At 47.0% G+C, this 225,730-nt stretch overlaps 4 protein-coding genes across 20 annotated transcripts; 2 read left to right on the forward strand and 2 right to left on the reverse strand.

The window, feature by feature from the left end:
• Nucleotides 1-1,982: 1,982 nt before the first annotated feature.
• On the reverse strand, nt 1,983-27,305 carry AANAT (aralkylamine N-acetyltransferase). 3 transcript variants are annotated; one of them, XM_044983741.1, is made up of 6 exons: nt 27,177-27,305; nt 15,174-15,254; nt 14,394-14,477; nt 7,979-8,253; nt 5,047-5,201; nt 1,983-3,680 (listed from the first exon to the last, which is right to left on the reverse strand). In XM_044983741.1, exons 4-6 carry the CDS (start codon nt 8,133-8,135, stop codon nt 3,375-3,377), a joined length of 618 nt encoding a protein of 205 aa, XP_044839676.1. In that variant the 5' UTR covers nt 8,136-8,253; nt 14,394-14,477; nt 15,174-15,254; nt 27,177-27,305; the 3' UTR covers nt 1,983-3,374. The 3 variants fall into 3 exon arrangements, with proteins under 3 accessions (XP_044839676.1, XP_044839677.1, XP_044839675.1); XM_044983742.1 differs by having other exon boundaries at nt 15,164-15,254; XM_044983740.1 differs by lacking the exon at nt 27,177-27,305 and adding an exon at nt 26,715-26,915.
• On the forward strand, nt 26,788-105,593 carry UBE2O (ubiquitin conjugating enzyme E2 O). 6 transcript variants are annotated; one of them, XM_044983735.1, is made up of 19 exons: nt 54,275-54,318; nt 66,018-66,109; nt 71,325-71,384; nt 76,226-76,336; nt 77,489-77,586; nt 78,784-78,847; nt 80,878-81,021; nt 81,343-81,452; nt 82,449-82,599; nt 83,701-84,206; nt 87,809-87,963; nt 90,352-90,464; nt 92,395-92,523; nt 94,046-94,135; nt 96,755-97,415; nt 98,406-98,542; nt 99,190-99,393; nt 100,358-100,415; nt 101,989-105,593. In XM_044983735.1, the coding sequence occupies exons 3-19, from the start codon at nt 71,373-71,375 to the stop codon at nt 102,762-102,764; spliced, it is 3,519 nt and encodes a 1,172-aa protein (XP_044839670.1). In that variant the 5' UTR covers nt 54,275-54,318; nt 66,018-66,109; nt 71,325-71,372; the 3' UTR covers nt 102,765-105,593. The 6 variants fall into 6 exon arrangements, with proteins under 6 accessions (XP_044839672.1, XP_044839667.1, XP_044839668.1 ...); XM_044983737.1 differs by lacking the exons at nt 54,275-54,318; nt 66,018-66,109 and adding an exon at nt 26,788-26,960; XM_044983732.1 differs by lacking the exons at nt 54,275-54,318; nt 66,018-66,109 and adding an exon at nt 51,707-51,742.
• A 4,167-nt stretch (nt 105,594-109,760) lies between these two features.
• On the reverse strand, nt 109,761-170,937 carry SPHK1 (sphingosine kinase 1). 3 transcript variants are annotated; one of them, XM_044983888.1, is made up of 7 exons: nt 170,780-170,937; nt 143,842-143,869; nt 137,492-137,969; nt 117,757-117,906; nt 116,878-116,972; nt 115,975-116,090; nt 109,761-111,585 (listed from the first exon to the last, which is right to left on the reverse strand). In XM_044983888.1, the coding sequence occupies exons 1-7, from the start codon at nt 170,785-170,787 to the stop codon at nt 110,778-110,780; spliced, it is 1,683 nt and encodes a 560-aa protein (XP_044839823.1). In that variant the 5' UTR covers nt 170,788-170,937; the 3' UTR covers nt 109,761-110,777. The 3 variants fall into 3 exon arrangements, with proteins under 3 accessions (XP_044839823.1, XP_044839826.1, XP_044839825.1); XM_044983891.1 differs by having other exon boundaries at nt 109,762-111,585; nt 143,749-143,869; XM_044983890.1 differs by having other exon boundaries at nt 109,762-111,585; nt 143,737-143,869.
• Nucleotides 170,938-171,004: 67 nt separating this feature from the next.
• PRPSAP1 (phosphoribosyl pyrophosphate synthetase associated protein 1) lies at nt 171,005-219,465 on the forward strand. 8 transcript variants are annotated; one of them, XM_044982340.1, is made up of 12 exons: nt 171,005-171,119; nt 172,317-172,389; nt 174,295-174,406; nt 186,707-186,759; nt 189,067-189,133; nt 197,405-197,577; nt 198,046-198,161; nt 199,567-199,622; nt 200,457-200,602; nt 213,419-213,489; nt 214,308-214,454; nt 215,671-219,465. In XM_044982340.1, exons 1-12 carry the CDS (start codon nt 171,048-171,050, stop codon nt 215,827-215,829), a joined length of 1,245 nt encoding a protein of 414 aa, XP_044838275.1. In that variant the 5' UTR covers nt 171,005-171,047; the 3' UTR covers nt 215,830-219,465. The 8 variants fall into 8 exon arrangements, 7 of the variants coding, with proteins under 7 accessions (XP_044838275.1, XP_044838277.1, XP_044838276.1 ...); XM_044982342.1 differs by lacking the exons at nt 171,005-171,119; nt 172,317-172,389 and adding an exon at nt 172,943-173,054; XM_044982341.1 differs by lacking the exons at nt 171,005-171,119; nt 172,317-172,389 and adding an exon at nt 173,138-173,218.
• The last annotated feature ends 6,265 nt before the right edge of the window (nt 219,466-225,730 follow it).

The following is a 225,730-nucleotide window of genomic DNA, read 5'->3' on the forward strand; positions in this document are numbered from 1 at the left end:
GCTCTAACCACTGGACCCTCCTTCCTCTCTAGTGTGCTAGACCAGCCTTCCATGCACTTTATATATGGCTAATGCTGTATCCCAACCCAAAGCTTGCTGGAGTCTCTTCATTGGTGCTACATCAGACCCTATTTAATGGCACTTGGCGCTCAAAGGTGACTATATAATTTATCTCTCTAGTTGTGGGTTTCCTCACTGACTTGGTCATCTGCAACGGTCTCTTATTGCAGATTCAACAAGGTTTTGCTGTCCGTGAAACTTACTAAGCTACTGAATCCTGGCGCTTGGAGACAATCAAGCAAGGGCATTCCAGTGACAAGCCCCATGAGACTTTCATGTGGTTGGTGTCGTTCCTGGACTCCATTCAGTGGCGTTTGCAGTCCCGGAACTCAAGTCTGCCTCGTGTGGTGACAAATGGAGCTGCACTGCCCATCGCTCTGGCTAGTGCCAACTGCCTTTTCCTGCTGCTGCCATCTCCCCTTTCTCACATGAAGGCTTTAAATGCTGCCTGCTTTGACTGCCATTAGAATAGCAGTCCTTGGTGCTTCTGCAGCACCCTTCACTGGAGCAGTCTTCTCCTCCTGCAGTGGACGCTGTCCCCTGTACTATTGGGATCAAGCAGTTGGCCAGTTTTTGTACTGCACAGAGAGTCAGGCCTATGTCCTGTCTGAATTTCACACTGGTGCAAGTTCGCATGCAGGCTCTGGGCTTGCTTCTTGGCCAAAGGTCCTGTTATGGGATTTTAAATGAGTGCCTTCGTGCGGTAACAGGCTGAGCGGCAGGAACAGAGCTGCCCCTTAACACAGGCCTAGTCGGCTCTAGGAAAGGTTTGCCAGTGTAGCTATACCAACAAACTCTCCTAGTGTTGACACTGCTTATGCTGGCAACACATGCTTTTGCCAGTATAGCTGATACCAGGTCCCCAAACAAAATATCCTGGTGAAAGGACTCTTGCTGGTGTAACTCTGTCCATTCTAGGGCTTTGGCTGGTCTAGAAACACACCACGCTAGGGCTTTGGCTGGTCTCTACCCGACATTACGATAACAGCAACATTTTCTAGCATAGACCTGGGTGAAGTTCCCCTGCTAAAGACAGAGGGTGGGTTAACTCCAGACAGTGAGCAGGGTCCGGTGGGAGGGGCTGCAGCCGTGGAGCAGGAGTGGGGTGGATGGAAATCATGTCCTTCCTGCTTTAAATTCAAACTGCCCCGATGCCGAGAATACAACGGGCAGGCCTGGCCCTGGTGTGGGAGAGCCAGGGATGCTGAGAGCCACTGGCAGCCTGCACGCGAAGTGTTGCTGTATTTGTGGTGTGCTGACAGCAGCCCAGTCATATGAGAGCGCTCTGTCCTTCCGTACAAGAGACGTTCCAGAAAGGTAGGGCTGCATTTCCTTCATCCTGCACAAACCAGCTCTCCCCTCCCTTCTGCTGTAAATTCCTAGGATGCGTGCTGGGAAAGGATTGATTTCATTCAGAGCAGATTTTTAAACCAAAGTCCAGGCTGGCGAAACTGACCTCGCTTTTCTTGCAGAGGGAGCCTAGGAAGGTGAGACAGGCTGGCTATCTTTGGAAAGCAGACAGGGCTATGGAAAGGAAAGACAGCACAATTCTCTCGTCAACGACCACCTCCTAGGCTGCTTCAGAGGGCCAAACAAGCAGACTTGAGAGTGGAGGGCTGTCATCTTGCAGTATTTCTGCAGCTGTGGGGGAGGGGGAGAGTGAGAGGGAGGGTTACCTCTGTCCCTTTCACACTCTATCTTAGCATCAAATGTTCCTTTGTGCCTCAGGCTGGATACTTCTAACCTTCCCTTAGCTTTTAGACTTAGCTAAAAGCGCCGGGGGAAGATGCTTTGTGGCCCACTGGCTTTTTGATGTGACTTCTCAAGTGTGTAGACCAAACTCTGCACCCTTCCCTTTGTCTACCGCTGTTACAGGCTGTTGACTTGTGTTCCAAGAAAAAAACATGCACACAAGAACCCAATTAGAAAACACAACAAATAAACCCTTTATTTGCTGATGAACAAAAGAACTGACAAACAGCACAGGGTGTTCCCAGGGGTTTTCATATTTCCAGTGAACTAGGATGGCATGAGCTAGGAGCTCTGGTCTGTACACAGCACTGGTCCGTGGGATGAGGGAAGGAGCATGGGCTGATATACCCTCTTGTTCTTAAGGAATAAACCAAGTGGTGTTGCCACGTTCAGATTTTGCAAAACCATGTGTGATTGTCCGATCAATCTGATGAGAACGACTTTTCACCTGTGATTCTCTGGAGCCATTATAGCAGTGCTTTGGATTGCACTAGATAAGGACCACAAATCTATCTTAAATGGTCTGTTGAAAAAGCTACCCCCTTAATAACCATTTGGGGTGGGAGTTGGTGGAAATGTCTATCCAGTGGTGTAGCCTCCTAGCTGGGCTCCTTAGAGCGCATTCAGTCCTGTGTTCTATTTTGCTCTCCCTTAGGCCTTGAGCGTGCTGTGGTTTGGGAACAGTATCTCCTATATTGGGTTGGAAGTTGGTGCCCTAGTCTTTTGGAGCAGGGGTAGCGATCGCTGAGCCTACATTTATTATGGGATTTCACACGGTCGTTGGTTGTCAACCTATAACAGCTGGAGGGCGAGGGAGGAAGGGGGAGACTTGCTGGAGCCTAGCGTAGCTGAATGTATCTCGCATATGTACAGAACACGTGAGCACAGATTCCATTTAATACATCCCAGCAGAACATGGCAGCGAGCAACTAGCGTGAGAAGGCGCGGACGGCTTTACGCAGTAGAGACCCCCGAGAGGTGTCTGCCACATGCCTGCCTCATGTTATTGGCCTTGGAGCACTTGACAAAGAGAACGAAAACAGGGAATTGAAGGACCGATCCATGCAGTGCTGCTTCTCAAGCAATGTTGGGTTTTTTTTCCCCCTCTATAATTGCATAACATGCTCTCAGAGCTTTATTACTCCCACTACTGCTTTTAAAGCCAGGAGCTAAAGGGGAGGCCTCGGGCTAGCCAGAATCGACGTACCCCTGTCCTGGGGAGGTCAAACTCAACAGCTGTAGCCTTAGGGAGCCTGCCTGTTGAGCTGTGGACCGGAGAAGAGGCAAGGGTGCTTACTGTGGTTCTGCTGCCCTTCACTCCGTATCTGTAAGCTCGATGGCTGGGTCAGCGCTAGGACCAGTTAAGAGGCAAGTGGGCTGGGCCTGGAGCTACTAGTTAAAAGGCAGCCAGCTGGAATACCAGGCAGGCACAAAAGTCAGCAGTGAGCATGAATGCTGCTTGTAGGGAGAGCAGCTGCTGCTGTGCAGCTCTGTCTCCCTGTATGTGGCTGCCCGCCCCTAACATTGCCTGAGAAGCGTCGAAGCTGGGGGAAGGCGCAATCTCAGCAGCCGCTGTTTCTGCGCATGAAGGCGTGGCCGCGCACGGGGTACTGCATCTCGACGAACGCCAGCGAGCCCACGGTGACCTCGCAGGGGCCCCGCACCTTGAAGCCGCACTTCCGGTAGAAGGGGATGAGGAAGTCCTCGCACATCAGCACGGCCCGCCGCACGTAGGGCAGGCAGCGGAGGTACTGCAGGTAGCGCCACATCAGGATGGAGCCCTTACCCTGCTGGCGGAAGGTGCGGTGCACGGCCAGCGCGTGGATGTGCACGGTGGTGCCACCGGGCTTGTGCAGAGTCAGTGCATCCTGCCGGGGGTGGGGGAGAGACAGGAAAGCGTGTCAGCTGGCGGTTCGCTCACTGCCACAGTGCCCTCTAATTCTGTGTCGAGAGCACTCGTTTGACTGGGCTGCAGATGTAATGGGCCAGATCCTCAGCTGGTGTGAATGAGCAGCTTCCATTGGAGTAGGCAGATACATACCAGCTGTGGCTCTCACCTGATCTACTGGAGGTGCTGTCCAAGTACAAAGTGCTTTGCAGACAGTAACCTAAGGCTCATGATACCCCTGCACCCTGAATAGATAAAGTTGTCCCCATTTCACAGAGGGGGAAACTGAGGCACGAAGCAGTTCGGGCCTGATTGTTCAGTGTTGAGCTCCCAGTACCCACCTCCCCAATCTCCATCTCCAAATGACTACTGTATAATTGGAGCTGGAGCTGTTCAGCCCTTCCTGAAAATCAGGTCCTACGTGACTTGCCCAGGGTGCCAGAGAGGCAGTGACAGAGCTAGGCATATGCCCCAGGAGTCCAGCCGCCTAGTTTACTGCTCGAAGTGATTAGAGGGTGCTCCTTCCCCTGCAAAGGCTTACAGAGCTCTGTTCAGTTTTAATTACTTGTAATTGTAAAGAGGGTTTTTTAATATTAAACACATTTTAATACCAAAGCAATAACTCAGTTTTTACTTCTTTTTATCCTGTAGCAATTAACACTGCAAGAGAGCTCTCTCCAGGAGTGAACTCACTCCAGGTTGCTTGTAGAAATCGATTAGTTTGTAAAGTGCTTTGCAGAAGAGAGCAGCTGAATCAGCAGGAAGTGTATTTGTCCCTAGGAGAATGGCCCTGTTTGTACTGCAGTTAATCATTTGTGATTAGCCACATTGTGAATGGAAGGTGCCGAGGGGGGATTTTTCCCCTCTCAGTTTCTAGTCCGTAAGGTGGCTGCCCCTTAGAACAGAGAAGAGGGGGATTTGCATATGCAGGGAGCAATACAGACCCTGCGTTACTCTGGCACTTAGCCAAAGCCCTGTTGCCCCAAGTGCTATGGATGTCTCTGAAACGGAAAAGCCCTTTTGGCAGATAGGGCTGAACCATGGCTGCAAAGCTGGAGGGGACTGGAGAATGGAGCCTCCCCCACCCCTTTGAAATAAATACAAAATGGGTGTCTTACAAACTGAACTAATTAGGTACCTGGAGCAGCCCCTGCTCTCCTTCCCTGCACTTGGGTGCTCAGCTCAGCACCCGGGTCACATGCTCCCTTGGAGTAACCCCCAATAACCAGTCATGTCTACGCACGTTGGACTCCACCCTCTTGTCTCAAAGCTTTGTCCTCCTCCGCTCCATCCCTAGCATGGAAAGGAAACGGAGACAAGATGCAGTAACAGGAGCTGGTTCTTACCTGGCTGAGTTTTTCCTGGTCCCAAAGGGAGCCTATAATGAAAGCCACCAGCCGGCCTTCTTCAAACCAGCCAAGCGACAGCTCAGGGCACAGGTTCAGAAAGTGGCGGATCTCATCCAGGTGAAGGGGGCAGTCGCCCGAAACGGAAATAAATGCTAGAGAAGAATAAAATCAAGGCAATGTCAAAAGGGAACTGCCTCTCGGAGCTACACTGCAGCCTCCCCAAGGCTGGGAGAACCTCAGACTAATTGATGATGGGCTGGGAATTGGAGCTTAATAAACATGACATGAAGGGTGTGAACCAAAGCCCTGGATCTAGGTACTCACGGACTCCGGGCAAGTTTGTATCCAGATCTGAACTTTGTCTCTCAAGTCAATCTCTCCTTCCAGGAGAAGCCAGAAAGGACTGGGATTCCCCTTCTCACCCATACATCTTTTGTAAGTTACTTCCTTTTAGCAGCTGGGCACTTCACACTTGAGGAAGCAAAGCCCTCGGCTCTCCCGAGCAGGAGAACTGTTCTAGGAACCTGTGCCTGCTCTGTTCTCTGATCAGTACATCTCTGATCCGGGACATTGCTTTAAGGCTCGCTAGTTCTCTGCGCTCTCCCTGCGGGTTTTCGGAGTCACTCCTACAGCATTTAGCACTCCATTTAAAACCAGCCACAGATTTTTATATAGTTTCAAAGTTCCTGCTAATTGATTTGGCAAACACTGGTCTTGAAATGTTATGATGATCTCTACAGCTTGGGAAATGATCAATAAAAGGGAAAGCTGGTTAGAGGTAAAAGTAGTTTGGGTGGGATCTACAAAGGGACTTAGACGTTGCAACACTGAACCTCTGGCGCCTCGAAAATCACAGGCACACCTGGCAATCCACAAAGCCGAGTTAGGTACCGAGATTCCCTATATAATGGACAGGGAGAGACAGGCACCCTAGCCTGGGATCCAGCATGCTCAGAGCGGAGCTGCCGAACATAGCCACTGGGTGATTCCGATGAGAGGAGTGTGCGCTAAGCCGCACTCCTCTCGGACATAGGCGTTCTGCAGCCATGAGGTAGGTGCCTCTCTCTACTGGTGATCCCCGAACAGCAAAGGGGCTCCTGCATCACCCCATACCAAACAGCTGGAGGTCCCTACCTCTCGGGAGCACTCTAACCACTGGGCTACAGAATCATTGTCTCTCTCTGGCCCAAGGCTGAGAGAATGATTCTGCAGTCCAGTTATACAGTGGGCAATATCACCATCACCTCTTCCAGCCGGATTTTGAATGGGGCTGGATCTGGGAGGCAGCCTCTGAGCACCCCTACCGGGTTGGGCGCCCAATGCCTGTCTTCCCCTGGTTTATGAATTGCTCTGGGGCTTAGGCGGGACATGCCTGGAGGAAGGCAGCAGTGCACATGCTTAGAGGCAGAAACACAGGTGCCTAGGGAACTTCTGCTCTGAAAACATAGGCCCTGAGTGAATTTAGGGAGTTTTGTGCATCACAGTGGAGCCAAAACTGGAATTTAGGTGCCTAAGTCTTGAATTTAGGTACCTCAGTATCTGTGGATCTGAGTCTTTTTGTGTTTAGGGTTTGAGAACGCAGGACGTGTATATTGCCTTCTGGTAAGAGCTGTGGTAGTGATCTCCCTCTGCTCTGGGCTCCACCCAGTTTTGATTTCCAGGTCAGGTTCTCCATTGTCCTGTATCTCATGCAGTCATTACACCTGTGCAAAAGAGATCAGAATGGAAGTATTTACATCCACTTTGCTCTCCCTTTGCGCAGGTGTAAATGACACAATGGAGAATCTGGTCTTGTGGTCACTAGTAGAAACCCCTCCCTTCTACACAGCAGGTGGCAAGTTCTCATTAGTGGAACATTACAGGCTTATGCTAGGATGGCTCTTGTGGTTGGCCATTGCTGACTGTCACACACAAATTACTCCCCCTCCTCTAGCAGGCTTGCTGGCATTCCTTTGAAACTTATCGCAAGAGGGAACAAAGGGCCAAACTCAGCCCAGAGCCGAGCGGTGATGCGGCCCATGGTTGGTAGGTCTTGCAGACCCAGAGGAATCTCATGAGAAGAACTAAGCTGGTTACAAAGGCTCTCGGCTCCAATGAGCACTTGATCTGAAACTCTCTCTGGTTCGAACACTGAAAAATTGATTCTGACTAATCTGTTTGAATCCCAGCTGGCTTCAGTGTTCAGTGTCGGAAGCGCGCAGCTAGGAGGAAAAGGGTTATTTGTTCCCAGTGGAATCTGGTCCTACTGACCCTGCTATGGTGAAAAGCCCTTCCTAGGGCAGGATAAGAGGGCCAAGTGCTTTCTAATGTACCCCAAGGTGCATGCTGCTTTCCTTGTTGCAGGGAGCCTCTCTGGACAGTGGTGCTGGTATGTGAATAAACGTGACTTCGGTGTGGCTCTGTGGAGTTTAGGAATTTTGCTATTGACTCCAATGGGACCAGGAATAGGCTCTTAAGTGGGTTCCACCCTATAAGACCTGGCTTCCTGCACACCTAAATCTGCCTCCACCTCTGATTCTCTCTCTCCTTGTGGGAAGAGGGGGGGCTGGCTTTATCGGGGGAAGGTGAGTTTTCAAATACCCTCGCAAAACAGATTGACTGACTGGGGCTTGTAACAGAGCTGACACTAAAGACGCTGGGGGAGCAGTAAACGGGTCACTCATTCTCTTTCCATTTGTCTCTCCATTGCTACTTGGTTAGCTCTGTAAAGCACTTTGGGCCCCAGCTTCTAAGACAGATGCCATAATGGCTCTCAGGTCAGCCATAATGGCTCTGGGGTGCTCAGCCCTGGTCCCCTGCAGAAAGCGGGACATTTCCACTTGCACGCCAGCACCAGGTGCATTTCTGAATGAAGGCCTGGGGCAGTACTGTGGTTTCTTTGGCTGAGCAGGACTGAGGCAGATAGCTAGTGGGGAAGGAGGGCTCTTACCTTCTCTCTCAATCTCAAATACGCTGATTGCATCCTCAGGAGTGAGGCACCGGAACTCGCTGGCGGGAAGCGTGTGGCGCCGCTGGCGTCCAGGCGAGCTCCGCGGAGGCCTCTGGTGAATGGGCTTCAGGAAAGGCAAGGCGCTGATCACGGACATCCTCCGTTATTTCTGGTGTCCTCCGTAAACTTCTCCTCCGTTTGGCCACCAGTGTCGTCAGCGAGTCGCTATTTCAGTAAATCTTCTCCAGCGGGATCAGCCAACCGGCCAAAAATACCTGCCAAGCACATACTGGATTAGGCAGCCTACCTCCCTCACTATATATACACAACGTGCCCTGCATGAGCCTGCATGGCCACCCAGCCTGACAGCGCAAACGCGCCTGGGCTCTCAGACGTAATCACCGCCACAATGCAAATGAGGGGCCTCCGCTCATGGCAATGGGGCTCTGGCATGGGACAGGTCACAAAAACAACCCCACCTGCCAGGCAGCTGAAGCGCAGGAACAAAAGCCAGCCACCTGGCTGCTGAGGCGCTGAGCGCTAATGACAGAGCGGAGGGACGAGAAATGGCTTTTAGAGCCTGGGGCCCAGCCAGCAGGGTTAAGTGGTGAGACGGGCGGGGTTATGCGCTGACGTGAGTGGGGGGGGGGGGAAGTGGCTCTAAGGTCACTAAAAAGCTGGATCTGGTGACTCAACAAAGCGCTCTTAGGGCCTGATCCTGCCTGGCGCTGAGTCTCTCCTGCTGAGTGTTGAGCACCCACAACTCTCTCTGGCTTGCGTTGGAGTTCAACACCTGGCAGGAGACCCTGAGCAGCTTGCAGGATCAGGCCCTTAATGCTGTCAAGCCAATCTTCTGCTTTCTGGGAAGCTCTTATGGTAATCGTGTAATTAACGAGCTGAGTGGAGGGGCTCAGAGCCCAATGCTTTTTCCCCTTTGAGAAGAGGAGGAAGTGGGGTCAAGGCAGGGGGTCGGGGGGGGTGGGGGTGACCCGCAATGTGAATGAACTCTGGAGGCACTTGGTCTGGGAGAGAACTTGAGGGTTTAGAGAGGGTGTTGCTGAAAGAAGGAACCTCCTTCAGCCCATCAGAAAAAACCTTTTAGCAGGACAGAGCTCCTGCAAATAGCTTTCTTAGCCTCAGCAGCTACTGGCAGAAAAATTGCCTAGCTGGAGTGTCCATGCCTGGATGAGAAGAGCCACCCCCAAGCAACTGCCTCTTCCTGGAAGTGTAGGGCTGGCATTGCCTTCTCTCTTCAGGCCCACACCGTCTGCCCTCTCCTGCACAGTGCTACTGAGTGCCCTTTTGTGGGACAGGTTTGCCCACCTGCTTCCAGACTGCCCCCAGCCGCCCGTGTGCGCCAGTCTGGGTTCGTTAAGATGGAGGAAATGCATTTCCTGTGGTACAAATGAGCTGCAGATGGAGTGCATATAAAGGCATGGGCAAATGTCATGTGTATGGGCAGAGAATACACTGGGAAGGAAACAGGCTAGAGGTGACTGTAACTTGTCCAGCATCTGGCCTGTACAGTGTCTGTGTTAGCAGGTTCCCTGGGTAGATTGTGAGGGGCAAACGGAGTCCACAAGTGACTCCATTAGTGAGGGCAGGTTGAGATGCTGGTGTTAGGTCTGTGGCTCTCAGTTGCCAGAGATAAATGGCTGATGGGAAGCTTCAGCTGTTGCTCAGACTTTGGGAGAAACGCTGGAATTTATCTGCAGATGCTGTTTAGCCCTGACTAATTATACAGCAGTGGCTAGGGGGCCTGCCACTGGAATGCACTGTGGGTTAGCAACAGACGAAAAATCTCCAGCCAATGGTTCCTGTGGCTTCCTGGATTCTCTCCAAGCTCCTCAGAGTTTGCTCAGCTTTACAGATCCATTTATCTATCTACACAGATTTCTCTTGAGAGAGATTGCTGAGGTTCTCTAGCATGTACACAGTAGACAATCTGGGCCAAATTCAGGGATGAGCCTAAGCTGTTGTGATGTACATCTATTTCTAGCCCCTTCAGCAGATAACTTACACCAGCATCGACTCTGCTGTACTTTCTCTGGCTGTGTCTATACTAGGAAGAACCTGGGGTTTACAACCAGAGAGTTAACACATATTAGCTAAGATGGTGCAACATCCTAATGTAGGGAGGACAAGTTGTAGTATTTTGATGTAGCTGGTTGAGGTGAACCTTAGACACGTCTTTACTCCTCACCTTTGTTTCCCTGTCTGAGAGTCTAATTTGGATGCCAAGGGGTGGGAAGAGAGGAGTGCCGCAGGAAATGCATCTAACCAGAGGGTATAAGTGGAGGTAGATATCCTAGATATCATGTAGATATCATAGATATCGGGCCTGGACTGGTCAATTCCTAGGATGGTTTTACAAGGCAGCTTCGGTGAGAGAGCAAATGCTACGTGTGTGACTGAGCTATGCAAGGAATAGGAGAGCAGTGAGTGCCCAGCTGGTGGGAGATTAGAAAGCACAGCACCTCTAGCCATAGGACCCCAGGTGACGGTGTGGCAGGACCTCCCAGCAGTGTGCTGCTCCACTCAGAGAGGGGAGATTTTGAGAATATATTTAAAAATGATTTCTGTTTCCTTCCAGAGATGAGGTCCTAAACTCAGTCCATCCAAACTCTGAGGAAGTTGGGAGCCGGCTGCAGAGACAGATCTGAACTTTGCTGCTGGCCCCCAACCCTTTTTATGGGTTTGTAGTGTCCTTCCTAGAGAGGAGACAGGCCTTGGCAGTGGTGAATACAAAGGGAATTCTTTGTTGAGGCTGCTGAATTCAGATCTTGTGGTTATCTCTAGCTCCCAAGTGACTAAACACAGACAGTCCTGCCTGACTTATCAGGCAGGGTCTACTCTATATAGCCCAACCAAATCCCTAGTTTGGAATAGGGGTGTGTGTGTGTGTGTTTTCAAACCAAATCAGTAAAACTATTTGTCAGATCATTGTACACTAGATACAAGTGTGCAGAAAGTTTGAGCAAATGTCTGATAAATCACTTCTCCCTCAGGCAGAGATCATAGGTAATATTTCCTGAGAGCTGACCCTGTGTAATGCACTTCTGTGCATTCTGAATTATTTGCCAGCTGAATATTATAACAGATTGCTACAACTGTTTTGATAAACATGAGACCAGGTCACTGATGATTGTTCGACAGGTGCTGGCCTCCCCTTCCGATTATAGGCTGTCAACAAGCTAATAGGATTTGCAGAAATAACAAAACAAACAAAAGCGCTGCTGGCAGCCACAGTGCATCAAAAAGAGGAGTGCATGGTGCTATTAGCCAAGTGCTGGCTATTTTCTCTAGTTACGATGATTTGCTATATTTACTATGCGAGGCCTGGGGTGTCTGTGGTGGTTGTTTAATGCAGTCTCTCCACAAATGTGCCAGCATTTGAGCTCTGGAAGCAAACTCTGACGACATGACATTCGTGTGTGTGTGTGCAGTGAGTGCGCTTTGCAGAGCGAAAGGAGAACTGGAGGAGAGATCCGATGAGAGAGCGATTAGGACATTAAGTCTTAGATCCTGGAGGTCTTTTTAGACATGACAGGAGATTGCTGTGCGGAAGCCTGCAGTGATACTCCTACCACTCTGACTGCTGTGGAGAAAGGGTGAAATCCAGGCTCTCTGGAAATCAATGGCAAAACTCCCATGGACTTGAATGAGGCCAGAATTTCACCCTCTGAATTCATAGTAAGAGAACTGCAAAAATGTTCATGTACCACTGTCCTTTGTCTAATAGCCACAACCATTTAGCACTTGACCCAGGCTATGAACAGACAGACAATGTCTTCTCTAAGCACCCCAGATCTTTTAATTGTGCTTGTTTAAGCCAGGTGCCATCAGATTTTATTTTAAAAATTCTTTAAAAACTAATTTTATTGCAATGTTCACATGATTAGCATGATTATTCTCCTGATCAGCTTGTGAGTTCAATCCTTGAAGGGGCCATTTAGGGACCGAGGCGGGGGGCTTTTTTTTTTTTTTGTCAGGGACAGTACTTGGTCCTGCTAGTGAAGGCAGAGGACTGGAGTCGATGACCTTTCAAGGTCCCTTCCAGTTCTAAGATAGGTATATCTCTATCAGTGAGAGTTATTTTCTGCGTATAAATGCAACTAATTTTTTAATGCCTCTGTTGTACATGTCTTTAGGAGTTACTTCTATTCATCAAGATGTGAGTGTGTAATAAGGACTGAGCCTCTTTGTGCTAATTTAATTCACTCCAAAGATAATTTTAGAAATGGATATTTCATGTTCCTTTGATGGATCATAGACTAAGGGTAAAATATAGCAATGGCCAAACTACTAGGAGAGTAGTTACGAACTACTATGGTTTTAATAGTATTTGTAAGATTTACTATTGAATTTTATGGAGTCAATTGTACTGCTGATTGGATTAACCATTTATGGTGATTAAGGGTCCAATCAGCTATATCCCAGAGGATGCCATAAGAGTTTCTTTACATTGAAATATACACACCAATGGCTTCATCCTGTGAGGTGCTGAGCTCCTGTAGCAGGTTCTCAGCGCACCCCCAGATCAAGCCCTAGAAAAATATGTAAGTAAATGTATAAGGCTAGATTCCCATCCCCTTACTCACAGTAAGTAACACCTTGTTCCATGAGTGGTCCCATTAACATCAGGATTTTTTGTAGAACAAGGACCTATTTAACGTGGGTAAGGGTTTCAAAATATGGCTCAACAAATCATTAATATTGTATTGGGCCAATTTTGCAGCAGTCTTAGGGACTATGGATGTGGGAATTCACTCCCTGTTAAAATCTCTCATATTTGTGTCATGATAAATTAATTTGTCAATTATTGGTCAGCTCATCCAAGGAACCACTCCATCAGAAATCTTTCCAGCTGTTCTCTGCCCAGTACAGTAGAACCTCAGTTATGTACACTTAGGGAACGGAGGTTGTTGGTAACTCTGAAATGTTCATAACTCCAAAAAACAAACCGTTCTGGTTGTTCTCTCAAAAGTTTACAACTGAACATTGACTTAATACAGATTTGAAACTTTACTATCCAGGAGAAAAATGCTGATTTTAATCATCTTAATTTAAAAGAAACAAGAACAGAAGCAATTTTCTTACTTTGTCAAATCTTTTTTAAACTTTCCCTTTATTTTTTTAGTAGTTTAACTCAGTATTGTGCTGTATCTGTGGTTGGTTGGTTTGTTTGTTTGAGGTGGGGGGGTTAGTCTCTGCTGCTGCCTGATTGTGTACTTCCGGTTCCAAACGTGGTGTGTGGTTGGCCGGTCAGTTCGTAACTCTGGTGTTCGTAATTCTGAGGTTCTACTGTACCATATAAAGACACGTGCAGTATCACTACGTTAGGATGTCTGAGGTGGAAACCTTTATACACAGGGGGTGGGATTTTTCAAAACCACCTAAGGGATGTGGACACTCAATTTTCATAGAAATTAATGGGAATTCAGCATCTAAATCTGCCAGGCAGCTTTGGAAAGCCCGCCCAAGATCACTACCTGGGACCGTCTAGGGCAAAAGTCAGTGATACTGAGAAAAGGCTACCCCTTTTTTGTTTTCCTTTTCATTCTCTGGTTTGAAATGACATTTTTTGTTTTGAAATGTAAGTTAATTAGCGTAAATGGCTTTTGATAATTTCAAAATGTTCTGACCATTTTTAATTTAAAAAGTGAAACACTTCAATTTTTTTTTTAAAGGACTTCCAGTTTGCTAAAATTGTCAAGATTTTGACTTTTTTTTGTTAAAATTCAGGCTGGGAAAATTTGTCAATCTCAAATGTTCATGGGATGGGGAAAGCATTTCCCACCCAGCTCTGTCATTATCCCATTTCAAACTTGGGAAAACCGAGGCATACAGCAGTGAAGTGACTAGCCCAAGGTCAAACACATAAATGTTATCTCCCTCACTTACATCCATGTGCTGAAGGAATCTAAACGTTCATATAGTACATGGAGATGCATGTGCCCATGCGTAAATAGACCAGCATGCTCATAGACAGGCAACTCAAGCCAATGTTTTCTTTATTCTATTGTGTACATCTATTTGGATTGGGGTTTGAATGCTAAGTCCTTTTAGGAACCTTGAGGGTTTGTTTGCATCACAAACCACAATTTTAGGTCTGAAAATTCTTTGTCCAGTAAAGCCTTGTCTATTCCCAGATCTAAAATGTGGAGTTTTCACTGCAAAGGCACATCACACTCAGATTTTAAAAATGAGATGGGGGGTGAGAGGGGGAAGAATATGGTGGGATCCATATTCTAATGAATGTCTATGGAAGCAAATTTTAATTTAACCAAGCTCCATGCTCTACAAGACAATGCACCATGTGCAATTATATGGAGTAGAATGGCCTCTTTAAAGGCTGCTTTCCACTCTAGAAAATCAGTACCACACATATTACAGTAGAAATGCAGACAATTACCTGTATGCGTGTGTGGAATACGGTTTCTTGTAAGAACTGCGAAAGTTGTTCTTCTGGATGGCGCGGTCTGGTCTTTCAGTCTTACTGCCAGTGGAGAGAGGCGAACACAGACAGCAGTGAATTTTGACCTGCCTACTGCTTGTATTCTGCTGTGACTTACGAAGCTCTTGCTTATATATTTGTTGTTTATAGTGCACGTGATGAAATTGTAAGACTTTATAAACCCTAATGAGTCACAGAGAAAGGTGAGAGGCTTTAAGGTGAGATGCCAGCAAAAGCATCCTGTGAGGCTTTTCTTTCCTGGAGTGATTGTCTGCAGGGGGATAAAGCATTTTAGCTGATTGCTAGATACTCAGTGCTGCTTGCATATCTCAGGTAGATAGAGCCAATGAGTAGATGCATAGCTAGAAAACATGAAATAATACATCAATAAGTAATACAATTAGGGTCTGATCTAGATTCATTTGAAGTCACTTTACATTTATTTAAACAGGCTTTGCACCCTTAAATGAGCTAAATTCAGCCATGGTGAAAGCAGATGTAACTTCATTGCTTTTGGGGCAGCTGCACCTACTTGCATCACAAACTGGGGCTGCATTTGACCCAGTGGGTTTAAGAAAAGTAGCGTTCTTTGCAGAGCTTTTAGCCATCAGTCAATCACTGTGTTTTGGCTGTAGGCAAATACAGGTAGAATACTTTATCAAACCCCAGCAAAGCAAGAAATGGACTAGTGTGACTTACAAAATGAAATACAGGGAGTCCGAGTTTACCTTGACTTACGTGAAAAGATAACACTATTGAAGCCATGGCAGTCATGCTGCTGTAAAACCAGCACGAGAGAGATCAGAATTTGGTCCAGTCCTAGGAAAGCAGAACCATGAACATGTTACCAGGCTTGGATTATGAAAAGAGAAGCATCAAGAAATTAGTAGCACTTATGGGCAGGAGGGTTGTTTTCAGACTAAAACGACTTATACAGCAGCATCAGTCTGCAAGATGCTTTACAAAACACACAGACAAATGGCCAGACGTGGCTCTCAACACTGGTGTTAAGCTGCAGTAACTCAAACGATGTCAATAGAGTTACAATGATGTAAAATTTGTGAAATCAGAATCAGACTTACGGTTTCTGCCCTGAGGAGCTTACAATTTAAGGAGCAAGGCTGCAGTGAGATTTATTGCATGAGTAACGCCATCAGGATTTTGCCCTCCTAGAGGCAATACAAGGTGGTAGAAAATATTCCAGACGCAAGGTAGCATAAAAGAAGGTACCAGCAAGGAGCTCAGCAACAACTCATGGGCCAGATCCTGTTTGGAATTAGTTGATGTCAAAGTGAAGTTACTCCATTAAAGTCAATAGTGTAACATTAATGTAAAACAGGAGTAACGGAGAGCAGAACCTGGCTCCATATATACCTAAAGAAAAGCTGGAGGAGGTCTGGATGTGTTTAACTTCCAAGTCTCAATCAAAGTGACCCCTAGCATAAACCCTTTTTCTCTTGTTGTATTTTTGATAGAATCCAAACAGAAATACAACCCAGCCAACACCCAACCAGTAGAAAACAAAATGGTCAGCAACTAGCACTAAAAATAACCAACCTACCCTCATTACAAGTAAACAGAACAGGGCATGTTGGAATGTGGTTAAAGCCATCCTGCTTTCCATGGTACGGAGACAGTTTGTATTTTACCAAGGTGTTTTGAACCTCTCCCTGTTGCTGTCTAGCAGCTGTGGAAGGGCCAAAAACTCTATTAGAATCGGAGCACTGGAAATTTAGAGATTTACATATTTAGCAGCTCCCACAGCATCTTCAAAGGGCCCAGAGATGTTATTTTTGCATCAGTTTGCAACCATCCTTTATTGTCCATTGGTCCAGCCACTTAGCCAGCTGGCAGTTTTGGTTATAATTTGGGGTTGCGGGTGAGAAGGAAAGAATTACGTCACTTTTATTGTCATCACTTTGGAATTAACTGACCTATAAATTCAGTCTCCAAGGGGTCTCATCTGCCATAATGATCTATGCACCTTTCTCCCATTCTCTGCTGTAATGCATTATGATTATGACACCCATGAGGATTTAAGCAGCTTTTAAGATTTGCAGTGTAACAGTATCTTGCCGTAACAGGGCAGATCTGCCAGTGAGAGGGGTTCCGATGATGTAATATTTCTACTTTGTGTTTCATGGGCCAGCGTGTTTTTACTTTATAACCTCTGCAGATACAGAGAGTATAGCTGGAATGAACCAACTATCCAGCTTTCCTGCTTGTGGAATTGAATTTAGCACCTAATAAAGCTGTGGGCTAAATTCTCTGCTGGTGTAAACTGATGCAGTAGCATTGATGTCAATGATGTGCCAGTTTATGCCAGTGCAGAATTTGCTCTGATTGTTTTTCTTACTCTCCTCCAGACTTTTAATGACCATTTCTCCAAAACACAGCATGGGGCTGTCAGTATCACTTGATTGCTTGTTACTGCAGTAAATTCACAGCAGCACACCATGCTTGGAGTGTATTCAATGCATTTAAAGATTCCCTAGGATTGCTGCTTAGTAGTTGATGAGGCTGCCCTATGCCTGTATGCTTTTTTTTCTGGGCAGCACAACTGAAGCAGTCAAACAACGTATTTGATGCAGGAAAGTCAGAATTTCATTTGCTTAGCTGGATTCCACTTTCCTGCAGGCAAAAAGGGGGAGGTATGCACCCCACAAATCATTGTGCAGGACACAGCTGAAGATCAGCCTAGAGAAGAGTCCTAATAGGGTTGTCTGTCCCTGTCTCCATTATTCTGGCTCAGCCTATGGGATGTAGGGGCTGGGGCTCAGTTCTGGGTCTTGAAAGTTTGGTTGTAAGATTTTTTTTTTATTTTTTTTTTAAGAATTTATTCTGGCTTGGAAATCCCTCCCTACCTCTTCCCTCTCTTTTTCAGTGGCCTGATTCACCATCTAATGCTCTGGGGCAAATTCCTAAGGAAGCCAACCCTAGTGGGGCAAGGGCAACTCAGTGGCTGGGCTTAGCACCATTCTGCAGGAGACCCCTAGGTGGTAGTCCCTTGCTCTCTGCATAGGCAGAGACTGAGCTCTGTCCTGACCTATGGCCAGTTAAAGGGTGGTATTGATTAACTAGAGACAAGCCCATCCTGTCATCATTAACTGAGCCAATGATTCACGGTTCAGGGACAAGGGCCCAAAAATCAGGGGGACAGTTTTGTCCATTTCTGCCTAAACTAAGCAAGGGAAGCAGCTTCAACGCAACCCAATATCCAGTCCAAATATCCTCCTTTACAGGGCCCCAGTGAACTGGAGTGAAAGCCTCTTCTGCCCAGGGCCCGGGCACCAACCGATTGGCCTCATTTGTTTTTCTCTCCCAGGCCAGAGTAGTTGAACTAGGTCATAGTGAACTCAAGGTGCAACCCTGGTAGTTGAGGAGGAGAGGGGCTGCTGCAGGCTGTAGAGGAGCCCCTGGAGGGAAAGTAGAGAAGGGTTTCCAGGACAGCTGGGCCATAAACCAACACTCTGAATCTGAGCCCCCAAAACTTCAGGACAGTTTGGTTTTAAGTTGGAACTTTGGGACATGGGCTTGGCTCTAATTATTACTGGGCCATCCTGCATCTTATACAAGCACAGCAGGTCACCTGCAAATAGTGCCTGGACCCAGTGTCACTGCATTTATTCCTTTGAGTGAGCTGGATGCTAGGAGGAGGCAGATGAACTGGTACAGAGCACCACCTACTGGGAAAGCTAAATTCACCAGCAGGATTAAAACCAGTGAATATCCCCAGTGACCCCATTTTCAGGAGTTTGTTTTATAAACTCATCAGGTGTGCACATGTGCACGCACACACAAGTGTGTGTTTAAATCTATCCCTGGCCACGCAGGAGGTAATACCCAACGGGGGAGAGTTGGCTTTTATAATAAATGTAGTCAGTGACTCAGGCTGGTAGAAGGTATCAGGCTGCAGGGATGTCAATCTGAGTCTTTGAAACAAGCAAAGCATGAGCAGTGAAGTAAAGGCAGCCTACTAACCCTGCATCCCTCAACCAAGGCTCTCAGGGCCTTCAACCCTGACCCACAAGAGAAGAAATCTGTTCCATTGTTCACTCTGTCTTGGAGCATTCTGCTGAGCCTGCCAACCTGGTGCTAATGGTTTTCACACATAACAGTGTGTAGTTCTGCTCACCTCATAGTAGTTCTGTCCTCGGCTACAGATCTGAACCAGAGTCATAAGCACCTGCTAAGCCAGTGCTTGTAAGTTGTGATGACTGTGAGCCCATCAGTGCAGGAGTGGGGATGTTTATAATTTGCTTATATAGGCCGAAATCCTCCCCTCTCTTCCACTTTCAAATCAGCTATGCAGCAAGAGTTAGACAGAAAACACCAGCACGCAGTGCAGCACGTGCATGCCACAGAGCACAGGTCCTTGCAGGTTCCTGGTGCAGTGGTCCTTGGGGATGGAGCCAGGGCTCTACATAGCAGTAGAGCCTCCAATTCATCCCCCTCCTATGGAGACTTCTCCAGCCATTACGATGGAGTAGGGCTGTAAAGCAACTCTGCATCCTGGCATAGGACCCTTGTCATGTCCAGAATGTCACCATGGTCAGCCCAGCTACTCAGGCTGGCACTGGGAAGACAATTTGGGCCATGGCCATGCATAGTGCTTTACAGGCATGGACCACAACAAAGTCCTTGCACCAAGGAGCTTCACATTTGTGTGTGGGCCTGTCTCTACTTCTATGAAGTCAATGAAAGTTGAATCACTTACTTCAATAGGAGCAAAATCAGACCCTAAACTACACCTGCGACCATCCACCCTTTAAAATGTGTCCTGGCTGGAATGCTCTCTCATAGGTGGCAATTTGAAGTTAAATACCTGTCATCCTTACTGTAAGTGGGGATCCCTGTCCTCTGTCATTCTCTTAAAATGCAGGCAATGGAACAGCCAGGCAGGCAGATAATGTGACCTATTATCTCTGATCGCTATTTATCCTACCGCATTTTCCTATATGGCTAGAGGTGGCCATTGTAGATAGTTACAATGAGCTGCCAGTTTACATAGAATGGCCACAAGATGGCACAAGAGTGTTTTTTTATGGTACAGAAGATGCTCTTCATAATAAGGGCTGCCCATTGATATCAGACTCCCACTGTCATCAGGGTCCATCGTAAATTTCTTCTGTGAACTGCATACCTTGCTGTAACACACACACAAGACTGATTCCCATGAGCAGCCTTATAGCGGGAGCCCTGGCCTTTGTACACAGCCATTAATTTAACCTGGAGAACCAACACACAAATACTGTATTAAGTCTGGGTCAGAGCCTCTACTGGTGCAAACTGAAGCAGCTCCACTGAAGTCAGTTTACACCAACGGGGAATCTGACCCACTCTTCCTAATGGTAAATAAACTTGGCATTTACTTAACTCTACATAACTGTCTGCATTTCTAACGCACTCATCAGTGTAATATCCAGGCTCCAGAAATATGAAGCCTGGCTTGATTTTACATGTCACCTTTGTGCAGAGGCCAAGGATGGTGATAGCTTATATGCAAGGATCCAACAGCACTTTACAAACATTAGTCAACCACACCTTGACACCACCCCCATTGCATTAGGTAAGTATTTTAATAGGCCTGGGCATTTTGAGCCACAATGAAGTTCTGGCCACCATTTCTAAAATGGCTATTGATTTCAAAGTGTCTCCATGTTTCAATGCCCAGCTTTACGTGCTTCATTTTCAGAAATGCTGAGTGATCGCAACTCCAGCTGAGGTATGTGGGCGCTTCAGGTCCTCAGCTGTTCTGAAAATTGGTCCTGAAATGTTTTAATGTGGGCACCTACAAAAGTGACACGCCCAAAAACAGTGGCCATTTTTTTACCACATTGGTCTGACTTACCCAAGATTCTCCAGTAAGTCATTGGCAGAGTTAGGAATTGAGCCCAGGAGTCCTAATGCCCATTCCCCTGATCTACTAGTGGAACATCCTTCTTGCACTGTTCTAGGACCAAGGATGCTATTCAGCTGCATGCCACTTTTGAAGCAGCTCAAACCCTGGACTGTAGAGTCACAAACCAAAGGGGAGCTGCTCTTTACTGACATGAGACGTTCAATTCCAAATAAGAGCACCTCAGAGGCACACTTAAAAGTACAGTGCAGAAATATGCATAGCACTCAACCGCTATGTACATAAGTAAATTGTCCTGATTTGGTCCCTTTAGAATGCACGTCTCGCTACTCTGGTTAGTTGCATAATTTGACTACTTGACTCAAATGGCTATCTGCAATCTGAAGTCCAAAATCTGCTCTCCAGAATGTAAGGGCAGAGTCCAACCACATACATGATTTATGTCCATTAATTATTTTTTGTGTAACACAGCCCTCGGTATGTGCAGTAAATGGAAGCAGGGAAGTGTCCCTGGGGTGGATAAAATGTTGCAACATGAAAACCTTTGCTGCAAGGGCAAGAAGAATGTGAGCACTAACTGGAGTGCAAACCCCTCACTAGGCGAGCAAGAGGGCATTTTTCACTCTTTAAAGTGCCTCATCCTGCTTCCTCTGACATCAAAGGCAAACCTCCCTGCTAATTTCAAAGGGAGCAGGATTGTCCCATAATTATTCCATCGAATGTGCCCATTAAGGGGTGGCAAGTGGTCATGCTCAGAAGATGACTGCACTGTATATACAAGCCAGCAATACACTCCACTCCATTCCCTTTCTCACCCCTATCACAATGGAGTGATCTATATGAGGCACTGTCAGCTCAAAGTGAGAGGCTTGGGAATGTCCAAGATCTGACTGAGCATCATCTCTGAGTGTTTTATCAATGAGTTTATCCTGGCTTCACACACACACACCCGCCCTTTGCTCTGTGTGCAAATAATTAACAATTGTCCCACTCTCATAGATCTCTAGGCATGTCCCTGCCCTCTGCTGTACATGGATGGAAGTTCCACGTGGTTAACAGGCTCTGAGCCCACCTAGTCCATATTATGAACATTTTGTATCAACGTGACATATACAAGAGAGTTAAAATTTCTTTCCCAATTGATGCTGTCCTTTCCCACTCAGAAAACAATGATTCCCTCTGAAAGCTCAGAGCTGCTCCTAGGAGCTACAACAACAGGACTATACCCCACCTTGTTAAAATGCTACATTCCTTCACTTTAGGGGACAGAAATTAGGCCTGAGTTTGGGGCCAGCAGAACTTGGCACAGGACTTGGTACAGGACCTGAGGGGAGATGGCGTTCCACCTTTGCAGCACCCTGATTTTGAGACAACGGGGGATCATTTTGTCCCCAGGCATAAACTAGAGCAGCCCAAATGTAGTGATTTATTATTATGATTCTTGTTATCTGTTTGTATAATTGGAGCACATAGAAGACCTAGTCATGGCCAGGACCCCACTGTGCCAGATGCTGTACAGAACAAAAAGCCAGTCCCTGCCTCAAAAGGCTTACCTTACAGCCTGCAGCCCATGCCCCCAGGGGCCATGCTGGCAGCTGGCAATAGCTGACACAGCAATGATCTGACTATGCCCTTTTCACCCCCAACCACACCCCTACATCAGGAGAATTCCCAGGTGGCAGGTTAAAACGGCTTTATGGCCACCTTGCATTGCCAGAGCTGTGCAAAGGAATCCTGATGGACCCGAGAACTGGGCCCAGAGGGTTGGAGTGCTGATCTCAGTCACGTTGTGGTAAATCCAGAGGAACGCTGGCAATGATTATTCCACATTTATGATAGTCTGACCGGGAGCAGAATGTGCCCCAAAGCCTCTAGAACAAACGTGCACACAAAGTTACGTTCCATCAATAGAATCTGTTTGCGCAACCTCAAAAAGTGCACAGTCAGTCCCTGGGCCTGGTGATGTCAGGGGGTCCTGCTCTCCTGCCGGGGGCACTAGAAACAGGGCACTAGGAGATTGGCAGCATTGATTTCATTTTTAAAGTTACGTTTCTAGCCCTTTTCTTTGGTACACCTCTTGGAAGTGTAAACCAATCACTGCAGTTGAAGAGCTGGGCTTCACTCCACAGCAGGTGGCGCAATGAGTCGGTCAGATTTGGAGTGTATCCCAAAGATTCATCTCACTAACCCTTCCCACCATCCTTCAGTCAGCCCTGCACATACCGGTGTGATTCTGCTGCACAGAAATTGGTTCTGTCTGAGTAAGGAGCAGACAAAATAGTTTTTTAAGCTTGCTCAAATATTCTAAAGCCACATTGGCGAGTGGAAACCGTTACACTTTCCACAGTTAGGCCATTAAAATCCTTTAAAGGACCTATTTAGCAGCGATCCCAATGAGCTCAGAGAAGACCTAGTTAAAGACATTGAATCCAAATATTGAACTCATTTACACACAATAATGAGACTTCTAAGAGCCATTAAATAACATAATGCTTCCCCATTGACTGGGGAGCTTCTGACCACCTGTTAATGGCACATTAAAGCTCCAGAGGGCCCTGGACTCACAAAGAGATATTCTCTTCTATTCTATGCAGGGTCTTACTGTAGTAGCTGTACAGCATTAAGCAATGTGACTGACATCTCCCACATTTTTTCTCTCAACCTCTCTTCAGGGAGAGAAATATGTACAGTGGAGAGTTTTGGTTTGGAATTTATTGACTTACTTTATATATATGTTGCTATATGTTTATGTTAGAGAGGACAAGGTCAAAGAAATGTGCCGGCATTTGGAGCAGAAGATGGTGAGGTTTGGGATGGCCCTTTGTCCCTGAGGGGAGTTAATTCCACAGACTTTGGCCGGCCAATAAGAATGCTCTGTCTCCTGCACAGACAAGTTTAAACTGGGTGTAGGTCAGGGGTCGGCAACCTTTCAGAAGTGGTGCGCCGAGTCTTCATTTATTCACTCTGATTTAAGGTTTCGCGTGCCAGTAATACATTTTAACATTGTTAGAAGGTTTCTTTCTATAAGTCTATAATATGCACCTAAACTATTGTTGTATGTAAAGTAAATAAGGTTTTTAAAATGTTTAAGAAGCTTCATTTAAAATTAAATTAAAATGCAGAGTCTCCTGTACTGGTGGCCAGGACCTGGGCAGTGTGAGTGCCACTGAAAATCAGCTCGAGTGCCGCCTTCGGCACGCGTGCCATAGGTTGCCTACCCCTGGTGTAGGGAGTGCCATTTTGCCAGAGAAGCAACCACATGGTCTTCATCCCAGAGCTGTCAGCAAACTTTTAGATACCCTGACCCCAGCCCACTGAGCACCTGGAAGTTAAGAGCCTGATCTAATCTCCTTTACAGTCAATGGAAAGTATCAGAGGGGTAGCCATGTTAGTCTGGATCTGTAAAAAGCAACAGAGAGTCCTGTGGCACCTTATAGACTAACAGTTGTATTGGAGCATAAGCTTTTGTGGGTGAATACCCACTTTGTCAGAGGCATGTAATGGAAATTTCCAGAGGCAGGTATAAATATGCTGGCCAGAATCAGTCTGGAGATAACAAGGTTAGTTCAAGCAGGGAGGATGAGGCCCTCTTCTAGCAGTTGAGGTGTGACCACCAAGGGAGGAGAAACAATGGAAAGACTCCCATTGGGCAGGCACTGTGGACTTGTGGATAAGAGTGAGGAAACCTAGTTTTCATCCCAGCTCTGCTATCTGACCTCTCTATACCACCCACCCTTTGTCTACCTTGTCTAATTAGATAGTAAGCTCTGGGAGGAGGGGCTGTCTCTCACTATGTGTTTGTACAGCACCTAGCACCATGGGGCCTGGATCACAGCTGTAGCCTCTAAATACTCATGTAATACAAATAATAGATAATAATTATGTTGGTGGGCTTCGCCTTGTTTCTGCAGGATCTGAGCAATCTCCTAGCCCAGACACCACTAGGAGACTGAGTAGTGGATAGGTCAGCTATAGCAGGGGCTAATGTACAGAACATGGCTTTCTGGGAGAACCTCAAGAGCTGGGCTGGGGGTGGGAAGGGTGGCGCTAAGCAAATTTAACATACACTCCCAGAAAAAAATAAAACCTGCAGCCGCTCCGCACACCCACTCCTCAAAACAGAGAGCTCCCAACACCTGCCCTGCTCACACACACCAGCTCTTGTCAACCCCCTCTCTCCCCACAAACCCAGATAAGCTTCATAGTGCTGCTGAGGGTCAACAGATTTGGGATACTGCAGCTCAATGTGCAAAGTAAATTCCAAAGGTGAGGGCTTCTCCTGGGGAACACCCTGCTGGGAGCTCCCACAATTAACTTGTGGCTGATCCGGCTCACCCACCTCCATTAGCGTACCAGTGGCAGTAATGCCCATGCAGAGAGGCAAGCTCTCAAGCAGGAAGGTCCCAAGCTGTTTAGTGCGTTATAGCTCAAACATAACCCATAAAGCTGCTCCCAGAGACCCAGAGTCAGTCACACACATCCTAGAGTACTGGCATCAGGAGCTCACAGTGATTTGGAGAAGAGTAGCCATAGTCCAGTAGGCCAAACCCAAGAGTTGGGTGCACCCCAGGCACAACACACCAGCCAGCCATAGATGACAAGAAAGCCTGCTTAGTGGAGGAGATGGGGCACTGACTACAATGGTATGCAGAGGGGGCGGGGGGACGAGAAGAGGAAAAGGATTGTAGAGCCCTGATTGATCCCATCTCCCCTGCTGTCTGTAGGCTGGGAATCAGCAGGGGTAGAGAAGCTGCACATCAGCAGGTCAGGCTGATAGAAGAGAAGGGTGCACAGAGGAGCTCTTTGCACAGTGGTGGGCCAGCAGCAAGAAGCTGCTATCCTCATAGGTTGGAGAGCACAGGATACTGGTACGCTGCAGGACTGACCAGGAAAAGGCTAGAAAGGGAGCGGGGCAGAGGACATAGATACACCTACCCACCCATGTCTCTCATTTTCCCACCCTGTTTCCCTTCTGTATTTGTGTTGCCAGTCTTTTTTATTTCCTTTTCCATTCAGTGCCACATATACAGAGATGCAGCATCAACATCTGAGTCTGTACAAGCCTTAAAATGGGGTGGCAAGGGGAGGCCACAGCTATCCAGGGACCAAAGCGACCAGATAAAAAGACCCAGAGCTGCTCCCTTGACAACTTAGCTGAGGCCTTTCTCCTGTTTGAAACAAAATCGTAGGGAAAGCAGAAAAATGCATATGAAGCCAATAGGTATAAGTGCTGTTTCCCTGAGGAGCTGCGGGGCAAGGAGAGAAGGAAATGGACACTTTGAAGTAGACCCTAAAGCTAGAGTAGAGTCACTCGGTTTCACTGGAATGCATTTAAACTGTGTGTGCTGAGTGCCCTGGTATCTGGAAACCAGGTGGTTTTCCTCTGAGAAGTAGCATGGTTCTGAGGCCTTGCTCATGGGGTAAGTAACTAAGAGTCTTGGGTTCTATTCCTGCCTCTGCCACTGACTTGCTGTGTAACCTTAGACAAGTCATTTCAGGCCTTTGTTTGCCTTCCTGCCCTTTGTCTGTCTTTTCTGTTCAGCGTGTGAACTCTTTTAGGCCAGGTACTGTCTCTCACCATGTACATACAGCATCTAGCACAAAGGGGCTTCAATCTTGGTTGGGGCCTCAAGAGATAATTAACAATAATTAATCCCCGGGAAGGCAGAGGAGAGGGTTAATTAGCTGTTTGGAAAGCACCTTGAAACTATCCTTAGCAGCACCATCATCTTCCTTCCTCTCCTCTTCTTCCCATTCTTTCCTCCCACCCTTTTCCTTTCTCTCTTCACTGCCTTCCCTCTGTCCCTCCCTCCTCTCCCATCCCCTCATTTCTCCTCCTCTCCCTCCATCCTCTCCTCCTCTCCCTCCATCCTCTCCTCTTCTTTCCACTCTTCCTCTCCCTCCACCCCTCCTGCCTCTCATCTTCTTTCCTCTTCTCCTCTCCTCTCCATCCCTCCCTCCTCTCCTCTCCCTCCATCCTCTCATCTCTTCTTTCCTCTCCGCCTCTCCCCTCCAGCCCTCCTGCCTCTCCTCTCCCTCCATCCTCTCATCTCTTCTTTCCTCTCTTCCTCTCCCCTCCTCTCCTCCTTTCTTTCCTCTCCTCCTCTCCCTCCAGCGTCCATCGCTCCCCTCCCCTCCCCTTCTCTCCCGCCTCTCGCCGCCCCGCCCCCGCAGCATCCGGCTCCCCGGCGGTGGGCGGGGCCGAGCTGCCGGACCCCGCCCCCGGGCAGTGACTGCGCCTCGGCCGGGGCCTCCTCCCTCCCTCCCTCCCTGGCTGTCCGCTGCCGGCGGCCGCTCGCTCGCTCGCTCTCCCCCGCGCGCCGCTGCCCCAGGTAGCCATGGCGGACCAGCCCGCAGAGCCGGCCCCGGCGCCCCCCGCCCCCGCCGGCGGCTCGCAGCGCCTGCTCTTCTCTCACGACCTGGTGTCGGGCCGCTACCGGGGCTCGGTGCGCTTCGGCCTGGTGCGCCTCATCCACGGCGAGGACTCCGACTCGGAGGAGGACGAGGGCGGCCGCGGCGCCGGGGCCGGCAGCTCGGGGGGCTCGGAGTGCGGGGGCCCCGGGGCCGGCGGGGCCGAGGAGAGCCGGGCCAGCCCGCTGCGTCGCGGCTACGTGCGGGTCCAGTGGTACCCGGAGGGCATCAAGCAGCACGTCAAGGAGACCAAGGTGAGCGGCTCGTCTGCATCTCGTCTGCATGCGCGAGGGGCCGCCGGGCTCGGCCGCGCCCACCCGGGCTCGCCCCGCGCGTGGGAACGGTGCAGCCCAGGGCCCGGCCCGGCAGGCTGCACCCCGCGGCCGCGATCCGCCAGCCCCCCTCGGGAATCCCCCCTTCCCGGACCTCGGCGCTGGCAGGGAGATTTCCTCGCGATCGTCGCCCCTCACCTTGATGGCTCCCTGGAGCTCCTCAGTCATGTGCGCCGCCTGCCCCACGTGCACCCACTCGTGCAGGGGCGCTGGAACCAGGTGTGTGGCGGGGATGCTGAGAGCCATTGAGCCAAACTGCAAACCCTGTATAGGATGGAAACCTCTGCAAGCCAGCACCTGCTGCAGCACCCCTAGTTCCAGCACCTCTGCGCTCCTGACATTTGGCATAATTGCATAGCATACCCTGCTCAGGGACAGCAGTTGTAACAACAAAGGGATTGTGACTTCCTAGGGGCAGGGGCTTTATCCACCAATTGCCATGCCAGCCTGTGGGGTTATGCAGATGGTAAGATACCAAGGGCACAGCTGTCTCTTAATGGCAAAATGTATCTTGCAGTTATTCCTAGTATCAAGAGGCACTTTAGTATGGGATTGATATTATTCCTTATTACTATAATCTGTTCTCTCTTGTTGGACATTTCATTGGCCTCTTATGTATGCTAATTTTGTTGAGATTGAAATATATTTCCCTTCTTTCAGGAGGCTTTAAAGACAGTAATTAAATCTCCTTGCCTCTCTAACCTGGAGAGGCTACAGCTCTTACCTACATAGAGGAGATCAAAATGTAGCTCTGTCTCATGGATTTTGGTTTAAATTTAAAATAATCCTAAAAAGTCCAGAAAACTGGTAAAGGCCATTGTCTGGGAAGGTGAATTAAACAGTGCCTGGTAATAGATTCTCTCTTCTTTGGGGAGAAGTGGGTGCACTATGTATTTTTTTAAAACCTCAACATAGGAGAGTTAACTGCTAAGTACAATAGCTTTGGACAGTTAAAGATTTCAGTGTGACATATTGGTGTACAGACATGAAGTGGATTCAGGGGTTTGCACTTTTTTTCTGAATGATTATGCCTATCAGTCTTGAACATGTTAATTTGTGACCTTTCATTATCATTCAAAGGCTTCAAGGTGTGAGTGTTTGAGGTCTGGTTTAGAGTGCTCCCCAAAGTTAGTCTAGTGCTGGGTTTTAGGCACAGTGAATGACAAAACATGGGAGACAAAAGAGAGAGAGGGCACTCTAACATAATACAAAGGGGTCTGGGATGAATGGGTATCACACAGAACAGAAGGCCTGTGCTATCATCGAAACAGAAAGAGGCTGCATGCTATTTTATGGTGTTAAGTGAAGATATGAGTCTCTTAGCACAATCTTTTGCCCGCCTCCTCAAAAATCATGCAACAGAAGTCTGTTGAAGAAAGCAATGCATTTGTAATTCCAGTAGAAATTGGTAGGATCACACAACACTAATAAGTAGAGCCAAATGTAGATTGTATTGTCACTAGGCATGTTGAATCTTGTTTAAAATATATGAAAAATGAACAAGGTAGATCCACAATCTCTTTTTAAAAAAAAATAAAAAAATCCAAAATCCTCATTTTGGATTTATGGTTCTTAAGTGGAATGATTGCTTTTCAAATAAAATCTTTGGCCAGATTTTTTAAATTCGGTGCCTAAAGTTAACCTTTCAAATTCATTTGGAAGCTCCTAAAACAGGGCTCTTGGAATGTGTAAATATGGATTTAGGAATTTAACATTAAGCTCTCAGATTTCAAAATGTTAGCCATGTTCTATTTATATCACATTGCAATATGGAAAACACAGGAGTCCTGAAAGTAACAGAATTCAAAGGAGACCACTTAAATGAGTAGCTCCTTTCCTTTCCCTTTTATAGTCATATAGCTTCAGTGATGGTGTAAGACTATACAGGTAATATGCAGAAGTGCCTAAATTGTCCTATTGACTTTCCATTTGAAAATCTGCCCCAGTGACAGAATTGATGGGAACGTCAGGTACAAGATGGACTGCAATTTAATTTTGGTTAAAAACAGTATCTTACAAAAACCTGAGACCAATAGAAGTATAGTCATGAAATAGGGGTTTTTTTTGCTATAAGCTGTTTTTTAAATAATCTTCCCAGTATTTCTTCTAACTCAAACATTGCATTGCTAATAGGTGAGAACAAAAATGTTAATCTGACACATCAACTCTTTTTCGTTGTCTAAGCTAAGAGAGATGCAAAATGTAAACGACACATAATTGTTGTTGGGAGGAGAACATTAATTGCCATTTTAATAGTTTATGGTGTTAGTAACCAACTGTAGGCAAGGGTATCTAATTTTTAATACAGTGTTGAGTCTGACTGTTGCAAAGGTACCTCTAGCTGTGAGATTTCAAATTTCACTTTCTTTGAAAGTATTTGACTTGATTACCTAAAGCCTGATAACATTAAATCATGGATTTGAGATTAAAATTCTTCTCCACTCTCCTCCCAGTTCTTTTGAACGCCTACTTTTCTTACTATTAGTCAGTTTTGCAATGTAGAGGGACTAGAGATAGTCTCAAGACTTAGTCAGCAGACTGGATTCTTTATTCCAGCTCTGCCATTGACCACTTATGACTATGAGCAAGTCACTTGGGACATGTCTCCATGGAGTAGCCGTGAGCACTAGGGAGTTGTTTGAAACAGCACTACATAAAATCAGAGGGGTAGCCGTGTTAGTCTGGATCTGTAAAAGCAGCAAAGAATCCTGTGGCACCTTATAGACTAACAGACGTTTTGCAGCATGAGCTTTCGTGGGAGTTTTTGACTATTCAGCAATGAAGATTTTTAAATTGTTTCAGTGTCTGAGATTACGTGCAGAGGACAGAAAGGCAGGCTTGAAGGGAGCATGAAGAGGTAAAATATAAAAATCTGGTGTGAATGCGAGTCTGTGCCACCAGAGAAGAACCTTGCTACTGATATTACTCACAAAACCGATTTAGGAAAATACTTATTTGATTCCTAAATATGGTTAATAAGAAAGCTTAATGCACTTGTTCCAGTGGTGGGGCCAAAGGGTCTTCATCCATTACCATAGGCCCTAAATTCACTTCTGTTGTAAGAGGATAATTTTACTAAACTTAGTATTAATGCAGGCAATAATTTAAATCCAAGCAAACATTGGTCTGCAACATTTACTGCCACAAAATGTAAGCACAGGAAAGCCAAAAAGCTAGCTAGGATCAGGAATGAAAAAGATTAGTTTGTTAACACTGTCTATTCCCTAACAAGTTAGGAATGGTGGTAGGCTTCTAATTCAGGTTGCCTGGTTATGTAACTTAGAGAACAGCAATGCAACTTTCCACATTTGCATAAGAAGTTAGTGGTTATTTATTTTCTGCTAACCTTATATGTTGCTACAAGAGCCTTTTCTGGATTGCTGCCCTCTCTGGTGCTAAATCTGTGCACTTGCCAGTAATATTATTTTACACTGAAAGAGCTCCTATCTAAAGATCTTAAAGTGCTTAACACACATCAATGAATTAAGCCTCAACCCCTGTGTGAGGTAGAGGAGTGTCCACATTTCCACATAAGGACACTGAGGCATAAACCAAACGCAGTCCTACATGCTAGGAGAATGGACTAGGGGGGCATGATTTCTCAAGCACATTAACACACTGTGCATTAATACGACCATTCGGACCCTACTACTGCCCATTAAAAGTTCCTAGTGCACTTTTATGTAGTGTAAAAGCAGCAAAGAATCCTGTGGCACCTTATAGACTAACAGACGTTTTGCAGCATGAGCTTTCGTGGGAGCGTGCATCTTATCCGTGTCCTGGCTTATCCTCAACCCCTTCTTAAAATCATGTAGCAAAACTTGAATTGCCCTCCTTGCTGATTTAAATTGCACACTTACTGTCTTCACATTGAACGTAATTCTTTCTCTGTGTACATTATATTTAATTTGCCATCCTAAAGAGATGAAGCCATTGCTGACTGGCATCAGTGTCTGAAAGTTGCAGCAGCCATTTTCCTAGCAAAGTAATCACAAACATTTTGAACCCAGGCTAACTTTCATTTCAAGAGTTTCTCCCCCAATATGAACATAAGAGTGGCCCTACTGGGTCAGACCAAGGGTCCATCTAGCCCAGTATCCTGCCTTCTGACAGTGGCCAGCACCAGGTGCCCCAGAGGGAATGAACAGAACAGGTAATGATCAAGTGATCCATCCCCTGTTGCCCATTCCCAGCTTCTGGCAAACAGAGACTAGGGACACCATGCCTTCCCATCCTGGCTAATAGCCATTGATGGACCTATCTTCTATGAATTTATCTAGTTCTTTTTTGAGCCATGTTATGGTCTTGGCCTTCACAACATCCTCTGGCAAGGAGTTCCACAGGTTGACTGTGCATTGTGTGGAGAAATACTTCCTTTTATTTGTTTTAAACCTGCTGCCTATTAATTTCATTTGGTGACCCCTAGCTCTTGTGTTATGAGAAGTGGCAAACAACACGTCCTGATTTACTTTCTCTAGACCTGTCATGATTTTATAGACCTCAATCATATTTCCCCGTAGCTGTCTCTTTTCCAAGGTGAAAAGTCTGACTTATTAATCGCACCTCATACGGACGCTGTTTCATACTCTAATCATTTTTGTGCCCTTTTCTGAACCCTTTCCAATTCCAATATATCTTTTTTGAGATGGGGCGACCACATCTGCACACAGTATTCAAAGATTCAGAGTGGTAGCCATGTTAGTCTGTATCAGCAAAAAGGAGGAGGAGCACTTGTGGCACCTTAGACTAACAAATTTATTAACTAACAAACTTGTTATTTGTTATTTACTAACAAATTTGTTAGTCTCTAAGATGCTACAAGTATTCAAGATGTGGGGCTACCATGGATTTATATAGAGGCAACCTGGTATTTTCTGTCCTATTATCTATCCCTTTCTTAATTATTCCCAGCATTCTGTTCACTTTTTGGACTGCCGCTGCACATTGAGTGGATGTTTCAAAGAATTATCCACAATGACTCCGAGATCTTTCTTGAGTGGTAACAGCTAATTTAGATCCCATCATTTTATATGTATAGTTGGGATTATGCTTTCCAATGTGCATTACTTTGCATTTATCAGCATTGAATTTCATCTGCCATTTTGTTGCCCAGTCACCCAGTTTTGAGAGATCCTTTTGTATGCATTTAGGAAAGGTAATGAGCGAAAATGCATAAGTTTATTTAATGTTAATAAGTTCTTCATGATCCATTTAAAAAATACTTTCCCCTTCTCTTATCATCTTTCATCCCAGAATCTCAAAGCTCTTTTCACTGTCTGATCTTCACAAAGCCTGGTATTCCTGTTTTCTAGATGGGGAAAATGAGGCACAGTGGTTGAGTTCACGGGAGGTCAGATCTCCTGACATCCATTTCTGTGCTCTAATCACTAGACAGTGCCTACTCCACAGTAGTAAAAGAGGCATACAACTATCTTACTGCATCTACCTTCATGCCAAGGGAGATGGGTTAGTGCTGTTCTAGATTTTGTTTTTCCTCAAGTGACAAATACTATAGTGCTAGTTTGTTTTTCAATTATCACGCTCAGCATGGGTTATTGGCAGTGAAAAAAAATCCATTCCAATATTGCCTTGTAATAGCACTGGTACTGCATGTCCTTATTGTGTAGGTCGGGAGTATGCTGATCAAGTTGCTTTGGCAAAAATTTATGGGGATCCAGGACTGGAACGGCAGGGTCAAGGTACAGTGCCAGAACTGTGTTGGAAGTTTGTGTTCTGGTGCTACTGAAGCTAATGAGTTAGTACTGCAGTTTGCTCTAAGTTTTTTATTGTTGCTGTTCCATTCAGAACCACTGGAAACAGATTCTAACCAGCAAGCCTCTTCAGTGTTAATTCAGTGACTGATCAGTCTTGCTGATGTCAGATAACTTCTTGTTTTCTTTAGTTACCCCTGAAGTCTCATTGCAGATCGAACTCTGCTTCCATCCCACACAGTACTCCTGTCCTCTCCCACTATTTATTACTATAATTTCTTGACCTCAAATGCTGAGTCATGAATAGGAGGCAGGAAACCATTTTTTAAATAAATGAGTCTGATGTATTTGAAAACTTCTCTTTTTGTTTGGATTCTGTCCCTTAGTTATCTGTTTTGATTTAAACTTTTAAACTACCATGGTTCCGTATTTGCACTGTGAGGAATAAAAATTTCCTATTTAGTGAAGGTCTATGCTGTTGCTTCTCTTTATCCCTCTTGTAGTTGATATCAAACTTACCTTTTGAGACCCAAATACATAAGAATGGCCATACAGGTTCAGATTAATAGTCTATCCATCTAGCCCAGTATCCTGTTTTCTGACAGTGGCCAGTGCTAGATGCTTCAGAGGGAACAGAACAGGGCAACTTATCAAGTGATCTATCCCTGAAGGCTGGAATCTGTGCTGCTTACTGTAAATGAGTCAGTGGTAACGGTCTGGGCCTGTGAGGTTATGAGGTGCCATAGCTTCAGTAGGAATTAAGGCTGCAGAGTATGGACAAGCCCTTGTGAGCGCCATCCTAAATTCTGAGTAATGTGGCTAGTTGTAGAAAATGTACTTGCCATCCACTAGCAAGGGGCAACATGATGAGAAGGTGCCCAGCAATTATTTTAGGATAAACATGCAGCAACCCTCTTCCCCCCCCAGCCCCGTTCCTTCCAGCACTCTGTGCTTTGCAGTTTTTCTCTCCAGTCTAATTCATATCATGCAGTATGGGTTATTTAGGTGTTAATCGTAGCTGGAGAGTTGGTGTGTGATACATAACCATGACTGATGGATGAAAAATTAAGAGCCTGCGAAACCTTCCATCTTCAAAGGCAGCCGGCATGTTTTTCTGTTTAGAAATTCATAGATGTAGAGTATTTTAGCTTTTAACAGGTAAAGATGGATGGTTCTGGGTCACATAAGTATGATTTCTTGTCAGGCACCATGAATAAATGCTGATAGCTGTGCAGAATTGTAGTTTTGATGCGGTACGCAAATGTTATACCCCTAAACCATTATTACTGGTTTTTATTGAGCAGAGGAAGCTGTATCTAACCCTCTCTTGCTTCTGATATTTCAGTTGGTCTCTCTGGGGATTTTGTAGGAACCACCTGACATTCACAGCGGTTAGAGAAGAGGAGAAGGCTTACTGGAATTTTTGCAGTTCTGGGAAAAATTGATTCACTTTAGTGGATAACCTGTTCCAACCCTCTGAATATCTGTTACAAAGTTATTTGCACTTGACTTGATTGTCCATTTTGCTCTGCAGGTTGAGGACTTTGATTTGTTTGACTCTGGCTATATAGACAAAAGGTATGTCTACACTATGGAGACTATGGCTGTGTCAACGCTATGGCATAGCTATGTCCGCATAACTAGGCGGGCATAACTCCATTGTGTAGATGGAATTTTGCTGACAGAAGGATTTTTTCTGTGGTATAGGAATATCACATCCCCAAATGAAGTTAGCTATGTTGACAGACGCCCTCTTCAGTAGCTGCTGTGGTTAGGACTGTGTGGTCAGGGGTGTAGTTTTTTTGACTGATGTAGCTATGCTGATACAACTTTTCAGTGTAGACCAGGCCTCGGGGATCATCACAAGTATTTTATAATAAAAGTGAAACCTTGTGTAGCCTGCAATATCAAAACCACTTAAATAACAGCTAGCACTGTTCCATGAGGGGTTATTTTGAGACATTAAGGATAGAAAAATAATATAGTATGAAGTGCATGGAAGTGGTGGAATTATAGGCAAACCAAGAAATCCGTACATAATTATGCCAAACTGCATCCATTTTTATTTTTAATATTTATAAAATCTTTCATCAGGGAAATGCATTGAAATGTAGCATCTCTTTTCTAGTGTTGATTCTGCAGCAAATCAGCTGCATTAACCACGACATCAGTTAACTGAAAAATAATATCCATTTGTTAAGTTCCCATAACTACTAAAAATAAAAAAACTTCAACATTTGTTAAATGTCCGAGACAAGAGAATGAAAATCCAGTCCAGACGTTAAAGTACTTTCGTACATGAGTGAGGTTTTTGTTGCAACCCTCATAAGAAATCCTCCTTCATTTACATTATGCAAGTCAGAGAGCAGGCAGCCACAGACAAGCAGTTTAAAGCAGCTCTGAAAATTTAAATTTGTCATCTCTCCTGGAGAATTTGCATTGAGTTCAAACTGCAGAATTTTTCTGACAGATGCTTTTGAGGACAAGATTTCACTTGTTTTCCTCCCCTTCCACCACCTTTCCATATCCCTCCCTCAGATCCCCCTTCTCGTCAAAGAAAAGAGACATAATGTTAATGTTTGGTGTCTGTGTTGGCGCTAGGAGCAATGTTAATAACTGACATTTGCAAAGCTAAAAGCCTCATCCCACTTGACTGTTTAATTACTTGAGGGATTTCAAAGGCTCTGAAGGTTGACAACACCTTCCTTAAATGCTGGCTAGGAAGAACCTGCTTCATTGTTTCCACTCTGCCTGTTCCCTCCCCACCATGTGCTTCTTTTTTCTTAAAATGGAACATCATCATCTTAGAAAACAACTTTCTTCTCTGAAATCTTTGTACCTACTATTACACCGCACACTTACAGTTACTAGAACTGGAAGATGAGAGAGACTAGCTTTTTCAGTTTTGCTTTGTGCATTTGACAGAATTTGAATGTGTAATTCAGTTTTGCTGTTTCCCCAGTACGGTTTTTCTCCCATTTGTGGAGGTTTGTCTTTAACATAGTCATAAAGAGGGAAGAAAAACACTTTTAAAAATAGTATTATGTGATTCTGAAACCACAATAATTGTTAGGAGGCTCCTTTAAAAAAAAATTTTCAAGTTGACAGTTTAAATAGCAAATAAATGTAAATTTAAATAAATATATAAAAATCCTACTTGCCATTGCCTGGATGTTTGCTCATATTTATCAGGGACTTCATTCTTTGACAAGTCAAGATATTACAGCAGTTTAAAAGGGACTCTACCAACTTGACTTTTGTGAAATTGACTAACTCCAGAAAAAGTCATTTCCCCATATTTCATTCCCTTTAAATACTGTTGTCCTTTTACAATTCCATCTTTTTTGAGCTGTATAAGGGTTTTTCTTCTCTCCTGTTGCTGGTTATAACTAGGGCCCTACCAAATTCATGGTCCATTTTGGTCAATGTCACAGTCATAGGACTTTAAAATCGTAAATTTCATGATTTCAGATATTTAAATCAGAAATGTCAGTGTTGTAACTGTAGGGGTCCTGACCCAGGGTGGCAATACCACAACCCTCCTACAATAACCTTCCAGCCCTTCCCATGACCCTCTTTTGGGTTAGGACCCCAAGTTTGAGGAACGCTGGTCCCCCCCCCCCCCCGTGAAATCTGTATAGTGTAAAAGTACAAAAAAGACCAGATTTCAGTCCGTGATGCATTTTTCATGGCCGTGAATTTGGTGGGACCTTAGTTATAATGGTATTTTCAGAAAGAGAGAAGCTGACTATTTAGGGGATTCAGCGAAATTGGCTATAAAGGAAGTACTGTCAAATGCACCAAATAAACTGAAAAAATAAAGTTTTCAGCTATAGTGTTCTTGGAGGTTACGGATAACTATAGTAGGTACAGGTTTCAGAGGGATAGCCGTTAGTCTGTATCAGCAAAAACAACGAGGAGTCCTTGTGGCACCTTAGAGACCAAGAAATTTATTTGGGCATAAGCTTTCATGGGCTGTAACCCACTTCATCAGATGCACGGAGTGAAAAATACAGTAGGCAGGTATAAATATACAGCACATGAAAAGATGGGAGTTGCCTTACCAAGTGAGGGGTCCAGAGCTAACGAGGCCAATTCAGTCAGGGTGGATGTGCCCCATTCCCAACAGTTGACAAGAAGGGGTGAATATCAACAGAGGGAAAATTACTTTTTTGTAGTGATCCAGCCACTCCCAGTCTTTATTCAGGCCTAATTTGATGGTGTCCTGTTTGCAAATTAATTCCAGTTCTTCAGTTTCTAGTTGAAGTCTGTTTTTGAAGTTTTTTTGTTGAAGAATGGCCACTTTTAAGTCTGTTATTGAGTGTTCAGTGAGATTGAAGTACTCTTCTACTGGTTTTTGAATGTTACAATTCTTTGTCTGATTTGTGTCCATTTATTCTTTTGTGTAGAGACTGTCCGGTTTGGCCCATGTACATAGCAGAGGGGCATTGCTGGCACATGATGGCATATACAACATTTTCAGAAAAATGTGATTTCTTCTCCACCCCCCACTCTGTTTGGCAGGTTTCTCTTGAAAAGGATTAAGGCATTTAAACCATAAATGGTTTATAAACTGTACATACAAGGATCACTGCAGCTACCTCATGGGTAAAGCATGTTAGTTGTTTAACAGCAATACTCCAACAATTCAGGGAAAGAAGTGACAAATAATACCTGATTTAACATGAAACTGTGAAGGGGGATTTCTACTATGCTACATGTAATTACCCTGGCCAGAAAGTAGGGTACCAGCTGGAATTTAAGAACTGAGTGAAAATTTGTTCAAGTACAGCAGTGCTGACATTTTCACACGGTGACTCTGAAAGTCCCTGTGACAGCCATGAGGCACAACCAGGATGTGACTGTGCCACTTCCGTATTGTAGTACAGGAATCTAACGTCCTTGGTGTGTCTGTAGTTACCTTCATTCCTGAACTGGTTTCTGGGTTTGCTTTCTCCATCTTAGCTTGTTTTGGATCTTCCTTCAGAACCTAGCTGTGGATTGAAACAAATAGGCCATAAAGCTATAATAATAACACAGTTATGGTGTGTTGCCTATGTCTGTACAGCCATAAAAGCTGCACTGAGCCTTGTCTCCAGACTGCAGAGTTACGGGCTCATTGCTTTAAGACATTGCTCAAGCTCCACAGAGAATCTGACAAAGTGAAACCCTCATTGAAAGTTTAACCACTGGATGAAAATCTTCTCTATAAAAATACTGGAATAGACACCTCTATAACTCTTACAAATCCATTTTGGACACTGACAAACCAATTCGTGGTGGGGAAGAACGTAGAGATTTGGCTTTTGTTATGTGCGGTTCAGCTCCTCTAAAGGAGATATGCCGGGTAAGCACTGAATTCAATATTTTTTCCCCTTTCACAGGATAGCCATTCTTACAAATAGGAAGGTTAAAAGCACAAGGCCAAGAAGGTCAGATTTTAAAAATCTGTTAAAACTACAGATTTTTTCCAAAGAAATCATCCATTTTATGTCTAATTTGTTTTCACTGTGGGGACACATAGGTAAGTGTACGTACATACTATATTAACTTTAAATATGTTAAGAACATTCATATGTTCAGCATTATTGGCATCCTCTAGCGAAAGAAGTAATAACTTGTTGGAATGGGGACATTTATTGGCTAGTAAGCCACTTGAGGCAGCGACCTCATCTCCTTCTGTCTTATACAAGGCCAGGCATTGGCATTTAATAACAAATGAATAATTAGAAATGAAATCAAATCCTGCTTTGGCCTCTGTATACCTTTCTTTATAGGACCTGCAGACTTTTATGAGGTTTTTGCCCTTTGTGTCTTGTTTCCGGCACTTGTGTACCCCAGATTAATTATGTGTAGGTGTATTGGGGGACAGATATAAACACAAAGCTGGAAAGCTCATTTGTCTTGTGTATTTTTTAGCATTTGGCCAAGACTTTCAAAATTAGGTGCCTAAGGTTAGGCTCCTAAACAAGTGGCCCAGTTTTTAAAGGTTTTGAGCAGCCACCCACCTTTTGGGATCACACGGAGCTGCTGGGTGCTGAGCCCTTTTGAAAATTGTGCCATTTATTTAGAGTCTTAAATATGGATTTAGTCTCTGTTTTTGGCCTCCAGTTCTAAAAATCATGGCCTTTGTTTTCTTTGTCACAGTTGTGGGTACCGCGGCCCAGTATGAAACGACCAAACGCAATATGAAGGCAACCAGGGGTATGAAGATCAGGAACTGTGGGAAAGCTGGGGAGGGGAAGGGAATAATCAGTATCACACTAACCCTTCTGTTAAGTGTGTGAGCTTTTTCCCCCCAGTAATAAATTTTAAACAGAAAACTCTCTTCAGTTTGCATTTGCGATGCTATCATTTCACAGCCTCCGTTCATGTCTCTTTTCTGAGATGAACAAAAACCAAATGGCTCTGGCATTGCTCCATTAAGCAGCAGATATTTTATAGCATAAAAATTGCACCACTTGCAGTTCCTCATTCAGCACACATCAAACACTGCTTAGGTGATAAGTTCTTATCGCTTCTTGTGATGTTGATGCTCCTTTTATGAAGGATGGGGCTCTGACTGGTAAGGATGCTAGATAGGGAGAAGCAAAGACCAGGAGGGAAGAGGGCTAATTAATTGCCAGGTAAAAAAGAAGGCCTCAACTCTGTTCTTTGGATTGAAGCAGGGGATTTTCTACTGGCTTAGTTGATCATTTTTATTCAAAATAACTGGGCAGTATTTCCATCGCATTCAGTGGAAGATGAAGTTCCTATTTAGAGTAAAATACGTTAGTGCTAGAGTGGCTGGAATTAGTTCCATCATGACTTTTTTTTCAACCTACTTTTCAAAAGACACTATTATAATCCTCTTTCATTCTCAAGAAAATTATATGTACGAATCATTTTTGTTTTAAGAAATGGTGTTCTGTTTCTCTGCTGATAATGATACTTAGCGCTTACTTAGCACTTTTAATCTTCAAAGCATTTTCCAAACACTAATATCGCAGGACCTCTGTGGCCATTTCTCCATTTGGGAAACTTGGCAAAAATTTCCCAGTATTGCTCACACTACTTCTGTCAGGTGGTATTAGCGATATCAGGAGCCCTAATGAAGTTGGGCTGCTGTTGTGCTAAGTACTTTGTTCATTAGACCTGCTCTAATTAGGTTAGACAGCATGGTAATAAAAACACCTCTAAAGCTGCACCTGAACTGTATTAATTTTAGGAAACTTTTTGAAAATCCTCAGTGCAGAAACAACCAGAGACTTCTGTTCTGGACATATTATCCCTCCTCCATGACTTTCATGGCACGTCAGATCACATGCTGTATAGGTGCAGCATGTTGCCACTATACAATCACAGTCTACATTCAGGTTTTAGGGGTTATCCCTACTGATTCTGGAGTTCAGGTCACTTTTGCAAAGGTCTGTTCGTTTGCTGTGATTAACTTTTTAAGACTAGCAAGTAAACTCACATGGTGATTTGGTAATGGGAAAAATGCTAAAGAATAAGCAAGGATACTTTTGTGTGGTCTAGAAAACTTTTGACAATTTTGGAAGGCTGTCTCAAACATTTTGTATTAGAAATGTATTCAGTAATGTGTAATAGGCCGTTAACTTCTGAAAGGATGTTTAATACTTTCAAGGTGTTTTATAGAATCCAAGAGGTATTAAGAATCTATCTTAGTCACTAGTTAAATTAACTGATTGTAGAGCTTAGCCCTGAGTGAAAGTGTGGCGAAGCACAATTATAACTAACATACCTACGATGAGTTCTCTGACCAGAATGGACGCTGTTATTTTTCTTCATCATACTAAGGTCCACAGATCTGTTACGATGGGATCTTCAGCTTGCTTGCCATGTGAGGGCAGAATCAAACCGGTCAGTCATGGGCAGCAGGGGAATGCCTCACCCTCTTGATGTCCTTGTCTCCTCCTTCCCTCTCTGCCCCCAGCATCAGGCAGCTCAGCCAGCGCTTTACTAAAGGAAAGGTCAACATGTTATTTTAAATATCCAACTTAACATTTTGCCTCATCATTTATCTGTCTAATTTCCAGCAGTGACCCAGACTGCATTTGCCTTTTAGGGAGATTGTCCTCTCATCTGTGCTTCCCCTTCTGTTTTTGAAGTTGGGAGCTTTCTCTGAGATCCAGTATTGTACTCAGGACAGAGTAGTCATGTCTCCTGTACTGAGGTCAGCCATGTAGCCATCATCTATACATTCACCAAATTTGAAATTTGGGTCATCCAGTATTTAGCCAGTGCCATTTTTGTTGGAAGTCTTCTCCACATCCTAATGCCCAGGGGAAGATGGAGGATGTATATTGTATGTAAACATTCCCAAATACAGTATATAAGGAACGATTCTGCTTCCCACCCTGAAGTCGCACTGCTGTGAAAATCCTGTTGTAACAGATCTGTGGACCTTAGCATGAATTACAGTGGGAAAAGAGGTGTGCTTATCAGAAAATGTCCTTACTTTGAGTAACAATGTCCACAGATGCAGCCCACCCCGGAGACAAATGGATCATCCAGAATAAAGAGGGAAATTGACATCCAAAGATTTGGGTTTGGTTTGTTGGGGGGATTTGTAATAAAAGAAATCATTATGCTTTTTTTCTCCAATGTATATTTAACACAAATTCTGTAGTTAGGGAAAGTAGATCTGAATGGTCCTGGCTGTGGAAATTATCTCAACTTGGAGAAACTCCAGAGGAAAGGGCATTCCCCTGCTGCCTGTGGCTCACAGGTCTGATTCTGGCCCTGAGCTGCAAGCTGGCTGAAGTACCCATTGTAATGAATCTGTGGCCCTTTATTGCTCAAAGAGGGGAAATTTTCAGGTAAGCTGAGATGAAATTTTCCTATTCCGAACCATAGTTTGTACCCTGGTTTGGTGAGCATTCTACAAGGGGGCGGGGAGAATCCTTGTCCATACTGCTCAGAGAAACTCTTAGAACTCTACTTGACTAACATTCAAGTCCAACATTTGAGAATACCTAAAAAAGCAATCTACTCTCTCTCATACAATAACCACTTAGTGTTGGGAAGGTGTGAGGAGCTGCAGATTAGTTGGAATATTGATAGAGGATTGTAGTAGGTGAAGTGGGAATTCTGAGAAAATAATAGTTGTTGGCATATGTGCTCTTCATTTGTCTGCTCATCTTTGGGTACGATGAGCGCAGAGGGTGTGTGTCTGTGTGACTCCTCTTCCCTATCTTCTAGTTGTTTCCTAGTTCTGGTGTAATTAAAAAGGAGAGGGGGAAAAAAGGTGATGAAAGAAGGGGAGGTAGCCATTAAGGATTACCCAAATGCAAGGGTTACTGGTGAGGTACCATACAGCATCGGAATGGGAGAGAATAATCAAACCCAATGCACAAATATTGACCCCATACCTTAAACATCTGCGTCCTAAACCACCTTCTTAATACATCTGTTTAATTAAGATACCAAACTAATCTGCTAATCCTAGCTAAAAGATAGATGTTTAATGTCTCTCTGCATATCCACCAAAGCTGTGAACCTGTTGCCATCTATCCTCGTTTCCATGAAAGCTACATAGATTTTTTTCTGTAGTGGCTTATTGTATTGGTCGTACAGTTTTACAATAACCACCTATTCGCCCAGAACATCTACTGGCGCATGTTGCTGAATTAGTTTATCACCTGCTCTTTGGTCTTCCAAACTAGAAAGTTCCTCTGTTTAGTTTTATGTGGGGTTAGAAATTTGTCCTGGATCAGCACAAGATGTCCTTTAGTTCACAAAGTAAATCCGCCCTGTAATGGCTATCGTGGTAAAGTGTTAAGCACTGGATAGGTTATTCTGCTGTAACAAAATGATGAAAAGGGCTGCATTTTATTTTTTTATTTTATTTTTGCTTGTGAATAATGGGTTGTCTTAATGCCTGATTCTCTGCTGCCTTCCACCTTGTATAAACATGAATACCAGTGGAAAATGGGTGTAAAATGCTACAGTGGATATAAATGAATGGAGAATTCTGATTTGATAGCATTTCACATCCTCTCTGCACTTGTAAGGCCAAGTAGAATTGGTCTCTTAAAGTATAAAGCTCAAATCATTGAGATAGTTGATGCCACAGGGACTTGTGTAGCCTTCCATTTCCTGCACTTCTTTTCCTTTTGTCTAAGAACAAGTTGTTTCCAGTTCAGTATTCAACACCACTTCTGTCAGGGTAATATATCTTTATCATCAAGAGGGATTGATTCGATGATCTAATAGATTTTGTGTGACTGTGCTCCTAAATGGAGGACTCTAATAACTAATATGGAATAAATAACAGGAACATGCTACTGCTTCAGAAACTCTGATCCTTGTTTGTATATCTAAAGCTCCTTAATTAGATGAGAAAAGAAAAAAAATGCAAAAAGTGTGAGAGAAACAGTCTGTAATAAATTTTTCAGCATTGATGTTTTAAGGTTTGGGAAAAGTTCTGGCCTTTCCTTAATCAAGCTGTGGCTGTGTATTCCATTTTCCATGGCATAAGTTAAAGCCAAAGAATCAGCCCTATATATTAGTCTCAATTCTCAATTTACTGGCTTTCTTTCACAATAGTTAAAGAAATTTTTCACAGTTGAATTATATCTTACATTAGCATAGTGAACGTGGCATTAGTTCAATGTCCTGTTAATTTAGCATATTCTGTTATTTAATTGGCGTGCCTATGGAAAAAACGCAATGTACATTTAGACTTAATTTAATCTCTTCTACTGTGATGCTTTGGCTTCTCCTTTGTTTTTGCCCCAGCTGCTTTCTCTTCAGATTATTGCAGTCTTTGTGATTAAGGCATGCATGACCATGAAAGCAAGGCGTTTTTACAGAGAAAATACTCTTTATCTTTGAACTCAATAGCGGGCTTATTCAGTGCAAAGCAGCTGGAATAAGACTGGACTTTTTGTCAGTGTTCACATCCTGGGAGAGACTGTCAGGAGTTGCCGATACAGTCAGAAAGGTTGTGATAGCCCTGCCTGCCTAAATCTGGAAAGTATCTGACATCTTTAGCAACAGCCAACGTGGTATATGCCACAGATCACTCACTCCGTCTAGAGGAGTACGATTGGTGTATGTGGCTCATCACTGAAGCCTGGTCTACACTAGGCGTTTAAATCGGTTTTAGGAGCGTAAAACCGATTTAACGCCACAACCGTCCACACTAGGAGGCACCTTATATCGATTTTAATGGCTCTTTAAACTGGTTTCTGTACTCCTCCCTAACGAGAGGAGTAACGCTGGTATTGGTATTACCATATCGGATTAGGGTTAGTGTGGCCGCTGATCGATGGTATTGGCCTCCGGGCGGTATCCCACAGTGCACCAGTGACCGCTCTGGACAGCATTCTGAACTCGGATGCACTGGCCAGGTAGACAGGAAAAGCCCCGCGAAGTTTTGAAATTCATTTCCTGCTTCCCCAGCATGGAGATCTCATCAGCACAGGTGACCACGCACAGCTCATCAGCACAGTTAACAATGCAGTCTCCTGAGAATCGTAAAAGAGCCCCAGCATGGACTGCACGGGAGTGCGCGAGGTGTTTAAAACATTCACGATTGCGGTATTGAGCTGAGCAGGGTCCATGCTTGCTGTGCTATGGCGTCTGCACAGTTCACCAAGCAAAAAAGGCGCGAAACGGTTGTCTGCTGCTCAGGGAGGGAGGGGTGAGGCTGTACCCAGAACCACCCGTGACAATGATTTTTGCCCCATCAGGCACTGGGATCTCAACCCGGAAATGCCAAGGGGCGGGGGAGGCTGCGGGAACTATGGGATAGCTACGGGATAGCTACCCACAGTGCAACGCTCCAGAAATCGACGCTAGCCTCGGACCATGGATGCACACCACCGATTTAATGTGTTTAGTGTGGCCGCGCGCACTCGATTTTATAAAATCTGTTTTACAAAACCGGTTTATGCAAATTCGGAATAGTCCCGTAGTGTAGACGTACCCTTAGAGAGAGATGCAATCAGCATAAATTTTGACTTTTTTACCTTTTGTTTGCCTTGATCTCCTCTTAATCTGTCATTGATGGGTAGTGCTGATCGCTACCTGCTGGCAGGACAACTGCAGTGAGAAACTCTTAGGGCTTGGCTACACTGGAAACTCCAAAGCGCTGCCGCGGGAGCGCTTTGAAGTGCGAGTGTGGTCGTGGTGCCAGCGGCAGGTACTCCACCTTCCCGAGGGGATTAGCTTACAGCGCTGGGGCACTGTTTGCACTGGCGCTTTGCAGCGCTGTAACTTGCTGCGCTCAGGGGTGTTTTTTCACACCCCTGAGCGAGAAAGTTGCAGCGCTGTAAAGCGCCAGTGTAGCCAAGGCCTCAGTGAAAGTACTGAATGGGCTGGCCGCTAAAGGTGGTGATTACATGGCTGACTCCTTTTTCCTGCTGCCATCCCAAGAAAATCCACTGAAAACTATCACTATTTTACTTTTTGAGTGGTGTACGTTTCCAGCTAAGTGTGGAGACTTGAGAGCTCTCAAACATGAGTCTCCACAATTGATCAGGGCATTTTGTAATAACATTAAGCAGATATTTGTGCAGCCTCACTTCTGTGCACTGCAGATCAATCTCTCCTCTATGCCAAAAGCAATGTGTTGGCTTAATGGATTTATGTAACAGCCACAGGAATGAAAGGTCCCAAGACCTCTGTAAGACATTCTGTTTGTGCTGGAGGTTTTCTATGAGCTTTGTGGGAGAGCTGCATTTATAGGATTCTGTCCATTGATGCCAAGAACATTCCCTGAAAGGTTGGAATTGATCGGATCCAGTGTTCCAAAGTTACCACGTTGCATCCAAATGGACAAATGCCATCAAGGTGAACATAGGGCTTTGGGTCACTTGGCCATTGAGGAGGCAGTGGTGTGTGCAATCGGGCAATTCAATGAACAAATGTCCTTTTGGTTATTTTTCCTAATATATTTCCAGTCGTCTGGTTGAACTCTGCTTTGAAGCGTAGTAGAATTCAGGTAAACTTTGTTGTTCTGGGACAAGGTAAAGGTGGAGAATTTTTCATGTGTTTCCCTGTTGGGGCAGATGCTGTTCTGGGCAAGCTTCCCACACATGCTGCTGTATCTCTCACTCATCCCTCACTCTCAGCACTGCTTCTGTTCCCATCATGGGCCTCTCTGGAGAAGAGACTGCCTGTCATGTTAAGCTGTGCAGTGGTTTTGCAATATGAACAAATGTCTGCTAGGGACTAGGGTGAAACAGTTACATGTATTTTCATTTATGACCTAAAAGCCATGATTTAAACTCTGGCCTTTAGAGGCGAAACATTAGTACATTAACCCATCTTGGCATCAATACATTTTAACAAGGGTGTGTGTCTGTGTGGGGAGGTGAAGGACACACCACGGAAACATCAGTTGTGTGTAAACAGCATACAGAGTGTTTGAGAAGCTATAATGTGGCAGAAGCTGACCATCTATATCTTTTGTCAGATCAAGGTGTTTCCTTGCTTTGCATCATAGGTCTTTCAAACGATGCACCTATTTATCAGTCTTCCTTTATAGATTCTGTTTTGAAACGTAAATATTTTCTTCATGCATTTAAAGCCCTGCGCAGATACAAAATGTGTATCTGTATCCGATCTGTGATCCGGAAACATGGTGTGTGGATATCTGCGGATGTAAAGTGGATATCTGCAGATTTGTAGAACTCTACATGCAGTTGAAGCATCTGTGTTCCTTTCCCAAAAAATGCTTTTGTGCATCGCACTGATGGATATGGATTGATTTCCTCTAATAGAATGACATATTCTCAGGGAAAGCTAAACTCCAATTCCACTACTTTGTGGTAAGTTCTAGGTTTTTTGTGAATCATGAAAGTGTTCTCTTTGCGTGCTCAGAGTGTCAGTAATATTTGATGGTGTGCTTTTCAATTCAGTATTATTTTCCATAATTATTCATCATTTCATAATTGCTCTCTGAAAATGGGTGCCAGGGTTTTTTGTTTTTTTCCCTACCAAAATATTTTTTCCTCCATCATGTGTGCGCACTGGTTCATTGTGGGGCGTGGGCTACAGATGTTCAATTTCCCTTTTTTTTTTTTTTTTCTCCCAGAATGAGACTTGTAATTTGCATTGGTTCATTCTACACTTCAGGTGTTGGACTTTGCAAAAATATCCATGTGGTCAGTGTGTGTGGTGGAAGAGGAGGGGGACTGAGTGTTTCTTTTTTTGTTTGTTTGTTTTTTGTTGCTATAGCTTTCTGAAATTACTAAAATACTTCAAGACAGAAGAGAAGGTGCTATCATTTACAACAATAAACAATATTAGAGGGGAAAATAATGGCTTCAAATTGATAATGTCACATTTAAAGTTGCCTCATCAAAAGCTTCATCTGCTTAAAGTAACGTAGTTGTTGTGTTTTTTAAGATACAGGTTTCAGCTTTAAGCAAAATGTTGGTTTTGATTTTCAGGGTATTGCTATTCAAACATACTGTGCTAGCCTCGGTACTGTGGATGCACTCCGCCGAATTCACGCGTTTTAGTGGGGACACACAACACCGAATGTATAAAATCACTTCCAAAAATTCAAATAGAATAATTTCGAATTAGTTTCGTACTGTAGATGTACCCTTAGATATATTTTGTGTCTCAGGGAGCTAGAAGAGAACTTCACTGCGTGGAGCATCTTTCTTCGATTGCAGTGATGGCAGGTGGTCTTATTAAACAGGCTGATAAGATACTAGCAAAGTCTCCAATGGGCTAAGCTAATTCATTTATGAAAATGTTGTCCTAGTTGTGACTTGTCAAGAAAGCTTACCACTGACCTCTGTGTATGTAGTGACCATATAATTTAAATATGATTCTGGAACATTGCTATGGCAGACGATTTAACTTTGTGATTCAAGCACTGACGGACGATCGTATTCTGCATGGCCAGTGTTTCTTTTTATGTGTAGCTGAATCATAACGGGAGTGCAGCTATTTCTGTTAATAACAAGTTATCTGTAGAAATTAACTCTGAACTGAAACTACCTCTAGGAGGAATTACAAACTTACTGTCAAAACAAACATTTTTTTGGATGGAGCTCCTACAAAGAATAAGAGTAGATTTGGAGGCCGCTTATTTTCACAGCGGCAAAGAAATTCAACGCTTCTTGAAAGGCAGCTCAGCCAGACAGCTTGCTCTGTGGTAGGTAGAGAGTACAGCTCTTCCCTTAGAAATCTGTAAGACAGCGACTCCACGTTCAGTTCCTAGTTTTGCTAACTGGCATTCAAACATCAGTTGATGCAGTGCTTTGAAGAGGGGTGTTAAAGGTGGCTGAGAGGTGCTACTGGTAATCTTCCCTAACCTTTCCAAGGTCCCAAGTTATGACGGTGTAGGTCATAAATCAAACAGAGAAGGAGAAATTTTCCTTACCATGTCAATTTAAACTTGCCCCCAAATGTATATATTTTTAAAAGCTTGTTTTACAGCCTTATGGCCAATACAATATTACAATGGATTAAAAAACATTTTTTTTAACATTCCGCTGTAGGTGATTGGAAACCAAATGTTGCAAGGTTGAGAGCCTGAAAGTGAAACTAACTTTGCATTTCAGTGGGACTATGCTGAAGGAAATTCAAAATGTAACCCAGCATAAATAGCAACTGGTAAATTTGGCTTAAAAAACTTACACCTCTCTTGCTTTAAGATGGTGGTGTCTTGTAAATGCGTTAGATCACACTGTGGTTAAGTTGACAGTGTCCCTTGAATATGTTCCACACCAATTCAAGCTTCATTCCACAAAGTCTTCTCTAAAAAGTTAGACTGAAGTTTAATTATAAAGTTTAATTATTTTCCATGTTCTGCTGCTTTGAACTTTAATCTAAAAGCTCTGAGGTGGTTAACACTTTATGTACACAGGTTGATGCCTATTTAAGATCCACATGTACTGTCTCCTCCTGTTAGTTTGAGATCTTCCATATTGATCCAAAGACAAAGTGAAAAAGTAAGGAAAATTTCCCGTTTTTAGTGGGAAATAAGGGAAATGGCCATTTTCCTCATTCATATCTTGTCCAAGCTGATGGTGCTTAGCACTCAGTGTCTGACCAGAAATGAATTGTTCCTAGCAGACAGATATCCATCACAAAGCCACCACCACCACAGCTGGCATTAATTAATATCTTGGTTGCAGTCCCAGTAAGGAGCCAAAGGATTTACTTGGTAATGTGTCCCACACCACTGAATGGTAGTTATACCCGAGCTGGAACTTCAGGTAGCTTACATGAGGAAAAGCATACCCTCTGCTCCTCCTAGGTGAGACAATTTAAGAATTGCTTAGCCTATCTTTCAGTTAAAACCTGAGTAAACTACCTATCCAATTCTGAGTTCTTCAAGGAGACCCCCAGCAAAACCAGGGGAGACTTGATTTGATTGTTGTACCTTAGAACTATCTCACTGTAAGAGACTTTATATCATAAAAAAACAAGGGGATACATACCCTAAATTAATAGATAATTAAGAGATTAAAGGAAATCATTTTTCAAGATGACTTACAAAGTGGAAGAAATGGATCTGTCTTTACTACCAACGTTAAAGCGCTGCCACGGCTGCGTAGTCGCGGCACAAGCACTGGGGGAGAGCTCTCCAAGCACTGTTTTAAAAAAAAAAACAAAAAAAACCCACCCACTCCCATGAGGGGAGCTGCTACCAGTGCTGGGAGAGCCGCTACCAGCGCTGGTGCACTGTCTACACTGCCACTTTACAGCGCTGAAACTTGCAGCGCTTGGGTTTGTTTTTTCACACTCTGTAAAGTGTCAGTGTAGACAAGGCCTTAGTAACCCCTTGTCAGGGCCGCCCAGAGGATTCCGGGGGCCTGGGGTCTTCGGCGGCGGGGGGCCCTTCCGTTCCGGGACCCGCCGCCGAAGTGCCCCGAAGACCCGCGGCGGGGGCCCCCCCGCCGCCGAATTACCGCTGAAGCGGGACCGGCCGCTGAAGTGCAGCCCGATCTTCGGCGGTAATTCGGCGGGGGGGGGGGGAGGGTCCCTGCCGCGGGTCTTCGGGGCACTTCGGCAGCGGGTCCCGGAACGGAAGGGGCCCCCCGCCGCCGAAGACCGGGCTGCGCTTCGGCGGCGGGTCACGCTTCCCCCCCGCCCCGGCCCCAGCCTCTTACCCCCGGCTCCCTCCTCACCCGGAGTCTCAGCGCCTCGCCGGAACAGCCGCAGCGTGTGGCCGGCGGGGCCTGAGCTCCGTCCCGCTCAAGCCGCGTGGTGAGGGGGCGGGGCTGGGAGCTCCGGGCCGAGTGGAGGCAGCTGAGCTCAGCCTGGAGCTCCCAGCCCCGCCCCCTCACCAAGCGGCTCTGAGCAGGGCGGGGCTCAGGGGCTCCGCCGGAGACTCGGCGCTTGATGCGCTGAGGCTCCAGGAGAGGGGCGGAGGCGGGAGCCTCCGCTGTTCTCTTGGGGGCCCCTGGGGAGCCCGGGGCCCGGGGCAAATTGCCCCCTTTGCCCCCCCCTCTGGGCGGCCCTGCCCCTTGTTCTCATTCTGGGCCAACATAAAAAGGAGAGGCAGATCACTTTTTTACTATACCCTTGCTAATCTCATATCTGTTAAATCTCCCCAAACACACTCATTTCTATACAACATAATCTTAGGTTTCAGAGTAGCAGCTGTGTTAGTCTATATCCGTAAAAAGAACAGGAGTACTTGTGGCACCTTAAAGACTAACAAATTTATTTTAGCATGAGCTTTCGTGAGCTACAGCTCACTTTTGCAGGCTCATTGTGTGCATGTCCTATTCCCTATTATCATCTGTTCTCTGTGCATCTCCTGGTTTTACCTGCTTAGTTTACTGACACAAACAAGGGCTATTTTTAATGCTGTCAGTGCTGTTGAGTCCAAGCTGTGGCAGAGCTGTTATGCATCACGCATCAACAAAACTGCTAACAAGATTCTGACACATCTAAAATCTTTATTGCTTGTGGGGGTGCGTCAGGCAGAAAAATGGTTTATTGTACCTTGTAGAACTGGCTGTGTGTAGGTCTCATTTTTTGAGAGAGAGATTTTTGTAAATGCTATAAACTTGATACGAGATTGTAGCAATATGTTGGGCAACCTGTATACCTTGATCACTAGACCTAACAGATTGAAGGGTGAAATTTCTTAACTGCATCATCTGTATCTCGTCAGCTTGTTAGTGCCACATTGAAGCACTTGGGAATGAACCATTGTCCCTGCAGGTTAGCGCATCATGGCAAGGTTGTTTCTCAGGGGATCGTGCAGGTGGAAGGATGCTGGGTTAGGTCTCTGGATTAGATCCTTGATTGGGCCCAGAGACATTTTAGACCCTGAGAGTAGTTTGATGCCATTTCTTTCTAGCTTGCGTCTGCTCTGCCTCCCTTTATGCTGACTCCTATTGTGATGGAGGATTTGTGAGGTGGAAGGCATCTAGAGGGGGCGGTCAGGTGTGGAGGTTACCAGCAGGGAAACCCAAACTAGCCTTCTGTCCCAGTAGCCATCAACTCCTCATCTCTGTTGTTAGTGCCCCTATTTACACCTTAGTAACTTTTTGTGGGGGAGCTGCTAATATATATACCCCTCCCCTCAGTGTCTGTGATGACTATTTCCTCTCTGGATGTAGAAATGATCATTAACATTGTGGCAACCCTCACTCTTAATTTCTAGCAGTCCCTTCACATTGCAGTTCTATTGTCCTCTGTATTTGCAACCTCCCCTTCCTGCTGCCACCCCCCACCAGTTTTGGTGTCGTCCTCCGATTTAAACCTGGTTGAATTTACACCCCCAAAAAAGTCAAGAAGCAGCCAGAGGGTGCAAAGAGGTACTTGGCAGTTTTGTGTTTAGTTGATCAAAACAGCCTCAGCAGGTACCAGGAGAGTTTGGGAGTAGGCTACCGCTCCCCTAGAGACTTCTTTGAAGACTTGCCAGCTGCTTAAACACTGTGACCTGGAAGCGCTTTAAGTAGCGTATTGTGTTGCTAAACATCATTGCTCATCTTGGAACCTTCCGGACAAGTCCGAGGACTGATTAAATCAGTGCTGCAGATGAGCGATCTTGGGAGCCAGGTACGTAGTCCTAGGGAAGTTCATAAAATAAAGGAGTTTTGAATAGATTTCAGTGTGATCACAGTCCAAAGTGTGGTGGCCTTTCACTTTGTTAATCCCTGGCGAGAGCCTCCTTGCAAGGGAGAGACTGCTTTATACATGTTAGTTAATACATCTCAGACATACACAGTGAAGGCCGATCAGCTACATCAGGCCTTCAGTCTTGGCTACAACAAGCCAAAAATGGCACATGTGGTTCTTTTCAAGACTGTGAGGTTAGTGTACTAAAAAATGGTTCCCCTCATTTGCTGGCATCCCTGCACGTGTATTCCTAGCTTGTAGGTCTGATGGCAGGACTCAGAAGGAAAGCAGTGAGGTGTGAAGCACCATTAAGTACCTTGCAGGATAAGCCTGATGTAGCATGTATGGCTGGCTTTGTAACCTAGGCGCATTGCTCATGGCTAATGAGAAACGAATATGCGCTGATTAATAAAGTAGAAACAAAGCTGGTGTCGTGAGGGGGAGGGGAATGGCTCTCTGTGTCCTAAGAATGAATCCATGATGCCCATAGCAGTATAATCTATAACGAGTGAGATCTTTTCTGATAAGAGACATAAAAAAAATGTCTGGCAGGACGACTGCAATCCGTGTCAGCAGTGAGCCTAAGACTGATAGTTATATTATGCAGGTATTCTCAGTCAAGAACTTTTCAATACAGGAATTGCATCAGGAGACTTTTGCCTGTAGTGTGTAGTGGGAGAACAAAGAGCATGTGAAAGCACATCACTTTATATTCGTAGTAAAAAAGGCATTCTTGGTCATTACCTTTTGTGTATTGACAGGTTTCAGAGTAGCAGCCGTGTTAGTCTGTATCCGCAAAAAAAACAGGAGTACTTGTGGCACCTTAAAGACTAACAAATTTATTTTAGCATGAGCTTTCGTGAGCTAAAGCTCACTTCTTCGGATGCATAGAATGGAACACACAGACAGGAGATATTTATACATACAGAGAACATGAAAAGGTGGAAGTATGCATACCAACAGGCAGAGTCTAATCAATTGAGATGAGCTATCGTTAGCAGGAGGAAAAAAATGGGAATGGTTGGGTCATTACACCAATTGAATCTATTTCCCTATGTTAAGTTCTCCTCACACCTTCTATGGGCCATCTTAATTATCACTTCAAAAAGTTTTTTTTCCTCCTGCTAACGATAGCTCATCTCAATTGATTAGACTCTGCCTGTTGGTATGCATACTTCCACCTTTTCATGTTCTCTGTATGTATAAATATCTCCTGTCTGTGTGTTCCATTCTATGCATCCGAAGAAGTGAGCTTTAGCTCACGAAAGCTCATGCTAAAATAAATTTGTTAGTCTTTAAGGTGCCACAAGTACTCCTGTTTCTTTTGTGTATGTATGCTGTTGCGTACTTGTAAATCCTCAGTGCTGAGTTTCACGTGCAATGTAATTATTTCTTCTTCTATCAGACTAGTGAGTATCTCAAAGTGCTGTACAAATTAAACCTCTCCTCAACGCACATGAGATAATAAAGTATTATTTACATTTTTTTTAATGATGAGGAATCTGAGGTATGGGGATTGCCATGTGCAGTGTCTTCCAGGGAAGTCCATGGTAGAGAGCGGGAATAGGTAACTCGGTAGGTAACATCCTTGCCCGGTCAGTACTGAACCAATGCTCCCGATAGTGGTACCATGGACAAAGAGCCCTTAGAGGCGCACACTTTCAGACGAGACCAACAAAAGCCTTGACCTCCACAATGTTAAGGGGGTTAGTCTGTGTGTCCTGGTCAAATTCCACTTAGGCCATTACTTTCTGCCATCTTCTGTTCCTCCTGCTGTTTCAGATGGATATGGCACTGTGTTCATCATGTCCTGTCTTGTCCTGTTGTTTAACAATGCACAACACCACCGCACAGCTCCCACATTCCACCCCCGTGAGGGCTGCATGTCAGTGGCTGTGGAATTGGTTCCTTTGCATATGTTATTAGTAAAGCATTCTGGGATCTTTCTGGATGAAAGGGGGCATATAAATGCAGCATGATGTTGATTGGGCTGGCTTGGCCTGCTTAGTTGTCGTACTATATGATACCCAGGCCATATTTCAGAGCTTGAGAAAGCAGACATGCACACTGGTAGAGTTAGTGGTGAAAATGTATTTCATATATACCTTAATAATGAGGGATGCATTCAGGAGTGACACCCCATAAAACACAGCTTGAGAATGATTAACCAACATAGACCTTTCTAGAACACAGCTCAAGATTTATACTGATGTACCTAACTCTTCCTGCACTTTTTTTTTAAACTGATGCAACAGAGTTTATGCTGTGTGGCCCTTCAAATGACCTTGAAACACATTATCCAATAATATTACTGCTTTTCCTCATATGTTGTGACATCAGCAACCCTGTCAACCTCTCTGATATTAGATGGATGCTCATCACTGGAGCATTCAGATGCTGCCTTTAAACTACCCCTCATTCAATCCCACCTCATTGCACTATGAGCAGAAGGTCCAGGAAGGAGGTAGCAGAGCACTTCAACTGTTGGGTAGAGAGGACTTCCTTCATCTTCTCTTGTAAGGTTAATATTTATAGTGTTAGGGTATCAGAGGGGTAGCCGTGTTAGTCTGGTTCTGTAGAAGCAGCAAAGAATCCTGTGGCACCTTATAGACTAACAGACGTTTTGCAGCATGAGCTTTCGTGGGTGAATGCTCATGCTGCAAAACGTCTGTTAGTCTATAAGGTGCCACAGGATTCTTTGCTGCTTCTAGTGTTAGGGTAGACTCACAAAAATTGTTTGTTATGGCTCAGGTGCTTCAACTGTGTTGTGATGGTCTGAAATCCTTTACGTGGCACCTGTATAACACATAATAAAGAAACTGGGCTTAAAGTACTCTCTCTCTTACTCTGTGCATGCATAGTAGCATATCTTCACAAAATAAGGGACTTTAGAAAATAAATATCCAGTGATTTATCTGTTCCAGGTAATATGGGACTTCCTCATCAAGGATAACTGACTCTCAGCTTAGGAAGGTGAAATGCATTTTGCAGAACATGGTTATTGATTAGTTGTTCTCTAGGCTGCTTTTATTCTTCATAGTGTGGATGCAAAGACATCCAGATACATAAAGCATGTAGTTGGATGCATGCCACTATAGGGGCATGGGATCAGGTGGCTTTGTAACTGATTAGTTGCATCATTTGTCTTTAGAAGCAGCTTTTTCTGGTTAAAATATTCCTGGTCCCATGAGGGTGTAGCACAGTTGTAATGCAAGACTGAGTATTGCAGCAGTACTTGGAATCAAGTACACTTCTGTTCTGAAAAGGGACTGTGTAAAAATGGCCCCTTTTTACTGAATAGATCTGCTTCCTATGTGTAATTGGTGTCAGAGTTGCCGACTTCACTGACAAACAAGCTTTGGCTGCTTTTTACTCGTATTGCCTGCAGTGTGCACTTCTAAGGCATCGGCAACAGAATTGCTTACTAAGTTCCATGCAGCGTTGTCGTAGCTATGTTGGTCCCAGGATATTAAGAGTGACCAGCTGGGTGAGGTAATACTGTCTGTCCAAGTTGGTCCAGTAAAAGATATTACCTCAGCCACCTTGTCTGTCTTACTAAGTTCCAATCAGTTACACCTGTGCAAATCTATGAAGGAAATGGTATTGCATAAAAAGGAAAGAGCCCAGCTTGACTCAGATCTCAGGTTGCATTTACAGGACTGGCAGTTAGAAAAAAAAAATTGCAAGCTGAGCACATTTGATAGGGAACAATTGAGAGGCAATAAACGTGGGACCCCATGATGCTATTTTTAGTGTCCGCAGAATAGAACTGTACTTTAACATAAGGGGTAGCGTTTAACTTTTTCTTTTAATCTTATAATGCAATGAGCATTATTATCTGTAGGGAACAACAGATGGAAATATGATTAGCCTTCTAGTGTCTGTTACTCAAGATTTATATACAGAAAATGCCTGTTCTGAGTGCTTAAACAAATTCTTATGGATGCCCTTTGGCCCATTAGGCAGATCATATGAATGAATTTAAGGTTTTAAGTGTGACACCATCCACCTTCAGTCTTAACGTCGACTCCAATCAGAAAATTCTGCACTCTAATCAAGTCTACCGTTGATAAGTCTAGGAAGGTGCTAGTAAAGTGGGCAGCTCAGAGTCTCTTCCTGTGGAAACCCACTCCTTTCTGTTGCAAGGGCTTTGACATGTCTCATTAAGAATGTAAGATTTCTGTTTTCTCTCATGGCATAGAAATCTGCTTCAGCCTTAACCCTCATGTAACCCGTTAACTGACTTTCATGAGACTTAGGGCATGGCTATACTGCAGTCATGGTGTGCGATTGTAGCTTGAATAGACCTACCTTAGCTGGCTTGGGTGCCAGGGCCGTGAAGCTGTGGCAGCACTAGCTTTAGCTCAGGCTGTGTATGCCCACCCAGAACCCTGGATAATTACTTGCAAGGCTAGAGCGTGCTGAGGTGCACATTGCTGCAGCCTCAGCATTAGATGAAAGCTAGTTCTGGTATGTCTACATAAGCTGCAGTTGCACCTCGGGACTGTACCGTAAACATGTCCCTAAGTGCCTAAGTCACTTTTAAAAATCGGATTTAGGCCTTTTGGAAAATGTTACCCATGAGCTGCAAGTGTGATACTGCATTTCCATTGGAGCTCCCAGAAAGGGATTGAGGCTTAGTGTCTCCAGCAGCATTGCATGCATGTGTGTTTGGAGTTCCCTACTTCCCATGCACAGAGATAAAAACAAGGTTGGCAGAAGTTAGCCTGCATGGGCGAGGTGTTTGTCATTAAACTCTGGGTATAGTGTGTGTGGGTGGGGGGGGTATTTAATATTTTAGCTTCAATTGCCTTGAAATTGGAACTGCACATACTTTGAACGGTTTCCACAATGGCTGAATTCATTGTTGCTTCTATGGTGCCCATATCTCTTGGTACCTATTTACAGCAGTGTATGTCTCCACATTTTACTACTGCGGACTGTCTTTATGTATTTTGTTCTGGCAACTCTGTTAACCATCAGAAAGAGCTCCTTGAACCATAATTTGGAAAACCACTGTTCCATCAGGCACTCTGCTGAGTGACTTGGGGTGGGTACCTTTTAGAATATCTGGGGAACAAGGATACTTTTCTTTTCTTTGTTGGAAGCTCCACTGTGTGAAAATAGTATCTCTCATTGGAGCGTTGGCCTTTTATGCAAATCTAAAAAGCTAGAGGTGAAGTGGAAGAAAACTTGTAAGTCTAGAAGGTGCCTGTAAGGTGAGTGGAGGCTGTCACTTTAGCTTTCTAATGCAAAGCAGAAGCCTTGGACTTTGGCTGTGAGCAGAAGGAACAGTCAAATTTACTGATATTATTAAAAGGGGGAGACGGCATCTTCCTACACTGTGTCCATCAGAAAGAAGCAGTCCATCGGAAGCTATTCAGTTTCATGGTCCTGTTGTAGCAGTAAAACATTTGTGGCATAACTGGGGACAATGCAGGAGAGGTTCAGGAGTTAGTAAGGGATGTCATAGGTCAGCATGGAGGTGCACTGGCAGAGCTGTGATGGTTTAAGAATAGAATACTGAGGGGAGCTGCAGGTCAGGATTGTGGTGCATTGGTAAAGCTGCCTGTGTACATACACACAGTGATTGAGGGACTCGGAACCAGAATGGTGCAGATTGAGACCCCTCCTGCACTGTTATCTTGAGTCATCGCAATCAATACCTCTCTTCCATGAATATTAAAAATCACTGCCTAAAAGATTAAGAAACCCTGTGTGGCTATTTCTATATAATATTTTTGATGTTACCAGTACCTGCATTACTTGACCGCTAGTTGTTGCAGGGAACTTAATCCTATTTTCTTTCTTAACATAACAGAAAAAGCACAAATGGCCTGCTGGGGGATGGAGACAACGCGCGATTTGTGAAAAACGTTTTCATCTTTCCTTAGCCAGGTCCCAGGTGGCGAATACATCTCCTGAATACAAAGCAATGTAGCAGTGCAGGGGCTGCAGAATTTAAGTGCTGAATGTGGCAACTGAGCTCTGATAGCCCAGCAGTCCTGCCCATGGCTTAAATATTTTGTCTTCTTACACATCTTTTCTTTTTCTTTCTTCTCTTCCATAACAGCCAGTACAGCATTTGTGTGTGAGAGAGGAGAGTTGAAACTCTTTCAGTGATCCGAAATTGCAGCTGAGGTTTTTCCAGGCAATGATGCAATTGTGCTGCATTGTCCCAGTAGCTTTCACGCATGAGTCTGCAGTGTGAGCTAGGGGAGTGGCTTTCTGTTTTTCCGGGAATTACACATGCATTGAGTATACACATTGTCCCTGGGCTTCAGAGAGCTGCTGCCTGTAGGATTCCAGAGCTTGCTTGACATTTTGTCTTTTAAAACTTATGAAAGGTTTGTTTTAACCTAATAGCTGCCTTTTGAATTCAGCCCCTGCCGTGCTACCTTTGCAGAAAGCCTCTAACAGAACATCTCTTTGGAAATCGCTGATGGAGGAAAGTGTCTTGCCGCCGCTGCTGCTATTATTAATTGACATTGCAGTAGCATCCTAAGGCACCTCTTAGGATTGGGGTACATTTTTGCTAGGCATTGTACAAACAGGAGAGACCTAAGGGATGATCTTAGAGACCCTCAGTAGCTGCTGTCTTTGGCCCCTATGCTGCCTGTACAATGCAGCAGTGTCACACCCGCATTGCGAACTAGACTTCATCATGACCCGAAGCCAAGCTCTTAGGTTGTAAAAGGTAATGACTGTCATACAAAAGGAAATTTCTGTTTTTAACTCAGAGAATCTACCTTAACCCATATGCACTTCATTGAGTGGATTGTTCTGCCCTAACTCAGGGTTTGTCAGCTTCACTGTCCTGCTATGTAACTGAACAGCAAGATTGTACAATGCATTTTTGTGAGATGATAGTAACTCACACCATTGAAGCATATTAACCCAGAATAATTCCCTAGATATTCACTTCCTGGAGTGGCCTCATTTCTGAAGTGGGCTTTAGAAGGGAAACTGTCAGCCCCAAGTGCTTGCTGCCCTGTATTGACTTTGCAGACTGTAGCATGACACAGCTTTTGTTATGGTCTCAGCTAGAGCTATTTATATATTGCCGTTCAGTGTGTTACTGTTTCTTTCTCTCTCTAACACCGGCGTCACAAAACAGAACGTCTTAAAAAAAAAAATGAAAACTGTAATCCTAGCTGGGTATGCTAGCAACTAGACTAGCGTCCAGGTCAGAATTTGGTCTTTTAAGCAGCACCAAAAGCGTAGATCCAAACATTGCTGAATGTGGAGGTTTGCAAGCAGTATCCATTCTTTCTGAAGGTTAGGGATGTTTGGTTTCAACCCATCTGAGGTTTGAGCTGCAAATAGGGTCTGAACCAGTTTGGAGTTTCAGTTCAATTCTGTCTCTGAAGAATTTAAACCAGAATAAATTATTTAGACCAATGCTGTTGTTTTTTTTCCCTTTGTAGGGGGTAAGAACCAAGGAGGTCGGGAAATGTAGAACGTGTGTGTTGATTCAGAAAGAGTCATGGAGCCCTACATGAAGGGGAAGGAACAGCAGGCTTTATTACACTAGCCCAGGGTTCCGCAACCTTTCAGAAGTGCTGTGCCGAGTCTTCAGTTATTCACTCTGATTTAAGGTTTCGCGTGCCAGGAATACATTTTAACGTTTTTAGAAGGTCTCTTTCTTTAAGTCTATAATATATAACTAAACTATTGTTGTATGTAAAGTAAATAAGGTTTTTAAAATGTTTAAGAAGCTTCATTTAAAATTAAATTAAAATGCAGAGCCCCCTGGTCAGTGGCCAGGCCCCAGGCAGTGTGAGTGCCACTGAAAATCAGCTCGTGTGCCGCCTTCGGCACCCGTGCCGTAGGTTGCCTACCCCTGCACTAGCCCAAGGGTTCACAAACTTAATTGCACCAGACCCCCTTCTGACAACAAAAATTACTACACGACCTCAGGGGGCCTGAGCCTGCCCAAACCCCGCCACCCCAGGCAGGGGGGTCAGAACCAAAGGGCTGCAGCCCCAGGCAGGGGGCCTGTAACCTGAGCCCTGCCACCCAGGGCTGAAGCTATCAGGCTTCGGCCCCACACCCTACCAAGTCTAATGCCAGCCCTGGCGACCACATTAACTGTCCCAGCCCACAGTTTGAGAACCGCTGCTAGCCATTTGATGGCAGGTGTGGCTTGCTGCCATCCCTTCAAAGAGCTCTGGCTGTGTTCAGAATTTTAAACAGTTTTATAAATAAAATGCTGTTTAGACGGTCTATATAAATGTATATCTTTCCTACCCTTCGAACATATACCACAGGAAATGGGCAGGGTGGAACCTAACCTAACCTGACATGCTGTCTCATTTCTGCCTTCCACAGTCTCTGATCCTGATATGTTTGGGAGGAGAATGGGTAAATCTGCTGCTTAAACACAACAAAACCCAAACCATGCATTGCCTCTTTTCAATCTAGTTTTACAGATTTGCTCCTGAAGTGTGATATATGTTCAGTAAAGTGTATAAATCTAAAATTATATGAGAGTGCATATTAGAGGCAAGAAATGCAGTGTAGCTGATGCTCCCAAGCAATGAGACTGGTAAACATGAATGTTTATACCTCATTAAGGCATCCCAAGATCAGTCTGCCTCTCCCCTGACTTCTTGTTCTCATATAGGCTGTTCGCAGAATGTGCTGCCTTTTGAATAATTGTTCACAATTAGAGGCTAATTTAAATGGCTCTTCTGTAGTTACAGCAGCAGCGCACGAGCCAACCAATTTGAAAATGGACATGGTGATTTTTTTCAGTTGACACATCTCCCTTTTGCTGTTCCGAAGCTGTTTGTAAGGTGGATTCTTGCTGCAAATTAGCAGTGAGTCTGCCCACACAACGTTCACTTTACTGGGGGCATATCTTTGAAAATAACAAAACAGCTTAGCTTCCCAGTGCATGTGTGTACTGGGGGAGGGGAATTAATCGTGAACAAAGTGATATTTTGGTTAAACAAAACCCTATTGTTTGTTTGAAAGAGTTTGGGTGGAAACAATCACAAACATAGTTTGGGTAGAACATGTGCAAAGCGGGCCAGTGTTTAGCAATATTTTTTATTTATATAACAGTCTTTCCTCCATCTCTCAAAGGTGAGTAAACCTAATTAGCTGCACTGCACAGATGAAGTAAAATATTTAAATATCTGTCCATGTTGATCTGACAATCCAGTTAGCAGCTTTTCGGATGCAGTGCAAATCACTGTCTTGCTGTGCTTTGCAATGGTGTCTCACGCTTATCAGATGGGCGGGTGCTAGATGACTAGATTTAGTCACCAGACCGAGTGCTGGTATCAGAGCAATCCACCACAAGGGCAGAAAGCCCTTGCATAATAACTGGCTTCTTCCCTCTCTGTTTTTAAGCCAGAGTGTGTGTACTTCAAAGTTCTTTTTTGCTTCAGGTAGATGGATGTGCTGCAAGAAAGATTTGTCCACACCCCAAGGCGGAATGATATTTAAACCATAAAGTAATAGCAAAGGCAATGAATGCAAATAGTCAAGACTCCAGGGGCTGAAAAATTTCCCCAACTCATGCTCAAAGCTCATGGCCAGATTTTCTTTTAGAATAAATCTTCCCTGTTGTTCCAAAAATGTTTCCTAATACAGTATCTGCAGATTATCTCCCTGCCCTTCCCCATCCAGGTTTCAATCGACACTGCCAAATAAATAATACCATCACTTCTAGATGTTGACTCAGGTATCTGAAACAGACTTGAGGCTTCCATTGCTGGGTTCTTCAGTCCCATTCAAATCAGGATGATATTATCAAATTGGCCTGGGTTTCTGGGCTAAGCGGGTGGGGTGGCAGTCCCGTTTCCCTGTCTTACAGTACCATCCGGTCAGTGGTGGCTGGGGTTTTTAGCCTTCTTTTCAGAATAGGTTCTTGGTAGGTTTTGCTGTGCCAATATTGAGACAGCCTTACCATGGAAAAAAGCGCTGACCCATATACAGATGAAATGGTGTTTCTGCCTCTTTACTAGCCATCTTTCTCCTGTGTCTATCTTTGTAAACGGAAATCTTGTGTAGATTTTTTTTTTTTTTTAAATCCTAGTTAAGTAACATAGTGCCATCTAGTGCTGGAGTCCTGGTCTTAAGAATTACAGAGAACCACGATTTAGGAGAGAGACTACTTCAGTTGCCCAGCTCTTTTAGGAGAACTTGCTCCTTGAACCTGTCCTTGATAGGAAGAGGCACTTGATAGGAAGAGATTCATTAGGTCTGTTTTGATGTGGCTTGGGTGGCTAGGCAGTTGATCTCCCCTTCCTATTTTTCGAATAAAGAATAGCGCTTTCATGCTCTCATGCTTTCACATGTTTTCTTGGTATATGCTCGGAAGGATGGATTAGATTGGTATTAGTAAATGTCAGTAAAGTTCTCTTTCACTGTATATACACACACAGACCCATGAAAAGACATTTCCATTGATGATGATTGAAATATACAGAGAGGCAAAGTAAGAAAAATGCTGCTTGAAAACCTATTAAAGTTTGATTTAAGGATATTTATTTTGTGTATTTTTACATGTGATGTGGACAACTTGTGTTTTAACAATTTTAAAATTTTAACTTTTTGAATCTCAATATCATTGAATAATTGTCTGACCCTCCAATAATTTCCTGCAACTGTGGACATTTAAATTGGTAAAAATGCTTAAAAATAAATATTGATGTTCTGTCAAAATTATAAAATGAAAATACATTGAATTCTGCCAAATCTATATTATATCTACCACCCCCCCACACACACATAAGTGTGTGAATGTGTGTGTGATTTAAAATATAGAAACCTATATTTGGGGGCGAGGAGGCAAGACTATATATACTAAATAACAGGTCTTCAAAGGATCCATGTTTTCCTGGAGAAGAAGGAATGTTTTTATAATCCTTTTTCTCCTGGAAAATGTTATATAACTTACATTAAAAATCCTGCATGTACTACTTAATTTTATATGCTATCTTTTTATATACACTGTGTCCCACCACACTTGGAAGTATAAATACAGAGAAGGGAAAGACTTTAAGGAAGACTTATTTTATATCATCTTTAATGCCTGACTACTTAGTTTCCTCTGACTTTCTTTTTATATAGCTGACAGCATTCTCAAAGGTGTCCCTGTAGCACTCATAGTAGCCCTTTTCAGTGAGTCTTCTGTAACCAGATCTTTACTATTCTGTAGTCCCACATACAGGTGTCTGAGTCTCAGCTGTTCATACATCCTCTTTCTGTGTGTAGTCAGTCTTGAGCTCCCTCTTCTCCAGAAAGAAGTGGATCCCTGTAACAGAATTGCCTCCTCCTCCCCACTCCCACATGCAACAACCCAATTTTATAATTTGTCTCAGTAGGACCACCTTATTTAAAAAAAAAAGTTAGCTGACAGGGATTTCAGCTATGCTGGTAGGAAATTGGAGAAGGGTTACAGAAATAGTTTCAATCTTCTTAACTGTAATTGATGCTGTTGGTTGCCTAGTAGAAAGCAAGAGACCTTTTTCTGCTATCTTGTCGTCTCGGGCTGGAGCTGGCACTCTGAGCACTACCTGTTAAGACTTTGCGTGTCCTTCAGTGTCTGCTACCCAAGAATCTCAAAGCACTCCACAGGACTTAGTGAGTTACTGTGCACCACCCCTTTGAAGTGGATAAGTAATACTCTGCCCGTTTCGCATATGGCAAAACTGAGACAGCCTAAGAGGCTCGCCCAAGGCCACACTGGATTTGTGACAAGGGCAGAGAATAGTCCCAACTCTCACCCCGGTGCCTAACCAAAAGGCTTTCCTCTCTTACAGAGAATGAATTAGTTACCTTTATCCCTGGATGCCCACTGACCTCTCCTATGGGCACACAGCCTCTTCCTTGCAAAGAGTGGTAGCCCTTGGATTGACCTTGCAGCTAGACCTATCCTCACTGGTAACTTCAAAATACGTCTTTTCCGAGTTAGATTAGAAGTACTCCCTTGGCTTGGTATGAAACACCGTTGTCTTCTTTACAACATGCCATTGACTTGGCCTTCTTGTGTCACTATGTATAAATAGTTGAATGCTCCTTTGGTTCTGAGCCCTCAAGCCTTGTTTATTGTAAAACATGCTTTCATCCCAGGTATCTGTCACACATACCAGTTTAGATCTGGGCTTCCCACCTTGTGTAACTGGTGATGCCTCAAATCACACCCCTGCATCCTGATGGGGCTCAAGCAAGTATGTATTTGTTGTTCAGATACGATGCCCTTGGGTTGTTCGTAGTAACTTACCAATGTTTGCAACTATTCCTACTAATAGGTCAGAGGAAGGGAAAGTGTAGAGCCCGCAAAGGCAGAGCCTATTTAGATTGTTTAAACCAGACAATGCAATGCCAAAGTATTCGTGTTTAGTTATTTCAGATTGACTGGAAAAGGTGGGAGGTTATATTAAGAACTCTGCATTCATGATTGTCTTCTGAGCAGAATGAAGGAAAGAGTTAATAAACAATCTTGATTTGACTTTCCACCTTCTTTGAACACATGATCTCGCTGCTGCCTTCTTTCCTGTCTCCTCTCAATCATCCCTCCTTCTAGCTTCCTTCATCATGTCCCATTCTCAGTTTCATGCCTTGTTTTTCTCCCTGTGCTTGGAAAATTCTCCCACTTATTGTCTGCGCAGAGCAATCTCTTCTCTTCCTTTAAATAACACAAGTAACCCCTCTTGTCTTGTTCCGCATGCTTTCCCTTACCCAAAGTATTGCCTCATGGTTTGCCTTGACTCCTAGATTGTGAATTCATTTTTCTTTTTGTCTGTCAAGGCCAAATTCTCCTGACTCTGTAGTTTTTGTTATGAACTTATGGTGGCTAAACGTAAAAGATGGCTTCAGGTTATGCGAAGTCCATACACAAGGAGGTTGTGGGTCATGTCAAGTCCAGGCCTCTTGTTATAGCATTTGGTGACAGCCACACAGTTTAGAATGGTGATGTCTGAGTTGAGACAGTTGGGGGGATAGCTTTTGGGGGGGAAGGTTGGAAGAAAGGGGTGCAATGCATGTGCTTCGGTGGGTTCTGGAATCCCAGTAAAGATTTTTTTGGAAGGGCAGCAGATTGAGGAAGGAGGGTATTTATTTCTGAAAGTTGCTTTGATATCCCTGTAGCACCTGCCCAGCAGAGAGCAGAGGGTCAATTACATTGAATAGCTTCAGAGCTGGGTGTTGGAGTAGCCGCCTACTTGGGAAGGAAGCACTGTTTCTAGCACAACCCCCTCTGGAAAAAGCTTGGCTTTCATGAATTTTTAACTGCAGGAAGAGGCACCGTGTTTGGGGGATGGAGTTAATTGAAAAGTGGGGCAAGAGAGAGTTGGAGGATGAGAGTAAGGGGGCTGAAAGAATGAACAAGGCAGATTCAGGGTCCTCATTTCCTGGTGTTATCCAGGAGAGCACTGCAATACTTCATTACCTGTTGCTGCAGTAGACTCTTTCCCAAATCTTCGTTGCAAACTTGATTTCCCCCCCCCCCTTGCCTCGGAACTACAGGTTTCCATGGCAACTTCAGAGGTGCTGAGTATATGATACCCCTTAAAAATAAAAATGCGACATGGGGATGGCTGGATATTTTCAACTGGGGCAGTGACCTGGAGGGATGTTAGTTTTTAATTTTTACAGCATGTTGATTTGCTAAGATCTGCATGGTGCAGGAAAACCTGCTTGGAGGAGACTAAATCCATGGAAATTAGAACTAGAAAAAGTCAACAGACAATATGGAGATATACCAATCTCCTAGAACTGGAAGGGACCCCGAAAGGTCATTGAGTCCAGCCCCCTGCCTTCACTAGCAGGACCAAGTACTGATTTTGCCCCAGATCCCTAAGTGGCCCTCCTAAAGAATTGAACTCACAACCCTGGGTTTAGCAGGCCAGTGCTCAAACCACTGATCCAGGCTGCCTCTCCTGGGGTCAGGGCAGCATTGTCCATTGGTGGATAAATCAAGATGAGGACTGATCTGGATGGTGACACAATAAAGCTACTGTATCCTCACTTAGCCTCACACTTTTCATGGAAATTCTGGAACAATGGTAAATTCTAAATGTAACTGATTCTTTTTCTCCTCTTCTTTCAGTTCACTAACAATGAAAGCTTATCTCTCTCTCTCACACACTCACACTCACACTCTGCACAAAACATACTTGTCTACTCTTTCTTTAGGTGTCTGAGCAAGATTTACATGTATTTAGCGAGAGTGCTTGAAACTGATTTTTTTTTTTTAAAGGCCATGACACAAGATGATGAAGTAGAGGTGGGGTAAAGCACCAGGCCATGTGAAAGGAAGGAGAAATAGAGATTGCCATCAGGCCAGTGCAGGTCAGAACTTGGCTTACTAGCGTTCTTGTTGGTGATATCATTTACTCAATTTCACTTCAGACCAAACTAATAGAAATAAGTTAGATAAAACAGTAACATAAAAGTCGGATGGGAAGAACCGGTTCACTTGTCTAGCCCATCACCATCCCAGACAGTACGTAACTGTTCTTTACAGTATATTTTCTAGAGTTTATGCTAAGAGCAGCCAGTCTCCTTGGTTTTCAGGTGTGGGAGGAAAATGCCTCGCGTTTTCTTTTTATGAAAGACTGCCATCTGCCCTTAGGTTCTAAAGAAGGATCTTTCTTATTTTCTTCTCACTGCTGCTCCTCCATTTTAACATTTATATTTCCAGAGTTAATTCTCCTTGCATATAATAAAATATGCATACTCTGACACTAACTAGTGGGTATAATCAAGACTGGTTATTTTCTCCCCACCTTTTTATTGCAGCACACTCCTTGTCATACCTGCTAACTACATATTACATTTGTGTTACCTGAATTTTTTACTGGTGAAAGGTGATGGACAGCCTTGGAGGCTGAAGTCTCAGCTTGGGTAGCGTCAAGGGCAAGTTGCCTTCTTATTGTCATCGCTGCTAGTTTCCAAACTCCTAAATTGGAGAGCATCTCTGTAAGAGTAGTTCAATCTCCAGGACCCATTTGGTCAGTGGCTTCTCCCCTCTGAGCCTATGAGAGGTGCAGTTGTGGTGCCTTTTTGTGATGTGAGTGCTGGTCCATTAGTAGATGAAAAGAAACAATTCACTTCCCGTAGGATGCATTTGTTCTTAATACTGTTGCTTGTTTCTCCAGGTTAAGCTTGTTCTCTAGCTTGCAAATCTCACTTCATCCTGAACAGAGGACAGACTATTCAGTATTATCATGTGTGACAGTGTTGCCTGCTTATAGTGAACACTTGCTTTGCAGCTGGCACTCTTCATGGTTGTCTTTTCTTTGGGGGTGGTGGTGGTGAGGGGGGGGTTGCATGCAGAAATACTTTTCACTTTATCACTGCGGAAACTGTGAAGTTAAAATATCCCATCACTGCCCCAAGGGGCGAAAAGGCAAATGTCATGTATTTGTGTACATAAGAATGGCCGTACCGGGTCAGACCAAAGGTCCATCTAGCCCAGTATCTGTCTACCGACAGTGGCCAATGCCAGGTGCCCCAGAGGGAGTGAACCTAACAGGCAATGATCAAGTGATCTCTCTCCTGCCATCCATCTCCATCCTCTGACAAACAGAGGCTAGGGACACCATTACTTACCCATCCTGGCTAATAGCCATTTATGGACTTAACCACCATGAATTTATCCAGTTCTCTTTTAAACGATGTTATAGTCCTAGTCTTTACAACCTCCTCAGGTAAGGAGTTCCACAAGTTGACTGTGCGGTGTGTGAAGAACAACTTCCTTTTATTTGTTTTAAACCTGCTGCCTATTATACATATATGTGTGCATGCATTTTCCCCTGTATTTTGACTGGATAACGAGTGACCACTTAGACTGTGCCCCTCTCCCCCCATGCAAATATATCAGTGGAGAAAGTGTCATTGTGGTGGTGAAATTCCAAGCATAACCAAAGTACTATCTTGAAAATTTAGTTATATTCAAAATGTAGGCACTTGTTGCTTTTAAGCATATGAGAGTGTGTCCTATTTCAGAGCACTCTCTGAGGGCTTGTATCACTTTTGTGTATAAAATAAACACACAGGTTATTTTGTTTGAGTACCATCAGAGCTAATTGTTCAAAAAGCAATCTCAATAGCATTTTTATTAAGGAAATATTTGCCATTTATGGCTTCAAAATAGATCGCTACTTTACCTGACACAATTCTTGGCACTTGTGGCTCTTTTCTGAATCATCCAAACAAATTGCTCTGCTTTGATCTGTTAACACAGAGGGTGGCTGTCTGAGAGGAAATCTCATTAGCTTTAATGAGTTAAGTGGTTAAATCTCGGGCATCACAATGAGAATTTAACCCTAGCATATCCGGAGTAGTCTACAAAGACCAGAAGGTACTTTTTAAGAAGTTGTGCATATGGTAACAAACACTCAGGTTTTTAAACTGGAATAAATTGTGTCGTAAATATCAGCTGTTAACTTGCTGCGGAAAGTAAGTGATGAAATGATTTGTATTCCTCCCACTCTATCGTTCCCCCCCCCCCAAAAAAAAATGGGGGAGGCAAAGTGTTATCAGACCTGGAAAGAGATGTTGCAGACTTAGCATTTCCCTGCTAAAATGAGGATGGTGCCTTTTTGGCTGTGGATGTGCTATGAAGCTCAAAGTCAGGTATATTACACAGCGCTGAGAGTTCTGTCAATCTGAGACAAAGCATCTGACTAGTGGAAAGACATGGCTGAATGCCAGGGCTACTCAGGAATAGCAAAGCAGGTGCCTATTCAAGGAATTGCTATTTCAGATTCCTACTGGCATTATCAAGGCATGTGACTTGGATGCAGAAGCCTCATCACCGTATTGATTTTCATAGAGAGAAATATAGCGAATGAGATGTAGGTTTAAAAGTACTCTAAATATTTAGTTACGTAATTTTGACTGAGGGGCTGTACTTCAGTTGACAGTATTGGTCTGCTAGGCACAAATAGAGGAGGAGAAGGAGAGGAAGGTGGCAGATGTCCCAATTTTATAGGGAGACACCCAATTTTGGGGTCTCTTTCTTATATAGGCTCCTATTACCCCCCCCACCCCCATCCCAATTTTTCACATTTGCTGTCTGGTCACCCTAAAGAGAGAGAACTTGAGTGAGTTGAATATCGGGTATTCACGAAAAGGCATCCTATTTTTAATCTTTTTATTATTATTATTATTATTTGGTCTTATCTGGGATTTGGTAGCTTTCCGTGTAATGACAGATTTTCTAAATATTGTGATAGGATGTCAGGTGTTGGAATCCTGCATGTAGATGTAGCGCTGCTTTGCTCACTCATCCTGGCAACCAAACCAGGTTCATCTTATTGGCTGCACTAGAGAATTATAAAATAGTTGAGCTTTGCTTAGGGCAGAGAGTTTTAGAATCAGGGACAGAGATGAGCTGCAGAGAGCAACTCTAGTGCATTGTATTTTAAGAAGGATCTGAAGGTGAGGCTGTTTTTAACAGTGAAGAAAAATCCCAGGAAGGATGTATATTCAGGCCACTTCGTTCTTGAGTTTGTGTGTGTAAACTGTTAGGAGCAGGCTGGGACCAATATTTGTTTGCAACTTATCGTAATAAATTTATTAAACGTTTAAGTTCGATCACTCTTGCTTGACATAACATTGTCACAATTAGGGATCTACCAGGCACTATATTTAATAACAAAGAAGTGTGATTTAGTAAGTGATGTTTAATTTATGTCGTTGTGTTTTTCAACACCAATGTCATTGCAATTAAATTACTCTAATGCATGTTAAAATATAAGTGTAAATGGTACACTTTGAAAAACAGAATAAGTTAATTCTTTAGAATATCAGAGTGCAGTTTATGGTTGAGTATTTATTGGAATGTAAACACTGTAATTACCCGTGGTTTATTGTTAAAATAACTATGTACATACAGTGCCTTTTCATTGAAGAATTTCTAACAGCTTTATAAAAACTTAACCCTCAATACTCCTGAGAGTTGCAGGGTGGAGATGGAGGCATAAGAAATTAATATATTCAAAGATATGTTCAAAGTGGTAATGTTCTGACTCCCAGTCCCGTTTTAACCATTCAACTCAGTATAGTTAATTGTGTGTTACTTTACGGGTTTTCAGTAAAATATGACAGTACATACTAGGATGTTTGGTTCCAGCACTTGCCCTTAGATTACAAGTTTTTGACTAAATCGCTAATCCAAGCCTCAGGCTACAACTTGGATTTCTACCAAATGCAGATGAAGCAATATTGAATTTTGGGATAGAGATTGATTAGGGAAAAGCGGTTCATAGCTTCCAAGGTCAAAAGGGACCATTCGTCTGACCTCCTGTATAATTTAAGCCATAGAACATCCCAAAATAATTTCTAGAGCATATATTTTAGAAAAACATCCAATCTTTAAAATCAAGTTGTCAGTGAAGGAGAATCCACAACAGCCCTTGGCAAAAACAACGAGAAGCCTGGCAGCACCTTAAAGACTAACTGATTTATTCAGGCATAAGCTTTTGCGGGTAAAAAAACCCCCACATCTTCACGAAAGCTTATGCCCAAATACATCTGTTAGTCTTTAAGGCTGCATTAGATCATTGGCAGAACTGGGGTTAGAATTCAGAAGTACCTGTCTTACTACTACGTTTAGTTCACCAAACCACGTTGCCTCATCCCCTTCCTGGCTCAGTTCAGTGAGTTCTGATGCCCAAGGCTGTGTGTGAGCTATTGTTGAGCATATAATGGTTCTTCGACTACTCCATTTGCTGTCACAGTCACTTTGGAACTAATTTCTAACTCATTACTGTAAAGTGCTTTGAGAAGCCTGGAAACTGAAAGGTGATATATATGAACAAATCTTAGCCTCTGCTTTTAATGCTGTGTTCTGATACAAGAACGTTATCTGGCTTGGATGACGGGACTGCTGAGTGAAACAGAAGGAATAAACAATGTCTCGTATATTGTAGATGATGATTTCTTAACATTGTTTTGCTGCAGGGCTAGAGAATCTTTACACTTGACTGGTTTTAAGGGGAGCGTTTGCTGCGACGGGAAAGCACAGTAACACACATCACATCCCTAGCTTTCCAAGAACTGCACAAGATGCTCTTGGCTAAATGGTATTACCACAGAGTTTTGGGGTATTGTGTGTGATGCTTGACTGGTTAGATGAATAGTGCAGGACAAAGGGGAACTGCCCTGTGTGATCTACTTTCACCTGTATCACCACACCCCCCTCTCCACCATAGGATACTGAAATGTGGGTTGGGAGAGCCAGGAGCTGAGTCAAGATTAGTGTGTCCTATTCCTGGTGTTGCAGCTTAATTGATTTGCAGCAAAACTATGGACAGGTTACGTAATTGCCGTGTTTCAGAGCTACAAAATGGGTATAATGCCTTCCTTGAAAGGTGCTGTGAGGGTTAATCCAATGTCTATAAAAGCACTTTGCGAGCCTCTGCTGAAATCCCTATATTCCAGAAGCATGAAGTATTAACAGCTAAATAGACTATTTCACTTACTTTGTCCTAGTTTTTCACCAAATGTTGTCTGAGGTCACTAAACCTGGTCTCTCTTTTTCCCCCTCTTCTTCTAGCTGAAGCTTGAGGATCGCTCGGTTGTCCCTCGGGATGTGGTCAGACACATGAGCTCAAATGTAAGTGCTGTTTTTAAAAGATCATGATACTGCTGCCTGGATATCTACGGTGGGCCGAAACACCTACATTGAAGTCAAACACACCCAGAAAGTATCCAACAGCTTCATTTTTTTTAGTGTATTAACAGAGTGTTATCCTTTGATAGCAAACTATGGTTAGGAAATGTGGTATCGATCATAGTGCATAACTGAAAGAGATGGAGTTCTCTTGAGTAGGTGAGGCTGATAATCTCACATAATTGAACAGAAAGCTTGCCTATCCTCTGAGCTTTAAATTTAAAGAATGAGTGTCCCTGTACCCATAATAGTGAAGCATCCCACATAGATCATAAAAACGGCCATACTGGGTAAGACCAAAGATCCAGCAAGCCCAGTATCCTGTCTCTGGCAATGGCTTCAAAGGGAATGAACAGAACAGGGCAGTTTATCGAGTGATCCATCCTCTGTCGTCCAGTCCCAGCTTCTGGCAGTTGGAGATTTAGGGACACCTAGGGCATGGGGTTGTGTCCCATCTTGGCTAATAGTCTTTGACAGACCTATTCATCATGAACTTATGTCATTATGTTTTGAACCCAGTTATACTCTTGGTCTTCACAACATCCCCTGGCAACAAGTTCCACAGGGTGACTGCATTGTGTGAAGAAATACTTCCTTTTGTTTGTTTTAAACCTGGTGCCTGTTAATCTCATTGGGTGAGCCCTTAGTTCTTGTGTTATGTAAAGGGGTAAATAATGCTTCCTTATTCACTTTCTCCACACCATTTGTGGTTTGATAGGCCTCTATCAGAACCCTCCTTAGTCGTGTCTTTTCTAAAATGAACAGTTCAAAGCCAGGTCTTCTAGTGCTTGCCTAGTGCTTAAGTTCAGTTTACTGGGCTGTAATTGCCAGGATCACCTCTGAAGCTTTTCTTAAAAAATTCAGCATTACATTAGCTACCCTCCAGTTATCTGTACCGAGGCTGATTTAAGCAAGAGGCTACATACCACGGTTAATAGTTCCTTCAGAACATCTGGTCCTGGTGACTGATTACTGATTGCTTTATCACTTTGTTCCAAAACCACCTCGACTGATGCCTCAGTCTGGGACAGTTCCTCAGATTTGTCACCTAAAAAGAATGGCTCAGGTGTGGGGATCTCCCCCATAACCTCTGCAGTTAACACGATGCAAAGAAATCATTTAGCTTCTCCGCAACAGCCTGGTCTTCCTCAATTGCTCTCTTAGCACCGTAATCATCAAGTGGCCCCTCTGACTGTTTGGCAGGTATCCTGCTTCTGCTTTACTTAACAAGGTTGCTGTCAGTTTTTGTGTGCTTGCCTAGTTGCTCTTCAGATTCTTTCTTGGGCTGCTTTATTATAGTTTTACATTTGACTTGCAAATCACTAGGATTTGACTTCCAATTTTAATGGATGCCTTTTTACCTCTAGCCACCTCTTTTACTCTGCTGTTTAGCCATGGTGGTATTTGGTCCTCTTACTAATTGTTTTTTTAATTTGGGGGTTACATTTAGTTTAAGCCTCTGTTTATGGTATTTTTAAATAGTATCCATGCTACTTGCAGGCATTTCACCCTTGTGATTGTTTCTTTAAATTTCCATTTAACTAGCTTCCTCTTTTTTAAGTGGTTCCCCTTTTTGAAGTTAAATGCTACCATGGTGGGTTTCTCTGCCATTTTCCCCCCTACAAGGGTGTTAAATTTAATTACAGGATGGTCACTATTTACCAAGCATTTCAGCTCTGTGCAAATCTTAGACCCGATCCTGTGCTTCATTTAGGATTAAATCAAGAATTACCTCTCCCCTTGTGGGTTGCAGGGCAAGCTGCTCCAAGAAGCAGTCATTTAATGTGTCTAGAAATTTTATCTCTGCGTTCTGTCCTGTGGTGACACATACCCAGTCAATATGAGGATAGTTGAAATCCCCCATTATTATTGCATTTTCTGCCTTCGTAGGCTCTTTAATCTTCTTGAGCATTTCACAGTCACTGTCCTAGTCATGTGGTCAGTAGTCTATTCCTACGGCTAAACTCTTATTGTTCAAACATGGAATTTCTATCCATAGAGATTCTGTGGTAAAGTTTGATTCATTTAAGATTTTGTTCTTTGACTTCAGGCTTTCTTTCACATACGGTGCTACTCTCCCACCAGTGCAACCTAGTCTGTCATTCCTGTGTGTATTGTACCCTGGTATTACCGGATCCCATTGATTTATCCTCATTCCACCAAGTTTTCATGATGCCTATTATATCAATTTCCTCATTTAATGCTCTACTCTAGTTCACCCATCTTAGTATTTATACTTCTAGCATTTGTATATAAGCATTTGTACGTTTTGTCAATATTCAGTTGTTTGCCTTCATGTGTGATATTTAAGTGGGATGTGCCTTGGAAAGCTTTGGTCAGTGAGTGGGAAATGGACATGGTATGAGACAGACTAAACTAGCAGAGAATTCTCTGAACTACTTACGACTTCATCATTTTTTGGTGGTTGGTGGATAAATGTTATTCATCAAGTACAGTGAAGGCATTTCTATATCACCTATTGATAAGATGTTGAGTGTACTAATGTGCCTTTTCCATTAGAAATGAAGGACGGGGGAGAGGGAACCCAAGACCATTTGGTAGAAATTGCAGCCTCTGGAACATAGTGCTTTGTTGCCTCCTAGAACTCTCCTGGCACTCACTGTCTGATGCACAAAAATCACATCTTCTGAGACGAGTGAAATTCTGAAATGTTCATCCTAAACCAACATTTTCAGGTTCTTTTACCTGGAATTACTAAGTAAAAACTAGAAACAAAAGTATTAAATGATAAGGAACAATATCGTGGGGTTTATCAAATCTAAAATCATTCTGGGGAAGAGCAGAGGCAAGAAGTCAGATGCAAAATAATGAACCACTGCAGTTGAGTTCCTAAAGATGAGACTTGCTGTCCAGGCCTTGTTTGTCCTGTGGCTTGAACTAAGCTAGCAGCAGCTGTCTTTGAAAAAGGTTGAGCATGGCTCTGGCAAAACTATGCTTAAGTCTTTGAATGCAGTTGTTGACAGCACGGTTTCGCTGTCTGTGGTAGTTAGGGTTTTTTGTTGGAGAGCTGTGCTAGTCCAGTCACACTACAGAGCCTATCAAGTATGTATCCTAGTTTCTGCACAATCATTGGTGTAGCTGGGAGATGATCCCCCCAACCCAGCCACTAGCGTGAAGGAGTAGCTGTAGTTTGTGAAGCAGGTGTACAAAACACATCACTCCTGCCTTGGTCTCTGCCTGTGTAGCACTTCTTATGCTGTCTCCTACGTACATTACTGAGTAATGCTGGCACCGTTATGCTAGGGAGAAGAGCAAAGATGTGCTCTTGCCAACACACATTATAGGGGTGGAGATAAATGAGCTTCCCTCCCTTGATCCCCCTCTTCTTGGCTGCCTGGACGAGAACAGATACATTATTTTTCTCCCTGCATCTCACTGCCTCAAGCCCTGTATTCTGCCTAGGAGGAATGGAAGGGAATCCAGACACGTCTGGTTCGCTTGCTGAGCAATCTATTCAAATATTATCCTGGACAGTCCCCGTCTGTATCTGTAATGGAGGTCCTTCCTATGACTGGCTATCCCTGAGACCTGGCAGAGTGAATTGAGCACCAAAAGATGTGGATTTTTAGAAAGCTGCGTGTGGCTCTAGATGCAGGGCTTGAGTAAATAAATCTGTGAGAAAGGACAGAATGTTTGTGGAGTGAGCTAGCTCATTCAGTACGTGCATGATGTCAGCTCTTCAAAGTGTGCATTCTCTTGTTTCCATTAATAGTAGACCTTGATGTATGAGATAAGGACAGCTCCTGAAGCCAATGAGAGCAATGCATTCTCCACGCCATCCCTTAGTCAGGTTTTGTAATGGACTATGGTCATTAACATATAAAACTATTGATTGTGTCAGGAGGGCAGAGTCGCTGCTGAGTTTGACAGAATGTTTGGGTTCGCTTCTCTTCCTTGGAGGGCTAAACTATATGTATGTGAAATGCGTCCGTTTGTGAAACGTGTACATGTTACTGCAGAGCCCTTTCTAAAGGTTCACATCTAGAGCTTAGCTTGTTTTTAACTGAAGATTTGATCATTGGTCCCCACTAAAAAGTGAGCGAGGGTAGATAATGTTTTTTGATTGGACCAACAAGTAAGTTATTTGGCTTGAAATCTTGTGACTTAATACGTTTGGCCCAGTGAACGATGCCAGATTATCTATTGCACTGGCTGCCAGCTGTAGGTGAAGAAAAATATATAAAATGTGTTGAATAGGAAACTCTGAGTAAAAAGGCAACAAACTGTTTTATAGCCTCTTGGCGTCTGGCACTCGCGGTCTGCCCCTGTTTGGAGCTTTACCTGTGGGAGAAAACCCTTTTGAGTCGCAGTGAATTGTTGCATTGAGCGTGGCAATAACAGTACACCATTTATCTGGGAGCCACGGTACAGGGGACCCAAATGCTAAACTGATGAACAAGCAGCAACCATTTTACTTCACCAACTGAACTGGCTGTCTCCTTATGCAAGCAGAGGCAGGAATTCATAGGTTGCTGCAGCAACAGCCAGTTAATTATAACTGGGAAGAAGGGTTTTTTAACCTTCCCAATCCTTGACTTCAGACTGCTTTAAATTTTTGTGCGGTGATCCCTCCAGAACAGGGTTATTGGGGGAAGTTTGCACTGCTTCTGCCAGTGCTGTCTGCTCTGAGGAAAAATAGAGGGTTTCACCCTCCAGGGTTGTCAGTTCTGCACCTTTCACCTGCATGCAGTTGACATACAACTTGAGAATTTTCCCTGGTTACCAACCCTTTCCCCCCACCCCCTCTCTCTTTGCATTTGCAGGACAGCCAGTGCGGGACTGTAATCGATGTAAACATAGAGTGTGCTGTGAAGCTGGTAGGAACCAACTGTATCCTCTATCCTGTCAACAGCAAAGACCTACAGCATATCTGGGTGAGAATGCAGCCACAATCCTTCCCCTCTCCTCCCAGGGGAGCTAGGGGGTTGGTACCTCGCAGGGATGGTGGTGTACTCGAGGCAAGCAGTGCCCCTCGCAAGTTGGACACTTCAGTGTTTTGTTGTCCATCTGTGACTTGGCTTTATTCTAAATCTACCAGAAATGTCCTTACTGCTGGAGGAAGGTGTAGTATCCAACCCCTCCCTCTTGTGTTTCTGATCGTACTGCTAGATCCCGTTAGACTGAGAAGACTGTCAGTATTGAATGGTCTGAGACGCTTCTGCGTTGTGATTAGCTGATGTGATCACCTGACCCTGGCAGTCCCATGACAACGGTACAGTCCTGAGCTGCAACACATAGTTACTATATCAACAGGTTACAGAAATGTTTAAAAGAGCAAATTATTATTATTTTTGGTCCAGCTGAAGGAGACTGAGTCATACCTGGTTTTCCCTGCAGACCTGGTTTTGAGTGGGTGGGTGATTGCAAGACAATAAATTGAAGGCGAAGATTTTCCCTGTTCGTTTCCTTCATTGAGTTGAGAAAATAGACTTGAAACAAGCATCTTTCCCTCCTTTCCTCACCCCTACATAAATGGCTGTAGTGTGAAGCCTTTCTAAAGTGATGAGGAATGTTGCAACCATTCTGCAGAAATACGCATTTGTGGGTGGCAGCTAGAGGGAGGTTTTCCTGCAAAAGGACATGAGCATCTCTTCTCTGGTTGGAATAATATGCCCACAAAGGCGAAACTGGTCATACTCTGCACCGCTTTACCCAATGTATGCAGGTGCTACACAAGGTTTCCTTTGCACAGCTCTGGCCAGTCCATCTTTATAAATAATGTGCAAAGCAATTTACAGATAGAGTAAGACCGTTTTTTCTCTGCTGTTTACGGTCTCAGAAAAAGTCAAGAAAGAGACCAAGCTGTTTCCATTACCTAGAGAATGGAGGTATCGATCAGGCCACTTTTTGCATGCAAAGCATGCACTCCTACAGTATATCTCTATTCCAACTTGCAGCAGCCTTCCTGTTTCAGTCCTGGCCCGTTTTGAGCAGAAGAGATCGCTGGGCAGTCTGCATTGTGTGTTGTTTACATGATATTTCAAGGAATTAGGTTGCATTTTACAGTTTGTTTGTTTTTTCCTTAGCCATTTATGTACGGCGACTACATAGCCTTTGACTGTTGGCTAGGGAAAGTCTATGACTTAAAGAACCAAGTCATCCTGAAGCTCTCCAATGGAGCCAGGTACTTTTCTGAAACAGAACATCCCCTTTAACTTTGGCCGTGGTAACCATCGTCTCTTTTAAAAGTACTATAATAATGCATGGCATCTCACTCGTGTAGCCATTATTCTGGTGACAGCAGGTCTTATGCTCACATTATTTTAACCACAGGTGATAACACAGTTTGGACAAGAAGGGATGTAAAAGTATATATTGGATAGTTGGCAGCTGTGTTATCCCTTAGACGAAGCAAAGCTAATCCCTGACAGTATATGATCCAGAACATAGTCCAGAAAAGGTTTGCAGAGCTTGTAGTTAGAAAAAACTCTCTTAAACTGAGCACATTTTGACATTGAATCTTTGAGACAATAAATAGGGAACTCCACAGCACCCATTTTGAGCCTCTTTTTCAGAGGAAAAGCAAATCATTCTGGAGCTATTACAAATGATGTAATCTGTAAAAAGCACCATCTTTTTCTCATTTCAGAAAAGAGGTATGCCCAAACCATTCATTAGCTTTCCAGAGCTTGGGTTCCAGCACTGCTCTGAAACAGCTGAGAGTTATGAGTGTTCAGGTTACTAGTAGGCAAAAGACTTCCACCCAACAGCCCACTTCCCTCATACATTTCATGTGCTCAGTTATGCTTTTTAAAGTGGAGTAGTGTTTACCCAGCTTTTATCTAAAACCAGAGGACTCACTTTACCCTGGAAAGGACCCAGCAGTGTGCTGCAAACACAGACAGGTGTTTCATAGAGTTTAAATCCAGAAAGGGACCTTTGGGGGAGGGATAGCTCAGTGGTTTGAGCATTGGCCTGCTAAACCCAGGGTTGTGAGTTCAGTCCTTGAGGGGGCCATTTAGGGATCTGGGGCAAAAATTGGTCCTGCAAGTGAAGGCAGGGGGCTGGACTCAATGACCTTTCAAGGTCCCTTCCAGTTCGAGATTGGTATCTCTCTAATTATTACCTTTAGATAATCTAGTCTGACCTTCTGTATAACACGAGTCATTAATTTTCACCCAGATACCCTTATGTTAAACTCAGACACTTGAGTTAAACATTCTAAACTGTGGAGAGAACGGGAAAAACCAAGATGCCACCAATGCCTGAGGCCCCTGCAATGGCAGAGATGCCCAGATGATAGATATAGGTGGTGCTGTTGAGGTGGCTGACCTCACCGTTGCATTGTCTGTCTCCCAACTCTTGTCTTTTGTTTTTCCAGGTGTTCTATGAGCACGGAAGATGGAGCTAAGCTCTATGATGTTTGCCCTCATGTCAGTGACTCAGTAAGTTTCTGGTCCTCTGGAGATTTTTTTTTTTGAGAATCAGCCCAGAACTGGTCTTTTTTAATATAAGTTTCTGTAGGAAGAAAATGTGGCTTTGCCTCAATAACTTGTATTAGCCCTACAATTTAAATACCAAGTTGCTGAAAGTATTTTGCTAAATTTCCCCCCTCCTTCCTCCCCACACGGAGGGAGCACTTTAGCAGGGCACCAATTTAAAAGTATATTAGCATCTGGTAGTAATTGTACTTGTTAGTGTTACAAGTAGCCTGTGAATCACTAACTGAAAGAAGCTAGTGGACAAAGTACCTTTTCAAGTGTCTCACACAAAGTACAGTTGGTTTCACTGATCCTCATTATAGTCACACTGCTTGAAAAGACCCTAATTAACATCAACAGAGGATGGAAGAACCCTTCTAAAAATGTTTGATGGAATAACAAAAAAGCATGCCATTTTAAGGGTGCTCTGTCAGAAACCAGAATGTTTCTAAAATAAATTTTTTTAAATGAAATTGATGGTATCCCTCTCTAATCCTGACCTGCGTCACTTTTTTGCTATTTTACTGGACACTGCTATTCTTGTGAATTGTCCCAGACTGTGCGCTCTGGAGAGTTGTCTACTAGTAATCAGGCTGAGACCACAAAATCCACTGTGCGATAGATTTAAACCTTCAGAAGCTGTGCAGTAATTTGCTTTTCTTCTTAGACCCTGTCAGCAAGATGTTACTGGATACTGTTCTAAAGTTTCTTTATTGATGGGTATGGCTGTAGGAATTGCCTACAATGTAAAGGCTCTTTATTTTGTTGATACAGTTGGCCTCATCCTATGGAAATGCCAGCATACTAAAGTTAGGCAAAATCCTAGTGACCTGCCATCAGATTCCTTAAAGAATGTGATGTCTTTGCTGAAGACCAAGTGGCGTATCAGTTTAATGTAGTATCTTTTCCTAAGGGACTTCATCCTCCACGGACTGAGGAGAGTCTCAATCTAATTGCTGTCCAATATCTCAAACATCTGATCCCAAAGTGTAAATTGCTTCTGAATGCAGAACAAGTTCAGCCTCTTTACTATATCATGGCCTACATTTTTCAGAGGTGACTGGTGATTTTTGGGTGCCCAATGTGAGATGCCTTTAAAGGGACAGGATTTCCGGAGCGTGTCTTTTTGTACTTCCTCAGAATTAGGCCTCTGAAGTTCAGGGTATGTCCAGCTGAGGCACCCAGAATCACAAGTCACTTTTGAAAACGTCTCTCCTTTTGTTGTTTCTCACTACCATTAAGTTAGTGCTCAATACTCCTATACGTATTCTTGGCACTTATGATTTATATCCTACAGCACTAATCTTGCATACCCTTGACAAATTACAAGATTTTATATGATGATCAGTACAAAAATTTGATCACATAAATCAGATTGCCATCTAAAACCCCTGAGCCACGCTTGGCGTCACCCTAATTGTCATGAACAAAGGTTGTCCCAGAAGGTAAATGGCTAGTTCCGAGCGCTTTATTTACAAAAAAACTGAATATTAAATAAATCCACCTAACTGGGCCTTCAGGTACATGTGCAATATTACTCCCATTTTGCAACAGGGGAAGCAGAGGAAGAGAAGTTCAGTGATTTGCCAGAAGCCACTAATGTCCCTGTGAGAGCAGGTGTAAGAAATCTGGGGTTGCTGTTGCCCACCCAAGTGCTTAGACCACACTGTTTGTTACTAAGAACATTTTGCATGAAATCAGGATAATTGGTTTTTGCGAGTACCTCTGCCTCTTCCCCACTAAATTGAAATCCCTTGTTTGTGTATGTGTGATATTCACGGTGTTGCTATAGAAACTGATGTGATGACTTCAGCAAAGGAATGATGCATAGAAGCAGGGGAACTTGCAAACAGGTCTCTTTTGCTTACAGATATCTGTAGTGATCAAGAACGAGGGAAGAGAAATGCAGAAATCCCATGTCATCACAACAGAATGTTTTCAGGCATCAGCTGCTCTCTGCCACACAGTTCCCTTATGCTGCCTTTTTCTTTCAGGGCCTTTTCTTTGATGACTCATACGGCTTTTATCCTGGGCAAGTCCTCATTGGTCCCTCAAAAGTCTTCTCCAGTGTGCAGTGGCTTTCAGGTGTGAAGCCTGTCCTGAGCACAAAGAGCAAGTTCAGAGTGGTGGTGGAAGAGGTTAGTGAGCAGACACATGGCTACTTATTATGGGAACGGGGACAATCTTCCTGGAAGAACTGGAACCCCCCGAGACATTAGTTGTTGTATTTTGAGCACTACAGAAGCATGATGAATGCAATTAACTCTTACCCAGTGCGGAAGCACAATTAGAAGCCACCCTTGGCTATTTTTCTTAAAAATCCAGGGGTTGGGTCCAGCCATCTAAAAGCAAAAACCATTTTCCATGTTGAAAATCCATAGGCTTTGGAACCTGATTCAGTAAAGTTCCTGGAAAAAGTGACATTCTCCTTCCCCTTTCTTCTCTGTTTCATTTTTCAGGTACAAGTGGTGGAACTAAAGGTTACTTGGATCACTAAAAGTTTCTGTCCTGGAGGTACTGACAGTGTAAGTCCCCCACCTTCGGTAATCACGCAGGAGAACTTGTCCAGGTGAGATCTGCTTAAAGTATCCGTGTTCCCCACCATCCTAAGATGCCAGGGCAGTCAGTGGGTAACGTGCCCTTCTCCCAGCAGATAGACATAAGAAATCCAACTTTGTCATCAGCACCCTACCTAGAGAGCTTTACTCCAGCCATTTCCTGTCTCCCAGCAGCAGGGGAGCATCACCTGACTGGCTAGTGCAGGTTTTTAGTTTAATGGCAGAAGGGCTGGCGTCACAAGCTCTCATCCAATGGAAGTGCTCCGCAGCTGAACAGCAGGGAGAAAGCAGCCAACTTTCTCTTCCCCTTCTGTCCCTCATTTAGCTACAGTGGACTGAACCTTTAAATCCTACAGCTCCAAACTCTATTTCAGAAGTGGGAAGGGAAGGCAGCTAACATTGCTTGGCCAGCCAAGGAGCTGTGCCAGTGTTGAGCATCTGATGCCCCCTACAGCCCATAGGGTATTTGTGTTGGCCATAAGGTACTCCGCTGAAGTGAAGAAACAGGGTAGGTGAGTTTTGTAACTTTGTAGGAGAACAGAGCAGTGCAATCCCATCTGAAGGTAGCTTCAGGAGCAGGAGTTCTCAGCCTGCGGAAAGAAAAAGCAAATACCAACTATTAACGCCTATTTTTAATTCTCTCTGGGAGGCTGAGAAGAGTAACTAGCCCTTGTATGTGGAGGAGGCAGCTACTCTCTTCTCCCCCCAGTTCCCAGGTGGCCTGGAAATACCTTATAGCTCTTCCCTTACATCCCTGGGTGTGTATGAGAGAGACTAAAGAACTCTAGTCTCCTGGGAAACGTTAGTTGTAATGCAAAATTGTTCCCATTTTAATTAGTGCCACCCACATGGACTGCGCATACGTCAGCGTATGCACAGGACTGGTGTGCATATGCTGATGCACCCGCTCCCCATGTGGAGGTACTTCTCATCGCTAGGGTGTTCATTATCTCCTGCTCTGAGGCTGACTGGGGAAGTGACGGTTTTCATCTTCTCACTCTTAACAGAGTAAAGCGTCTGGGGTGCTTCGACCATGCACAGAGGCAGCTCGGGGAAAGATGCCTCTACGTATTTCCTGCCAAAGTGGAACCTGCAAAAATCACTTGTGAATGTCCAGAGAGAAACTGTGTTCTGGGGGAAGGATCAGTCGCCAAGAAGGTGTGTTCCCAGGAAAGTGATGGGCTAGCTTAGCTGGGAGTGAGAGTTGTGGGCACTTGGACGACTCTTATTTCAAACACATCCGCTTGAGTGGTTGGGATTCGTGTAGCCTGGATTTTAAATGCTCCTTTTAAAACATAAGTCTTCCCATAAAAGTCACGTGGTATATGAAATGTGACCCAGTAAAGTGTAACGGCTCGGTAGTGCTTACAATCATGTCACCTTGTGCAAGGATCCTATCGCATAGAGCTGAGCAGGTTTGGGCTGGATCACTTACTTGGATGAGGCCCTCTGGGAACACCTACATGGTGCAGGAAGTGGGGTTAGCCGTACAGTTGGTGGTGTTCTTTTCTCTGCAGCACTACAAAGCCAGTGCCATAGCAAAGTGCCAGCAGGCAGCTGTGGTGTTAGAGCTGTCATCTTTTTGGCATAATATTGAAGTCCTGACAACTTGGGCCATTAAAGAACCCATTTTTTTAATTATTTTTTTTTGCATAACTTTAGGGATGTTAAACTTGGTTTCCTAGCAGAATCTTACTCTGGTCACTTAAATCTCCAGTACAGCAACACATTGGGGAAAGCATTCATTTCCTGTGCTGAACTGTCTTGCGTTGACAAACGACTAAGTCCCATGTACCATCCAAGGGTAGCTGCATTTCAGTGGCAAGGAGATGAGCCGCCTGTGTAGCTTTGTACATTCCATTTAGTTAATTTTGTTAAGTGTCTTAGTGCCTTTTATTATGAAAGCTCCTATATAAACTGAATATAGTTTTATTAAAGAGCCATTGGACCTGGATTTTCCACCTGGACTCTTGCGTAGTCCTGCCAAAAGTTAATTACCCATTGCCCTAGCCAGCATCCCCATCTCTTCCTAAAACTATTTATAGTCTCCCTGGTTGCTGCCTGTGCTAGTACGGTAACTCCATTAGCAATAGCTCATTGCTTTGTAAAATGCTCTGAGATAGGTGGACTGTGAGAAGGGCCAAAGAGGGTCATATCCTTGTCTGTACATAGTCCCTCCTATTGGCTATGTAACATTTTTGCTGTGTGCACAGGCACCCAGACTCACCTTTATTTACTGGCCAGCATTGCTCTCTCTAGGTGAGGAGGTTGCTGAAAAAACAGATTGTGAAGATCATGTCATGCACCCCAGATTCTCAGGGTACCAATGAACCGCCCGATGGAGAGTCTACTGCAGCTGCTGACCGAAAATTGGAAGAACTTAAAACCAGATCCAAATGTGAACTAGGGGACTCTGCCAATGGCACACTAAACCTGGGGGAGATAAAGGAGGGGCAGCCTGAAGAAATGGGAAAGGAGACTTCTTGCACAGCAGCGGGGCGACAACAGCAGCCACCTTTCCTGTTGAAAGAGGATGGGTCACCTGACTACAGGCTCCAGTCAATGGAACAAGATGCCGATGATGAGGCAGCCGACGACACAGATGACACCAGCTCTGTGACCTCTTCGGCGAGCTCCACTGCCTCTTCCCAGAGTGGCAGCGGCATAGGGCGCAAGAAGAGCATTCCCCTCTCTATCAAAAACTTGAAGCGGAAGCATAAGAAGAAGAAGACTAAGATCTCCAGGGAGTTTAAACCAGGAGACAGGTAGGTTCAGATTTCTATCCCCAGTCAATCACCTTGCTAAAGCTTCCCTTCTCTGAAATGCAAACACAAGTTCGGGTACGCATGGAGCTCCGGCTGAGTGTCCTTTTGCACGTCGTGTGAGAGCACGGCTTGGGAATAACAAACAGTTGTTTACCTTCTGATGGCTGTCCAGAGCCTGTTGTGAAATGTGTTCTGGTTTCAGTCTACCTGCAGATGAAAGGTGTCCACATCACATAAAATCAATACTGTCATATTCCAGTAGTGCCTAGAGGCCTCAACTAAGCACAGTCCCCTGTGGTACCTGCTGCTGTGCGTACAGAGAGGAAGAGGTGATACTGCTCCAAAGAGTTTCATCTAAATTCAACATTAAATGATGCCCTTGTTGGCAGTTCAGCAAAGAGGCCAAGGAGGGATGGAGATGGAGACTGAACTCTGTCCAGTCACCCATAAAATAATCCCTCCAGAACAGCACTGAGGTACATTGTCAGGGGCTGTGGAGGAGTCTGCCTTTTCATGGCCCATACTGTGCCTGTGCTGCAGTCTCAGGACTGTTGAATTAGCATCTTTCACTAGTGCCAAATTCATATACAGACTCTCCCCGGGTTACGCAAACCTGACTTATGCAAATCTGCACTTAGGGAAAAGTTCCATAAATTCCGTAAGCTTTTTTTTTTTTTTTTTGCATAATTGTTGGGTATACGTTCCCTACTTTTGCGTAAGTCGAATTTTGCATAAGGCATTCCGGAATGGAACACCTTGGGTAAGTCGGGGACCGTCTGTACAGAATTTTAAAAAACTGCAGCACAGAGCACTGGAGAAATAAGTCTGTCGGCATCCAGGGAGTTAGCATAATCCATGCTTCAAACACCCCTTTTTGGCAGTAAATGTAGATACTTGGATGAGAATCTCCTCAGAGAGGAGTAAGTGAGCTGTGACGATGAGGGGAGATCTGGTAGCACAGAAGTAATGTGGGAAACGGTATACTTCAGTCACTGTTCATTCGATTATCTCCATTTGCTTCAGTGTAAGTGGAGCATTGTTGCTCTGGAATACTTTCCCAAAGCCTGGGAGAAGCATTCAAAAGCATTGGAGCTCAGGGGAGCAGTGTTAAAGTGGGCAAGATGAAAGGCACCAGAAAGGAGTAGGATTTTCTGGAAACAGCATCAATAAGTATGTAGCCTCTATTTCCCTTACACACACAACTTCTGTCTTTCTAGTGCAGTTGAAGGGGGTCCCAGATGGGCAGCTTTGATAGCTGATTGCAGCTGACATGAAGAAGGCAGTGGACAGGGACCTGTTTTTATCTAAGCTGTGGACAGATGGCTCCATTGCAAGGCAAACATATAGAACATAGTCCATGGGGCTCTTTGAAGACATGACATTGCTGCAAGGAGAGTGTAAAAAGTTATTTTATGTAGAGCATGAAACCCTAGATGGCCCTTAAAGGGGTTATATGGCAGCTGGGTCATTAACCACCATGAAATGCCCTGGGTGTCTCACTATTGCTTGAATAACCAGACAGAGAACTGATGAGACTTTGTAGGCACAACAGCTGAAATGCTGTTGGAAAGAGTGAAGTGAATGGAACGTATATGTTGCATTGGCTCGATGCAGCTGGAGTACCAGATCTGATGGGTCAGCCACATGGGTGCCTCTAACTGCATGAAAGCAATACAGCCTGTAACGTTAGCTTAGGTTGTTAAATGGGTATAGCTTTATCAGGGCAGCATCTGAAGCTTTTGTAGGTGCCACTAGGGGATTCCATTGCCACCTCCTTTCATTTCAAACAGCGATTAACTCATTTAAAAAGGTTAAAACTGTCTTCCCATTATAAACCTTCCTTTCAACACTGACCCTCCAACTTCCCCCATAAAGAAACAAGTCCCCCTGAAATGTCACATGCCACATATCTCCTCCCATGGTAGAATTTTTCTGAGACGTTCTGCTGTTGACTCTCTAAAAAAGGAAATCCTATTGTATTTATTTATTTGCCCATTACAGCTTCCAATATCTCCATACTTTCATTGACTTTAATAAGGAGAGATGTTCAAAAGCCGTAAAGGTGTATCTGAAAAATAGCATGTGATTGAGTGTACCCTGCGCTGTGGGAGGCATGGATGGGGTTAACTAAGGGTTTGCTGGAATAGTGCTATAAGGAGGTGCTGTACTGCTTCCTGTGAGGGGGAAGAAGAGGTGCTTGCCCAGCCACGGGGTCCAGAAGCAAGGAGGAATTGGGAAACTGCCCATCGTTCTATATATACTACTTGCAAGAGATTTTATACGTTAAGGATGAATAAAGCTAATCAACAGTATGCATCCAGCAGCGTATTGCCATTACCGAACAAAATGGGGGCAGAGTTAAGACTTGATGGGATGATTGAATGATTCTAGGGCAATGGGGACTTGGCTGGATCCCTTACCCGTTCATTTTCAGGCTCTCACTAATGTTTGCCAGGAGAGGATTAACCTGTAGAATTTTTGTGAAGTGTAACTTCTGGGGATGTTCATTGGATCCTGTTGGAACTTGCTTTCATTCTTAATTCTTCTTCAACAAAGGTTTCAGTTAGGGAATATTAAATGTAAATGTCCAGTAGCTTGGTCACTAATTTAATATTTTATTAAAGGTCTGAGTATAGCCCCTAGCAAAAGTAGCTTGGCACCGTTGCGCCATAGATTTTGCTAACCTGATCCAAATCAGGAATGCTGTTCAGTGTGGTTCTTTGTATGGCAGTATGTGCACCCATGGGTGTATTTGAGTAAAGAAAACTCTGCACTGTAGCAAATGCTTCTGAATTGGCGGTGGGAAGGGTATGTGTGATTAGGAGGTTTAAAAACGAGAGGGGGCAGGAAGATGAGACCCTTGTGTCCAAAACAGGCTTGTTCTATGCTTGGGTTTGTCTTTGTGCAGTAGAAGTGATCGCATGTGAGAATGGCCAGGAAGTAAAGTTTTTGTTGTCTTTAAACTGAACACCCTTCTGCTTTTCAAAGGAAGAGGCAGTGTCAAATCTGTCTCCAAAGGGCTGAGATATAATATGCAGCTTTAGTCTTCCTTTTCATCCCCATGGCCCCAGCTTCAAAGATTTCTCAGAACTTTCAGCAGAGCTCCAGACAGAAGGCACTCCAAGCCCTTGGAACCTAAGATTTTTCCCTACTGAAGTCCCCCATCTCATCCCCCTTCCAGCTGGTGTGCAGCTTCATGTACTCTAGTATCTTTGTAAATTTGCTCCTGTGAGAATGAAATGAGTGTGGCATTTACTTCCTGAAATGTAAAGGTTCCTGAAATACAGACTTACAAAGGGAAAAAGTTATCACTTCAGATCTGTGGTGAATGAAAATCTGTCCATAAATGGGCGTGCAGACATACCTGAACCCATTCAGCCTATTGGTTCCTGACCTTAAAACCCCATCTCTTGACTTACGGGTGCCAGGTGTGAAACATGGGTGCCCATTTGAACTTTGAGTGTTTGGCAGCCCACATTTTCCTACTGTTGCTCTGTGCACTTAGCTTTGGCTCCTTGTATTGAGGCAAGCCCCCAAAGTGGGTAAAGTCTTCTGCTCTCTGCGGGTGGCAGCTTCGTTAAAGCTCTGTCTTTTACGTTCAGAGTTGCTGTAGAAGTGGTGACCACGATGACTTCGGCTGATGTGATGTGGCAGGATGGCACTGTGGAGACCAATATTCGCTCCAACGAGTTGTTCCCGGTCCATCATCTGGACAACAATGAGTTTTGCCCTGGGGACTTCGTGGTGGACAAAAGAGGTACTGGGTGAAAGATATGCTCTGGGAGAAAAAGCAAGTCATCATGTTTTTTGTTACAAGGAATAAGAGAGCTTTGCAAGCGTCTATTTTGGTTTGGATTTTTAAAATGTGCATATGATGTTGCAGGTGCCTGAGCAGTTAAAATCAATAACACACCAAAAAAATCCAATGACTTCAATCTACACTGAAAGTGCTTTTCAGATATTAATGAGTCTGGTCTCACAAGCCCTTTGGGAGGTGGGCAGAGTAGTGTCTGTGTTCTACAGACAGGGATGCTGAGACACAGAGCTTAAGTGACTTGCCCAAGGTCACACATTGAGACAGTGATAGAGGTGGGACTAGAACCCAAATCTCCAGACTCCCCAGCCTGTACTTTTGCCATGAGACCATCCTCTGCACTCCAGTGCTATCCTTTTGCTTTTTGTTTTCTAGTATAAAATCAGTCATTGCACCCAAGTGCAAATGTGTAGCAAGAAACAAGCACTTAACTATGGCTCAGGTAACTCTACATATACATAGTTTGTAGGCTTCAAGAAGTTCTATTATATAGGGTTGAACCTGTGTGAAACAGATGGGGATGAGCTGGATTTGCCAGCCTTCGGTTAGCACACAACCAGCCTCCCGTCTTCCTGGGAACCCTAAAGGATCTCTCATGAGCTGAGGACACCCTTTTTACTTGCCTGCCCCGGCACTAGAGCGATGAAGGAATGAATCGCACACAGTTTAGCTTTACCTGGATGACCTTCCCAACAAGATTCTCACACGACTATATTTATCTAAAGAGTTTTCTGTGATTAAAAGTGGCCTTTTTCTTACCCTTTCCTCACAAGAAACAAATCACACCAAAAGTAGGTGAGCATCTCACTTCTGACTTTCCCAAGGCGTAGGAGCTAAGTAACGGTTCTAAGAGACACAACTCTCTGCAGGAGTTTAGTGCTCATGAATGTGAAGGACAAATGGCACCTGGCCTAGCTTTAAACTACTGCATGCATCTCCCTCTTCCCTAGCAGCAGTTCAGGGCCTCCATCTAATCTAGATTCTTCAGACAGTGACGAGCACAGTATAGCAGAGCACAGCCTCAGAGTTGTTTAAAGTTTTCTGTTGTTTTTTTTTTTTTTTAATCACCTTCATCCTCTTCCCCCATAGGTAGGAGTAAATTGTTCTTATTGTAGGGCTTTTGTTTGGGGGCAAGGGATTGTTTCTAATTGTTGGGTATATAATATAGATAGTTGGAAAGTTAAGTCAGAGATGAGTGTTGTGTTCACTTTTATCAGTGGTCATTGTTACAGCCCTGCGCGGATACTAAATTTGAAACTGCAGCCGATCTGCAAAAATGGTCCACGGATATAAAGCCGATATCTGCAGATTTGCAGGCTCTAGTCATTGTATCTCGTTCCTCGGGCTGGAGATGCTGTGTCCTTGTGGGCTAGGCATTGCTTGTGGAAGCAAGAGATGGAGGCTGAGACTTCCAAAGTTGCATAGGGGAAACGAGCATCTAGATCTCATTAATTTCTAGTAAATTGTCAGGCCCAAGTTCTAGTTTTGTCTGACATATTTCTAGGAATTCCTGCCTCCTCCTTCCCTGCCAATCACCCCCCAGAAAACCCCACAACCTGCTGCAGGAAAAGCTCTTTATAACCTGGAAAGAGAGAGGAATCAAACTCCATAAAGCCCACTGAGGAGTTTTATTGCCAGTCAGTTTTACATGGAAGGCATTGACGGCAGACACAGTCCAAGTCCAGCTTCTGTGAAAGGGTTTCCCCGCACACAGGTCTCCCCGTATTGACTGACAGTTTCGTTGTTCCAGTGGAACGTAGCTGTTGTGGGAAATCATGATCATGGAGGAAGAGACACTGTGTCGCTACGGCCCATCCCAGGCAGCCCTCTTGGCCCATCAGTACCCGCACTTGAATTGGACTCTTTGGCTCTTTGAATAGTGTAGAGAGCAGAGCATCCAGGTGAAGTGAAGTGGCCACTGATCCGGCACTGCAAATCCCCACAGACAAGTGTGCTAACCCCAAATCTCTCTCTCCCCACCCTCTGGCTAAATGGCCCTTTAAAGTTACGACTCTTCTCTTACTTGCTCAGAATACCCCAGCTCAGTTGTTGCTTTCATCCTGGCATTGCACACAGGTGAAGGATGGGTTCACAGTTTGACAGTTGGCAACCCCTAGCTGCAATGTAACAAGATCCAGCCTCCTGATTTCCCTGTCTCAGGTGGAGCTGCTGGGCTGTAATGCCTCGCAGTAAAGCCAGAGGTGACTTCCCCTGTGCTGCTGCAAGAAAGATCAAACAAAGCTGCTTGATCAGACTAAAGAGATGAGAACAGTCGCTGTTGGTCCAGCTTTTCACTTGGATATTTTTCCTCCTTTCCACCCTGACCAAAAGCTCAGACCTCCCAGGACCCTGCTGTGTATGGAGTGGTGCAGTCAGGCGACCACATCGGCCGCACCTGTGTGGTGAAGTGGTTCAAGCTGAAGGCCAGCGGAGACGATGTCGAGGTAGGTGAAGCAGCCTGCGAGGAGTGAAGTACACAACAGCGCTTACTCTGTACGCTTCTGCCCTGAAATAAGTCACCTTTGGGATTAGGGGAATGGGGCATGTTACTGCTCTGGTGTCAGACTGGTCATGGGGACGTTTTTCTCTGCACACCTCTTGAGGCAGCGCAAAGTGTACGTGTGGCTACACGCAGCTGTGAAAAGCAGGCCACGTCCATACTGGGGGTGTAGCTACGTGTGTCAGTGAAAGGCTCTGGCAGAGGGGAAAGGCTTCAGCAGCAGGGAGGCAGTGGGACACTACATGGCTGAAAATCGCAGCATAGGTGGGAAGGTGGGGCTTGGGTGAGGAGAGAGCTGTGTAGGGTATGTACTCGGTACACACCCGCTCCCTTCAGGTGTGTCTCTGCTCTACTCACCTAAGCTGCGTCTCACTGTCCATGCTGCTACTTAAACCTGTGCTGGTGGGGAGGGGGCTACTCAAGTATATACTCTACACCCCACCAAAAGAGTCATGCAGTGTAGACGTAGCCTGTGTTTCTGCAGGTGGTGACCTGGCACAGAGCAGACGTGTTCAAAGACTTGCACACCCCATCATCCTGGAGAAGCTGGGGTTTTTTTCCCCTTCAGTTATCTGTGAATTTCTGTCCTCATACACACTTGCCATCACTAGCCTTTGGCCAGGAGAGAGGCTGGTGCTGAAACAAGCAACCACAGTTGATTTCTCAAAGCTCTGGTGCTGGGCCTCTGCCTTGTTCCGCCTCTGCTAGTTGGCAGAGAAGCCCGTCGCTCAGTGGTCGTCCAAAAGGCCATGAGAGCGCTTTGGACCCTTCACCCCCATTTACAGACCACATCCTCCTCCCCCACCAAGGCCAGGAGCTCGGAACATTTCATCTTGCCGGCTCCTGTTAGGCTGTGGGCAAGTTGGAGGAGTGCTGCTATGGCCCCCTCTAAACCTGGCTTGTTCTCCCTTTGTCCCCTCCTGCGGGGTGGTACACGGCGGCATAAGTGACCAGGGCTAGGGCACGCTTAGAACAAACTCTCAGGCTATGTCTACACAACATCACTTACAGCAGCACAACTGCACCGATGCAGGGGCACCACTGTAGCGCGTCTGGAGAAGGTGCTCTAAGCCGACGGGAGAGAACTCTCGGGTCATCTTAATATTGCCTGCCTTCGTGAGTGGCGGTAGCTATGTCGGTGGGAGAAGCACTCTCCACACCTGCACTTATGTCGGTATAACTTACGTTGCTCAGGTATAGCTAATGTGGTTTAGTCCCACCCCTGAACAACGGAAGTTATACCAAAGTAATTTGTAGTGTAGACGTAACCTCAGACTGCCCCAGAGACACATTCCTAACACCAATTCTTCATGCCGGTAAATAGTGGTGCTTTTCTCAGAGCGAAAGCAAAGGTGAGATGCCTTGGAGGGGTGGGGTGGGGGGGATGCTATTTCCTATTTAAAGCGATGAGCCTTTTATCCAACCCTCCTACCAGCTGTGATGGTTCGGAGATCATGGAACCTGTATCCAAAATAAGTCCTGTCTTCTCTGGCTCGGCTCAGCTCACCCTCCAGCTCTTTTTGTGAAGGCTGGATGTTCACAGGGGCTGTACAATGTTTCCCATTGGCTCATGATTCACGCAGCATAAAACCTGAGAGAGAAGATGAGGATGAACTGGGTGAAAAGACAGGGCGCTAATTTACCCCTTAGTATCTTTTCTGAGGTGACGCATGTAATATCAAATAGCAGAGCACAGCAGCAGGCACCAGCTGAAGAAGCAGAGAGTTAGCAGCACATGGTCACAAGATGTCAAGTGGCCATGGGAGCTGGGAACCAAACTGCAGATGCAGGAAGCATTTGAAGTGTCAAAAGCGGAATCTAGAAATCAGTACAGTAGTTTGGCACTAATGCGTGTGTGTTCTCTCCAATGCCAGCTGATGGGGGAGGAGGAGGATGTGAGTGTGTATGATATTGCTGATCACCCCGACTTCCGCTTCCGAACCACCGACATCGTGATTCGCATTGGCAATGCCGAGGAGGGAGCCGTGGCCAAGGAAGATGAGGTGAGTCTCAGGCATGCTCATGTTGCCCGAAGCAGCCTGCAATCATCTTAGCTGGGATTTCCTAAGGGACCTAAGAGAGTTGGATTCCCCAAGTCCCATTTGGGCACCCAGTGCCCACAATCTTCTTTGAAAATCCCAGCCTCTCGTGTTGCCTGATACCGCTGCATTTTCTGCCCCCAGCTTATCTTGAAAGGTCCCATGTGTACAAGGCACTTGTCCACCCTGGATGGAGTCAAAGGACACTGGGATGAAGATATAAACCTGGAGGCCTAAGTAGGCACAATCTCAGATTTTAACCGAGGTCGCACTGAAGTCCTCTTTCGAGGGTGAAACGCGGGTTAAACCTGCCCTGAAAGTCGAAGCAACTGAAACCAAAAATGGAGAATGAAATTTGTTTGACTTAATTTAAATCCAGCAAGTATCTGTGTAGGGATCCCACATTGGGTTTTCAGTATCACTTCTGAGATGGAAAGTCCAAGGCGGCCCCAAACAAAGGGAGATTGAAGATCAGTTTATGTGTCTAGCTAGTGACATTTGTTTTGCTTTGAGAAATAAGGCTGCTGCTGTTATAAACTGAATTTACATGTTTAAGTTGGATTAAGGAGTCAGGAGAGGTCTGAGGGGGACCTCCCTTTTGGAAAGAACGTGAGCTGTTCACTGGTAGTGGACCTCCTTAAGGCTGCAGGTCTTGCAGACCCTAGAAGTGACTCTTACACTAACAGGTCTGCAGGGCAGAAGTGTAGGAAGACTTCTCAGCTCTCTGATAGGCCAAGTAGCAGTGGCATGTCTAAGCTCCAGCAGCATGAAATACACATCTAAAGCTGCTCACCTGGCTTGTATAAACTTTGTTCCAGCTTAAGAAGCTATTTATTCTGAATGTGCTAAACGTGGGATTTAAAAAGCCAAATGTGGCGTGTTTGGCGTTTCAGCCTCAGAGCTTGAGAGCCAGCCTGAGCTGCAACTTCAAAGCACTGTCTACGCAGCTGTCTTTAGCGCACGAGTGCAAGCCCCTCTACTCCGATTCTGTCAGCCTAGGCTGGGCGGCTGGCTGCCATGGGCTATGTAGACAGGCCCTCGCTCTCATAGAAGTGCTGGACTCCGGGAACACACTGCAGAGTCTGTGTGACTTCCTTCAGCTGAGCCGGCTCAAAATCAAAATTCTTAGAACTGCCACTAGATGGCCCCCTAAGCCAAAGAAATGGTGGTAGGATCCCATTTATAGCCAATCAAAAATACTTTCCATACTCACGGATTGGAGCTGTATAATATAATATGATTCACCGTTTCCGTAGGTGGTGACCTTCTAGTGTCCAAGGTAGTTTTTCATGGAAACTTTTCCCCACTAAATAGAATCTCAGCAGCCTGGTTGCTCCTGCTGCAGTCCCTGGTTTCACTCCGTTCCCATGCCAAAAGCTTGTTTACCTGCCTCAGTTACCTGGAGAAAAGCTATTTCTCAAAGCCTTCATTCTCTGTACTTAAGAAAGAGATTGTGATATTTTGTTTGCTGCTCTTGTTCCCATAGCCCTCGGTAGGACAGGTGGCTCGCGTTGATGTCAGCAGCAAAGTAGAAGTAGTCTGGGCTGATAACTCCAAGACCATTATTCTGCCTCAGGTAAGGTGCTCCTGTCTGGGTGCAAAAACACTGCTGGAGTCTGTGTAAATGAATCTTATTATGTTTCTTCCTTCTCCTTTTACCTTCACCGCTGTGTGATGGGGGATTTCCCACTCCTGTCATCCTAGATGTACAAGTGCTTGGTCATGTTTGGTCTCTCTCTTTTCTTGAAAACTAACTTTGAATTTGATGACATCTTTTCATGGCTCCTGAGTGTTGAGAAGATGGTGTTGTCTAGATTGTTGCTATAGAGACAGATTCCCCCCCCCCCCCCGGTGTATGCACACAGCTCTGCCAATGACCCTCCTTCCTGACCTGCAGCACCCCGGTAATCCAATCATGGGGCTTCCATGCAATTATTGCGTGAGAAAGTTCTGTCCGCAGAGATCTGCCCATGACCCTCACTCGAGCCCAGTCACCGCTCTGTTTTGCTAACGCATCCCAGTCTGGCCTGAAACCCCTGCTGTCCTAGCTCTAGACCATTGCTGAGCTATTGCACTAAATTAGATGGTAGAACTTGATGTGTGGAAAGTTCCATGGGATCTGGACTAGAACCACTAAATGGTGACCTAACCTAGGCCTCGAACCCAAATCTCTCCCCAGATGAGCAGTTAGAGGTGAGCACAGTGCAAAAACCAAGAAAGACAACACATTAATCTACTGCCTAATGAACCACTTTACTTTGTCTTCCACATCTTTGTTTCCTGGTTCTTTAAGCTCTCTTCGAATGCTTGTCTTTGCCTTCCTTTTAGTCCTGTCTCTCCTCTCCTCTCGTCTTTTTTAGTGACGACAGACATTCTAAAGAAAATAGAATACCTGCCTTTGTAGGGTCCCATCCCCTGTCAGAGCAGCACAGAACACATCGCTTCTCTTGCTACAGAAGCTCATTCATGTCCAGAAAGCAGTTGATGATCAAGACTTTTTAAAAAATAAAAATAAAAAACCAACCCTCCAGCAGCTCTGCATTAATGACAGTAGAATGGTCAATGCCTGCACTATGGAAATGGAAGAGGATGTTACAAAGCAGTCTGCTGTCTCCCTTCCCCCTATTGTCACATGTGACCGGATCACAGGCAGAATGAAAGGTCTGGTGTGTGCGCCACAAAGAGCTGCTCTCACGCCGCGCCTCTGCAGCAAGCTGTGTCGCTCCGTTCCCTGGGATTCTGTCTGAACATGTAATTACAGGACTTGGGTGAACGTCGAGATCCTAAGTTATCTGTTGAGAACTGTAATTTTCGTTTCTGCGCCTGTGCCAGAGACTAGCTGGTTGGGCACTGTCAGTGGAGCTAAAAATAACCATGAAGATGGCATAAGTGGCTGACGAAGTAGCCTTTCCACTCAGATGTGGGGTAGGCCACAAGGGCAGGAAGTCTGGTGGCCTTGGTCTAGCTCCCCAGGATCTAACCTTAGCTGGCAATCGGTTATTGAGTGGCCTGCGACTGACATAACTGTGCTGGTGTAGGTGGGGATTTTGAAGCTCCTTGGCAGAGCTCTGTGTGTGGAAAGCTTGTACAGCACATCTGCATGCCTGGCTTTTAGCTATTGTGATCAGTGTGTGTCTTTTTATGAGCTGTATAGGTTTTATGCAACATCACTTGAACTTTCAGAAGTTCAGGATTAAAACTTCCCATCCTACAAACCTCTTTAATACACCTTACAAACTACTACTTGTCCTGGAGCTCTCCGTTCGGTTTTGTTCCCACCCCACACATGACAAACGGGGGGATAGATGAGTCGAATTTGTATCCGAGTTGATACATTTTCATGTCTGCTTTGCAAGGCTGTCTTTGAGAAATGTAACACACACACACACAAGTCCCCTGAGACTTAGAGCTGCAAGAGTGGGAGTGGAGGGAGAGGGGTTGTGATGGAGTTTGGGGAAGCTAGACTCTCAGGGTACATAGTGAAGAGGGGTAGGGAGAAAGCACATTTATAAAAGAGTCAGGTCAGCAATTCTAGTAAGGCTTCCTTATCCCAATTAAACCAGTGAAGTACAGTGGTTGGAGACTATTCACAGCAGAGCGTTGATAGCAGTTACAATGTGCCACACAAGAAGATAGTGAAACATGTGCATTCTAGCTAGTTCAGGCATTGTTTCTGTCGATGCATGGAATGCAGAGACAGCCAAGCTGGCTCAGTTGTATTCACACAGCAGCTGGCTCAGTTGCAAAAACAGAAATACAAATTTGACATGTTAACACCTGCAAAATTTGTGTGGGGTTCAGAAAGCTGGGACTTCAGTCTTGCAGTTCTAGCATGCATGCTCTCTCTGGTCTGCAACGGAAGCCCCAGCTTTTGGGACAGCTGTGTTCTTTTTAAAACTGACCCAGCTATTCCCAAACACCCTATTTTCCGACGGGGGAGGGGAAATGCTGATTCAGAACCCAGCTCACAGGAGCTTCATAAGTGCAGGACTCAGCTCAAATAGAATCCACTTTACATAGATAAAGGAAAAAAATGCCTTTTGGGGAGATGTTGGTGTTACTAGGATCACTGTTTCTAACTTCTGGTTTCCTTTTAACAGTAGAGACTGATTTATTTCCATCCAAGATGACCGTAAATAAAGCATGTGCATTTCAGCCCTATACCACCTCACTTCTTTGTTTTTGATTCCTTTAGCACTTGTACAACATAGAATCGGAGATCGAAGAATCTGACTATGATTCTGTAGATGGCAGCACCAGCGGGGCATCCTCTGATGAATGGGAGGATGAGAGCGATAGCTGGGAGACGGACAATGGCCTTATGGAAGATGACCACCCAAAAACTGAAGAGCCGGAGCCTGAGGAGCCTGTAGCGGAAGAGGTGAAAAAAGTAGAGGAACAAGTGCAGGGTGCTGTGGCTATGGCGGTTGCTGATCTAACTGCAGAGAAAGCTGGGAAAGAGGGCGCACCAAAGAGTTTCCGAGAGCTGAAGGAGGCCATCAAGATCTTAGAGAGCCTGAAGAACATGACTGTGGAGCAGCTGCTAACGGGCTCTCCCACTTCGCCGACAGTAGAGCCCGAAAAGCCCACCCGGGAGAAGAAGTTCTTGGATGACATCAAAAAGCTGCAGGAGAATCTGAAGAAGACCCTTGATAATGTGGCCATTGTGGAGGAGGAGAAGATGGAAGCTATGGTGGAGACGGAGAAGAAAGAAGAAAAAGCTGAGGCGCAGACGCCGGTGAGGTCGGAGTGGCCTAGTGAGACCCCAGTGCTCTGCCAGCAGAGCGGAGGCAAGCCTGGAGTCACCTTCACAAGTGCCAAGGGGGAGGTCTTCTCTGTGCTGGAATATGCCCCAGGTGAGTGTGACACCTTGGGGCTAGACTAAGTCTTCAGATTCTTCCACTGCCTTCCCCATTGAGACTCCTGTGCCCCAGCAGGAGTCCCCTGCTGTCACTCGCCTCTCCCCTTCTCCTGGAAGCAGGGCCACTGAGAGAGGGTATTACCCACCTGGAATTCATAAGTCACTTAGGAAGGGGCAATTAAAGGGGGCTCCTATCTGTAGAGGAGTCTGGTCTGGGAAGTGACCCTGGGTCTCTTGCACGTGCTCAGAGCCTTGTCACATGTGACGCAGTTGTGGTACCAGTTCCCTTTCGTTCCCCTTGTGGCTGTTCTGACTTGGACGCTCTGCAGCAGTGTGCGCTGTAGGAATCCCTTGCCTCAAAGACTGGCACTCCAGTATTGCTAAGGGCTGGTGCGATCCACAACCTACCAGCATGAAAACCTCGTTGCAACCAAGTTTGAAACGAGCTTTTCTTGGCTGGGGGAAGGTGGAGGGTGAGAGGCAGAATGGAGACAGCTGATGTTCTTGTATCGATTGTGCCTCCTCTGAGTGCAGTGGTCCTTGTTGACTCAAACCAACTTTCACCTGCCAGAAATAAACAAGACTGCCTGGTTCTGTGGTGCATCGGTGACAACACAGCTTCAGATATCTGGCAAACAGAACATCCTGGACAGGTCAGCTGGGAAAACATACCCAACCTCTGCTTTGAGCCTGTAGCTGTGTCGAAAAAGGGGCTATTAACACAGCTCTTCGGCTGAGGTGTAAATTCTTGCCCAGAAGTGGTTGCAGCGTATTGGCTGTAGCACCTTGCTGCTAACTCATGGCTTGAAATCTCCAATAACAATACAGCTGTGTTTCCCCAGCTTTACTGACCAGTATCTTCTCTCTCCTCCCCATGACACTGGGCACAATTGTTGAGAAGGAAAAAACTTCCCTTTGAAGGCGTTTGATTTTGGAGGAGGGTTTTCTGTAATCTGATGGGTTGTCATGCCCCCTCGCTCCTTAGATACCCACGCGTTTAAGAAAATGGAGTTCCAACCACCAGAAGCTAAGAAGTTCTTCAGCACAGTCAGGAAAGAAATGGCATTGCTGGCAACCTCTCTGCCTGATGGCATCATGGTCAAGACGTTTGAAGACAGAATGGCAAGTCCATGTGCTCCAGTCTGTTTGTGTGTTAGCAAAGTGACTGGGAGTAGCCTGATAGTTAAGGCTTAGGAGGGAGTTTCAGACTTAATCCTCTATTCTGAGCTGTCAAGGCATCTACACTTGGCAGAAGTTTATAATTACAGTAAATTGGCTCCCCTTTGCATTTCCAAGAGCCCTGGTAATAAACAACGAGTAGGTGGGAATCTGATACTAGAATTACTTCACCAAATAAACCTGAGCTGTGTAATTAGGTTAAGCAGGGAGTGTGAGCGGGTGGAGAGCCAACAAGGCAGCGGGCGTAGCCAGTCAATGGACTGGAACCATGCACCAGACCCCTTTGAAATCCTGTTTCAGATCACTCATCCGGGCCTGCAGGGTGGAAGTGTGATGGGTGAAGTTCAGTGTCTCTCAGGTGAAAGACCACAGCCCAAAGCTGGCACCCGCAGGAGATCTGCAAGGCTTGAGCTAGTTCTCCAAGTCCCCTGTTAGTGTTAAGCTAATTAAAGCCTCTATCTCTTCCTCCCCCCACCCCCCAAACTCAGCTCTGCCTTGTTACCAGGGCTTGCCTCTTTGCCTTGGACAGAGGGCAGCCCTGGCACTCACTCCAGCCTTTGCCTCTGTGCTCACATCTCCTCTCTTCACAGGATCTCTTCTCAGCACTTATAAAAGGACCCACACGCACTCCTTACGAAGACGGCCTCTTCTTGTTCGATATCCAGTTACCCAACATCTACCCGGCTGTCCCCCCTCTCTTCCGCTACCTCTCCCAGTGCAGCGGGAGACTGAACCCCAACCTGTACGACAATGGCAAGGTTTGCGTCAGCCTTCTGGGGACCTGGATAGGAAAGGTAATGCTGTCTTCAGTCCCTTTGCATGGCACATGGCTTTTAAACGGAGCCAGACTTCCGCCACTAGGCAGCGGTGTTTGCTGCTTCCTGCTGGCCCCAGAGGCCTGACGGTTTTCAGGTTCAGAGAGCAAACTGGGGGATGGCGGTCCAAGCTGTGTGCTGCCCCTGTCTGCATTGGGCTTGAACTGGGCCTGATAGTCTGGATAGATGGATAGAGCCAAAGGGAGTGTTTGGGGGGGAGGGATAGCTCAGTGGTTTGAGCATTGGCCTGCTAAACCCAGGGTTTTGAAAGAATGTCTCAAAACCCACGTTTGTCCCTGGAAGATGAGCTGTGGACTGGCTAGTATTAGCCACAGGCCCCTGTTGGGACTGAGGGTGTGCGCAGGGATCATAGTGTGAACACGGGTCATTCTCCTACCCTTTGAGACTTGGTCTTTCTGGCCTTTTTTTTGCCTTCTCTGCGGTGAGCAGCCAAGGCATGCTGGAAACAGGCTTAGCAAAGCCATAGGGAGCACAGTGAGTTTAGGGCTGGGAGGGTCTCTCATTCCTGTTTGGGCACCACAACAAATATCCAGCCATTGACACAATCAGCAGGGCTGGTGCAGGCCCCACCTGAGACCCCAGTTCTGGAGCAACAGGGCAGGTGCCACATACCTGGATTAAGGTGTACAAGCAGCTGTCCAGGGAAAGCTTCCACAGTATCTGCCCAAGCCATGCCCAGCCTGAAGCCAGTGCAGTCGGCCCATCATTGTACCCGCAGCCCTTTTAAAATAGGTGTGCACAAATGCAGCGGGGGTTGGGCCCAGGCAGCAAATGTTGAATGCACCTTGGTCACTATAAGCTGCAGTCTGAGGACTGTCGCCTCCCTTGTTTTCTGTGTTAAATGCTGACCAGAACGGATGCTGCATTCATTGTTGCTCATGAGAAGCTGTCTGTGATAACTTGTGGTGTGTGTGTGTTCCAGGGCACAGAAAGGTGGACCAGCAAATCCAGCCTTCTCCAGGTGCTCATCTCTATCCAAGGTAATTGCAGCTGCAGAGCTGGTGGGGGGTGGAGGGACACTGAGAGACCCCCCGCCCCCCCCGCCTTGCTGAGCTGTGTGAAGGCATCTCAAAGCAGCTGGGCAAACTGTTACCCATCCCTCTGTCCTTGGCTGCCTTCCGTCCCTGTAACTTTCCCTCAGCCCGTTCCTCTCTCTGCAAGAGCCTCCCTAGCCTTTTGCTTCTTGCCCTGTGCCTGGGAAGGTGAACCACAGCCGCCTCCAGCCAGCTGCTAACGCCTAAAAAAGCTCCTAAGAGGAAGGTCCTGAGGTTGCTGCTGAGCCTGGGTCCCTCTCTTTATAGGCAGTGAGTCACCAGCCTCGCCAGCATCTGGTTTATTTTTGCCCACGTCAGTTGTTTACACACTGGTTCCTAAACTGCTCTGTGGGCTTTTGAAAGGAAGCACAGGTATGCCCAAGCCCTGCAGCACTGCCAGCCGGTACTGCTAAACCCTGCTTGGAAACTCTAGCAAGCAGTCTGCTGTCCAGAAAGGCCAGAGCCTGACTTGGGAGTATTTGGTCTATGGTATTTGATCTCTCAGCCCTCTCAGAACAGAGAGGCTGTTTCTTGTCTACAGAGCCGATAAATCCCCATTTAGAGGATAAAATATCAACTTCTTCTTGCAAACGTCTCTGGATTACCAGAGAGATTTGTTAATGCTGCGAGCTCAGCCTCAGACCTCTCCCTTCCGTTGCCTGGTCGTGGGAGAAATGTCAGACCCCACCATCAGGAGCACTAAAGCAGTCGGGGGCCTTGCCAGCAGGGTGGCGCTGGCCGTGCCATCACCACACCCAGGCAGAACAACCAGCCTAAAATGTCAACCGGAGAGAACCTGGTGTGGGTGATTTGCCCACGGCTGTGCCAGAGACAGTGGCTGGAAAAGAAAAGCACAAAATGTGGCCCAGTCGGCACTAAAAGCAGCGTTGGGTGTCACTTTAAGGAATGGTGTGATTCTGTTACCACACTTTTTTTTCCAAGCGTTTGGCCTTGAAAGTGGGGAGCTAACCACAGCGCAGGCCAGGCCTGTGAAATATTTCCCCCTTCACTGACTCTTCCGGTGCCCCTCTGTTCTGGCCGTGCCCCTTGTCCCTCACCCATGCTGAGCTAGCATCTGTACCTGTTACTAGTCCAGTCATGGCCTTCTCCCACGCCGAGGCAGTTCACTGCAAATGTTCCTGTAGTCTGAGAAGTGACCACCAGCCCCTGCCAGGAGGCCACCAGACCTGTTCTCACAAGTGTCCCAAGCAGCGTCAGAGGCCAGATGAAATGCTGGTGCAGCAGCTAGACGTGCACCTGTCTGGATTGCCACACGTTACCAGTCCAGCATGGCAACCTTGCTCTGCTGCTCCCTCTGCCTGCACCCCTGCTTGCCGTCTTGGTGCTGCAGGGGTCGATATGGCAGCGGAAGCTGGAGGGAGCTTCCCGGTGGGGAGGGCAGTGATAGATTGAGGCCTCAGCACTCTTCAGCAAAGGCAGAGCCCAGCAGCTCCCCCTGTAGGTCGCAGGTCAGTGTGAGGTTTCTGTTTAACTCTTCGCTCTCCCTCTCTCCGGGCAGGACTGATCCTAGTGAATGAGCCCTATTACAACGAGGCCGGGTTCGACAGTGACCGGGGCCTTCAGGAGGGCTACGAGAACAGCCGCTGCTACAACGAGATGGCCTTGATCCGCGTGGTCCAGTCAATGATGCAGATGCTGCGCAAGCCGGTGGAGGTCTTCGAGCACGAGATCCGCGAGCACTTCCGCTGCAACGGCTGGCGCCTGGTCTACCGGATAGAGTCCTGGCTAGAGACCAACGAACTGGTGGAAAGGAGCCACGAGCACCCCAATGGGGCTGATTCCTCCTCTCTCCTTTCTGTTTGTGGCACCCTGGCTGAGAGCCCGGTTGACAGTATGGGATTTCAGGGCGAGTACAGCAGCCCCCTGGAGCAGGAGCTGGGGGCAGCAGCGGCGGCCGAATTTTCCGACTTGGCGCTAGAAGGGAAGGAGGAGCTGGAAGACTCTGGATGTGGAGCCTCGACGCTCGCGGCCAGCGACGGCCTTCAGTATTCAGACTCCGAGAGCATGGGCCATGCCAGAGGGCTCCTCCTGGTGAGAGACCTAACGGACGAGTGTAAAGCCGCCCAGGACTCTGCCTCGCAGCCTAGTGTGAAACCAAAGAAAAGGAGAAAGAGCTACAGGAGTTTCCTCCCCGAGAAGAGCGGTTACCCTGACATCGGCTTTCCCCTCTTCCCCCTGTCCAAGGGGTTCATTAAAAGCATCCGTGGTGTCTTGCAGCAGTACCGGGCTGCCTTAGTAGAGGCCAATATCCCTGAGTGGAGAGAGGACAAGTGAAACGTCGGGTTAGGGGCAGACAGATGCAGAAGAGAAGGGGGAAGCAGCAAGGAAATCAGCCAACGCTGTTCCCAATAAACTGGCCTTGCTCGTTCCCGGCTCTCTTCCCCATTTGGTGTGTTTATAAAGAAGGCGGTAGCCCAAATAGCTCATTCCTGGCTCTTTACTTCCCCCAACCCCTCCCCCATTCCTCACGCTCATTTGATCCTGAAGTGTAAAGAGTTGAGCCTTCCAAAGCAGTCTTGCAGCTGGGACCCTCAGTGCTCTTTGGTCCCCGGGCACCTCTCAGTGCACCGTGGGCTCCACCCCCTGGCTGCTATGTCTGACCCCAACGTTCCAGTTGGGATTCAGCCCTAAAGGTATGGTTACTGTGGTGTCCAGTGCTGAGAGGCCGTCTCCTCCCAGTCCTTCCGTTTCCCTTCACTACCACGTCTTGTGGCTTTCATGAAGTCTGTTCCAGCTTGAGAATACTTTGACATTAGACTCTGGTTGCATCAAAGTCTCCTGCTCCCTGTGGGGTGCCTTCCCATAGCTGGTCACTGACAGATTCTCAGCTCACCCACTCCTTTCTTTGGTACTTAGGGTGCAGAGATGAAGTGCTAGACAGGCTCCTGTTCAGCCTTGGGCAATACCCTGGGGTTTCCCTGTGGTCCTGGCCCTCTGATCTCTCGCCTGGAAGTAATTTCTCCAAAATAGTAAACACATTTCCACTCCCCGTCCTTGCCAGACCTGCTTGCGCTTTGCAAACGTACACGAGTCAGCTTCCTGCTGGCACTATTCCATCCAGCAGGAGCCTGGGAGCCCCATGTGCACTGCTTCAGCTTGAGTCCAGTTGATCAGCAGCAAAGGTGGATCTAGGGTAGATGATGTAGCTTCTGTGTGGATGTTAAACCTAGTGCCGCTGATCCCTCTGCACCTCTTCAGCTGTTGATAAATTTCTCAGGCTGCAGCTGTTCCTGAGGCTAGATCACAAGTATAGACCTGCACCTGTGCGGTGTGACTTCACTCCTGCTGCAGCAGCACGGGCTGCAGTAGGACACCGCATCTTTAACAAACACAGCTTTCACGGTGTGAGCCACTGCTCATCCCCAACCCTGCACAGGCCAGAAGCCAGCAGCATTGGAGACCTTGCATGTACATCCGTAGTGCCCTCTACGGTGCTGCCCGGTAGCTATAGGAAGCGTTAGCGGAGAGGGGTTTACACTGAGTACTTTGAAGGGGGTTTGATGAAAGCAGTGACTATCTGGGGGCTTCCTATTTCGAGTGTCTGCAGCATGCTTTCTGTGCTTTCTGTGCGCTGCTGGAGACCCCCGGTCAAGCCCGGCTAGATTTGTCAGGAGTCGAGTCTGACAGCAAGCTCCCATCCAACATAGATGAGAGCAGCCCGTTTTCTGCCACAGAGGCGGGCCAGCTGTGTCCTCCCCAGCGGATGAAACTAGCTAGTGATGCCAAGCTTCCACATGGAAGCAATAGCTAGGCTTGTCTTTCAGCATGGCTAGTAAAGATGGGAAATGAGGCTAATTCCTCACAGGAAACCAAGCCTAATTCCTCCTTGCCAGCTCTCCCACCACTGCTACCCCTGCCAAAGCCAGGGGCTGTCGGGGGTTCTGAATTCGAAGCTGAGGGCGGAAGCGTCAGCAGGCCGTCTCGCCACATTTGCAAAGTGCTCCCGGCTGCCTGGATGGGTTTGGAGCTCAACTACCCATTATCCACTGGAAGAAATTTGATAAGGGTCCCATTGGCTACATCCAGCCTGGGGTCGGACTTCCCCGCTGGAGCAGTGTGCCCCTGGGACGGGGTCTCTCTCACACTGACTCTGGTCTGCACATCAGCACTGCAGAATCCTCCGCACTAGCTGCCACGATTGCTCAGGAGAGCTGCAGGTCTGGATTAGGGAGCGGTGAGGGTGGCTGCACGTTAGGCTTGAGCGGCAGTAGCATTGTGGGGGTGGGTCTGGTGCAGTAGTTCCTGGCTATCCTCCATGCTAGCCAGCATTTCATGAGCAAGAAAACTGACTCCAGTGTAAAAGGGAAGGGCTGGGATGCTAACTGACATTGTCCTTTGGGGATGAGAGGCATCTGATGCAGGGGGTTGCTCCACACATTGCTAGACGTCTTACTCATTGTACTGAAGGCCAGACTACGATTTACATACTCATTTCCTTTGGTGTGTCACTGCATTCCTCTCTCTGCAAAGGGACGGAGGAGGAGGAATTGACAAGCTGCTTATTAGAAAGACACAAGTAGAGAACAGAATCTGCTCACGTGCCTGGGGGTCTCTAGCACTGCCCACCCACACAACACTCACTCTCTCTCTCTCTCTCTCTCTCTCTCTAGTTGTTTCTCTTTATCTTCTCCTGGAAGGGTGGAGGGGACTAGTTGCCACAGCAAAAGCCAGCTGTAGGAACTGATCTGCTTGGAGGAAGGTGGTGGGAGAAGAGGTGCCATTGTGAGAGCCAGCCTGACTGTATGCCAGATGGTTCCTTCCCCCTCCTAAGAAGTCTGCCTCTCTAATCATAACCAAGAGCTTTGCACAGGATCCTGGAGTTTTCAGCTGGGAAAGCTCTTGCTTATTGGCCTTGGGGAGGTGGGGGTAGCGGGGAGGCGCTCCTGTCCCTTAATAGCATTGCTGGAGCGTTCCTTGCTCTTCGTAGCTGTCTGTCCCTAACTGAGATGCGCACAGAGGTTTACAAGTTTTCTAAGCTTTTGATCATGTGAAGCTCCGGGTCTGAGATTGCTGTTGAGCACACTGCAGCTATGTAATTTTTTTGGTGTACGTATGTAATATTTAAAGGTTAAAAACAAAATTTAAAAAGGCAAAACAAAAATTTAAAAAAAAAAACACACAAAAAGCCAAAGCATGATGCATATTGTTAGCCTTAAAACTGGCTACCTGACACTGCGATGTACAAATAAGAACAGCCTGTAACTGTTTTAAGTGCTGGGGAGGGGCGGGGAAGAAATATTACAAAATCAGTTTGTAGCCTTGATTCTGTACAGTATTTAAAAACAAAGAATGGAAGTGACTCTTACTGAGGCCATGCTTAGAGGTGTGTTGTTCACGTGCAGATGTGAATGCTGGGTTGCTTACCATATATGTATAAAGTGCTGTGTGACTTACTTTTTTTTTTACCTGCAATTTTTTTTTTTTGGTTTGGCTAAATAAGATGTAATAAAAGAGAAAAAGGTGATTTGCCATTAAATTTTGCCTCTGTGAATAGCTCTGGTTGTGCTTTCTTTCTTCCCTGTGTGTGAGTATATCACATGCAACAGAACTAAAGATCCTGCCACCTTTATTCAGATGAGGAGGTTTTTACTCTGCTCTGGAAACCACCACCAGTGCCAGTGGGCAGCGCATGGAGTGGGACTTGGGAGAGCTGAGTTCTGCTGGCTCGCTCACTGGCCTGCTTGGGTGACTTCGGGCAAGTCACTTCCCCTCTTTGTACCTCTGTGTCTCCATCTGTGAAGTGCTTTGAAATCTACTGATTTAAAAGTGCTACGTAGGAGCTGGGTTTTACTATGCTTGGTGGAGCCAGTGTGAGGAAAGGTGGCAGAATCTAGCCCTGAGGAAGCTTAGTTAACTGTTCTGTAGCTGACTGGTGCTCCTAGGGGCCGATGGAAAGCCCTCTGAGGACAATGGGTGTCTTTCGATAGACTTTGGATAAGGCTCTTCATTCATACAAGGTTCAGGAAGAGCAGCTTTTCTGTCCAGTAGTTAAGGTAATACCAAGATCCAACAACCTCACGCAAGTTCAGCTAGTCTGGTGATGGGGTCTGAGATGCCAGCTTGTCACCCCTAGCTGGCTTGTTCAGATCTAACTTAAACTTGCAGTAACCTGAAAGCTACCACATGTCGGCTGTTTACGGACTGATGTGAAATGAGTAGGTTTGCCCAGCTGCCAGTGGACACGTGTCCACATCCTAAACTACCATTGTGGATAGGACCTCAGCTGGCGACCTTAGAGAGGCCAACACAGAATGTCCACGGAGCGTGAGGAGGCCCTTAAGAGCAGTGAGATCAGGGAGCCGTCAGTGGAAACTTGCACCTCTTTGGAAAGAAGGTTTCAGCTGCTGTTGCAACCATTTCATGACCCCAACAATCAACTTGTGTTTGCCATGCTTATATTTCAGCCCCTAGGACAATATAGGAGCTGTGTTTAGAGACCTTGGTACTGCTTAGGCACAGTGCGGTGAACTGAGGCTGAACGCCTCAATCCTTCTGACCTAATGGAATGGGGTGACATCTTGGCTCCCACCACCAAAAAAGGGAAGCTGAGAGGGGCTCGTGGATGGTGCTCAGGCCTGGAATTTAGAAAGTGCCAGATTCTAATCCTGACTGTTCTGTTGATTCTGTGACTTTGGGCGCAAATCAGTGAATCTCGCGAGGCTTCAGTTTCCCCCTTCCTGCAGAATGGGAATAAGGCGTTCTGCTCCAGGACAGTGGTGGACTTAAGTGTTCTGTGTAAGTACAGTTTTCTAAGGGGCAATGACTGAACAGGTGTGGTTAGAAAAGATTTAAAGGGATAGGCAGCAGGGACAAGGGTCAAGGACGTGAGGAGGAACCAAAGCAGAAATGAAGTACGTGTGAACCTTAATGACTTGCTATGAGAGTTCAGAGCACCATTTAACAGCTCCGCACTCTGCTCAGATCACATTAAGCATAGGATGCGCTGGAAGCTATGGCAGGAGCAGGAGTGTTGCGGTGGAGTGTTGCACTGGCTGTAGGCTGTAACTGCGGTAGCAAGACTAGTTTAGTTTTATATAGTCATTCTTTGGAGAGGAGGGAGGTCGGTTCCTAGGCAGCTATTGCCAGGGGCCTACCTTAATGAATGAACCATGGCCAGGTTGGGTGTACAGGCGCACATGCACGCTGCAGGGAGCAGGAGGCTCAGACAGCTCTTGTAAAGGTAACACCAGGGTATTACGGGGTGGGGAGGGGGGGAAGGCTACTCAGGGGAAGCCAGGAAACCTCCAGGGTGTGGGTGGGTAACTTTGACATGCGGTAGGACATGAGCCTCCCTTTTGTGCTGCACAGTCTGACAGCTCAGCCCTGAGACAAGGAGCTGCTGCTGTATGCAGGGAAGGAGCTTGATGCTTCTGAAGCAGAAACCTCAGAGTGGATGCAAACAGCTGGTTGTTCTTAATGGGCACACACAAATGGGGGGCACAGTGCTGATGGCCTTAAGCCTCATGGCTTTGCCTGCAGCATGCACTACCATTTAAGAGGAGTTTGCACAGTCTCAATTGCCAACTTTGTTGGTTACCAAATTCCAGATGATAGACTGTGGGCTAAAAGCTGAGGGTGCTAGATTAGCAGGCCTAAGGGACAGGATGGCTGCTGTAAAACCAGACTCAAAGCACCTGGGGCAAACTTTGGAAACCATAGGACCTGGAATGCCATCTGCAGAGAAGCTGCAGCTGTAGAGTTCTAGGCCATGCAAGTGCCGATGCAGGGCTCCCTTGAAAATCAAGTAAAAGCAGCAAAGAATCCTGTGGCACCTTATAGACTAACAGACGTTTTGCAGCATGAGCTTTCGTGGGTGAATACCCACTTCTTCAGATGAATACCCCTTGCATCTGAAGAAGTGGGTATTCACCCACGAAAGCTCATGCTGCAAAAACGTCTGTTAGTCTATAAGGTGCCACAGGATTCTTTGCTGCTTTTACAGATCCAGACTAACACGGCTATCCCTCTGATACTTGAAAATCAAATTCTCCTGCAGAAAGATCAAGGGTTTAGGAATCCAGGAACTTCCTGAAAAACTTGTGGATTTACAAAATAAAATCCCAGAGCTGCTGGAGCTGGACATGCAGGAAAAGCCAGTATGTGCCTAGGTGGTGGAATTCGCCAGAGAGAATCTTTCAGATTCTAGGAACCAGAACTACTGGTGTAGCGGAGACATTTCTACAGGCAGACCTGGTCATCTGCTGAAGGGCACATGCTACTGATTGTTCCTGACTGTTCCTGATTGTTCCTAATCTCCCAACAATGGAGGAAGGAATTAGACACAGTTAAAGTGTTTAGACCAGAGCATCACTGCATCCATTTGTACACCTGGCCCAATGCCATACGAAAAGGTACCTTCCCCCCATCCCTTATTTTGGGATATGGGTCCTGTTTGTTGCCTGCCTTGCTGGAGTGAAAATAACTCTGAGCTCTGTTGGATCCTGACTGGCTGGCAAACAATTAGACTTTTCTTTCCCTGCTTGGGGATCCTAATTGCATAATTTGCAGATGAATAAATGTGAACAGCAGCTGCTGTCTACGGTTCCTCTGTCAGGGCGGAACATTCTAAATCCGGGTTCGTTACTGTTGCTTTAGATCAAAAATTAGGGGCAACCAAAAAAATGGTGTCACCATATGAAATGGGTCTAATCAGCACTTGGTGGCGGCTCAGTCTGCCTGCACAGCCAGCCCTTCCCCCAAGCTTTTATCTGTTCAGCTCACGTACCTGCACAGTGCTGAAAGTCACAGAATGCTTCAGCGGGACTGGGGATGTGATGTGTGTTCTTTACAGCTATTGCTACCTAACCCAACCCATGCAATGTGGGCCATGGACATGAATGCTGCCTAGGTTTTCATAAGGCTGCCCTGCACTGCGGTATCTGACCCCAAGCAGTGCTATGCTGTGTGATTTTATAAAGATTATTGTAACAGTTCTGAGTTTTTTAGCCTACTTGTTTCCAAAATGTTTCTAAAGAAACAGCTGTTGGACTAGATTGATGGTTTTCCCCTCTACAGTTAAAACATGTAAACTCAATGGACCCTGCAAAATTAATTTAATTTTTTTATACCTTGGATTGGGATACCACCACCTCTTGGCCCACCATGAGTCATCCCAGCTTGTCCATACGCCAGAGAATAAAGGGATTTTTTAGCAGGCTGACTGGGATTCTGTGCAAACGCCAAGAGGCAGTGCATTTTGGAGCAATTCACCCACAGCCCCTTGCTGGCGAAATTGGAAAGCAATAACCCCTGAGATGCTGCTGCTCCAAGAAAACTTTATTGCTTATTACACCACAGCAATCCCAGGGTGGAAATAGTCCAACCTGGGAGTTCCAGGTGCTTAGGTTTGCAATGAAAGCAGAGTGCCCCCCATATAACAACCAAGGCCTCCTGTTTTGGAAAAGCTAGATCTTTATTGTCTCATTTTAAGAATAAACTCTGTCTCCATGGAGCTTTTGGTAGAAATATTTTCTTTAAAAAATATTGGTTCATTGTAACAAACTATAAACTTCTAGGGCTGATATTTATGGTGGAGCCAGTTCTCATTTCCCTACAGGCCCCAGGGCTTGGTGCCCGCTGTCACTGCTCGGTCCCCGTGGCACTCTGCTCCTGGGGGAAAGGGTAGCGCTCTTGTGCCATTAGTGTATTGTTGAGCTGTGGGAAGGGAGCAGACTGACTTTGTCTTTGTGGGGAACCTAGGAGCAGAAATGCAAGGGAGGCCTGTACTGCGGGGAGCCTGGGTTTGGCGAGTCACCTGGCTTCATCGCAGACTCCCTTGCAAAGACAAGCTGATCTGGAAGCAGAGAAGAGAAGCAGCGCAGCACTTAGACTGGGGGTGGTGGGAGAAATATCCTTGCAGCTGCTAAGCTGACCTGGAAAGAGCTGTACCTGTATTTGGGTACCGTCACCTGCCAACCACTGCTCAGGAGTCACCTGTGTCCCACAGGAGCTTCCTGACACGGGGGCAGGCCAGGCTGTGAGTGTCCCTCCCCCGCCCTCAAACTTATTAACCAAACCTCGTAGTGCTAGGCCCATAGTGCCTGTGATCAGGCAGGAAAAGGACCGTGTGGGGGTGGGACTCAGGAGGCCGGGCAGAGCAAGGGGAGCAAGAGACCCCGTGAACTATTCCAGAGGAGGAGAGAGGCGTGGGCTGGAGAAGACACTGAGTGGCAGGAGGTGTGAGCATTCTCTGCCGTGGTCCTTGCCTGTCCTCCCTCACTGCTCCCCAGGGATGCACATGGTCAAAACCCTTTGTGAAGCAGTTTATTGGTCCGGCTGGCAGGTGGCTCAGGAGCCACTGATGATCCGGCAGAGCTGGTCGTGCACCTGGCCCTGCACTGGCTCACACGCCAGCGGCTCGCCGTCCACCGTCATGAGCCCGGTGGAAGCAAAGGGCTCCAGCCGGAAGGCCCTCACGGGGACGTAGTGAAGGTGGGGGCAGTTCAGGTCCAGGTGGGTCCCCTTCTCCATGGCTAGGAAGAGTCTGAGCAGCCCCAGCCGCGAGACCCCGGCTTTCAGGCAGAAGAGGTGCATGGCGCCGTCGTGAAGCTTGGCTGTGGGGGCCATGGCGAAGTCCGCGCCCAAGTGCGACTGGTAGATGGCGAAAATGGAGATAAACTCCTCCTCAGGCACAACGGTCCAGTGCTTTGGGACTGGCTGGTCGAAGGGGACCAGGAGCGAGTCCTCTGGCCAGGACCCCTCGTGAGGGGGCCGTGGCGCGGGCTGAGGGAGGATGTGGAGGGGGCGACCGTTGCTGCATGGCACGTGGTGGCTGTTCTGCTCTGAAGGGCTGCCGGGGGCTGAGGAGACGGAGGAGGACGTCTCCACGGGCAGGTAGGAGAGGCGCCCCTTGTAGACCTTCAGCCCGGCCAGCTGCTGGATGGTGCCCACGGTGAAGCGGGCGTTGCCCAGTTGGCGGTACTTCTCGCTGGCGATGTCCACGTCGGAGATGAAGCCCCAGCCAAAGCTGAGGAAGGAGTAGAGGCGCTTGCCCGAGGCCGTGCTCAGGGAGACCAGGTCCATGGGGGCATGCAGGCCTTTGCAGAGGAAATAGGTGCAATTGGTCAGCAGCTCCTCCTTGAAGGCCCGCGTGTTGCTGTAACAGAGACACAAGCAGGCAGATCTGTTGAGCTGGGGCCCTCACCTTGTCCGAGCCACGCTCCAGCGGTCGGAGCGGGGGAGGGACCCTCCCCCCAGGGGACTGCGGCTGTGTGCTCTCTGTGCGACTCCAGGCCTCTGCCGCTCCAGGGCGCCCCCTTTGGCTGAGGAAGACACTGCAATTGCAAAATGTCACTAAGTATTATTGGAACGTGACTAGAGCCAGTGGGGGTTTCAAAGATCCCCACCTGCTTGGAATCAGCGCAATCCTCTGTCTCCCAGCAGAGGACAAGTCTCCTAGAAACGCCACGGGATGGGTTTAAACCCCAACTCCCCTGGCTTGTGCCCCTTTTCTCAGACTCAGCTAGTGCTTCCACCTGTTCTTTTCCTGGCCAGCCAGCCAGGAAGACCCTCCCTTGGGCTGACCATCACTGACCCCCATTTGCTCCCCTTGGAGAAGCCGTTCTCCGTAGGCTGCACCCCGATTTGTTCGAGGCTCCGGCAGTGGGGGGGGGAAGCTGTTTGCAAGGCCCTGCGGCCCAGCCTGGCAGAGGCACGGCCCTAGATAACCAGATGCAAGAGGAGCGGACAGCAGCGCACCGCTGTTGTCAGACTGTCAGGATCGATCTGCCAGCACCAGGGAGAGTGGCCCGAGCCAGTAAGGGAGCCAGGCTCAGAGGCATGGCAGACAAGAAGCCCCATGGGGCACTGGCATGTGTAACCTTGGTCATCGTTAGTGCCCTGGACAGCGTTGCTTCAGTCTGGCTTCGGGTGCCGAAGGGCCTGTCCCCCAATGACGCAGCGACTGGGAGCGCAGCGTTGGCATGGACGGATTTGTAGTGGCAGCTGCCCTGCCTAGAACAGCAGAGCTCTGCCTGCCGGCTCTCGTTCGGCCCTCGCACCACGTCCAGGACATGCCCCGGCCACTGGAGAACAAGGGCGCCTGGCTCAGGAGGCTGCGCTATTTTCACACGCAATGGTCTTGCTTTAGGGTAGCCTTTGTTCCCCTCCACCCTGGCCCAAATCCACGTCGTTAGGGGCCCAGTGGCCACTCTCTGATAGCCCGGTGTGGCTCACCCAGGAGCTAGCTGCCTGCCGGGGGCAGAGGGGGCTGCTTGGAAGGAAGGAAGGAGGGTTTGCAGCTCCTGGAAGCTGGAATCAGCTCAGAGCTAGTAGATGGAGCAAGTCCCATCTGCCCTCATTTCTGCTGGGAACCCCCTTCCACTCACTCCTGCTCAGCAGTCCCTACTCCTGCTAGAGGCCGGGCCAGGCCAGGCCAGGGACCAGCTGGGGGAGGCCGGGCAGAGCTGGGCAGTGGGCATGGAGCTCAGAGCAGCTTTGCATGGGAAGCCAGCCCTGGCAGCAGCAGAAAAAAGGCAGATGGGGAAGTGTCCTACCTTCCCTGGCTGGTAGGGGAGGAGGCAGGGTCTCACTTGAGGAACGCAAGTGGCTCCCTGTGGGGTCTTTTGGTCCTATCAGCTCCTGGCTCCCGTTACCCTGCTGCTAGCTGTTAGGCCTCCAGGCACAGCAGCGGTGGCAGCTGAGGGGGCCTGGCAGAGGCTTTGTTCTTGGTGCTGATGTGGAAGGCAGGCGGGGCTCTGGGTGACGGGGGCTGTAAACGTGGCTGGTGAACTCTGGAGGGGGCTCCTTGGAAGCTCAGGGTCTAAGCGTTACAATGGCGGGTGCTGAGCACCTTGGCAAATCTGGCCTTTATGCAGGTGTCTAGCCAGGAGCTGGGCTCGCCCACGGCTGCCCATGAATGGAGCCCCAGGGCAGGGGGCTGCCGAAGGAAAGCGGCTGGCTAGGAAGTGGTTTATATTGGAGTGAGAGCCAAGGGCCCTTTTCCATTTTTAAAAATGTATTTTAATTGGTTTTGACCATTTTAGAAACCACCACTATTGAAGTGGCAACGGCCACACTTGCTTTGGCCTTTGTGTTCAAAGGGGGTTAGTGACTGGCCCAACCCAACTTGTTACAAAACTTCTGCCCAGTCTTATGTCAGGCCTGGAACGGCCTGTGTTTGTGGCAAGCTCCCCTCAGCGACTGCCGCCACACACACAGCTTAGCATTGTTCCTGAAGGAAGGCAGAACTTGCCCCGGGCTAAGGAGCAGAACTTGGCCCAAACCGCTATGTACTCTGTTGCAAGCCTAGCTCGGCCTGCTCCAGGCAGCAGCTCCCCAGCGCGTCTCACCCAGTGGTGCCAAAGCACTTTGCATGGCACAGGCAAGTATCACCTCCAGTCTACTAGGGGAAACTGAGGCAGGGAGCGGTAAAGTAACTTGCCCAGGATTCTGCACAGGGAACACAACTCTCCTGCCTCCCTGAGTGGGGGCTGGAAGGAAGGTCCAGATGGGGAAACAGAGAGAGCCAGGCCTAAGGAGGGTGCAGGGAAGGGGGGTGGATCCATCACCACACTAGGGTAAGTCTCCTCTCTTAGGGAGCCAACTGCGCACGCAGCCAAAGCCAGTGCCAGGCTGGGAATGGCTCTGTGCAGGGGCAAGAGCCATTCCCAGGGGATGTGAGGAGCGTCTGGCCTTATTGCTGGTCTTCCTCAGCCCCTGGAGGGAGCAGCCGGGGTGGGGGAGGGGACCCGTGTGTTCTCAGGAGCATCTATCTTCAGAGAGCGGCTTGCTGGGGTCAGGCCTTGTCTGGGAGCAGTCAACTGGCTGAGCCGCTTGGCTGTGAAAGCAAAGCCGCCCGTTCGTGCCCCCACCCGTAGCGCTGGGCAGCGGGAGCTGGGCTTAGCCTCGCAGCAGGACGGCCAAGCCAGCTGCGCAGGGACAAAGGCCAGAGCTGAGAATGGCAATTTCCTCACGAGACGAGAACCATGAGCCAAGGGCTTCCAGTTAAACTGCCTCGGCCCCTGCCCTTCTCTCTGCCCCAGCCATGCCAGGAGCCGGAGCTTCTCCACCCATCTGGCCAGGGCAAGCCACCCGTGCCCCTGAGCTGTCAGAGCCGGCAGGTGTGGGCAGGGGAGGCCCTGGCAGAGCTGGGTTTGGTCTGGGCGCTGGTGCTTCCCAAAAGGAGACATTCACATGGGGAGCAGAGGCAGGGCCAGGGAAAAGACAATCATAAAACAGGGGAAAAAGTAAAAGGGTGAGTGGAAGCCATGAGAGCTGGGCTCTTCCCCCACCCTGCTGTGTGACCTAGGACAACTCACTTCCTCTCTGGCCTCTGATCCCCCCCCACCCCATGCCATTTTTCTGTGCTGCCTACGTAGAGTGCAGACTTTCTGGGGCTTGTCGGACTCTCCTTGTGTGCGTGGCTAGCACTGCGCCCAGCAATAACAATAACCCCAAGCTCTCTTACCCCTCTTTTCATCCATAGCTCTCCGAATGCTTTTCATTATCCCCATTTTACAGATGGGGAAACTGAGGCACAGGGCCATGAAGCAACTTGCCCATGGTCACCCAGCAGGTCAGTGGCAGAGCCAGGCATAGGGCCCAGGTCTGTTGAGTCCTGTGCTCCATCCGTGTGGCCACGCTGCTTCCAAGGCCCCCTGCTCTGAATGGGGACCTCCCTCTAGCTGCTAACTGAAATGCAAATAATCCTCACATCAAAGCCACAAATTGGGGTCTGCTGCAAAAGGTCGTCAGCGCTGAAGGGGTGGGGGTACTACCCCCAGCCGACTGAGATTCGGAGTAGCAGGGAGGCTGAAGCATGCAGCCATTCTCTGATGCCGTTAGCAGAGCGGGAAGGGCTGGGTGACTTCACAGCGGAGAGTTTGGATAGTAATGTCTCTCCGTCCGGAGCAAGCCCTGTCTGTGCTCTCCTTGCACGTGGGGGCAGACAAATAGTGATCACACCCTGTCAGGGAGCCCGCGGCTGCTGCGTAGCTTGGACACGTCTCTAACCTGGCTTTTCTGTCCATGCAGGCCCCAGGAATGGTGAGCTGCCCCCCCCCCCCAGCGAAGCTGGCAAGGCCTTAGCTTTGCACTTTGCTTTTCACAGGGGCAGCGCTAAACTCTGCCCTCTCACCCACCCACACAACCTCCCTGGGCAGAATCCAGCCCTCACTAGCTGCCTTAGTCAGGCTCCAGCAGCCCGAGTCTGCTGGGAATGGTGCCAGCCAGGTTGGCAGATGGCACCAGAGGCTGGGATCTGGGGGTAGCTCTTGCCATTGGACAGCCCCTGTGCTTAGACAGGCTGTCCTGGGGGGGGAAGCCCTTTGCAGTCATTTAAACTAGTTTCCTGGCTGCTGAAGTCAGCTTCAATGGCGTAAGGAGGTTTACAAGGTCTCGGGCGAACCTGACTGCCCCTGGCAAGCCAGTCAGTGCCCCTCTGTCAGCGGGCTTCCCTGCCAGGGGCCTGCTCCATCCCTCCACTGGGCACCCCTTCCCCCAGCAGACAGCGGTAGGGCTGGGCCGGCGGCTGAGAAGCCCTTACCCAGCGTAGTGGTTGATGGAAGCAGCCAGGGCGTTCCCAGAGCCCCCGGGCAGGGTGCAGAGAGGCTTCTTGATGGCGGCCTGCCAGTCCTGACGCTCCATCAGGCCGTTCACCACCTGCAGGGACAGAACCACACAGCTGGCAGCGTCCTGTCCCTGGCCGCTCGGGGGGGAGGGAATGAACCAGAGGGAGCCAGGGGGTCTCTGCTCTGGGAGCGGCAATACAGCCCCCTGCTCCAGCTGCTCCAGCCCAGCCAGGCCAGGGAAGCCTGGGGAGGTTTTGGGTGCCACCTCCTCTCCTTGGGTGCCTCTGGCAGCTGCCCAGCTTGGCTCCAGGGCACAAGCAGCAGAACCAGGAGCTATTTGTCCCTGGTGTCTTTTCTCCTTCTTAGCCTTTGACGGTGCTGGGAGGGCAGCGTGAGAGCGTGCCCCAGCCAGGCACCGTGACATCCAGCCCATGTCCCGCTGCTGCGCCTCCGTCCCGCCCTGCAGCGCCAGCCATGTGCCCCACATGCACCCACCCACCCCCTGGGCCTGCAGCTCCCTCTTCTTCCCTCCCATCCCCCAGCTCTGCCCCTGCCCTTCAGTCCTGGCCTCCGTCCCCTCCCCATTCCAGGCCTGGGGCTCCCAGGGGAGACAGGGCTGCCTGTGCTGTTTGGGACTGATGCTGCTGCCCAGAGACTCGCCCCCCCCCCCATAGCCCCCGCGGATCTGAGCCGCCATCCGCGCCCGGCTCTGTCTCCACCTACGCTCCCACGTCGAACTCTGAGGCGACGCAGGGCCAAGCTCTGCACCCCCAGCCTCTGCCCGGGAGCAGTGGCCGGAGCCAGCCGCACTCCAAGGGACTGGCTCATCTCCCCGTGGCCAGCGTAACAGCTGCCTTGCTTCCTGGCTGTCTCCTCACCTCGTACAGCAGCCCATCCCCGGCCAAGACGGCCACGGCGTCCCACTGGGATAAGTCTGCGGCCCGCACCAGCTCGCGGGCGTGATTCGGCCTCTCTGGGGAGAGAAACACAGAGCTGCTGGCAGTGGGGGCGGCATGGCCTCACATAACCATGGGCAGCCGGGAATCGGCACGGTTTCCTCTCCCTGCACAATCCTTGGAGACGGGGGGAGTCCAGCCTTCCCTGGCACGAGAGGAATCAGCCACAGGAGGTCACTTGGGCTTCCCAACCCAGGCTCCCAGCATCGGAGCCAGCTGGCAAGAGCCAGGGAGAGACCCCCCCAAGCCAAGAGGGGGAGTTCTCATGGCCAAGGGCACATGAACCATTGCTCCTAAGCTGTGGACCCCTGTAGGCCCCCAGGAAGGCTTCATGGGTGCATGGGAGAATGACACTCCCAGCATCTCCCCCTGCCTAGCTCTCCTCCCTCTGCTGCCACCCTTGGGTTCTCCTTGCTGCCAGGTGGGATTGCAACGCAAGAGGGGAGGGTTCCCCCTTCTCCTGCTTCTTGCCCCCTTCTGTTCATTTGAATACTGTGCATCCATTGGTCACATTTAAATGAGTTGCACTGTATTTGCATATTACAAGGCAGTACTGGTTGAGACGCTCCCAGCTGGCGAGTTCCTGATGTTACCTGGCAGGGTGGTGGGCAGAGAGGTAGAAATGAAGGGCCATCAGCTGCTATCCCAGGCTACACAGCCAGCTGTGCAGGGAGAGCTCAGCCAGACAGAAGTCCCCTACCCCGCGAAATGCCCTTCCCTCCGCCTGGCAGTGAGGGGCCCCTAGGAGGCAGCCTGGGCAAGGCAGAACCCGCCGGGTGGCTGCAGCGGGAGCAGACTTACCGGTCACAAAGAGGGTGAAGGCTACGTCGGCCTCGTCCAGCATCGGCTGCACTAGGGAGTGGAACAGCTGCAGCGCATGCCCCGTTCCGCTCTGGGGGTTCAGCAGCACCAGGACATGGCAGGGCCGCGACAAGAGTCCCCACGTCACCCCTGGACAGAGACAAGAGAGAAGAGATTCAATGTTGGCGGTGCCTCTCCTGAGCTTGCCGCGTTGGCCGATCCCGGCACAGCTCCCCTGGCCAGGCTGGGAATGGGTCAGTTGGGACCTGAGGAAACTTCCTCAGCCCAAGTTTTCAGGAACCTGACACAGCTGTCCCCAGCCTGGGGGGAGCCCCGTGCCTTAGCGGCTCAAGCTGCTCACTAGTACTGGCAGCTGAAGGCTGCTCAGACTGGACACCCAGTTCCACAGACCCTCCCGGCTGGGTCAGCAGCTCTGGAGACTGACGTCCTTCTCCACGGCACGGCTGGCCCCAGTCCCACATCAGCCAGCCTAGGGGGGTAGCCAGCCCCCATGCACCATGCAGTCCTGAGCCAGCCAGTCAGTGCCAGGTGGGGCCAGGTGTTTCAAATCTAGTCAAACTAAATGAGGAGGGAGAAGCTTGTGTTACTGCTGGGAGAGTTTGCTGGCTGGGCTCTGCTTTGGGGGGTTATTTGTTTTCTGCTGGCTGGTTTCCTTCTCCTCTTATCCCTTGTAGGACGCTGTCTAGGCCTATTCCCGGAGGGAAGAGATCCCTCCACAGAGCCCAGCTGGCTCCGCATCCCTAGGCTTATGCAATGGAACATGTACAGCTCATCCCCTGGGGTAAGAACCGCTGGGCCACGGACAGGTGAGCAGCAATCGGGGATTCACCATCGGGGTGGATTGAGGGTAATGGTTGTGGGGAAGGTGGGTGGAGAGCTGGGACTAATTGAAGTGTGTATGTTACTGTGAATGTCCCTTACCTCGCAGGAGCTTGGGAAAGGTAGCCACCTCCCTGCAGCACTAGCCCCAGCCAGTGGCATGGTCAGAACATTGATGGCTTGCTGCGGGGGTGGGTGGGTGTTTAGGTGCCATGTGATGGGCACCCTCGCTAACCTTTCTGTGCTGCGTGGGGTCTGCCAGAGGGGAGAAGCCACTGTGAAACTGCTGGTAAATGTTTCTAGATCAAGTGTAAAGAAAACAAGCCTGAATGAAACTTGATCTGGGATGGAGTTCCTGTGTCTTTGCCAAGCTGGGGGAGGGGCGCAGGGCATGGCAGGGACCAGGCGAGTATCACTGGAGCTGCTCTCGGGCCTGCCTGCGAGGAAGTGGTTTGATGGACGGTGCTCTGAGCGGGCAGTGACTGGTGGGCAGCACGGCTGTGGGATGGTGCTAGGAGCACTGGTTGAACTGGTGCAGCCACAATGCCGGCATTGCTCCTCTGAGCTAGGAGTGCAGGCTGGCGGGGTTAGGAGAGCGGCTGGGGTGTGCACCGGCAGGTAGTGTGTCTGAACGATTAAAAGCGCTTGTGGGTGAGAGCATCTTACAAGTATGGCAGAGGCCCAAAGCAGTGGGCCAGACCGCGCCTGCTCTAGTGTAGACGAGGGGCAGCAGCAGAGTTTCCATGGTCACCCAGGGCCAGGGAGAACAGGGTCCCTTGCTGCGTTTTTGGTTTCTTTAAATACAGTCATTTCATATGGAAGCAACGGGATGGCCTGGAAGACAGCCTTCCTACATAGATCCCTGGCTGACCGCCCTTGGCTGTGAAAAGCCCCCCCCCCCCCGCCTTGCACCAGCAACTCTGCCTTCCCCATTTCAAAACCACAGCTCATTCCCTTTGGGAGGAGCTATAGCGTGAGGGTGTTCACGGCTATTTTATCAGTGGTAGGACTGAGCAGCACAGTCCTCTTCCCCAACCTACAGCGACGCTAGGCAGGGGGAAGCAATGTGCTATGCTGGCTGAGCCATCTCCGCAGCGGCGCAGGCGTTTTAGGGTTGTCTTTGATCCCTGCAGTTTCCCCCTTCCAGGTGAGCAGCATGCGTTGCCATGCCCAGAGACTTAAACCCTCCTAAAACCCCGGAGCTGCTGAATGCAGCCTTCCCGCTGTGCGCACACTCGCTTGCGCGCTCTCTCTCACACACACATTTTTCTGCACATCCTGCAAGAGACGCGACTGGACACTAGCCCAATGTTCACAACCCCGAGTGTTCCCTCCGGCTCAGAGGACAGGTCGCAAATCAAAAGCTGCAGCCGGCCAGCACTAGACACACAAGTTCTTCTTCCCTCCCCTCGGCCTGTGACCGGGAGCAGCTCCCATCTGCTGCACGCTTGGCAAGCGGAAGAGGAAGGAAGGCGGGAGGGAGCGAAGGGTTTTGTTTGCGCAAAGCTTGCTGGGGGCCGGGCTGGAGGCCGCTCTGGGCCTAGTGAGACTGAAATCCTTGCAGAAAACACAGAGCTCATTAGCCATAGGGAAGGGACCGATGACGAAAGCTGCCATTTGTATCCATCCCCAGCAATTTCCCAGTCTCGTTCCCAATGGAATAGGTCCAGAGAGAGGGGGCTCATGGCAGGTGCTTATCGTTCACCTTGTAGTTATTAGTCTCTTGGTTCTCGCTTCGGTTCCGTGAGATAAGGCCCCATCTACACTGTAATTACACCTGAGTGAGGAGATGCCATTGTCACCTGGCCTGCTCATCACACTGTTCCAGCCTGGAGTCGGACCTTACACATGGCCACGAAGCTCAGCGAATAGGATTGATGTGGCTTTAACTGGGGTCTCTAAGCGCGTTACTGCCTCATAAGGCCAACACTTCAGGTGCTGTCCTCATTGCAACGGCGTTGCTAGCAGGTCAGGAGACAGCCACCTTGTCACTGTGGTCTGGAGGGCTCGTAAAGCTCTCGCTAAAGGTAAATGACGCTTGAAATGTGGCTGTGAAATCTGGGCAAGAAAAAGGTGTTAAAACATGGCAGGGTCGTGCCGAGGTGGACAGCAAAAGAAACTCAGGTGGAGGAGCCGCATTTTGGCCCTAGGTGGTATCTAGGTATCTGCCAGAGCTTAAGCACGGTTATAACACAGATGGGCCCCAGCCGTGTTTCACAAGAGACTGGGAACGGTTGTAGTAGAGTAGGCTGCCAGAGATGGATGAATGAACAGACCAAATGCAGCCTCTGTGGCTGTCTCTAAACAAGCATTGTTTAGCGTATTTCACACCTGGGCATCTCCGGGACTGATGGAAGGGAGCGCTAGTGTGAACAGAGTTGGGGTGGTTTTGCCATCTTGTGTCCTCACCCTGTAGGGAGCAGGTCTAAATACCATGTGGGATTAAGAGTTCCCAAGCCCTGTGCTCCAACGCTCCTGCTGTTGTGATCACAGGGGAGAGTTTATTCAAGGACACCAGTGTAATTCAGGCTTGTGGCTTGTCCAGGTCAAAGGACAGTGGATGCACTGCTGACTCCTGCTCCTCCTGGCCCCATCCATACCGGGGGTGGTAACCATCTCTCTCCACTGCCTGTCCCGGCTGCGGATATGAATAATGTCTCTCCTAACAGTGTTACAAACCAACCTAGGGTAGAGCCATCACCCACCCCCTAGGTAATCTGGCACAAGGCTTTGGCTGGCACCATTTGCAAAACATAAGCCCCTGTCCTCTCCTGAATGAGGAATCCTTGCCCAGTTAAATGGGTGTGCCATCGACCGTGTTTCCAACCCGTTGGGTGCTTGCCCTGTTCGAGCTGTACCTCGGACAGGCTTTCTGTGTGTGAATTAGAGACAGCGAGACCACGTACGCAGTTCAGAAATAGCAGGCAACGTTAATGATTAAGAAGAGCCAGGCTATTACTTCTGCCTTTGAATGCATCTGCCTCCAAAGGAAACATTCAGCTACCCTGGCAAGGAACGAAATCCCCCCCGAATTCCTCTCCCACGGCAGCTTTGGAGAAGGGTTGTACGTTAATCTGCCACCACTCTGCCCTCACGTGGTCGGTCCCCAGAGAGGGGTGCTGCGGGGCCAGGAGGGGAGGCTATGAGTGTGTTGGGGACATTACACAACTCCAGGAAGGGTACGAGGAAGCTGGGGGACTTGCACTAATTACATGATGGTTAGGAAGGAGGAAGGATGGTCCTATACTTTAGGCCCCCAGTTAGAAGTCAGGACTACTGAGGTGAAATCCTGGCCCCACTGAAGTCACTAGCAACAGGATGCTAGTCCCACTCTCCCTCTAACTCTGGGATCTCGGGTGAGTCCCTTCCAGCTTGGCTGGCAGAGGTTCTGAGCAACGACAGCTTGATTGCTCTGTTCTATTCGTTCTCTCCAAACACCTGGCACTGGTCACTGCTGAAAGACAAGATACTGGGCTGGCTGGACCATTGGTCTGACCCATTATGGCCGTTCTTATGTTCAGTACCTCTGAAAATCAGGCCCTCGGTGGCCTTGCTGTAGGTCACACAGTAAGTCAGTGGCAAACCGTGTCTTGCCTTTCATTTCCTGCTCTTCCCACCAGTCCTTGTTGCTGTGTGGGTCTGGGCTGAGTGCTGTATGGTGTGGGGGCTGGATGGGCAGCCTGCAGGCTCCAGTTCAAGCCCTGTTGAACAGATCTATTGTTAACTAACGCAACAGTCTCTCACTTCCCCCCCATGACTCCATCACTGCTGCCTTGTGCCGTCTCCGGCTGCAGGCTCAGGCCTTCGTAGAGGGCCATAAAGTCCAGCGGAGACTTGAGTGATTCAAGCCACAGACTAGGTGAAGTGCTGGGAGGACCTAGCCGCAGTCAATAGAGCAGCTTCCTAGAGCAGCGCACGCTGGAGGAGGGGAAGGTGGTTCGACTATGAGAATGGTGAGTGGTGATCGGCCAGGCTGAAGCACAGCTGGGGCTGGCCAGCATGGATAGGCCAGCTGGGGATATGTGCTTTAAGCCAACGGGGTGAACAACGCTGGAACGTTGTTTTTAACCCAGCTATACCCCAGCCCAGTACAGCCACCACCACACCAAGCCCTGCGTAAGCATGTTTGAAAGCCCTGTGGCTGTGGGGCTAAGCTGTTCATTACACAGAGGTTATCCTCTTCCTCCCCCAGGCAGGCGCTACCCTCCTCTCTGTGCCGCATTCTCCCCTCCAGCACAGGAATCATTCCCGTGGACCCACTGAATCCTGGAGGAGGGGCTAATCGGGTGCCCGGGGGGTCCCGCTCTGGGATCTAGTTTACAAAGCTGTGACAATGCATTTATCTCTGGGCAGCCGGGGGAGGGGGAGGTCAGGGAAGCTGCTGGTGACGGTGCAGCGCAGCCAAACTTCGGAACCAGCAAATTCAAGACTGTTTAGGGTGATAAAGTGAAAAGCAGGATAAACTGGGGGCATGTCTTGGCCCCTTTCTCTCCCTTCCCCCTCCTGATAAGCTGCTCAGGAGCCTGTGATGGGATCTGCGAAATCTCCTCCACCCCAAGGGGAGAAATTCAAAGGAAAGGGAGCAACAAGGTCACACCTTCCATTAAGTGCCTGACATTTGCATTTAACCCAGATGAACAAGATGCTTGCTGTAAATACCAGTGAATAATTAAACAAATGAAACCAGGCTGAGCTTGGAGATGGGCAGAGAGAGCAAGGAAGTTTCTGCAAACAGGTCACATTTCAGAGTGTGTTCACTGGCGCCACCGCGATGGCTCTCCTATTGAGTTTGCTCTCCTTGAACGTGGTTAGTGAATGGATGGGGACCATCTACCCTCCAAGCCTGAACCATCTTCGAACCATGTCCCGAGTGAGGGGTAGGGAAACCGGCCATATTGGCCCCGCGTCTCTGAACATGGTAGAAGTGGCCGTGTGGATCTGTATAGCTAGGCGCTTATATCCCCATTTTACAGATGGGGAGATGAGACAGAAGTGTTCAGAGCTCCTGCGGATTTAGACACTCCGCTTTCTGAAGCTAATAGGAATCGTGTGTCTAAATCCCTTGAGTGGCTTTGGAAAAAGTCTCAGGCTAACTGACTTGCTCCAGGGCACACAAGGAGTCTGTGGAAGAGCTGTGGGCTGAATCCAGATCTCCTGAGTCTCAGGTCGGTGCCTTAACTACTAAGCCCTCCTTTCCCCTCCCAGAAAGCCATTCTCCACAGCAAGCGCTGGAGGATAGTGACACGTGGCTCAAGCTCAGATTTCCTGACCCCATCAAAGAGAGAGAGAAGACAGATATTACCACAAATATTTGCTTGGTCATGTTCTGTGAAAACTAGTCACCAAGGAAGCAGCCCACGTTGCACAGCTGGGGAACTCCGGCATGGGTCTGTACAAACAAATCCACCAACCTTGCGGACCAGTCTACGCTCCAGACTCAGTATCAGCCAGGGGAGAGAGTGGTTAAAGCAGGCCTGGGCAGCCCTGGCATTCCAAGGTTGCGGGGGGGGGAACGAACACTAGACTGAGTTATAGCCGTTTTAGTCTGTATCCACAAAAAGAACAGGAGTACTTGTGGCACCTTAGAGACTAACAAAAGCTTATGCTCAGATAAATGTGTTAGTCTCTAAGGTGGCACAAGTACTTCTGTTCTTTTAGTCTGAGTTAGAAACCTCACCCTAACTTGAGCAGAGTTTAAACACACACGCTGGCTTCAAGGGCGGCTCCAGGCACCAGCGCAGCAACCGCATGCCTGGGGCGGCAAGCCACGGGGGGCGGGCTGCCGGTTGCTGTGAGGGTGGCAGTCAGGCAGTCTTTGGCGGCTTGCCTGCGGGAGGTCTGCCGGTCCCACGGCTTCGGCGGCGGGTACGCCGAAGGTGCAGGACCAGCAGATCACCCGCAGAAACGCCGCCGAATCCACATGACTGGCGGACCGCCCGCAGGCGTGCCACAGAAGGCTGCCTACGTGCTAGAGCCGCCCCTGGCTGGCTTTCCACAAGAGAAGTCTACACTCTACACAGCTTTAGGGACAGAAGGCCTCTTTCTCTCCCCCGCCCCCCTCCTCCATCGAGGCTGGCACTAGTCGATGCCATATCGATGGAGTGGGCGTCTAATACTGATTTACAATTTCTCTCGTCTCCTCACGCCTGCGCCCCTTTCTCACCGCGTCTCCTTAGCGAGACACGACTGCATTCCGGTTTGGGACAAACTCGCACGTGTGGCTTGACAGTCGGTGACGCTCCCAGGCGTGGGATTCCCGTACAACGCACCCTCGTGATCTCCAGAGGGACATCAGGTCTGGTCCAAAACACTTGCAGCACAATAACCAAAGCCCCTGTGGCAGATTCGTGGCAGCAGGCCCACCGGTCGGGGCAGAGCTGGGGCGGTCTGCCCACCCGGCAGCGGCACACTAGCTGTGTCGGAGGTGTCTTTTGTTTAGACACTGTGGGTGAAATCCTGGCCCCACTGAAGCCTTAGGGAGTTTTGTGGTGCATCTCACTGGGGCTAGGATTTGACTCTGGGGCCTTCTCTACAGCATGGCCTTGTTCACACAGGAGAGTTTTGCTGGCGTAGCTACACCAGCAAAACCCTCTAGGGTGGATGTGGCTCCATTGGTATTACAGTGCTTATACCAATCCAGCTTGTGCCGGCTCAGGGCACTGGCATGAGCATTGCTGGTATAAGTTATACTGGTATAACTGCATCCACACAAGGCTTTTACCAGCATGGCTCCGTCGGTAAAGCTTTCTCAGTGTGGCCCAGGTTTGAGACTAATGTGCAATTTACAGACTTCCGGCCCAGCTGTGTGGGTCTGGGGCAGGGGTTGGCAACCTTTCAGCAGTGCTGTGCCGAGTCTTCATTCATTCACTCCGATTTAAGGTTTCACGTGCCAGTCACACATTTTAACGTTTTTAGAAGGTCTCTTTCCAGAAGTCTATAATATATCACTAAACTATTGTTGTATGTAAAGTAAATAAGGTTTTTAAAAATGTTTAAGAAGCTTCATTTAAAGTTAAATTAAAATGCAGAGTCCCCCGGACCGGTGGCCAGGACCCGGGCAGTGTGAGTGCCACTGAAAATCAGCTCACGTGCCGCCTTTGGCATCCGTGCCATAGGTTGCCGACCCCTGGTCTGGGGCATGTGGGGGGTGATCCCTGACCCACAGGGCGGGGCTAGAAGAAGCCCCTTGGTTAGATGCAGTTATACTGGCAAATTGGCGCCGGTACAGCTTGTTTTGCTCATGGTGGTGGCTTTACTGGATGGCTATAAAACGCAGCGTTGTCACCATAGCTGTGTCCACATAGGGGCTCTTTGCTGGGACAGCACATCATGTTCCTGTACTGGTGCAGCGCTCCCAGTGTCGTCATGGGCTTACAGGCAAAGACTAAGCTTTCTGGGGTAGGCAACAGGCCTCCCTGTGCGGCTGTACAGTGCCCAACGGGGCATCGAGCTCAGTTAGCATCTCTCACCCCTACAATCAAAGCCTGAATGTCTGAGTGTGTTCCGCAGTGACTGGGGGCTGTGTGTGACCGCACGCGTTCGGCTATTCATGCTGGGGCTGGGGCTCGGTGCTGCGAGTACCCCGTGCAGACAAAGGCAGAACCAGGAGGAGGAGGATAGAACCCGCCACTGTGCATGTGCCAGTGCTCAGCTGTGCCGTGCTTGGTGGGGGGCGGGGGGAGAGAAGGACGACTCCCTCTTGATCAGCTGCCTCTGCACAGCCGGAGACTTGGTGACCCTTGTTACTGAGAGCGCTCGCCAAGGCTGGCTCATAAACAGCGGCCCCACCCTGCCTCCACCCCGCCCAGGCTTGTGCCAAGGGATTTCGGGAAGCAGCTGGTTGGCCCCGCCCTCTGGTGCTCATTATCAGTTCTGAACAGACACCCTCCTGCACAGAAGAGGTGCAGGGACCAACATGCTTTCCCCTTCGCTGGGGCCCCTCATCTGGGGCCCCTAAGCAGCCTCCACAGAGCAGAATATAACCCTATCAGAGTGGGAAGAGGACTCTATTGCAGCTAGTCGAATACACTAATCTATGACCCCGGCTTGTTCTCCCCTGAATTTGATTTTGCTTTTTCCTGCATTGCCTCTCTTGAAAATGAGGTTCCATTAGCACTGGTCCAATGCTGCCAAAGCTCATGATATTTGGGGGTCTTCGTAAAGCCCCAGCTCCTGGAGTCAGGTGATTGAGAATCTCAAATTTCATTGACAGAGTGAGAGTTTAGTTCCCCTGGCTGTGGAGAAATGCGAGGAAATGTGAAGCGACGACACCGTAAAGGCTCAGAAACCAGAAGGCCAAGAAAAAGAGCCCAAATACTTAATCATAGAAGATTAGGGTTGGAAGAGACCTCAGGAGGTCATCTAGTCCAACCCCCTGCTCAAAGCAGGACCAACCCCAACTAGATCATCCCAGCCAGGGCTTTGTCAAGCCGGATCTTACTTATCATTGTTTTAAAACAATCTCATGATTTTGGGGGGCCTGACTCACGCTCGTTGAACGTGTGGGCTTGCCAATGCTACTGCTTCGATTCAGGCATTTGTGGGTGGCCTGGGGACATGCCTAGGAGGAGACCCCATAACAGGTTGTGAAGAAGTGGCCCTGTTCACAATTGGCTCTTAGGAGTCCAGAGAGGAAAGCTGGGCAGGGGGGGTAAAAAGGAGGTGGCCACGGTCCTAGGCAGCCTGCGTTCTGACCTTGCTGTGGTCGTACTTGTGGAACTTGCTTTTACCCGGACGGACCACAGCATCCTGAGCCTCTTAGCACTTGCCTGGGGGAAACTGCAACAGCAAAGCCCCCATGCTGGCAGAGGAACAGCCGAGGTGGGAGGTGGCCAGGATCCCTCTGCTGAGCCCTTCCAGGGCGTGAGAGAAGAATGTGGCCATGACAAGCAGCTAGAAGGTACTTCCAGAGTCACTGGCGTGGGGGTCTGGCTATTGATGGGCCTTGCCAGCCCACAGTAGCAGACCACGGAGGGACATTACAGGTGTATCGGACTGTGGAGGCTTCTGTGTCCCCCTCCATCGCTCAGAACGGGGGGAGGAGGGTGAAAGATGCCAGGACTTGATGTGAAGATATGACCCCAGCAGGACCCTTCGGCACACCAAGATCTAAGAGATGCTCACAGGAAACTACAAGATTTCAACAGCCTCCCTTTTTCTTGAGTAACTCTGGGGCAAAGGGCACATCTGACGTCCCAGCAGGAGAGACGTTTACATCTGGCAGCCCGGTTCCTCTTTCGGGGATCAGATTAGAAGAACCGCCAGCAAGCTGAGTGTGCATCAGCAGACAGAGGCTGAGTCAGGGGAGGGACGTCTGCGGCTGATTTTCCTTCACCCCCTTCAATCACAACCCGCTGGGTGCAAAGTTCAGTCTGACTCCCTTTCTCTGAAATAAACTGGCTTCTCTGTGTAAGAAATAAATGAACTGCTGGGCTCACCAGCGGGCAGCAATGCCCCTATTGAGATCCTCATGCGGCCCCATCTCCGCAGTAGGAGAGCACCAATGATCTAGCATTTAAAGTATCTACCACAAAAATAGCTCCACAACAGAGTTTGAAACTCTGCAGGGTGGGGAATGAGAATCAAAGCAACAATCAGGCACGTCAATATCACAGCGATGGCCGCAGTGAGGCGCCTGGATTAGATAGGGATTGGGAACAGAGTATAGATTGTTTCACTTCTCCACTGCTGATTCCAATCCATCCCCAACCAACACTGAATGTTGTTACCATCTCAAAGAGTAATGAACCTTGTTACTACCTGTGTGAATAGAGCAGCTGGTCTCAGCTCCGATCCCCGGCATGCATCACATTCAAAATCACTATCACAACTGGTAAGTTTGAGCAAGGACGGAATCGATCCGGGAGACAGCTGCCGTCTACTCTTTGAGGTGGCCTCCCCAGGCTAAGCAGGAGGCAAGTCTGCCCTGCTCATGCCTCTGCTGTATCTATGCTGGGGAGGGTGTTGGTCTCCACTCCAGCATCCTTCATTAGCGTGAAGTTCATGTTCCTTTTAAAGGAGGGGAAGAGACACCATGGCCACGTTTAATAGAGACCTAGTGTTAAAGCAGCCGTGTAAGCACCCCGAGCAGGCGGTCTCCATGGCAGACTCAGTCCTTGGTCCCTCAGCAGAGACTGACTGACTGTGGGGTTGGTTCTGTGATGTGGATGCTTGTCCATGAGGAGCTGATGGTGACCCACCAACACATTTCACACAGGCCAAAGAGCAGCCCTGCTGGGGATGACTCAGATCACACGTTAAGGCCATGTCTACACTACAGGGACTAGTGGACTAGGTACGGCACTGTAGCTCTGCCACCATCGCTCCACTGTGTAGCTGCAGCCTACAGCAGTGGAAAGGTTCTTCCATAGCTGTGGGAACACCGCCTCCCCAAGCGACAGTAACTAGGTCAACAGAAGGATTCTTCCATTGAGCTTGCCACATCCGGACGTGGGATGGGATCCGCATAGCTATGGCACTCCGGGTGTGGATTTTTCACATCCCTGAGTGCTCTAACTATGTCAACCTAAGTTTTACGGGTAGACTAGGCCCAAGCCAGTAACCTAGAGGTGACTGTAGTGTCCCCATATCCTGTTACCAAGTCCCTGCACCACCCAGCCCTAGTTAAACTCCATACAATTTCATAAGGAACAGCATGCTCAGGAAGTGTCATCAACCAGGAGCTCGCTGAAGCCGACGGAATGATTCTCGGGTGCTTGTGAAACGTTTTCTCTCTTGTGGGTTTTTGACCTCCGGCAGCCCCCATGCCCCAAGCCAGCAAATCCCATCTGACTACGCCACGTGCTGGGGGAGCCTGTGCTAGAGAATAAGATCAAAGACTTTCTGCTGCCCCCACCGTCCTCCAGAGGCAGAGGGCAAATCACTCAGACGGGGCTCCGGCTGCCATGCTCTTCCTTCCTGTAGCCTCCCACCAGAAGCTGAGTGCTAAACAGGTCCCTGCGCCTACCTGCCGGCCAGTGGCATTTCTAGGAGTTCGTTTTAAACAGCTGGGAAACAACGTGCTAGTTATAATCAAAACTTAATGAGCATCTGTGCGCTTCCTGGGATTCTTGGAATGAATACACTGCCAGGCACAGCAGGGGCTGATTCAAGCAGGACGCTGGGAACTTTAGGGACCAGGCGCTGTAGTCAGAGTGGGCCTGGAGGCACCAATACAGCAGATCCCAGGCAGCAACTGAGCCATCCCGGCCTGCTGGGGGAGGCCATCTTCTCCCTCCTAGCAGAGAGCCCACAGGCTGAGGAGGAGGAGGAGGAGGAAGGAAAGAATGAATGCTGGGCACTGGGAGGAAGGGGTGACGGGGGGGAGAGGAAGACTTTGGTGTCATTGTACTTAAGATGGGAGAGGGTGGATTCCAGCAGGTCCTTTCACCTGACTCCACTTCCCCCAGCGCAATAAGAACCAAGCAGGCAGGTGAGTGGCGTTCGGAAGCTTTCTCCAGCCTGAAGGAGACTGCGTCCATCAGCGTAGTGACCATCACTCGGGCAGGGGGTCCTACAGGGATGGGGGAAAAACCCCTCCCTTCTCTGGAGGCTGCATCTATGCTATGGGCTTGTGCGAGCTGAGCCACAGCGACAGAGCTGCGCTGTTGTAGTCTCCGTAGTGTAGACGTGCCCTGAGGCCGTGACTACATTGCGCTCTCTGAAAGTATCCTCTTGCCCTGCGAACGGTCACATAGACCAGCCCCTGGTGCTTTCATCACCCCCTCCTCTAGCCCTACTCAACTGTTCCTCCCAGCACCCTGGGCTGGACTCTCCTTCCAGGTTCTCCTGATCCCTGGAACTTTCTGCCAAGTGAGAGAATGTAGCCTCCCCCAGGAGGCAGGTACCAGTCAGCTGGGGGTTGCACTGCTGCTCTCCCCTGGCTGAACGGGGTCACATGGCACAGTGGTTATAATGCTGACAGGGAGTCTGGTACAACTTTGTATTATGAGCGCTCCTAGGACCGCATTACGCATTACACTCCTAGGCGCTGTACGAACACAGAACAAAAAGACGGGCCTTGCCCAAAGTCCTTACAGGCTACTGCCACTGGCAGCTGGAGCAGCGCCAGGGCAAAAGGGGGAGACTTTCTGGAGCCCTGACTCAGCAAGGGATTTCAGCACATGACTAAGCACGTGAGTCATCCCCAAAGCCACATGCTTAAATGCCTCGCTGAGTCGGCTGTCGATCCTGGCCAGAGTTTTCAGGCGTGACTAGTGATTTGGGGGGGCTTCATTTCCTGGGTGCCCAACTGGAGATGTTTTAAGGGGGGGATTGGCTTTCAGAGCAGGCGGGTGAGCACTCGGCATTGTCTGAAAATCTGGCCCCATTCAGGTGTCCAATTGGGCACCTAAAGTCACTGGCCACTTTTCAAAACCTTGGCACATGTATTTAAGAAACGTGTTAAAACACAGCTCAGGCACTGATCTAGCAGGGGGCAGACTGGGCCAAATCCTGATGGAAGGGGATTCAGAGGGAGCCGTGTCTGATGAACTGAGCTTGGGTGTGGTTTTGAGCCCAGCTCCCTTGCGTATGTAGACAGGGCTGCAGTGGGAACATGCTAGAATAGGGAGCGCCGCCTCCCCTCCCCTGTCACCCCCATTGGAAATTTGGGAGCATTCAGCCTCTTGGCACTCTGCGATGGTAGCAGCAGGCCTGGAAAGCTCCTGAAGAGCTGCCACTCACTGCAGCTCACCGGCATTTTTACAGTAAGCAGATTGGGGCAGGGACCCTGTTTGGCTGTGCGTGTTCGTGTGCAGAAAGCGACCCTGGTCTGGGAGCGGAGCAGCTGGGCACTATACGCAAACACCAAGCCAGCTCCTGACCCGAAAGCTGAGCTTGTGAGCAGTTCGCGAATCCCCCCAGTCACAGGCGGGGCTAGTGAAATACCATCACCTTGCACCAAGGCACTGCACCGCGAGGACGTCTCGATGCAACATCGCTGCATCTCGCGAGTGGTTTCAGATGCTGGCGTTGGGCCGGCGGGTCTCAATGCGAACGCCTCCAGGTTGGCAGGGTGGAGTTGGCTCCACGAGGCAGTGCAGGGTGATGGCACTCCCGGGGAACATGCGGTGTCACTATCGAAAGCTGTTTTGTCAGAGGACTTTTGTACTTGGAGAGAGGTTTTTTTTTTTAATGGCCTGTTTTCTTTACCAATAAAGTGCACCCTTGCCCCTTCTGCAGCCCTCAGTGCTGGGGGGAAGCGGGGGGAGGGACAGGTCTGCACCACCTCTGAAGAGGTCAATTAAAGGAATTATAAATGTTGGGGAAATGCTGGTTTTTCTCTGTGGGGGTGAAGTTCACCCCTGTGCTGAGAGTGAAGTGCTGGCTTCCATCACGGGCGGGAGGTAACCTCCTCCTGAGAGAGCCTCCTGGGCTCCCCGACAGGAGGAGAGCTGTCCAGTCAGACCCCAGTACTGAGCAGTGCAAAAATCGCGCACGGCTCGGGAGCTGTGGGCCACTATCCTGATCTCTCCCAGCTCTCCAAGGTGCAAATGTCCAGATATACATGTGCGCGTCCGTGAATGACAACATGTCGCATGGGGCCCCATCTGTCATTTGTAGATGGTTGTTCTCAGAGCGGCGAGGTTTGCAACTCCTAGAGGCTCTCGTCAAATAATGTAAAAATCCATCGATTTCTTAGCCCTTTTCTACACATTTCCCTTCAGCGTTTGACACTGAGCCCCTGCTCCTGCAACGATCTCCACGCAAGCCAAACAGCATCCCACTGGTACACAGGAACCACAAACAGGCAGGATCATGTTACTTGTTAGTACAATGGGGCCTTCAGCCTTGTTTGGGTTCCCTAGGTGTCGCTGGAACACAATCATCAAACCATCTATCTGGTTTCTTTGTCCAAGCCGGCAAAGTAAATAAACAGCACAAATAGCAAGAGGTAAATTACCTTTTTGAAAACCTTGTCTCTAAGAATGAGGTGTTACCGAAGGAATTGTTTTTAAATGTGTTCTAATTTGAAAATGTCCTCTTAAAAATATATATATATATTTTTTAAAATCACACATTAAACACCCTCTCCCCTCAGGCTACTAATCACACCTCTTATTATTAAGAAGGGGGGGGGATTTTTAAAACTTCTACTCAGTTTACTTTGGGCTGTATAAGCCAATGAAATCTGGTTCTTAATGCTGCAGTGTTTGGACAACAAACAGCAGAGGAACTGCTTTAACAAATGTTTCCACTGGAATTTTATGCATCTGTTTTTAGAGCTGAGAAAATATTTGCTTTTAGCCTTAGGTTTTGGAAAAAGATGCTTTTGGAAATACAAATCTAAAGAGACAGTCAGCTCACATTTGGCCCAATGGTTAAACACACTAATGAGAATTTCAAAGTTTGATCATTGTGACGGGATATGTAAATAAATGAACCGGTGCATATAATTGAATCTCTGATCAGACAGTCAGATTTACACAGATCTAGCCAAATTCAGCCCTGATGTAACTTCACTGAAGGCAATGTGGCCTTTTATATTCCTGAGATTTGGATTTAAATGGATCCAGCTCCCATCACGTTGGCATCTGATCATCATAGCAAACTGAAAACAAAACCTAGGAATACGTTACCCGCCACTCCTAACAAACAACATGCTGCTAGCCATCCCCGGGCACGGCCACTCAGATCCCACCCAAGAGCATGCCCGCTCAGGAGGGAGATGCTTGATTAAATACGTGTCTCTCAACATGCACCGAAAGTCCCCACCTTTGGGAGCGGACAGATCCAGAGCAGATGACCCTCCCTTGAGAATCCCTGGCTACCAGCGCATATGTGTTTAACGCTGGCATCTGACTGCAAGAAGGCCCCAGGCCATTGGGGTGAAAAGAATTTTGCCAGGAAAAAGAATTAAAGCCCCTTCATGGCAGCAAATGCCAAGTTACAGCTTACAGAGCAACAGCTCCTCTACCACGTTACTTCTATCCATTAAACACAGGGCGTGTGCAAGGAAAGACAAACCCTACACGTGCACAAGGGATGCAACATACATCTGTTGGGACAACCAGAGCCAGAATAAACCAGGCCTCACCTATTCAATCCCCACTTTGGGAGACACTTCAGAGAGACAGAAACAAAAGGATCCCACCCCTATCACCAGCCCCGAAGCAGTGACTACGTTTGGATTCGCTCGCTTTCACAGCAGAAAGATCAATGCTAGAAACCTCCTCTATCCCCCAGTCTGTCACTTCATGAACTGAATTACAGCCAAGTGTTCTGGGCACAGAGTCAGCTGCCATCCCTCTCTGTCTGTCACTCCCTTTCACCGTCTCCCCTCGCACACGCTTCCCCTCAGGGAGATCTGTCGCAAAGTCTGAGGCAGTGGTAGCATCACCGCCCACGCAGGAGGGGAGGCAAAGCCGGGGCCTCCTAACTAGAGTGCCTCTCCACCGCAGTGGAGCAAGAGGCACGTCTCATACACACCAGCCAGTCGTTCCTTCTGGCCCCCATGGAGCCGGGGGAGGGGCAGTGCTCAGAAATACTGAGTCATGAAACGAAGAACTGGGACGTGGTCTTTAAACAGCCGCAGGATTTCAGGGATTCCTCCTGCGCCGTCAGCTTCTGCGGGGTCTTTCAGCGTGGCTCTGTCCCACGTTGCACCCTTAGAGGGGTGGGCTCGCCGAGGAGCAGTGGCACCAAGCTAGCCTTTCATCAGGGACAGCTCTGGCACCAACAAGCGGGCCATTTAACCCGTGATAGGTAAGGACTCGATCCTGCATGCTGCTGAGCACCACCAACTCGTTCAACTTTAAGTGGAGCGTGGGAGGCAGCCTGGCACCTTTCAGGATCAGGGCCTGATTTCTATGTGATTTCTGTTGTACAAACTTCAGCCAGCATAGCCTGTAGAGATAATGCTCACTTACATTCTACAGAACTGGGTTGAAATGTAAGTAGGCCCAAAAATCTAGTTTCTAACAATAGGCTCGACAATAGCTGGTAAAATTGGAGTGAAGTGAAATGAGACCATTCAGAGGCCAGTCACAGATAAGTTCGGCCGTAACCCCAGGGCCCGTCGTAAACATGCTTTGGTCCTCGCCGGTTATTACAAGTGTTTTGGAAAGCGCTATCTGTATTGATAGTTACTGGTCTGGCATTTACGCAGATGTTCATTAAGACAGTGCTCAGTGTTAAATAGCCAATGAGGGAGTAGCAATATTTAATGATGGCAGTGGAAATACAGATATGGTAAAAGGTGGATTTAACGTTATCTCATGGGGAGCATGATTAGAATTGATTATGCAAAGGGTAGCACACTGATTTGAGCTAGGCATGCCCGTCCACCATCGCAGTACTGTTAGAGGAAGGGCTGTATTCACTTTCCATCCAGGGACTGATCACCCCTGGGTGCACTGTTCATCTCAGAGTGGGAGTATCAAGCCAGTGTGTGGGGACGCTGTGATGCTTGTTTGCTTTATTTTAATCACTCGTCGTGTCAGCCTCAGTCCCCTACTAAATTTAGTTATCTAGAACCGTCTAGAGGCTCCGATGTTAAAGAATTCAGGTTGGTTTCATCCCTTATCTTTGAACTACGAACACATAAATCAAGGGTTATTCCTGGACCCTGGGGGAAAAGCTCCAAGAGCAGAAGGAACCTGCTCTGTGTTGGCTTCCAAACTCCCTCTCTGAAGGAGGTTTCTGTGTTAACCAGCTGCAACGCTGCCTCATGCCCCCGCTTCTTTAAGTGCTGATGGAAGGTGCTGGATTAGCAGCCCTGGAAAGCCAAGGCCCCTCTCCCTACAGCACTGATGGCAACAGCCTGGCTTTTCCCTCACTGCCGCTGCCCCTCAGCCACGCTCCTTGGCCCCTGGGCCAAGAGAGCCAGCCAGGCAGCCAATTGCAGCGATGGTGTTGGGAGGTGAACACTTGCCCATTAGGAATTGGCCTGAGACCACGAATCAGATTTCACCTGGGCCACTCAACAGCCTTCGTACGTCTTGGTCGCTGCTAATCTGGGCTGGATTTGTGCTAGTGACCTAGAACTGAGAGGCTCGTTTCTATTAATAGCCCTGAGCTAGTCACCATGCCCTTCCCCCTCCCAGCAAGCACGCAGTTCACAGGAGAATGAGACCGTGACAGATCCTAGGGAACTGTTGTGAAAGGGAGAGACCTGGGCTGAGCACCGTGAAGTGCAGTGTATGGATGGCTACGTGGGACACCCCCTCTGGGAAGAGGATTTGCTGACACTGCTGAAAGGCAGCTGATTTCCCAGTGTTGGCCTCTCCCTTTCCAGCCTCGTCACATGATGGATGTCATACAAAATCAGACCCTGAGGGACATGAGATAGGTGAAAGCCCAGAAGAACTAGCTGAAGGCAATGCTCCTCAATGTCACAGCTAGCGTGTAGTTCAGTGCACCAGACAAGCCCACTTAGACACATGGAGGCTTCCAGTGGGCCCCAGCCTCTCGAGATGGCATCAAGGGATGTGGTGTCCCGCTGAGAAAGCAAAGGTGCTTGGAGAATAGCCTTGCGGGGCAGAGGAAGGTAGCCAGGCGTGGTGCTAGCCCAAGGAATTTTGCTGCCATCTGCACAATCATTCAGCCCATCTGCTGCCGCTGGGTAAACACTGCGCTGCCCTGGGTAGATTGGCAATTGCAAGCGTTACAACTTTCTACAGAGTGTCTGAGGTGCAGTCGGTTTGGAGGCTCTCGCTGGGGGTAGCTGACAAGACTCAATATGAGGATGAGGAGCTGGCACATTTCCCAGGCCCAAGAGGGGCAGGAAGGTGGCTGGAAGATCCGGCAGCAGCCCTTTTTCCAGAGACTCTTACAGAGCTTTTAACTGTCCTGAGATCATGGGGGTTACTTTAGCCCCCTGAGTCATGTGGAAATGGGGACTTGGTCCCAGGACAGCAGAGCTCACTGCTGCTCGCTCTACATTGCTAGAACACCCGTTGTCCGAGTGTCTCCCAAAGCATCTGACACACGTGAATGAGGCGATTGTCCAAGCATGTATATTGAACGCAGGCCCGAGCTGCAAAGTTTGGATGTGGATCCAAACTATTCCAAATAGCTCGGACTCCTTCAGGCCAATGCTATGCACAAAGGTCTCTGTGCTATACAATGTGCAACCTGGATCCCTGAGATAAGACTCTTCCTCTTACCCCAGCCCCTGTGTACCTAAGTAGGTGCAACACAACTTTGAATCAAGCAGGGGCAAGAGAAGCGGGGGGGGGGTTCTCCCTCTCTAGTTTCCTGCAGAGGAAACCAGCATTGCTTTAAACATGCTCCTGCAGCGGGATGCAAAGCCTCATAAGTAGGAACAAGAGGATAAGGCAAACTGACACCTGCAGCCCACTCATCCCCTGGGCACGCTGGCTGGGCTGGTCAGACAGGTTTGGGGCTGGGAGAGGACAAGGCTGAGGCTCCCAGGAGTTCCTGAGTCTCACCCATTGGGTGTTACACCTCCTTCTAGCCCTTCCTCCTCCTCCTCCTCCTCCGGTCCCCGGGGAACCAGAAAATGGGCGGGGCTTGCACCTGTCTGTTACCTCAGCCCCCAGACACGCCACCTGCCAGGCAGACGCCGGGGCCCCTGCACCGCCAGCCCCAGAGCAGGGCAGGCAAAGCCCAGCCGGCCACGTGCTAGAACCAAGGGGGAGAGTTGGGGGAAGCCAACTTCCTAAAGGGGCGCTGGAGCAGCCGGCAAAGCCCGGGGGCCTGCAGGGGGCGGGGGAGGCTCCCGCGTGCAAGTGAATTTACTTTTGCTCAACTTCTGAGTCAAGTTTACAAGCGATAACCCCGGGGGGGGGGAGGGGAAGAAGGTGCCTTTCCCCCACAGAAACCCGCGCAGAGAGCACTGATCACTCACACTCCGCACGTCCCTAGGGAGCGGGGGGTGACTTTGACACACACACACCCCCACCCCTCTTGCTCGCCTTCCCCAGGCACTTACCTTCCTGCCGGGGGATCCTGGGCGCAGCCAGCTCCCTGATCTTCCCAGCCCACGTCTCCGCCAGCTTCAGATTGTCCCCCGGCTCCTGGGCCCCGCACACGCGGAAAGTCCTGGCGAGGCGCTGCCTGGCGGGCGCGGCGTCCCACCAGCCCTTGCGGAAGGGGTAGCAGAAGACGGAGAAGTAGGCGGCCGGCTCCGGCTCCGGCTCCGGCTCCCGGCCGGCGAAGGCGGAGCAGCCGATGCAGTCCGCCAGCTTCAGCGCGGCGCTCCGGCCGGCCGGCGCGGAGCCGACCCGCTGCATGCGCAGCTCCCGGCCGCGGGTGAGACTCAGCGCGTAGCTCGTCTTGGGAGCGGGGTCCAGCAGGGCGAACACCCCGTGGAGCAAAACTTCGTCGGAGTCGCTCTGCGGGGAGCTCGCCCCGGGGCCCGGCTGCCCGCCCTCCATCGCAGGCTCATTTAGCGGCTGCTCCGGCGGCACCTGGTGGGGCAGAGAGCGGGGCAGAGCCGCCGCCGCCGGCGCTGTCACTCGCAGGGACTGGCCCCTGCCGCGGCTGCAGCGCGGCTCTGACACCGGCTCAATGGCTCTGGAGCCCGCGCGCCCTGCTCTCTGCTGACACCCGGCGGCGCCTCTAGGGCACGGCAGCCTCTCCGCTTCCATTCATAACGCGCGAGAGACCCCGCCGCGTAGGGACTATCAACCATTGACCAGGCGAGGACCCGAGTCCTAACAGCTGCTTGGACAAGTTGCACTAGTAGGGTGACCAGATGTCCCGATTTTACAGGAACAGTCCCGATATTTGGGACTTTTTCTTATATCGACACCTATTACCCCCCACTCCCATCCTGAATTTTTACATTTGTTGTCTAGTCACCAGCCTGCCTCTTAAAACCAGTGGAGCAGGTGTGATCTAGGAGGTTAAAGTGCAGGGCCGGGTGTCAGGAGAGCCGGGCTGCCTTCCTGCTTCAGATTTGCTGTGATACCCTGTTCAAGTGACTCCACTGCCCTGTGCCTCAGTTTCCCTAAACATAAAATTGGGGAGAATATTGTTTATTAATTTATTAGTGTTGCAGTAGCACCTAGTAGGTGCCCCCATCAGGGACCCCCATTGTGCTAGGAGCTGTACAAAAAGACAAAAATCCCTGCCTCCCAAAAGCTTTCAGTAATATCTGCCTTTGTCAAGTACTATGAGAAAGTGCAGGGCACATTTTAAGAGGTTCGGCATGTGGTGCATGTTTGCGGGCACTGGAAGGGCAGACGTATGCAAGGCAGAAAAAAAAGACCTTGGATGGAGGATGTGGTATCCTGAGTGGATCAAAAGGACTATTCATCCACAAAGAAATTAGCAGAGGATCGTACAAAATGGGCTACCATGGCTGCACACCTCCAGTAATGGAGATGCTGTACAGGGGCGGCTCCAGACACCAGCACACCAAGCGCGTGCCTGGGGCGGCAAGCCACGGGGGGCGCTCTGCCAGTCGCCGCGAGGGCGGCAGGCAGGTTGCCTTCGGCGGCATGCCTGTGGAGGGTCCGCTGGTCCCGCGGCTTCAGCGGACCACCTGCAGGCGTGCCGCCGAATCCGCAGGACCGGGGACCTCCCGCAGGCAAGCCGACGAATCAGCAGGACCAGGGACCTCCCGCAGGCAAGCCACCGAGGGCAGCCTGCCTGTAGTGCTTGGGACAGCAAAATACCTAGAGCCACCCCTGATGCCCTATAAAAAGATGGGATTCTCACCTTTCTATAGACAAAGAGCAACCATAAACGTTATGGGCTATTGCAGGGGTTGGCAACCTTTCAGAAGTGATGTGCCAAGTCTTCATTTATTCACTCTAATTTAAGGTTTCACGTTTCAGCCATACATTTTAACATTTTTAGAAGGTCTCTTTCTATAAGACTATAATATATAACAAACTATTGTTGTATGTAAAGTAAATAAGGTTTTTAAAATGTTTAAGAAGCTTCATTTAAAATTAAATTAAAATGCAGAGCACCCCAGACCAGTGGCCAGGACCCGGGCAGTGTGAGTGCCACTGAAAATCAGCTCGCGTGCTGCCTTTGGCACACATGCCATAGGTTGCCTACCCCTGGTCTATTGCTTTGATTTGACGTTAAGGGGACCAACAGTAAAGTCGCTCTAGGAGAGAACACAGTGTGAGCGTCTTCTTTGCAGCTATCTGCATAGAACTGCTCACAAAACAGCTGCCAGTCTGTGACATTATTGATATAATCTGGGACCATATAGAACATGATTGCAACCAAGGTCCTGTAGTGGCACCAATATCTTATGTAAAAGGGGTCACATAAGGTGTCTAAGACCAGGTTATGGGTTGCTGGTTATGATTATGCTGTCTATATGTATGTATCATTTTGTAGTTAAAGTTATGAGTATTGGCTCTATACTGTCTGTATTTCAAAGTTGGTGTTAGCTCTGCCTAGCCTGCTTGATGGCCCATTAAGGACCATCAGCTACACAATTGACCCATTGAGAGAAGGGGTACGCTCTGTAACTCAGCAAAATATGCAGGGACTTGCCCATGTGACTCCAAACCCCATTTTGCTGTAATTTTCCACAGTAAGAACAAAGAAGTGTTCTTACACCTGGAAAAAGCCTATAAAAGGCTGATGCCTTATCTCCATCTGGTCTTCAATCCTGCTTCTTACCTCTGGAGGGACTTTGCTACAAACTGAAGCTCTGGACAAAGGATTGATGACCCATCCCAGTGGGGGATGTACTCCAGAGACTTGTTTTGCACCTGCAGTTTACTCCATCACTGCTACAAGCCTGAACTAAGAACTTTGCCATTGCTGTATGTAATTGATTCCATTTAACCAATTCTAGCTCTCATCTAGATCTTTTTTCCTTTTATGAATAAACCTTTAGATTTTAGATTCTAAAGGATTGGCAACAGCGTGATTTGTGGGTAAGATCTGATTTGTATATTGACCTGGGTCTGGGGCTTGATTCTTTGGGATCGAGAGAACCTTTTTTCTTTTATTGGGGTGTTGGTTTTCATAACCATTCATTCCCAGGACGAGTGGCACTGGTGGTGATACTGGGAGACTGGAGTGTCTAAGGGAATTGCTTGTGAGACTTGTGGTTAGCCAGTGGGGTGAAACCAAAGTCCTCTTTGTCTGGCTGGTTTGGTTTGCCTTAGAGGTGGAGAAACCCCAGCCTTGGGCTGTAACTGCCCTGTTTAAGCAATTGGTCCTGAATTGGCACTCTCAGTTGGGTCCCGCCAGAACCGCATTGTCACACAGTCTCAGGCCAAGTCTACACTTACAATGCTGCATCGGTGCCTCTGGTTTCAATGCAGTCTGTCGGGACCTCTGAAAAACCAGGACATTCCTGGGAAAGTAGTGTCAGCACCCGGGGGCTGGAGTGCTGTGGATTTCCCCCCAGTGAAACCCACTCCAGGGAAGGAGTGTGCTCGGCTGGTGCTGCTAGTACAGGAGACGTTTAGGAGAGAGCAGAGACAGAGAGTTGGCACAGAAGACCTTGGCAATTGGGGTGGGGCAGGGCGCTAGTGGTTGACAGATTAAAAAAAAAAGCTGGAAAGAAGCCCAACTTCCCTGAGAGGAGGCGTAAGGGCATGGTCCAGAGAACAGCACGATGGGCTGGGATCCTGCAGCAAGAGGCTATGCCCTGATCCAGACAGGTAGAGCACAAGTGCTGGTGACCAGGAGAAATTAACCCAGGGCAAGAGGAATGAGACCAGATGGAGGGAGTGACTGAAAAATGATCAGGAATAGTTTGGGGAAATGGAGGGAGTGACTGAAAAATGATCAGGACTAGTTTGGGGAAAGAGGAAACACATCTGAGGAATGTGAGCCCATGGTGGTTTACCCTGCCCTGAGCTGATATGTTAATTGTCATCCCAGGCACCCTTCCCTCTTAATTATTACCTGGAGGAGAAGGCGAAAGATTGTCAGTTGGCCTGATTCTGATCTCGCCTACACTTGTAACTCCACTGGCTCCATGATGTGCATGCACAGATGTGAGAGGAGAACCAGCTTCATAGAATCATAGAATATCAGGATTGGAAGGGACCTCAGGAGGTCATCTAGTCCAACCCCCTGCTCAACGCAGGGCTAATTCCTAGCTAAATCATCCCAGCCAGGGCTTTGTCAAGCCTGACCTTAAAAACCTCTAAGGAAGGAGAGATTCCACCCCCTCCCTAGGTAACCCATTCCAGTGCTTCACCACTCTCCTAGTGGAAAAGTTTTTCCTAATATCCAACCTAAACCTCCCCCAAGGAGTCTCTGAGGCAAGTGTGTGAGGGCATTTCTGAGCTTAGACTGAGGATATAGAGTAGTGTGCTCTGCCTCCACTAAAGAGAGCTCCCTGTATCATCAGAGCAGTTTGGGCTTTAAAGGAAGAATGGACAGTATTGTAAGACTGGTGATCACAGGGTATTCTACACTGCAGTGTAAGCCCACCGTTAGTGGGACTCGAGTCAGCTGACTTGTGCTAGGGAACCCTGCCCTTGTTCATCTACATTATGTTTTAACCCTACGTTAAGACTTTTCTAACCTGTGCTTGAATCTAGGGCTCTGGCATCCAGACTGCAGCACACAGACCAGAGGCCCTGGTGCCCCATGTCCACCCCAAATGTGGCCACTCTAGCGGTGCACTGTGGGAACACTTCACTGCCCGTGCTGCACGCTACAGGACGTTGGAAGCAGCTGGCTTTGCAAAAGGCTTGATGGTTCGCTCTCCCTTGCAAACCCAGGAGGCTCGCTGATAGTGTGCTTGCAGATCGGTGATCAGAAGAGAATGGGTTAACGCTGACCTGAGCTGGGGCCCTCGCAAAGGGGCGTGGCTTCCATTGAGGAGTGGATTGCAGGTTGTTGGGATAGAGAAGACTGAGGAAGTTATCCCACAATGGGGCATTTCCAACTGACTCCTGGGACCCAAGTCAAACAGAGCTGCAGCTACACTGCAGAGAAATAGGGCTTGGACTCCAGGTCCCGGCTTAACTCAAGCTTGGACCCTCCAGTCCTGCAGGGTCCTTGGACCTTGAGCCTGAGCTCTGGGTTAGCACAATTGCAGTGTAGACACAAGAGGGGGTTAGGCTTGAGCCTGAGCTGAGGCATGGGCATACACCGCAGTGTATACATACCCTAAGGCTCTAGAACCTGCAAGGTAGGAGGGTCCCAGTGCTTGGGCTGCAGCCCAAGCCCAGAAGTCTACATAGCAATGAAACAGCCCCACAGCCTAAGCCCCGCGAGCCCGAGTTTGCAGGTGTCTAGTTGCTGTGTAGACATAGCCTAAGACTTCTATACCCAAGTCTCATGGTTAGTGAGCTCTCTCTCTCCCCTGTCCCCCAAGGCCCAGATCCCAAGGGCATTACCTTTCTAAATACCTTTGCGGATATGGGCCTGACTCTGTATGAGAGATGGATTCTAGCTAGCCCTGTGCCTCTGACCTTCTTTAGAGGTAATGAGTCCTGTGTGCTTAACATGAAACTGCTCCAGTTTCATTGTGATCCTCATCTCTGGCTGCAGTTCCCACCAGTAAGATTTTCCAGGCTTCGCAGGCTATTTGATGTTAACAGATCCTCTGGCTAGTTATACTTGGGAAATTTTTCCCATGTTAAAATTGGAGCAGGTTATGCTGTCTCACTGCTCTGGTAGGAAAACGTGCTTGGAGGTAGCTACATAAATATAGGAAAGACTCTCTCATTTGGAGGACTACACTTTAAAAATAGCCTGTTTGGTGCCATGAGGCAAAGTACCAGCAAACTTAATACATAAATAAACCAATCCAAGGTAAGATAAAGATAGGAAATCTCTCCTACTGATCTTCCTCTGTCTGATGCTTTCATATGAGGGAATCTAGGCTAGTGATTAAGCGCAGACAACTGGGAACCATGGCTTCTGTGTTGCATTCTGACCCCGATTTAGTGTGATTTTGGGCATGTCACTTAACCTACCCATCTGGTAAATAAGGGATAATGTTCATCTCTAAGGAATATTGTTAGGCTTAAGTGTTTGTAAAATACTCTGAGATCCTCTGTAAAGTCTTAGCAGCATAAGCTCTTGAGAAAGGAAACATCCTAAGAACTGATAATGCAGAGAGACAAATTTTTGCTGGTCCCTTAAAAATGACTAAACAGCTTTTTGCTTCCTCTCAGGAAATTCCCCAGGCCTCACCGGAGGAAACGATGTAACCTTTATAACTATTTCCAGCAGGTGTTGCACTGTGATTGAGAGTGTTTACTTTGGTTTTGGTTTTTCTCTTATTACCATTTTACGTACATATTTCTGCAGCTATGGAATTCCCTGTTTCCTGTCTGTGCCAGTGCTGTCCCTAAATGTAGCCAGCTGACAGTTAAGTCTCTATTGATTCACCTGTTTGTTGTGTTCTGGCACCAGCTCCCTGTGTGGGGAAGGAGAAAATGTCATTAGTGACTTCACCACATACCCTGTCTAAACAACTAAGCCTAAAGATGATTAGGTGCAGTACAAACTTCTTAGTGATCAGTTAGCAGCCTGATGTGATTTAACCAGATACTGTCATTGGGGTTGAACCAGGGTTCAAAATCCATCCTCTAGTCTGGGTTGTTTCTACCTAGAACAAGGTGAAATTTTTTGGCTAAAAAAGTCAGATTCTGGTCACCCGAAACATTTTGTAAATTCATGTGAAATTCGCCAAATTGTTTCAGTTAAAAAAAAAACTAGAAAAAATCAAAATGTTTAATTTTGACATTTTCGAAACAAGATGTTTTGATATTTCGATCTGAAATGACTTTTTGTTTTGAAATTTACTTCCATTTTTTTTTAGTTAAACTCAAAAATGAAACCAAACATTTTGTTTCAGATCAAGCAAAATGTTCTGTTGGAACCGAAACAATTCTTTCCTCCATCTTCAGTTTCCTGAAAAATCCAGGAAACAAACCTTGTTTCTGGTTGACCCGAAATGAGGTTGGTTTGTTTGGGCAGCAAACTGAAAATCAGTCATTCACACTGCTCTGCTCCGACCTGGAATTGCTTTAGGAAAGGGGGAAGGGACGGTCTTATGGCTAAAACACAGGATTGGAGATTTGGATTCTGCCATTGACTGGGTTCTGCCATGTGACCATGGGCTGCCCTGTGCCTTACATTTCCCACCTGTAAAATGGGTTTAATAGCTTTGTCTAAGTATTAATATGCGGCTTTAAAGTGACCTGCAAAGGGTTTTTAAAAACATGGAGCTTGTATCCTTCTTTTGCTGCTTTATAGGAGAGAAGCTGGAGGTCAGGCAGGCATGGGAGGGGATTCGGAAAGGGACAGGCAAGGAGGAAAAGGAAGTAGGATGCAGCAAATCAGTGAGCCACTGGAGGAGCAAATGGCCACACAGAGGCAAGAGAAGACAGGAGGCAGTAGCCAGTTTGCTGCAGCCAGGTGCCCCAGGCAGTGAAGAAGGCTCAGCAATGTGAGGGAAACGTCTATATGGGCATATAGACCTTATTCAAAAGTTATCCATCCTGATAAGCTTTTAAGGTAAGTTTTTTTCCGTATCCAGATGAAAACTCTCAAAGAGAAGCTGTCTGACTTATGTCTGCCTAGTTCCTAAATATAAAGATAATTAAACTGTCTTGTTTCTGAGATGAGATGACTAAATTGTCTCATTTGTGAGACAACGATGACATTTGGTTATAAACTGTCCAACTTATTTTTAATTTTGTAGGTGAATTAATGTTGAGTGGCTGCTGGTTGCTAAAACAATGAGGAGTCCTTGTGGCACCTTAGAGACTAACAAATTTATTTGGGCATAAGCTTTCGTGGGCTAGAACCCACTTCAGCAGATGCATGGAGTGAAAAGTACAGTAGCAGGTATAAATATACAGCACATGAAAAGATGGGAGTTGCCTTACCAAGTGGGGGGTCAGTGCTAAAGAGGCCAATTCAATCAGCGTGGATGTGGCCTATTCCCAAGAGTTGACAAGAAGGTGTGAATATCAGCAGAGGGATATTGCTAGAGTCTTTTAAATCCGTTATTTTTCTAAGGTTTGCGCTACATTTGGGGTAAGCTGGTGATATAATGTCATCCCGAGTCCTTTGCATGTAGGCAAGCTCATGCCAGCTTCCTTAAAAGTGCATTCTTGATATTTTGTGGGAGAGTTCACAAACACACAGTCTCAGTGTGCAAACATCCAATACTCTATATAGTAACTGCTGGCTTAAGCAGGACTTTTCCAAGGCGATACTAGCGAGTGATGATTTAATTGGACCCTGATAGGGCCAAGTTGCCTGGTTCCCAGGTTGACCTCACACCGGACTTGTCTGAAGGCGGAGGGAGGTGCTGCAAGGCAGAATGACCAAAGCTTGCAAACCTGAAGAGCTGAGGGTGAGGCCGAGAAGCCTTTGGGATCAATGAGCCCCCTATGGGATGCTCTGGGGCAGGAAGTCATGACATCCATAAACGGGCCACGCCAGCCTTTGACCAGTCTCCCTGCCCCCAAGATAGCCAGCTAGTGAGAAGGGCTGGGCCAGCAACATCACCATCTGGCTCTTTGATTGCAGCCTTGGTCCTAATGTGCGCAAGTGCAGCAAATTGCAAGAGCTGAAACGTTTGCAAATCCTCCCTCCCCTCCTCCCCCCTTAGCTTAAATATCTTATTTTCCCTCTTTTTTTTCTTTTTAAATGTGGATCTTTTGTTTTTATTAGCTGGGAGACGTCCCAGCCTTTTTACTCCCTAATTGTGTGAAAGTGTGGCTGTGTGCGAGCTCCTATAGAGTCTCTGAGGGGAGAGTGTCAGAAAGAAGGTGCCCCCGGGTTTAAACAGCCCCGAACTGTCTGACAAAGCTACTCAGGAAAGTGTGTTCCATGTTCTAACAGTCCTAAGAAACTCAGACTGTCTCATGTACACTTTGGTCTGGGAGAGCTGGTCACACTCTGCTTCTCCGAGTTCTTTAGGGCCTGTATTGTGACATCTCTGTGCCTGGGCGGGGGAGAAGGGTTAATCACCACAGAGGAACTGAAATCGAGGGAGGCAGCTTTGTAATTGGCTGGGAGGTTGTGGTACAGAGAGTGAACAATCATTTGGTTTTGGTATCAAAATACTTTACCAGCTCCAAATGGCAGATTTGACTGACTCGAGTAAACATATTTAATTGGGGGTTATTAACAAGCGGGCGGCCACCTCCTTAAATTGCTTCTTAGGAGCATAGGTTCTTACACTGCGCCCATCACCATGGTGTCTGAGCACCTGCCGGGAGTGCGTTAAGCAATGGGACTAATGTCTGTCACAAGTTTGTTGTTCTGAATTGATGATTGTTTGTATTGATTTTCCCACCCATTTTATCTGCAGCGATTTGTCCTTCTTTAGGTGGGAAATTGTTGCCCTGAGTCATTCCCCACAACATGGCTGCCCCTGGAGTGGGGATGGGATTGCTCAGTGGTTTGAGCATTGGCCTGTTAAACCCAGGGTTGTGAGCTGAATCCTTGAGGGGGCCATTTGGGGATTTAGGTGGGGATTGGTCCTGCTTTGAGCAGGGGGTTGGACTAGATACCTCCTGAGGTCCCTTCCAACCTTGATAGTCTATGTTTCTATGAATTCCAGCCCAGTATACTGCTAACTTGTGGAATTGACCTTGCTTCATTAGCTCCGTTGTTTTAGTCTTAGTTTAGTATTGTGAGCAGTATCTTAGCTTGGGTGAAAAGTTCTCGAGTTTATTTTTGTTTAATAGCTTTAATAAAACATGTTTCTTTCACTATGTAGCCTGGACTCAGGATCCTAGAGGAGTCTGCTGGGTATTAGCCAGTCAGCACAAAAAGCCCAACCAGCCTCCATCAGTTACTCTTTGGTTCTCCCAGCATGCAGCTCCTCTCAGGCCCTTACTCCCCTAGCAAGAAGGCAATAGCAGACGTTCCCCAAGCCAAGGCAAACCACATAGGGCACCTCTTCCTCACTGCCCTAGGCTGTGAGAGCGCACCAGGCCACCCCCCTGGCATGCCATCCGGGCTGGGGAACATCAGCTCTCTCTGGGCCCAGGCCTGCCAGGAGCTGAGTGCCCTCGGGAGAGCTGCTCAGAGCTTTGCTGTAGGGACTTGGCGCCCTGCAGCCTTGGGCGCAGGACTCTCTGCTGCCTTGCACCTGTTTGCAGCCCTGTGCAAAGTGGGCGTAAAATGCTTCTGCTGGTGGGAGTGAGCAGAAAATTCCGACCTGCTTGTGCGTCATGCTCTCTTTGCTCCGGGGTAAATAGCAATGCACAGTGCAAGGCAGCAGGGAACCTGGCCCACGGTCTTCTCCTCCCTACCAGCTGTGGAAGGAGATAAACAATTAACTAATCCCTTCTGGAATGCAGCACCTCCCACTGGGATCATTGCTGCATTCGTGACAGAGCCCAGCTAAGTTCCACTTTAGGCTGGGAAGATTTGCGACCTTTGATGACATTGTACCCACTAGGGCTGCCCCCTAACCCATGGCACAATGGTGGTTGTCCTGCTGGTACAGACGTGGGTCAAAGGAGCGGACTGCAAGTAGCAGTGAGTGGTCAACCCCTGGCTCCTCTACTGGGGGCTTTCCCACGCTGTGCAGCAGCAGATGTTGAACTCAGTGGATCCTGTCCACACCAGTGAGATAACCCTTTTAAATGCAGTTTGAGGTGGGCAGCTGAGGGAAAGCCGTGGTGCTGGCCATGGTCACATGGGGCAGGATTTTCTGTTGTAGACCCCATCTTAGAAGACCAAGAGTCCACTGAAGTGCACTGAATCACGCTGGGGTTTTCACTGCTATCACTACCGGTAAAATTTCTCCGTAGTTTCCTTGTGTATCATCTGTAAAGCCCCAGAGGAAGGAACGGTGCTCTAATGTGGTGTGTGTGGTTGCCCTCTCGTGGGTGGGCCGTGGAGAGGATGAGGGAGCTAGATCTCTCTTCTAGCTCAAGTGACAGGCTGGTGGTTTGGGAACTGCAGGACCCAGCTCCTCCAACAGTGTAGGTTTATACAGCCGTTGTGTCTTATCTGCTGTGCGCGCTATATGTAAATGTAAGATATTGTATAGGGGACGGAGTTTGCAAAGGCCAGAAATTATTTCCATAATAAACTCTGCCTAGATTCTTTCTGTGGTAGCTCTCAAAGTGCTTTACAGAGGTGGTAAAGTGTCATTTCCATTTTGCAGCTGGAAAACGGAGGCATAGGGGCAGGGCCGGTGCGAGGATGTTTCACGCCCTAGACGAAACTTCCACTTTGCACCCTCCTCCGTCCCCGAGCCCCTGCCCTGAGGCGCCCTCCCCCACGGCAGCTCCCCACACTCCGCCCTGAGGCACACCCCAGCTCACCCCTGCTCCATCCCGCGCACGCCATCACTGCTTCACTTCTCCCGCCTCCCAGGCTTGCAGCACCTAAGCTGGTTGGCGCCGCAAACCCGGGAGGCAGGAGAAGTGAAGCAGCTCACCCCTGCCCCGCCTCCTCCCCGAGCACGCCATCGCTGCTTCACTTCTCCCGCCTCCCAGGCTTGTGGCGCCAATCAGCTTAGGTGCCGCAAGCCTGGGAGGCGGGAGAAGTGAAGCAGCCACGGTGTGCTCTGGGAGGAGGTGGGGCAGGGGTGAGCTGGGGCGGGGAGTTCCCCTGCGTGCCGTCCCCCACCCCTACTTGCTGCAGGCGGCCCTCCCCGCACTCCCCTGCCCCAGCTCCCTCCACCTAAATGCCGGCGGCGACCGGGGCAGCCAAAGATCCGGCCGCCGCAGTCACTGCCGAAGAAAATGCCGCCCCCCCCAAATCCTAGCGCCTTAGGCAACTGCCTAGGTCGCCTAAATGGTTGCACCAGCCCTGCATAGGGGGTGAAATGACTTCCCAAAGTCATGGAAGAGGCCAGTGTTAGAGGTGAAATTTGACAGGTCCTTCCTCCCCCGTGTCTCCTAACCCCCAAATCTGGTGGATGGGACACTGACCACAATGCCTGCTAATCACAAACCGACCCCACCACATGGAAGTGGGGGGAGGGATAGCTCAGTGGTTTGAGCATTGGCCTGCTAAACCCAGGGTTGTGAGTTCAATCCTTGAGGAGGCCACGTAGGGATCTGGGGCAAAAATTGGTCCGCCTAGTGAAGGCAGGGGGCTGGACTTGATGATCTTTCAAGGTCCCTTCCAGTTCTAGGAGATTGGTATATCTCCAGTTATTATTATATTAAGTATTCCTAGGTGCAGGTATTGAATTCACAGTTCTCTACAGGAGAATTCAGAGGGGCATCTCTGGCTGAGAGGGCTTTGTACAGACTGCCTTGGCACTGCCTTTGCTCTTAAGCCCTTAGCGTTCCAGAGAGTTCAACCTGTTCTGACAAAATCCATCTGCTGATGCATCTTGGCTCCTCTTGTGACTTGTGTCTCGCATTGTCCAGCTGGGTGCCGGAAACAGCTGATTGTGCAATTGCACGCCGGAGCCGGGGGCAGGGTTGCCCTAGGGGAAGAGGTGTGCATAGGGACAGGGTCCCTCGTGCAGCCTGCTTCAGCTTAATATGGAATGTTTCTGTTGCCTCTGCTTTAAGCAAGGAACTGGGATCGCAAGCACTGCAGTCATTTTTTTCATGCTCTGAAGGTCTCTCAAGGTAGGGCCTAAACAATTTGAATGTTGCCTTGATGATTTGGTGGCTGGGGAGGGCTTGCGGGGCTGAGCTGGAAGCAGAAGACAGCTGCAGTAGTGGAAACTTTCCAGCAACGATTCTGCTGGAGCAGGCAATACTGATTGGAACCATTCCCACGGCTGGCCAGGACCTAGGTAAGCTCAACAGGACTGACTGCCCCTCCAGAGAGCCTGCAGCTTGGGATTTATACTGTCTGTTGGCACACACCCATGAACAGCTGATTCATTCCCTACTCTCTATGGGCCCCCCGGATCTTTTACCTACCCCGCCCCCCTCAGTCTTTGAGTCCCATACCTCTACCCTTTAAGAACATAAGAACATACAAATGACCATACTGGTTCAGACCAAAGGTCCATCCAGCCCAGTATCCTGTCTACCGACAGTGGCCAATGCCAGGTGCCCCAGAGGGAGTGAACCTAACAGGCAATGATCAAGTGATCTCTCTCCTGCCATCCATCCCCACCCTCTGACAAACAGAGGCTAGGGACACCATTCCTAACCCATCCTGGCTAATAGCCAGTAATGGACTTAACCTCCATGAATTTATCCAGTTCTCTTTTAAACCCTGTTGTAGTCCTAGCCTTCACAACCTCCTCAGGCAAGGAGTTCCACAGGTTGCCTGTGCGCTGTGTGAAGAAGAACTTCCTTTTATTTGTTTTAAACCTGCTGGCCATTAATTTCATTTGGTGGCCCCTAGTTCTTATATTATGGGAACAAGTAAATAAATTTTCCTTATTCACTTTCTCCACACCACTCATGATTTTATATACCTCTATCACAGGGGTTGGCAACCTTTCAGAAGGTATTCACATTAATTTAAGGTTTTACGTGCCAGTAATACATTTTAACATTTTGAGAAGGTCTCTTTCTATGCCTATAATATATAACTAAACTATTGTTGTATGTAAAGTAAATAAGGTTTTTTAAATGTTTAAGAAGCTTCATTTAAAATTAAATTAAAATGCAGAGCCCCCCGGACCAGTTACCGGGGCCTGGGCAGTGTGAGTGCCACTGAAAATCAGCTCTCGTGCCACCTTTGGGACCCGTTCCAAACCCCTAATCATTTTAGCTGCCCTTTTCTGAACCTTTTCTAATGCTAGTACATCTTTTTTGAGATGAGGAGACCACATCTGTATGCAGTATTCAAGATGTGGGCGAACCATGGATTTATATAAGGGCAATAAGATATTCTTCGTCTTATTCTCTGTCACTTTTTTAATGATTCCTAACATCCTGTTTGTTTTTTTGACTGCCACTGCACACTGCATGCACATCTTCAGAGAACTATCCACGATGACTCCAAGATCTCTTTTCTGATTAGTTGTAGCTAATTTAGCCCCCATCATATTGTATGATAGTTGGGATTTTTTTTTCCAATGTGCATTACTTTACATTTATCCACATTAAATTTCATTTGCCATTTTGTTGCTCAGTCATTTAGTTTTGTGAGATCTTTTTGAAGTTCTTCACAGTCTGCTTTGGTCTTAACTATATTGAGCAGTTTAGTATCATCTGCAAACTTTGCCACCTCACTGTTTACCCCTTTCTCCAGATCATTTATGATGAAGTAACAGAGAAGAATCATATGCGCTGATTCCGTGGGTGCTCCAGGGCTCGAGCACCCAGAGGAAAAAAATGATGGGTGCTGAGCACCCACCAGCAGCCCCCCTACCAGAACCTCTCCCTCCCCCCAGCGCCTCCTGCCAAGCGGCAGGCTCCACTGATCAGCACCTCCCCCTCCTTCCCAGCGCCTATCACCTGTCACGGATCAGCTGTTTTGTGGTGTCAGGAGGCGCTGGGGGGAGAGGGGAGGAGCGAGGGTGCAGCGTGCTTGGGGTAGGAGACAGGGAATGGGAGAGGTGAGGCAGGGGTGGAGTGGAGGTGGGAAGAAGCAGGGTGGGGTGGGGTCATGGGGGAAAGGGTGGAGTGGGGCGGGGCCTGGGTGGAGCCAGGGGGAGCATCCCCTGGCAGATTAGAAACTTGGGGCCTATCAGAAGAATAGTCTTGTGACTAAGACACAAGGCTTGGAATCAGGACACTTGGGCTCTATTGCTGACTCTTCCACTGATCTGCTATGTGACCTTGGTCAAATCACTTTGCTGCTCTGTCTCTGGTTCCTCCGTCTGTCCAAGAAGGGATGATAGCTCCCTGGAGCAGTGTGAGGTCACTATGGTGAAAAGTGCCATTGTGCTACCCATAGACAATATCTAAAATAACTAGTCCATTATTTTCAATGTGCACAGGACGGGCAGGAGATGAGGGGCAAGTCCCAGGGTGCGTGTCCCGATCAAAGACAGTCCTTGGAAGCAGAGACGAGTGGGAACACTTCTCTGGCTCCCTACAATGAAGCCAGGTTCTGCAGTTGCAATTGTAAATCCCACCCTGATTGAAGTCATGTCCTGGACACACCCCGCCTAGCAGATTAATTCATTGTGGCTTTGACATTCTCCAGAGCATGAAGCCCAGAACAGGGCATCAGAAGTGCCGGTAGCTATAGAAAGCCTGGCTGGTTCTTCCTGGTTAATGGGTTACTCAGGAATCTTTGTGGGGTCAGTCTCAACCCTTGGAAATACTACGACTCAGCATTCCAAAGCCCAGGCACGTCCGTTTTGTCTTTGGTAACTGGCCTGTGGTGACCTCACACACTCCCATCCACTCATAGGACCCTGCTGGTTAGCCACTGTGGCTCACCCCACATGTCAAATGAATTAATAAACCTTGTAGTCAGAGGCTAGAGCTGCTGAGCCCACATGATCCCTAGAGACATTTTTCTTACGAAAAATAGAAACTTTCAGTAGAGCCGTTGCATGTGATTTCCCTGTAACTGTTTCCTTTTATGGTGCAAATCGAGAACTGAACTGTACGTATGGTTCAGGGCTGAACCAGAGAGCAGAGATCTCCAGCAACACGAACCACCTGGCTTTCCCAGGGTTTGTTGGTTCCAATCATACATTTTGTGCAGCTCGGTTCTTGCAAACCTGAATACTGCTGGCAGTGTTTCTAGTGGAAACTTAACAGCAATGCCCCACTGCAGCACTTGTAACCCAGAGGAAGAGAGAGACCCAGGTGACTACGGGTCTAGGTGCTGGTGTGGGTGGGTTAGTGTGAGGGAGCAGGGCAATGGGGGCGGGGGGGCTGCCAGGTGTAAGTGATCCCTTTTTCTCTTTTGTTTCACATGGGTGCTTTGCACTCGGTTTTGCATTTCAGGATCAAATGATAAATTCTATGTGACACTCAGCTACACCCACTAAGCCTGGGCTGTTTGCAGCGTGACCTATAACTCAGGCCAAGCTTGTTCAAAGCATGACCTGGATCTGCTGAAAGGGGTGAGCAGCTGCTCACAGGGAACCTGGCCTGCGTTTCATGAGCGATTCCAGACCCAGGGATCTGGAGAAGGTGTCTGCCCTCCCCACCACTAAAGGACCAGCGGGATCTAGGCACCTAGGTACAAAACCATCCCTATACACAGAATAAAAAAGTAAACCCTACAGCCAAAGGCCTTCTGACTTCACTGGCAGTTTACCTTGGGCTAGCAGGGCAAAATTTTGGCCCACTGAATAGTATTAAGAGGTGTGGGGTTACAGGAAACTACTCGGCAAGATTCGTTCACATGTGAAATTCAATGAATAGGGCTTTTTCCCCCCCTCCATGAACTCCTTAATACTTTAAAGGCCCCAAACTCCCCCAACCAGCATGTGTCTTTTCAGTAAATAATTCCACCGCCAACCAGTCAGTGACACAGATCCCAGATAAGCCTTGTTCAAAGGAGCTAAACCTGCTTAAACCCAGCACTGCTACCTGACCTCTCCCTCCTAATCCTGCCTGTCTGATAACGAAATAAGAAACTCTCATGAATCTCAGCATTGCTTTCCATGCTGATTGTGCTGACGAGGAGGTCTCTGCATCGTACAAGGCAGGGAACTTGGAGAGTAAATAACCCGCAAGGAAACAGAATCGCTTCTTGAGTTGGCCACAAAGGTAAAACTTGATTGTCCCAATTTCCAAAAAGAAAGGAAAGAAGCTGATGTCCTCCCATCTTTTCCAGTGGGCAGCACAAAAGTGACTGACTCTATGAAATACTCATGCTGGCTTTCCCAGCAGCTCAGCAGTGGGAACTCTAATGTAGGGGACCCACCGGTGTTTTAAAGCCACATCGCACCTGCTCAGAGCAAATCAATACAACATGGTGCTTAAAATGCTGGCTGCTGCCCCCTTCTTTAACCTAGGGCTCCTGGCAGTGGAGAAGCAGCAGTAGCAATGGTGGGGAAATCTTAGCAAAGAAATCCCAGTGTAGACACAGCTGAAGGTAGTGCAGCCTCTCTGACCCCATTAGTGGCCCAGTGGAGCCTCTGCCCTGTACTGAGTCTGCTGTCACAGTGGTGCCAATTACTGCTAGTTACCATAATAGGCTCCTTGGCGTGATGTGGATGCCCATCCCCCGGGGATTGAAACCACCAATTAATTTCACACAGAGCCTGATCCAAGTCCCACGGGAGTTAATGGGAGTCGGTACATTGGCTTCATGGGATGGAGCCTCAGTCCCATCCAGAAAGGCACAAAGAAATGGTGATCTAGAGGCAAAATACAACCACAGATCTTAAAACAAACAAAGGAAGGTTCTGAATGTTTTCATTTCCAGTCTAGTGTTCCACTAAACCTTGCTCCCAGCAAACATAAGGGATATTTGGTCATCATGGCTTTTGGATACGAGAGTCCAGATGGTACAAACTGATTCAGGAAAATCTTCAATTGGGGTGACATTCATCTCCATTGCTCTGTCTGCAGTGGAGATAGCAAGGGCAGAGGTCTGAGGGAGATGCCAGTGCCACCTCTCCTATTGGCAGCCTCTGTGAGATGTGCTGTGCCTGGGGTAGGTGGAGGCAAAGTCCAATGAGTCCGTTGGGAGCTACCAAATCAGACAGTTAAATGAAGGAAACTGTTGGTAGTAAAATGGCTGCCCTGTAACTGCTGCATGGGAGAGCCCTGGAGCGTCCCGCTGCACTGTAAGTTCCTGTTGCTGTCTTTTCCCTATAAGGGTCTTTGAAAGGTCCAGGCCAGAAAGGGAGGGGGAAAACTGAGAATGAGAAAATTCCCCTGGGAGGAGCAAGTTGTTCTGTTCCTTCGCTGCTCACTGTGACTACCATTACACAGGGCACTGGGGAGACCTCATCCGGATCCTGTGTGAAGTTCTGGTCTCTCACGCTTAAGAAAGATGAAATCAAACTGGAACAGGTGCAACGAAGGGCTACTGGGATGATCAGAGGAATGGAAAACCTACCTAATGAGAGGAGACTCAGAGAGCTTGGCTTGTGTAGTCGAACCAAACACAGGCTATGGGGACATATGATTGCTCTCTATAAATTCATCAGTGGGACAAACACCAGGGAGGGAGAGGAGTTATTTAGGTTAAGCCCTAATGTGGACACAAGAACAAATGCATATAAACTGGTCATCAACAAGTTTAGGCTCAACATTAGGCGAAGGTTTCTAACCATCAGAGGTGCGAAGCTCTGGATCAGCTTCCCAAGGAGAGCAGTGGGAACAAAAAACCTCACTGGCTTCCAGACTGAGCGTGACAAGTCATGGCACTGCTGATGTGGGTCAGAATTGAACCAGCAATCTCTGGGGGAAAGTCTCCCAATCCTATAACCAAACTGCAGCTGTTTTAGCTGAACGTAGCCCCCGACAATGGGGCCAAAGCGCCCTTGTGACAGGAGAGTCTAAATTAGTTAGAGGTTTCTTCATTCATGAATCTTGGACACAAGGGCCTACGCAGGAGCCACGTGTGCTTAGGAGCTCTTCATCCTAAACTGCCGTTTGAAATGATCCTAAAGAAGACCTCCAGCTGGTGCCTACCAACCAGGGGCGTTTACAGCAGAGAAAGGATTGCTTTAGTTTGTAACAGGAAGAAGAAAGAGAGATCCATGTGGACGGACGGCCATATTTAAAATAAGATACAAATCTGAGCCCATCTTAACCTATTTGTAAATAATTTGGTGGTGCGGGTGGCTTTTGTTTCCACAGAACTCAAAAGGCCAAACAGTTTGGAATCTATGATGAAAGAAATTTGCTCTTGACCAAGAATCAAAGGGCCAGATTCTGCAACCCTTACCCAAGGGAGTATCCTCTTTGATGTTAGTGGCACTGCTTGCCTTAGTGAGGGCTACTCAGCATGAGTACGGGTTGCAGAAACTGGTCTAGCATGAAAAGATGATGATGATGCTGAAGAAGCCTTAACTATAGTAACCCCATATCTGTACATCGTGTAAACAGTATTTGAGGGAATGGAGTGCCTCTAGTATAAAATGTATTTATAGGCACCAGGCACTGGGGTGAATATAAATAGAGATGAGCTTGAATCACGAAGCTTGGATCTGAAACTGAATCATAATTTCAACTTTCCCCCAGTTGGTCTGAGGTTGAGTGGTGGATCCAGTCTTGCAGTCCAATGCCCTATAAAAATAAACCAGAGTTGCAGTATTTGGATCCTGAATGAAACTCCCTCGAAGTCCAGGGGATTGGGATCTCTGGTTTTAATTTGGGGATTCACCGATTCTGAAGCGAATGGCAGTGAACCGCTACTGTGCAGTACTTGAAGATGAAGGTTTCCCAGAAGGACAAGATATTTGCTTGCTATCACCTTCAATGCCAGTAGGGATTTCCCATCATCTCCCTTGAAATTACTCTAAGGGTATGTCTATACTACGAAATTAGGTCGATTTTATAGAAGTTGATTTTTTAGAATTCGATTTTATACAGTCTATTGCATATGTCCACGCTAAGCACATTAAGTCGGTGGAGACAGAGTGCGTCCTCACTACCGCGGCTAGCATCGACTTACAGAGCAGTGCACTGTGGGTAGCTATCCCACAGTTCCCGCAGTCTCTGCTGCCCATTGGAATTCTGGGTTAAGCTCCCAATGCCTGATGGGGCAAAAACTTTGTCGTGGGCGGTTTTGGGTACATGTCATCAGGCCCCCTCCCTGTCTTCTTCCATGAAAGCAACGGCAGACAATCATTTTGCACCTTTTTTCCGGGGTTCCGTCTGCTGGACCTGCTCAGCCTGCTGCCTGCCTGGATGATTGGAACCCCAGGCAGGCAGCAGGCTGAGCGGGGTTGTGCGGCTCAGCCCACTGCCGGTCTGGGGCTCCGTCCGCCAGCTCCTGCCAGCCAGGGTCCCGCTCAGCTGGCAGAGCTCGGTGAGGTTGATCAGGGGTGCCTGGACAGACATGGCTATCCTCCTCTTAGAGCACCGAATGGGAGGGACTCCAGGTCTTTCTCTTCTTTAAGTTTCGTCTGATGGAGATTCAGTCCTGCCTGGAATATCATGCGAGCTGGAGGCTTCTGCCTCAGGCTGCTCACCCAGCCGGCATTACCACGGGGTCGCACCTACCCCAGCCTGCCCCTTGCTCCCATGGCTCATGAAGCCTGGACAGTAGTAAGGAGCAGTTCAGCTTGTGGAATGACAAATCCAGAAGGAAGGATTGCACGCTATGGGCCACGTTAAGATTATTTCAGAGTCCTAGATAGCATTAGTCCCTATAAAAGGCTTCATGAAAATTTTCCCCTGCCTCTAACAAAAATATTAATTTATCAGAGCAGCTGAAAGGGTAAGGAACCCGGGACTATAACTTAGAGAGAGCTTCCATATTATTTAACTCATAATTGATATAATTCAAAGTAAAATTTCACAGCACGGTCTGTTCTAAGACTAAAAGTGCAGGAGGGGAATCAGAAAAAGGAACAGTGACCTGTTTCCACCCAGTGATGTTTTGCATGTTAGGTGAACATGATAACCACTACATTATGGGGCTTCTCTTTTTTTGCCACAGACTTTGCCGAATGCACAGGAATGTTTTCTCTAGCTACAGAAGCTACCTAATGCAATGTCTATATCTATGGCCTTTCTGCTCACAAAGTGGTCATGCCCCTGCCCAAGGCTGACACAGAGCAGAGTGCATGTGACACAGCGACCTGGCTCAAGCAGGATCGCTAGTGAGGCATGATACTTTTGCCATTAAGCAAACACAGCAATTCTTTCCTGGCCTCTGCCACTGAAGGCCTCCATGCATTATGCTGTGCCCTATCAGTGCGGGAGGACTGCATGAGCTCGGAAAACATGTCATCACAAGTGTGGTTTTTTCACCTTCTAATCTGCGATAACCTCAGGGACGGAGATGATAGGGGGAGCATAGAAACATTCTGGGGGGACTGCATGGTCACCTGTGCTGCTGAGTGCTGCTGAGTTCGCCACGCTGGCCAAACAGGAAAGGAAATTCAAAAGTTCCCAGGGCTTTTCCTGTGTACCTGGCTAATGCACCTGAGTTCAAAGTGCTGTCCAGAGCGGTCACAATGGAGCACTCTGGGATAGCTCCTGGAGGCCAATACCGTCTAATTGCATCCACGCTACCCCAAATTCGACCTGGCAATGTTGATTTCAGTGCTAATCCCCTTGTTGGGGAGGAGTACAGAAATCGATTTTAAGAGCCCTTTAAGTCGACAAAAATGGCTTCATCGTGTGGACGGGTGCAGGGTTAAATCGATCTAATGCTGCTGAATTCGACCTAAACTCGTAGTGAAGACCAGGGCCAAGAACAAAGGAGCTCCAGAGCTCTGTATGTCACCAGCTTTGTTAAATATGGAGAATCAAAGGTGATCTCTTAGCGTAGTTCCACTTTGGGGTGGTTCTGGTAGGCGTGATATGTGTTCTGATGGGTTTTGCTTTTTAGAGAGAACTTCTGCACAGGGCAGCGTATTTGCTGAAGTGGCACCCATGACAGTGAGGGTGGGGTTGATTGCCATTTCAGGGCCATTCAGTGTCACTGCAGACCCCGAAGGAGAATGGGGAAAGCAAGGGATACTGGATTTTAGGAGTTGGTGCTCCCAGCTGCTGGCAGTCACTTCTATCTAGCACAGGTATTTCTATGGTGCCCATCGATACTGTTGCACCTGAGCACTGTTACCTGTTCAGTGTAATGAAGAAGGAGGAGGCAGGCTTGGGGGTGTGTGTGTGTGACATCAGACATATAATAGGGTCTCTTTTCCCTTGCTCTGTAGTCTAGCTCCCCTTGGTGGCTGTTGGGGAGAAATAGCATTGCTTGCTTAAGGTCACATGATCTGGTTTAAAACCAATGTCATTGTCTAGATTTAAAAAAATAGAGGGTTAAACTACACAGTGAGGCAGTGTTCCCTAGTGGATAGAGCACTAGCTGGGCCTTGGGAGCTCTAGGGTGTCTTTCTGGCTCTGCTACTGGCCTGCTTGGGAAGATCACGTTCCCCTCCTGGGCCTCAGTTTCCCCACCTGTATAATAACAATAATGATGCTTACCTCTGTTTGTAACGTGCTTTGAGATCTGCTGCTGAAAAGTGCTAGGTATTATTTCTATATGTCTGTTAGACTTAGCCCTTATAGCACTGTTCATCTCAAAGCACTTTGCAAAGGTGGGTAGGAATCATTGGCCCCACTGTACAGATGGGGAAACTGAGGCACAGAAAGCTAAGTGACTTGCCCAGGGTTACCAAGCACTCGTTGGTAGAGTTGGGAATGGATGCTAGGACTCCTGGCTCCCATTCCTAATCCATTAGACCATGTCACTTCCTATATATATATATATATACCCACAACATGCCAAATCCATCCCAAGGGTAATTCCACTGGCTTTACAGGTGTTCATCTGGCTCTATACTGTGTGTTTTAAATGAAAAGCGGGTGTCTCACTTCTGAGGGCTAATTCAGACCCTTCTTGGCTTTTGGGCTAAAATCAAGCCTAATATCCATGTGATATGTCTGGGGGATTACGTGTCTGTCCTGCCCCAGGGGAAGATCACCTGTTCATCTTGATGCATCTGCAACCATGATATCCTTTTCTATGTGCAGTTGCTGGGGCCTATTTTTGAGGCATGCTGCTGCCCCCTTGAGGAGGTTCTGTGCAGCTGCTTCTTGAAGTTCATTTCACATCAACTAGAAAACCCAAAGAGATGACTTCCAGCTAAAGCAAGAAGCTTGGTAAGAAAGGGAGTGGATGGCCCATTACATCCCAAGAATGGGATGCATGATGACATGGGGGGGGACAGCTTTCCAAGAGCTTATGCAAAAGTACTTGCTTTGTTTTCTAATTTGTGTTCCTAAAATAACTTGCTCCCCTCCCCAGAGCTCTTCCTTTTGAAGGTCAACATTTGCAAATTAGTGATGTTCTTAATTGCAGCATCTTGGCCACAAGGTGACTGTGACCGATGTTAGATGATTGTGTCCCTCAGTAAGGGGAGAGGACATCGAGGGTTGTTCCTTCTAAATGAGAAGGTTTCCTATTATTGTAACATTCATGAGCTCAACCCTCTATATTTGGAAGGGGGAAAATACTGGGAGCAAGGCGGGTTTCTGTGACCTGACAAGCAGAGAGTGCAGTGATTCCGACTGGATTTGAGGGTTCTCATTGCTTGTTGCCCTAAAGCCCAGATTAGTGTAGCATGCCTGGCTGCATTAGAACAAGTTATTAAAAATGCTATTTTCTCCTTCAAGGCAATCAGCAAATCCAGGCAGCTGATCCCATTGGCTTTCTTTTTTTAAAACCTAAAATCTGAAAACAAATCAGCATGTGGAGCCAAGATTTCTGTGTCTCACTCTGAATATATAGAGGGATAAGCAGGAATAAAATAACCTGATCAAGTGATGCCTGAGTGAAAGACCCAAAACAATATCTTGGGTAAGGGAAGAGAAGGCAGAGGTGCTCCTAGGAAATTCCAGGGGACACAGGAGAAGGGACATTGCTGGAACAATCATCTCTGCTATTGCAGGTTTCTGACTGCAGTGTGAAAGAGGCATCTTGGGCCACAGACAAGGATGTGAGGATCAAGGGTTTTGCTGTAGAGCTATCAACGCCTATTTCTGTTACACCAAAGTATTTAAATGCAAGCGGACCTGTAACCCCTGAAATGGCTCGAGCCAATGTTTAAAGTATTGGTATGTCCAGAAAAGTGCCTCTATAAAAGTGGACCTTCTCACTCAGTATCTATCTCTGTTCCCTGTGTGTCTTTGAGTCACATCAACTCATTTTATTGACACAACTAAACTGCTACTCTTCTTAGCATCACAAGGGAAGATGATTTTGTGGTTAAGGCACTAGACCGGGTTGATCGCCATTCCTGGCTCTGCCACTGACTTCTTGTGTGACCTTGGGCAAGTCACTTTAATCTCTCTGGGCCTCAGCTTCCTCTATATAAAATAGGGATGATAAGCCTTCCTTTGTCTGTCTTGTCTGTTTAGAATGTAATCTCTTTGGGGTAGCATTGTTTCCGATTATGTGTCTATATAGTGCCTAGGACAATGGAGCCAGGCCTCCAGACATGGTGGTAATACAAACAAAAAGCTGATGCTGCTAGAGGAAAGTGAGTGAGCTAGAGTCTGTCCTGACTTGTACAAACGTAACCCAGCCACTGAGTCCTAATCATGGAACGTTTCTTACCCACGATGATGGAAGGGGACCAATGAGCCTGACTCGGGGTCAGATTCTAGGTTATGGAATGGTAGTACGGTACCTAGCTGGCTGGGATGTAGTAAGCTGGAAAGGGGGAGGACGTGAACTGGTGCTGGAGTTAGTTAAATTCCACCAAATGTCACAATGAGGGGAAACGTGATGTAATTTACCAAGAGACCCGTAATCCCACTGCCTGGGGCAGGGAGAAGTGGGACAAGATCTGCCTTGGTTGTCCTAGTCAGTCAAGATACTCTTCCTGCGTGCTGGCTTCAATAGGGGTTGTGTCCCTCAGGGATCACCTTACTGCATCTGATCACATGCCAGTGTCTAGGACCCTTGGGACATTTTCAAGCCTCTATGTACTGTTTAAACCTATGGCTAGTACCATATAAATCCTCCTTATCCTCCCCTTGGGATCAGGGAAGGCAGGGGAGTATGGGGTCTCCTCCTTGTACACCGTATTCTCATTATTTCCAAGGAAGACTCAACACCTCTCAATGTGGACTTTAAAATGCTCCATAAAGCCTGCGCCAGGGGACTGAGCGCTCACACTCTGGGGAAGGGAGGGTCTCATGTCATGTCACCTTCCAGGTGACTAAACAATGTTGACAGATGCCAAAGGGAATCCAGCCCTCCTCAGAGCTTCACGAGTCTAGAGCAGGTCCCTGCCCTGAGGAGTCTACAGTTTGGTTCAGGAATAATAGATTGAAGAATGGCCACAGACAAAACAGGATAACTGTAGCAAAACAAGGGTTGCAGTGGTAGGAAAGCATTATTATTAATTATTTATTGTGTGTATCATCGGAGCACCTAGAAATCCCAGTCCTGGACCGGGACCCATTTTGCTAAGCGCTGGACAAACAGAACCAAAAGACTGTCTCTGCCCTGAGGAGCTCCCAGTCTAACTACAAGATGAGAGATACCAGATGGATCTAGGCGGACGAGGGAGTACACGTGGACAACAGGACGATATTGGTCAGTGTGGCAGGCAGTGTGATTAGCCATCATAGGGTTACGTTACTGTAAAGTCCTGGTACTAAGGGTTGAGGGGACAAAATGGGATAAAAGGGCAGCAGAAAATGGGGATCCTCAGGGCACAGAACAGACTCTTTATTCTGTACAGGTTCCTACACTGCACTTCTCTGAGCACTTTAGTCCTGGGGGGAGGGGGTCTAGTGGTGGTATTAAGCCCCAGTGCGATGGGACATGCCCCCCTCCCACTGACAGGAAGGTTAACGAGTGTGCCTGCACTGAGGCAGCGCCCATTAGGGGCACCTGCTGGACGTGCACCACATGGTGAACGCGAGTGTAAAAAGGTGAAACTGGCCCTGGAAATGGGGAGTTTGCCTCAGTGTAAGGCGGCTGCTGGGGAGCTCCAGTAGAACGAGAGCCTAGCTACAGGCAATGACTAGCTTTTCCTCCCCATCTCCACTTCGGATTAGGCAAACTGACATTACAAGGGAACCAGGAGGGCTGCTTCCCGCCAGTGACCTGTGGCGGGACTGGGAAGTGCCTCCTGGGACTACAGGCAAAAGAGCTGTAATTGGATTCTGAAAAGACCCTGGAAGTCAGCTGAACTCCTGAGGGGAACAATGAGATTGCCCAGGAGTGGCAAGTAACTCAACAAGCCCACGGCCAAGTCCATGCCGATGGTTGGTCAACCTCACCTTGGAATGCCATGTTCGAAACCCACAGCAGGAGGATAGAGTGACCAACACTGTGTAAAACTAGAGACAAATGAAGATCAAATGTAGCCTGGATCAACAACAAAACCAAACCCCTCATGTGCTCTTGGGCTGAAATGGGGAGAAGGGGAAGCTCCACAAACACTACAGAGGATTGCAGGTGACATGTATCAGCAGGAGATTTGAGCCAAGAAATGAGCTGGCCTCCCTGGAACATGAGGCCCTGATTGGCTGATCTATCACTCTCCCAGGATTGATGGTACATCAGATAACTGAGGACCTGGCAGGCCACAGGCCTATATATGTCTGAGTACCCTCAACCCCCATAGACTTAGCAGGCTGGAGGGCTCTCAGCACCATGCCGGACCAGGACCTGGACCATGGCTTGGCTTGCAAGGGTACATTTAAAAAATGAATTTCAAAGGACACTGTTGACATTTGTTCCCAACATTTCCTTTGATTTCCATCATCTGACACCCTTGAATGACCAGAAAATTAAAACCATTTAAGCTAATAAGTATTTTAGAGCCCCTGGCTAGAAATTCATTTGTCCAGGTCTGACAATGAATATTGTAAAATCTAGAGAGACGAGGTGGGTAAGGTTAGGTAATACCTTTGACTGGACCTGGTGAGAGAGACAAGCTTTCGAGCTACACAGAGTTCTTCTTCAGGTCTGGGAAACATACTCAGGGCTTGGCTACACTTACAAATTTGCAGCGCTGCAGCAGGGTGTGAAAACACACCCTCTCCAGTGCTGCAAATTGCGGCGCTGCAAAGCGCCAGTGTAGTCAAAGCCCCAGCGCTGGGAGCGCGGCTCCCAGCGCTGTACGTTATTCCCCACAGGGAGGTGGAGTACGGACAGCGCTGGGAGAGCTCTCTCCCAGCGCTGGCGCTTTGACTACACTTAGCGCTACTGCGGCAGCGCTTTGAAGTGCTAAGTGTAGCCACAGCTTCAGTGTCACAGCTCCATAGAGGGGTGGAATAGATTGTTTAGCATAAGTAGTCAGCAGGTATTTCATGGGACCATTCAAGGTGAAGCTCGGTGTAAGCTCCAAAGCTTGTCTCTCTCACCAACAGAAGTTGGTCCAATAAAAAATATCACCTAATATCCTGGGATCAGCACAGCTACAACAACACAGCATGCATTGTGAAAATCTATTTCTGAGTTTTCCACTCATTACAGCTTCGAACAAACTCCAGAGACTGGTTCTCTATGGGAGATTCACTGCATGCATCCAAATTCTCAAAACAGACCTGACTTGGCACTGGGCCTTGGGTTGCTTCTCGGCTGAGGGTTAGTGTCATCCTCTATTAGCCCACAAGTAGTGTGAAAAACCCTCCAGCTTCCCCCACTCTCTGTAATATTTGATTTAACCATTGGTACCCCTCCGCCCCAATAGATTTTTAGGTGGAGGGAGAAATTGACTATTACTGATACTTAAAATCTAATCCAGGCAATAGTCAATAGGCAGACTACGGGCCAAATCTGGACCACCAGACACGTTTGAATGGACCCCAGAATCTTTTTATTTACTTATTATTATTAATTAGTATTGTTGTTGTTGTTATCGTTTTTTATTATTATTTTATCTGGAGTCTTGACCTTGACTATACCTTGACCAAGACATTTGAACCTTGACAAAAAATAATTGGCTACCTCTGATCTAATCTTTTCCTCATTTAGTATGGTGACTACACAATACCTCCTCCTGAACCAAAGGCGGGCTGTTAGTGGCAGGTGTGGTCACATTTCCAGATGAGGGACCAAACTGAAGTCACACCTGCACTGCAGTGAACTTAGCCTGAGGTTCTGTTTTAAGCCATTGTCTGTGAGAGCAGATGCAGCGGCAGTGTATCAAACCGCTCTCCTTGTCATTGACATTAGAGATGGAGCATGCTAGCAGTGTTTGGAGAGAAACAGCATTTAACTAACCAACAGTAATGCATGTCCGCTCCAGGGAGCCTGAGACTGGAAGAGACGTTGCAGCTGCTGGCTAAATATAGTGTTCCTGAAAAGAGACAACGCTGTGGAAAGCAGAGAGACAACGGCCTGTAATGGGGCTTTTCTGCATCCTAACCCTTAGCATGCCTGCACTTTCCACACTGCCCACTGCACGAATATTTAGGAGGAGGGTGAAGAATTATAGGGATCTGCGTTCTCCAAAGAGTCTTAAAAGAATACTGGCAAAGTTGGCAGGTCCTGAATGAGTCCCCTCTTCTCAATTCTTGTGTAGCTGCAAAACCATGCTGTAACTCTCTGCATGTTGTCCAGGAAAATAGGCCAGTAGCTAATAGGCCCAGTTGTATAATAATGAACTTACCTAATGGCTGTATTGGAAAACTGTCAGGAAAACCTACTGCCCAGGACAAAAGACATTTGGTGCTACCCCTCCAATGAGGATAATAAAATTAATGCTCTTTTACTTGCCCATCAGCTGAAAACCAATTCCTTGCCCTAGAGAAGTGGGGGGTAGAATTTTGTGAGGTTCTATTGCAATAGAACATTTACTCTGCATACTTAATTATCAAATAAATCCTTCAGGGCCCAATCCTGTGACAGGCTGAGACCCTTGATCTATCCCCAGGGGAGCTGAGGGTGCCTGGTACTTTGCAGTATCTGATGTTTCTCAGGCCAGTTCCCGAGACAGAAACATACCCGGCACAGAAACCAATGCCCCAACTGGCAGTTTACGTTGTTAGCAGCCTCAGCACAGAGGCCAAGAATTGAAAGAGACATGGAGACTGGTACGGAGACCAATTGTAGTGCTTCAAGGTTTTGTAGCCAGCAGGTCAGGACTGAGGCAAAAGTCAAGGATAGAGAGAGGTTTTTCTACGGGACCCATAGGACTGGCAACCTTCAGGACTGTCCTTTAATGCCTCTCACAGCACTAATCTCCTATGGGAAAGTGATTTAGACTCTAGAGGAACAAACGAATCATCCCAGCAGGACAGGCCAATCTGCACCCACCTCTAAATTCCTTTATTGGAATTCTGTGTGGCCATATCTTGGATACTGTCTCCTATTCCATCCATCCCTTGACCCCTCTGCTCCTGCCAGTATTTGAACCCGAGCTGCTAGGCCAGGGGTGGGCAAACTATGGCCCATGGGCTAGATCCGGCCTGCCAGGCGTTTTAATATGTCCCTCAAGCTCCGGAAGAGTCAGGGGTCACTCCATGTGGCTCCCGAAAGCAGCAGCATGGCCCTGCTCCGGCACTACAGCTGGGGAGCAGGGTCAGGGGCCTCTCCACATGGCTCCCAGAAGCAGCAGTATAGCTCCTCTCCAGCTCCTATGCATAGGGGCAGCCAGGGGGCTCCGCTCTGCATGTTGCCCCTGCCCCAAGTGCCACCCCCGCAGCTCCCATTGGCTAGGAACCGCAGCCAATGGGAGCTGCAGGAGCAGTGCCTGTGGACAAGGCAGCGTGCAGAGCCACCTGGCCATGCCTCTGCATAGGAGCCAGAGTGGGAACATGCTGCTGCTTCTGGGAGCTACTTGAGGTAAGAACCGCTCGGAGCACCACCCTCCTACACCCCAAACTCCTCATCCCCAGCCCTATCCCAGAGCCCGCACCCCAGCTGGAGCCCTCACCTCCACCCCTGCACCCCACTCCCCTGACTCAGCCCAGAGCTCCCTCCTGCACCCTGAACTCCTCATTTCTGGCCCCACCCCGGAGCCCGCACCCCCAACCACAGCCCTCACCCCCTCCTGCACCTTAACCCCAATTTTGTGAGCATTCATGGCCCGCCATACAATTTCTATTCCCAGATGTGGTCCTTGGGCCAAAAAGTTTGCCCACCCCCGTCCTAGGGCAACCTGTCTGTGCTGGGAATGACACAGTGAAGGCAGGGAACTGTCCAGCCTGGGAATACCCCAGGCAGAAGGGCGAGATGTGTGTTTCCACCCAAGAGAGGCAACAGCTGGGGAGCTGAAAGCCAAGAGCAGGTGCTCTGGCTGGCCCACTGAGGGGGAATACAGGTGCAGTTGCCCTGAACTCTGACAAACATGTCTAGCAGTGGTGTCTTAGCCAGAGATGACACTGATGATGGCTTTGATGGAGAAAGGTTTTCAGTCCTATGTGTCAAGGCTAATTTCCGTAGGATTAGCCAATGTCAGTGTCTTTTTTTTTTTTTATGTAAGCAATGCAACCCTGTGCTAAAGTATAATTTAAAATGTTGATTTTTGTAAACATTTTCTGGACTATATATCTACATAATTGTTCTAGGTTTGTCATGTTTGGTACAATTGTGTTTGTGGGAGAAAGGGCTTTCAGATGATACCCAACTTGACCCATTTCTAACAACACTGTACTATCAAAACTTCCACCAACCAGAGGACCTGGAGCTGGAAGTCGGGGGACAGCAAGTCCCCCCTCTATGACAGAGGGTGATGCTATTGCAATTATGATTCTGTAGATTTTTATTAATTGAATGACACCCCCCTTACTTGTTACTTGTTCGTATAATGAGATTTTACTGCCTTGCGCTCCCAGACTAAATCCCCCCATTTTCTCCAAAGCCTGGGAGAATAGGTCGACTTTGCAGTCTGCCTTGGAGGTCAACAGAGGTGGGCTCTATCAGACCAAGAGTGGGGAGGTGATTCCAGAGTTCGAGGCCCTCAGGCTCTCTCTCTGGTCTTGTCTGTTCTCGGTTTGTGTCATCCCTCTCTCACGCACAGTCACTGCACCTGGTCACAATACCCCATGGAAGCCCCGCCCACATGGTGCTAGTTTCTAAGCAGACTCTGTTAGGCTTTGTTTTAAGTGTGGCCTCCTTAACTGTCCTGGGTATCTATCTTAAATGAAGGTCTCATATGCACACATCAGTTTGAATGTGGTTTCAACTCAACCTCTAACAAGGTTTCACGGGCTGACCAGTCTTGGCCTGCTCTTTCCCTGTCTCATTCCTATCTCCCTACATTTTAATATGCTGTACCCTAGGTGTGCCATACCAATCCCTGTTCAAGACTGCTAACCCCACTCTTCACTCATTTCCTCTTCAAAACCCACTTCATCTCCAAAGCCTAAAAAACCATCCCTTTGCTAACCTTTGCCCTTAGGCCTAGCTCAGGCCCAGCTAATGAGGGGCTAGAATACCCAGAGACAATGACCCTTCCTAGTGTAGATCTTCCAAACAAATGTTTTTGAAAACCCAGTGTGATGACTTGAGCTTTCACTAGAACTGCATTTCCAAAAATGTAGCTTTTCTATGGGTACGTCTGTACTACAACAAACGCACCATGGCAGCGAGTCTCAGAGCCCGGGTCAGGTGACTCAGGCTCATGGAGCTTGCACTTACAGGGCTAAAAGAAATAGTGTAGATGTTCCTGCTGGGGCTGGAACCTGAGCTCCGAGACCCACCTCCTGTCGCTGGGTTTCACAGCCCGGGCTCCAGTCCAAGTCGGAATGTCTACTGTGGTATTTTCAGCCTCAGAGGGTGAGCCTGAGCAGTTGACCTGGACTTTGACACTTGCTGCCCTGCGTTTGCTTGGTTTTTTGGCAGTTGCGATCCCTCCTCAAAGGGATGTTTGCTCAATGGGAACTTAGTAGTGCTGACAGAGCAGAAGCCACAATGGGAGAAAACTGGGCATGCTCTCCTGTAGTAACGTATTTGGAGGGGAAGAGCAGTGTGGAGTTACCTAACACCCTTCCTCATTCCTGCCTTCCAGCCCTCAACAGTTCCTCCCTGATCAGTGGAAGGAACACCAGGTCTCTGTCCTGCCCCAACCAGGCTACTGCTTCTAAAGAACGGAGGGCAGAGCAGTGCAGGAGAGTGTAGAGAGGAAAAGGGGTCAAAGCTGCATAGGGTTGCAATTGTCTAATCGCACAAACCCAAACACCCTTGCCCAGCCCCTTCTCCGAGGCCTTGCCCCCACTCCAGCCCCCTTCCCTCCATTGCTCACTCTCCCCCACCCTCACTCACTTTCACCGGGCTGGGGCAGGAGGTTGTGGGGTTCGGGAGGGCGGTCAGGGTGCAGGCTCCAAAAGGGAGTTTAGGTACAGGAGGGGGCTGAGGCAGGGGGTTGGGGTGCAGGAGGGAGTTTGGGTGCAGAAGGGGGTTCCAGGCTGGGGCAGGTGGTTCGGGGTGAGGGCTCTGGGAGGGAGTTTGAGTGCGGGAGGGGGCTCAGGATGGTGCAGAGAGGGTTTGGGCTATGGGAGAGAATTTGAGTGCGGGAGGAGGCTCAGGGCTGGGGCAGGGGATGGAGGTGCAGGAGGGGATTCAGGATGCAGACTCCGGCTGGGTGGTGCTTACCTTAGGTGGCTCCCGGAAGCAGTGGCATGTCAACAGTGGCTCCTAGGCTCATGGGTGGCCAGGCAGCTGTGCACGCTGTCCTACCTGCAAGCACTGCCCCCACAACTCCCATTGGCCGCGGTTCCCCATTCCTGGCCAATGGGAGTTGCAGAGTCAGCGCTCGGGGTGGGGGCAGCACGCAGAGATGCCCTGGCTGTGCCTCCACCTATGAGCCTTTGCTGGACATGTCGCTGCTCCCAGGAGCGGCATGGAGCCAGGGCAAGCAGGGAGCCTGCCTTAGCCCCATTGCGCCACCGGACTTTTAGCAGCCTAAAATCTCCCAGATTGTCTTCAGTAGCCTCCCGGAGATCAAGCCCGATTTTGGGAGATTCCTGGCCAAACCGGGAAGGTTGGCAACCCTAAAGCTGCGTGGTGTGGGAGGTAAAGGGGGCTTCAGCTCTGACCCACCAAGCCTCTCCCCATATCTATGTCCTGCAAAGTTTGTTCCCTCTTCAAAATACGCCTCAACTGACTCCCTGTTAGTGCCTGCGTTCTCTGTCCAGCTCCTCAATCTGTGGGGCTACACCAAAACCAGCTCTGCCTGTGGGATGGAGGAGAAGGATGGGCAGGAAGGATCTGTGTGGGCCAGACCAACGGCTGGGAGGCAAAGGGGCAATGCAGAGGCAGTGAAAGGACTAATGTGCATCCAGCGTCTTCTGTGGGTGGTCCAGTCATGGCCAAGGAGCCAGAGGCAGTGGAGGGGGACACCTGGGCTGTGGTAAATGAACGTGATGAGAAATTATTTAAAACAAACAAACAACCCCAAGGAAACTAACTGCCCCAGAACTTTGTGAATGCCGAGTTAGAGCTCAAACCTCTGAAACCAGAAAGTGAAGGGTTAAGGTAACAGAAATGTAAACCCCTGAAAACCAGGAAATACAGAGACAAGGCACATATGAGTCCTGCAATGCAATCTTAACTCTACCCTCCCCGAGTCATGCCCCAATATGCCAGTAACACCCATATTATCACTCTGCCCTTACAGACGCTACAGCCCATTCTGGGAACAAAGCACTCGAGCACTGTAGGACAAAATCCTTCTCTTTCCTGAAGCAAAACTTGCTTCATTCAAACACTCAACAAACAAACCTACTCCACACAAACCACCCCAGATTTGCAGAGTGGGAGGCTGAAGGGAAGTGAAGCCATCTGTGTCATTCCCACCCCCCACAAATGTCCCCGTCTCTCAACAATTTCTCCCCACAACTGCTCCACCAGGACAACCTCCTTCACCCTCGCCCTGAGGGTTTCTTCTGAGACAGACATTCCTTTCACTTACCCTCTCATTGATCCCCGGAGATCACTGACATTTATGCCACCAGACTGATGGCAATCCCTGAGGCAAGATCAGCTCTCATCTTTCACAGTAACAACTCTGCCAATCTGCTCCAACTACTCCCTCCACCTAATGGCAGTCGGAGCACACACGCAGGTAAGTGCTGGAATTAAGAGCTGTAGAACACTGGACAAACAAAGGAACATTCTCTTAGCCATTCCTTGCGTCTACTTATTATGGCAAGCCCCCTTACTGAGCCTATGGAGGAAGGATGGGCCAGTGGTTGGGGGCCTTGCAAAGGAATTGGGAAACCCAGGTCCAGTACTGGAGCACGGCAGCTCAGGTTAAGGGGCTTCTTGATTGCAGGTTGGGCTAAAGCGGGGGTGGGCAAACTTTTTGGCCTGAGGACCACATCAGGGAATAGAAATAGTATGGCAGGCCACGAATGCTCACAAAATTGGGGTTGGGGATGAGGAATTTGGGATGTAGGAGGGTGCTCCAGGCTGGTATCCAGGGGTTTGGAGAGCAGGAGGCGGGTTGGGGCATGGGGAGAAACTCAGAGGGTGCAGGCTCCAAGCAGCGCTTACCTCAAGCGGCTCCCAGAAGCAGTGGCATGTCCCATCTCCAGCTCCTACACAGAGGCGCAGCCAGGTGGCTCTGCATGCTGCCCCGTCTGCAGGCACCACCCCTGCAGCTCCCATTGGAGTGGGTAGGAGCCGGAGTGGGGCCAAGCCGCAACTTATGGGAGCCGCATAGTGTGGCCCCGCCCCCGACCCAGCGCTCCGGCCGGAGCACAAGAGCAGCAAAAGAGCCTGGGAACAGGGCCGGCTTTAGGACGTGTGGGGCCCAATTTGAAAGAGCTGCCACCGAAATGTCGCCAAAGACAGGGGCAGCGATTGAGCTGGCACTGAAACTAGCAGCGGAAATTCGGCGGCAGCTCAAACGGTTGCTGCTGTTTCCGGTGGCACTTCAGGGAAGGGTGCGGGGCTCCTCTTCCAGACTCTGTGGGGCCTGATTCCTGGGAATTGGGGGAATCGCCCTAAAGCTGGCCCTGCCTGGGAACCCGAGTCAGCTGGCATGAGCCCATCGCAAGTTTTCATTGCAGTATACCTGAGTCTCTCTGCGCCTCAATTCCCCATCTGTAAAAGGGGGGTAGTAGCGTTGTCCTATTTCATGGGGCAACGTGAGGACAGCTGGATCAAAGATTGTGAGGTGCTCACATACCCAGAGGGGGCACCTTGATGGATAGAATCTGTCAGTGGCCCTGCCAGCTCCAGGGAGTTCAGTTTGTATTATGGAGGTGATGTGTGCATGTCCTGATTTTCAGAGGTTTGAGCGTAGCTAAATGGCAACTTTGACTCTGGGTTAATGAAACTCTGGGACAGTTTATAACCAGGAGCAGCTAGTACAAACACAATTTTAAAAACAAAGGGGATGGGACTAGATAAGTCAGGGAAGCCTTGCACAATACTTTTCGTGAAAGGCTGAACATTCTCTTTGTACAGGGCTTTATTTCCTGCCATTCTTCCTTCTGCTACAGGTGCCCAGGGAGATTTTGTGTCGCTCAGTCTCACGCCAGGGTGAGGGAGTGGATCTTTATGGCGATCGCCGAGGTGGGAGTACGTTTTCTGGAGGGGATCTGGGCTGGCATGTTTCCCAAGAGGATGGAGGGTGGGATGAGGAGCCTGTCCTCTCCCTTCAGTGTTGCTGGTTCCAATCCAATGCAGGACCAGGGCACGTACATCCCCAGCAGGCGGCTCTTTGGTGGGGGGTGTGATGAGTTTGGTGGGTCTCAGGCCAGTCCCACCAGCGGGCAGTGTTAGCGGAAAGGGAAGCCCCCAGCCACGGCAGCAGGGCACTGAGACCAGGGACCCCCAGCCAGGGCACCAGGGCACTGAGACCAGGGACCCCAGCAAGGTCCCCCTCCCCTGCTACCCTAACCCCTCACAGGCGCCTCTGCACAGTCTGCAGACGGTCCCGCCCATCCTGGGATACCCGGCCCCGCCCCGCCCCGCCCCGCCCCCTCTCCCACAGCCCGCTCCCTCTACCATAGAGACTGCGGTGAGCGTGATTACAGAGCGCCTGCTCTCGCCTCTCCATTGAGTCGCCAGACCAGCGGCCATCTTGGTTCCGGGAAGCGAAGCCATAACCACAGGGCGGGGAAATAAACGGCCCCAACTGTGCCGCCCGGAGGTGGAACTCAGCCTAGGCTTCTTCCTATCTTATCTCCTCCTTAGGGAGCGGTCAGGTGGCGGATAACCGAGGTCCACCTCCATCGGTATCGATACTAGTTTAATGCCCTCACTCAAGATGGCTGCGCGGAAGGGGGAGGAGGAGGAGGAGGAAGGGCTGGCGGTCTAATTAGAAAATGGCCGCCGAAGTGGGGCGGCGCTCTAGCCTGGCAGCTCAGTGATCGTGCCAGCAAGTTGGCGGGCGGGCACAGTGAGTCGGGGTCGGACGTGATCCTCCAGGCGGTTGCGGGCGGCGGCGGGACGGGCTCGCGGAGCGGTAGCAGCAGCAGCAGCGCCGGATCTGCCTGAGGGGACCCTCCCAGTCTGATCTTAAAGGGACTCACTCGCCTGACTGCCCCCCGGCAGCCCCCCTGAGCCTAGGGGCCCCTCCCCCTTACGGCCCCCAGCTCTTCCCAGGACCCTCCCTTTACTGCCCCCGGCCTAGGGGCCGCCGCCCTATTGCCCCCCTCCCCCGGCGGCCTAAGCGGCGCCTCACCTCGTTGCGCCTCTTACCCCACTCCCTGCCCCTTTCTTATCGGGGAGGGGGGTCTTCTCTCCTGCCCACGCTTTGGCGGCTGTTTGTGGGTCCCCTGCTCCCTAGGGCCGTATCCCCTCCCCCCTCCGGTCCCTTGGCCTCTATTATCCGGGGGCACCTCAGCTGTCTCGCCTGAGATTCTCCCCCCCCCTTGTGTTTAAACTTGCTCCCCCCCCCTTGCATCGGCTTCTCTGAGCTCGCCCCAGGGGACGCAGCTTCTCCCGCTCTTCCCCTATAACTTGGATTTAACCCCCCGGGAGCTGCTCCTCACCCTGCAGCCTGTCCCTCGGGTCGCTGTTTTCTCCTCTCCCCCCTCCCGTGTCCTGTTTGATCCCTAGATTCCCAGCCCACCCACCCACACTAGAAGCAAAAGGCCGAGCTTTCGGCTGCCCCCGGCGTGTTGTTTGGCCCCTGTATGCTCAGGCAGGAATTCCTTCTCCTCCCCCCACAGGTGGCGGGTTTTAGGGGTGGTGGACAAAGAGTTAATCCTGGGCTGACTGGTCCCTGTTTGAACTCCCTTTGGAGCCTGCCAGGTGGCCATCCGAGCCTGCTGCAACTGCTGCTTTTTTAAATTTTGTTTTATTCTTTTCTTTTATACGTCAGTAGCAGTGGGCTATGGAGATCCTCGCTTGCTGAGGACTCACCCATCTCCCCTCCCACCCCCTAAGGGGCGGTGATAGCAGTTGAGAGGTGGAAAAGGATGCCAAGAAAGCTGTTGTTGCCTTACAAATCTGTTTTTTCTCACTTTCGAGCTCCAAGGGGTTTGCATGATTCCTTGGCAATGAATGCAGCCAAAAGTGGCTACCGGGTCTTCTCGGCGAATTCCACAGCAGCCTGTACCGAGCTGGCAAAGACGATCACAGAGTAAGTCTCCTATTTCAACTTTGTTTCTTTTCCCCCTAGTGCTCGCCATTAGTTGGGAGAGGCTTGCTTCAAATTAGTTCAAAAGGACATCCTGTTCAAAATCATATTACAAAAAATCCCTTCCTTAACTATGTTACTAACGCCTCCTTACATGATTAAAACTGCGATCATTTAAAAAATCGAATTTTAGTTTTCCTTGTTGATGCTGACTGTTGGCAACTAAGTTTAAATAACGAAAGTAGACCAGTTGGTTTAACTCATTGTAGTTAATTTCACTTTCAGGTTCCTATCACCCTGCTGCAAAAAGGTTGGACTGCAGCAGAGAAATACTGAGACTCTTGTGTAGACTTAATTGAAATTAGTGATGTATATAACTGGTTTGGGGGATGCTTTTTAAAAAAAATCTACTGAATTCTTTTTTCAGATGCATAATTATGATTTTGCTATTTGAAAGCTTCTGCATTTACTAGAATGAGCAGTGTGCTCTGAGCTCATTCCTATTTTTTTACTAAACCCAGCAGGAGTGTATGCTAATAAAAAGTCAGCTACACCCAATTTTTAGGAGGAGTGGAAGAGGCTACCAAAAAAACCCTGCCAGTTTAAGGACAAGTGTGTGCTTGTTCTTTAAGCCCACTTTCTAGGCAGAGTTTGGTCTTGATTTAGTGGAGAAATATTTTTAAGTCCTGTTTGCTGGGATATTTAGAAACTTATCAAAACCTAGCTACAAAATGTGCTCTTGAATATGACTCGTTTATAAAATCTAACACACACATCTGTACTCTTCTTCTATCATTCACTTTTTGTTAAGTTGGTTTGAAATAGGACACAGTGCGTGGGTGCTTTCTGATATCAAAGTGGCTTTCCTAAGGAGTGGGCATTTGTTTAAAGTTGAGCAGGGTGCAGCTGTCATCATCAAACTGGTTTTGGTCTCTTCTCCACTTACTCTTAGGTTCCATTCCACAATTTATAACAAACTCAGAATTGGGTGGTGGGATCCAGTGCTTGTTTTTCAGTAATAGTGTCTTCACTAATGCACAGAGGCAGCTTATCTCTAGGGAATATATAACAGAGATATTGGCAAATGCAGGTGTGGTATGAACTTGGAGTACTGACAGAGACAGCTTGGCTAGTTGAATGGCTTGTCTAGCTTGTTAAATAAACCTTGTTCTGTACTTAACACAGATAATCTCTTTTTAAACTGAATGTGTGGTGTGTTTGGGGTCAATGATCTTGAGTGTTCCAGGGGAGGGTGGAGATGTTGGCTTGTGTATTTGTAGGTGGAGTGTATCTTTTTTTTAAAAGAAAAAGGTGAAATGCTTTATTTTCTTTCCACAAAGCTGTTTCTAATATTCTCAAGCACATAGCTATACAATTCTGAGTATAAAGGTTTTGAATATTTTTTTATCCTTACAAACTTTATTTTACTGCAACAAATGTATCGTGCTTTTACCTACGCCTATTCTGTTACCTTAAAAATCTCTCTCTTTTCAACATGGTATTCTGCAAACAGCTCCTCTAGGGTGAGGAAGCAGCTTCCAAAGTCTTCAGTATTTGGATAGTAAGCGGCTGACCTTGGTTCACCAGTTCTTTGGGCTTTTTTTATGACTCAGCTTCCGCTGAAAGATGTAGTGGGGGATAATATAGGACCTTTCACCTTTGCGGGATTATGGCTTCCAAAGGTCAGGAAGCATAACTGTGTGTGTAGCACACACTTACCAAGTTCACTTTCATCGGCTTTCCTATCTTATTTGATCAGGCAGAGATGGATGTGAAGATTTAAAGATGTCTGGAACTTCACCCTTGCATATAGAAACATAGCTGCCCCCAGAGAATATATAACCATAATCCACTGGATGGCTTCCAGTGACATTTTGGAAAAAAAAGCCCCCTCCTTTTGTGCCTCAGCCTAACTGTATTAAATTACAAAGGTTGAGCTATTGGTGGTATTAAGTCAATATTCTTACATGCATTTGTTGTTTAAAGTAACAATCCCAAAACACATAGGTAACCCTAGGAGGAAATAGGCTCAGACTAGTTAGAAATGGCAAAGGAGTTAAGTAATAATTTTCAAAGGCAATTTGCAAGTATTGTGTACTGACTTCCCCCAGTAGGTTGTACCACTTCAGCATACTTATAACATTTACCTTGTTTTTTCAGGTTGCAAAAGATGGCTTCCCACTCACTGTGATATCCCAGCAGGCAGTCTACTGGGGATGTCAGTTGCACCTTTGAACAGGGTTGGAGCAGGCTTATAAGGGTGAGTTTGTCATCTAATATTGTGTGTTTTCTTTAAAGTTTTTTTGGTGACCCTTTAGAATAAGATTTAAAAGAACTTTAAAACAACACGCAATATTAAGAAAGAATGACTTAAATGTACTCCCCATATGCAAGCTCTGTCACTCTTCATTTGTGCAGAGAATGAGCCCAGCAGAATTGATTATCATGCTGGATTATCACACTAAATGGGAGCCAGCAGTTAAAGTTGGACTTGGATGGGGGGGGGGGTAGATGGGGTGGGAAAAGTGTGGAGTCTGCACATTGCAGCTGTTAAAAGCAGGAGGTAAGTGAACTTTAGAAATGTGGTGAAATATGCCTTGAATCTGTTAGGGGATTTCAGTACCTAAACTACAAATTAAGCTGTATTTAACTTGCAAATATTAACCTTAGGGTCTCTGTTTTAACTCTTCCACTAAGGGTAGTGGAAGTACACGAGTAGTCCCACTTTATTCTCTCTTGCAGTTTAGAGAATGTGTGGAATATTTCAAAAGATTAAATGTTAAGCATCTGGCTTTTGTATTCTCCCAAGAATTAAACTCTCAAGGTTCAAATACCCACTTTATGCACTCCTAGCAAGTTTAAAGTTTTAAGGTCCTCTGCTACTGACACCTACATTGCTAATGTATGATAAGTGAGTAAATGACAGATTTAGCTTTAACTTTGAATTTCCATAACTTTTGATTGGCTTACGTTTGACAGTGCTGGAGATAAGCATATGCTATATCATGAATGACTTAATATATTGCAAAACTTCCTTTTTAAACAACAAAGACACTTCAGTTACAGCAGCACAATTCTGCCCCCCTCCCCCCAAGCTACCCTATAGACTCTCTTGCATCTCAGATAAACTTGTGGGGGTTTTTTAGGTTTAGTTTTTGTAAATCCTTTTCCTGGGCTGATGGCTTGTGTGTCACATTGTAGCTAGGAGGACCTGTGTAGCCTGATTATAAGCCTCCTTTGGAAAATACCAATGTTTGTAAGAGACAGATGGTTCCTTGACCATTGCAGTTCTAGTGGGCACTGCATTCAGAGGTGGTAACATCTGGTCTACCAACAAAACAAATTTAAATATAGGAGCGCCACAGATGCACTTGGATCTCATTCTCTGATTGCAGAATGTATTTCATGCAGAGGATACACTCATACTCATGTACCACTCATACTCTTTTAGCTGAGAGGAGGAGTGAAGTCTGCTAATGCCTACCAAATGCATGAGAATGCCAGTGTGTTCTGGAATGAGGTACTACCATTAACCCTGTGCATACTGCAGATGGATGTGTGTGTATAGATAAGCATTCGTTTGGCTGTAAGTATGGAAAATGATGGGGATCTAAAGACAGAAAGACGATTGTGAGCATAAACAGAATGGACTAATAAGGATAGGATTAAAAATGGGAGTTCTTATCTGTGTGTGATCATAGTGAGCCCTGTACCCAGCCCCTTTAAACCAGAGAAGTGATCCTAGCTAGTGAGCAACTCTCTTTAGCTGAAGAAGGAGGCAGTACTATTGGGTTCCAGAAAAAAGCTGTGTCCAGCCCTCCTTATAGGGATCTCTTGGAGAAGACTAAAGCAAAAGAACAGGAGTACTTGTGGCACCTTAAAGACTAACAAATTTATTTTAGCATGAGCTTTCGTGAGCTGCAGCTCACTTCTTTGGATGCAAAAGAGTTCATGATGTGGAGGAATCAGACTACAGACCCACAGGGCTGCTAGTTTCATGTTCCCTGGCCTCTGTGTACCATCTGTCTTTATTTGTCCCGGAGTAAAAGGAGTGGGGAACAGCACCCAGTCTCCTTCAGGCTAAAACATGAAGACTCGCTGCAGGACGGTACCAAATCTTGGAGAATAAAACCGCATTGGTGCCCTAGGACAAGAGGAGGTAAACTGCTAAAGGATGGCAGACGGTGTCAGGAAAGAACATAAAATGAGTGCAGCATTGTTCTTTGCTGGACTGTCACTGCACAGCCTGGAGTATAGGGTTTTGAGGCACCTTGAGAGGGAGTTTCTGGGTGACTTGGTTGGAGTTAGTAGCCTTACCAAACAGGAATTTATTTTGCATAATGCTTCTCTGCTTGCTTTCTCTCTCACATTAGGGGAACTGCACTCATGAGTAATAGACTGGAAAGGGCAAGGGAGAATCTGCATAGCATATGCTAATGGTTCAACTGTTTGATTATCATCCTGACTAGAACAAATGATGCCCCTGAGGCTTCATCCTGAGAGGTGCTGAGCACCTGCAGCTTTGGATGATAAGTGGTGCTTAGCTTCTTTCAAGTTTGCAGTTGTGTAGAGCCCTGTGGGGATACAAAAATTTGGATCCACACCAGCACCCTCTAGAGCAGTGGTTCTCAAATTGTGGGTTGGGACCCTAAAGTGGGTCCCGAACCTGTTTTAATGGGGTCACCAGGGCTAGCATTAGTCTTGCTGGGTCCCAGGGCTGAAGCCTGAGGCATGGGGCCAAAGCCCAAGCCCCACTGCCCGGGGCGGCCGGGCATTTATAGGCCCTCCACCCGGGGCTGAAACCTTTGGGCTTTGGCCCCGTCGCCCGGGGTGGCAGGGCTTGGGTGGGCTCAGGCTTCGGTCCCCCCTCTCCTGGGGTCATGCAGTAATTTTTTTCCTCAGAAGAGCGTTGCGGTGCAATGAAGTTTGAGAACTGCTGCTCTTAACCGGCATTAGTGGTTTCAGGGGGTCCATGGGCCCAGTGAGGCAGAAGCCTGGAGCCCTGGCACAGGGGTGGGACTGGAGCACTGCAGGAGGACCCCCTGAAACAACCCCCCATTAAGAACTGCTGTGCTAGAGCCCTGCATGGATTAAAAAAAAAATTGGTTTCGATCCGCAAAGATGGTAAACAATACAGCTGCATCTGCCGATATAAAGCAGATATCCGTGAATTTGCAGGGCTCTAGTTATGTGAGGGGGAAAAGCCGAGTTTGTATCCTTGAGATAATAGGACTTACTCAGATATGTGAACTGATCACATGAAACCTAATCTGTGTGTATACTAGGAAAAGTATCTACTGTTTGTCTTTCCCCTTTCACCCATTCAAAATCAAGAGAAATCAGACGACTTGTTGCAGGGTTGCTGTTGCACTAGAAAGAATGGCTGACTGTAGACTGTATTTAGAAGTTTTACAGGAGACAGCTCATGCCCAGGCTATGGATTTCTTTGCCCTCTGCTATCCTGGTCATAGGGTACAGTCACTTCCGTTCAATCAGCGCAACCATGGTCTACAATCATAGCACTCCAGGCAATTTTGAACAAACTGTGGCCTGTTTTTGGTGTCTCATTGAGTAGAGGTTAATGAAAAGGTGTTGTCACCAGGACGTCAATGCAAGGATGAAATTATATTTTGGTTGGGAGGTTTCAGCTGCAAATATAAACAGCATTTTCCCTTTAATTTCAATGTTAAATCCTGATTTACATTGAGGCTTGAATGTAAATTATGTGGAGATAATTTTGCATGTGCATTTGGTGTGTCTGTCATAGAGTGGAAGAAGTAAATGCTGAAGGTATAATCCTCCCCATGCTAACTCATCTGTGAAGAGTCTTTGTACACCTAATTATAAAAAATGAAGAAAACTCCCAAACAGAATTGTGCGAGGTGCTTCACAGGAGACAGATACAACCCTTGCCTGAAAGAGTTTAAAATCTGAATTGTAAGTAGGACTCGACAAATAAAAATGACAGGTTGTAGGAAATGTGTGGACAGGAGCCCACCATGCTGTTAGTTTAAAATGTCTTCAGTATAATCTAGAAAGAAAGGGAAAGGTGTATTCTACAGTGCTGCAGAATTCACCCCATGCTGCAGAGTTGTACTCCAGAATCTCAGCTCTCACTTTAAAAACAAAACAAAAACCTCAAATGTGAACCTAGCATAAACCAATATGGTGGCATCTGCCTGAGTTTGGAAAAGGCCTGAAACAGCTGAGAGGTGTGAACTACCACATTCTGTCTCAGTCTGTGCTCCATGAACTCCATGATACTTTGGCTGTGGAATTCAGCATTTTCCTACAATGCCACAAAGATCAGTGTCTTTGATGCAGAATTTTCCATTTTGCTGTAGCCAGGCATCTGACATCTTGTTTTGTGTGTCCGCCCTTTTGGGAGCTGTTCTCCATCTTCCAGCACAAGGTGGGGTTAACTGGATTAGTGCATGCTCCCTGCACTGTTCCATGGAGCCAGGCAGCAGAGGTTCACCTTGTAGCCAAGAATTGGGGAACCAGAATTGTAGGCTGATTTGAATTGCTTAGAGAACAGTGCGGCAGCCAAGGCAGGGACCCAGAGAGGTGAGCTGCTGATGCTGGCTACAAGATTCTTGCTTCCCTGACACATCTGGGGAGGGAGGCTGTGAGACAGGTAATCTGGATAACACTGGGAGAACTGATGCCTGGGAAATGGAGCCAGGCCACCTGCAGAACATAGCGAAGAAGCCAATTCTTGAAAATATCAACTTTACATCAATGAATATTTTCAATTCTGAGCTGTCGAGGATGAGATGAGAATGGAGGGTAATCCAGAGTATTGGAATAAATTCACGTTCCCACCAAAAGCAGGGGTTGCGGTCACAAAATTGTAGATGAGGGGGATTTGGTACCATTTTGTCATGGAGTTAACAGGGCCTTAACTGTAGCATTTACACTGCAATTAAACATCATGTCTGTCTTGTGTCAGCTGGCTTGGGCTTGGGCTATGGAGACTGTAAAATTGTGGTGTAGATGTTCAGGCTCATGCTTGCGCCTCTGGGACCTCAACAATCCTGCACCTCCAGGTGCCTTTCCCTCTTATGGCTGGAGGGGTGTTAATGGGCTACTTCACCTTGAATGGTCCCTTAAAATGTATTATCTACTTATGCTAAACAGTTGGTTATCCTGGCACTAGAAAAGGTTCAGAGAAGGGAAACTAAAATGACTAGGGGTTTGGAATGGGTCCCATATGAGGAGAGATTAAAGAGGCTAGGACTTTTCAGCTTGGAAAAGAGGAGACTAAGGAGGGATATGATAGAGGTGTATAAAATCATGAGTGATGTGGAGAAAGTAGATAAGGAAAAGTTATTTACTTATTCCCATAATACAAGAACTAGGGGCCACCAAAGGAAATGAATGGACAGCAGGTTTAAAACAAATAAAAGGAAGTTCTTCTTCACACATCACATAGTCAACTTGTGGAACTCCTTGCCTGAGGAGGTTGTGAAGGCTAGGACTATAATAGGGTTTAAAAGAGAACTGGATAAATTCATGGAGGTTAAGTCCATTAATGGCTATTAGCCAAGCTGGGTAAGGAATGGTGATCCCTAGCCTCTGTTTGTCAGAGGGTGGTGATGGATGGCAGGAGAGAGATCACTTACCTGGTAGGTTCACTCCCTCTGGGGCACCTGGCATTGGCCACTGTCGGTAGACAGGATACTGGGCTAGATGGACCATTGGTCTGACCCAGTATGGCTGTTCTTATGTGCTTTGTATTTAGATGTGACGCTGAGCATGTTTCCCAGGCCTGAAGAAGAGCTCTGTATAAGCTCAGAAACTTGTCTATCTCACTAACACAAGTTGGTCCAATAAAAGATATTGCCTCACTCGCTTTGTCTCTCTAACTACACCTCTACCCCGATATAACACTGTCCTCGGGAGCCAAAAAATCTTACTGCATTATCGATGAAACTGCGTTATATCGAACTTGCTTTGATCCGCCAGAGTACGCAGCCCTGCCCTCTTCCCCCCCCCCCCCCCGGAGAGCTGCTTTACTGCGTTATATCCGAATTCGTGTTATATCGGGTCGCGTTATATCGAGGTAGAGTTGTATAAGTTTTTATTCCGTAAGGCCATATTCTACCCTGGACCTTTGTGCAAACCTCCTGTTGACATAAATGATAGTAAGTAATTCTGTGGAATTCAGTCCTCTCCAGAGGGAGTCTGACATCACCCTTGCCCCACCTCTGCCTTTAAGCGGTAAACAAGCAACTATAGAACCCTGATCTAGTCAAGGCTGTTATCAGCATCCTTTTAGGACAGAGTTGAAGACTAGCTACACAAGTGTGCAGAAACTAATTTTACGAAATCGATACAACTCCTTTGTGTAGAAACACTTAAACTAATGTAGAGTACTTTATATCAACTCAGTTTAAGTAATAAAGGCATCAATCTGCCTGAACTGCCTGGATTTTCTGAAACCATTGGTTGATGGGCTCTGTACACCCTCGCTGCAGATCAGGTGTCTAACTACTGAGAAAAAGCTGTACAAATAATATTCCATGTATTAAAAAAAGGTAACTTGAAATGCAACTCTTGCCTTCTCCAGTGTTTCCCAGCAGTCAGTGCTTTAGGGTTGGTGGGCTGATGACAGTATCCCAGTATCCACAAGTATGTTCTCAATACTTTTACTTTCTCTTGCCCTGTTAGCTAAACCCGAGCTGCGCCATTTCAGTTACACTGAAATGTGACTCTCTGGCCTTCACTTGTTCAGGGAGCTAACTTGCCTTCTTTTAGCCTCATAGTTCAGTAGCACAGAACCTAGCTTGCATCGTCTGCTCTATTAATTCTGAAGCATCAGGCTCTTGTGTCCTGCTCTGCGTAACGGGGCTCTTGCCAGCGCAACCTCTCAAAGCATTGCAAACCTTCTCTTTATTTATCTTGCACTATGCAGTGTTGAATCTGCCACTTTCCAAATGGCATTTTGCTAAGATCTTTCCAGCTAAAGTATTTTAAAGGCTTCCCGTATGCTTAGATTGCTTACTAGCCTTAGATCAGTGGTTGGCTACAGGTGTCTGGCTCTTTAGCAGAACACCTTTTCCAAATGGAGAAAGCACAATAAATTGCCTGTTTGTGAAGTCGGAATTCATGCACCTCCAAAAACTGGTTATGTGAATTTCTGTGCACTCATGGAAGAAAGAGCTCGCATTTTTAGGCATCTTTTTTCCAATGCTTTGGGGTTTTTTGGTTTTGTTTTTGTTTTTTTGTTCTCTAGATTTTGAATTGAATCTCTCAGTAGCAGGCCAAACCTCCATGGTTTTAAGTTTCTGGTTTTGTCGTCAGGAGGGCTGCAGAATCCTATCAGGCTACAAAATGGAAGCAAATGCTCTACAGGCCTTTCAACTGAAGGACTTGCATTTGCTGAGACAGCCTGACAGCTCTCCATTCAAGTTTATCAGAGCTTGGCTGTGCATAGCAAGCTGCCAGCTTTAGGTTGAAGCAGTGATACTTAGAAGGGAGCTACCTTGTTATTGGGTGACAAACCTTGCTAGGTCACTGCAGGCTGCTGTGTTCCTTCCGCTAGGAGTTGGGACCTATGTCTTGTCTACCTGCACTTTTAAGCAGTTAGCATGCCCTGCTGGATAGGACACAGAACAGGGATTCATCTCTGGATTCTATTCCTGGTTCTGCTGCTGACTAGTGCTAAAAGTGCAATGGGAAAGTTACTTAAACTCCCTGTCTCAGTTTCCCAATCTGTAAAATAGGGATAAGGGATATCTTCCTTTGTAAAGTACTTCAATATGCATGGTTGAAAAGCAATATAATAGCAATACATGTGGACCCCGGGCAGTAATAAAAACTGGAGACATTCACCTTCCTTTTCTACCCTTTAATAATACCACAGACCGATAGTACCACCTAGTGTTGTCCTTCAAATGAGACAGTGAACAGAACTCCATTGTGCCCAATGCAGATGGCAGTTTAAAATCCAAATAACACCCACAGAGTAGGCAAAAAACACAGTATCCTAGTCACCAGCTCCTTTTCAGTACATCTCTAGCTATATGTGATCTTTTGAAGACTAAGCCATTTTTAGACACTTGAGCACCTTGTAAATGAATATCTGCACCATCACCAGGGCCGGCACCAGCGAAGGAAGCGGCCAATAGAAAGGGGCAGCAGTCTATCCTTTGTTTAGGGCAGCACATCCGGGTCGGGGCGGCAGCGGCAGCTCAACTGGTCTGCCTTCAGTCTTCGGCGGCAATTCAGCGACGGGTCCTTCACTCCTTGTCTTCCTCTTCGGCGGCACTTTGGCGGCAGCTCAATCGGGGTTTTTTTTTTTCTTTTTCCGCTGCTTAGGGCGGCAAAAAAGCTGGAGCCGGCCCTGACCAGCGCTGCACTTCATCTCCACCACCACCTCATCCTACACAGCTAATTATGGCATCTTTTTTTGGCTCTAGGCCATTGGCAATAAAAATTGTGGCTAGAACAGGCTTGTGACACAAGCATGAAGATAATTGTGTTCTCAAAAATAAGCTTTATTTTGAGGTTTCTTTCCTAACTGCAGTATTTATGCATGTGCCTACATACTTTGTATTTATGTAAAGATCCATGAAACTAACAGGAAAACCTATGTGTTAAAAGAATGTATTTACTAGACACAAAACTACAATTGGTAATTCAGGGAATAATCCTTTTCATTGAAAAAGCCTGAAAAGGCCATGAAAATTCATATCTAATTACCCTGTGACTCAGCTGAGCTGAAACGCACACTTGTGCAGAATAGGGCATCTACATGTCATTGAGATATCTTAGCTGAGCATTCTAGATTAATTACACCTGTAATCAGATACCTTTTTAAACAAATTTCTTTTAGTATAGTTACATTTTAAATACAGCAAATTAATTTGGAAATATGTTAAATACACACACAATGTAATAAAACTTACTTCATAAAACAATGGAGTCTTTTAAGGGTATGTCTATACTGCAATAAAAACCTGCCACACAGCAGCTGCTGGTTTGGGTTAGCTGTCTCGGGCTGTGAGTAGGGTGACCAGACAGCAAATGTGAAAAATCGGGATGGGGTAGGGTGTAAGAGGAGCCTATATAAGAAAAAGACCCCAAAATCAGGACTGTCCCTATAAAATTGGGACATCTGGTCACCCTAGCTGTGAGGCTGTAAAATTGCAGTGTAGACATTTGAGTTTGGGCTGGAGCCCAGGCTCTAAGACACTGATGGGGAGGGTGCCAGGGCCTGGGCTCCAGCCCAAGCCCGAACATCTACACTGCAGTTTTATAGCCCCACAGCCTGAGCCAGCTGGCCCAGACCAGCCACAGGTCTTTTACTGCAGTGTCAACATACCCCTAAGAGGCTTGTTAAAAGGATCTTTAGTATATAACAGTAGGTAGAATTCTAACAGTTATGTTTTGTATTCTGTGTATCTGTACATAAAAAATAGATGCCTTTAATTGACTTCTTGCTAATGGACGGTTTTAGTTTTACATATTTGACATCAGAAAAATGTAAAAAGTAATCTGAAAAATCAGAAAATTTGATTTGAAAATGAAACCAATCCAAACAGGTGAGTGGGACCCTGAAAGGATGGCAAGGGAAGATGGGTCAGTGGGGTGAGTTTTTAAGTGTGTTAATGTATTATGAAGAAGCACATAAACTCAATGTATAGTTCTACTCTGAGATTGAAATCTCCTAGCTCTGGGTTTTTTCATAGACCCCAGTGTGGATATTAATCTTATGTGCTTTTGGGGCAGGTATACTAGGTCAGTAATAACCAATGCGTGCAGTCATTTGGGTTCTATCCCATTTCATTTTAAAATGTGTATTTTCTGGCTGAGAGTACACTTCATTCTGTACCATTGGCGTTATAGCATCTGATAAATCTGAAAAGACTGACTATTCTTGCTATATCATTAGTCTGCCCCAGCACTGCCTCTGCCTCCTACCACACTGTATATAACATTAAAGTAAACAAGTTACTTGGCAGGGGAATGATGGTAGCATTCATGAAGAGACTAGATAATTTGTATGGCCTTTTAAAAATACCTTCACAAGTAAAGAGCTTTGAGAGTCACATTTAATGCACATGGCTTTTAAAATGAATAAGTCTTAAACTGAACATTGCAGCTTGCATTTTTTTACTAAATTCTCCATTTGGTAATTGGATAAATGATTTACACATGCTGTAATTTTTATTTGATACTATGTTGTATAAGGCTAAACTTCATCTGATGAGCCATTTAATACCTCAGAACACCAATGCTTTAGAAAACAAACCAATTTAATCTATTTTTAACCTTCTCTTCCCCCCTTTTTATCAGGCGTCTTGGTGTTGAGTTGGGAAAATCTGCGGTGTACCAGGAAACCAATGGAGGTGAGTCAGTGTTACTGTGCTTGCAAGCCTGTCTCGCTACTACATTTAGAAATTAACTAGTGGTAAATCTGCTAACCAAACTTGTGTAATAAGAGACCAGGTAACAGAGAAACATAGGGAAAAGGACGATTTTGTGTTTTTAAGTCAGGAGATCATTCCTATTCCTGCCTCTGCTAAACTTCCTGTCTGACCTTAGGCAAGTCAATAAATTGGTCCATGCCTCAGTTTCCCCATCTATAAAAGACTGGGTGATCTCTCTACCAGTGCTTTTGTCTCAGTCTAGAGAGAATGCAAATTCAAAGAGTTACTCAAAGAGGGCCCTAGAAGTTGCATATGAATGGCCATACTAGGTGAGACCAATGGTCCATTTAGCCCAGGATCCTGTCTTCCCACAGTGGCCAATGCCAGGTGCCCCAGAGGGAATGAACAGAACAGGTAATGATCAAGTGATCCATCCCTTTCGCCCATTCCCAGCTTCTGGCAAATAGTCTAGGCGCTAGGAACACTTTAGAGCATGGTTTTGCATCCGTGCCCATCCTGGCTAATAGCCATTGATGGGCCTATCCTCCATGAACTTATCTAGTTCTTTTTTGAACCCCATTCAACTTTCTCTTATTTAAATGTATTTGGGCACCTGTCTTCAGCTGTCTGAGTGCTTTGTTGAAACAAATGTGTTTATTAGCCAAAAAAAGAGCTCAGTGGCCTAGCAGCAATTTAGCATTTCAGTTCTCTACTGCCATTTGCACAGAGGAGTAAGTAGAAACAGGAGGAATGATTGAAGTGGAAGTCTGTACAATGAGTTTCAAAACTTGCGAGGGACTCTGCCGGACAGTTACAAAAAGGATCCCATCTGAAGAATTCCTTACCTGTTAGGGAGCCTGGCCCAAACCAGGTTGAAATGGAGCAAGGACCACCCAGCTGACCTTAGTTGCCTTGTGGTGCATAGAATGATGTACAGTGTTATAAGTACCTCCAGTCCTAGGACAATAAATGTTTTCTATGTCAGCAATAAGATCTTGCAGCGTGTCTGGCTTGCTTATTTGCCACAACAGTGAGGAACGTTCAGCCAGTTTTGCACTGAACCGCCCCAAGAGGAGGTTATCGTCACTGGGTCCTGAGCAGTCAAAATATGGATATTTTAAGCTATTGGGATTTTAGTTGCTGCCCGTATACAGTTATAGAGCATTATCCATAACTCCTTGTGCGTTCAGGTTTTGCTCTTCTGTCTGTGCAGACTGCCATTGTAACTTATGGTGACTGATTCTTTCTGCATGAGTCTTGGCTCATGCTCGCTGTCTTTTGAGTTTACTGTGATACAACCTTTAAATTGGGACATTTGCTTCAGGGTACAGATTCATCCTTCATCACTGCACTGCAAATCATTTATCTCTTTGAGCTAAATCCCTTTAAGTTGGCACAATTGCCCAAATAATTGGACTTTAAATTTTGCAACCGGCTAAACCAGCCCCATCTTTCTCTCCCCTTCCCACCAACTTAAGCCTCTTATTTTATCATGAATGTATGGAAAAAGAGTGCTTGAAAAGTCTTCACACCCTAGTACTATTGTTCTGCCTTGCAGAGCTGGTTCACTAGTTGGCTTATTGTAACTTGAAATTTGAGAGGCAAGGGAGAGATGGTTTAAGTGGAGACTTTGATTTCTGACCTGAAACTCTCTCTCTCCCCAATTGGGGGAGAATGTCTGCTTACTTCAAAAGCCAAACAAAAGATGCAGTGCAGAATTCAAAGTATGTTATTGTGTACTAGCCTGTAAGTACAGCGCTGACCTCGCCCTAAGATACAGAAGGGCTTATTCCCCTGTTCATAAAATGCTATAGGCTGTTACATGTTGGATATTTCTTTGTTCACTGAGTGTGGTGTTGACAGCTATCATCAGCAAGAGAAAGGAAATAGAAAACCTCCGGACAGCTTTATGCTTCTTTGGAGGTGAAACAATCTATAGGAGTTGAGTAATTCTCTGCTTCTCCCCCACCCCCCATGTAAAGTTATTGCAGTTCAGCCTAATTCTTCCTCTGTTTGTAGTTACAATGGGATGTAATAAATATCTCAATGCTCCATCATGCAAACTCCTTGGTTCCTGAGAGCAGCCTTCTGGAAAATCCAGCCGGCTCACTTGTTTATGATCTGATATGTAAATTTTCTCTGTCTAGATAGGGTGGGTTTTAAAACTCCATTGCTTTATCTGACTCTTATTCCTAACCTGCTGGAAAAAGTTGCTATTAATGTGCTGCGTTATCTGCTTCATTCCCAAGCAGCAGCTTAGGGCTGACTATTTTCTGTCATCTTCAGAAACAAGAGTTGAAATAAAAGAATCTGTCCGGGGCCAAGATATCTTCATTATACAGACAATACCCAGGTAGGTGCTTTCTGGCTTAATTTAAATCTGTGATCATGAGGATCCTATCCACTGGAGTGTGCTTTGAATTTCCAGCTCAGTAGATTTGTTCTGAGGTTTCGTATCTACTTGCTACAATAATAGTGTGTTTTTACCAGTGCTGCTGCCTTGATGTCCGTTTCTGTTGGGAGGGTGGTGTTTCGCTGTCAAAATTCCAGTGGATCAGTTGATTGTACCACAATCAGCTGAGAAGATTTTCATCGGATAGGCTAAGTGTGCCTCTTCAAGCAACAACAAATAAAACTGCTGGCTGTGAATGAAAACTTGTCTGTTCTGTGCTATGTTGTCCTTGCAGACTCTCTTGCTCAGTGATTTTGATTGGCACTTCCATTTCAGGATGTATAATTTCCTCTGCCTTCCAATTACCGAGCAGCAGAGCTAGCAACAATAGGGGCTGTTGCTTTCATTACAGGTTGAATTTCTCTTTCCTTTCCTTTTGATTGTAATGATGTGAAACTGAATTAATGTTGAAGCTCTGTCTGCTTCCTGTACTTCCACACCACTGTACCATTCCATTCTGGCTCTTAGGTAGGCCTTAGAGTAGGGGTGGGCAAACTATGGCCCAGGGGCTGCATCCGGCCCTTCAGACATTTTAATCCGGCCCTCGAGCTCCTGCCAGGTTGTGGGGTTCAGGGCTTGCCCCTACTCTGCACGGCTCCCAGAAGCAGCAGAATGTCCCCCCCCCCATGGTTCCTATGCATAGGGGCAGCCAGGGGGCTCTGCATGCTGCCCCCACCCCAAGTGCCGCCCCCGGAGCTCCCATTGGCAGCTGATGGGAGCTGCAGGGGCGGTACCTGCGGACAGGGCCGTGCACAGAGCTGCCTGGCCGCGCCTCCGCTCCGTAGGAGCTGGTGGGTGGACATGCTGCTGCTTCCTGGAGCTGCTTGAGGTAAGTGCTGCCTGGAGCCTGCGCACCTTATCCCCTCCAGCGCCCCAACCCCCTGCCCAGCCCTGATCCCCCTCCTGCCCTCAGAACCCCTTGGTCTCACCCTCCTGCACCCGAGAGCCCACACTGCCAGCTGGAGCCCTTATTTCCCCCCCACCCCAACCCTCTGCCCCAGCCCAGAGCTCCCTCCCGCACACTGAACTCGTTTCTGACCCCCCCCCGAGCCTGCACCCCCAGCTGGTGCCCTCAACCCTTCCCACACACCAACCCCCAATTTCATGAGCAATTATGGCCTGCCATACAATTTCCATACCCAGATGTGGCCCTCGGGCCAAAGAGTTTGCCCACCCGTACTTTGGGCATTCCTCCTCAGGTGGGCCTACTTGTTCTCTAGGTTGGACTATACTGGCTTTGGGTTAGGAGGGCAAAGAAATGCTGTAAGTCCTGGTGGGCTTAGAAAACCATCCACTACCCTGAGAATCTTGCTTGATTCCGGTAGAATAGGTAGATAGTGAAGTGTCTCAAAGAGCTGAGTTTGAAGGTGTGCACTCATTGCTGGTTTCTTGCCAAGTGGTTAGTACAGTCAGTGAAAATCAGTGCTGGAGTATTAAAAACAGTAGTTGCAGCTAGATCTCATACTATTCTTAAAGATGCAAAATTACCAGAGGTGAATATTGCATTGTTATTGGCTAGCACAATGAAAAAACTCATGTGCTTTCAGGGCTTTGCCCCAGGTTGCACATTCTGTTGTTGCATTGCTCACCAGCACAAATTGATGGTGGAACATCTTATGAGCAGAAGCCTTTTCCAGTCTGCTCTGCAAACACAGTCCATATACTAAACAAGTCCAAACTCATCCCCTTCCTAAGGCTTGGCTTCATTAATAAAAATATCAATGACAACATAAGATCAGCTTGAATCTTTTTCCCAGGATTGGCTGCTCTGAGGGTTCCTTTCTCAAAACTATTCAGCCTCTACCTTAGATAGTCTATTCCCAGAGAAGCCATTTGCACATCACTTACATACCGATGAGGAAATGAGTCTCCTCCACGATTGATTAACCAGACCCATTATTTTTCCCTAGCAGGATCAAAACCTGGGGGTGTTTGGGCAAACACTGCTGATGATGTAAATCGGAGCCAGATGAGGGATTTTAGTCGGGGAAATGACAACTCAAAATTTGAGCAGGCAGTAACTTAGGAGAAAACACAAACATCTTACTAATTGTTGTCAACTTGTCAAGAATTTTGTCCTTCCCCAGACCTGACTTGATCATTCCTGTGTAAAAAAAAAAAAAAAACCTCTGCTCTTTTATCTTTGAATGAGTGTTGAAAGGGCTTGTCCTCCAGATGAGCAGCCATTGTGATGCAGACAGGGATCTTTATTCAGCTTCATGTGTGCTTCACTGCATTGCTTAGAGAGGACAAGCTGAAGGTTGTCTCCATTCTGCAGTAGATTTTAAGTCAGCCAAGCAGGAGTGTGAGGAGAGGAAGTGAATGAATTATTGTTTAGCAACTTCTCATCTTGACAGACTCCTCAGCAGCACAAAACTTGATATTAAAATATTGTTCAAATACTATGGAATCATGCTGTAAGTAGTAAAGATGGAAGAGGTGATAGTAAATTGAGATACCAGAAGCTAAGGTGAAGGTAGTGGGGTGTGACTGGAATGAGCTGCCAGGCTCCAGGAGTGTTGTTAAATGTTGCATAGTAGAATCTCTCTTCTGTTGAGCCATTTGTTTAGCCATGTCAGTGGGTGCTCTGCCCACCCTTGGAGCGCCTCCTTCTGGCTGCATCTGGGGATTAGCTCTGCCAGGCTGACACCCCTTTCTGCAGTTGTACTCTGTCACTCTGTGTTTTGTGCTTTTGGGACGCAACTTGTCCTGCTTCGTGGCTTGGCTCGCTGGCCAGGTCCCTGTAACTTTCCTTTCCAGGGCAGGCTGCATTCTCAAAGACTCTTGAGATCCATTGTCCCAGACAGGCTTCCCTTTCACTGCCCCTTAATGCTGCCACTTCTCCAGTGTCTGGCAGGGGAAGCCAGGCCTGCCGTTTACACTGCATTCCAGCCTAGGGACTCTGCACAGACCTTGACTGCTTGCTGTAATCTTGAGCCTTGCTGCTGTATCCCTGGGCTGCTTCCTACTTCGCCTTCTTTCACCCTGAGTGATTGCACCCTCTCTCTCTGCAGCCCCCTTTTCCTCTCAGCTATTGGGCTTTATACAGGCCCTCTTGTTCCTGTGCAGCTGAACATCCTCTTTATCGCTTCCTGATTCCTTCTCCAGGTGCAGTTAGTTGACCCACCGTAACCCCGTCAGGCCTTGTGTGGGATGGACACCCCATCACAAATCACTAGAATAAATAACTCTTTGTGAATTTCGCAAGGAAAGGTTGGAAAATCGCAAAGGCTCCAGACTGCAGGAATAGCGGTGAAAGATAAAATAGACTAAACAGGGAAACTGTTTAGTTGAAGAGAGGCCATTCAAGAGGAGGCGTGTAGGCTAAGGTGTAAGAGCTGAGTGCGTAAATATGATTTAGGGTGGTGATCAAAAAATCCAGGGGTAATACAGTTTGTTGAACAACTTTGGTGCAGGCCCTTAGGGAATAAGTAGTAGTGCAGCACTTCCTCCAGAAAGGAGGGATGGCATAGACATAAGGAGGCAAAGGTGACAAGCCACGTAAATGAGTTTATTGCTTTTGTGCAATCTACTAAATTATGTACTCACCCAGTAGTTTCTCTTCTCCTTCCTCAGTTCTGTTATGTTTATCATATATGGGGGGAGTTCCTGAAAAGAAGAACCTAGCCACTGTCATGGAAGCCTTCAAAATCAGTGGTACTCAACCCTCAACTGTGTGGGGTTTTTTTTTCTGTGATGTAAAAGTATAATTCAAGAGAAGGTGGCATAAAACATAAAGTTCCAAAGGGACCTGTAAACAGGTTTAAAAAAAAAAAGCCAGTAATGTAACACTGATAGCATCTTTCTCTCACCTCCCGGCCCCACTGACATGGCTATGCCACTGAAGGAAATAAATGGTTCTTTGTTAGTTTGCCATTCTGAGAGGCAGGGGGTTGTTTTATATAATTCTTGGCTGGGTGTTTCATAGCAAACAAAGCTTTCTTGTGTCTAAGTACCATTGTATATGCAGGCTGATGGAGCCAGCAGGCTAACAAACGCTCAGAATGTTCACGAAGAAACACAAATGGAGGTTCATTTCCAGAGGATGGGGGAAGTAATGAAGATAAAGAAATGGGTCTGGTTAGTTGTGTAACACTTGACAAGCAAGAAACAAATCAGAAGTTGAATGGAATGTCACTAGGACAACTCTTGGTCTCCGTGCTCTCAGGGACGGTACCCTGGTGTTCAGGGGGGAAGTGGAACTCAGTGTGGCCAGAATGCTGTGACTGGATGCAGGGCAGTAATCAGAAGCCTGAGACGCCTGCAGTGGCTTCTGTGGAGCTGCAGTAGACTTGTGGAAGACAAAACTTCATGAGTAGAGCCCTGCGCAGATACAAAAATGTGGATCTGCATCCTCCAGGATCAACCCACAATCCGCTAGCCGTCTTTTACCTGTGTCCACAGTAGCAAGCTGTCTCACAAGGGCTAGTGAGGGGGAGAGGAGGGAGCAAGTGGTGGGGTGGGGAGTGGGTCTTGCAGGGAAGAGGCAGCTTGAGGTTGGGGACCGGGGGTAAGGGGCAGCACAGGAGTGGGGTCTCAAGGAGAAGGAGCGGCATGGGGGTGAGGGGCTGGGGCATTGCGTGCTCCTGCTGCGGGGCTCACAAGCGACAGCACATGGCAGCAGCAGTGTGTGTTGCATCACAGTGGGGCTGCCTAAGAGCTGGCAGGATGGGACTGGGAGCATGGCCAGTGCTGCCAGGATGGGCCATGAGGGGGACACTGGTACTGCCCGAGGGTCCTGAGCTGCTGGACAGAAAGCAGTGGGACATCCCCAACTCTGACCTGCCGCCCAACTCCAGCCCCACTGGTTCTGCCGATGCTGCAGCCCAGACACCACTGGTGAGTAGAGCCCTGCGCAGTGGTATCTGCATCCTATCCACTATGTGCAAAAGTGGTCCATGGATATGACGTGGATATCTGCGGATTTGCAGGGCTCTATTCATGGGAGTCTCAGAGTTGAGGTTTTACCATGACATTCCTCTTGCCCAGCATAGCTGCAGTATGCAGGAGGTCAGACTAGATGATCATGATGGTCCCTTCTGACCCTAATGTGACAGCTGGCTCACTTAGCTTTACTTGTTAAGGCTCTGTCACTAAATAACTACACAACTGTTCTGTACCTCACAAAAGCAGGCATATATGGGGTGAAGATTGGTGACCTACTGCAGGACTGATTTATAACTTGAGAATTTGCCCATGATAACTGGTATAATAGGGTGGGTAAGGTGGTCTTTGTTCTGAGGATATTACTGGATTTTCCACCCTGTGGTGCATATATTTTCCACAAGGCTCTAAACTGTCTTTCAGTCCTGAGTAGCTCAGTCAAAGCTTATTGGCAGGACAGGATAGAATGTTTGAACAAGTCCACCGTATTCAGTTGAAAGCAACACAGTGCTAGAAAGTCTCCTCATCCAAACTGGACTCGAGGAAAGATTTGTGTCGTTAAAGCATAGCTGTCCAGTCAACATGGCAAAAGTTAGGCAAGATGATTCTTCTCACAGACCTCTGTCATCTGTGAATGTTTCGCATACTGTACACCACTTTTTCCATGGGTCTACTCAATAGAAGCTGTTGCTTGGGGGGGTTAGCACTGATAGGGTGATTTGATGCAGCCTGCCTCTCGTTTCCTGAAAACATGAGTAGCACAGCGATGCTGGCCTCCAAGCAAAATATCACGTCTGCACGGCTTGGAGCTGGGCAAGGGAGGGGAAGTCACTTGTTTCCTTAGAATGTTCAATGTAAATGTAAAATGTTCCATGATTCAGATCCTAACTTAACTATACAGGCTGCAAAGGTTGACATATTAGTTAAAAAGTCATTCCCTCCAAAATGTTCAGTGGGAAATGTTCATCGTTGCAAAAGTAATAGAATGCATCTTGTTTCTGGGCAGCGATGGGAGCAAGAGAAAAATCCCCAAAAGGATATATTACAACAGGGGTATTAGACTGGAGATAGAAAATCTGATCTGTAGAACTTGAGATTCAAGGTCTTGTTCCTTGCATGCATGTTAGTTCCTGTGCGTAGAGCCCCGCAAATGCGTGCATATCTGCTTAATATCCTCAGACCATTTTTGCAGATCGGATGCAGATACAACCATGCAGGTCTCTACTCACTGGTGGCGTCTGGCTTGGGCAGCCTGGGAGGCACAGCAGGTCGGGGCTGTCCAGCACCCGCTTGCCATGCTGCTTCCTGTCCAGCAGCTCAGGCCCCTCAGGCAGCGCTGGCTGCGTTCCCAGGCCCATCCCGCTGGCTCCTGGGCAGCAGGGCCCGCACCTGGCTGGCCCGGCGCCCCACCCCTCCTCTCCACTGTGATGTAACACGCACTGCTGCTGCCGTGTGCTGTCGCTCGTGAGACAAAGGGGCAGAACATGTGATGCCCCTGCCCCAGCCCTTGCACCGCCCCTTCTCCTCAAGACCCCGCCCCTGCGCTGCTCCTTACCCCCCATTCCCCACCCTTGCGCTGCCTCTTCCCTGCAAGACACCCCCCTCCCCCCCAGCCAGCCCTTGTGAGGTGTGAGACAGCTTGCTGCTGAGGGTAAGGATGTGGATACAGGTAAAAGTCAGATATCGGATCGTGGTTGATCCTGGCAGATGCAGATCCACATTTTTATATCTACACAGGGCTCTACCTATTTCCTTTAGTTCTTAGGAAGTAGCTTGTAATTATGATCCAGTTCTTACTGTGTATTCTGCTGGCACATTCTCTCTCTGGTGGAAAACTGGATATTATAGATACCAGGCTAGATGAGACCACCTTGATCATCTAGTCTGACTTCCTGTATAACGTAGACCAGGGGTAGGCAACCTATGGCACGGGTGCTGAAGGCGGCACACGAGCTGATTTTCAGTGGCACTCACGCTGTCTGGGTCCTGGCCACAGGTCCAGGGGGCTCTGCATTTTAATTTAATTTTAAATGAAGCTTCTTAAATGTTTTAAAAACCTTATTTACTTTACATACAACAATAGTTTAGTTATATATTATAGACTTATAGAAAGAGACCTTCTAAAAACGTTAATGTATTACTGGCGCACAAAACCTTAAATTAGAGTGAATAAATGGAGACTCGGCACACCACTTCTGAAAGGTTGCTGACCCCTGACATAGACCATAGAACTTCCCCGAAATAATATCTGTTTGAAATAGAGCATATATATTTTAAAAAAATCATGTTGGAGGGAGTTTGTTAAATATATGCTGTCAGAACTTGTGGCCTAATACCGGATCTCTCTTCTTTGAGAGTATCTCAAGAGGCACTGGTTCATGGGATCTATACACATTGCTGTGGCCAAAAGATCCAACTTCCTTATCATGGTCCTCTGTAATGCAGTTTGAGCCTTCAGAGCTTCCTGTTTCTTACAGTAAAGCTCATTTACATTTTCCCTCTAACAATGAGCAAAACAAAATACTAACATAGAGATCAATAAAGTATTAGAGAAAGATATCACTTTGATACTTTCTGGAAGAAACTTTTTCTTCCAGACAAAGTTACAGCAGGGTGTGTGGATCTAAGATAATTTGTTTCTATGTAAAACCAACTGCCACATGTAGAACAAATTCCCTCCTTTTAGGCACATTGACAAGCATTGAGTTACTATTTATGCTATGGAACTTAGTGGTATAATAACAATGAACTTCTGCGTAAGAGAGCTTGATCTGTTGTTAAAGTTGATTGAAGATCTATGGTTTTAGTATAGTTAACTCAACAAATGCCATGAGCAGAACCTCATTTTCTCTATAGCTGACAACCTGAGCGGTAAAAGGTGTGGAAGGCTGTAAACAAGAAAAAGGAAGGGCCTGACTGGGATGATGTTTAAAGCCCTGGCTGGGATGATTTAGTTGGGTTTGGTCCTGCTTTGAGCAGGGGGTTGGACTAGATGACCTCCTGAGGTCCCTTCCAACCCTGAGATTCTATGATAAGAGTTAAGTGTGGGAAGTGGTAGCTCTCAATTCGCCTTTGGTAGCTCAGTGGGCTACTGAGCTACAAGCAGGTCTGTTTAGCTTTATCAAATCACGTGACATTCATAGCAACAAAAATTGAGGGTTTGTCCAAAAAAGGCTCAGAGCAAATTACTTTTTGAACACTAAGCAAAGAAGCTAAAGACTGTGGGAGGGAATTGTTATCAGAGTTCTTCTACACTAATATTTGGAATGGTTTTCAAACCTCTCTTAGAGATGTGAACACTGCTGTAATGGAATTGTTGATAATGGCCTATGCACTGAAGACTTCCTGCGCCAGGAATATTATTGGGGTCATCCCTTACTTCCCCTATAGCAAACAAAGCAAAATGAGGAAGAGGGGCTCCATAGTCTGCAAACTGCTAGCTTCTATGCTGGCCAAAGCAGGTGAGTGTGTCGTGCAAGGAGGCAGCAGGAATTTTAGCCTCTATAACTTGTTCAACTACCATGCACCCCTGGGAATCAACTGCCCTTCCCTACCTCCCCCCTCACACTTGGGGACCTGTCCCCAAGTCCTCGGCCTACACTGGGGGAACTAACATTTCTTCAGCTGTCTTTTACAGTTGTATCTGGGGATGATCCACAAATATCCGACTAGGAATGCTGTATTGATCTGCCTATGCTATGCTCTTTCTGGTGCTGTGTTTTTTATAATAGTGTGGCTGGTTGTCAGTACCTGCTTCAAAGCTTTTTCTTCTACCAGCTTATCCATCTGTTAAAATGTGGCATACAATATATTGACATAGGGTAATTTAGAGACCATGAAATTTGGACACACACAGATCATATATTCCAGAAATTGTATCAGAGGATAGGAGAGGCTATTTGGTGATTCAATTTTCTTTGCGTTTTTAGGTTTAACACACATTATCACTATGGATCTTCATCAAAAGGAAATCCAAGGCTTCTTCAGCTTTCCAGTAGACAACTTAAGGGCATCCCCTTTCTTGCTTCAGTATATACAGGAAGAAGTAAGGTTACTCTAGTTTTATCTATACTTGTTTGCATTTAACCTGTACTTGACATGATATAGCATTGTTCATTCTGTTGCTTACACAAGAATTGTTTTGTTGGGCTAGACTGATGGTCAGTCTGTTCCTGTAGTCTGTCTCGGACCGAGAACAATACCAAATGCTTTCCAGGAAAATGTGAAATAGACCAAATTGTGCAATACTGTAGCAGGTTGGAAACTATTTCCTGATCAAAACGAGATAAGGCCATGCTCAGAACTATGAATTTCAGTGTTCTATCCAATTGTTTTCTTAGTGTCATTTGAGATACTATTCTTACTCATGCCTTTAATCAGTTTTAAATCCTATTAAGCTGTTTCTCTCACTGTGAAGTGGATGTTTTGGTGATCTGAATTATAGCTGGACTTTATGCGATACTGTTTCCAGCAGTGCTATGCAAAGGTGCGGATTTTATTTAGATATTCAGAAAGTATGATTTGGATCCTAGCAAAATCATGAGACTGCAAGAGTGATCTTTTTAGTAGAGTGCCCAGGATCTCTGGAACAGCACATTTAAATGCTGGAAGAATCAACTCATCCCTTCATTCAGATTCAATAGAGTACAGTGCATCTTCCATGTCTGGCCCTTTCCTTAAAAAGTGGGCTTGATCCCAGTTGTCTTTGGACAAAAAAATAAATCTCTTCCCATCTCTTCCCCCCCAGTTCTCCCAGCAGTATATGCTGTGAATCACTTGGCTTCTGCCCTCCATTTCAGGCTATGTCTGCACTGGAGCTGGAAGTGTAACTTCTATCTCTGGTAGATACACTCATGCTTGGTCTGATCAAGCTAGTGCACTTCTATTTCTAGTGCATCTGCTTGTGCTGGGACAGGCTTGCCAGCCCTAAGTATTCAAGCGGTTAGACTGTCTTGCCACTTGTGCCACCATGGCTACACTTCTGTCTTTAGCACGCTAGCTCGATCAGAGCTAGTGTAGGTATGTCTGCATCTGACCTAGGTGTACCCAAAGAAGTAGCTGTGTTTGGCAGTGTGCACTTTGTACAGTTGTTGAAGCCAATAAAGAAAGGTGGTGTAGAACTGCAAAATGTCTTTTTAGTAGCGAGTTCCATGACCTAATTGTATTGCATGAAGAATTCTGAGTATTAAGGTTTAATTTGAGTACTGTGTTCTATTCTGGGGCAGGTTATATACAAATGCCTGACTGCCCTTCTTTATATCACTGGGGTTAGCATGGAATTATCTCCTTTTATTAGTACGACAGCATGAGGTTCCCCAACTGTTGCACTTGACTGTAAAGATGTGTAGACAATTGTTGTTCACCCAAATTGTAATGAGTTAGGAACAAGTACTATACCTAGTACTAGACTCACTACTTATATGTTAGTAACATTTTTCTTTTTAATCCAGATTCCAGATTACAGAAATGCAGTTATTGTGGCCAAATCCCCTGATGCAGCGAAAAGGTAAATAGACTCTTCTTAGCTGTCTGGGTGTACATTTGATAAAACCTGCTGTGATCTGGTAGTATGGAGTGCATGTCGAAATGCAGAGTCCCCTAACTGAAACAATAAACTTGTCTGTCAAACTGTTTTGCTGTAAAATGCTGAATTCAAACTTAGTGTGGCCAACCTTTGAGGTGCAAGTGTCTGGATTGTCCACACAACTGACCCTTGCACTTGGTGGGGAAATGCCCAGATTTAGAGCTCCGAACAGCTGGCGTATTGAGCAGTTTCTATTTACTTGGGTATTAGAGAATGTCTGAGCTTCCCACACATTTAAGGAGTCATAGAGGCAGTACTGGGCACAGTCAGAATACACAGTCACACCTGTTGGCAATCTCCACATTAGCATTGGATAGAGGCATTAGGAGGAAGTGGCACCTAGCCCATGGCCCACACCATTGTACAGTGGTGGTTGCAGTAAGGGTCTATGTTTGAATCAGCAGGCCTGAGAAGGCAGTGGCAGTCAGCTTGTCATAGGGAGAGGATGCGGAGGAACACCAAGAACCTCCTGGTGATGGAATGGAGAGCTAGAGAAGAGGGGAGGTACTGGGCGTTGGGGTATTTGAAAAGGATGGGTTTGAAAAGGCAGTTCTTCCCTAGCACCAATCCTACACATTTTGATAGGAAGTGGAAGGAGCTTTTCTGGAAGTTGAGTGACACAGTGGTAGAGTCCTAAATTCCCCTGCTGATTGTAGGCAAGGATTAAACATATGTGATTAAAAAGTATACCAAGCCAGAGGGCCTTTCCAGAGGTGTTCTCATGTATCCCCCTAACCTATTCTGGTTTTCATGCAGGGCTCAGTCTTATGCCGAGAGACTGCGTCTGGGACTAGCAGTGATCCATGGAGAGGCTCAGTGTACGGAGCAGGACATGGATGATGGCCGCCACTCTCCCCCAACTGTCAAAAATGCCACTGTGCACTCTGGCCTAGAGCTTCCCTGTAAGATTAGCACTCTTTCTCCATTTAACTTTTGATCAATGGGGGAAGGGATGGTGATGGGAGCTCGCTGTCCGCTTCATTTTACTGATATAAACTGGGGGGTCAGGACTCCGGGGGTTTGCGAGCTGTCAGCCTCCACCCCTAACCCTGCTTTGCCTCCAGCATTTATAATGGTGTTTAAAATTATTTAAAAAAGTGTTTTTAATTTATAAGGGGGGTCGCACTTGCTATGTGAAAGGGATCACCAGTACAAAAGCTTGAGAACCACTGATATAAACTATACCAGTGCAACTTCTCATGTAGACAAGGTTGAAGTTAGATCTGAAGACCTTGTCTACGCTGTGGTCTTTGTCAAATCTCCCACTGTTACACTAGCCTCAGTGCAGCTTCAGCTGGCGTTAGTGCCAGGAGAATTTGACAAACATCAATGTAGAGACAGCATTTATTCATCAGGGAGTGGCAAAATTATTCCTGTTAATGAAATAAACTTGACTTCTAACCATCTTATTGAAATACCAAAGGGAAATTTGCAAGGAAATAGCCACAGAGCTGAGAGATTGTTGGGTGGGTAGGCCTTTTCTGCTTTTGCGTGCAGGTTTTTTGGGGTTTTTTTTGGGCTGCTGTCCTCTGAATGTGGAGGCTATGCCCTAGAACTACAGCAGCCTTTACAATAGTTAGTCTCATTTAGATATTGTTTCTGGGAGCATTCTAATGTGACTTGTTTGGTTGGTATGAATAAGGGTCTTTCTAAGAACTTTTGGAACTCAGACTGCTACCTTGTATGCTCTCTCTATCCTCACCCTTGTATTAGCTGGCAGCACAGTTTTATAATGTTGTTTTTTTAGGTCCAAAATCCTAAAAAACTGTTCTAAGGAACTATGCTGCTATCCTGCTAGCAACATCAGGATTCAAACAGTGGTAGCAGTACTGATAAGGAAAAAAATCCAACTGTTTCCCTTCCCTCTTAGCTGTCCAGCTACATGTTTTTGGGCCTTAAGGTTAGGGTTTAGAGTCATGGATGCATTGTGTATTTGTGAGACTAGAGCAAGGTGGCGGATGGGGAGGGAAGGGTGGGGGAAGGAGACATGGAATGTTGCTTTCTGCAGCTGAGGTACCTGTCCATCAAGCAGATTAGCTCAGTGATATCTGTCTCTGCAGAAGTTACCAGTAGCATAGATGGTCCAATGCTTGCAGAATGATAACGAACACATAACCAAGAGTGAGTGTTCCTCTCTTGTCCTTGATGTGATGTTTAGAGATCAACATCCTTCATGCATTAGCTAGTTACGATGCTGAGACAAAGTGGGTACAATGGAAATTGTCATCGTCACAAGTGTTAGTATAACAAGTGCACACTTAAAGGGCATATTGAAGCTAGCAGGAGTCTCTTCTTGGCTTCTGACAGCAAATGTTAGTCTATGATTTTTGTCCTCCTGCAAACATTTTTCCCTCCTGTTTCTAATGGGAACTGAAATTTAACATAGCTGCTTCGGCCTGTTTCCTCGATTCCGAGGTATGGGGGACTTTTTTTGCTCTTTAGTATAACTAGAGTATTACTCCTGAGGGAATTCTGTGCCTAAAAATTGTGCGCACAATATTTTAAAATTCTGCAAATTTTATTTGTCAATAAATGAATGTGGCTCCAGCATGGCAATGGGGAGCACAGGCCACTGGCTGCATTGAGGTGGGAGATCACCCTGAAGCCCCCACCTCCCTTGGTACAGGGACTTGGCAGTGAGTGTGCACATGATCCTGACACAGTGCAAGGTCTGGGTCTGCCCCAGAAACACCCCGGGACCCTGCCCCTCTGCACCAGGTATGGGTGGGCAGGCTCATCCCAGCAGGATCCAAGTGTGGAGGGGCTTAGTGTGGGGAGATCCAGGTGTGGGGTGAGAGGTTTCTGTGTGGGGCAATCTGGGTGCAGGCGCTTCAGTGGAAGATCTGGATGCACCGAGGCTCGTCGTGGGGTTCCGGGTGCAGGGGCATTGGGACGCTGCAGGGGATCTAGGTGAAGGTAGTTGGGGCTCAAGGGTGGGGGGGGAGGGCTGGGTATGGGGAGATGGGGCTCAGCAGGGGGTTCTGGGTGTGAGTGGTCTAGTGTGGGGGGTCCTGGTGCTGAGGGGAGTGGGGCTTGATGGGATGGGGGTCCAGGTGCAGCTGGTTGGGGATCAGTGGGGTGGTGGTCTGGGTGTGGGCAGCTTGTTGGAGGGGTCCGGGTATAGTGCTTGTCAGGGTGAGAGCTCAATGGGCCTGCTTAATGTGGGAGCCCCAGCTACTGCTGAGGAGATGCCACATGCTGGGCTCCCACTTCCACCTGTGATGCCCCTATCCCCTTTTCTTCTCCATCCCCTTCCCCTCGAATAGAAAACAGGAAGGCTTCCAGCACACAGACGGGAAGCACGACTGGCACAGGACCCAAGAGGCAGCGTTCAGCTGCAGAGTCAGCTGTGCAGGGACACAGACAACCTCTGTCAACTGGGCAGCTCTCCGCTTGCGGAATGAGGGGGGGCAGTGGCATGTGACCCTGTGTGCCCCCTAAAAAATTGCGCTCATGGTCCCTTTGCTTCCCTACTGTTTTCTGCAGGGAAACATAGGAAATCTGGGGTGGGAGTGGCAGGGGGGTGTTATGCGGGTGCGCAGAATCGCCCCGGGGTAGAGCATGTAGATCTTGCGTCAAGGCTTACGTTGATGGTGATTGAAGATTTTAAATGTAGAAGAGATTCTTTATCAGATAATAAGTCCTCAACTACGTTATGGGCTGTTGTAAACAGGACTGTGGTCAGTTGTTCACCATGTTCACTGAAGGTAGGACAGGGTGTAATCCGCAGCAAGGGAGATTTAGGTTAGATATTAAGAAAAAATGTCTAACTATAAGGGTAGTTAAGCTCTGGAATAGGTTACCAGGGGAGATTGTGGAATCCCCCTCATTGGAGGTTTTTGGGATCAGGTTGGACAAACACCTGTCAGGGTTGGTTTAGGTTTACTTGATCTTGTCTCAGTGCAGGGGGCTGGACTTGATGACCTCCCCAGGTCCCTTTCAGGCCTACATTTGTGATTCCATAACAGATTTAAGGTAGATCAGATTTGAGGCTTAAATTGAGTCCTCCTTAATGGTAGCCAGCACATAGGTTTGTCCAATCCAGTGTAGTTATGGTTTCAGGGGAGAAATGCTTTCAGTCCACTGTTCTCGAGACATGAGCTCAGCTGGTGTCTCTCACCTTCCTCCTTATTTATCCATCCTAGAAATGTGATGCCTGACTAATTACCTTGCATTCTGCAGTGTCTGAAACACAAATGTAAAACAATCAAATTATGCTACTCTGAAGTTAACTAATAAGGGGAAAAACAGGGTAAATTTCTGGGGTGAGCCTTGCTCCTTGCCAGTAGTGCTTCTATGTAAATTATTTGTTGATTCTCTGCAGCCTTTGAGTCTTACTTGCTACCTGGTTTTGAGCAAGTGCTGGGCTCTGTTACCTAGGCTACAAAACAACAAAGAAGTATCTGTTTCAAGAAAAATCCATAAAGTCTGTAATTTGTAGCGAGTACCATGTATTTGCTCTTCACTGTGCTAAAATTAAAGTGCAGTTGAGGTTAGGAAAAGTGGCATTGTGGGGTCCTGTATCGATCCTCTGGCTCTTCCTGATCCAATTAGTTCTGTTTACAAGTCCAGAGGTTTTTCCAAAATGCCACTTCAGCAAAACCCTTAGGGTCTGAGTAAGGCTGGATTTTTTTTTTCTTCCTCTTGCACCAGTAACAAAAATAACCAGACGTGGAAGTTTCCTGGTAGTTTTGATGGTGAAGCAGAATAGACTCCAAGTAGTTCTCCTACAGCGTTCTAAAACACAGCATACACTACTAACATAGAACTTGGGTTCCCTTGAACCAAAAGGGTCAGAAAATTTCCTTAGTTGCCAAAGGAGGGAGCAAAGTCTCCAGAATTACACCCTTGATTCTGTAGAAGCCCCTCTGGATATAAGGTAGGCACTAGAAAGTTGGGGTCTTCCTGGGAAGGAGCCGCCCACCTGGACATACGCTCCTTTCTGTAGAGTGTGGATTTCCCACCAGAAATCGGTGCAGAACTTCCAGTTTTGTGAGCTAGAGTGGCAGTTGATCAGACAGAAAGGTGTCTGTCCAAGGCTATATCTACACTGCAGCTGGGAAGTGCAATGCCCAGCTCCGGTAGACGTACATGAACTAGTGTGATAAAGCTAGTGCTCTAAAAATAGCAGTGTGGTCACTGCAGCTCAGACTAGCCACGCAAGTACAACCCTGTCTGAGATACTTGATATGTAGTTGGGGCTAGCCCAAGCTGCTGCCTTTGCCTCCCCAGTCATGCTGCTGTTTTTAGTGTGTGAGCTTGAACAGAGCTAGTGTGTGAATGTCTGCCCAAGCTGGGAATTACGCCTCTCAGCTGCAGTGTAGATGTGACCTAAGTGGGAGTAGGAATCAGACCTACATGGAGATGGATGGCCTTCTGCAAAGATAACTATGGTCCATGCAGTTGTGGGTGGGCTTCCTAGTGGGTCAGTTGTCCTTAGCCACATTCTACTCTTGGCCCAAACACCAGCTCCTATGGGATTGTTTGCCTTTAATTCCTGGGCTCTGCTCCTTGTTCATGTTTTACCCTCCTGCCAGAGAGCATCGTAGGACCCACTGTCTGTTTGACTCAGCGACACATGGGAAAGTTATATTGTATTAAAGTGCCATAGTTGGACACTTTTGGCTGCACTTCTTAAACTGCTGTGCTAAAAATTCAGAAAACCAGAAATCTTTGAGCCTTAATACAGGACATCCCTATAAAGCTGTTCTGTGTTGTATTTGTAGCTGTTTATGGAGCCTTTGTGGTCAAGCTTGCAGCTGACTATGTTGTGCTTTAACAAATGCACACAAGTTTGTGCTTGCCGACTCTCCTTTCTGAAAATGTGTGTAACATGTTAAATCGTTCATGTAGCCTTTTGGCTTGCTACCAGATGTATGTAAGCAATATGCCACTCAAACCAATAACCAAACAGGCTGTCATAAGCAAAGGCTGAGTGAACTCGTGGGGCTTTTTCCTCTTCTGTATTTAGAATGGGGGCATAAAAAAAATCTGTACTTATCTAGATGCATCACTTTGCATAACTATTTGTTGCTGGTTCTTCTGTTGTCCTGTTGTAAATACAGCATTATTTTACTTGGTGAATGTAAGTTTAACACACACAAACTCTGATAACTTTTTGTTGCCTTTGAACTGAAGCCACCACAATATTCCTTAAAAAGTATTGGCCACTAAATGAGAACAGCAAGTTTGAGCACAGGTTAATGCCATTTCCTTATGCCAGATGAAATGATTTTTTTAACTCTTAATGAAGTGTGATAATTGTATCCAGCACTTAAATCAGAGGAATAAGCCTTTACAAAGATTAGGGCTTTTTGCTGAGCAATTGGGTTTTTCCACATATTCTCTGAAACGTTTTTCATGTTCCTATTTATAAAAATGACTACTCTTCATTTGGTGTCTGACTCTCTTAAAAAAATATATGCTAGAAACGCTAAAATCAGCTTCCTTACTCTTCAGAAGCAGTTGCAGTCCTTGGACCAGACTTTGATCTTGGTTACATCCCTGTAAATATAATTAATTAGAGTGACTCTGGGCTTATACCAGAGTAACTGATATCCAGGTCTGACCTCCTACTTTTAACTTTGTTTGCCTCTTTCAACTACATAGTAACAAAGGTTTTATACCTGGGAGGAAAATGTTGACTTACTATTTAGAGCAATTTTTCAAGCCACCATCTCCCAGCAGTTCTGACTTGTAAATGTCACTAGGACTGAGGTTTTTGGAGAGGGAGAAACTGACCACAATGACTTCGGCATGTGTTTTACCTCACATTGGAGCAATCGAAGTTCTTTTGAGATTTGATGTGGTTATGGGTGGATATTGGCTTGCAATTTTTTTTTCTTTTCTTTACAGAGATAATTGATCAAGAAAAAGGGAGAACAGCTCTTTAGGAATCGGGTAGGTCTACATCAGGGGTAGGCAACCAATGGCATGCGTGCCGAAGGCGGCACATGAGCTGATTTTCAGTGGCACTCACACTGCCCGGATCCAGGCCCTGGTCCTGCCTGGGGGCTCTGCATTTTAATTTAATTTTTAAATGAAGTTTCTTAAACATTTTAAAAACCTTATTTACTTTACGTACAATAGTTATATAATATAGACTCCTAGAAAGAGACCTTCTAAAAACATTAAAATATATTACTGGCACGTGAAACCTTAAATTAGAGTGAATAAATGAAGACTCGGCACACCACTTCTGAAAGGTTGCTGACCCCTGGTCTACATGCTGCCTACCCTACTTTACAAAGGAAAAAAAAAAGGCTTAAATATAGCACTTAAATATAGAGAAGGAAGGAAGGACACTAATTGCTGCTAATATTGGTAGCTGACTGTCAAAACTCTGACCATAGTGTGAAGATTAAATTACTGGTAAGGAATACTTCATTTGTTATGCAATGCAAAGGTGCAAACTCCAGATGAAGAGTTACATGTTTGCTAGTAAAATAGTGCTGAATTTCAACTCTAAGATCCATTCACCATCCTTCTGAACGGAATTCTCCCTGGCCTGTCTGCTGTAAGCAGAACCCTGGTCATCTGTGGAATGTATGTTAAGGTTGGGACAGGAGTCAGATGTAATCCTTTGGACATTTGATAACTCAGTCCTTCCTACCAAGAATTTTATTATCTAAACTAGATTAATAATTAATCAAAACTGGTAGGTAGGGCCTGCAGCTGAAATATTTTAGCCTGCTTATCTCTTGTGAAGTTTAATCCTGGTTTATTAAAAGTACCCTTCCTCCTGCCCTCCCCTTTACATGAGAACTGTTTTTTTCCCTTTACACTCATGTGTCTCTATGTATTGGCAAGCAAGCTGTAGAAAACAGTTCTAGAGCGACTGTGGAATCTCTGCTTCAAGGAGCACTTCAGTTAGGACTCAAGCTAGCTGCCTAACTGAGACGTTAAACTAAAATTCAGCACTGACCGACTTATTCTGTTCAAAACATAATTCTTTGGCTTTTTAAAATTTGAGTAAGGTTTAAAGGAAAATGAGCCCTTTACATATGATTCATTACACTGCGCTGTTTTATATGCTTCATGTGGTAGCCGTATACATTTGAAACTGTGGTCCCCACAAATCACATTTATCGTACACCTAAATCTGCCTCACCTATACTCTGCCACATATCCACCTCTGCCAAAGCTACTAACATTCCGAACTACAGAGTATCTTACACATCATTTTAAGAGTATTCTATTAGTCTGTGCAAGACGGGTATTTTCAGTCAGTTTAAGGTGAGATATCCTGATCCAGTATGACTAAGGGCTTGGCTACACTTACAAATTTGCAGCGCTGCAGCAGGGTGTGAAAACACACCCTCTCCAGCGCTGCAAATTGCGGCGCTGGAAAGCGCCAGTGTGGTCAAAGCCCCAGCGCTGGGAGCGCGGCTCCCAACGCTGTCCGTTATTCCCCACAGGGAGGTGGAGTACGGACAGCGCTGGGAGAGCTCTCTCCCAGCGCTGGCGCTTTGACTACACTTAGCGCTTCAAAGCGCTACCGCGGCAGCGCTTTGAAGTGCTAAGTGTAGCCACAGCCTAAAAGTGATTTCCTTACTATTAGCTTAAAATCCCTTTTTTTGGTAATAGGATAAGGCTTTTCTTTCTGCCCTGGTAGAATGCTGGGTATTAGACGAGTGCATACATTTTGTAACAATATATTCAAAAAAATTATTTTTTAGGTGTCTGAAAGTTCTTAACTCCTCTGAAGCCTGTATAGTGGAATCATAGTAATTGAAGCACCTATCTTTACAGTGGGAGGCTATGAAAAAGTATCAGTGACATTTTATTTTAAAATACTCCAATCCTCTCAATCATTTCTACAGGAATTTATGTAAAAGGTGTCGCATATGTAGAATTTTAAATGGGGTAATATGAATGTTTTCATGATGGGCTTGCATGGGCTGATATGTATCACTTCCTTACTACTGCATTTGAGCAATGATTCATGCCATTTAAATGCATTCACCAGATTCATGCAATGTACATTTCATACCCTTAGAGATCCTCTTTATGTCATACACATGCCCTGAGACTTTTGTGTTATAAATCAAAATGTTCATTGTCAGGGGAGGAATTTCTTAAATGTACTTGGCTCAAGGGCGGCCAATCCTTGCCCAGGTGAGGGATTTATTAACAACTTGCCAGCAGTCTGAGGGCCACATCCAGTTTGTGGAGCAGATGGCTGTCTGACTTGTCTTTAAATCCAAAGTAGAAGTGCAAAGTAGACAGTACTTATATTGACACTGCTTGCCTCAAGGTGGAGCGTTTCCTGTTGGTACATGTAGTTTCTGTATGCCACAGATCCATATGAAAGTACAGCTCTTTGAAGTGTGGGTGGGTGGGTGGGTGGGTGGGTGGGGCGGGGAGGCGGAGAGGGATTGGCACCTTCTTACTCAACAGATCTGATCCTTTTATATGTCATCTACAAAATTTAGTAATAAGTGTATTTACTGCTTTTTACTCCTGTGTTGGGTTTGTAGTGCTAAGATTGAGCTGGATTCTATTTGTCCTTCTTTTGAACACTAATTACAAAATTCCAGTCACCTATGCTACTGAAAGCAGTGAACATATGCAGGGCTGTCTTTAGGATTTATGGGGCCCTATGCAGTATTATTAAACTGGTGCCCCTATGCCCGACGGCAGCCCAGGCTCGCATGAGTTTAAGGGTGGTCTTTTGAAGGATTTATTTAAAAAAGTCTGAATATCCAAGCATTTAAGGCTAAAGATGAATACTCAGATTGTGCATCTAAAAATCTATGCAAGGATTTTTTTAGAGATGTGATTTTATAATCTTCAGCAACACACTGACATATTTTTAAAGCAAATTTTAACATGTTCTGAGTAAATATTACAGTAATGCACAACTGTTTTTTGTCAGTAAATTCAGAAACTGACAGTATATACCTGGGGGTTGGCAAATGCCTGTTAAATGGCTTCATTACCACTTGAATGGCTCTTTAACAGTTTTAATGTTGTGCTAATAGGTCTGGGGGGCTGGAAGCCTTTTTCACTTTTAAGTACTAGATCTGCCTCAGTAGAAGACTCACCGGGCTGCAGCAGTCAGCTGTGGTGGGAGCCTGCAGGAGGGGTAGAACAGGGATAGGAAGAGGTGGAAGGATGGACACTAAGACCCAGAGGTGCCCATCAACTTCATGAAAAAGCTCGTACAGATACAGACAGACATCATCTTCCTTTCCAAATGCAAACAGATGGACATCATACCAAAAGGACTAAAGGTAAAAAATCCATTACAATCTACATATCACACAGACTATGCTGACAGATTGTGCCACACACTCTCAAAGAAACTGCGAAACCACCTGATCAACATCCTATACAGCAAACAGGGGAAGATTAAGACTGAACTCTCTAAACTAGATATTCTGATAAAAAACCAACCTTCTACACAAACTTCCTCATGGACAAACTTTACAAAAACTAGACAAGCCATTTACAACACAAACTTTTCTTCTCTACAAAGGAAAAAGGACACTAAACTGTCTAAACTGCTACATGGCACAAGGAGCCACAACAGTAGCTCCCTTAACCCACCCAACAATATTGTTAATCTTTCCTGCTATTCTCTTAGCCCAGCAGAAGAATCTGTCCTATCTCGGGGACTCTCCTTTTGTCCTTCCAGATCCACGAATATGATACAGTTCTGCGGTGACCTAGAATCCTACTTTCGCCGTCTCCGACTCAAAGAATACTTCCAACACACCTCTGAACTACATACTAACCCACAGAATCCTTCCTACCAACGCTATAATAAAAAGGATTCTGCATGGACTCCTCCTGAGGGTCGAAACAACAGACTGGACTTCTACATAGATTGCTTCCGTCACCGTGCACGGGCTGAAATTGTGGAAAAGCAACATCACTTACCCCACAACCTAAGCCGTGCTGAACACAACGCCATCAACAGCCTCAAGAACAACTCTGACATCATAATCAAACAGGCTGACAAAGGAGGTGCTGTCGTCATCATGAATAGGTCGGAATATGAACAAGAGGCTGCCAGGCAGCTCTCTAACTCCACATTCTACAAGCCATTACCCTCTGATCCCACTAATGATTACCAAAAGAAACTACACCATCTGCTCAAAAAACTCCCTGAGAAAGCACAGGAACAGATCTATTCAGACACATGCCCAGAACCCCGACCAGGTGTATTCTATTTGCTACCCAAGATCCATAAACCTGGAAATCCTGGACGCCCCATCATTTCAAGCATTGGCACTTTAACAGCAGGATTGTCTGGCTATGTGGACTCTCTCCTCCGGCCCTATGCTACCAGCACTCCCAGCTATCTTCGAGACACCACTGACTTCCTGAGGAAACTACAATCCATCGGTGATCTTCCAGAAAACACCATTCTGGCCACTATGGACGTGGAAGCCCTCTACACTAACATTCCACACAAAGATGGACTACAAGCCATCAGGAACAGTATCCCCGATAATATCACGGCTAACCTGGTGGCTGAACTTTGTGACTTTGTCCTCACCCACAACTATTTCACATTTGGGGACAATATATATCTTCAAGTCAGTGGCACTGCTATGGGTACCCGCATGGCCCCTCAGTATGCCAACATCTTTATGGCTGACTTAGAACAACGCTTCCTTAGCTCTTGTTCCCTAACGCCCCTACTCTACTTGCGCTACATTGATGACATCTTCATCATCTGGACTCATGGAAAAGAAACCCTCGAGGAATTCCACCGTGATTTTAACAATTTCCATCCCACCATCAACCTCAGCCTAGACCAATCCACACAAGCGGTCCATTTCCTAGACACTACTGTGCTAATAAACGATGGTCACATAAATACCACCCTATACCGGAAACCCACTGACCGCTATACTTACCTACATGCCTCCAGCTTCCATCCCGGACACACCACACGATCCATTGTCTACAGCCAAGCTCTAAGATACAACCGTATTTGCTCCAATCCCTCGGACAGAGATAAACACCTACAAGATCTCTATCAAGCATTCTTAAAACTACAATACCCACCTGCTGAAGTGAAAAAACAGATTGACAGAGCCAGAAGAGTACCCAGAAGCCACCTACTACAGGACAGGCCTAAAAAAGAAAATAACAGAACGCCACTAGCCATCACCTACAGCCCCCAACTAAAACCTCTCCAGCGCATCATCAAGGATTTACAACCTATCCTTAAAGATGATCCCTCACTCTCACAGATCTTGGGAGACAGGCCAGTCCTCGCTTATAGACAGCCTCCCAACCTGAAGCAAATACTCACCAGCAACCGCACACCATACAACATAAACACTAACCCAGGAACCTATCCTTGCAACAAAGCCCGATGCCAGCTCTGTCCACATATCCATTCCAGTGACACCATCATAGGACCTAATCACATCAGGCACGCCATCAGGGGCTCGTACACCTGCACATCTACCAACGTGATATATGCCATCATGTGCCAGCAATGCCCCTCTGCCATGTACATTGGCCAAACTGGACAGTCTCTACGCAAAAGAATAAATGGACACAAATCTGACATCAGGAATCATAACATTCAAAAACCAGTGGGAGAACACTTCAACCTCTCTAACCACTCAGTGACAGACTTGAAGGTGGCAATTTTGCAACAAAAAAACTTCAAAAACAGACTCCAAAGAGAAACTGCTGAACTCGAATTAATATGCAAACTAGACACAATTACCTGTGGTCTAAACAAAGACTGGGAATGGTTGGGTCATTACATTAATTGAATCTATTTCCCTATGTTAAGTTCTCCTCACACCTTCTATGGGCCATCTTAATTATCACTTCAAACAGTTTTTTTCCTCCTGCTGACGATAGCTCATCTCAATTGATTAGACTCTTCCTGTTGGTATGCATACTTCCACCATTTCATGTTCTCTGTATGTATAAATATCTCCTGTCTGTGTGTTCCATTCTATGCATCCGAAGAAGTGAGCTGTAGCTCACGAAAGCTCATGCTTCAATAAATTTGTTAGTCTTTAAGGTGCCACAAGTACTCCTGTTCTTTTTCCAAATTTTTGGGTGCGTATGCCTAAGGATGGCCCTGAACATATGCAGGTGTCATAAAGGGTCTTTTCTGGTCTGCAGGACACTTTATTGGGGATAGAGGAGAAGGAAAGAATCCAGCTTGAGTCTCAGATCCCCAGGTCAGTTTGCATGGCTAGCTATTAGAAAACTACCTCTTGCAAACCAGGGACGTTTGATAACATCCTTTAAGGAAGCTAAATGTGGAAGCCCACAACACCATTTTTAGTCACTTTTTGGAGCAGAAGTGCGCTTTAAGATGAGAGCAGCACCACTGCTTGAACTGCACTTGGGCCAACAGCTGCATCATAGCTGCTTTGACATAAGGAATTTTAAGACATTTTAAAGGGGAAAAAAATGCTAATCACCAGCTGGCTCAATCGAAGTGAGTGTGAGATGTAGGTGCTTGATGCCTCTGGAAATCAGACTCTTAATTTCTTATTAAGCTCCTCTACTTCTCCCTTTTTAAAGTGATTTATAAAAATTGAAGTTCTGTGGGTCTTATGGGGTATATACATATAAATTGCAAGAAGTGATGCGCGTGTATATTAAACTTGATGCACCAAGTTTAATTGGAAAAAAGTGGGAGTCTGTCCTACAGTGCAATAAATGGATATATGCATGCAGCAAAACTGCCGTGTATGGAATCTAACTAGGCTTTGCTTTGTTTTTAGTGATGATGGCCAAAGAGAAGCCACCAATAACTGTAGTCGGAGATGTTGGGGGAAGAATCGCCATCATTGTGGTACGAGACTGAAAGAACAGTGGGGTGGGATCTTTTTCTCCATCCCATCTCTAAATATTTATGCCTCCATGTAGCTGGGATTTCTGTTCTGGAGTAGAAATGACACAACATCATTCAAGTTCTGACACGATATTCACATTCCATCCTCTCCTCAACTCTCTCCAGCTTTCCTGTGTATCTAAATAGGAAAGACAGACAGACCCTGTTAATATCCAGTGTTCAGCCCTGTGTCCAAAATGTGGGGCTGTGGACCCTCAAATTTTCCTTCCTAGTTACGCCAGAACCCAAAAATGAATACCTCCACATGGAATTCACTTGCTGCTGGTCTCCATTTACCCTGCTGAATTGTTGAGATGGGTGGCATGGGGTTTTGGTATCACTGAGAGGATGGATAGTCTTCTCCTTTAGATACAAGACTGAAAGTCCAAGACCCTTCTGGGTTCTAGTCCCAGTTCTGCCACAAAAGTCCTGTGTGACCTTGAGTAAGTCAGAATCTCAGTGGCTCACATTTCCCTTTCATTAAAATGGGACTCCTTCTATACCTCACATTGGAGCTGAGATTTAAGTCATTGTGTTAGAGGCACTCGGATACTACAGTGGTGAGAACTATAAAAATATCTGCAAATAAATAAAATTACATTTAATTATCAGAGCTGGTGTATTCTGCTTGGGTGTATAAAGGATCTTCACCAGTTGACACTAACTTCCTCAAATATATACAGACTCTGCTACTATAGCTGTGAAGAGATCAAAGTCTGTCTTCTTTCAGGTGGTAACTTCCTGGTTCTGATTGTGGGGTTTGTTTGTGTTTCTCTTAGGATGATATTATTGATGATGTGGAAAGCTTTGTAGCAGCTGCAGAAATCCTGAAAGAGCGTGGTGCTTACAAGATTTTTGTGATGGCCACTCATGGACTCTTATCTGCAGATGCTCCCCGTCTAATTGAGGAATCTGCAGTGGATGAGGTATGTCACTGCTGCTTGTCTTGTGGAGATGGGAAAAGGTTAGATGGTGACCACATGGGTTCACGCACTAGTTTTTTGCCTCTAGACAGCAAGGTTCCAGGTCACAGTTGTAAAATGACTTTCATGACAGACTGTTACCTAGTAAAAATTGTATCACAAAACCAACCAACATACAGTTCAGCATGCAATTAACGTTACCTATTCTGACTGGGAGTGGGTTTGGGATGATTTTTCAAAGCTTCATTTGGGGTAAGTTTAGCCTCTGCTTGCACTGAATAGCTTTTACCTGAGACTAATGTTCTTTTTTTCATGAGTGAAACAATCAAATTTACATATATTTGAGAGGAAACTAAAGCTGGTCTTTGCCAGATGACAAGAAAGATCCAGGAGTGAGAGTAATGGGGACATTAAATGAGGCTTCTAATATAGTTATCAGAAATGGGTTGTTATCCATTTTTTAGAAGATGAGAATGGAAAAATCTCATTTAGCTCAAAGGCATATGGCCCCTTAAGAGTCTGTCCTCTATGTAGATTTCCCATCTACATATAAATTTATTAATACCTATCTGGATGGAGGGTCTAAAGCACAGCCACCATTGGAAATTATGCTGAGTTGCCTTAATAAAGGAGCCTTTGGCACCAGACACTCTGGGAGAGAAACTCTGTTTAGGGGACAGTCCCCTTCTGAATTTTATGGCATTTGTTTTAATAGCCACACTTCTCCAAAGGGCAGACTTCACCTATTTTATTGGTACAGTGAGCTGGTACAGTGAGTCTGCATCCTTTGCTATCCTCTAGCAAGACTATTCACATGGATGCTTCTCCGTCACATCCCATGTGCATGTGTTTGCTTTCCTGTGATATTTATTTTATTTTTCTCTGCCTCTCCTGTCTGCCCATGGACTTTGTGGGGTATTATTGGATCAAGCCATCAAATATTCCACCCTGAGTGGTCAAGAGCCTATGATGTAATCAGACTTGCTAGTCCACATGGAGGAACTTCATGCAGAGCATCACTGATGTTGGCCCTTTCTTCAAATGATCAGCCTTGGAAAATCTGTCATTTCAATCATATAATATTAGTGATATTTACACCTACCCCAAATCCTCTAACTACCCAGAGAAACGTCAGATACAACTGATTTTCAGAGTTTTATTCTTAGGTAGCTGTTAAATCTGAATTGATGTGTTGGTGGCACTCTCTATCTCTCTGCAGGTGGTGGTGACCAACACAGTTCCTCATGAAGTTCAGAAGCTGCAGTGCCCCAAGATAAAGACTGTGGATATCAGTTTGATCCTCTCTGAAGCCATCCGACGAATCCACAATGGGGAGTCCATGGCTTATCTCTTCCGCAACATCACCGTGGATGACTAGATTGTAATGTTGCCCTTGTCCTGGGTTTCCTGAAGAGAAGGGAGAAGGAAATGTGCATGAAAATGCAATGCCATAAATTATAGACATAACACAACTGTTTCTTCTGCTAGGGGGAGGGTGTAGGATGTTTAAGGACTGAAGCCACGAGATTGAATAGCAAAAGTAAAATTGAACAGCCCTGATACCTGCAGCCTCTTCTGTTCACCTTGCAGGGAGGATTACATTTTAGTTCTGATCAGGAAATAGAGAGGCTTTGAATTGTAAGTAAAAGTTGCCTGAAAGCTATTTAGTGTCTGCCTCTCGCCCTTTAAAACAAAGCTGTAGTCTCATGAGAGGGGGAATCTGGAAGTCTTGTTGCTGCACATGGACTGATGAAGTAAAGATGGTGATGCTGTTTCTAGTCTATGGATTGACTATAGAATACAGAAGGGAACACTTCATTTAAGCTGTCTGGGCAGGTAGTGTGCTGCCTGTAGTGTTGATGTGCAGAAAACCCCCGTGCCAACATTTGTAGCCTTTTCTAATTTCATTTATTCAGCATAGGTTTATTTTTATAAAATTATTGGCTGTAAGTATATTCAACAGTGGCAGCCTAGAATGACCCAGTGGCAGTTAAATCCTTAAATTAGATTTGTCGGTGTTTATAACAAATATATTTATCTCAGCAGGAGTGGGAACATAGTACTAGAATATGTCAACCTTTATCTCTAGAGCCTTGGATTCTTGTCACTACTCCGTGGCAAGTAATGTGAGTTTGATCCTTGTTGGAACACTTGTCTACATTGTCTAAATTAAGCACAATTTGTGATTTTTGGCTGTTGGCTCAGAAGTTGCCTGGGTTTGATATACCCTGGCAGAATTGTATGGGGGAAACTTTGCACGTCTGCCTCAGAGATGGCTATACTTCCTGAAACGCTAATGTTCAAGCAGCTAAAAAGCATAGGATGTTTATTTTGGACCTTTTCCCTGTGGACAGCTGCCATTTTGGTCTGTTGTTGTAAATAGGTTAAATACATTGACGGGGCAGCCCTGTAAAGTAAAAGAAAATGTAGATGCTTTAAACCTGTTTTCTGAAACACCCATTGAACTCCTGCCTCTAGATAGAGAGGCCTTGTTGCTTGCTCCTTTTCCAAGTGACACACAACCTTGGCTCTTGGCAAGGAGTGTATGTCTGGGAAAGCAATCCTAGTGAATTGTGATGAGTTTTGCTGGGCTGTAATAAGATCCAAGGGCATATTCCAAAAACATCTGCCATGTAGGAGGACAGGTCAATATGCACGCCACCAAAACCTAGAATATTTTCAACTTGGCTCTGTGATCACTAGTTTGAGGCTATTGCTTGGGAGAGGACAGTGCAGATTGATTGCTTTGTCCAGCAGGGGTTTGTTTATAGTATTACTTGCCCTTCAACTTCTACCTACATATTTCAGTCCCACTTCAATGTACAACAAATTCTAAAAGTGTCAAAGAGCATGTGTTTATGCTGGGAGTCCAGGAAGAACCTTGAATGTTCAGCAAACAAAAGGTCCTCAGTAGAGTGAAGTGCATGTTATAGAACTAGCTTCCTATCTCATAGCCACTGAGCGTGTATGGAATATGGATTCAGGAGCACCTTGCCTTCTCTCTGGAATCCAGCTGCTGATCTGTACCTCCAGACTGAATCTTCTTGTAAACAATATACGGGACTGTTCTTAATTTAGTGACTTTGTTCACTAAGTATTAGAAAAAGTCACAGCTATACTCCATTACCATGACTTTATGTATGTGGCTCCTCAGGGCTGCTAACAGTTATATTTTAACATGGTACCATACTTTAAGTATTACTGAAGGGACTGACTGACAAGCATGTATGTGAAGAAATCATAAATACTCACGTCCCGTTCTTAATTAGTGCTAGGCTACAACTGTTCCTCATGATAGCCAGTTTTACAAACATGAAAACAGCCTCTCCTCATATCCCCTTTTAATTACTTTAAGGTAGACTCTACCCTGGGTGAAGTGGCCCAGTTCATTAGTCGTCTGCCCTCTCGCCTCAGATTTGTCTCTGTTCAAATCTTGTGGGACACAAGTCAGAATGAATTTGGTTGGGCCATAGTCATAAATCGGTCACATCATAAAATCCCAACCAGTTTGGCCCAATTGGCAGCCTGTGCTCACAAGGCCCAGAATTGCAATATGAGAGATTGCAGATGAGGGTGAAAATGCATCAGAAGAGCTGTGTGGAAGCTTGCAGGGCATCTGCCTGAACTATAGCTGGCTTGGCATTGAACTTAACTGAGTCTTTCTTTTTTTTTTCTTAATTTCATGGAATCCAGCCCTGGTGGCTGCCATCATTACAGGATGTGCTGTCAGGTTTTTTTAGATGAAGGCCTCTCCCACCCAGTTTCCTCTGCCTTATGAAAGACTTGATTATCATTATGGCTTTGCCAGTTATCAGAGTAGGGATTTAGGGGGCCTGGTAGGATTTAGTTTCTTATAGCAGTGGTGCCATTCAGAAAGTCTTGGTCTATCTGCCCATGTCATCTTTATTCCCATCCCATCTCCCATTTCCTGTGTTCTCCCTCTAACTCAGTCCTGATATGAAAAAGCAATACATTTAGATTTCCTGTTTTGGTTTTAAACTTCTGAAAATTTAAATGTTCTATTCTTGTAAAACTGAAAATTGGCCTATTCTTTTCTCAACCCACTATCTGCCACCTTTCGCAGAAGTTATCTTGGCTGAGAGTGCCTGACTGGGGAGAGAGGTTAATGCTACATGATGGCATTATTTTGAGAGTTGATTTTAAGGTGAAGGAGGTGGTGGTGGGGCAGGGGGATGGGGAGTTCTCGTTTGTTTTGCTGATAGATCACTCAGGTTCCAAACAGTCTTCCCAAGATTCTCGGAGTATTTTACTTTCGAGAATTATTTAGCAGCATGTGTAAAATATATGCATTTATGTTCCCCTCCTACATTTTACCACGTTGACATGGCTTTTTACTTCAGGATGTCATGGAATTCCTAGAAGTCCATTTAGTAATGAGTTTAGCATCCACTTTTTGAAACCACCCTCAACTGAGGCCATAGGAAGAGTGAAGATCCTTCATGTTCTTGTTTGATATCTCAAAAAATGGAGAGAAGCTCAGTTTAAATTGCACAGTAGTGGAGAGGAAGCAATTTAAACTGAGCTTCTGTTATCTCCCAAATTCAAACTTTCAAAATGCTCTTGGTGGCTTATAAATGTCTGCTTTCTGCACATGGCTTAAATCTCCGTTAGGGCTGTAGTTTGATAATCTCTAACGAAGAAAAGCCTTTCCAAATTGACCTCTCTCAATGTGCACGCTGCTTTAGAACTATACTTATGTCTTTGCAGTCTGCATTGAAGTGAGTAAAAGACACAGGAGAAGGTAATGAAAGCCTTGGGGCACCTCTTTCTTGCAGATGTATTTATGTTCATGCATTTTTCCTGTCCGGGGCAGAGTGAAAACAGCTGTGTGGTTGGCATATGTGTATAGAGTTCGTTAAATCTGCTTGATCTAGATTACGCTGTTAGCTAATTTCTTTGGAAAAAGTGATATGAGCACTCATGCCTGTGTCTGTTAGAAAGCCGTAGAGAAATTCCCAGAGTGGATGCTAATAAACTCTACATTTTCAACTGAGCATTTCTCTGAAATTTATTGCAAAAAGCACTCCAATGGCCCAGATACAAGCCTGCTGAGTATGCATAGTATCACTATTTGCATTGGTTCCATTGCACCTTTCTTGGTCTTTTAGCTCTGTGACACACGAAGCTTATGATCACCACAAAGATTTGATGCCTATGATATTCTAATGCCATTAGAGCTCCTTTGAGCTAAGGCACATCATAGTGCAGAGCAATAGGGGACAGTTCTTACAAAGCAAAACATTGAGTAACAGATCAAATTCAGGAAGACCATAGCATATATATATCCCTTACTAAATTTCATGGTCACAGCTGTCTAATCCTCTACAGGGTCAAAGTCCAGCTAACTTATTTTAAGTCCGTAGGGTGGAAAGTATTTTTTACATCTTTTGTGCCTTTGCAAAGAACTGTACTGCCCTCCTTGCAGATGGTGCCTGTATTAAGTCATCTGTGCTAGCAGGTGTAATGCCTGTCAAATGACTGAGAGAACTTATTTCGGTCATGGCTTTTCTTCTTGATCCTAGAGCAAGGAATCCTGCCTGGGGTTTGAGTCTCCAACCAATCAAACTTCTTAATGTTTATGCTGGATGAGCTGCCCGACATGAAAACGAGCCTCTGCTACAGCGACAACAGCATTAGTAGAGACAGTTGCAGTTCAGGGTTTGTCATCTTCCTTGCTTCTGACAAAAGGTGCTAATTTTAATCTCTACGTACACCCATGCAGATCAGCCTGGCTGGGTCATGTGGGCACGATTCTGAACCCTTTGCTTGCACTGAGTAGGGTCCCTTTGACTTGAACGTAATGGATTGAGCATAATGGATTGCAGAGCAAGGCTCTTCCATGGTACAGCAGCATGGCACGCAGAAACCCACGGCAGCAAGTCTGAGCCTGGGGCAATGTTAAAAATCGCTGTATAGACACATGGGCTCTGAGGAGCATCACATGAGCCGGAGTCTGTAGACCCATCTCTGAGACTTGCTGGCTGTAGATTCACACCTTGGCTGGCTGTGCACAAACTCGCCAGGTAGACAAGCCCTAAGAGTTAGTTACCCCAGGGATTAAACGCCACTTAAACTTTCAATACAGACATTATGTAGTGCAAAGGGCCCTGGGTAGCTTCTTTGCACTAGGTTAAACTTCACTCTAATGTTGACAGTCACTGCTGCAGCTTTATTTTGATTTCATTGATAGTAATAAGCCTTTCATGTACTGGCATGTCTGTTGGAAAGGTGTGTGGCTTTGAGTCATTTCCATAAATAGGTGCAGGAAAAAATAACTCGTTAGGGCGAATGTATGTGGTTTATACTATACGATGCTGAGGCTTGCGTAAGCTCCCCAAGGGCCTCCTGCTGGTAGAGCTATAGGTTAAGCTGATACGGCGTGATCCTGCGTTTGTTAGTATACCTGGGGTAGGAGCCTTAAGCCTTTTCCGGTTGTAAAGTGGGGGATCTGTGTTTTCTTTTCAACAAGACTTGGCTACTGGTCTCTCCTACTAATGGTCATCCTTGAGAACTTCCAGTTCAGTGACTGAGCAAATACCAAGACCATGGAGGGGGAAGAGGGAAGGATCTCACTGCAGTAATTCTCCCTGTTATAAGAGAGGCTTTGTTTAAATTAGTGTGGTAGCAGAGGAGCCTGCCTGGGGTTTGTCTCCCCAGTCATCTCTGCAGTATATGGAAGTGGTGAGCCTGAAACTTCAGGAGAGGAAACTTGGCTTATTTTAGTTTTTATTAAGGCATGGCAACAGTGATGCCTAGAACAGAATCAGATATTTGGGAAGGTGATGGAAGCAGTATTTTAACTCCACAGGCTCTGCGCATGGTCCCTGAGCACCTGTTTCTGCTAAAATTACCACGATAAATGACCATTTCAGAGGGGTAGCCGTGTTAGTCCGTATCAGCAAAAACAAGGAGTCTTTGTGGCATCTTAGAGACTAACACATTTATTTGGGCATCAGCTTTTGTGGACTAAAACCAACTTCATCAGTTGCATGGAGTTCAAGTGGGTGGATGAAGTGGGTTTTAGCCCACAAAAGCTTATGCCCAAATTTCTTAGTCTCTAAGATGCCATGATAAATGAGTGATATTGATGCTCAAATTGTTGTCAATAAGCCACCGAATTAATGCCCTCTTCAGAGAGAGGTACTTATTTCTGTAAACTGCACCAAGAGGCCCCAATCAGGAGTCGTGGTTTTGTTGTGTTAGACGCCGTAAAGAGGCTGTCCTAACATTCTTATGATCTTGGTTAATGACAAGATGCCACAGGTGCATGAAACAAATGGCAGTGGGGTACTGGAGAATGAGGCAACAATATGAGCACGACCAGCTGTTCCTGCAATGCAGCTCTTTGCCTGCCCAGCCACCAAATGGCACTCAGGAGATTTTGCTGTGCCTGCAGATCTACTGCATGGAGGATGTGCAGAAAAAACAACACCATAGGGCTTAGGGCTGTGATTTATACTGAATGGTACCTTGTGCTAAGACGCAGGCAAGTGGCAGAAGTCTGAAGTCAATCGCACCCTCTGAGTGTTTGTTCCGGGCAGGTTGGCGTCTGTCTTAGGAAGAGGACTTGGTGTTGGATGACGGGAAAGTTTTCTACAAACAGCAATGCCTAAAAAACACCTAATGAAAAGTGGTTGTATACGTATCGTGAACTATCCTTTCAGTCTGCCCAGGGAGATCTGCTTGGGGAACTTTTCCTAACCAAAAACTCTGAGTTACTGCTATTTTAATCACTGCATATTATATGTTGTATGGTCCCTGCCCCAAAGCATTTTATTTTTTACTTCTGTAAAACAGGTTGAAACAGGAAGGCTCATCCTGAGGTTTAGGGCCCTTCGCTAAGACTTGTGACCTTGGGCAAGACACTAAATCTCTGTGTCTCCTTTGCGGAAATGAGGATTTCCTTACCTGTGACTGCTGTGAGAACCAGTTCATTAACATTAGGGTGGTGCTCAGATACTATCGTGACTGGGGCCAGAGACCCACTGTGACAGTGAAATTCAGATCAAACATTTGAACCTAGCAAAATCTCGGTTGTAGGGGTGGAAGAGGAGATGTCCAGAGGGCAGTTTTTGGCTGTCTGTTATAAACCTGCCCATGAGTTTGGAGAGAATAACACCTGCCCCTCACACACACACTCCCCATTAAACTTCAGTTTGTGCTCAAGCACTTCTGCACTGAGGACTATGTGAGGTTGGTTTGCTGCTTTTTAAATATCCTTAATATAGTCCCATTTGTAGAAAAGAGATTCATTTCCCCTTCTACTTTTCTGTAACCTCTCTGTGCTAAGGATGACCAGTCTTGTTAGAAGAACAGAAAACACAGAAGCCTCTGTATCCCCTGTCCCCTCTCTCTTGGGAGGGCTGCAAGCAAGCAGCTGTCAGAACTCAACATTACAATGGATGTTCGTAAGTGGGGGTAAGTGCTTTCCCTCACTGAGTATAGACCTCACCTTCGTTTCATGTGGTGTGCTGACATCTGCTGGATGTTGAGGCTCTGTCCTGATAAAACCACTGACAGACTTTTTTAATGCATTGAAAGTAATAACCCAGCTGGGATCTATCTTAGCCTGGAGGGCCTTGATACAATATGGAAATGAGGTTTAAAGAACACTTCATGTAATACCTTTATGCAGGGGAGTTACTTAAGCTAGAACCTGGCTGGCTCCTCGCATGTGCGGTAGGGCCAGAATGTTTGGTTTGCGTTCATTTCATAATACTCCATGTGAGTGAGGCTGGCATCTGTGCATCTTTCATTCGGTGTTGAAGCTAATGCGTTCTAGTCTTGGGGAAAACTGAAAATGGACGCCCCTTTCCTATCAATATTTATGGCTCTAGCTCTGTTAATCCATGTGTGCACAGAATAACTGTTCCGTGCCTTGCGCCTGGGTGGAGCGGATGTAAAAACACACATCCTATCACAACTCTCCCCTCAGCTTTGCTCTTACCTAGCAACCAGAAGGGATGACGACTCATGGAAGACTGTTGTAAGGTTAAAATGACAAGTGGGATTGGAGCCAGGAAAATAGTTGGAATGTCTCTGAAAATATTTCCCCCCCATCACATTACTAAATGCATCATTTTCGCTGTCCAAGAGAAGGGTCCTGCTGGAAGAAACTGAACTACACTGTCCAGCCTTGCGTGGGAAGGGCCTGAGCCAAAGTTCATGGAAGTCCATAGTAAAACTTTAGTTGACTTCAAGTGGTAGAGGGTCAGGCCTCTACCCTTGGAGGATTCCCATCCACGGGAATAACTGTCATGCTGGAGAAAGTTGTGCTGGGGTTACAAGCACAGGAACACTACCACTGACTGAGGTTTGGGAGCATTATCCTAAAACTAGTGCCAAGTTATAGCTGGTTCAGAACAATACGGTAACAGTCCTCACAGTGCCCAGCGGGGAGGCTATGGCTTATCTCATCAGAGTAATTGATTAACATCACTGTCCTGGCCAAATTCTAATTTGGTGATTTCAATCTGTTTACCTAAACGAAAGTCCTGTGCTTTCAAATGGATACAGTTACAGCATTTACTTCCTGTCCTAAATTCATCTGCACTGCTCGACAGCTGCTGTGTTCCAGTGCAGAGCTGACTGTACTGCAGCAGTGGATGAAGTGATATTTTTACCGGTGTGGAAAATACGTTGAGACAAAATACCCAAGTTTGAAGGAGGGATACTGACGTGATGCTGTGAATCCTATATGCCTGTCGTCATGGAGAAACTGTCAAAGCATGTTTTCTGATAATACAGTATTCTTCACTCAGCACAAAACTACTGTGGGACTCATTGCCACAAGATCTCATAATACCAAGAGATCAGTAATATTCAAAAAAGGGACTAGGCATTTATGTGGTATGCAGGTCTAGTTCCAATATTAAAAAACAAACAAAAACCACCAGGATGTTTAAAGAACATATAAACACTTAAGTTTTGGGTCATAACCCAGCCTCTTGGGGACTAGGAAGAAACTTTCCCTGGGGGAAGAGTTAACCCCAAACTGTAGGGCTATTTCCTGCGACACAGCTGCTACTGGCCCCCGTTGGAGACAGTATGTGGGCCTAGATCAGGGGTTCTCAACCTTTTTCTTTCTGAGGGCCGCCCCCCCCCCCCACCACACACCATGCTATAAAAACTGCACAGCCCACATGTGCCACAGTATCTGGTTTTCTGCATATAAAAGCCAGGGCTGGTATTAAGGGCTAGCAACCAGGGCAACTGCCTGGGACCCTATGCCGCAGAGGGCCCCCCGCGAAGCTACATTGCTCAGGCTTTGGCTTCAGACCTAGGTGATGGGGCTCAGGGTCCTGGGCTTCAGCCCCATATGGTGGGGCTTCAGCTTTCTACCCTGGACCCTAGCTACCCTGGGCCCCGGACCCTGTGGTCCGGGGCCCAGTTTCGTGGCCCCGGACCACAGCTGCCAACTTTCATGTAGTAAATAAGCAGCCTGACTTTCACAATAAGCCAAAAATCAAGCTAATCCCATTTCAAAACAAGGGCAAAACAAGCTAATCTTTAAGAACGCCAACATTCTATGTCACTAGATCCCCCTGGTGTGCAGTCTGGGATGTAGTGGGACCGCTGTGCACCCCAAATCTCTCCCCTGCTTGCTCCCCTCCCCCCTGGCCCCTGCTTGCCAGGAGCTGATCACAAAAAAACCAAGCTAAACAAGCTATAAGCCAAAAACTAGCCAACAAGCAACTCAAGCCAATTAAGCCAAAAAACAAGCCCAATTTTTGCGTTTTTTTTCCCCACAGGTTTGGCTTCTTCCCTGGACCTCGGGTTGAGAACCACTAGCCTAGGTGAACTGCTGGTCTGACCCAGTCTGGCAATTCCTATTTTAAACAAGGTTTTCATTAACTGGATTTACATTTGCAGAATGTAACTGCTGCACCTGAGAAACATGCACCAACCTTTGAGTTTGATCAAATTAGCTGATGGTGAGTTACGTGATTATCCCCACCCCCATGCTTAGTTTTTAAAATAGCTCACTTTAGGGAGGAAGGGATGGTCTAGTGGTTAATGCACTGAACTGGGAGGCAGGAGACTGGGATTTTGTGACCTTGGGGTACTAACTTCATCTCTCTTTCCCTCTGTTCCCAGTCTTACGCTGATATTTTGTCTCTCTTTCCCCCACCTTCTGCCTCTTGTCTAATTAGACTATAAACTCTTTGAGGCTGAGGTTCTCTTGTGTTTGTACAGTGCCTAGCACAATGAGGTTGGGCTCAGTTTAAAATAATAAAAATATTTTAAACGTACGTTTT

This window comes from Mauremys mutica, chromosome 12, assembly GCF_020497125.1.
Source record: "Mauremys mutica isolate MM-2020 ecotype Southern chromosome 12, ASM2049712v1, whole genome shotgun sequence".
In the NCBI taxonomy this organism is placed as follows: domain Eukaryota; kingdom Metazoa; phylum Chordata; order Testudines; family Geoemydidae; genus Mauremys; species Mauremys mutica.

Excerpts from the sequence above, each read along its gene's own strand:
- AANAT (XM_044983741.1), bottom strand. The coding sequence starts at position 8,135 with ATGTCCGTGATCAGCGCCTTGCCTTTCCTGAAGCCCATTCACCAGAGG. Across the intron at positions 5,202-7,978 it reads ATTTGAGATTGAGAGAGAAG|CATTTATTTCCGTTTCGGGC; the intron begins GTAAGAGCCCTC and ends ATTCTTCTCTAG. Across the intron at positions 3,681-5,046 it reads ACCAGGAAAAACTCAGCCAG|GATGCACTGACTCTGCACAA; the intron begins GTAAGAACCAGC and ends CACCCCCGGCAG.
- UBE2O (XM_044983731.1), top strand. The coding sequence starts at position 54,243 with ATGAGCAGAAGGTCCAGGAAGGAGGTAGCAGAGCACTTCAACTGTTGG. Across the intron at positions 81,022-81,342 it reads TCAGAGTGGTGGTGGAAGAG|GTACAAGTGGTGGAACTAAA; the intron begins GTTAGTGAGCAG and ends TTCATTTTTCAG. Across the intron at positions 94,136-96,754 it reads AGACCATTATTCTGCCTCAG|CACTTGTACAACATAGAATC; the intron begins GTAAGGTGCTCC and ends TGATTCCTTTAG.
- SPHK1 (XM_044983888.1), bottom strand. Across the intron at positions 137,970-143,841 it reads TGCCAGAACACAACAAACAG|GTGCCGCCGGAGCAGCCGCT; the intron begins GTGAATCAATAG and ends CTGCCCCACCAG. Across the intron at positions 116,973-117,756 it reads CTTCACCCTCTTTGTGACCG|AGAGGCCGAATCACGCCCGC; the intron begins GTAAGTCTGCTC and ends TTCTCTCCCCAG.
- PRPSAP1 (XM_044982340.1), top strand. The coding sequence starts at position 171,048 with ATGGGCCAGTGGTTGGGGGCCTTGCAAAGGAATTGGGAAACCCAGGTC. Across the intron at positions 189,134-197,404 it reads ATTATACAGACAATACCCAG|AGATGTGAACACTGCTGTAA; the intron begins GTAGGTGCTTTC and ends AACCTCTCTTAG. Across the intron at positions 198,162-199,566 it reads TTCAGTATATACAGGAAGAA|ATTCCAGATTACAGAAATGC; the intron begins GTAAGGTTACTC and ends TTTTTAATCCAG.